This window comes from Molossus molossus, unplaced genomic scaffold (genome assembly GCF_014108415.1).
Source record: "Molossus molossus isolate mMolMol1 unplaced genomic scaffold, mMolMol1.p scaffold_m16_p_5, whole genome shotgun sequence".
Taxonomy (NCBI): Eukaryota; Metazoa; Chordata; class Mammalia; order Chiroptera; family Molossidae; genus Molossus; species Molossus molossus.
In genome coordinates this window covers 9,562,217-9,821,761 of record NW_023425388.1, presented here as the reverse complement: position 1 = coordinate 9,821,761, position 259,545 = coordinate 9,562,217, and the positions used below count along the sequence as shown (strand labels likewise).

The following is a 259,545-nucleotide window of genomic DNA, read 5'->3' as shown; positions in this document are numbered from 1 at the left end:
GACCAGTAGCATCAGCCCGTGAGGAGCCCATTAGCAGCGAAGAGGCTCAGTCCCCACCCCACGTAGAGAATCAGTCTGCAGCTTAACGAGAGCCCCCGCGACTCTGCTGCAGCTGAGTTTGAAGGGCTCCTCTCCGGGCAGTGTGTTCAAAGTAACCTCTGAAGCCATGGGACTCTGTGGGTCGGTCTCATGTCCACGTGGCCTCCAGGCCCATCCTTCCTTCGGTTCTTTATTATGGACCAAGTTTCCTTTCAGCCACTTCTTACCTATTAAAACACCTCGTCCACAGGGGAAGTGCCACTGAATTTCTGAGCAAAATAAAACCCTTGCGAGCAATGGCCGTCTCCTTTGTGCTAAGTACATGGTTGTTGATGATAGTTAGAACCAAAGAAAAATCCATCTGTGTAACGATGAGAAATGTGCTCAGGTGTTGAAACCTAGAAGGTGGGATGGGGCTACGAATAACAAGTTACTGAGGATCGGTAAATCGTACACAGATGACTCCTTGAAGCGTGAACAAAATTTGATAATCTAATAACATGTCAAGAATGTCCTCAGTATTTAAACAAATCCTGTGCAACTCAGTGTTACAAAGTAACATTTTTACCTTTGGCAGAATGTGGGGACCAAGCACCCTGCATTCTTTGGGGGCAGAGAATAAATGGGGCTCGGATTGGCTAAATGTGCAAAAGGTGAATTATCATTTCACTCAAAACGAGATGGATTTACATATTCACTCAAGAAGAATGTGACTGTACATGTGTAGGTGCTACATGGACATACATGTGAGCCCACAGGCACACACAGGCAGGCATACACACATGCAGGCACACAGTTCACACAGAGGGACATACACCTAGGTTCTTGAAGCCTAATTGTGAACATTATCAATGAATGACATTTGCAATTAAAAGAGCAAATTCCCCGTAAATACGCTCACTTTTAGTTTGTCCTGTAAGATTGGGAACATCGGGACTCAGAGGAAAGGGGAAAGTAACCCGGATGCTGTGGGCTACAGCAGGGCTGGCCACCTCCTGATGTTAGCACATTTCAAATGTCCTTCAGTACACAGAAGATACGGCTAACACCTCCAACCTGAAACCAACCATCGAATGCAGGGGTCGGCATAATGGCGGTAAAATCGTAAAGGTTCAAAAAACAATCTCAATGCACAAGAGGTTTTTGTCTTTAATTATTCAGGAAGTTTTTTTCTGTTGATAATTTTATGGCAGGTTGTTTTAGATCTTAAAGAATTACGTGTAGTTAGTTGTATCCCTTGTAGTTGTTATACGTAATTTTTTTATTATATACTATGTATAATCAACAGAAAAACACCGCCACAGGCATGCTACAGATTTTCTGTCGCACTCGTGAATTCTTCTCCCTGCACTTCCATTGATGTTCATTTTTATGTGATCAGCATTAGGAATCTTACGTACTCATATTGTATGTGGTACAATGATGGAGCACCAGATTGAGAAATCTTTTTTATGTTCACTTAGCGCACACATTTCTGCCAAATTTGGAAGACTAGATCATGCGATCTTTTGTACTACACACAAAATAAATGTGAGGTCTTAAAATCCAATACTTGTGTAAGTCCGTAATTCATTTTACAGCGTTAATTCTTCATTCATAGACTAAAGTTGTGGCTGGTTGGAAACAGCGTCTTCCAGGCACTTACTTATTATTACTTCGTACAAAATATTCTCATGTTGACACGCTAACAAGAAAGGATTCATGTGGCAAACTGGTTCTCTGTGGACAGTCTTCTGACCGAGACAGATTCATGCTCAACCACCAACTAAGAAGAAGTCCAACTAATGGAGTGTTTTTGACCCGAAATGGCTTTTGTGTTTTGAAGTATCTCCAAAGCACAGGTCTTCACAGCGAGGCCATTCAAGAATGCCGTGTTGCATCCGAGAAACCACAAAGCCGTGTCCTATTCCAGTAATAAAATGCATGGTACTTACCTGGTACCCAGCAGCCGGTGGCCCCAGATGCATAGCGAAGATTCATTCACTGATCCTCACAGGGGGCCACCTTTGGGTGGGGGTGGAGGCACTCATGGGTTTCCTTCCCTGCTCGTGGAGATGTTTCAGCACGGAGAGGAGACCCCAGAAACTGAAAATCACTAGTTAAAAGGGGGAAATGCCATCAATGAGTGGACCAGATATTTAGATGCATTTAAGCAACCCTTTGAATTAAATTTTCAATTTTGATCGACTGTGACTTGGATATCATTGAAATGTAAATGAAGGTGTCTGAACATGTGACATTTCTATCACAGCAGGACACTTTCTCCCTTACTGAGACCCTCAGTACTCATGTATGATCTGGAGAAAGGACAGCAGAAAAGCAAAGCGAAGGAGGCACAGAGTCTGTGCACTGGTAGCTCAGGAAGGGTCCCCTCATCCTCGGTCTTCCTTCTGTTCTGTCACTATGGTCTAAGGGTCAGACATTGGACCATGTGGTGCAAGGAAGACTTCCAGTCTCTCAATCTCAGCTTTTCTTTGCCTGTTAAACATTGGAAATAACTAGTTTTGAATCCAGGTTGTCTTATAGCTCTGTGGGATGGGATATTTTAAAGAAAGACATTAGCATTTCAAGTCTCGGTTTCCAAGTTCTGTAGTGCGCACTCGAATTCCAGCCTTCGACCCTGGAGAGGGCCAAGGCGCACCGAATTTTCCTCCAAGCGTAACCTTTCACTTTTAATGGGTTACCTGCCTACCACTTGCCCTTTGTGGATTTCAGTGGATCTTCAATCAGAATGACCCGCCTGCCAACCGCACCTTCAGCCCGTGGGCCACAAGCGAGTGGTGGGCATCTGCTCTCAGGTACAGGCGTCTGAGAGCAGAGCTGAGTCTCCAGAGTTAGCATTTGCAGTGGGAGGGTGTGATTAGAACTTAACTGGGGTTTCAGAGAATCAAAGAGTTAACTTCTCGAGGCCTTGTTATTTGTCAGTGAACTCTTGTTGTTGTTACGTGGTTTTGATTTTTTTTTTTTAAAGAATCTAAAACAAAAATCTTTGCCTCCAGAGTCAGGAAGGCAGTAAAAACAGTATAAAAATTAGAAGCTGGTCGTTGATGGACTGGCTGTTACGTTAGCTCTTCTCCCGGGGCCGAAGAGCGTCTTTGAGGGGCAACGTGGCCCCTCGTCCGCCAGTGCGGCAGGCGGTGTCATTTCTGGCTTCCCCGGGGGAAACTACTTTCCTAGTGTTTAAGAGACACGAATGGAGCACGTCCACTTCTTTTCCCCAAAGTTTTCCCACTAAACGCTTACTGAGAAAGAAACGCGAGGCAGCAACAAGCGTCGGCTCTTTCCCTCCCCTCTCTTCCCATCGGTTCTCCTGGGGGACCCAGTCCCCTCCCAGCGGATAGCGGCTTGGTTGGCTGTTCGTCACCCCAGCTGTCCAGTCCTTCGAGCCTGATCATCCTGTGGGTTAAAAATAATCCAAACTCGCAATTTGTGGACGATTAGATGCCCCAGAATTGGGGACAGGAATTTTTGTTTTTCAATTGCTATGTTGCTGGTGTGTAAAAATAGAAGATGAAGAAAAAGCTCTGGAGTGGAGTTGACAGTTAATTCCTAATAAAATGACAAGAAGCGATCCTGTAAGTTACGGACATCATTGATACATGCTCCCGAGAGCCGAAGATGTCATACATGTATGTAAAGGTCATGTAACTCTGAATAGAATCCCAGCACCGGGAACATCTGGCCTGCTGCGTACCAGGACATGTCTTGTCCATAGCGATTTTTGTCCTGCATTCTGTATGGACTTTCAGATGTCCTAGATGCCCCGTATTCATTTTTATCAATAAATCACAAAACTGCATAGGCAATTAGAAAAAAAGAAGCCTTCAAACATAACTGGATGTCTTATCTATTTATTTGCTAACTCTGCCAACCTTAGAGCACGAATCCACCTACCCCCAAACTGTGGGAGAGGGAAAACGCGTGTCCCTGCTTTTGGAAGCTGAGGTTTTCGTACAACTGATGGGCTCAAAGCCCCACATGGTGTGCCGGAGCCCTCATTCCCAATCAAGCCAAGGGTTTTGTGGTCCTGACCAGCACTGGATGGGTCAAGCCAACGATGAAGGAGTCAGCGTAAAAGTCCATCACCGAGGGTTCTGCTTAGCAGCTCCTGCTTCCCGATGGAAGCCTAACTATGGTCTTCGAGGCCGAGTCTTACCTAGGATCCAAGCCTTCCCACTCCCCAAAATATTCAAAATAAGGATAGAACCCCCTGAAAAGGAGACTCCGATGGAGCTACTACAATTGTTATAGATTATCTATTTTCTAAAAAAAAAAAAAAAGTCAGAAGTTGTTGACTCTGAGCTAAGAAATGTGACCTCTTAGCTTACTGTCACTATTACAAATGTCCTTAATATTATTTAAAAATAAAAGAGCTTCCAAGAAGGTAGCTGGAGAGTCGTTCAAAGAAATGCTTTTTTTTTCATTCACTGTAAATTAACTACATTTTTTCAGCTGCAATTAAATCTTAAGAGTAAGGATGTTGTATTAAAACAACTCATTGCAGGAAGTATGACTGTATCAGGGACTTTTTACAAAAACAAACTTCCAGATCACAAGAGGAAGCTGTGTCTGTGTGCTGACAGCGAATTAATAGCAGTCAGGAGGGGAAGGCAGGATAACAGCCAACTTGGATCTATTTTTGAAAAATTATTTCTGTAGGGTGTCATGGAATTGTAAGTTACAAAAAAAAGGATGCTTTGGTAAACAGACTTCTCGATTCCAAAAGGACCCACTCCAAAATACCACGTAATGAAATTCAGGGCAACGAAGATTAAAATCCCAAATCACAGGCAGATTTTTACAAGCAAACAGACCCACTCCTTGTAAATCCTGTCAACGTGCACTAACCAAGGCTGGCTTGTGCCTCAGTCTCCTGCTCTACTTCGGATCGCTTCTGTCTGACACAGGAGTGTCCCTGCTGTGTGATTGGAATTTTAAATCTGGTCTTACACTTGGATTTGCCTTAGCGGAACAGCGACCTGCGTTTCTCAAGGTTGAGCTGCTATCCGGTGCACGTCAGAAATCTCACACTAACTGATATGTACACCCTCTCGCCACTGAGCCTAATCATGCCTTATCAGCTTTGATTACCTACTTCCATGTCTACAAATGTATACCTCTGTTTGTCAGAACTTTTCTTATGTATCTCCATCACCTTTCTTTTTTATATATATATGGAATCACTCTAATCGGTGAAACAATAGAACATACACTAAAGCTAATTCCATAGTCTTGAGTGTTTATTTCACTGGAGTGGTGATGGTGTGAATGGGGTGTTCTGCGGAGAGGAAGCTCATATTTCCTCGGAGATAAACGCATTCGAAATAGCTGTTTCCAGTGATGGGAACTACAGTCATTTGGGGATGACTCGGTCCTAAGAACCTAAGATGTCAGTATCCATCAGTGCCTAAAGGACTGCATTTGGCTTCCTTTCTCATCAAAGACAAGAACTGAAATCCCTGTCTCGTCTCTTTTTTTATTATTATTATTTTTGCCTTGACACTCTGTTGATCATTTCATTTTAGTCAATGATTAAAGATCAAGTCATTGTTTAACAGCAATCTCTCAGCTCCTCATTGCCTACCAAAGTCCCTTACATTCCATGGCTCTTTTACTTTGAAGGATTAAAAGAAAGAGAACACGTGATTACGTAAGCCTTAAAGACTCCAGTAGACACTGTAAAGCAACACAACCATTTAAAACCCACAGGCAGAGATGAGCACACTCGTGGCTGCCACAGGTCCAACCGCCTTCCAGTGTCTGCGGGTCCTGCCGTTTGGGATCTTGGTTCGTGGGTTGCAACATTCTCGGTTGCAAGACTCTGTTGTTTGAGTGAGAATATGATAGCTAGAAATAAAAAAGGCTGGTCAGATAGTCGAAAGCCAAACGTGAGGAGGCTGTTTGGAAAAAATATAAACACCAAAATGTCCAGAAAGTGCACTGTAATCTGCAACATGGTAATAAACTCATCAGCAGGACACGTTTTATTAATTTTAATTCACACAGAATTTCTCCGGCACATATTATTTTCTCCACTATTATCTCAAGCATCTGCTAGCCTTTATGGGGTGACCTTGGCTGAGAACTGAGCTACCCACGTCCAAGACATAAGACAGCTTTGCCTTCACCACCATAGCCTTGGGGCTGTGAACATGAAAATTTGTCACAAGGGCATTTGGTTCTGGGCTAGGAACCCGGCATCCCGGCGTCCATAACCCTCCTCTCAGGAGCCCTTGACTGTATTCACCTGTCATTAAAAATGTCACACGAACAAGCTTAATGGTTACATTTTTCCACACAGGAGTCCATATTCTTCCCAAGAACTTTGAGTTTGTTCCCACGTTTTCTACTCCTTTATTTGAATGTAACTCGCCTGTCATACTGCTTCGCATGTAGTAAGTGTGAGTGTCCCAGAGGTGTGTCCACAGGCTCTCTGTCTCTCTGGGTGGCCTCGGTTGAGTCTGGCGGACACTCTCGTTCTCCCAGCCCACTCCCCGTGCACCTTTCCGGGTGATGCAAACATCTGCCACCGTCCACAGCGAACAGTCTCCCACCGACTCAGAACCACGTCCTCTCCCTTGCCCCGCCCCGTCACCAATCTGGTGACCTGCTACCTGCGAAGCGTGTTGCCTCTTCTGTTCTTACAAGCCACACACACACACTCCCCCCTCAAGACGTCTGCTCACACCTTGGATTTGCAGAGAGTCAACAGTACTTGTTCTGCATGCTTCAAACGCCTCCAAACATTTAGTCCATTTTAGACCCAGTGAAGGAGGTAGGACATGTCCTTGACAGGAGAAGACCCAGAAGCTCACTGAGGCTCAGTGCCTCCCCCCGTGTGACCCAGCGAGCCAATGCAGCGAGCTAGGTCCTTCCCTTCTGTTCTGTCCCCGGAATTTACCACGTGGAACTCGCATGGTGGAGCTGATTTCCGTGGGGGACGGGTCAAGACCAGGCCACCATAATGGCAGAATGCCTCACCCAGGGAGAAACCGAGGCTGAGGGGCTGAAGGAATTCTGTGAAGGCCTAGCCCGGTGCAGAGGTCTGTTATTCAAGGGCTAACACGTGGGTGCAGCACCCAGAGGGGAGGCGTGATATGAGGCGATCAGTTCCCAGGAAAGGGCAGGGGGCATGAACGCCACCCACCAAGGGGGACAAGAGCCACAGCCTGCTGCGGGACCCTAGGGACAAACAGTTGGCCAAAGCATAGACATGGGGTGACCAGGGTTAAGAAATCTCAGAGAAAGGTCATGGTGACCAAACAGATGTACCTCGTTTGGTCCCAAATCCCTTACATTTTTATATGATGGTGTCAATGCAAGAAATGTCCAAACACGTGGAGAATTTTCATAAGAGTTTATTCTGAGCCAAACTGATGACCTATGTCAAGGCATAAGATCTCAAATGTTCCAGTAAATAAGGGTCCAGCTTCTTTCATGCATTTGAAATTAAGGAGGGGACGCAAGAAAGATGACACAAAGTGGGGGGCAAGGTGGGGACGGGATTACAGGATAGATAAGATGATGTGGTCTCTTGAGGGTGGTCCTATAGCTTATTCCAAAGGTGTGTGCACCTAGATGCACAGAAACAGTGGACAGGGCTTGCTCAAGGCAAAGGGGAAGCTTGTTCCGAGAAGTTATGTGCCTGGGGTGGACCCCTCGCCATGACCTGCCCAGTTGGAATTTATGATCAGATGGCTCTGCGAGGTTACTTTCCATAGAACTTTCCTCCATGATGGCAGCGTATGTCCTTCAAGGAGGTGGGCAGTGTTGGTGTTCCCATTCCTTAGATGATAAAACTGGGGCTCTGGGGAGGTAAGTAATGTGTGCCAAGTAGCATGGCGAGTAGGTGACAGACCTGGCGTAGAAGGAAGGAGTGAAAGCATCTTCTCCCAAGCTCGCTCCTGCCTCCTGGATGAGCCATCCCACGGGGCGCCCAGAGGAGCCTGGGAACTTGGTACTTGATGTTCTTGGAGCAAATAAGCATCTGCTTGGCCCTCACGGGTTTATCGAGAGAAACGAAGCACGGTTGAGTTGCTCCGTTGACTCCCGGCAGCTGAACTAACGCTGAAGAGCCACAGTGCGCACGGTCGGGATCTGGCCAGAGCGGGTGGAGTGGGGTGTCCCAGCCGAGTGTGGCTGAGCTCTGGAAGGGCTTTGTGAGGATTTATAGCGGCTCTCAGGTGCAGCTCTCAGATAGCGAATCATTGTACGGCCTTGGCCGATTGAGCCGAGAGGCAGAGAGACACTTGTGGAGGTCAGCAAACGCTGCAGAATCAGAGCCCACTGGAACCCTACGCCGAGGTAAGGGGCCCGCTGGGGCATCGGAGCGGACCCCGCACACTCGGTCCCTGCTGTCGTAATGCCCAGGGCTGGCGCAGGCATGGGCAGGACCCAGACGCCAAGCAAAGCTCGGAACGCAGGGCAACAGAGTCCTTGGAAGCTGACTGTGGAGGGAGGTTCAGACAGGGGGTCTGACTCAGAAAGACTGGTCTGCATGTCTCTCCATCCCAGGGCAGGTTGGTAGAGGGAGGGACCCGCACAGCAAAGGATGAGCTCAAGGCAGTGCCGTTTCAGGAGCCGGACCCAGACCCGGGGCCCCTCGTCAGAGGGCGGGCCTTTCCTGGGAGGGGTGAGTGGAGAGGGGCAGCCAGGCAAACCTTCTTGCAGGGACAGAAATGAGGCTGAGACTCGACCGCAAGGACCCTGCCAGGATGGGAATGGAACTGCGTAAAATACTGGGGCATCCTCACTGGAAAGAGGGGTTTGAGGAGAGCAGGACCAGGGCAAGGTGGACTCGGTGAGGAACAGCATCTTCACTTCCCCGGAGCTCGGGCATCGGTCAGTGCCCCCCAAGATGAGGGTGGAGGCCGAGGGGCCAGCGCACCCTCCCGGCCACAGGTGTAGCTGGAGATCGCTGTGGATAAAGTGTTCCTTGTTCATTTACTATTTACTCAGCCAAACTAGACTCTTTAGCAACCACCTGGTCACCGAGCCCGGTCCTGAGAGCACTGTGCTCTCCACATTCATCTCGATTTGGCAACGTTAACGGACTAAGAAGATAAAGCAGATTCCTGAAGGAGCCACGTGATCCGTATCTGTCCCCGGCTCCGCAGTGACAAATCGCTACACACTGGCTGGTTCAGAACCGAAATTCATTATCTTACAGTTCTGAAGGTGTGAAGCCTGAAGTCAGGTGTGGCCTGGGCCACAGACCCTCTGAAGCCTGCCGGGGAGGGCTCTTCCTTCCTCTTGCGGATTCTGGTGACCTCAACGTTCCTTGGTTGGTGGCGCCATAAAGTAATCTCTGCCTCTCTTCCCGTGGCTGCTCTCTGTCTCTTCGCATCTTTCCTCTACGTCTGTTTCTGTGTCCAAATCCCCCTTTTTTAGACAGACGCCAGGCATGTTGGATCAGGGACCACTTCGTGGGCTCACTTTAATGCGCTTGCCTGTGTGAAGACCTGTTTCCAGGTAAGGCCACATGCTGAGGTACCCGGAGTGAGAAATTCCACGTTCCTTCTTCAAGGACACAGGACCTGATGACACTGTTCTTTCCTATCCATGGCACCACAGGTTGTCCACACTCAACGCCCCTCCCGTCCTTCTCCTTGGGAGCGACAAGGGCTCCGCCTCACGGTCCCTGGCATGGACCTCCCAGCTCTGCAGAATGGACGCACAGAGCCACCCTCTAGCCGAACAGAAGCCATGCCAGTGGCCACTCTTACACACTCCTTCTGAGAGGGTTCCTGGCTCTCAGGGTAGAGAACCAAGAGTTGTCTCCCTTGGAAATTGTCCCCACTGGTTTGTACATTGGAAGACATTTTAACCCTGCTTTTCGAATGATCAGACACTAGTTTTAACCTCTACACGTTAACCGTGTATTGGGTTTCCCCTCTCAACTACTATCGCCAAGACGTTGCTGATTTCCCACGACTTGACAGTACTTGACTTTTAGATGCCTTTCATAGTTCTGTGTCTGTCATTTTTTTGGCACGTGTGTCTCCTACTGTAAAGGTTGGGAGGAACCCTCCCTTCCAAGGCTGCGTCGAGGTGTCCCTTCGCCGTCAGCCGGCCCCAAGCTGACGTGTGCCTGGTGGGTCCTGACGCTTACACCGTCTTGTCAAATCAGGTAGCACCATGTTGTTGTAAGAACACTGCTCTTAGACACTGTCTTCCTCCTCAAACAGCTCCTCCAGCTGGAAACCCTTGTCTTCCACTTCCTCCCCACCCGTGTCTACTCCATCGCCCTGTCCACATCACCCCTGAAATGGCTATCAATTCAGTTTCTTCTCTTCCATTCAGACTGAGAGAAACATCAATGAGCTGCCTCCCAGAGGCTCCCTACAGGGGATCAAGCCCAGAACCCGGGCATGTGCCCTGACCAGGAATCGAACTGGCGACCTTCTGATGCATGGGATGATGCTCAGCCAACTGAGCCACCCTGGACAGGGCATCTCTCATCCGTTTTCATTGAGAAGTTTTACACTGGCTACACTGCCTCTAGTCTTTCTCCCTCCCAACCCATCCACCCCACTGTACACAGGGTGGTCGTTCTAAAATGGGTCATATTAAAATCTGATTATACTGCTCCTTTATTCAAAAGCTGCTTCTTCATACACATGTCCTAACCCGGGGTGAATGGCTCCTCTTGGTCCGGCTCCTGAACACCTTTTCCTGTGTCATCCTGCTTTGTGCTCTAGAGTCAGGCACCCTGAACTGTTAGCAAGTCCCTGGATGCTGCCTCCTCCTACAGCCTCCGGGCCCGGGTGCTTCTCCCTCTATCGGAGAAGTCCCAGGCCAACTCCTGTTGGGTCTGCTTCCTACCTTGTATGCAGGGCGTTCTTGACCATGCCTGTGGTATCTCTGATACCCCCCGGGACTCTTTAGAGTCCCCGTGATCGCAGCACCCAACCTCCGAAGGCTTTCCTGATAGCACGACTGAGCTCACCAAGCTTCTGGATGGCACCCCACGACTGCCCAGCTGTTGCTCTGGAGCCAGGCCTGGCCCCGGGGCTGTTCCCCGGCTCTGGCTCACATAGCTACGTGGCTGAACACTGGTTCTTGTGATAAGACCTAGAATGGGGTAAGCTGAGATAATGAGACATTTGCCTCAAGTGCAAAATGTAAGGGGTGCTAAATAGCTAAGTAATGAAGACATTATTTCGAAGCAATATTTTTAAAGTCAAAATTAATGCAAAAAAAATCCATGATAGATAAACTATCAAAATTTTAAATAAAGATAGGATCAGTAAGAGTGCACAGAGGAAAAGTTATGGTTTTAGGTATTTATTTTAGAGAAGAAGAAAGGTCTAAAATCAGTGATTTAAGCTCTAGCCTCAAAAAGTTAGAAAAATAAAATAAATTGAAACCAAAATAAATGGAAGGAAGGAAATACTAAAACAAGACCGAAATCAATGAAATAAAAAATACACAAACAGCCCTGGTCGGTTTGGCTCAGCGGTTAGAGCGTCGGCCCGCGGACCAATGAGTCACGGGTTTGATTCCGGTCATGGGCATGTACCTCAGTTGCGGTTCGTCCCAGGGCCCGGTCAGGGTCATGCAGGAGGCAACCAGTCGATGTGGCTCTATCACTTCAATGTTTCTCTCTGTCTCTCTCTCTCTGTCTCTCTCTCTCTGTCTCTCTCTCTTTCCCCCTCCAACTCTATCTGATGCTAAATAATAAAGTATCCTTGGGTGAGGAATAAATATATATATACATACACACACACACACACACACACACACACACACACACACACAATAATTCTTCTTATGGTAACAAATTTAGCCTACCTTGGAGAACAGGTATCTATACTGGGAGAAAAAATACATAAAATCAACTACTCCAGGACTCCATAGAGTGAAGCAAAGCAAGTACACTTCTGAAGTGAGTTGAACTCATAGGAGGCCACGGGCAGGGGAAGTTGCCTTCAGCCCTAAGGACAGTTGCTGCTATGGAGTGTCATAGGTCAACTAAAGCTCCAGTGAAAAGTCACCATTTTTCTGGTTCAGGAAAAAAGGGAAGGTGCCCAGGGCAACCAGAGTTACTGTAGGGTGGGGGAGATTCAAGAAAAGAGAGCCCTGGCCGGTGTTTCCCAGTGGTTAGAGTGTTGACCTGTGCACCAAAGGATTGATGGTCTGATTCCCAGTCAAGGGCATATACCTGGGTTGCAGGTTTGACCCTCAGCCCCAGTTGGGAGGCAACAAATCAATGTGTCTATTTCACATCAATGTTTCTCTCATTCTCTCTCTCTCTCTCTCCCCTCCCTCCCTCTCTTCCACTTTCTCTAAAGATTAATGAAAAAAAGGTCCTCTCAGGAGGATTAACAACAACAACAACAAAAAAACAAAAACAAAGAAAAGAAAGAAGAGTGCATGGGATGGGAATCCCTAATTCTGTGCATAAGCTCTAGAAAAGTCTGAGGATGACCACTGTAGTGTACACACACAGGCTTGACTGCAAGGTCCAAACTGAGAGCTACTGCATGACCAGCCACAGAGTTTGAAGTCTAGTCTACCCAAGTTGATTGCCTGCTAAAAGGAAAATATCAGCCACTTTCTGAGAACAAAACTGGCCTTCACAATATGGCTCAGGATTAAGTCAAAATGAAATGACAAGTGACAAACCAGGAATATGTGACCTACTCTCAGAGAAAAGACAATGAACAGAGGTCAACCCTGAGATGACGATTGTTAAAACTATGCCCAGTAAGGTAGAGACAATATAATGGTAATAAATGAAGAAAAGAAAGAAAACCTCAACAGAGATACAGAATATATCAATATGAGCTAAGTTGAAATTTTGGAACTGAAAAAAACATATAAGTAAAAAATTTACTAGATGGGTTGAGTATCAGAATGGAAGTAAAAGAAGAAAGTATAGGTAAACTTGAATACAAGTCAGTAGAATTATCTAAACAAAAGAAGACAGAGAAAATAGAAAAAAATTAAACAAACCCTAGAGGTTCATGGGGTAATGGCAAATGTCTAATGTTCTGCCAATCAGAGACCCAGTTGTTCCCTTCTTAGACATTATCCAAGTGAAATGAAAGCATATATCCATTCAAAGACATGTTCATTGTTCACAGAAGCTCTATTTCTAACAGCTAGAAAATCTGTAAACAGCCTAAATGTTCATCAATAGGTGAACAGATAAAATGTGATCTAGCCATACAAGGGAATATAATAAAAATTAGTGATCTACTGATGAAGACAACAACATAGATGAAAATCAAGTCATTATAACGAGCAAAAAAAAAAAGCCAGACCAAAAGAGGACATGCTATATCATTCCATCTATTTACAATCCTAAAACATTCCAAATAACCTACAGTGAGAGCCAGCTAAGCAGTGATTGCCTGCGCTCAGCTATAGAGAGCCTGCAAAAGGGCATGAGGAAAGTATTGGGGTGGCAAAAAGGTTTGCATTTTATTCATGGTGATGTAATCGGTTTTTATATCGCTCAAAACTAACTTCTAGGCATGGCCTGTATGACACAGTACCTACCGCTAACACTGCAGTTTGTGCCCTTTACAGAATGTTAAGGTGATAGATCGCATAGTGAGTGGTCTTACCAAAAGAACAGACACAATAGAACACAAAAACATTTCTGGAAATGATGGATAAGTTTAGCACTTTGATTATGGTAAGAGTATCATGGGTGACCTAATGCCATTCAAATGCAACAATGACATCCCCTCAAGCCTTTTGCTTCTGTATTCCCCTGACCCCAACAAAGGCACTGCCCATGGATCCTCACTCTCCCTCGGCTCCTCCCACATGGCCCTCTACGTGGCAGGTTGCACTGGAGGGGTGGTAAGTATAAGAAGCCTTTTTAGCCCGGCCGGTGTGACTCAGTGGTTGAACGTCGTCCCATGCCCTGAAAGGTCTCTGGTTCAATCCCCGGTCAGGGCACATGTCCAGGTTGTGGCCCCAATCCCCAGTGGGGGACATGCAGGAGGTGGCCAGTCAATGTTCTCTGTCATCGATGTTTCTGTCTCTCTCTCTCTCCCCGTTCCTCTCTCTCTAAAATCAATAAAGAAAAAATATACTTTTTTTAAAAAAAAAAAAAGAAGACTCTTTCACTTTCATTCACTTCTCTGTGGCGGTATTCTGTGTCCACACCAGACTGACGATAAAAACAAACAAAAGACCTGCTAAGTAACACGGGTATTGCTTACAATACACCATACCTCTCGGGGGCCCCAGGGGAGCCCCAGCATCACAGCTTGTAGAAGTGGAAGCTGGGGACAGAGCGCCCCTACAAGGTGTGCAAGGACAGCTGAGTGACGCACGAGTCCACTCGGCACACGAGCCCGTGGGGCAGCTAGGAAGGGGGATTTCCTCAGGAAAGGTCATAGATGACAGAACAGAGTAGCAGTGAGGACAGAGCTGAACCAGTGTGACAGAGCTCTGAGCGCCAGCGGCCCTGCGGCGGGGCGGGGCTGGGTGGCCTCTCGGAGCCTCACGTACCCTGGTCCACGTCAGCGACTCTTTCAGGTCCATTAGGACTTCGTGGGCTCCATGTGGAGGATCGACTACCAGAGAAGCTGGCCCAAGGCGACGCTGGCCAAGCCCACCTCCCAGTGGAGGACATCATGGCTTAAACACAGCCTGGACACAAATGTAATGTTGACTGTCAGCTGTAATTGAAAAACAAAACAAAATAAAATAATAAAGCCCCCCCTGGCCGGCTTCCTGAGCGTCCATCACGCTGACCAGACCATGTTAGTGAGCCGAGTGTAAATGAATGAGAAACATGTGGGCTTCATTTCCCCTGGAATTGGCGAGGGTGAGCCCAGCCAGTCTGGAAGCGCGGAACGTCTCAGACGACGTTTCTCCAGCGCTTTTGGTTCAGAAAAAACACATCTACGGTTCTGCAGAGTACACCTTTCCTCCTTGGTAGGAGCCTTCCCCAGCCTCCAGGGGACTCTGACGTCTATTTCAACGTCTTCACACCTCACTTATCAAAACGTTTAGTCAAGTTTCCTGGAGATCTGAGAAATATTTTATAACCTTTTTTTTTCAAACGATTTTAATTTAGGGAAAAAACAAGGGGAAGGGGGGAAAGTGTGTGCCGGACGTGTGTGCAGGTGGAAGTCCACAGGTGCAGGCAGGTATAGGGCCCAGCATCACCCACGTGTGAGGTCGAGGGGCAGGCATAACATGCTAGAGGAATGTATCTGAGCATCTCCTGGAAAGTAGGGGGAAGGATGGGTAAGCCAAACAGAGACAGGCTCGGGGAATCTGGGGAGTACAGCAGAGTTACGTAGCTCCAGGTGTCCCATCTTGAACTGTCCGGCAGGTGTCCCTCATGACGGCCGTGGGGTGGAGCAGACTGGAGCACCCCACCACCTGATCGCCCCGTTTCCAGGTGGTCTCCCTTTCACAGGCACGCGATGCAGAGTTGCGGGGGGAACGCTCAGGAGCGGCTGGGCGGTGGGAGAAAGGTGTCCCGGGAGGGGGGCAGGGCGGGGCGGGGAGACGTCAGGCACCGAGCTTGTTTCGGGGACCCAGCCCAGACCACAGACTCATGCAGGAACCGTAAGAGCTGTTGTCACTTAAGTCTCAGCTTGAGGTTCCAGGGGACAGAGGAAGACACAGGGGAGACGGGGACGCCCCTCACAGAGCAGTCCGTTTGCTGGGAGCACAGTGCTGGAGGAAGCCAGCGCCCTTTCTGTTGACCTGTCTCAGGCGCTGGGAAACATCGTCTGGGGAGTCCCAGGAAAGCAGTCCGCGGTGGGGACTTAATTCAGAGAGCAAGTAGAGTTATGGAAATAATGCAGAGAAGAAGGTTTATTGTGGTTAATTACCCCCATGCTCATCTTCAGCCTGGTGTGCAAACAGACCACGCATCTCTTTAAAACCACACGTATTCTGGATTTAAAATGAGAAGGTCCAAGTCAGGTCCCCAGGCAGGGACGGTGGCGATTTGTCAGCATGCCTGGGACTCCCCACATTTCCCAGCCTCCTCTGAGGCTAGGTTGGGAGCAGGATCCGTGCCGGCCAACCGAGCATGAGCATAAATAACGCGTGTCCTAGCGAATGAGGAAAGAAAGTCCCAGAAATCCCCTAGAAGAGCCCAGACTAATGCTACAAGCTCAGCACAGGGACCTAACGCCGCTGAAAGAACACCAGACTGTCACCTTCCTCCGAACAAGGAATAACAACAGCACACGCTACCAAGTGTCTCCTTGTCTAAGGACGTCCCGCGCTGTTTGATGGCGTCTTAGCCACACCGACGGTAGAGGAGAGAGTTCCACCCCAGGTTATGACCACACACAGCGTCCGACTCTGGCCCGGTGAGGACGGCAGGTTATCGTCACACCGCTCACCGCCCAGGCAGGAAGACGTGCGCCACGCAGGCCCACACAGGGGTTGTGCTCACGGTCGGAGTGGACACGCTGGGGACAGGCTTTAGAGTCACAAAAGGGTAGCGTGACCCCTGGTTCCCACAGCACCAGGATGTGCTCGGCTTGCTGGACTGACCCTGGCAGGGAACTCACGATGCCCACCACTCGGGGATGAGCGGGAACGGCACCTGGTCCACTTTGGGAGGACGGTGGCTCGGTCGGGGGTGGGGGGGTGTCTTACCTGAAAGAGCAGAATGGGGAGGGAATAGGGGTTCAGCCCTTTGAGGCCCTCCTGATCTGAACAGGTGTCAGGGGGCACCTCATACTGAACCTGAATTTTAGGTCTGACCCCATACACAAATCAAGTTACGTCAGCATCAAAAAACTCATAAGAAATGTCATTGGACCATGTTAAAGATGGTGGGCCCGCAATTCGAAAGGCTGGCAAATGAACCGGTGTGGCCAGGGTGGAGTGCCCGAGCTGGCTTTCAAGTCTGGTTTGTAAATCCCAGAGCCATTGCTTCCAGGCAGATGAAACCGTCCGTCCTGGACACGGGCCAGGAGAAAAGATAAGGAATGAGAGGGGTTAGCAGATGCGCCTCCCCTGCCCCGTAGCCAGGAATCGCAATCTCAACAGACATCGTCTCTGTCTCTGTTCACCGTTTGCCTTTCCGAGTCCTACGCACCCTTCCCCAAGGCCTCGGGTTAATAACAGCCCCACTGGCCGCTGGCCGCGGGGCTCTGCCTCAGATGTCCAACCTCGTCCTCCGATCAGTGGCCCCTGAAATGCCCACAAGCCCAGCTGCTCCGAACACGCTTCTGATTACACAGCCCGGAGGAAGGGAAACCAGCCAAGCAGACCAACCAGCTCCCAGGAGCTTCAGAACCCCAAGCCGGGGCTGCCCGGGTCAGTCCCCTCTGCACAGGCGCACTGGGGTGGGGCTTCTGGAATAAATTCCTTTTCACTCAAAGAGAATGTGGACCTCGTCCAATCCAACCCCCTCATTTCACAGTTAAAGAAAGTACGGTTAAGGCGCATCCCCAAGGTCACTAGGCTAGTTAGGGCAGAACATGGTTGGGTTCCTTTCTTACACCCTTTACCAACCCGCCCCCCACCACGCCCCCTGCCCCCACCACCAAGGTCCATGCGGCTGTTCATTCCTCCCAGGAACTGAGCCCCTGGAAGGCAGGAGTCCTTCCCCGCCCCCCTCCCGTGGCTACAATGCGGGAGGGTATTTGGATGGCGTGCTCACGTCCTCCAGAGAGTGCTCGCCATGCAGAGGCTCAGTGCTAGTCCTCCCGGGCTGCCACCACCAGGTACCAGACTGGGCGGCTTAAACAACAGAACTTGTTTTCTCAGTTCCGGAGGCTGAACGTGAACGGTGTCAGCAGGTCCGGTTTCTCCCGAGGCCTGTCCCCTTGGCTGGCTGCTGGCCACCTTCGCCTGTGTCCTCACATGGCCTCTTCTCTGCACACACACCCTGGTGTCTGTTCCTCTTCTAAGGGCACCAGTCCCACTGGGTTAGGGCCCCATCCTCATGACCTCATGTAACCGTAATTACCCTCTTAAAGTCCCTATCTTCAAATATAGTCAAATGGAGGGTTGCAGCTTGAACGTATGATTTTGGGGGGCACAATTCAATCCATATCAAGCATTTAGGCACAAGTGTACAGAGTGGCTCATCGACCACCTCAGCTCGGGCACAATGGGCTCGTGGGCAGAGGGGCCTTGGTGGCAGGACGGAGGGTACACGTGGCCCAGCAGCAGGGGTCCTGACTCACAAGGCGGATCCGTCTCCCCATCTACTGGACGTCCGTCTGTCAGTAACAGAGGCCAACCAGTATCCCCTATACTGATCATTCCGAGAAGTGGCCAACAAGCCACATGGTGACAAATAATGACATCGAATCCTTTCCATGTGGGAAAAGGAAATGACTTATTTTTCAGGAATATCACAAGTTTGTATTTGCCTCTCGTGTCTGAGTATAGAATGTTCTAGCTTCTAAGAGAATCTCAGGCAGGCAGTGCCGTGGCACACAGCACCCACCGGAAACAGCGGAACAGCCCCTGGAGATCCTGGATACGCCGTGGAAATACGACGCCGTCCGCAGCATGTGGTTCGCCCTACGTAATGACCATCAGGTGGCATTGTGTCCAAAATGCGTACAACATGTGAATCTGGGAACCAAAGGTTGGAAGCAGCATTGGCCTGCTCACCCTCACTCATCATGACCCACTAAGGAATGGGTGTCCCCTCCCTGCAGTCGGAGGGTTCCTGGCTCTAGAGGTCCCAGGTCCCAGAGTGGAGAAGTTCTTCTTCCAGGGGACAGACACATCAAGAGTCCCCTGGAAACTTAGGCAACGGCTGCCATCCAGTAACTTCAGGGTCCTTGGGCCAAGGGACCGGCAGTGGGGCAGGGGGTGGCCATGCTGTCAGTGGGAGGGACCTGGTCTTCAGGATGTGGATATAGAAAAACACGTTTGGCACTCAGGCGACACACTAGGGTGCCTCTTAATGCTCGGTGTCAATGATAAATGATAAGTGTAAATGATAACTGTGAAACACAACAGCTGTGGCCTTCAAAGGACATGGTAACCAGGCTCAGATTTCTCTGAGGTGAGAGTCTGGGTCATCTCATCAGGCAGTCTGCCTACGTCAGCAGCACACAGCCCAGGACGAGAGAATCTGGACTGGGCAGTGGGCAGGGGGATGATTAGTCTCAGTTTAAGACCATCTGCAGCGGTGGGAAAGGCAGTTCTAAAATGCTTCTCATAGCCCTGGCCGGTTTGGCTCAGCGGTTGGAGCGTCAGCCTGCAGACCAGAGGGTCCCAGGTTCGGTTCCCACTAGCGGCACATACCTAAATAAATAAAATAAAATAAAATAAAATAAAATAAAATAAAATAAAATAAAATAAAATAAAATAAAATAAATAAAATGCTTCTCATAGAAGCTCAGGAAACAAGACCCAACAAAATCTTAGAGAAGTTCTTCCCATACAGGACAAACTTATAAGAAGCAAGTAGATCTGAGCAAAGCAAGAAGTAATTGTTATCATCGTAATTAGCTAGTTAATATTAATGAAGGAAAGAAAGCAAAGGGAAGTCAGACGTAAGTACGGTCACCTGGGAAGCTTCAACAGGAAGCTGCAGCTTCCACAGCATTGTTCCTCCAGGGGATGAACACCCCCCTTCCTCCGTCCGGCACTGGATTGCTGAGGGGAGGAGAGAGAGATGGACACATATGCAGTAGACGTCGGGGGCGGGGGTGCAGGGGAGGTGCTTGCCTGTCAGTCCAGTCTGGGGAACAGTGGATTGGCCAGGGGGTGGACCCTGTCAGAAGTGTGCAAGATCTTGGAAAGTTAATTGGTTGGTCTGAAGATGCTCCTGGTTCAAATCCCCAGACAAGGAGTTCCCTGGCTCCGTTCTCTTGCTGCGTGGCTCGCACTTTCCGTGCGTTTGTACATTCTCTGTTCACGCCACGTGGCCACGTGGACTCCACACGTGGGAGGCTGGACTGGACCGTACATTACGATGGACCAGAAACCATGGGCAGTGGTCTTTACTGGCCCTGCTGAAGACACGGTTGGACTTTTTCCATGGTGGGATGGACAGAAATGGGAGGTTGGAAACCCAGGGGTTTATTTCCACATCAATAAATCTTCCTCATCCTCCTGTGAGAGTCTTAGGAAATTCTTTTCCTCACGACATTGCAAGAAGTCCACTTCCACCAACACAATGATTGTAGTGACTCTCTCTCAGTCCACGTGGGCAGCTGTAACAGCACACCATGGACTGGGTGGCTTATAAACCACAGAAATTAACGCTGTTCTAGAGGAGGCTGGCAACCCAAGGCGAGGTGCGACCAGGTCAGGGTCAGGTGAGGGTCCCCTTCTGGGTTGTAGACTGCTAACCACTTCTCATTATACAGGCACAGAGTGGAAAATGCGATAAAGAGCTTTCTGGGGTCCCCCTTACCAGGGCACTAATCCCCTTCACAGGAGCTCCACCCTCATGACCTATTTACCTCCCAAACAGCCTGCCTCCCAACACTGTCACCTTGGGGATTAGAATTTCAATGCATGGATTTCAGCAGGACACAAACACTCCGTTCATAACAGACGCTCCCTGGAGCAGACTTGTCATTTCTCAGCTGAGGGGAGCAGCGTCCCCTGAGAGCTCACAGCTGCACCCCACAATGGGAAGTGCCATCAGCCACAGTGACCCGCCCTGCCCAACCTTATACCTCCTCCCAGGGGACGACTGTCACCAACGACTGGCTTTGCAGGGACACATATGTCCATCTCTCTTTCCTCCACTGGGGACAACTGGGAAGGACCACTCTGGCCATGGAGCTCCCCTAGATAAACCAAGGCGCCAGCCACAGCTGCATTTCGGGGCGGTTTCTGTCTCTGCTCACTTCCTCACTTCCTCCCTTCCTCCCTTCCTTACATGAACTTCTCCCGAGAACACTCCCCAGTGCAGCTCTGCAGCCAGCTCTCCGAGTCGGTTGCGAAGGATCTCTACAAAGACAGTGCCCTTGCCTGGACCGGATCTGTCTGAGGTGACGGTGCCCCCACCCGCCCCGCAGGTCCCGCCTCACTGCCCACGGCGGGAAGACACAGAGGCACTGGACGAAGCAGCATGTCTCTGATTCAACAAGGCCATTGAACCACAGGACTTCCTGCCTCCCCATCTGGTAGACATTCCCGTTCATGGCGACGCGTGCTATTAGAAACAGTGCTTTGGATGTGTGTTGTGAGATTCTGAATATAGAATAGCCAAGCCCTTTAGGTCACTGTGCTTATAAATGTAAGCAAAACGCTTTGTAGGACTATCAGCTTCTTCCATCATATGGAGTGTGAAAATAAAGATTTTATGAGATTCCTTTTACAGTTGGCGGCTTTTCGTCAATAAAATACTGAAAACCTATTTCATAGAGTCAGATAACATTTATTCTAACGGTCATAAATCATCATCTCATTTTGTCTTATATAATACTGTATTTTGTCTACCAAGAAATAGACTTTTTCATGCTTATGATGGAAATATTTAGATGTTAACTTACAAATGTACACAGGGGTAGAGAGGTGTTTTCGTCATTCTTTTTAACATGGAGTGAACCATATGAGTATAAATATCAATGGAAACCACATAACTACATAACTACCACTCGTACCTGCCTACATTTTCAGGAAATTAGTAAATACGAAAAAAGAGCAAGGCAAACAGGGGACCAAAGCGTGCAACATCCTTCCACCTGGGACAAGGAAGAGGCGTCTCCTCCAACGTGACAGCCCCACGGTCTAGCTTGTCCGAGTAGATCCTAACTTCTGCATGTTGATCTGTCGTCCTCAGAAGGGCGTGTGAGGCTGTCGGTAACTCGTCCTCTGTGAGAGAGGGACATGGAACACAGAGTCCCCATAGCGACACACGCACCTTCTCGCCCAGACCGCAGAGGCCCCTTGAAGCGCAGGCTGAAGTGTCCCCGCTTCCTGACCAGGTGCCCACTGGCCCTTTCCCAGAAGGCCCCAGCAGACCGGTTCCTGGCAGTCATTACGCCTGGGCTTTCCTTCTAGGTCTATTTTTGCCCCGAGTTGCACAATCCCCACCACGAGTCACTATTCTTTCTCCTCAAGGACCCTTATCTGTTTTCATAAAGGAGGGTTTCCCGTCCCCACTCCTGGTGACTTTGAGTCGCGGCCAGCTTCCTTGCAGTGGGCCAGCACCACTCTGCTAGCCAACCTAACAGCCCTGTGTTTGCCCCTAAGGAAAAGAGCCTCATGTGAGCGGCGGAATTTCAGCCAGAAGACACGTGGACAGGGCCTCCAAGGGCCCAAGGCAACAAGCCCCATGTGATGGCAGAGACGTGACATCATTAGCAGTCACAGCTGCTCTGCACACACCCCTGGCAGAGCCTGCTGTGCCCCTGGGGTGGTCGGGGTTCCCATTCTCTTGGGAGAGCAAAGTCAAGAGTCTCGGCCACGGAGAGGTCAGGAGGCTTACATGGACATTTCCAGAGCTGAGTCTTCACCTTGACTCTTGATCCTTGGGGTGATACGGGTAAGTTAGCTTGTGAAGTCTTGTATTCAGATCTCGCATGTTTTCCGCCCAGTGGTTTGAGGCCTGCTGAGGTTGCGGAATAATGCGTGCCGTTGCCTGCGGTAGCCATGTCTTTGATTAGCTGGTCATACAACAACGCTTTAGCTCCGTGGGGTTATTTTATCCACAGTGCTTAGCTCTGAACCTAATAAGTGCTCAGTGAGTGTTGATAGAATCGAATACTCACTCTGATGTGAAAGAACCTCCAAAGAGCTCTTTACTCCAGCAAACACGGAAAACCATTGATTATTTCCCCTTTTACTCTAATTGTTCAGAGTTTGCAAAGTTTCTTCGCAAAGCTTCATCACCACCTCGACCAGATGCGAAGATCACCCTCATCAGCTCACCTTTGCTGCCTTTCATCCCGTGGCTCATGCTCTCCAGTGTTTCTAGTAGAAGACAGGCTTCCGAGCACCGTCAGGTAGACCAGCAGGACTGGAAAAGCGCACCTCTCTGGACCAACCTGTGTCGACCAGGATCACGAAAGGACAGTTTCATTCATCCTGAGTTTTCCTCCGTTTCTGAGAGGCCGGCGTCAGAAGACCTCTAGGAACACATGCCGTCAGGTCCTGGGCCCTGGAGAAAACGCCAGCCCCTTATTGCAGAGGTGTTACCTGCTGGCCACTTCACTCTGTCACCTGCTTGTATGCCAGGGGCTTCATCTCTTCTATCACCTTGCCTCCCTCATGGCTCCCAAATGCACGAAGGGGTTCAGCCAGGAGTTCCTGAGCTGGCGGGGTGTAAACGAGCCCTCCATAACCATCTTCCCAAATTCCCTTCACTTTCCCCACCTCAAACCCCTCACTTCCCTAAAAACAATCATAAACTAGAAGCCGATTCGGGACGGAAGAGTCTGCGAAGCACCCAGGCTGGCCCCTACGATCCACTGTTGCCAGCATGTTTGTACCCATATTGATAACGACAGAGTCTGGCCTGGCTTTTTCTTGAGAGATGCTGACTTCAGAAATGTCCCCAGGGCCCGGCAGACTCGGGTTAGGTCTGTGGAGCGTGGCAGGGACTGAGTGGAGGCAGAAGACTCGCTAACTTGGACTGTGAGGCAGCCCCTGTCAACCTTTCCCACTTGGCAACAATCGACAATCCCCCCAGCCTCAGTGGAGTCACGTACGACGGCTTCAAGCAGGGGGCAAGGCCACAGTTGGCTGGGAGACTGAACGCTAGTGGGCGGATTTACCACAGCGGAGACGGGAGCAGTTATTTCTGCTGACGCTGCCCCTAACCCCCCTCCCCACGAACATTTCCTCTGTTATCACACAGAGCAAAGGCAGGAAGAAGTCAGTGCTCGAGTGTTTACTTGGCCGCGGAGTGTTGATACAGCGTTGGCCTTGGTGTGCGCTGGACCTGGCGAAGGTGAGAACCGACGAGCAGGTGATAGCTTGTAAACAACAGCCGGTTCCCGGCCGTCCGCCCGACGTCTGCTCCCTTATCCCAGATGCTGGCTCCCGAGGGCCGTGTTGACGCCGAGTCTGGCTCAGGGTCACCTTGGTTGAGTGGCAGCCGTTGGTGCGGGTCCCACAGCAAGAGGCCTGATGCCAGGGCAGATTAGGAGCCGCCAACAGGAAAGAAGGAAGGAGATCCAGAGCCGCCCCGAGTCACAGCCATTGCCAGGTTGCTGAGCTGATGGGAGCTGGTGTCTACTTGTGGAAAATTAAAATCAGTCTCTAGTCCAGTCGAAACACTCTTCTGACCGTCTGAAAACCACAGACGGCAGCGTGGGTTCGCAGACATTTCTTCAGACTGCGAGAGCAGACCGCCACGGGGTGAGGTGAGAGCCAACGCAAGGCCTCGCTCTACTGAGACCAGAGCCCATCTTTCCAGGGGCAAAACAACAGCAACAACCACGATAATAACAGTAACGACCGTTACGCTTATTGTTACTGTAATGACAGTGCATTGAATAAACCTCCAAATCTCCGCTGAGCTGTTTCCTCATCGGCTGGTGTCTACACTTTCTGGCTCCCTCGGGGCTGCCGGAGCGATCCCGGCCCCTCTGGCCCCGAAAGAAAGCAAAGTAGCTCCACAGCCTGAATGATCTACCGGGAAAATAACAGGACTAGAGAGATCTGCACAAAAGCTAAACCATCACACAGAAGGATAGTCTCTCTTTGGCCCTGTCTCTGAAACCTAAAAGAATGAAACGATCTGAGTATTGAGAAACCCCGGTTTCCTCCCGGCTGTGCAGTGAGCTGGCACCGGGCCCTGAGCGTGGTCCGACGTCAGCGCCCTCTCGGGCCCAGGGGGGCTGCTGTCCGCCCAGCCTGCCTGCGAGGGAAGCGAGGACAGGTGAAGCCCTCCCGGGGGACAGCAGCCCGACAGAAGCCGGCCCGTGGGATTCCGCTTGGATCTGCAGGGATACGCATTGGGCCATCGTTCCGTTTTGTAGGAATAGGAACTGTGGGGTTGGAAGATAAGAGCTCGAGGGGAAAAGGACAGGGAAGCTCCGTTTCCTTTCTTCTTCGCCATTCATTACGGAGGCCCCACAACCATCCTGGTGCCTGGTGCCACAGATCGAGAGTCCCACACACTGGGACACAGACATCCCTGGACCGCCATTGGGGAAAAGTTCCCAGACTGATTGGTGATTGGATCAGCAGGGCAGGACGAAGAGAGAGGGTGAACCATAAATGAGGCAGAGAGGGCAGGAAGTTGGCACTTGCACAGTAGACACCATGATGCCCGGCCCAGACTCCCCTCCATGGAGGACACACAGCCCCAGCTGCAGGCAAAGCTAAGCCCCTTCTCACGTGGCCTCGGTGGCAGAGGGTGCCTGACCTGGTGGCCCACAGCAGTGACCAATCAGGAGGGAGTATAAACGCCCAGCACTGGGCCACTTCTGCTCCCAAGCTCCACGCAGTGCCAGCCGAGGCTGCCACCCCCGCGTCACACTGACCTTCTCCCTCTGCCCACTCACAGTTTCCTTTCCCTCCTTCTCCTGGCTGCCGTCTCTTAATACACATTCTCTACTCTAAACGCCATCTCAGAGTCTGCTCCCAACTTGTGACACCTGGGAAGTAGAACAGATGGAAGGATCCGAGACAAGGAGGATGAGAGGGCGAGGCACAGACCCGCCTTCTTTGGACTTGTCTTAACTTTCCTTGTGGGACCGCGGCTGACCCTGGAGCACAGCGGGGAGGGGGCAGGACTCAGGTTCTCAGCCTGGTGTCCACCCTGCCGTCGCTCTCTGCCGTGTGATCTGGGTCCAGTCACCCTCTGGGGGCCTCTGCTTACCCAATGGCAAATGGGGAGATTAAGCATCTGTCTGAGAGTTGAGTCATTGCGAGGGTCTATTAAGATAATGGTTGTGAATGTACGTGGGGGACCATAAAGCTCCATGTAGAGACCCTCCAACCAAAGCTTGGAAGCCTGAAAGAAAGAGTGTCCCCCTGCCTTTCCATGCCCGGGATGGTGGGGTGATTGCAGGGAGCACTCGGGGCCGGAGCTGATGGGGGAGGGGAGCGTGCTCACTACACTCTCATGCAGTAGGTAGCACTGAGTTCCCGCTACATGCCAGTACCATGCCACCCCCTCGTGGTGCTCACATGGGGTCACGAACATGAACTAAGACACCCCACAAACAAATCAGGGAAACGAGCTGGGTAGGAAGAGTCACCGAGGGCCTTCCGGAGGAAGTGACTCTTGAACTGAGAGAGGAATAATGGACAGGAGTCATGTCGGCAACAGGAGGGAAGGTGATCCCTAAATCGGAGAAAATGCAAGTGCGGGAGAGTTCCACCCCAACCCCTACCCCCCACTTCCCAGCACCGCGTGGCGGGGAGCAGTGAGCACCTGGAAGGGGAGCACGAAGCCTGGAGAAGCTGAGGGCTTGTAGGACGGGGCTGCGGAGGTGGGTGAGGATTGATGGGGCCATTCCTGGCCGGCAGTCAGAGACTGTTCTCTTTATCCTAAGCGCCACGGGAACCGTAGGCCGGCTTTACGCAGAGCATCGAGGTCATTATCCTGGCTGTGCAGGGAAGGACAGGTGGGAGGGAGGCCCGAGAGGGTAATATTAACAGCAGCTAGCATTGACTGACTTATTGTGTGCCTGGCACACTTACCAGTGTTTGAATGAAGTAGGAACCTAATGAAACAAGTACCGTTAGGATTCCGATTTTAACCATGAAGCAATTAAAACACAGAGAGAATCAGTAACCAGGATTCCAACCAGGTTATCCCGTTGCAAAGCTCCACACTTCACTACCCAAACTAGACAACAGGTAGACCAGATGGATGGCTATTTCAGTCCTCTAAGTTGGGCGGCAGCAGCGGAGCTGGGAAGCGGATGTATCGGAAGGTATGTAGGAGATTCGAAGAGAAGACAGAATTCAGGTGCAGATTGATCGTAGGGACGTGGGGGAGATGGAGCCAGGGACGGCGCTGAAGTGGAAGTCAAGGGTGCCACTCACTGAGATGTGGGCACTGGAGGAGGCCAGGGCTGTGGTGTTTGGGGGCTGGGTCAGGAGGCAGGGGACAGTACGAGTCCACTCGAACCTCAGAGCGCTGTGATGCCTTAGTGACATACTCGACAGTATTGAATTTCTATAAAGAGTCATGGTTCTAACCTCCCACAAGCTGCAGCTTTGACTGCTTGGTTCTGACCCATCTGTCATATTCATTCATTTAACATAATGTAGCCAGTGTGCGCACAGGGGGAGGGGCCACTACCTCCCTTAAAGCCTCTTTCTGAGGAGTCTCCCACCCCTCCTCAGCCGGGTGTCAGCACCGAACCACCCCGTCAAGCACGAAAGTACCTACGATGCAATGACAGGGCAGGAGAGTCTGTGGGTGCTTAAGAGCATAGATTTTGAGTTAGATTCTGACTTAGTTTGCTCAGGCTGCTATAATAAAATACCAGTGATTGCGTGGCTTCATCAACAGAAATGGAATTCCACATGTTTCTGGAGCCTGGAAGTTCAGAGCAAGATGCCTTACGGTGAGTTTCCGGGGAGGACTCTCTGGCTTGTAGGCAGCTGCCGTCTCGGTGTGTTTTCCTCTGGACTCCTCCCTGGAGCCATGGTGAGAGAAAGACTTCGGGTGTCTCTGCCTCGTCCTAAGGACTGCAGTCCTATCAGATCAGGCCCCCCCGCCCCGGAATCTCATTTGACCTGGATCCATTGCCTCCCTAAAGTCTGCTTCTCCACACTGCGGGTTAGACTTCGACGTTTGGGTGTGAGAGGGTGGCACATTTCAGGGCATGACAGAGGCTAAGCCCTATCTTTTAGGAGTTGTGAGATTGCATTCTTGCACAATTCATTAATCTTTCTAAGTGTTTTTTTATCTGCAAAATGTGGTTACTGAGAGGACACAATGAGATAATTTGTGTAAGATACAGATGAGCCCAGAGCCCGACATGCAGCAGACACTGGTAGCAGTTAACATCTCTAGTGGCCGTCATAGTTGATGATCTCTCTCCGCCTGTCGTTCATTCCAGCACTCGATTCCCCAACCCTTGGAATCCCCGCCAATGACCTCCTGTCCTCAGTCTTTTCATCCTGTGGCCGTTCTTGCGAGGGGAGCAGCCGTTCGCCCTGACGACAGTTCTGAGGTCCCGTCCCAGACAGGAGAGCTCCTGTCTCACAGATGCTTTGTCCCTGTTCGGCCACAGCAGTGTTTACCATTTGTTTCCTTCAAAGGAAGCCCCGCCTATGAGGTTTGCTCAGTGAGGGCCGGGGTCAGGGTGGAGGGAACGGAGTCTATTAGAAGAGAGTCTCGACACAGAAAGGTCATTTTTTCACATGAATAAAGGATGAAGCAATCGAGCTGCAGGGAACCCTTCTCCCTCGCCCTCGGTTCCCAGGGAAGGGCCAGCCCCTGCTGCTACCTCAGGGGTCTTCCCGGAGAAGGAGCAGCCACGGTGCTTTGCCCCCTTGAGTTTTCCTGGCTGAGGCCCCCAGTCCCAGAGGCAGGGGAGCCCACGTGCCGGGGCCCTTCGCGGGGTGACGAGACAGGCAGCTGAGTCACACGTGTTACTGCTGCCCAGGACTCTAGAGACAGCTCAGCGTGAGGGTGGGGCAGGAAACGGGGCAGCTGAGACCCTGATTTCATAGCCTGATGGCCGGAAGGAAAGGGGGGTTCCGAGGCACCCCAGACCCTGGGAAGGGAAATATGTCTCTGAAACCTTGGGGAGCACAGCCGTGCCTGATTTGGGGACAGGATTCCGTGGGGGAGGAAGACTTCCACAGACAGGTGTCCCCTTCCCGGCAGTCCACGGCACAGCAACCCTCAAGGGGGAGCACAGTGCCTTTGCTGAGACGCCTCAAGGGTCCGTCACAGTCTGCGCACGGAACAAGGAGCTACAACTGCGTGTGTGTCCGTGTAAGAAGCGTGTGAAGACTCTGACGCGTGTGTTAACTTGTTCCGAGCCTCACACTCCTGCTGGGCTTGCAGGAGTAAAACTGCAGTTCTAACAGCAGCATGCTGCCCTCGACCTTGAACCTGTCTCCCTTCAAATCTGTCTTCACATGGGCCTCCAAACTGGTAAAAAAAAAAAAAAAAAAAGGAAAAAGGCAGTAAATGAAACATTCAGCAAAGCTGGTCCAGACCGTCGGGCGTTTGTGTCCCTAGCTTCTGCCTGGAGTGGTCACTGTGCTGCAGAGATGGGAGTTCTTTCTACGTTTCAATACGCTCTCTTGGGATAAAACTCTGAATACTGAATAACCGGTCTAACGAGGGTGACAATATGAAAGGCGCTTCAATATTGGGTATTAATTCTCTAAAAAATAAACAAACACCGGGTTTGTATCTCAAGAAAGAGAAAGAAAAGAAAAAAAGAAACAAGTACCTCAGTTTCCCAAGATTGTCACTATTTGCACCTCAGTGGGAGGGAAAATTCATGAGTACAGTTTTTTAAAATAATAATTAAAAAAAGAAAAAGAATAAAGAAAGGTCACCTTCCACTTCTGGGTCCCGGAGAAAGAGGAAGAGCGGGGCACCTGACCCCTCGCTACCCTTTGTCCGGGTGGAGGGATCTCCCGGGTCTGGACGCCAGCTGGGGTTTCGCAGGCACCCCGGTCCCTGCTTCCTGGAATCTGCTAAAAGAAAATGGCAAACCAGCCAAGATATTTGACTGAGGTTTGCTAAGAAAACATACTCTCAGTTTGGGTTGTTTTCTGAGAGGAGGGTCAGAGCGATGCGGTTTGAGTAAGAAAATTGCTCGTGGACAGTTATGGAAAGAATGACTCTTTCCACTGCCTCGCGGGCCTCTGGCTGCAGCTGCAGGAGGCAAAGCGGAGTGGCCTGGGACCAGTGGCCTGGGACCAGTGGCAGGGGGACCCCCCGGGGCGCCGGGCCCAGCAGCGTCACCGTGTCGGCCACCAGGTGGCTCTGGGGCCGAGCAGGCGCTGGGGCCTGAAGTGGAAGGGGAGAAGGCTCTCTGGAGCCTGGCCAGACGTCAAAATGAAACAGGAGAATCTGCTTTATCTGATGTGTGGCCCACGCTCCCCGGAGAACAACGTGGTTCACGGCTCTGACGTCTACCCAGAGTGAACCTCAAAGGGCTTATTTTCATGCTCTCTCATAAGGTCCTGTCAACCGAAGTACGAACTGTTCAACTTGACCTTGAAGATGGTTCTAGGCGGTTCAGGTCCAGGGTACAAAAGCCCGAGCGGTTTCCGTCACGCTGAATCAGCCCGATACGTGGTAGTCATGATTCTGAAACGCAGATCATTTCAATGGTTTGACCGTGAGAATCCGTGTTTTCTCTCTGGCGTAGCTTTGCATTCATCCTCTGCAGTGCGTTAGTGCAGGGAGCTCGGTATTAGTAAAGGAAGAAGCAAAGGGAATCGGACGTGACTCAACCTAATCAACTAGGGAGCATGAGCCTCTTCCTGGGGAGCTGCCGCTGCACGTACTCCCCAGGATCGCAGCACTGCGGCCGGGGGGTGAACCCCTCGCCCAGCCTGTGCAGGGGACGGATGAACAATAGAGGGGAAATTTCTCTGTTGAGCACATGCCCAGTAGAAGCCACGATGGCGCAAGAGAAGGTCCTTCTAGGAGGTACCAAGATGGCAATCACAAGGGGCGGAACCTAGCCTGGGAAAAGGATCGGATTGGATAAGGGACACAGGACCCCAGGTCTAGGAAGTGGATTGGTTAGGGGTGGATCCAATGTAAGCTGGTGAAGGATTGGGAAGTTGATTGGTTAGTTTGAAAGGGTTCCCGGTCATTACCAAGCCCAAAATAGCATAATCCAAGTTTAACAAAGCGCGCTCTCTCTCTCTCTCTCTCTCTCTCTCTCTCTCCCCCCTCCCCCTCTCTCGGTAACACACACTTGTCTCCATAGCAACCGTGTGGCCCTAGAAGCTGCCTGAGGCCCAGCAGCTACCGGCCTGGGTACCTTCGCGCAGGGCCAGCCGGAGCACAGCGGGAACTCAGACCAGTTTGACTGAACGGAGACTGAACCAATGGCCCAGAACTGAGGGACACTGGCCCTTCTCCTGGACTTGGTGAAGACAAGGCTGGACTTCTTCCACAGTGGGACGGTCGGAGATGACGTGGGGGGCGGGGACCTGGGGGCAGCCTTCCATTTCTATCCCAGTAAGTCTCATCACGACACTTCAATCTCCCGTCTGTGGGTCCCCGAATGCTTTCCTTGGGACTCTACGAAAGGACCCCATGTCCACCTGCAACAGTGTCATATGTCTGTCACCCTCTACCTTTTGGGGAAAGGTAAACTGAAATCATGTTATATTTGCTTTTAAAAAACAATTTTTTTCTTCTTCATTGATTTTAGAGATAGAGGAAGGGAGAGGGAGAGAGATAGAAACATTGATGAGAGAGAACATCGATTGGCTGCCTCCTGCACGCCCCCTACTGAGGATCAGGCCCACAACCTGGGCATGTGCCCTGACCGGGAATCAAACCAGTGACCTCTTGGTGCAGGGGTCGACACTCAACCACTGAGCCACACCGGCCAGACAGGGGTGGTTACTTCTCACTAACATGCCCAGAGAGGGAGGGTATTGATGTTGGGCCTGGGAGGATGGGGAAGACTTTGGTGGGAAGAAATTGAACCGGCCAAGGAGCTCCGGGTGGATGATTTTACAAGTATGAGCAAACGGAGGACGCCGGAGATCAGGAAAACGGAGTCGTTAGACGGTGGCTGTCGGGAAGATGCAGAGTGGACTGTTAGGTGATTGGTGTCAGATGGCAAAACACTGAGCATCTCCAGAAGATAGGAGTTTGGACTTTTATTGTATATCGCAGCTGGGAACAGTCTGGGGTTGGATGAAGACTGGATTAGTGAGCTGGATGGAGGTGTAGGGCAGAGCAGAAGCTGAGAGAGGACTAGAGGTGCTACAGTGGGGTGTCGCCAGGGGAAGAAAGGGGGGGTGGTGATGAGGAAGGAACTCCAGACTGGGAATCCAAGCATCTGGCCTTAGTCCTGACCTGTGCTGGGCGCTGTGTGACCAAGATCGGATGCTTCTGGTTCCCAGTTCCTCCGGAGCGAGGGGAGGAGCTAGGGGAACCCCGTCATCCTGCATGACATCAGAGGGAAGACGGCTTGACTAGTTTGGAAAAGAGCAACTCGGAGCTGGAAATGACCTTGGGGTGGTGGCTCCCAGCCTTGGTGGAGGTTGGCATCTCCTGGGCAGTGTGTCAAGGGTGGGTCAAGAGCCAGGACCCGCTCGTGTGGATTCAGATGCTGTCCGGGTCGCCTCTGGTGCTGCAGACTTCGGGAAACTGACCCCCGTCTGGAGCGCTGTCTGACCCTCTCGGGTGAGAGGGATTTGAAGGCAAGCCTGGAGGGACACCACCCACCTGCCCCACCACCTGGAGTGCGGACTCCCAGCAAGGTGGCGCCACTTCCAAGTCTCTGCTTTCCAGCTGCCTTGGTCCATCTCCAGGACGTGACGAGGGCCGCTGAGCTCCAAGGAGCCCCAGGGCCCGGGCGTGAGGCTGCAGGATTCCGAGAGGCCGGGCGGACGTGGGGCAGGAGCCGGCTGTCCTGGTGCCACCCCAGCTGCCGGCCAGGACCCGCCACAGGCAGCAGCCCCTGTTGGCCTCCTGAGAGCAAGGTGGGCTCAGCCAGCCCACATCACTTTGTCCTTTGACAGCGCTTCCTGCCTGTTGTCCAAAGTGTCCCCCAACACTGCCATCTGGGAGCTTGCTGGAAGTGCAGAGCCTCGGGCTCACCCCAGACCCGCGACTCGGAGTCTGCAGTTAACAAGCTCCCGGGCTGATTTCCTCTCGTGCGTATGCACGTTTGAGAGCCCTGGTCTCTGCCCTTCTGCCAGCTCCCCACAGTCCTCGTGCCCAGGGAGCAAACTGGAGGGAGGGAGGGAGGACAAACCACAGACCTGGCCTCTTCCCTGCAGTCCGGCCACACGACACACCTGTTCTTCTCGTTTCCTGTTTTCCCAGGTAAGCTTGGATGAGGTCAAGTAGGACCAAAGGGTGGGGAACTTAAGAACCTTGAAATAAAAGCCCCCTTGTGTGCCTTTCACTTCCTAAACAGGAGGCTCGGTCCTGTTCCTGTGACAGGTGTCACTCTGTGTGGAGCAGGGTGGCCCCTCACAGCCATTCAGAGCGAGCAGGACACAGAGTCCGGAGCTGGCTGGCACACAGTTCACCGAAACCCTCACTTAATCCGATTGGCGTCCACCTGCACGAGAAAGCAAACACTAGGAAAACAAAGGAGCCCCCGGGCGCTGCCCTGTTCTTTTTGGAACGCCAGCAGGCCCGGGCTCCGTGCACAGGCACAGACCGGGCACCACCCCCTAGGCTGGGAGGGATGGGCACAGACAGCAGTTTCCACCCCGAGCTAGGCACAGGCAGCTGTTTGACCGCCGGGGTCCTGATTTCCTGCCTGTGCACTGGGGATCAAGAGGAATAATACCTGTTCAGTGGTGTGGTTGTGGGGAGGATTAGGAGTTTGTGGAACTGCTCACCTGGTAGCTACTCAACGGAAATGAGTTTCCTTTCTTAATTCCTGCACAGAGCTCTGCTTGTCCGGGCAAAGGGCCTGGGGCTGGTCCCAAGGTTTCAAGGGCCTTCCTGCGCTAAGGAAGCTTTGATTCTGAACGGGCTGTTTTCCCCAGTGGGGGAATCCCAGGAAAGGTTTGCTGTGTTTTGAAGCAACAATACAAACAAAACAGGAGCCTAAAGGCTTCAGGAGAGCTTGTGGGGAGAGGAGCCACCTTAGCTGGTTCTCTTTTAGGAAACGCCGGCGCCATCTCCTGGACGAGAGCGGCGTTGACTCGGGGCCCTGGTAGGTTTGGCGGGTCCTCTCTCTCCTTCACTCAACTGGAGTTTCAAGTTCAAACCTCCAGCTTCTCCCCAGAAAAACTGTCTTAATCACTTCTTTATAAAGTTTCTGCATATCTTTTTCTTCCTCTCTCGTTTCACTGGATCTTTGACTGGTATCTCCTAGTTTCTAAACCTATAATTCCATCCAAACTGTCCAAGAAGATTAGATCATTTATCCCAAGCACCTTCCTCCTGCACTCTGAGTGGGGCCCGGAGCACAGCCCTGGGACCTCCGCCTCCAGATGGCAGGTGGCAGGGACGGACCCACCTCCACTTCGCCCGCCAGGCAGGTGACCTTGGGCAAGTGACAACTTCCGTGTGCAATGAGGCTGATTGCAGAAACGACCCGGAACGGTCACTGTTCCATTAAATGAGTTAATACCTACGGCACCGGGAACGGCTCCCTGATGTGTTAAGAGCCTGGGGTGTGCTGCTGGTTCTCGGGGGCTGTCCTCTGTCACAGCACTTACCACGGGGCACATGATTGCACTTGATTCGTCCGGTGACCCTCCCGGCCGGCGTCTCTGCAGTGGGTGCAGTGGAAGCAGACGTGATCTGGCCACACCCCACCCACACCCACACCCACACCCACCCCAACACCCTCACCCAAACCCACACCCTCACCCACACCCACACCCACACCCTCACCCACACCCACACCCTCACCCACCACAACACATTCACCCACACCCACACCCACACCGTCACCCACACCCTCACCCACACCCACACCCTCACCCACACCCACACCCACACCCTCACCCACACCCACACCCTCACCCACACCCTCACCCTCACCCACACCCACACCCTCACCCACACCCACACCCACACCCACACCCTCACCCACACCCTCACCCACACCCACACCCTCACCCACACCCACACCCACACCCACACCCTCACCCACACCCACACCCTCACCCACACCCTCACCCTCACCCACACCGACACCCACACCCTCACCACCCCAACAACCTCACCCACATCCTCACCCACACCCACACCCTCACCCACACCCACACCCACACCGTCACCCACACCCTCACCCACCCCAACACCCTCAGCCACGCCCACACCCACACCCACACCGTCACCCACACCCTCACCCACACCCTCACCCTCACCCACACCGACACCCACACCCTCACCACCCCAACACCCTCACCCACACCGACACCCACACCCACACCGTCACCCATACCCACACCCTCACCCACACCCTCACCCACACCCTCACCCACACCCTCACCAACACCCTCACCACCCCAACACCCTCACCCACACCCACACCGTCACCCACACCCTCACCCACACCCACACCCTCACCCACACCCACACCCACACCCTCACCAACACCCTCACCCTCACCCACACCGACACCCACACCCTCACCACCCCAACACCCTCACCCACACCGACACCCACACCCACACCGTCACCCATACCCACACCCACACCCTCACCCTCACCCACACCGACACCCACACCCTCACCACCCCAATACCCTCACCCACACCGACACCCACACCCACACCGTCACCCATACCCACACCCTCACCCACACCCTCACCCACACCCTCACCCACACCCTCACCAACACTCTCACCCACCCCAACACACTCACCCACACCACAACCCTCACCCACACCCAAACCCTCACCCACACCCTCACCCACACCCTCACCCTCACCCACACCCACACCCACACCCTCACCCACACCCTCACCCTCACCCACACCCACACCCTCACCCACACCCACACCCTCACCCACACCCTCACCCACACCCACACCCACACCCACACTCACACCCACACCCTCACCCACTCCAACACCCTCACTCACACCCACACCCCCCTCCACACACACACACACCCTCACCCACACCCACACCCTCACCCACACCCTCACCCACACCCACACCCCCACCAACACCCTCACCCACACCAACACCCTCACCCACACCCACACCCTCACCCACACCCTCACCACACCCACACCCTCACCCACACCCACACCCACACCCTCACCAACACCCTCACCCACCCCAACACCCTCACCCACACCCACACCTCACCCACACCCTCACCCACACCCACACCCACACCCTCACCCACACCCACACCCTCACCCACACCCTCACCCACACCCTCACTCACACCCTCACCCTCACCCACACCCACACCCACACCCACACCCACACCCTCACCCACACCCTCACCCACACCCTCACCCACACCCACACTCACACCCACACCCTCACCCACTCCAACACCCTCACTCACACCCACACCCCCCCACACACACACACACCCTCACCCACACCCTCACCCACACCCACACCCTCACCCACACCCTCACCCACACCCACACCCTCACCCACACCCTCACCCACACCCACACCCACACCAACACCCTCACCCACACCAACACCCACACCCACCCCACACCCTCACCCACACCCTCACCCTCACCCACACCCTCACCCACACCCTCACCCTCACCCACACCCACACCCTCACCCACACCCACACCTGCAGAACACACAGCCACATGCATGAAGATAGTCACACGCACCCAAGAAGGACCGGCCCGCATCCTGGAAGTCATGGCCAGAGCTGACGCTGCAGGGGGCTCAGGATTCAGTGACTGTGATGTCCCCGGACCCATCCCCCCGAGGACCCCATTAGGTTTCCTCACCTAAAACCTCCAACGTTGGCTCTTCTCTGGGGCACTACCTCCAAATTCTCCCCATCAGTAAACTGAAAGGACATTTCAAGGGCCCTGAGATTGCAGCTCACACGACCTACACACACACACACACACACACACACACTCAACAACTATGTGCCCACAGGTTCAATCCCAGGCTCATGAAGGAAGCCTGCCCAGAAGCCTGCCCAAAGCACACTGGTGATGACCTAAAACTGGTCTCTAACTCGTTTTAGAGAGATGGGTGATCCCCTAAAGAATTTTCGAAGTTGAGAAGGCAAGGGATGAGGTGGAATTGGGTCCTGGTTCCCAGCTGAAGCTGCAGCCGGTGCATGCAGCTCTGGCGCCACCTGGTGGAAACATGCAATTCGTCCCAGTGCTTGAGAGTCAACCCATCGCTTCCTGCCTGGCCCAGAATTCCTCCCAACCAGCGGTTCACAAGGCTTGGTGACCACAGGGTGTGCTCTAGAAAACTTCTGACATTGCGCCTTCTTTGCAGGGCTTTCTCCAGTATGGAAGGGGAGCAATTCAGTTGGTAGGAATGAAAAATATGTTTCAAAGCAAATTGAGTTCTAAGCTTGCAGACCATAAAACACACACACACAGATAGACACAGACAACAGACACATGACAGTCACACCCATAGACACACTCAGGCAGGGACCACATACACACAGGGACACACACACACACACACACAGTCAAAGAGACGAGTGTGCCCAGTTTCTATCCCACGCTCTCTCCAGCTCTGCCCAGGCTCAGGGGGTCAGCCTGCCCGCCGCACACTGGTTCCCTACATCTCACCACGTCCCAGAGTGGGGAGAAACATTAAAAACGATGATTCCTGCCCGGCCGGTGTGGCTCAGCAGATGGAGTGGCGTCCCGTGGACTGAGAAGTCCGGTTCGATTCCCGGTCAGGGCACATGCCGGGTTGTGGGCTCGATTCCCAGTAGGGGGCGTGCAGGGGCAGCCCAGAGATATTTCTCCCTCACATCCATGTTTCTCTCCCTCTCCCTTCTTCTCTCGCTAAAAATCAATTAAAAATATTTTTTTTAAATGATGGTTCCTGATGCCGAAGCTGCCTCATCGAGGTCCCGCCTCCAGGTTAAGAAAACCTCTCCTCCTCTGCCAGCCTCAGGCGGCAGGTCTGGGCCGGCCCGGGACAGGGGCCCCTGGGACAAGGGGAGTCTTGGCGGGAGGCCGTGTGGCTGAGGTTTCCATTCGGGATCCCTGCCTGAGGCCCTTGTCGGGGCGCTGGCGGAAGGCCCCAGTCAGACCTCGCACAGCCTGCCCCTCCCGGGGGCTGTGGCCCTCCGGCTGCAGAGACCTTCTGTGAGGGCTGGAGGCCCGCGGGGCTGACTCGGTGCCTCTCCCAGCAAGAGAACACGAACGCGAGTGACTTCGGCCACACGTCACCACACACGAGTTTGCCCGCGGGAGCTGATGTGAGGTTACAAGGCGCCAGGGAGAGAGGACTCCGGGAAGACGAAGGGAAACCAACAGACCTAAGTGCCAAACTGTGGCCTGACAGCCGCAGGGCAGGAAGTGGCTCCCACCCGCAGGAAACCTCAGCGTCCAGGCCTGGGGTGAATCCTGTCCTTCTGCGCTGTGTGACCTTCGGCAGGCCACCCGCCCTCTCTGAGCCCCAGCTTCTGCATCCACAAAAGAAGATGCTGACAGTGTCTGCCTGGTCATGGAGCCACGATGAGTCAGTAGCACATGTTTACCCGAATAAAACTGGCTTCCCTTTCGGGCCCACCCTACATGGCAATACACCCAAACGTCGGGGGGCGAATGCACACCCCGAAAAGCAATGTGGGCCTTTGTTAACTGTCACGTGAAGGAGGTAGGCAGGCAGAGCTGCATAATACACAACAACGCAAAATGTGCTAAAAAGCCCAGACTTGACCCACTCACCTTGCTCAAGTCCCTGGCCGCAGGCAGCTGTCCAGCCTCCTCTCTCCAGTCTGCCCTTTCTCCCCCTGATGCCTCCCAGATTGTTACCGTCCTTCCCACGCACCCTCAACCCCACCCCCAACTCACGGTGCTCAGATCTGCTGCCCTGGATGTACCTGGAAAGAACTTTGAAAAGACTGACTCCCGGGCCCCGGGTCAGACCAGTGAAATCATCATTCCAGTACTTTTTAGACACACTGAGATGATTTTGTATCATCTAGGGTTAAAATCTCTGTTCTAATTTGTTAAAATAGGAACTGATGCGCCCTGCTTGATGCTGCGAATGCTCCTCCACGCGTCGGATTACTCCGCGCAGTGCGTTCCTACAACCAGCAGCGTGGGCGTCACCACCGTTCCTTCGACGGGGACAAGTCAGATCAGTCATGGCCCATCCACGCAACGGAACACCACGCAGCTGTGCAAACGCACCAAGACGCTTTCTCCAGCTGACGGGGCAGAGGGGCTCCAGGGAACATTTTTTAAGGGGAAAAACAAGATACACAGCCGTGGGCATGGGAGGTATTCTGTGATACTTTATCCAAAATGTCAAGGAATACACAAGTTTATATCCATCGTTTCTTGCATATGCATTTTAAAAACGATTAAAAGATACATGGGAGCCCTGGCCGGTTTGGCTCAGCGGTTAGAGCGTCCGCCTGCGGTCCGGAGAGACCCGGGTTCGGTTCCCGCTAAGGGCATGTACCTCGGTTGCAGTTTGTCCCCGGCCCTGGTTGGTCGTGCGGGTGGCAGCCACTCGATGTGTCCCTTTCACATCAATGTTTCCCTCTCTCTCTCTTCCTCTCTCTCCCTCCCACTCGGTCTGTACAAAAAATGGAAAAATGTCCTCCGGTGAGGATTAAAAAAAAAAAAAAAAAAAAAGATAAAGATACATGGGAAGTGAACACAGTTGTTATATGTTGTGAGGGGGCCTGGGGGGGGGGCAGTGTGGGAAAGAGGCTTGTCACTGTAACATTTCTCATGTTACTTAGTCAAACGTTAAGAGTAAGTGAATTAAACAAGAGAATAGAGCACGGCGGGGGCACGGCTAATATTTGCACTGTCCCTGCATCGCACTCGGCACTGAGCCGCGGTCCGGCATCGCCGTGGGCTGAGCAGCCCGTGGGTCCGGTCGGCGTCCACTGCACCCCTCGCCCTCCCAGCGCCGCTCCGGGAGCTCGGTTCTGAGGTTCGGTCCCGCCCTGGAGCTGTAGCCAGCCCGCCGCTTTCCATCCGTCACAGGGTTGCCCCGCTGTGGGAGATCCCTGCTCTCCTTGTGTGGGGTGGGGTGCAGGGTGTGGGGTGCGGATTCAGGCTTCGCCTGGAGAACTTCTGCCAGCTGAGCCGTGAGGACACCCCTCCAAGATGCCCGCACTCTCCTGCCTGAGTCTCCAGCTCCAGCCTCCTCCGGTCACTGCCGCAGGTGCCGCCACGGACCAGGACAGCGACTAGAGAGGAGCAAAGGACAGTGGAATAAAGGTGAGGGGGGGAAGCCAGGTCCTGGAAGAACCTATCTCATGGGGATAGGAGGATGGAGACCAAGGGAACCACCTGGGGCCCTGGGCGGCGGCTCTGGAAACAAGACACACTCCCCACCCTGGGGGAACTTTCCTTCTGGTGATGGACACAGCACACACACAAACAGGAACATGTACCGGTGGCGACAGGTGTGACGGAGGAAAGAGGGGAGCAGGACACAGGGACCGCGCCAGGTGGGGCTGTTTTCAGCGGGGTGGAGCTGAAGGCGTAGTATCTGGGGTGACACAGCAGGGCCCTGAGAAACAGCAAGTGCAAAGGCCCTGAGGCAGGAGTGTGTTGCCAGGATTGACAAGGTGGTCAATGTGCCTGGAGTGGAGTGAGGGGGAGGTCGGGGCTGGAGTCAGAAGCAGCCAGGGGCTGGCAGGCAGGGTGTGGGTGGTCACTGTGAGGACTGTGGCTTTTGCTCTTACTCTGAGTGAACCACACACCTCTGGACGACTAGAACAGAGCAATTGTTTATTGGATGACAGCTTTAAAAGGATTATTCTAGCTGCTGAGTTGAGAACGGAATCAGGGGCAGGTCGGGAGAGTAGACATAGTAGAGAAGTTGGCAGAGAGGGTAGACTGTGTCACCCTCACAGCAGTCTGTACCCCGGGCCTGGCCTGTCTCCCCCATGCCGAGCACCCCCCCCCCCTTTCCCGGCAACTGTGAACTTGGCCATGTGACTCGAGCAGATGCCACCTCTGAGCAGATTTAAGGGCCTTTACCTGGTTGGCTCTTGTTTTTTTTCCCTCTTCTACAAGAACAGGTGTCCGAAGTTGGGGAACAAAGGGGGTCCCCCTCAGCACAGGTCCTGGAACCGGAAAACACCTGGAGCAAAGCCACGAGAACCGAACCCAGCTGCCGACATGAAGCATGCATGAACACCAGATGGCAGTCAGCGCCTCTGAGGTTTGGAGATGTTTGTCGGGCAGCACCGCTGGCTGATGCAGGGCTCAGCGAGACTTTACCCGCAGAGGCACTGGTGGGCGGAGGTGACGTGGGCGGGGTTTGCACCTTCTGGTGGGGTAGAGCCAACCAGATTTGAATCTGATGCACAGCATGGGAGTGGATTTTGTTTGGGCCCACGCCAAATTTGAGATGCTTACTAATGACATCCAGGTTGAGACAGCTGCCCATGGAAGGTCAACTAGAGGTGCCGCTGGGGGTCACCCCTGCATTACAGACTAAGTACACGCAGATCGTAGTCACAGTCAGGAGACGATGAGGGATCACCCGAGGGGCAGACAGATGGGCTCTGGGGACTGGACCTGGGGACTCTCAAACGTGCAAGGAGAGCTGATGGTCCTTGAGGGAGGGGTGAGCTCTGAGCAGCAGTGATGGGGGCTGGCACTTCAGGGAGAGGGTGTGTGTGGGCCAAGACGAGAAGGGGGGACACCGTGGCGTGCTGAGGGGTGCAGTCGGCCTGGGCTCGCCTCCAGCTCTCTGGTTGTTCCCACCGAGAAGCCCACCCCTCCATCACGCACGTCCTCGGTTTCCATCCTCTGCGTGGAAGCATCTCACTGGGCTCACTCTTGGAAGACACGTCTCATGTACCCCAACATTCCAGTCTCTTCCACCAATGACACATAGCCTTTCCCTCTCTGACCTTCACGCAGCCTCCTCTGGCCCGGCCTCGCCAGCTGCTCCCTCCAGGAGACTGCTTTGTCACTGAGGTTTTCTCTCACTGTGAAAGGCGTGGAATCTGTCCGGGGCGCCTCTCCCCGTGTCGGCACCCCCTGCCCTCAGGGTCAACACGATTGCCCAGCGTTCTGGCCTCGCGTCCATCCCAAGTCCCGGCCTGAGGACGGCCAGCCCCCATTCTGTCCAGCAGCCCAGGAACAAAGATCACCCTGCAGACCTCGGAGCGCTGTCGCCACCCTGTGGCCAGTTCCCCCTCCCAGCCGGTTCTCCTCGGCCAGCACCCAGAGCCACCCTCCGCAGACGGGCCGCTGCCCCTCCCGTCACCCCCTCTGCGTGTCTGCCTGGTAACGTCACCATACGCCTTCTACCTCAACACCCCGCCACGGTGTGTGGTCTGCTCAACAAGTACTGGTAAAATATTAATGATCCAGGTGGCTTCATCTAATGAGTTGAAGGAACTTTAAGAGCAAAACTGAGGGAGAAGAAATCCTGCCTGTGGACAGCAGTGCCCACTCCTGCCCAGGAGTTGCCAGCCCACTGGCAACTCATACATACATATATATACATACATACATACATTCATATACATTCATACATATATATACATACATACATTCATATACATTCACACATACATACATACATTCATATCCTTCTGGTTGTTTTTGTTTTTTTTTTCTTTATTAGTTTTAGAGAGAAGAAGGGAGGAGAGAGGGATAGAAACATCGATGAGAGAGAACATCGATTGGCTGCCTCCTGCATGCCCCCCACTGGGGATCGGGCCCACAATCTGGACATGTGCCCTGACTGGGAATCGAACTGGTGACCTCTTGGTGCAGGGTCGACGCTCACCCACTGAGCCACACCGGCCCAGCTGGTTCTGTTTTCCTTGTAGAATCCTGCCACACACTCCAAGTCTAACTCTTGCTTTTCAACGCATATTTCGGAGTCAGAGCATCTGTCTGTGACCAGAATATTCACACACAGTGGAACAAGCTACAGAGACCCTGGATTTTCTGATGTCATGGGTGACACACCAGCCCTGTATCATCTACATTTGAATTTTGACGTGGAAGAGACACAGACTTCTACCTTGACTATGCCTCTGGGGTTCTGTTTTATACATATAAACTGAATCCTAAGTAACAGATATTAATTGGGTGACTGATACTTGCTCAACAGACGAGGAAAGAAGCTGGGAGGTCAAATGTACACCCGAGGTCAAACAGCCAGCAAGAGGCAGAAGGCACACATGCCTTCGGGTTTGACGACCCACATGAGACCATCGCAACCTGCAAATCCCAGAGTTTCAGCGTCCTGCAATGCTCCTCATCATCTTGGGGGGAAGCATTTATTTAAGCAACATTCCTTTGCGTCAAAGAACTGTGAGTCAACATACATTTTGTCAGTGGAACGAGGGCAGCAGCAGCCGGTATGTCCGAGCAGACAGCACCTTGCGGCTGGGACCCGGCCCGGCGCGGTCCGCTTGGCCGCTCTTACTATCTACAGCCGCTTTCTAGTTCGGGCAGCTCGCGGGCAGCGTCCTGAGAAAGCGAGGTGTATCAGTTATCCACTGCTGTGGAAGAAATCGGCCCCCAACTTAGTGGCTTAAAACCACAAATTTCTTTTCCCACAGTTTCTGTGGGTCAAGAATTCAGAAGCAGCGTAGCTGGGCGGTTCTGGCTCAGGGCCTCTCATGAGATTTCAGTCAAAACGTTGACCAGGAGTGAGGTCATCTGAAGGCTTGACTGGGGCTCTCCACAGGGCTGCTTGCGTGTCCTCAGGACATCTCCCCAGAATGAGTTATCCTGGAGCGAGGGCAAGGGGACAGCCACACCACCTTGACCACCTCGCATGAGAAGTCACAGTCACAGCTACATGGGCTCCGTCCCATTTACTAGCAGCCAGTCATTGACTTGGGCTGTACTCTAAGGGCGGGACTCAAGCTCTAGGTCTTGAGAGGGGGAGCCACAGGGGACTCATGAGAGACGAATGCTGCGGACGTCCATCCACAGTAACCAGCCGACGGGGCACTTGCCGAGGAAGCAGGGCCTTCTGGGAAACACTGCAACCACTGTCCGGGAAGGAACTCCCAGCCCCCTCCCCGGAGGAATGGAGCGCCCCCAGCCAAGAGCAGCAGGCGGCACACTGCACAGGGCCGCCAGGCCCTGCTCCCCACCAGCACACCCCGGTGGGCTCGGAACAGAGGCTCAGTCTGTGCTTATTCTTCTTAGCACATGGTCTAAAAAACATGTGTACTGGGTCCGGCTGGTGTGGCTCACTGGTTGAGCGTCAACCCATGCACCCAGAGGTCAGTTGGATTCCTGGTCAGGGCACATGCCCAGGTTGTGGGCCCGATCCCCAGTGGGGGGCATGCAGGAGGTGGCCAATCAATGTTCTCTCTCATCGCTGTTTCTCTCTCTCTCTCTCTAAAACCAATAAATAAATAAAAAGTGTGTTGGAAGATACGTCATAACTACAGAAGAGTGTTTAAAATGACTGTAGATAGCAAATAAAGAAATCGCCACCATCATGGGAAATAGGATATTGCTGGGTCCTTCAAGATCCCTCCTCGGTCCCATCTCTCTTCTCCCTGCTGATGGTCCTAGAACCACTTCGAAATAATCAGTCCTTGCTTTACTCTGTGTATTATTCTACCCATCACTGCCTAATCGCTAAACTACAGGTTGGTTGTTTTTGCCTGCTTTTGAAATCTAAAAAAATGAAACTATAGCAGACGTGCTTCCCTGCCTGCTGCTTAGCTCACTACTAAGGTCGTGAATGTCATTCACGGCTGCATATATCTCCATTATGTGGATGTACCAAACTGGCTTATGTGATCTAATGTTGGTGGATCCTTGGGTTGTTCCCAGTTTTTATTATTATAAGCATCTTGAAGGGACTATGGCTCATGCATCCAAGTGGACTTGTGGGAGACTCCTAGTTTCCTTTGGAATTTCCCTAATGGAATTTGGGGTACACCGTTCTCCTGTGAATGCCAAAGAATGCCAAGCTGTTTTCCAAAGAGACTGGACCAGTCTCCCTTCCCACCAGGAGGGCATGAGAGCCTCCTCTGACGGAGGTCCTCACCATCCCTGCCCTTGACTGGACTTGACACAATTTGTCAATATGGCAGCTGTCAAATGATTGTCATTTTGGTTTTAATTTCTATATCCTTGATTGCTGAGTACTGTGCACACATTCATTGTGTATTAGGTGTCCACTCTTAAGGTATTCAATTCCTTTACATATTTTCCACTGTTTTCTTGTTGATTTAAAATAGTTATACATGGTAATAGTAGTGCTTCGGTTACATGGATTGCAAATATCTTCTCTTAGTGCACCTTTTGTCTTTTTGTTCTAATGAAATCTTTTAATGAAAACAAGTTTTCAACTTTAAGACAGAAAATTTTGTCAATATTTATTTTACAGATTATAGGTTTTGTGTCATGTTTTAAAAAATTCTTTTGCACCTCAAGGTCATCAAAGTATTTTTCTGTAGCATCTTTGAAATCTTTTTACTTCTGCATTCCACATTTTAGTCCTTGACCGCAGGCAACCGATCTTCATGTGTGGTGTTACGTAGCTGGGCGATGTACTTTCCCCAACATGGATGTCCAATTTGTCCAATAAGTGATACCTCAATTTATTAAGAAGTCCATTCTTTCCACACTGATATTCAGCATCATTTCTGATTATATCAGTTATTCATCTATTTTGGATTTGTTTATGGAATTCTCTTCTGTCCCACTGATATATTTGTCTCTTTCTGAGCCATTGCGACTGTGATGTTTAAAAACAACAACATGATTTTATTGATTTATTTAGAGAGAAAGGAAGGGAGAGATAGATAGAAACATCGATGTGAGAGAGCTACATCAATCATCTGCCTCCTGCACACCCCTCACTGGGGATCAAGCCCTCAACCCAGGCATGTGCCCTGACGGGGAATCGAGTCAGGACCTCTCAGTCCATGGGACGACGCTCAATCCACTGAGCCACACAGGTTGGGCTCGTCTGTGGTTCTTAATTACTGTAATCTTATAATAATATTTAGTATCTGGGAAGACAAAAAAAAAACCAAAAAAACACAAAGCATAGGCTGTGTTTTCTTCAAGAGTGTCCTAGCTAAACTGGCCTTCTGTATAAATTCTAATCAACCTGTAAAACTGAAAAAAAAACTGTTGGTAATTTGTGTTGGAATTGCAGTAAATTTCTAGGTCATTTTGCAAATGATATAAATCTTTATAATACTGGATCATCAAACCTATGAGCAGGATTTCTCTCTTTTTTGTTTAGGTCTTCCTTGATGTCTCCCAGTGGAATTTTGTTATTTCCCCATAGACAGCTTACATATTTTTATTAGATTTATTCTTATACTATATATTTTATGCTATATTAAATCATATAGTTTTGAATTTAATTTTCTAAGTGTGTATGTTTGTATGTAGAAAGGCAATTAAATTTTTATTCCAACAGTTTTGCTAAAACTCACGAATTTGAAAATTTTGCCTACAGATTAATTTGGATTTTCTGTCAGCACAGATCTATTTTCTGCACATAACAAAACATTTCTTTCTTTCTTCCCAACACTTATCATTTTCATTTCTTTTTTCTTGTCCTGTGAGAACTTCCGAAATAATGTTGAATAAAAGTGATAATAGAAGTCCTCTTTGTCTTGTACTTGACCGCAAAGAATATGCTTTCAATTTTAAACCTTTAAATGTGACATTTGCTTTATTTTGCTTTACCAGGTTAAAGGTCACATTCTGTTCTTAGTTCACCACTAGTAAATAACATATAGATGTTTGATTATATTAAAAATATTTTTCGTGTCTATCAGATGACCATATTTTTTCCCTCTGACGTGCTCATGTGGGAGTTACATTAACTCATATTCCAGTAGTAACCTAACTTTGAGTTATTTTGATAAACCCAACTTGGTCATATGCAATTTCTTTGTTGTATGTTGATGAATTCTGCAAACTGATATTTTGTTTAATATTTTTGCCTCTTCCATTCCTCAGTGTGATTAGCCTTTTGCACTGTCCTTTTTGTTTTTTTGGTATCCAGGTTATTTTAGCATGACAAATTGTACGTGCTGAGGAGAGTTCTTTTTATAGTCCCCACAATATTTTGAATAATTTCAGAACTATTTGTACCCAGGATATTTGGTTGACCTCACTGATGATGTCATTGGACTTGTAGGTTTCTTTGTGGGAAGATTTCTCACTATTAATTCAATTTCTTTAAGGTCTATAAGACTATTTAGGCTTTCTATTTCTTCTTGAGTCATATGTGGTTGTTTTTATTTTTTACAAAAATTTGTCAACTCTAATCAAATTTTCAATGAGTTGACATAAATTGCTTTGCCATACACTCTATCTTTTAAGTCTCTAGCAACCATAGTTTTATCCCTCTTTTCATTCTCAATGTTGATAATTTGTCTTCTCTTTTTAAACAAAATTTACCAAAGATTTGACAAGTTTATTAATTTTTTCAAAGAATCAACTTTTGTTAATTCTGTCTTTTTTAAGCTTGTTTTTCAATTCATTGATTTCTGCCCTGTGTTTGTAATACCTCACTTTCTCTCTTTGATTTGTTTGTTTGTTTTGTTGTTCTTGTACTTAAAAAAAATATTTGGTTCACTCATTTTATCCCTTTTACTATTCCAATATAAACATTCAGACTACACATTTCTATATATTGCTTTAGCTACATTCCACAAATTTTGATATACATCTTCATACTATTAGGTCATAAATATTTTATAGTTCCCATTATAATTTTTTGAAATGCTACTATGTTCCTTGAGCATAATTTCTCTGCTTAACTTTTTTATTGACACCTAGCATGATTGCTTTGGGTCAGAGAAGGACTATAATGTTTTAATTCTTTAAATGTGATGAGATTTGCCTAATAAACCTATGTATGTATATATGGTGGTTTTTGTAAATGGTCCATATGTGTTTCAGAAGAATTTATATTCTGCAGTTGTTGGGATCAGCACGCTAACTCCACTAGGTCGAGTTTGTTCATCTTCTTACATCTCTTCTTTACTTTTCTGTTGCATCATCAATAACTGAGATAAGTGTATTAATAAAGAAATATGAACCTAGTGCAAGAAATTACATTCATTTTATTTTAAAATCAAAGTGAAATTGACTCCACCAAGAGCTGGTGAGAACTTTGAATCTTTGACTCTCATCATCACTGTGGGTTCCTCTGTATCTTTGGGTCCTGGAAATGACTGCTTTCTGGTCTTCAGTACACACTCACTGCCCAGACCCTGAAGATTCTTACTTAAGTGTCAAGTGGAGTCCTCCATGAGGCTAGAATCCCAGGGCTGGGCTTCAGCTTTCTAGGACATCATGCAGCCACACCCCTGAATTCCTGTCACTTCCCAGTACCTACACGTCCATGATGGTGTATGTCCCCATTGTCTGTGAATCCCATAGACCTTAATCTTTTCCCATTCCTGGGGTAACTTCTCCCAGCCTCCCTTCTGACTTGACCTTCTCCTTATTATTTCCTTTTCCATGTTGTTATCAATAATTCCCTCCTCAAGAACCATTAGAAGCTCAATTCAAGCTACTCCATCCTAGACCTGGGGGCAGATGAATATGTTGAGACTTAAGATCAGGCAATAGCGCACACGTGCGTGCGCGCGCACACACACACAGCATGCCTCACTGCACCTGTGTAAATATACAAATAGCTGCCTGGCTTCCCAATCTTTGTGTATTAAATTCCTGTCGCACCACGGAGTAGGAAGCATGGAGGGTTTAAAGTGCACCTGGCTAGCATCAAAATCCCAGGCTCAAGGTCAGGCTCTGCTTCGTATTTGCCGCATGCTTTACGAAGTGTGTTACCCTCCTGGAGTCTCTGCTTGTCCTCTTCAAATGGGGACACGAATTCCACAAGACTCTGAGGTCCATGAAGGCCGGGGCTGTGTTCCATTGACTTTTATAGCCCCTAGAACGAGCTGCATATCTGCTAATAGATCAAAACTCTGCTTTAAATGAACGAGTAGATGAATCTCTATGTCCAAGATAGAAAGAGTTCCTGTAGGGGACGGCATCACCATCACCCTTTCTATCACATCTCATAGCAACGTGAGGTCCCTCACATTTCCTTTCACTGACCTTGTCCTCAACTCTTCAGATCAGCTTTCAGTGTTTTGGTATAATATGAACTCTACCCAAAGAAGAGAAAGGGGTCATTTAAAAAAAGCCATAGAGCCCTGGCCGGTTTGGCTCAGCGGTTAGAGCGTTGGCCTGCGGTCCCAAGAGACCTGGGTTTGGTTCCCGCTAAGGGCATGTACCTCGGTTGCAGTTTGTCCCCGGCCCTGGTTGGGTTGTGTGGGTGGCGACTACTCGATGTGTCCCTTTCATGTCGATGTTTTTTTTTCTCTCTCTCTCTCCCTCCCACTCTATCTGAACAAAATATTGAAAGAAGGAAGGAAGGAAGGAAGGGAGGGAGGGAGGGAGGGAGGGAGGGAGGGAGGGAGGGAGGGAGGAAGGGAGGGGAAGGAAGGAAGGAAGGAAGGAAGGAAGGAAGGAAGGAAGGAAGGAAGGAAGGAAGGAAGGAAGGAAGGAAGGAAGGAAGGAAGGGTCCTCGGGTGAGGATAAAAAAATAAATAAAAAAAAACCATAGAGATATTTTCCTAAACTGCTTATCATTCAACCGACTTCTACTTTAAAATGTGTGCAGTCTCCATTTTTTCACTCTGGTGCCCCAACCACAAGCCACGGCAGGCCACACCCAGGAGTGCCATGGCTCTTCTGCTGCGATCCACACCGATGCAGCGACATGCCCAGGTCCCACCCCTCAGGTGTGGTTCACTATGCACAAGGATGAACACCCTCTTTGACCTTACATTATTTTGTGAATCACGAGGTGCTTGATTGGTTTTGTTTTCTCTATGACTCATGTTTCTCTTCTGAAGATTAATTTTCTTCCAATCTTATACCTTTGCTCAAGAAAAGAAAATCTCCCTGCCTGGGACATAATCTATCCATCAAAACCCTCCTCCTCCTAAAATATGCCCTCCTTCAAGAAGCCTTCCCGGATCAGCCCACCTACCATGACTTCTCCCTCCTCCTAATACTCATGGGCAGACCAGGCATTGTCTAGTCTTACGCAAGAGGATTTCGTGTATATTTTTCCTTTCCCCACAGACTCTAAACTCCCGACGGGCAAGAACTCGCTACACTTTTCTGTCCTTCTCACGGTGTAGTAACACCAAAGATACCACATGCCTACTTGTTGAATGAACGAAAGCAGATGTTCTTGCTTCTCACTGACTTATCTTGAATTCTAATAATCATGGTAATGTTCTTTCCGAAAACCACTGCTACAGAGTCTGGCCCTCGGAGGGAAGACAAGTGGGGATGGGGTTGAGGAATTAGGCAAGAAGAGGGAACATTCCAGTGGGTTCCCAAGCTCTACACAGGCAAAGCACCCTGAGAGGGACTTCCCAAGACAATTATCAGATGACATGTTGCCAAGAACTTCTGACCCCAAAACATAGCACTCATTCAACTGAGGCTGAAGATTCTGTAGCTTGGATTCACTTGGCTGGATTTTTCATGATTTGTTTCCTTGGTGCCTGTGACACGCCATACAAGCGACGGGGTCCTTCCATAGGCCTCTCTACTGTGGGGTTGTTAGAAGACCTCCAGGAATGGTCATAGTTCAGTCTCTTACCAACCGTTACCCTCATCCCCAGCCTCTCTCACCCCCCCCTCCTGCACACACACACAACTGGACATCACATACTGATTTGCAATTCAGTTTTCCTCCAACTGTCTTCTCCTCCCACCGGTTTCTTCCTGTCCTTACCCAGCTTCCCACCATCATGTAAATAATCATGTGTTTGCCCGTCCTGTGATGACTGCCCATCCTCTGGGTCTTATTCTTCATTCAGTTTCCTCTAAGGCCTAGAACAGCTTTGGAATCAGAGACTCTGACTTGAATCCTGTCCCTGCTGCTTAATAGCCACATGAACTTGGATAACATGATTCTACCAAGTGCTCAGTCTTCTTTGTAATGTGTTTTTAATTGATGTGAGAGAGAGAAACATCGATGTGAGAGAGAAACATCCATCAGTTCCCTCCAGCACACACCACGACTGGGGATCGAACCCACAACCTGGGTATGTGCCTTCAGTGCGTGGGCAGTCGCTCAACCGAGTCACAGCTGCCAGGGCTGGCACTCAGTCTTTCTTAAGTGAATAATATAGAACCTCCCTTGTTTTCTTCTTCAATGAAGTAAGGCAGCCTTACTGTGAGCATGAACCAGACAGTGTTGGTTTAAAACCCAGTGACCACTGCACAATCCCACTTTGAAATGCTCTGTGCCACACATGGAGGGGGGCACAGACAGCTGCAGAATCTCCGGTGTAGAAAATATAATGAGAGCCGAGATTTCTTCCAAGACCTGTCTAATTGACCAGCCTGAGACGGGTCCTATTGTTGGGATGGAATGATTATTCCCCGCCACCGCATGTTTCTGTGGGGAGGGTCTTCCGGCAGTGACTCCCGCTCTTCTCCACAGGAAGAGGTGGGGCTTACTCTGCTGGAAGCTGTCCTGGCTCTTTCCCTGGTGGTCACCCTCTCTGAAGGTCACTCCGTGTCCTGCGCCCCTTTTGTGTGCTTCGTGGAATATCCTGGCCTTCTAATCAAAAGACTTTATCAAATGGCTTCATACCTTCTAGCCCAAATTCTTTCTTATGCATTTAACCTCCACCCCCATCCCTTCCTTAGCTTCTAAGTGGAAAGCCAGCCTTGGCTCCCCCCTCCCCCCGCCCCATGCCTGCTGGGAGGCGGAAGTGGTTAGTCTGGACTGGAGCTGGGTTGAGGCTCCCTGGTGCAGCCTGGCATTCTAGCTGAGCCATGTCTAATGCTGAGCAGACTGTGACCAACAACCCCCAGACATGTGCTTTTATGGAAGAGTGCTACTTGGGGGGGGGGGGGTTTCTTCCTCCTCAGTGGGAAAATGCAGGGCGGAAGTTCAGCAGCCCCATCACGTGGCTCCTCTCACCCTTCACCTGTAGGGCCCTGCAGGGTGAACAGATATGATGGGTTTTAACCTCCAAACAGAGTGGACTCTACTCATTCTGGAGACACAGAGTCACAGGATGAGCACATTTGAAGGATGCCAGCATCCATATAGTGTTTGACTCCCAACTGTGTTCCTGCCCCGAGGGCTGAGTGATGCTGACCAAGAGTGAGCTTCCAAGCTGTCATTTCAGACCCCTTTCCCTGACCTTCCATGTACGTATATATGATGACATGTCATCGTTTTGCAGAATCCAAATTGCATAGAACTGAAAAAAGACCTAAATAGTCAAGTTGTCCACCTACCAAGTGCTGGTAAATACCTGGTGAGCAGTCACATGGTCCATGTAAGCACAGCCACACCCAGGAGCCCAGGGGCAAAGGCTGGCCATTCCAAATGCAGCTTCTCTGATTTAAAGTTCTTTCTTGAATTTCGGCCAATGGGCTTCTCTGCTGGGTCCAGACAGTTACCTTCCAGGATGTTCACTTATGCACACAGGTGAAGACATTTACTGATAGCTTAATACTGCCATGTACCAAGCTGGGTCCTGGATTGATGGATCATAAATGTAATCTTGCTTCCAGTGGGAACACCCAACAGTCCTTCGGCTATTCCTCCGTGTTGGGTCCCTCATTCCCTTCTTCTCTCCACTGGGCTTGCTCTATCTGGCCTATATCCCTCTGCAAATGTTGGAAGCAGCTCAAAACAGAATAAATCAGTCCACTTTACACAAATGGTCAAGAGACATATGAAGAAATGCTCAACATCACTAATCATCAGAGAGATGCAAAGTAAAACAACAATGAGGTATCACCTCGCATCTGTCAGAATGGCCGCCATCAACAATTCATCAAACAACAAGTGTTGGCGAGGGTGTGGAGAAAAGGGGACTCTAGTGCACTGCTGGTGGGAATGCAGACTGGTGCAGCCACTATGGAAAACAATATGGTGTTACCTCAAAAGATTAAAAATTGAATTGCCATTTGACCCAGTGATCCCACTTCTAGGAATATACTCTAAGAAGCCTAATCCCACTCCTAGGAATATACTCTAAGAAGCCTGAAACACCAATCAGAAAGAATATATATACCCCCATGTTCGTAGCAGCACTATTTACAATAGCTAAGATCTGGAAACAGCCAAGTGTACATCAGCAGACGAACAGATAAAAAAGCAGTGGTACATATACGCAATGGAGTACTATGCAGCTGTAATAAAGAAAGATCTCTTATCCTTTGAGATGACATGGAGAGACCTGGAGGGTATTATCCTAAGCAAAACAAGCCAAGCAGAGAAATATCACATGATCTCACTTATTTGTGGAATGTAATAAACATAACAGTCTGAGGAACAGGGTAGACCCAGAGACGTAGAAGTAAGGTACAGACTTACAACCCTTAGAAGGGGGGGGGGGAGATAAACCACAGAACTTATATGCACGTTCGCATAACCAATGAACATGGACAACAAAGCTGGGGATGGGGGGGATGGGGAGGAGGGTGTCAATGGGGAAAAAAGGACGAACATCTGTAACAAAAATAAATTAATAAAAAAAATAGTAAGTCCTCTTTCACAATCCATTTATAAAAACAATGCAACCTTAACTTTGGGTGGTCATGTCACTCCACTCCATTTCTTGTCAATATGAGGCAAATAGTTTAAGAGTTGAAATTTGAGGGTCAGTACTGGGACAAGGATTCGTTCACCCTCTTACACCTTGAGTGAGCTAAGAAAATTGTATAATCTGAGCGCCAGGATTTACTTTTCATTTGTGTCATGAAGATGATTGGAAGGAGTGGTGAGACAATGCATTTGAAGTGTTACCAGTGCCGGGCCCTTAGCTCATGAAACTGAGTATTCTACATGTACCGCAGTCACCTCCAAACCCTGGTGCGCTTCTCACTTGTGCTTCTGCTCAGCTCAGCTCCCAGGTGTTCTGAACTCAAGGCAGATCCTGACATCATTAACGCTCCATTTGTTAAACTTGGCCCATCCCTTCGGCCGGCTCTGCAACCTACTGTCCTCTCGCCTGCAGCACCTGGAGCTCCCTCCAGTGAACCATCGGTGCCCGCACTCAGCAAGGGCTGAATGAGCAAGGTCAAGGGCAGACCTTGAATCTGTCTCAGCCAACCCCCCCCCCAAATAAGTGTTGATTTTTAATTTGGCCACGTCCACTCAGCCAGTCATGACCTTGTAAAATCTCACAACTGTTTGATGAAGTCCTCTCAAAATGACTTCTGGCTACGATTATGTCTTATTTTCTTTAAGACAGCATGTTGTGTGTCCATGAGTCATGAAAAATGGACTATTTCTTTTTATAAAGTTATTACATTTAACATGCTTGCATAAGTCTATAATTCAGAGTACACTGGCCCAAATCATAATCAAATGATATTGTCTTGCCTTGCCAGGATAATATTTTGTAAAAAATGTTTATGAGAAAATGCATGAAGCTATTTTTCTTTATAAAGTTAGTTTAAATTCAAAATTATAAGTTAGAAGAGTCTACATAGCTCTCTCTCTCTAGAACTAACCTGGGCTGGCTTTGAAATCAAATCAAAAGGAGATTGAGTACTCTCGAAGAGCTGCCATTAGCCCTTGCATTTTCAACGTAAAGCTTTGCAAACTGGCTGACAAAGATCATCAGACTGCTCAGAGGACCACACTGCCAATGAGGAAGCTGAAGCATGGGCTCCAGGTACACAGAGCTCAGGCAATGACAGAAGACAGTCTCACCACGGCGTGTAAGCAGAATTCTAACCCGCCCCCCCAGACTCCCATTTCCTGGGGTACATGCCCTGCATAATCTTCTGGAGTGTGAGGGACCCTAAGTCCCATGATTAGGTTAGAGTCTATGGTTAAAGGAATTTTTCAGATGTAATTAAGACCCTAATAAGTTGACTTTGAGTTAATTTTTTAAAAAAGGAAGTTATCCTGGTGGGCCTTAAAAGAAGTCAGAGAGATGCAAAGTGGGAGAGACTCCTGGTGGCCTTGAAGGAAGAGGCCATGTGGCCAGGACACCAGGTGGCCTCCGAGACTTGAGAGCGGCCCCTAGCTGATAGCCAGTAAGGACATGAAACCTCAGTCCTACAATCACAAGGAGCTGGCGTCTGCCGACCACCAGTGAGCTCAGAAGAGGATCCCAGCTTCGGATGAGATCACAGTCCTGGCTGACGCCTGCAGTTCAGCCTGGCGCGAATGAGCAGAGGACCCACGGAGACGGAGGTAACAGATGTGTGCTGTTCCGTGCTGAGGGGGTGCTCACTGGTTTTTCCGCAGTGGGTAACTGATACACGCAGGACCAGTTCACAGGCGGGACCAGAGCTGCTCCGAGGACCCAGGATGACACCCCCAGAATAAATCGGCTTGATTTAACCTCATGGTCAGCTTCCGTGTGGCCATAGAGCAAACTTCGTGGGATTGAGATTTCACCCTAAATGTTCCGCACCTGGACACGGATCAGCTTTTCTTCCATCGCAGTGGTTCTCAGACTTCATCCGGCATCAGGATCTCCTATGAGGCTTGTTGGCACGGACGGCTGGGTTGGCACGGACGGCTGGGTTTCTGCGTCGGGAGGTCTGGGGCAGGGTCTGAGAACATGCCAGTCTGCCCAGTCCCCAGGGGGGGCCAATGCTGCTGGCCCGGGGACCTCACTTTGAGAACCTCTGCTCATGCTAGATAAAGAGGTCCTAGTTATCTCTACTATTTGACTTCTGAAACAAGGTTAAGAGAAGGAACAGAACCCAATGTACCTCTGAGTAGTCCTAAGTGTTTTTAATTATCTAATTAGTCACCGGAGAACTTGTTTTGGAGGGAGTGACGAGAGACTAGTTAAACCAAGTTTTTAAAAAACTACATTGCTGTTTCCACAGTCAAAGGTCCACTTGGGGCCACGGGACGTCCATGTTTCCCCTCTTCGCCGTCACCTTCCCAGCTCCAGACCATCGGCTGTCTGTCCTGCACCGGTCACCCGAGGCGAGCGCTCCGGGCCCCTGTCCCCAGGGGTCAGTGTGGGGAGCCGCTTCGGGGGAACAGCGCGTTCTCCAACTGCATCAGCCTGACCTCTGACCTCACCCTGAACCCCCGGAGACGTGGCCAGGGCATCAGCCTGGGAGCCAGAATAACGTTCTGCTGGCCTTGGAGTATGCAGGGTTCCTGGGTGTACCCCGAAGACCGAGGAGAAGGAAGGACACACCTGCCAGCAGAATGAGACTGTGGGGGGCCGTGCACACCTCGGGGAGCGAAGGCTCGGGAGGGGCAGGGAGGGGGAAGGTTGCTTGTGGAATCAGAAGGATGATTTGGAGAGTGCTTTGAAAGTAGATTATGACAGGAGCAGAGGGTCTGCATTCTTCTGTGACATAATTTAAGGATGATTTATTTGGGGAGACTCAGCATTATCATCTCATCCAAAATTACCATGCGTGTCAGAAAGCTTGCTAATCGTGGGGGTGTAGGGGAATCTAACTGAAAACATCTGGCAGAGCTGAACACAATCATCGTGTCTTGTTTCTATTATTTTGCTCATGACACAATCTTGAAAGAGCGGAACTGAGTGGTTCTCCGAGTCCATTTGTATTTCTGTGCAGAAGGTAGGGGTGCCTTGACTCCGCATCCCCAAATGAATGACTGACCTTTTCCGCTAGAGCAGTGGGCTCACCCCGGCTGCCAGCTTTTATGCTTTTATTTCCTGCCCCCCAGGGACAGAATCACTTTGGGGGAGCTTTTCCCAGGCTGCTGGAAAATGATTGATGGTGGGACTTCTTTTAATCCAAGGAACGCAGTGGGAATCAAATCCCACAGGCTTTCAAGATCACTGCTAACCTACCCATAGCGCCGAGGTCTGGCAACTTAATTTATTCATAGCACAAGTGTTACGCAGAGCAAAGCAAGGCCCAGACCAGCTATGGATTGGGCCGACTCAGAAACAGACTCGGGCTGAGACGTGGGGCCGGTTCGCTCCCTCCCGCGCTGCTTCATGTTCTGCCTCTCAAGTGGCCGTCACCTTGGCCAAGGTCGGCAGCGTTTGTGACACACAGAAGAGGAAAGGTGTTAAGGGAACCTGCCTTCAGGTCAGAGAAATACACTGTGTCTGGTCACACGCCAGGCCCGGGGCTGGCGAACCCCACACCACGGCACCCCGATGATCCTGGGGCGGGAAGGTCAAGGCTGCAGGCTACCCGGCGAGACCCTCGGAGACAGAAGGCCAGTAGAACATTTAGAAGCTGTCCCTCGTTCCTTTAAAGTGAGGGACCGCAGCTACCCACAACGCTTTATTTAGCAACATGATACAGCTTGCTCTAAGACCCATAGTTTGGTCATCATCCAACAGATGTTCTGTGATCCCAGAATGAAGTGAGGGTGACTTGTGTCCCGGGGCTCATCTGGGGTGTCTCAAGGACAACCTCAGTGTCAGAGGCCTCTTTCCACTCCGGGCATAAATGAGGAGGCCCCAGCGGGAAACCTCTGATCCTTCTGCCCCAGAAGGGACTAGGAATAAAAGCATGCGCAAGAAGGACCCAGAGAGCCAATGCTGTTTGGGTGCCAAGCATCCTGTTTGCTTGGCTCTCACTTCCCCAAGTGCCTGGACATGATGAAATTGTAACACAAAATCCACAACATGCGGCGCAGACTTCTCTCAGGCAACGTGAGTCACTAAAAGAGTGCCAACGCAGACCCCTGGGTAAATCCGATTTGCCATGCTAGGCCAAGCTTATTTTATTACATACATTCTGCATTCTAAGAACTAATAACTTCATATTGTAAACATTAAGCATACAGAGTTAAGTTTCAAGGCCACATTATATCATTGATTGTCTCTTTCGTCATGTATCTTTGGCTGGCCGAGATCAACTCGTAGTGTATAAATGCATAAGTTATATAATTATTATATAAAAAGGAGGGGGAAAAAAAAAACGCATTGACTTGTATACTTCATTCTGACAAACGCACAGCGTTCGCGACTCGAAAGGAACACTGGGGCCCGCCTGGCCCAGCGCCCAGGTGATGTCGGAGTGCGGAGGCCGAGAAGACCGTCTCTTACCTGACCCCGTGGAGAGCAGAGCCCCCACAAAACCAGGCCGTCCTGAACGATTCTTTTAAATATCAGACGATTCCAGTTACGATTTTCTTTTGTCGAACAAACGAACAAACAAAAAAAGAGATGCATGTTTTTGTGTCTGAGTTCTCCCGCGTCCCCTTCCTCCGTTCCGCCCCGTCCTCGCGCGAACACTGGGTTTGGTCAAACCCTGACCGCATTCAGCCTCAAGTCTCCGCGATGCCTGCTCCGCAGCCCCACCACCGTCCTCAGTCCAGCCTGCGCTGCCTGAGACGCTCTTCCCCAGCCCTGCCTCCTCCAGCTCGGCCCCTCGCTCGCACCTCCTCCAGCCCTCTATCTACAACCGCAAGCTCTCCGCACGTGCTCAGTCCCGCCGTCCGCCTCCCGGCTCCCAGTTACTGTCTCGGAGTTGGAAACACTGGGTCGTCTTCACAGTTTGAGAGAGCGGACCGCCCTCCAGCAGATGGAACGAATCCGATTTCACCCGAAACAGCACACGCCGATGAGCTCCGGATCGGCATCTGTTGCTGTCTCTCTCTCTTTGGTATTTTTTTTTTTGTGTGTGTGTGTGTGTGTGTGTGTTTGATATGTTTCTATTTTTAAATACAGGTAGTTTTCCTTAAAATGGCATTCGGAACGGCCCGTTCGGTCCAGACCGTGCAATCTGTGCTGTCTCGGTTCGATCTGGCTGGCGTCAGCGGGATCGGAACTCGACGCTCACGTGGGTGCACGTCTCGGGACGGCTCTCCTGGGCACTCTGTCCTACGACGTCATGCTTCTACGTACAATGTCTTTTACAAGGTGGGTCCACAGATTATATGTCCGTATACGTTACATGTTCAGCATCCTCTCGGTCTCCGGATAATACTTTGGTAAGTCCCTCCCGCTAAGAGTCTTTGGATGGCGCCCCGGGCTCCTTTCCCCGCCCCCGCCAAGCTCCCTGCTTCCTCCAGGCACTTTGGTTCCTGTTCTCAATAGAGCTCGTGGCAACGTGTTGGCGCTCGAGTGCTGTCGGGAAAGGCCTCGCTCGCGTCTCTAGTAGTAGGTGCCCAGGTGCGAAGGCATGTGGCTGGCTGGGAGCCTCGTGTTGGGGTAGATGCCTCCGGTGGGTGAATTCCAGTACGGGTTCGGGGCGGCAAAAAAACTGGACGACGTCACGGGGAGGGCCGGGGGGTGGGGGGCCACAAAGTTCATCTTCTGCGGGTGGGCGTGATAGGAGCCCATGTAAGGCAGGTCCGAGGGGTACTTGTAGAGAGACGACTCCGGAGGGTGGGGCTGGAGGGCCTGGGCGATCCCGTGGAAGTCGAACTTGTAGGCGTAGCGCTTGCCGTGGACCTTGGTCATGATGTTCTTGTCGTAGTAGTAGCGGAGGGCGCGGCTGAGCTTATCGTAGTTCATGTTGGGCTTGCTCTTGCGTTCCCCCCAGCGCCGGGCCACCTCGTCGGGGTCCGTCATCTTGAACTCCCCGTTGGTGCCTTCCCAGGTGATGCAGTTGGAGTTGGAGCTGTCGGACAGAAGCTCCAGGAGGAACTGCCAGAGCTGGATCTGCCCGCTCCCTAGAGGGGGGACAGGAGACACCGGTCAGTGGGGCAGGTTCCGAACACAGGCGGTCCCTCTTCCGTGACCAGAGCAGGTGCTATCAGTGCACCCAGGTCCCTCTGCGGGCCTGCACACCTGCCCCTCAGATGCTGGGGCCTCCCCTGTTCTGCAAACAACTGCTCGTGGCTGGACAGGAGCAGCCTCACCCAGGCCCAGCAGCCCGAGGCCACAGGACAGACCAACGCCACCAAGGGGAGATGGGTCCCCTTGCCTCAGGGAGGGGCCGAGCCTGTGACGCTGTTCACGCGGCAGAGTCCCCTGTGATCAGACTGAAGCAGGGGTCCCTCGAAGGCCCCCCGCAGCCTCAGCTCCCGCTCTCCCTCCCGAAAACATACGCTGTGTTGATCCCACGCCCTGGAGTCCTTATCCCGACCCTCTGTCCGGGAAGCCTGACCTAAGCCGACGGTCCTGGGTGACCACACGCTGCTCACAGGTCCGAGTCCTTTACAGAAGCGGAGGACGCCCTCGGGGCAGGGCGGTCCACCGTTTCTGACCTCCTGAGAAGATCAGCCAGGACCACTGCGTGTTTTGGGGGGTGGAAGGTGGAAAGGCTTATTTTTCCTATTTTGTGAGGCAGACTGTGCCGTTGTGTGGATGGCAATGATGACTTAATACCATTTATATTGGCTAGGTCAAGTAAAATAATAAAAGTCAGATTTAGGAAATGAACTTCTAAAAAGTTTATGGAAAAAAGCAGAGAATAGAAGTAAACACCGTTATTTCTAACATAACATTTTGCTGGCACTCGGAGAGAAGTTCTGTCAAAACTTTTCCTAGAACAGAATTAACCCACTCTAAATGAGGAAGTTTAGAGAAAAAAAAAAAAAAAAGCTGGCTCTTTTTCAAACCAGATCACCCATTTCCAGTATTTAGGCAAATGCATTGTAACGGAAATCCATGTGGGGGGGGGGGTCCCCCGTGCCGCTTACAATGCCAACTGTGTTCAGAAGACTTTCCAAGAGAAAAAAGGCAGCGATGTGTGGCTGCAGACCCCCGTGGGGCGCGGAGGGAGCAGAGACAGACTCCAACGAGGACGAGGAGACCCCTTTGACTGGGGGTGCACCGACAGAATGTTCCTGATCCCCGGGGGAGCCCTACAGATGTAGCTTGCACGTGTTATAAAATTCAGAGACAACTCAGGCACAACACTCTAGCCACTATGTTACACACTTTAGGATAATTGATGACTCCCTGAAGGAGCGAAGCATGTAACTACTGACAGTCATATTGACCACCTAGAGAAACGAAGGTGCTTCCAATGGCTTTTAGATGCTTCGAAAATGCTTAAGAGGGAGGTCCTTCCTCCTAGACTCCAGCTACCCCACAGCCTCAGGCTTAGGAGCCCAGAGGCTACCTTTTATTATGCATTCAGGAAGCATCCATAGACGTGATCTAACTGGCAACCGTTCAAGGAATTGATGGGACGTAAACATCAATTATGAATCTGTTTCTCACTCACTCCTCTCACTAGCCCCTATATACACTGTCCGGCTCACAGCCCCGCCTGTCCACGGTCCTGCGTGGAAATGGCTGTGTCTGGGACTCACCCACAGAGAGCTCACGAGGACAGTCGGCCTTTTCTGGAAAGTGACCACGTTCTGTCTAGCAACACATTCGAAAGGCGTTAGCAGCTTGTAGCTCATCACAATGGGGCCTCTGCATTTTCGGGATGACATATTTAAACTGTGCTCCATCACATTTTCTTGCCCCCAACGTCTCATTAATATGCATTTTCAAAAACACAAAGAAGAGCATGGGAGAACCATATGGTTTTAGTGTATATATTGTAACCAAAGGATTGCTACTTAAGAAAAAAAAATCCCACATGTGACCTAGGAAGAGGGAAAAACATGAATTTTTGATTTATTGGTCTGACATATGCTTCAATATAAACAGAGAATGGTCTGAAAACAAATATTCACTGTCAGCTCCCCTCCATGAAGAGAGCAATTCCACAGATTTTATATAAATACACACACCTTCCTAAGCAGCCAAAAGAATACTCTGTATCTATTCAAACTTTGGCATTGCCTCTTAGGAATTTGTCCCTCGGCTACTTCCTGTATAAACATGTATAACAGGAAACTAATGGACCAAAGTAGCCTCCCATCTCTCCTGCTTCTGAAGCATTAAAAAGTCAGGGACCTAAATCCCTGGCTGGAAAGTCAAAGCTCAAGGGCCCGATGAGCATTCCTCACTGTTTATCCTAAATTAGCCTTTAGGGCACAGAGCTTGGGCCTTTGAGCATTTCCAGGGTCTCTGGAAGTAAGAGCTCTATAAACAAAATCCATCACCTCCCAAACCTGAGAACACCACTGTAAATGCAAAATCAATGAATGTTTTTTTTTGTTTTTGTTTCTTCCTTTATTGATTTTAGAGAGAAAGGAAGGGAGAGGGAGAGAGAGATAGAAACATCGAAGAGAGAGAACATCGACTGGCTGCCTCCTGCATGCCCCTCACTGGGGATTGGGCATGTGCCCTGACCAGGAATCGAACTGGTGACCTCTTGATGCATGGGTCAATGCTCAACCACTGAGCCACACTTGGCCAGGCTCAAGGAATGTTTATAAAATGAAACATTATATCCAGTTCATTAATCGTTAAATCTAACATTCATCACAAAATCCACCGCATCCATTGTGCGAGGCACACTTTCTCACTGCGCAAGAATTCTCCGGGACGCACCGTGTTGCTGAGAAATCACAGTCAACGGTAAATTAAAGGAGTGACTCATGACCACAGAATTTCCAAAGCGATCTATTCAATTCTTCTTCTACTGTCAAAGCAATAACATTTGCTTGCAATAAAAGTGCATTTTAGAATACTGGGTAGGCGTTCCAAGACTTGGTCACTCACTGGGCAAACCCACAAGTCAAAGCAGCAGCTTCATGAGACACAATCCTGCACCCCGACTAGCATCGCCACCTGCACCTCCCAGATCAGAAACCTGTCACACCTATCTCCTCCTCTATCTTGATGACATCTTCACACCACCAAGTAGTTGGTTTCGGCCTGTTTTGTCCGGGACAGGCCCGGGTGGCGGGGCACAGCGATGGGGGCTGCCCACTTGCAGGAGAGCCCGGAGGGATGAGGGCACCGGGCTCAGAGGAGACGGAGGGCGACCCTTTCCTTTTTCAGAGGGAGGAAGACATGGTAGCGAAGAGGCGCAGACCAAGCGAAAAAGGGCAAAACGCCTGAACGGTTTATAAACCACAGAGCAGGGAGTGAGTCAGCAGTGTGGGAAGAACAGGACTGTCCCTGAGCAGACACGGTGGGGACAGCTGCAGAGGCACCCAGCAAGCACCACGGTGGCAGCTGTCTGGGGTGCCACGGAGAAACAGTCAAGGCAGCAGGCGTGTCCCAGGGAGGCTAGACCTGGGCTGAGTGTGACTGCGAAAGGACCTGTTGGAGGGACAGGGTGACGGGGGGGCAAGGGCCACTCTGGGGCCAGCACTGCCTGGCTGAATCCTGGCTCTGCCACGTACGTCCCCTCGGGCAGCTCACCCACTCGCTGTGCCTGGGTGTCATCTGCACAACGGGGTGACAGTAAGAGCACTGTCTTCAGAGGCACTATGAGGGGGACTCGGTAGGTGAACGCTCTTATCATGATTGGTTCAGGCTGAAACCCGAGTTTAAAGGAGGGGACAGCTGGGGTGGCCACCGCGAGCTTGCCGTGTGCCAGGCACCATTCTGCACGTGTCCACGCGTTTCTGTAGTAACCCCCGAGAATCATGTGCTCGCCCCCTGGAGAGATGAGGACATTAGAACCCAGAGCGGTCGGCAAGGGTCAGAACCCTGCCCCGGGCCCCGACCCAGATCGACGCACAAACTCGCTTTCAGGCCCGGATTCTGTCCTTTCCGGGTTGTCCGCTCCCTGGGCCTGGAGCTTGGAAAGTACCCAGTGGAAGACTGGACGCTCCTGAACCTCCCAACGCACAGAAAAACAGCCCTAAAACCGGTGCCTGGTTTGACACGGAGCAGGATGCATCATCAGGGCAGCGGCCGAGCAGAACCCCGCGGGGCTCTTGCAGTGGAGGTGGATGCCGCTCCGTCGGGGCCACGGGGAATATGCCCGCCTGCTGGGACACGGAGCTCCTGGTCCAGGACCTCAAAGCACGGGACAGTCTCCTCAGCAGGAGGAATACCGCCAAACTGCACACCAGAGAAAGGAGACGGAGACGCCGAGGTGCCGGGACCCCCTGTGTGCACGCTGCGCGAGGTCCCCTCCCTTTAAGACGCCCGAGAAGAAGGTGCACGTGTAAGGAGCCGGGCAGCGCCGGAAGAGATGAGGGACTGACTCCGGACAGCGGGACAGCGGGACAGCAGGAGGGAGCGCTCCCAGAAAGAGCCGACATTCTGGTGTCGGGGAAGGGCCAGGTGGATGCAGCTGAGAAGGCCCACAAACTACCCCGAAGAAGCCTCTACATTCGGATCCGTGGGGTGCTGCCACCTTCCCCAGGCCCGCTGAGAAGTCTCAGGGGTGGGAGGGCAGTCCTCCGCTCATGACAGTGTCACTGACCTGTCAGGGACAAAGGCACGTTGCCAGGTCTGGGATGGTTTGCAGCCCCCTCCTGGCTCTGCCCGGGTCCCACCTCCAGTGGGCATCCCCAGCTGCTGGGCCCAGGTGCCCCTGGGAGCTGATGCTCTCCTCGGGGACCAGTCACTCTCTGTGGCCCCACTGTCCCCCAAGCTACACCTTTGAGCTGTGACAACATGGGCGTGGACATACTGTTCATTTAGCCAACCCGCGTGGGTGGAAAGGCCGGTTCGGTCTCGCTTGGCACCCCTGCCTCCTTCCTCCCCTCATCCCTGACCTCAGACCCATCCTGTGCACCTGAACAGATGTTCAGCTGCATGGCAGGCCTTCCTTCCTCCCCGTCTCTCGGACCCACTCTCCAAGGCCTCTTTCCCGTGTCTACTCAGGCTTTGCAGACAGTCTGGGTTCAGATCGGGCCTCCCTCTTACTGGCTGTGTGACCCAGGAAGTTACCCCGATGTCTCAGGGCCTCCGAGTCCTCTTCTGTAGGAGACACTGACCTCCCAGGGCTGCCAGGAGGCAGGACCACAGCGCTTGCCCAGGCACTGGGGGGGTGGGGGGTGGGGAATCTGAGTGGGGGCGGGGCCATCAGGATGAGGGCGGGGCCATCGGAATGGGGGCGGGGCCATCGGAATGCTTTCTCACATCCTATATCGACATTCCCAGAATGATCCGCTTCCCTCTTTTCCTCTTTCCAGTCTCCCCTGAACACTGCGGCCAGGTCAGTCCCAAATCATGACTGATCACAATCATCTCAAAACACAGGGACCACTCGGTTTCAATGCTACGGAGGCCACTGCGAACGAAAAGCTGACCACAGGCCGGAGGAGGGACCGGGACCCAGGAGACATGGCCACCAGGTAGATGTTCACAGAGGAGGGAAGAGCTGTGGCCTCCATGGTTGGGACAGTGTTGTAATGACCGTGTCCACCTCTCCGTTGGAAAGCAAGCTCGGGGGAGGGGGGGGGTCGGGGCGATGTCTTACTGCTCCTGCATCTATTATCCAGCAAGTAATTACTGAGCACCTGGTGTCGGCCCCGGGGAGGAGCAGTAAACACAACAGTCCCTTCTAACTGGTCAGATGCTTACAGAGTATTTGCTGAATTAGTTAATATTAATTAGGATGCCAACGATGGTGGACACGCCGTAATGATATTTCATGTTCTCAAAGTATAGATTCCTTGGTGGGGATGTGTGCTGATTGGATCTGGACTTTTCCATCTCCAACCCTATTTTGACCTCCACGCTTAGGAAATATACATCGCAGTGTGTGCTTGCAGGGCGTCTGTGCCGTCCCGGCGGGGACACGCAGCGTGTGCGGGGCGTCGGCTGCACAGCTGCTCCCGTCTGAGGGCAAACAAGCAACTCGGTCGGCACCGAAACGTGACGACCTGGCAAGGGACAGGTCACAAATGGGCTGCTTAAGGATCCGGACTTTCTTCCAACATCTGAGCTGAGAAACAGACTATTCATCGAAGATCATCCTAAATTTGCAAACTTACGGTTGTCATCAGCACTCTCCTTGTTGAAACATCATTTCACTGCTTGTGTAACAGGCTGCATTGTGCCTCCCCTCCCCCAATTCACAGGTTGGAGTCCCAACTCCCCAGAACCTCAGAATGTGACCTTGTTTGGACATGGGGGTCCTTACAGAGGTAATCAAGTTAAAGTGAGGCTATTAGGGTGACTCTAACCCGATATGATAGTGCTGTTAGGAAAAGGTGACTCCGGATACAGAGACGCCTACAGAGGGAAGACAGGTGAAGAGACACAGGCAGGAGGTGGCTGTCTACAAGCCAAGGACAGAGGTCCTTCCTCCACGGCCCCCAGCAGAAACCAGCCCTGCTGACACCTCGATCTTGCCCTTCATCCTCCAGAACTGAGAGACAACAAGCACCTGCTGTCTAGGCCTCCGCCCCCAGCTGTGGTCCTCTGGTCTAGCAGCCCTGGGAAACGCAGGCAGCTTGGACTGGGCAATGATGCTCTTTGTGGAAGCTGAAATCTTCATTTATAACCCGACCCGTTTTATTTCCACTTGGGCAAATAATCCAGTGAGACCTAAACCTTCAATTGAAGGGATCTGTCATCGCTGCAAATGTCTCTTTCAAAACAGCCACTGCCACAAAGGGAACTCGGCAAGAGCAGTAGCGTCGGGCGTATCTCACCTGGGTTTGCAAGGCGGCTACTCGTCGGCCCAAGAATCTGGTAAGGATCTGCAGGGGAAAGAACAGAAGTCAAATCCCGAAGACAGTCCCGAGTCAGTGTGACGGAACCGCGGGTGCTGTGCTGACCCCGTGTTCCCAGGCTTTGGAGCTGAAAATGTCCCCCGCACCACGGTCACCTGGCACCACTTCCTGGCGAGAGAAGATGCCACATGGGCTCTGGGAGAAGTCTCTTGCTAAGGGCTTCCTCGTTCGGCTGAGCTCAGGTCTGGCCTGGGACTCCCAGCAACCAGCCCTGTGCTCTCTCCACCCCAGGACATGAATAGGGCAAACGTGTGTGAAGTCCCCAGTCAGCCTGGCACCGCATCGGCCGCGCGGACAACGCCACTGAGATCAGCCTCCCACGGCGCAGCCGTGTTGGACCTGGCAGTGGGGTTGGTGCTGCTCCACCTGGGCTGGAGGTGCAATTACAAGACTTTGTGGGTCACGAAACGCCGCCTGTGTGACATGGAGTGTTTCCTTCCACACTGATTGTATAGATTTTGAAGATGTTTTAACAAACTCTCCAGTCATCCTAATTGAGGAGACTGATAATTTCGTCCCTGTTTTATAGATGAAGAGATTGTAAAGGAGACGAAGTCACATGAGTTTCATTTAGAAAAGGACACATTTTAGAAATACCCTACAGAACCTGTTTCTCCTCGAATGGCCACTGTGACGCTCCCTGAAACATACCTAACTGAGGCCGCTGGTCCTCCGTTTTGGGCACCGTGGAAGGGGATGGTTGAGCAGCTGAAAATGTAAAAATAAGAGAGACAATTAGCTATCACTTACACTTGGCCGCTACTCTCTTAGTAACATAATGGCCTTACTTTATAATAAGAAACATCTTATGGGAAGGAAAATGGTTCCTTTCTCATGAAACCAAATGTAAACCTTGTAGCAAAAAAAAAAAAAAGTATATATTATTTTTAAAATGCATTTGTACCCCACGTTTTCCAAAAGTGAAAAAAGAAAAGAATTTGAGATGGCTTACAAAAGAGATGAAAATAAATCAAAGTCTAAAATAAATAAAAGGGAAATGACCAGGAAAATGGAATAAAGCAAGGGATGCTTTCAGCATGGCCAGGCTTAGTCAATCACTCAGTGTTTAATCTGCACTCAAACACCCCATGAGACCCGCGTGAGTGCGTGTTGAAATGCATGACATCGATCATTTCTTTTTATTAGGGAAGTAGGTATAAGCCCAATAGACAACAGATCATTGCATTTAAAGACTAGCTGTGCTTTTGTTGCCAACGGGACAAACACTTCCCAGGCTGAAAAAGCATAGCTGAGCCACAGAAATTATTCTTTACTCCATCGAGTGTGCCCACTGTCTTGTGGCAGAGTTAAGGCAGCAGAAGCCAACACTGTACCTTTCGACTGGGGGGTGGGGTGGCCATGACCAGTCCAGGCTGATCTCCTGGGTGGTTCATAAGGTAAATCTGTAAAGACAAATAAATTGACTAAAAGATCAATAATGTCATTTTATAATAGAGATTTTACATGTTTTTTGTTTTGCGTTTGAATAAATACGGTGCAAGAAAAACCAGTAATCCAAAGAAATCATCAACCTGGATTCCACTAGATTTGGGTTTTATTTACAAATTATAACTTTGTATATTTTATTGATCTAATATTTCCACCCATTGATCTGAAAACTCCGGTGACAGATTCCCTCAGAGCTTCCTGACACTTCCAAGGTAATCTTCTGCAACAATAGGTCATGGCCATATCGAAAGTTTCTTCCAATCTAATCTGTCCCGAATCCTAGTGGGACTTAACCTATACTCCTATACGCACTCCCTTTTTTTTTTTTTATCTTCATGACCCATCCAAACCAGAGCCCACAAGGCTGATGAATCAACCAACGCTTGCTGGAGGCCTGCACCTCAACCCACAAAGGATTGAAACCAAATGTAACCAAATGTTTCTTTCTCTTTTTTCTTCCTCCAAGATGAGCACTGCCTTCTTAGCGTATTTTCCAGCTGCCTCCCTTGGCCACCCCTCGTTTTCTCTTTATAGTCTCACCCACTGGTGTTAAGTCAGTATTAACGATCCACTTACCGTTCTGTGCAAATGTCTAATTCTCTCTCCTTCTCTAAATGAATTTAGAGTTTCTCTCAAGTAAATTGTATGAAATAAATAGCAAGACTGGAATAGCAGTGTCCCCACAACATGCCAACAATGACCCTAAGAGCTTAAGTAGAGGCCAATAATTTCTTTTATTTATCATGTGTCATTATGTGTCCCATAAATCTTTATGCACTGCGCATATGCAACTTTAATAGCCACTTTTGCATCCTCGGTGCAAGTTCTATTAATGGCTATGAAGACTCTACGTCGTTGTTAAGTTTCTTTCGAAAATATATTCCAGAAACACTGGCATGCACGCGCGAACAGTCTGTGCATAAAGCTGCTTCTACCTGCTATCTTACTGCAGGACCATTTCAAAACTACGTCTTCTCGGACTGATGGGTCTCAGTTCAATGTGGTGTGTCATTCCGGGCCAACTGAGAAGCCACAGCCAGACACTTCAGCACGTCGTCTGCTGCCAGACACCTGGACAGGGCTACGCCATCCCCCGCGGAGGGCAGCGCAATGCAATTTGTTTTAAGCCTCTCTTTAAACAGATCATTTAACCTTATTTAAAATGGGCAATTTGGTGGGTCGGTCTTCAAAAAGCTGGACTATGTTGCAGAAGATGTGTCTTTTCCTATTTTCGTATCCAAAAGAGAGCAGCAGTGAAACTCAACACAGAACTGCCGTAATTTACTCGGTCTGTCTGGCGACGAGCTTCGCCAGTGGTGTGGTCGGTGAAATCCTACCCTCGGGGCTTTGGTTGGGCTGGATGATTTTTCGCTTTACACTGTGCTGTTGCTCCACTCCCGTCGGCTGGCATTTTCACATTTCTGGACCGCCAGCCAGCCTTTCCCACCCAGCTCCTCAAAGTCTCACTTTTCTGGTGTTGGGGTGGCCCGTGGGAACAAATCGGCAGCCGCTATCAATTTCCAAGAAAACTTCAGTTTCTGGGAGCACTCTGCATATGCATTTTCATCCAGCTGCATTTTGTCTAAAACCTGATCAGCCTGAGTTTCCGTTTGAGAACTGTCTCAGAGCGAAAAGTCTGCGAGTGAGGCAATCAGAGGAGCATCCAGCCCCGGGCAGGGGCAGGGACTCAACACGTTTGCCCTGTCTATGCCCCAGGCGGCTGGGGGCTGGGAATCCCGGGGGCTTCTGCTTACCAATGAGAAAGCAAGACCACAGAGAAATACGTTCGAGGCCCTGGCTTCTCCAAGTACGGTCCGCAGGCCAGCCACACTGGCCACGTGCAGGGAGCCTGTTAGAAATTCAGAACCTCGCTCCCGCTCCGCTATTTCAGAACCTGCGTTTTCATAAGATCCCGGGTACCGTGCACACGGACATTCCAGAAGCCTGTTCTAGCCCAATTCTGTCGCTCTGCTTTAGAAAACCGTGTTCCTGCACACACCAATCTCAGAAACACTGCCCGAGTGTGTCAGTACAAACAGATTAGTGCGTGGAAAGAGTTCCAGACGGGGTGGTCTCACCCGAGACAGAGGAACGCCAGCAGAATTACAGCACGTGTCAGTAGGTTAGTTTGCTACTATTTTAAACAAAACAAAAAGGATTACTCATGACATGTGACTGGAAAAATTTAACACCAAACTACGAATAGAAAAATATTTTTGATACTTTTTTTTTTGTTTCATAAAATCCTACTCAGGGTGTATGACCATGTCCATCCTCCCTTGAAAATAAGTCAGGACCTACACAACACCAAGTCTGAATTTTAGCCAAGAGTGCGAGATGTTTATATGAACAATGACCAACATGTTCATAAACACATGGAAGATAAGCGGACGCTTGTTTTCCTTCATGAAATTCTGGTCCGATGCCACCTTATCGGCAGCTGATCCCATGCTTTGGGCACGCGGCCCCTCCCGTGGGATGTGACGTGGGAAACGCCGGGCTTGGTCTTGCCGGGACGAGGCCCGGCCAGCGGGGACCTGGACAGCGGCGTCACCCTGACCGCAGAGGCAGGACGGCTCTGAGTGAGCGAGCACCCCCTTTGCTCTTTGTCCCTTGTGGAGAGCCGATCAGAGCGCTTGTGATAAGGATATATTTCACCCTTAATTCTTTGTGGCCATTTCAATACACTCTCCATTTCTCTTCACCCTTGATCTTCCAGGTAATAACGCTTGGAAGAAGGTCCTGCGTTGGGGAAGGTGGATTTCTGGCACTGATCCAGCCATTTTTTTCTATAAAAGACTGTGTGTGAAAACTGAACTTGATAAAAGCCATTTCACAGGCAGGGTCAGAGAAGTACACACATGATGCGGACCACGGTCGTGCAGTTGCAAGCAGGGAGCCCGACGGGTGTTGGCTCCCCTGTGCCCACACCTCTGTTTATTTACGGGAGCTGGGAGCTGGGGTCAGTTCCTGATTCTGAATGGATCCCGTCCCCCTGCCAGCCTCCCTCCCTAGAGGGACATCAAGTAACCAGACAACATCCTCCCGGCCCTTCCTGCAGAGTTGATTTCACCAAATTTCCTAGTCTCCTTTTTCAAGTTTACTGCAGAACCGCTCTCTGGCCTTTCTGACGTCCACCTGCCCACTTTCGTTTTCAAAGGGCCCGAACCTGGGTCGTGGGAGAGTCATGCCCATTCTGCGGGACCCATCCCCCACTTCCAAAGCAACTCCGCAGGTCCCTCGCTGGGCTGGGTGGGAAAGGATGGGACTTGCTGGCTCTCGTGAACTTCGGTGCCAATGGCAGAGACAGAAAGACCCAGAGCTGTTGCCCAGAACCAATCTATAACCCTCAGGTTAATGGGAGAAAGAGTCGGGGTCAACCCTAAAATGATTAAGTCGCCCTCCCGTGTTCCTCCAGCTCTTCCTACAGCCTTCTGAAATCCTCCGCCAGAGATCTGGGGCGCTTCACATCCCCTCTTGTCTAGGTTTCAGACCCCTGGTTACAGCACAGCCACGGGACAGCAAACAGAGCCTGCTTGGCCATTTGCTAAGACACGGCTCTGCGAAGCCCCCAACGGGAGAAAGCGTGACCCTCCCCGCCTGGCCGTGCCTGGCGGTGCTGAGCAGCACTGAGGCGCAAGCTCCGCTGGAGGGAGGATCTATCCTTCCAAGAAACCCCTGAACAGCGGCAGCTGAAAAGCAAAGTCAAAGCTGCCCTTGCGGGCTCCAGTCTCTGCTCTTTTGAGAACATCCGATGGGTATTACGACGCACGAGGTGCCATGGTGATGGCGGGGCGGAGGAGGGGCTATGGAACACCCTCCCTGGCACACGAGAGCTCTCATGTAAACTGCTCCTACGACGCCAGCCAGGCGGCACATCTCAAGGCTGGAAATCAGCTTGCAGGGGCCGCGCGTCAGACCTCTCTCTCTGTCGGGCCACTAGAGCCCTCGGGGGCCGTGGCTCCAAAGGTCCGTGTGCAGCAGAGGAGGGAGATGGGGAGAGGGTCCCTGGGAGCAGTGGCTGACAGCGTGAGAAGCACACGGAACACCGTGAATAACGGTCAGAGAGCGTGTGAGTGTTCTGGCTTCGTGCTAACGCTCGATGCGCGCGCACAGGGCGTTCTGAGTGTGATTCACAGCCGAGGGACCGGGAGGGGGGCGCATTTTGAATCATTTGGGGAAAGTTAAGAGGAACGGGCATGGGAAGAGGAGGGATGAGCATGAACGGAGGGGTACACTGTCCATATGTGCTTATCGGTAGAGTCTCTAAACAGTCCCGGCCAAGCAGGGGGCGAAACTGAAATGCCACAGCGACCTGGCAGGGTCTGCAGTGAGGGGACTCCGGGATAAGTGATCCACTTGGGAAGTTCAGCCCCAAGAAGGTGGATTGGGGGCAGCAGCCCAGGAATGGGCCGCTCAAAGCAGGAAGGAAAGGAGGGAGATGGGAAGGAGGATCGGCAGCCAGACTCGGGTCGCCGGAAGGGGTGCTCTGTGTCCGGATGTGGGAGAGAAGTGGCATGAAGACCATGGCACAGCCAACCGGGAGTGCGGGGCAGCAGACACTTGGTCTCTGTCCCCAGGGGCTCAAGGACCTGTCCCAAAGAAGAGTCAGCCATCAGCTCTTCTGAAAGCAGAAAGATGCTCACTGACCACAAGGACACAGTCGGACTCCCAGTGACCCCTCCCCCCAGACACCTGCAGCCTTGGGGATCAGCTTGGCAGCACCCCCTGAGCCTCAGGGAGTTCCTCACGCACACTACCACAGGCTGACACACTCACAAGACCCTTCCTTCAAGGCTGATCACCGCTCAACCCAACGCACAAATGATTCCCCAAGGTCAAACCCCTGAATCTGGCTTACAGCAAGCATTTCGTTCTCTGCGTGTTCAGTCTGGTTTAAATTCTTTTTCGCTCAGACACCACTATTCGTAGCTCCTTTCATAATCACAGGAGCAGTCAGCAAAACGGGTATATTTGACACAAACTGAGTCTCAGAAACATACTTGACTGGTAATGGGGACATGGCAGTGTGCTCTCTTCTGGGTCACACTCAAATGATGGACGCAAGGAAGAACATCATCAGAGCTACGGAGGTGCTTGCGAATCGGCTGCCCCGTCTCCCCCTCGGCTGGAGCACAGAGATGACGACCTAGCCACCAGCCTCCGGCCACAGCTGGACGGGCCACATCGTGCAAGTCCACCATATCCTCAAATATGGAAAACAGTAGTTCCAGGAACACTGTTCCCTCTATGCAGCCGCAGGCAGCCAGCTGGCCGCTCTGACCACTGGGCGGGGACTACTCCGGTGGCCAATGCTGCAGTCTTTTGACAGGACTCCACACCCACTCACAATCCCTGGCCCTTGTAGTCAGAGGCATCAGCATGGCTCCCAACCCCGGCCCAATGTTTGTTCCACAGAGGGCTTCCCTTTTGTTTTTTGAAGCGAGGGTAGAGATGTTCTGTAAATGCTCACAGAAGTCACTGTGACGTTCCCGCTCTCCCTTTGCTTTCCCAAGGGAGCATTTCCAGGGTAAACTCAGATCTCCAGAGCCAGAGGAAACCATGCCTCTGCGTGTCCCACCCTCAGCGCCCAGCTGGGTTTCCGTGGGGCTGGTCCAGCTCACTCTGGACCCTGGGGCTTGTCCCAGACTGAATGGCCTGGGCAGTCTCTCACATGTCGGAGCTGACAAAGCACCGTGGCCAACCCTTCCCATCATGCTTCTCAGGAGCAGGGGAGCCAACGTCTTCTCGGGGGCTACGGAGAAGTCAGCGGCGCAGGGACAGGGCATTGTCAGGTGAGACCCATGCCGAGAAGCTTCCTAACTCCTGCTCCCCAGCTCGCTGGCCCCCAGTCTCTCACCGGGAAGAAACAGTAGCTCCAAACTGAGTGACTTCCACCAGCTCCAACTAAGACCTGCGGAGCCGGACGTGTGATGGAGGGAAGAAGCAACAGCCCGGGTCTCGGAAGACATGGAAAAGCCGCTGGGGCCCTGAGCCGCGGTTTGCTCAGCTGTGAGGCTGGCACAGTGATTTCTAGCTCATGGGGCTTTAAGTCCAAGGCCCACTGACCCTTGTCTGAAATGCCCTCCCCTCCTCCTCCACCTGGCAAACATCGACTCCCCCTTGGGCATACTGTGGCCCCTCTGGAAAGCCCCCTTCTTCCTTTGATGGGGGGTGAGCTCCTTGCCCTCCTGCCCCGACAGCGATACGGTGAGAGGCACCCCAACGCTGAAAAGTCAGTACTGCTCACATGTCACCAGTGGTATGGGACCCCTCCTGCTTCGTGCTGTTCCCTGAGGGGCACTATTTCCACTTAGGCCCTTCAGTGACCTCAAAAGTGGCCGGATTCCTGAGAGCCAGGCACCCAGGCTGCCTCCTTTGCCCATCTGACTTCCAAGCAGCTAGTTAAGGGGCTGATGTGCTTTTAACTGCACAGGGATCAAAAGGGACCCTGAGTGTGATCTTGGAATGAAATGAGGTTCCAAACCCACAGAGGCAGACTGGGACTGTGCGGGATCCCTCAGGTCCAGGACCGGCTCTCAGGACCACGCGACTTAGGTCACGGACCTCACGGGCCATCCTGGGGTGTCTCAGCGAACAGAGCGCACAGGGGTGTTTGCGTACCTGGCCTAGTTGTAATTCTTTGCGTAGCTTCAGGATATACTGAAGTATTGGGGAAAATAAAAGCTGCACCCCCTGCAGACAAAAGGAAAAGACAAAACAAGTGAAGGTCTTTGGCTGCGGTCGTCGGTCCGTCTCAGCAACAGTGCCCAGCCTACTTTGCCCGGGACAAGAAGGGAGGGGACATGCTGGCCGCACCCCCTTCTGGCAGGAGACGGCAGTCCCGTCGGACGCAGGTTCTGAAGATGGAAGTGAACACGGAACTCTCTGAGCCCCACCGGTTAGAAGGTGCCCTGTGCTTCGATCTTACGGCTTCTTGCTGCCCACCCTGGTGTCCCCAGTAGTCTCGGTTTATTTAAAAAAAAATTCTACGGTGCATGTTTTAATTTTGAAATTGTAAAGAAAAAAAAAAAACCCTGTAAAGCATCTGACAGAGCTTACATCTTGGAAAGTCGTACCAAAGAATTTAAAGAATTGTTAAGTATTTTGCCAAAGAACATATAGATGGCTCTTATTCCAAATCAATCTGCGCCCCCATTCAAATGAGTGTCTCCCCTTTCTGTCTCTCCACCCGCACCCGTGTGTCAGCGGATGGGTTTCCCTTCCTCAGCTCAGTCCCTGGGAGGTGGGTGTCCAATAGCAAAAACCATGAAATCACAGCGTTCTCGAAACTTTCACTCAGTGCTCACATTTTTTTTTAAATGACCGTGACATTGTCACAAAGTATGTGTAGCTCAAAGGTGTTTCCTAAGAGGGGGAAGTTGCTTTGTCGAAGTTATTTGTTATTTCTGGCCACAAGGTCATTACTAGGCTAATGAGCGTAACCCACATTGGAAAAGTATCCTACCCACTCAAAGCCTTTTTATTTTTATTTTTTACTTTACTTTGGATTAAAAGCACAGAGTTCTGGATGCTGAGGACCAAGATCAAGTAGCAATGGCATTGTAACAGTCAAACCTAGACTCACGTGATACACTTTAAAATAAAATGGCAAGCATTTGGAACATGGCTGTTTCTACGTGAGGGCTGACCATGAGTTGGCTCGCTTGCTTTCGAGGGTAACATAAGCCCCGCCTGGCTTCACCCCAGCCTGGTGGTGGCAGGGGGTCCCTGCAGGCGGAGCGGTGGGGGGAGGAGCCTGTGGCCGTGCTCCTGCGGGCTGTCTCCATCAGGAGGGAGGGAAGGAACACCAACCTGGGCACATTCACCCGCAAGAAGCCCCGTCTCTACCCTGAGCCTCAACGGGGAGGGGGGAGGGAGGTTAGCCTGGATGAAGCTCTATGTTACACTCTACCGGGCTCAGGCAAAAAATAAACAAACAAACAAAATGTAGGCTCCATGGTTAGAGGCGGAAGAGCAGGTATTCGGTTAGTAACCCATTTCACATCCTCCAGAATGATTCCACCTTTTCCCTTTCACCAGCTCGAGAGAGAAGGAAGCAGCCCCTCGGGCTGCCTTCCGCAAACGCGCCCAGTCTGTGCCAGAGGACCAACGTCAAGACACGGGGCCTCGCATTTGCCCGAAAAATAGAACGCCCGCTAGTCCTAGCCAACATTCCTTAAAGAATAAAAGAAAAGGGGAAAAAAAAAAAGAATGCTAGGGCCCCTTTGCATCGGACATGCTTTTAGTTAGTCCGGTCAGCATAGCGCGCATCTGGGGGCTAACAGCAGCAGAGTATCACCCAGCAGATGGGAGCTAAGGCTGCAGCTAAACACGAATTCTGCACCTCTCCTGGTTAACAGCAGTCCTCTGATTGTCAAGGGAAGGGGCAGTGCGCAGAACCCAAAGGGCACCTCCTGCCTGTAGGCTGTGCACCTCCCGCACAGAGCCTCCTACCTGTCAAAACCCCTGGACCGTGCACCTCTGCCTCCTGCCTTCCTGACGCACTGACGCCCCACGCTCCACCTCTAACGCATGCAACCTGCGGGCGAGCCGCTGCCTGTCCTGGGGGGAGGGGCGGGCCAGCATTACCTGTGTTTCTAGCATGCATTAACCGTGGAGAGTTTTGTAAGGCTTTATCAACATCATCTGAAGTCAAATGTGGAAGAGGAGCTACAAAACAAAACAGCAACATCAAAATGAAAAAAAAAAAAGAGAGAGAATTACCTTCCTTTAAAAAAAAAAGAAAAGAAAAGAAAAGAAAAGAGGAAAGAAAAACCATCCCCCCCCGTCCCACCCTAACATCACGGGCTGCTTGGAAATCTCTCCATGCCATGCTACTTGTTAGCGTGTTAAAACCTCGATGGGGGCCCACACGTGATCCGGGGAGGGAGTGGTGGGGATGCCAGGCAAAGCATTTACATCGGCGTTTCCACCGCCCCACGGTCGCACCGCGTCTGCCCCCTCCGACCATGCTCGACGTCTGAGAAAGGAAAGCAAGCGCAGACTGGAGCCATGCCCCTAATCACCACTGCGCCAGCCCAGCCTGAACGGGCCAGCCACATCTCCCGAGGCTGGGTGGACGTCCCTCGAGTGTTCAAGTGGGATGGGAACGGGCTTGGTTTAGCTTTAGGAAAGATAAACCCATACTCCCCACCCAGTGGAGCCTTTCCATATGTCTCGAGTTCATTTGGGGCACTGCGGAGTCGAAATCATGTGTGACCAGATAAAACTTCCTTTCCCTTTGATCCTCTCGGGTCAAGGGGGCCCTGGAGGAGCCAGGTGGCATTCACCGAAGCCACCGCCTCCTCAGCGGCCGCTCTCTCTGATCCCAGGAGGGGCTGGGCCAGGGCAGAAAGGTGCTGTGGGCAGCCCAGATGGATCCTCTGCAGCGCGGGTGAACGAGAGCCACGCCACCCGGACCTCTGCCCTGAGCGGGACCACCTTACTCTCTCTGAGGTAGTGGAGGTGGGAGAGAAGGATGTCGGCGTTGTAGCTCGGGGTGAGCCTCTGGAAGTCGTCCTTGGTCATCTTGCACAGCTCCTTGCCGTCGATGTTCTGAAACAGTACGATGTCCACATCCGGAAGGCCGTACTCCTTCACTGCCCACTCCAGCCACTGCCGGACGTGGTCTGTGCTCCACAGCGTGGGGTCTGAAAGGGGATGGAAACGCAGGTCAGCTCCCGAGATGAACTTCTGGGGCAGAGCGGGGCCTAGGAGGGCTTCCCACCAGCCACAGCCCAGCTGCTGCTCCTGAAGCATGGCCTGGGGCCAGGCTCCGGGACGGGTGAGGGCCGGGGGCCAGGCTCCGGGACAGGGGAGGGCCGGGGGCCAGGCTCCGGGACAGGGGAGGGCCTGGGGCCAGGCTCCGGGACCGGTGAGGGCCGGGGGCCAGGCTCCGGGACCGGTGAGGGCCTGGGGCCAGGCCCCGGGACCGGTGAGGGCCGGGGGCCAGGCTCCGGGACAGGTGGGGGCCGGGGGCCAGGCTCCGGGACAGGTGGGGGCCTCGGGCCAGGCTCCGGGACAGGTGAGGGCCTCGGGCCAGGCTCCAGGACAGGTCCCAGAGAACAGCTGGGGGAAGGACAAACGCCCACTGACTCACACACAGATCAGTGTCCTTAAAGTGAACTGTTCTGGAGGGCTGGGCTTCCTCAGCCCACCTGCCCCTCTGTTGCTCAGATAGGCTACAGTTTCCTGCAGGGATGGAGGCAGGTACCCTTCCCCACCCTCCACCCCATTTATTTTCATTTAAATTTTTCACTTAAAATGAATACGAATAAATGGAAAACTTCCTTAGAGCAGGACTGGTCATCTTTATGTGAAATTATGAGTTAGCAACACGTATCAGAAAGATGCTAATTACAGATTACGAAAAATCCAGAACAGCATTTATATGAAATACTGGAAGAGACTGACCACAGAATTGGAAGGAAGTGTAGGCAAAGCCAAAACCCGAGCACCGCCTGGGGCTGGTATTCCTAAGACAGAGCCGTCGGGTCCGTGTTTTTCCTGCAGAGAACTTGCTTTTGCAACCAGCTCACACCTGCAGGAACGGCTGGCCCGTGACCATTCCACAGCTGTGGCGCCCAAGCACCCGCAGGATGCAGGCGGTGTCATCACGCTCCGCTGCCCTGTGAGGGAGGGGACCTTGGGGGGACCGGGAGGGCAGGGCCCTGGGGAGGAGCAGCAGGTGACCCCAACAGAAACCTGAACCGGGACACCCCACGCAAACGCCTGGGGGCCTGGCATTCCCGAGCCTCACTGGCAGCTGGGCTCCTCCCCACGCCCCCGCTCTGAGACCCCTGGGCGGGGAGCAGGAGCCCAGGACTGGAGCCCCGAAGTCTATCAACTTGCTGAGGTCTCTGGAAGCTGCTTCTCTCTTCTGTCTGTCCTACGTATTAAACGAGATCCTTCACCTCGGACGCCCGTAGGGGTCAGGCACGCCAGGACGCTCCGGACACAGGGAGCGAAAAGTCCGGTGTGGGAACCCGTCATCCTTGTGCACCTGTTAGCGAATCGCCTGAGAACCTCGTCTGCTCTCACCCCACCGGGGCAGGCTCTGTGCTGCTGAAGCAGATGTTCGGTCACAGGAGCAAAGGGCAGCCGTGAGCTATCCCGTCACAGCAGCAGAGTTCTCCTCTGCCCGCCCTCCCCGCTCCCACGCATGCCCTGCTCTTCCCGTCTTTTAATGAACTGTGTTGGGGCGGCCTCGGTTAATAACATTATATGCGTTTCAGGTGTACAACCTACAATACATCACCTGCATATTCCACTGTGTGCTTGCCGCCCCAAGTCTGGTCTCCTGCCACCATTCATGTGACCCCTTTACCCTCTCCATCCTCTCCCCAACCCTCCCCCTCTGGTAACCACCGTGCTGCTGTCTTGGTCTATGAGTCTATTTGTTTGCTTCTGGCTTTCTGTTTTAGAGCCCACCTGAGTGAACTCAGACGGTTCTTGTCGCACATCTTTTTTCATAGAAACTACTTCAACTCCAGTGTGGTCTACCCGCACCCCATCCCCGTCCTGCGTGGTCCAGAAGAAACCACCGGAGACGGAGTCGCGCCGGCAGAGAGATCTGCACTGCTGCCGTATCATCTGCGTGACTCTTCTGCGTTGAGTTAGCAGCAGTGTCTGATTTGCTTTGAGTATTCGCACTGTATTTTCAAGGTGTGTCCAAGTTCACGCGTGTAGGCGCATTCAGACATTTAAGCAGCTCTTGGGAACCCCTTCCATATAAATACGTCCAATTTACTGACCAAGGATCATCATCCCCGCATCTACGTTCCTGTGTCCATGTGAAGGCATCGATTTGGGTCCCCGGTGGAGCCGCGGGCAGCTGGGAAACTTCTGTAGCCTGGTCTCACCTACGGAGGGTCCTGATTTAATGGCTGGAGCAGCCCAGACATGAGGGTTGTGGAAAGCCCCTCCTGAGGATATTCTAACATGCAGCCCAGGTTGAGACCACCCATCCTTCTCAGAATGCAGTCCTGGGGCCTGGGACCGGCCGCATCACCAACACCTGGGCACCAGCTAGAAATGCACAGTCTCGGGCGTCACCACAGACCCGCCGATCAGAGTCTGCGTCTGCACAAACTCCTCAGATGATCCACATGCGCACGAGGCTTGGGAAGTTCTGGCCTAGGGCGCGTGCCCAGACGTGCAATGGCTGGGCCACAGGGCGCGTGTGCCGTCCACGTCCCCGGGGACACTGGGTTCCACCCGATGCTCTGACCTCACACTCTGCATCGGCAATCAGTGCCCGGACTCTGAAAGCTAAGGTGGAGCCTGTCTCCTGCGGAGTCGAATGTCTACCAAACTCCGCCAGCAGGGTGACAGGAAGGCGTGCCCACGCCCCTGCCATCAAACACCTGACAATACGCTGAGTCTGCGGGACTGAACACGGGGTGCAGGGCTCAGAGGTTTTACAGTCTTTCTTCTCTCGTTCTCATGGCGTGGCTCCTCCTAGAGAAACGCATCGGACCGCGCCCGCGGACACTCTCCATTCAAGCCCTCCTCGCGCCTGGTTCTCTGCAGAGGACAGCTGCACCCTCGCATCGGAGCCCCCTGCCCGGCCTCCCGGAGGCATCCCCTCAACGCCACCACGACACCTTAGCCAAAGGACCATCTGCGCTTCAGCGTGACCTCTGCCCAGAAAGCAGTTTGGCCTGGGGATGCACTTTCTTCTCTTAGTGGCAGAACCGGATATTCGAAGGGTACACAGACTCCCCGAAAGTCACTGAGTTCGTGCTAAAATGGTGAGGGGACTTCTTAGGAAGACAGCCGACAAAAAGTCCAATCTCTCTCCCGTCCCTCAGTGAGCCCATTACTGGGTCCCCTCCCCAAGCCAGGCTGTCCCGGCTCGGTCAATTTCCCTTCAAGCGACCCCCGTGCAGGATGCCGGAGGCCAGGCCTCGGCCTGCACTGCTCTCTAAAACGCTCACTTTGGATTTGGGGGAACAGCCATCCCCTGTGCTGCGGGCGCGTCTTGAGTCAAGACCACTTTCCAGGGAACCCTTCGTCCACACACCTCAAATGTCTCCTTAGAAAAACAGGGGCATAGTCTCTAAACTAAAAATTTCACTTCTAGAAATGTATCCTAAGGAAATAATAGAGGATGTGGGAAATGATTTATTTTCAAGGATGTCCTTTGTGGTGGTGTTTATAATAGTGCGACACTGGAAACACCCTAAATGTCCAACAAAGAGAGCTGTTTACATTGTGGTGCATTTAGGAATGTTCCTGTGATATTTAGAAACCGAAACTTGCTCTGCTGAATATATTTACTGATGTAAAAAAAAAGTGTTCAAAGTAGATTCGATTAAAAAGTTTGAAAACACTATGGCAGTAGTATGACATTTTGCAAAGAAATATAAATACATCCATGGAAGGAATTTTGGAGGAATATGAAGAAAAGTGGCAACTCTTGTTCTGGGAGACAGGCGACGGAGAGTCTTAGAATTTTGTTCTTTCTCACTAAACTGTATCCTCTCTCTGTCTTTTCAAAAAAGCAGATACTACTTGGGTTAAACGTTATTTATAAAAAATTTTGTTCTCTCTGTTTCCAAATCCAAACAAGGTTTGCAAAGGGTTAAACACACCTGCACACGTGTGTACTTGTTTGTCAGTGTCGCCCTAGACTTTCCTTCAAGGGCACGAAATGTGAATCCCACTTTCTCAGACCGTCTGTCCATGAACTGCTTCGCTTGCAGATGACATGATCACGCAAAGTCAGGCCACGTCTGTGTCCTTGCAGGGTTTGGTCGCCACACCTCTGCCCTATGAGTTTACAAGCAACAAACTAAAAATGAAATATGGTCACGTGACAGGGGGGCTGAGGGTGCTCCTGTCCGACCTGCCCACGGGCAGCCTTGTTCTGGAACTACTCTAAGGGGTTGGATACAGAGCAGCTGGCAAGGGACCAGCGCACAGTCCACAGCACGGATCACGTGGCCCCCAGTCCGATGGGCCCCGCTGTCTGCCCAGCCAGCCCCCCTCCCTTCGTCCCACAGCCACACAGCCAGCCTCTCCTGAACCGACACCCCATCCTGCGTCCACAAAGCACCCGCTGCTTCTACCTTCGTGTGCCTTCCCCTGTACTCAGCCCTCCTGTGGGCGGCTGTCCTCCTGGGCGCTGGAGCTGCAGTCCTTCTACCGAGTCTCTGTGCAAGGAAGTGGTAGGAAACGGAGGCCCAGGCCCTTGCCCGATGACAGCCCGCACTGAGCTCCACCCCAGCACCCGGGCCAGGTGTGCCTGCTGCAGCTGTAGACAGGGTTTTCCAGGGTTCAGGTCCATGTGCTGGGACCCAGCTCGCCCTTCAATTCCCCAGAGCCCAGGGGAGTCTCGGGGTCTCTTACCAGACCCATGGTGTGTCAGCGAAGCTTTCTGGCTTCTGCCTCACCTTGCCATCACCGGAGGGAGCCCACGCGGGTTCAGCTGGCCTCACCTCTTCCCCTGACCCACACTCTGCACGTGGAGGAGGAAGGGGAGGAGGCAGCAGAGTGAGCTGCCGCCCAAGCATCGCCTCAGACACAGCAACCACACCGCCCGCCTCCAGGCCCTGGAGCTCCTCGGGACATGTCCCCTGATGTCACGACCACGCCTGGTTTTCCCCAATGGGCAGAATGACTCCAACAGGGTAAGGCCTGCGATGACCTGAACTCTGGGAAGAGTCGCTGAGCACTGACTGTGTGCACAAGCACTGCGGGGACTCAGGCAGCGGGGAGGAGGACCCCGAGACTACCGACCGAGGAGCTGGGAACTCAGCCCACAAGGCAGAATCAAATCTGTGTCATCCGAGCAGGACACGAAGCCCAGAGAAGCAGCAACGGACCCCAACAGGAAAAAAGGGAAACGTTTCAGCAGGGCTGCGTGGCTTGGGCAGCCTTCGCGAAAAGGGTGTTGACAGAAGCAGAGAAGCCCTTCGATTTCGGGGGACAGCCGGAGCCCAGCTTCATACCCAGAGGCAGGAAACACCTACGGCTGAGGGAGAGACATCGGGTGCGGCTGCAGAGGAGGGTGTACGAGGGTCCCCGCCACAGACACATGGGGATGGGGATAAAAGCTGGGGGTCAGATCAAGGGGAGCCTTGACTATCCTGCTAAGAAGACTGGGCTTTACGGTCTAGGAATTTCAGAGTCACTGAAAACGTCTGAGGAATCAAAGGACGTTTGAAATTACATCAAGCACCGCAAACTAGGTGACCGAAGGCTTCACTGGGAGCCAGGACACCCGCATCTGGGTCTGAGTCAACCACTCACTGGATGGCAGTGCCAACCTCTCCGGGACTCGTTTCCGGGGGGTGATTAAGTGGCGCACTGTCCGGGGAAGGGAGTGGACGAGAGAACGTGCGTGAAGGCCTCGCCGCACGGCCTGCTGCACACAGGTGCGTGCACGCCGTGGCCTGCGCTGCACACTCGGCTAAAACGCGGTAAACCATCTATCAGCCGGGGCGGCCTCTTCCTTCGAGCACGAAAGTCTGACTTATCACTTTATTTTAAGAAGCTCTTGGAGGTGCTTCTGTCAGATGAATCATGAGCCGCCAAGGTGAGCTGTTTTCGGCCTCCAGTCCCAATTGTTCGGAAAACACCTGGGTCATCGTTCCACACTTCACGACACCCACGCGGTAAATCCCGGCTCGGGGTCACAGGGGCAAAGAAGCCCTCTCTCTCGGAAGCCTCTTATTCGTACCTTAGAGGACGTGGCTAATATCCCAAAGCTTTACAAATGCTATTTCAGTGAACTGGAATTTAAGAAATGAATAAAGGCAGCGCAGAGAGTTCCAGAATTGTGTTGCTTCACGTCCTGGGGGGGGGGGGGGGGGGGGGGTGCAGTGGGTGGGTGGGGGGGATTTTTTTACACTCCCCTGCAACTGGCTTCTGACCTCGTGGAGGTCTGCTGTTGCCAGGCAAGCACTGAGCAGATATTTAGATTAGCCAAAGGATAGTATGGCATTGCTGACGGCACAGTGCAAACCGTCAGGAAACAAAACCAATGGTGCGGACAGACATCCTGTTCCAGAGACCCTCTAGGGGAACCAATAATAGTAAGCTCAAACAACAGCCAAACTGGTGGTCATGTGAACCCTGGGTGTCATTCTTCTTGAACAATATCAATGTCAAATACTGGCTTCCAGACAGAAAAATCACCCTTGGTAATGAAAAAAGTACCATCAAATAAAATGTATCTCTAAGACCTCTCACAACCCTATGAGGTCTTTGTCTTAAAACCAGCCACTGGCCACGGTCTGCCAATCTGCTGCCCAAGCCCCTCCGAAGTCTGCAGACAGTCAACATCCCGCCTCCTCCTAGGCGCAGACTTGACATTTACAAAGCAGGACCCGCAGAGAGAACTGGCTTGAGCTTGAGCTTTGGTCCACCAGAAGCTGAAATGGGATCTCTTTACAGCCTAACCTCAAGGTGGTTTCTGAAACCTGATCTCCAAACGGATGGAGGGGGGTGCTATCATTCTGATCATTACGGATTTCTCATTTCACTGCACTCTGGCAGGTGAGCCAGGTCATGTGACACTGATTTTCTTTTACACTGGTTCTTTTGTGGTGTCCCAGCGTACCATCGATTTCTGCAACTGGGTCTGGACAGCTGTAAGAAATTGCAACATCTCTATCTATTGGGTGCAGGTTTCTATAAATAACCACTGAATCAAAATTGGTAACATATATATAATGTGTGTGTGTGTGTGTGTGTGTAATTTTTATGCCATTGATTTATCAATTCCTGAGAAAGGCCAATTAAAATCCCTCACTAAGGTGGATTTGTGTGTTTCTCCTTCCAGTTCTTGATGTATTTTGAGGCTATTTGAGCAGGCACATACAAGTTGGCCACTGTTATCTATTTTCATGCAATCTTTTCTCAGAATGTAGCAATCCTCAACGACCTCCAGTGCTGGTTTCTCTTTTCTATTTCCACTTTTGTCAGCTTTATTTGGATTAGAATTGCACTAGTAAGCTCAAACAGCAGCCACACTGGTATGTCTTATTCCACCTGTGTGCTGTGATTCTTTCTTTTTTTTGGAGTGTTTTTTGGAAATCTGTCCCTCTCGTCGTTCGTGGCAAGTCCGGGCTCCTTGCATTTATGTTACTGATTCAGCTGGTTCCCTCCACCTTCATCTGTATTTTCCATGTACTGTGCTTTGTCTGTTCTTTATTTTTCCTTTCCACCTGTCTAATTAGATCCATCTATTTTCTTCATTCCTTTTTTTTTCTTTCTCTACTGATTTAACTGTTTAACATTCTAGCTGTATTTCTTTACTTGTTGATCTTTAAATAAAATGCATTTAATCACTGAACATAGTCTTTTCCCAAGAATGCAAGGAATGCGGGGATCCCGAGCTCGGGCGCCCGCCCGAATCTTCCATGGTTTTGTGCGGTGTTTTGATTTTGCCTTATGTTGTGCCCCCAGCTAGGGAGCTGCGGCTGCCACTTTACAGCTCGCCCTCCTTTATCTGCCCTCACATCAATCCCTCTCCTCGCTCTGGCTTCCTCCAGTATCCTCTCTCTCTTTCCTTCTTACGCCTCGCGTTTCCTGAACTGAGGGAAAGTTAGCGACAACCTCGCACTCTGAGAGAATCTTGAGTTCACCCTCAAATGACCGAACAGGTCAGACTGCACCCTTTTTGTTAATCCTCACCCGAGGACATTTTTGCATCTATCTTCAGATAGAGCGGGAAGGAGAGAGGGAGGAAGACAGAGAGAGAAACATCGATGTGAGAGGGACACATCGACTGGTTGCCACCCTCACGACCCCAACCGGGGCCAGGGGACCAACGGCAACCGAGGTACGTGCCCTTAGCGGGAACCGGACCTGGGACTCTCTGGTCCGCGGGCCGACGCTCTCACCGCTGAGCCAAACCTGCCAGCGCGCAGACTGCACTCTTAATCAACGTGTTCCCTTTGCATTCCTCTGACGTTACTTTTATTCATCGAAAGGCATTCTCGTAAAGAACCCATTGGCTTCCCCTGGCTACTACGTGGGTCTGTGGCAAAGGAAAATAAACAGGTTAAGAACCCAGAAGATAAACTAGAATTATGTCAGCTTCTCCCGGGTCACCGGAGATTTTTCTCCTACTGCCCTGCTCTGTTTTGTGGCGAAGAAGTCCGCTGTCCTGATAACTGTCATCATCGGCAGACAGACTGCCTTTCTCCTTAGTTGGCTCTAACGTGCTCTCCTTGCTCCCTGCAGTCTTACCAGATGCGATGGCTGTGGATTTATTCCTATTTTCCCTTCCCTGGCGGCTGCTTCCTCTGAAAACTGTCTCGTTTATCGATTTTGGAAAAGTCAGCTTTTATCTCTTCAAATATTTCATCTCTTTCACCCTCGATGTCCTCCCTTCTGGGGTGTCTATCGGATCTGCAGAGGGCATTCTCACGAGTCCTTCGCCCTCCGGACTTTCCCTCGTTCCCCATTTCTCGTCCCTGCGCCACCCTCGGAGAACAGTCTCCCGTCTCTGTCCTTCTCTTCATTCTTCGGCTTTTTCAAACCAACGCTTCGCCCTCTGCTGGGCTTCTGACACCGTCTGAATCTGTTTGTGTTCCTAGGAGTTCTGTTTCTTCCTCAAAATTATATGTCCGTATTGTCTCTCCTTTTTTGGTTCCTTCTCGTATGTATCTCATTGCTTTAAAATCTATTTCTTTTATATTCCCTGTCCTACACATCAATCATCTAACATTCCTGAGAGTCTAATCACGTCAACTGTTGTTTCTGCTGAATCTTGGTTGGGGTAGATTGTTTCTTCCTGTTTTTGTAACTTGGGGTTGCAGAGACTTCTTCAGCGGGTCTTTATCTGCAAGAAATGGGTCAAGCTTGGACTGAAGACATGTCTCTCCAGGAAGATTGTGTTTCTGCTTCTGTCGGGTGTCCAAGGTCATCACGAGCCATGACCACTTCTCCATGGTTAATTTCTCAGCCTGGGTTGCGGGGGACACACGGCTCTGTGCATGTGTGTCTGGGGTTGTGGACTGACTCGGGTCCAACTCCCTGCTTGCCCCTAATAGACCTTTAAAGCCCAATCACTGTATTATAGGCACGGGTACCCCCCCCCCCCCCAGGCCACCTAAGATGACCAGGTGTCAACCAAGAATGGGCTTCTCTGTTATCAGCTTCCTCCTTGTTTATAGCCTCTACGGAATTCATTGCTTCCCAGTCCGGCTTTTGCATTAAACGAGTATTAGATTCTTTGCAGCATCTCCAGGTGCTCTGCGAGAAGAATGTCTCTGGCTCCTTTCAAGTTCAATATTTTACTGGAACCAAGAGCCCTTTCTGCATATTTTTTACCTTTTACTTGAACACTTTTCCATTTTCAAAGCAGTCACCAACCTAGGTCATGTTACACTCCACTGCGTTCATTTATTCATTAATCAGCTGTCAGAAACTTGTGCGTGTGAAATGTCCGCTACCCCATGAAGGACTTAAACACTGCGAGAACGCGCGTCCTTGGCTGGCCTGAGGAGCCGCCGTGCCAGCATGTGAATCAAATGATTCATGGGGACACGGCTACGTCACACGGGGCTCCAGGCACATTCGGCACCCGGACGCTCCTAACTACTTCCCTGGATGGAGCGGGCTCCGCTCCTCCTGAGTGACCCCCTGGTCTCTGGACTTGTTCTTCCGTGGCTCCCCAGCCTGTCGCCTCCCCTCCCGCACTCACTACCAGCCCCGCTGATGCGCATCGTGTTGCGGATGTGGGATGACTTCGTCCACCTCAAAGCTTCTCCCTGCTGGAGCTGTTCTGTCTCTGCTCCTCCAGAGGGTGGCATCCCCGGGGTTCTGTCCGGGGCCCTCCACTCTCCTCACTCCGTAGATAGCCCTGGACATGCTGTCACCTCCCATGTTCTGAGGACAACACGTGTGCTGTGCTCCAGTCAGTTTCCGAGGGCTGCCATCGGAGAGGACGACACACCAAGTGGCTTAAAACAACAGGAGTGTATCGTCTCAGAGTTCTGGGGGCTACAGTCTGAGATCCGGGGTGGGCAAGGCCGTGCCCCCTCTGGGACTCTGGGCAGAATCCTTCCTGCCTCTGACAGCTTCTGGTGGTGATGGCGGTCTCCAGAGCTCCTGGCCCTGCAGCGGGTCAGCCCAACTCTGCCGGTTGTCACATGGGCGTCCCCCTGTCTTTGTGTCTTCCCTGTACGTGGGTCTGTGTCCACATTCCCCGTTTATGAGGATACTAGCCACCCTAATGAGCTCACCTTGATCAAATCTGACCAAATTGATTTCCCAGTAAGGTAACATGCTCAGGCCCTGGGGGTCAAGACGTCACATATCGTTCTGGGGGCACAGTTCAACTCGGAGCGCACGCTTCTGTTGCCCACCCAGCTCAGGAGCCCAGGGCTCGCCCAGATGTTTGACCGAAACAAGAAAGAAGAGCGACGGCTGCCGGAGGTACTTCTACCTCCCGGGCCCTGTCTAGGCAAGAAACAGAGGAGCAGTGGGATTCAGTGACTTCCCAGAGGCCAGAGCTAGAGAACAGCAGAGCTGAGAGCTCACGTGTGTGATTCCTGGTAAGGGACTCCTGACCCTAAGCTCTGTGGGGCTCACCACAGGGCTCACCGGGCGCCTTGTAGGTCCTGCAGGTATCTTAACCACAGAACAAACCAAACCAAGACCATCTATCTCAAAATACTTGTTCTACGTTCATCAACATCCACCTGGCCAGTCATGCGCAATCTAAGCTACTTCCAAGTCCATTCTGCTCTTTAGCTTTCAAACCATCACCATCATAGACACGTCACGGTTTAGGGCTGAACACACCAGGAGACTGTTCTGAACACCTCCTCCACCCCGTCCTTCTTGACTTCATCTCCATCGAAAAGGCCATTTCAGAACCTGTCAACGATTTAACAGGTGAATCCCACCATCCCTTGCCCTGCGTCCCTCCCTCGGTGTTCCTTTGGGCAGAGTGCAGGGGTATGAGCTCGGACTGGAGCCAGACAGAACCGGGACAGAACCTGCTCTCCAGATCGTGGGCTGGGACATCTCGCGCAACTTCCTTAGCTTCCTTCGTCTCCGTTCTTTGTCTGTAAAGTGAATACATGATACCTAAAAGAGAGGGTGGTTGTGGGTTTGAATGGCATACTACCTTCCTGACAAAGTGCACGGGGCCAAGAGCCTGACCACGATAGTGTGCGCTCGTCAGTGGCCGCTGTCCCCACTGCTGTGTGCATGACCTCGGTCACACATGTCACCCAGTGACTTTCCTCCGTCACTGTTCACTCATAGTTTAAAAATACAATTGACACGGACTTCAGGATTTAAGTTCTAGTGGATTTGCTTGTATGGTTGTTTACTATGCCATAGAAGGAATTTACAGAGGCTCTTGGACACACATTCCGCGACACTGAGCGGGATGCCTGGGAGCGCACAGCGCATATCAAAGGAAATAAAGAAACGTGCAATTCTGCCATCGATTTCTTTTCTTTCTTTTTTTGGTACGCGACCCTAGCAGGAACCGAACCCGGGACTCTCTGGTCCGCAGGCCGATGCTCCAACCGCTGCGCCAAACCGGCCGGGGCTCAATCTCTATAAGCATAAATGAGCAGCGGGGGAGAGGCCCGGTCTTACCACCTGTGCCCTGGGAAAGTGGTTTCCCCTCCCTCCGGCTCAGCCTTCTGGTGTTTAAAGGAAGAGGTTTGTGATGGTTACTATCTGTCAACTTGACTGGGTCACCGGATGCCCAGATATTTGGTTAAATTAAACATTCTTCCTGGGTGTGTCTGCAAGGGCGTTTCCAGAGAGATTAGCATTTAAATTGGTGGCCTGGGATGCAGACAGCCCTCCCCTCCCCTCGGTGGGGGTTTTCCTGGACTCCTGGGGCCTGAATAGAACAAAAAGCTGGAGGAAGGGAGGAGCCCAGCTCCGCCTGCCTGTCCCTGGGATGATCTGCTGCCTTCAGTCGCTGGCTTGCACGCCTCAAGACTCCGACTCGGACTGCAAGCTCCCCCTCTCTCTCCTGAGTCTCCAGTTTGCAGAAGGTGGGTTGTGGGTTCGAGACTTCTCCACCTCCTGAATCACATGAGCCAGCTCCTCATAACATAGAAGAGAGACAGAGAGATCGGCTCTGCTTCTGTGGAGAACCTGATGAATATAAAGGTGAGCCAAGGGCCTCGAGAATCTTGCAAATCCACTCCTGTGACTCTGCGGTCCCCACTCACTGAATTCGGACCACCATCGGCTCAATGAATGAATGCCGTCTACCGCCCTCGGCTTGCTGCGCTGTCTGGTGACGAAGAAGGCAAAAGACAATCACCAACCCACGAAGCTCACAGTCTAAGAGAACAGCCGGGCTTATCCGTAACTAACTCTAGTAAGACTAAAGCATGATGTTAGCCTTCTGGGCTTGGTCAGAGTATATTCTTCTATCACTTGTCACCCACCTGCTTTCAGAGCGCAGCCCAGAGGGGGCATGTTCAGGAAGGGTCCCGGGAAAGCAGAGTGAGCCCCCCAGCAGCCTGAGAACTCAGAACCCGGACCTGACAGCAACAGCGGCAGCCCCACCCTGGCCCCCTGCGGGCACTGAGCTCTGCTCTGACGCTGCCCACTGCGCTCGTGGAGGGTGTCAGAGGAGCAGGCTGGGGAAATGTGGTGTTGCAACCATGGCGGGAAGGTGGTCACTTCGACAGCCTGGGTGGGCTCCAAGCAAGGCCAGTGCCACTTCTCTGAGAAAAACACTGCCTTCGCGGCGACCCTCTATCTGGACACAGGGATTGTTTCCCCAAACGAGTCTTTTTATTTTGGCTGCCGGGACCCTCAAAGCCGCACTGCGAGCTTAGCTGCAGCATCGTGGCCACACCTGTGGTCAGGGGCTGCATTCTCCCTCCTATGAGCTTGGCTTTCCAGTAACTTTTTATTTTTATTTATTGATTTGAGAGAGAGAAAGAGAGAGAGAGAGAGAGAGAGAGAGAGAGAGAGAGATATTTGTTTTCACTTATTTGTGCATTCATTGGTTCATTCTTCTATGTGCCCTGACCCGGATCCAACCTGCAACCTCAATGTATCGGGATGATGCTGCTCTAACCAACTGAGCTACCCGGCCAGGGCTCCACTAATATTTTTAATTGCTTTAGTGTGGGTCCCTAATTTCTATTTGAACAGTAGTTTATCTGTAGTTACAAGGCAACTCAACTCATTCGTGGAATTAAATAGTATATCCATATTCAAGTAAGGATACAGAATATAATTTGAAACAAAATAAAGTGGTGTAATAAGAGAATTGGTAAGATGTAAGGGAAGTAATTAAGTTGCCAAAAGATCAAGGATAGCTTCATAGACAGGGTGGATTTCAAAGAAGCCTTGAAGAATGAGGATCTAGGGGCACAGAACGGAGGGAGGGCATTCCATCAGAGAGAACAGCACAGGTGAAGACACCGGGTTGTGACCACACAGCCTGCGGACCGAGCGATGGCACTGGGGTCAGGGACAGCACGGGAAAATGGCGGAGGCCACAAAGCAATTTAGAGCCCAGATCACGAGGGGAACAAAGGAGACTTTCCCTCACCAGCCATGTTTATATTCCTCTTGTTCCCATTAGTCTGAATCACTCACTGGAACTCAATCCCACTCTCCTGCCATGAACTGCTTCATGTGGATGCGTCTCATCTCCGACAGGTGCTGGTCATTTCCTCTGTGACGACGGAGTGACCAGTACTCAATGAATACTTCTCACATCCAGTAGAAGTTACTCAGCACGGAGGGTCTGAGTAAGACATGTTTTGTGTCGTTTCAACCGTGTGTGTTTGGGGGCCAAGAAGAGGGGGTTTTAAGTTGCATAAAAGCTTGATTCATAGTGACTGGAACATAGTATGTGCCCAGTGAATGAATGAATGAATGAATGAATGAATGAGAGTAAACCAATGAAGACATGGACATGGCAACTCTTTATCTCTGAGATTTCTGATTACCACAACTGCTTAGGCTCAAGGTGGGTATTCAGAAAATAAAAGTAGGATCTTTGAAAAACCCAACACTTTAGCACCCATTTTAGGGAATGAAAGCAGAGGAGGGGAAAAAAAAGAAGAAAAATCTTTCAAAATAATGTAAGCTGCTAACACCAGAGGTCCTGTTGCATTTTGGTCAGCATTTTGCAACTTTTGAGAAAAGTGGATGAAGACTGTGCCTTCCTCTTTGTCAGCTCCTGGTTAGCACATCGCTGAGTACACTGTCAATGCCCACAAAGTCACAGGGACTGCCAGTCACATGGAGAGACGGCACCCCAGATGGCAGGTGCCTCACGGGACGTGAAACTGATGTTCCTGAGAACAGGTTCGTTCTGTTGGGCAAAGGGGACCCACTGCTTCTAAACCACGGTCTGTGTTCCTTCCCAGCCTCGGTGAGGCAGAACTGGAAATGCTTCCAGCCTTGTACTCAAGTGGTCTTGGCTGCTAAGAACACAGTAAAACGCACTCCGGCCTGGGACTGGGCTTGATCCAATTTGTCTGAGAGGAGCTCAGTGCTGACACCAAGGCGCGTTGCTGAGGTGCCTCCTCAGGTCTCATGCTGCGTCTTGTGTCTTCGGTCCAGATGCCCCTGGGAATGCCCAAACGCCGGGCTTCTACCAAATGTGCTGTGGCAACCAGCGACAATCCCCAAATTACATCTCAGGAGAAGCACTAAGAAGACAAAGTTCTTTGCTACTGAACAGGGGATCCTCCTCCTCCTCCTCCTCCTCCTCCTCCTCCTCCACCTCCTCCTCCTCCTCATCCTCCTCCTTCTCCTCCTCCTCCTCCTTTCTCTTCCTCTTCTTCTCTGTCTTCCTTGTCTCCTTCCCCTCCTCCTTTTCCTTCTGTGCTTTGGAATGTCAATGTGAAACTTTTTATTTTCTTATCTTCCCTTGTGCCATTCCCTCTTCTAAAAGTGACATTCATGCCCTGGCCAGCTTGGCTCAGCGGTTAGAGCGTCGGCCTGCCGTCCGGAGAGACCCGGGTTCGGTTCCCGCTAAGGGCACGTGCCTCGGTTGCAGTTTGTCCCCGGCCCTGGTTGGTCGTGCGGGTGGCAGCCACTCGATGTGTCCCTTTCACATCGATGTTTCCCTCTCTCTCTCTTCCTCTCTCTCCCTTCCACTCTATCTGTGCAAAAAGTGGAAAAATGTCCTCGGGTGAGGATTAAAAAAATAAAATAAAAAAAATAAAAAAAATAAAAGTGACATTCATGCCTTCATTAAGAATAATGAACACGTAGTAAAGTAAAATTCATTTAGTGTCTTCTATCTAGATTAGAGCTTCTCACACCTCATTGTGTATGAACACCACCCGGGAGTATGTTAACAATGTCGAATCCTCACCCTCACACCTGGATGCAGAAAATCCAGAAACGTGCACTTTTAAATCATGCGTCTCCCAGGTGTCCCTGATGGCAGCGGAGCTGATCATACCCGGAGGGACCCTGTCTAGTCAGGCTCCACATGAAGCTGAGCCAACAAAGAACCGTTTAACTAGGTCATACATCTGAGGTCCCTCTGATTAAGACTGATGTCACTCTGATGTACAACTGTGTAAGAAAGAGCCAACCCCAAGAGATGCAGAACTACACATACAGATACGGACCCCCGATAGACAGGTGAGAGATAAACAGACAGATTAGAAGTACAGGTGTGATTTATCGTCCAACTCGTACACTTTGAGAGGGACACAATTTTGCCAGGACCACAGGCAGAAGCCAGGGCTTCCCAGAATGTCCGGTGGCCTTACCAATAAGTACTTTTCTCAGGACTGCCCTGTGATCTTCCTATAACAGACCAAGGACCACATTTTTCTCTGGACGCAGAATCAATAGCTGGGCTGCCTTTCCCACACCCGTTTCCTTTGATCCTATGGACACCCTCACTCTGCCCGCTGACGCCCTGCAGCCGAAGCACACCCACTTTCTGCCACTGCGCAGATTAAAGGTTCGCACAGACAGAGCCTCAAACCCGGCCTCGCTGTCCCTGCTCGGACGTCTCCCAGGCTCCCTGTCCATTTTCTTTCACTGATTCCACCCTGCTCTTGTGTACACATTTGTACGAGCTTCTTAAATCCGTCCTGCAATAAGGAGGCAGAGTAGATACATTTAATACGGGAATATGTATTCATTAGGGATATTTTATGAGTTTCTTTATAGCTCTTGTGTTAAAGACAGTATCAAAACCAGGGACTTTGAGAAGTGAGGAACCCAGGCACAAGAATGCCCTCGGAGCACAGACACTGGCCCCAGAGCCTGGTTTTGTGACCCTCGGTCTACCCACCGCTGCATATCAGGACTGTTTTTAGGCCTGGGGCACGAAGGTCGGTATGTAGCTGGTTGATGGTACGAATATGAGACGTGACCAGTTTTCTGCGATCTTTATGACCAGCAATCCTGAGTGTTAATCACGGCATCTAACTAGCACAAACTAGTCGAACCATTTGGAATCGGGTCTGGAGAATCCCATTTCTGTATGCAGAGCACTCTGTGCCCAAACTGTGCCCGAGGGAGGCCTGGGCCCTGGGGCGCGGGCAGGGGCCGCCGCGGACAGAGCTGCCAGGTCCCGCACCCTCACGGCCACGTCAGGGAATGACCTTCACAGTGCAACGAGCCACGTGTGTGCGTGCACACGTGTTCACCTGTGCGTCTGTGTATGAGCACACATACATGAAGCTTGACCAATAACTGAAAGACACGGCTTGCAAAATCAGCCACAATTAACTCTTACAAACACTATTAACTGAATAACCGCCAGCACCCGTGTGAAGCAACCCCAGGCGGGAGCCGCTGAAAGAGGCCTTTCCTCAGGAGCTGAAACCGGCCCTTACGCAGACACTGTGGGCCAATCGCACGGCCATGCTCCGCCCACCCAACCGGCACCCAGCGCCCGGGGGTCAGAAGTGGGGGTGCTCCGACTTGATGAAATTGGCACCTTGCCACTTCCCCGTGCGAACGTCTCTCCTGTTTTCTAAACGTTTTACTTAACACAGGAAGCCCCACGCCTGGCCCAGCTGGCACGGCATCAGGGCATCCTGATGGCAGCACAATTACGACCTCCCTGGCTGAAGGACGTACGTGGCACCAGGCAGTCCCTCGCGGGTCCTCGCGGACAAGAGTTTGCAGTGCAGGCCATTCCTCAGACTGAGTCTCTCCTCTTAGAAAACGAACACCCTGGCGCTGCCTCAGCTGCAGGAATTACATCCCGGAGGATGGCGGCCAAGGAGGAGACGGCTTGGGCGGGGGTCCTTCGGGTTTCTGCTCACCTGTTCACACCCAGCCAGTGTCTGAGGCTCTGCCCTCCCACGCGCCCCCGAGCACATCCCTGGCCTCCGCACACCCAGGATGGCACCTTGGCGTTTTCGTGTCTACGTGTTCCCGCATTCAAGAGGAAATGCCCTGTTTGCTGGCACGGTGACAAATGACGCCTCTGGGGTGTGTACCTCAGTTGCCATGATCAAACCAAATACACGGCTTCTGTATAAATGTCCCCTGTGCTTCAATGAACACCAACCCGTGTGACCCTCTCATAAGGCAGAAACGAGCCTTTCTCTCCACGGTGTCCTACAAACGCCTTCCAAGGTGCTTCAAGGTCAGGGTCAGCCACAAAGGATGAGCCTGCTCACAGCCAACTGCATCAGATCCGCTTCGCACAGTCTGGCGGAAGCCACACAAGGACGACCCTGCAGAGAAGCCCAGCCGACGAGTCCGAGTCCAGCGCGGGCCAAGCACGCGGCACCCCGCACTCCTGCAGGAAACAGGCTGGCACTGGGCATGAGATCCTGCCGAGGAAGGGGTAAGAGCCACACCGCGCAGACGACCTGAACCTGCCTGCCGTCGCCCTCCCTTGGATGAAGGGACAGTCAAGTCCACACAGACTTCACCCATGCACACCTGGCGTGACCATGGCCACACACAACCTGCACCTGCGCCGGGTGGCTAGGCTCCCTTCGCCCTTCTTCCCGGTGAATATTCACTGGGCACCCGCTGCCGCTGGCACCGCATCCGCCTCGCAGGCAGGGCCTTGGCGCGGACACCCCACGGACGCAGGGAGAAGAGCAAACGTGCACGTCATTGTGGCAGATAATCTCACTTATAAGTGGAATCAAAAGAACAAAATACACTGACGAACAAAGTAGGTCCAGAGGTATGAATGCATGGAACAGATAAGATATCAGTGAGGGGGGCTGAAGGGGGCGGGCTGGGGGAGGGGACAGGGAAAGATTAACCAAAGAACACATATGCATAGCCCACGGGCACAGACCACAGCACGGGGAAGGCCTGGGTGGGGCAGGGGTGGGTGGAGGGGGCCAAAAGCAAGAAAATGGGAGACAGCTGTCATACTGTCAACAATAAAAAAAATAATAATAATTAAATTAAAATAGGGCAGGCGGGGGACTGAGAGTCACTGGGTGCAGGGGAGTGAGCCCAGGCTGGACGGGGTGGCCTCCCAGAGGTGTCTGCAGAGCCCCGGAGGGACGGCGCTGCCTGGGACAAAAGCTTGCAGGCTGAGGTGGCAGCAAGTTCAAGCCCCAAAGCAGCAGAGCAGGGCGACCAGCTGACTGGAACGAGGAGCCGGGGGGGGGGGGGGGGGGGGGGCTGAGCTTTCGTCTGACGCAGAAGAGGAGAGAATGAAGGACACAGGCAGGTCTGTTCACATTGCAACTTGGCCTCCAATTCGCTGTCGTCCCTGGAAAAGTTAGCTGACCTCTCAGATCTTCATTTCCCTCGTGGGGAAAGCGTGACAAGAACACCTGTTTCCCGGGACTGCATGAGATGAGGTCTCCGCAGCACAACCAGAAACGCCCAGAATAGAGCGGGGCTCACTGACTGGGGACTGTCCACGTTGCCGGCGGGGTATTTTTAGTTTTACATCAGCCATTTCCTCTCGGGAGCTGTCGGTCCTTCTTCCTATCACCTTTAGGTTTTTTGTTGCTTGTTGTTGGGTTTTTTGTTTGTTTGTTTTTTTAGCTATTGTTGTTAGTCCTCACTCAAGGATATTTTTCCCATTGATATTTTTTTTTTTTTTTTTAGAGCGAGTGGAAAGGAGGTTGGGAGGGAGGAACAGACGGTGGGGGGTTAAGGAGAGAGACATCAATGTGACAAAGACACATCGATTGGTTGCCTCCAGAATGTGCCCCGACCGGGCCGGAGATCAAACCTGCCACCCAGTACATGCCCTTGCCCGGGAATCGAACCTGCGACCCTTCGGTGTGTGGGCTGCTGCTCCAAGCACTGAGCAACACGGGCCAGGGCTGAATAAATAAACAAGCTCCTGGCATTTGCCTCCGATTCCGAGGGGCCGCTCTGGGCTGGGCTCGGAATGAACTTTGCGGTAAGGGCGGCTCTGGTGCTCGGCACCTGGAGCGCGGGCCAGGGACAGCTGGGTCAGCTTCTAAGAACGGGCTGGGTACCGCTCCCAACTTTTTATTTCCCCAAGTAAGAAAATGTCTCAGAAACCAACAAGGCTGTCATCTATTATAAATAGCCCTTCATAAAAGGAAAGATATTTAACACCAGTTAATCTCAGCGCAAGAGCAATTCCTGCCTCCAGGTCACTTCATGGACATCCGCTCTCTGTCTGTATCTCACAAGCATGCACACGCACACACACACACACACCGGGGAACATGGACATCTGCTCTCTCTCTCTCATAAGCATGCACACGCACACACACCGGGGAACATGGACATCCGCTCTCTCTCTCTCTCTCTCTCTCACAAGCATGCACACGCACACACGCACACACACACCAGGGAACATGGACATCTGCTCTCTCTCTCTCACAAGCATGCACACGCACACACGCACACACACCGGAGAACATGGACATCCGCTCGCTCTCTCTCTCTCTCACAAGCATGCACACGCACACACACCGGGGAACATGGACATCCGCTCTCTCTCTCTCTCTCTATCTCACAAGCATGCACACGCACACACACCGGGGAACATTTCCCCACAGGTGGACAGACCTCTGCTGGCCTCCACGCACACCCACTGCTCTAGACCAGGGAGGGGACGGACGTCACAGGCAGGAAGAGACAGCTCAGTGACACCTCAGAAAGGCATCTGACCTGCGGGGACGATGACTCTGCGCTCATTTGTGGTCATGTTCGGGGGCGGCATGTGCTTCTCCTCCATGTAGCCGTAGTTCATCCCGACCGTGTCCGGGCTGCCCACCATCTTCCCGCCTTTCGCCACGCTGCATTCGTCGGGGGAGTTCCTGGGGGAGAGAGAGAGACATCCCTCCATTACTGTGGCCTCTGAAAGCCATGCAGGTCTTGGTGAGATACAGATGGAAGCAAGGACGCGAGCGGAGGGGACAGGGGAGAGAGGAGGAGAGGAGTGACAGGCAGAGACAGTGGCCATCGGAAACTGAATGCGTGTCCCCCCAAGTCCGTATGTTGAAGTCCCAATCCTCAGAGTGATGACATTTGAAGATGGGGCCCTTCGGAGACAACTAAGTTGAGCTGAAGCTGGGAGGATGAGGCCGACATATGGGATCAGTGTGTTTTTAGAAGAAGGGGAGGCCGCGAGCTCTCTCTCCACCACGTGGGGACAAGAGAGGAGCCGGCCCTCCGCAGCCCAAGGAGAGGGCTCTCCCCAGGCACCTGACCTCGGACTCCCAGCCTGCGGGACAGGAAGAGTGCCCGCTGTTCCAGCCCTCGGTCTGTGGTGACGTCCAAGGCAGGCTCAGCTGACAGGACAGTGCCCAGGGTCGGTCACAGCACAGAGCAGGCACGAGGGAAGCGAATGCCACCTGGCTTCTATTTCTGCAGCCAGCTCCTCCTGAAACCGTCATGTCAAAACCCAGCTGTGACAACCGATTGGAAACACGTGCAGAAACCAGGGACCTGCCGTCTGTTCTCACTGCGCGACAGTCAGCAGGCCGTGCCCACAGACGCGGGAGGCGGCACCCAGCGTGCCCAGCAAGGCTTAGCCTAGATGTTCCTCTTTTTCAAAACCTCAGAACAAAGTTCTTGCGTGGAATGTCACATTCCAGTTGCAAGCCAATCTTCAGTGAGGGGACTTGGAGAGTCACGATGTCCCAAGCTCGATGCGGCAGGCAGGCCAAGAAGGGGCGGGCTGGCTCCCCGGGAGGCAGCCGGTGGCCAGGGATGGGGTGTGCGGCCAGCTGCGTGGATGCAAAAAGCACTCAGCGGCTGGCCCCAGGCACAGGCACAGGGCCGCCGTGCATAAGGCCGCCACAGCCACTAGATCAAGGACAACCTGCCTTTCTGGAAAAAGAAACAAGTGACTCTTTTTGAGATTCGAAAGTTGCAGGACATGGTAAAATTGTATCTAATAAGGAAATCGCAAATAGAAAATCCAGCTTAACCAGGAAACAGGAAAATCTGTCCAACCTTCTGAGATGGTTAACCCACAGGTGGGTAACTCACAGATGGTTAACCCACAGATGGGTAAGCCAGGATTACTGGAGCGAAGGGGCCTTGATCTTCAGGTTCTGTTTCTAAGGCAGAGTTCTAGAAATTACCTCTCAAGTTCGACCCTACAGGTGATGTATCATTTTCTCGAGAACACACCCGTCTCCATTGGAGTTCAGATGTCCCTCCCTGTGACAAAGGCTGAGGCTGTGGGTCCCCTCCACACTGTCAGTGGGAGCTGTGCAGCAGCTTGGCATGCACTTGACCTTCAAGTCTGAGATGATCACAACCAGCCAGGACAGGAGAGCACTCTGGGGGGCACTGGGCTGAGGCGGGCTGGAGAAGGTCATTCCAGACCCAAAGGTCATGGCAGGGGTGTGGACAGGGAGGGCAGAGAGGGCAGCAAGGGTCTGGAGTCAGCATCTGGGAACTTTGGAAACCTAGGTTTGTTCCCAGCATCACTTGCTCACGTGTCCAGCGCTGAGGGAGGAAGCTCAGGCTGACCATGAGTGAGGAGCAGTTCGGGTCTGTGGATGGAGGTTACAGCCGGGGCCACCCAGGACTGAGGCTCGACCACGGGCCTGGAAATACACCGCCCTGTTCCACGGTGTCCTCACAGCTGTACTAACATGAAGGAAATTTTAAAATAATAACGGTCTGCGTTCCCATGGAGCCGACCTGCTGTATTTCCAGGGCTGTCTACACATGCATTATTTCCTCCTGATGCGCTTTTTCCTGGCTTCACACGTTTATCTCCGAAAGACCCATCTTAATATCAAAACACCGGGTGTCTTCACGGGAGCCTCGGTTTCCTAGCCCTTCGGAAAATTCCGCCAGTTGAGTGGAGTGTATGTTTGGGTCTATTTGTCTCAAGGAGAGAAGTTACTAGGGGAGAAAGTTCAAGGAAACTGGTCTTTAGGGAGAAAACTAGATGAGACCCAGGAGATGAGCGTAACTCAAATAACAACTCCAAAGTCCAGGACGGGAGCCGTTCAATCACTCGCCCACTCGTCCCTTCAGACCACGTTATCGAGGGCCTGCTGCCTTCCAGGTACCCCAGTTCTTTCTTCTCCAGCAAGACAGGTAACTGTCTAAAAGGTTCCAGGTCAAAGAGATGTCCAGGATTCTAGAAACCGGGGACTTAGGAATTACGTACCCTCCAGACCAATCCTTTCATTTTCTTCTCATTCTTAACAGTTTAATTTCCACACACGACAGAGAACAGGAGCTCTAGGCACGGGTCAGCATCGTTTTCCTATGGTTTTAAAATCTGATCCAGAGATACGATGAGCTATAGAACTGCATTGTCTAGAGCTTTCCAAAACTACGTGTGAGAATTTGAAGTTGGAGCAATTTCAGTGAAGTCCCTTTGTTTCTGTGTTATAACCACAAAGCATAATTCATCTCAGGAAGCTTCCCCACACGAGCTTACGTCGTAAAAATAGACCGTCAGGCCCTCATTTCAAAAGTCGGGACTTCAGGATCGTTTCTGTCCATCGTCCTCTGTTTTCGCTTCAGGGAAGACAGAATGGAGCCTCGTTTCTGATCATTTCAAATAGTTTTTGTAACAAATCTAAGGGAACGCCAACCCCGAGTGGGCAGAGCATCACCCGTGAGGCCGTGCGCTGGATTCAAAGTAGATGTTCAACAAATGTCAGTTAAAGGGGCCCAACGTGTTCTAGTCTCACTTTTCAGTCATTTCCCCTTGTTTTCACTCTTGGAAATTTCAACAGCAAAGGAGTGGTATCTGACAGTCCTCGCGAGAGCCTGGTGCAGCAGGTGCGACCCACCTGCGCTTTCCGGGGAACAGACAGGAGAGAAGGGGCTTGCCTAGATCTGAGCAGGGAAGGCAGAACCAAGACTCAGGCTGGGCAGCCTCACCTCACTGCCCCTGCTGGGCCCTGCCCAGAACACCGGCCCCTGCCCAGAACACCGGCCCCTGCCCAGAACACCTGCCCAAAACACCTGCCCCTGCCCAGAACACCTGTCCCTGCCCAGAACACCTGTCCCTGCCCAGAACACCGGCCCCTGCCCAGAACACCTGCCCCTGCCCAGAACACCGGCCCCTGCCCAGAACACCGGCCCCTGCCCAGAACGCCTGCCCCTGCCCAGAACGCCTGTCCCTGCCCAGAACACCTGCCCAGAACACCTGCCCCTGCCCAGAACACCTGCCCAGAACACCTGCCCAGAACACCTGCCCCTGCCCAGAATGCCTGCCCCTGCACAGAACGCCTGCCCCTGCCCAGAACACCTGCCCCTGCCCAGAACACCTGCCCAGAACACCTGCCCCTGCCCAGAACTCCTGCCCCTGCCCAGAACTCCTGCCCCTGCCCAGAACGCCTGCCCCTGCCCAGAACGCCAGCCCCTGCCCAGAACACCTGCCCCTGCCCAGAACACCTGCACCAAGTAAAGTGAGACGCTGCTCCTTTAAAGGTAAAATAGACCATAATTTCAGAAAGGAATCAGGAACCCCCTAACCCACATGTCGCTGGGCTTCCTGCACCTCAGTACGCACACCACTCCTATTCTAGGGTGCCGTTGGAGCCTCGGGGGCTGCTCCGCCCCCAGCAGGGCAGGTGGGAGACACAGCCAGGACACGTGTCAACAGACAGAAGGAACAGCTGCAATTCCTGGAGAAAACAACGTCTTCAGGGGCGTCCATTAGGCACCGCTCTAAGAAAACAAAACCTCAGCATGACTCAGAGAACTGGAAGGCGAACCTAAGGCTCTCACCATGAACACCCTCTCGGCTCTTCGCCAGGGGCGGCAAGGAGAGACCCCACTGCACAGTCTGCCCCCCGCTACCGCGCTGTGCTTCACCATCGTTCTGCGCGTTCTGGGGCGGACAAGCCACGGGGACCTGTCACAACAGCTGGGTGCCCACTTGCACCAGACCCTGCCTGGGCGGGAGGACCACGCGGTCTCGTCTCTATCATCACAGGAATCTGGGCGCTCAATGCATCGCTTTTGAAATGCACAGAGCAAAGGGCGTTCTTTAAGACCTGAATTCTTAGTATTCATAGCAGTGTTTTCTACGCTTCTGTGAAACTTCTAAAGCAATTCACTAGATGCTTGCTAAGGGGCTAATCGTTTGGTGCCTATGAAATGCCTCTGTCTTACAGTTTGGGGCATACATTTCTTTACTGCAAATAAGCATGGGTCAAGATTTTCTCTCAGACTCTCTTAAGAGCATACAAGCTATTATGCAAATCACAACCACAATGTGCTATCACCTCACACCTGTCAGGATGGCCATATAACAAAACAAATGATAACGGGTGTTGACGCATATTTATCCAAAAGAACTGGAATTAGGTTCTCTAAGAGACATTAGTGCTCCGTTGTTCATTACAATACTATTCACAACAGTCAAGCTGTGCAAACAGACATGTCCATATAGATGGATGAATGGATCAAGAAAATAGGGTACAGCCCTGGCCAGTTTGGCTCAGCGGTTAGAATGTCAGCCCGTGGACCCGAGAGTCCCAGGTTCAGTTTCCACTAAGGGCATGTACCTCGGTTGCAGTTTGTCCCTGGCCCCAGATGGGGCCGTGTGGGTGGCAACCAGTCAATGTGTCTCTCTCACATTGATGTTTCTCTCTTTCTCTCTTCCTCCTTCTCTCCGTCCTGCTCTATCTGAAGACAAATGCAGAAAAATGTCCTCAGGTGAGGAAGGGAGGGAGGGAGGGAGGGAGGGAGGGAGGGAGGAAATGGGATACATATGTACAAGGGAATACTATTCTACTTCAAAAGAAGGAAGTTCTGCAATATATGACCAATACATGAGTGGAATAAGCCAGTCACAGAAAGACAAACACTGTGTGATTCCACTTATATGAGAGATCTAAAATAGTCAGATTCAGAGAATCAAACTGTGGAATGGCGGTGGCAGGGGGCTGGGGAGGGAGAAGTGGGGGGTTCCTAATCGGTGAACAAAGTCTCAGTCCAGTGAGATGAATAAGCTGTGGAGATCGGCGTGCCGCGCTGTGTCTTTGCTCAACAACAATATACGCTGAAAATTTTGTAAGAAAAGGGGCAGATGGCATGTTCAGTGTGCCCACCACAACGAAAGAAAATAAAGAATCACTGCATCTTAACCGTGTGCTCACATTCACGTTTCCGGGCCCGGGTTCCATGTGTACCCTGCAAACACTGGTCGTGGCGAATCCACACACGTGGCATCGGTGGGAGGCACCGGAGCCGGGGCACAGCTGCTCCTCACGGCTCACAGTGGGCTGGGGTCTCCTGAGAGGCGGGGCTGGTGCAGAACAGAGAATGTCTCGAGGACAGCTGGGGCACCAAAACGTCAGGCCCATCACTAAACAACATCCTCGGGGCCACGCCACTGTAGGGGTGGCATCTGGACATAACCGCGGTCACGCTAGAGAATACAGAGATAGTGTAGAAAGACCCCTCCACCTTCATGATGAAAATGATGGGGTGCTGGTGCCCTTCTCCTCAACTAGAGACACATGCCTCATGAAGCTGTCTTGTTGAACCTCAATTAACTGATCACTCTCAAAAAGAATTTGGAAAATTAAGTTCAGGTGAGTTGAGAACATGACTTAAAATGTACTATATTTTGAATAAATGGTAAAAAAAAAACCGTGTACAATATATCAGATACATTGGAAATTTTACTAAATATAAACTACGGTGAGAAGTCAGATATATCACCAAACCCAACTGGGTTCTCACAGGGCCAGAGACTCAGAGGGCTGGAAGAAACCCCCTCCGAAGCCCCAGGCATGACCCTCTAGAAGCTTCTTGGATGAACACGTCTTTAGCTATGTTAACGGTTTTTCAAGAAGGAGATTCCATCATTTCCCTCCGTAGCTACAGAGTTATATTTACGTGTAGGTGTGGTGGTTTTTGGAATATATTTAATTTCCCACCCTTCCTCAAATTATGTAAAGTTTGCAACGGGTTACAAAAATGCATATAAAACAATATGATAGCCCATGTAAACAAAGGAATGGAAGGGACTGGAACACCATGGCCGAAAAGTCATTCATCAAGAGAGAAAATCAGCCCATTGAGCAAGCTTACTATTAGTAATTGCTAGAGCTGAGACATCAATGTATCTCTGAGCTTCCCATCAGCCACAGCAAAGAAGGCAGTGTATCCTGTTACAACGCAATGTGTCCAGAAGAGGAAAGCAAACCAGTGATTCAGTAGAAGCGATGCTTTTCCTGGGTTCTCAGCTGCTTCAGCTATAGAACTCAAGATATAGTCTGGCCGGGGTGGCTCAGTGGCTGAGCGTCGACCCTGCACCAAGAGGCCATTGGTTCGATTCCCGGTCAGGGTACATGTCCAGGTTGTGGGCCTGATCCCCAGTGGGGGCATGCAGGAGGCGGCCAGTCAATGTTCTCTCTCATCGTTGTTTCTCTCTCTCTCCCTCTCCCTTCCCTTCTCTAAAAGTCAATACAGAAAAATAATTTCTAAAAAAAGAAAAGAACTCAAGAGACAGCGTGTGCTCAGCCAGCCCTCCATACGTGCCTTTTCTTGCTTTTGAAAAGAACCAGCCAACCAGAGGTCAGTGGAAAAACATTAAAAAAAAAAAAGAATTAAAAGATGAAAAGATCTTGAGAGACAGAATGCTACACAGTCTAGTTTCCACAATCTTCAAATTTCTGTTTTAAATTCAACTTTGCCTCTGAGAGCACCTACTGCATTGTGGGAATATGGGAAAACACATATTCACGGACCCCTTGGGTTCGTCTTGTCGGGTGTTTGTCTCACGCGAGGGATGGCTCCCAACTCCTGCCACGTTGTACTCGCGTCGTAATCGACCTGAGGGTAAAGCACCAGAAACGCGGTCTCGCCTGTGACAAGTGCTGTGGGTTCGCTGTCACTGTTCTTGTCAACGCAACTCCACGAGGTCAATGCCTGCAGCAGGGATGTTACTGGTGACGCACAGAGAGGGAGACACAGGTCATGCCCATGGTCACATGGACACCAGTGGAAGAGCTGGACTGGAACCTAGACCACTGGGGTCCTGAGACCAAATACCCGATCACTGCCCTACAGGATCCCACCTGGTAACACCGTCCGAGCGGTCTCTCTCACAGACACAGACATAATTGAATGGACCCTCAGGAGACTTGGCGCCGTCTTCACTACAGAGTATTTTCAAAAGACTATCCTGGGAGTGGCCCCGAAGACCGTCGTGGAGAAGGTACAGATGTGAACTCAGTGGGGGCAGCGTGCGCAGACGGGGCAGAGCCTCCTGGGGGTGCAACGTGTATCTGGATATACACATGAAATTTGATATGTCCGATTAAAAAAGTCAGCCACCTCAATTTACAGTTGAAGGTCACATGCTCCTCCCGAAAATTTCCTGGAGGGGCTTGGCATGGTGTGTGCTCTGCACAGAGACGGGCCGACGGCCTGAGTGTGAGGGGAAACCAGGGGTGTCCCCATGCCCAGAGGGCAGAGAGGACTCGAATCTGACTCAGATCGTGGGCCTTCTGGAGACAGAACCGAGGACCAGGCCAGAAGCTGGGCCACTGGGAAGCAGTCAACCCAGTTTTGTGAGATCAAGTGGAACACAGCCCGGGACACGAGCTTCCTCAGATGTTTCCACCCATAATGCACCCCCTCCTTCTTTTTTTTTTTTTTAAAGGAGTAATGTGCCTGTAAAAATGTACCAAGAAATTAAAATTAGGGCTTTGGTTTTTGAAAAGCAAAATGAACCTGGCATCTGACATGGGTTTTGCTCACATCAGAGTCTAGTGAGAACAGGCACATCATGGAAAGAGCCCACAGTGAAACGACCCAGACGAGGCCGTCGGCGGCAGGGATGGGGCCTGGGCCCCGAGCTGCCGTCTGTGCCGTGTGAATGGACCTCATTTATCCGACGACGCTACGGAAGGCAGCCCCGAGCGATGGCCGCGAGCTTGCTAGCCCATTAAATCTGATTCCCCCTGAGTTGAGAACAGTTAGCAGAGGTGCTCAGGGCTCACAGAAAGCCCTAAGGAGTCAACGCTGAATTTAGGAAATCAATATAACGTGTTCTGGTGGGTCCAGGCACACCCGCTAACGCTCTAGAAATCCTACCCGTCCTTCGAGACCCACCCTCCTTCCTGTTTCTGAACTCCCTCTGCACTTGGAGACAGTTCACCGCCGTGTCCTCCAGCACATGCTGGTGGGATTCCCGGGCTTTGCTTAGGGTCGTCGTCCTTGACCCATTGCACCTTCGGGTACATCCACGCTCCTGAGACCGTCCTTGGCTATCTGGCCCTGGGCCTTCTCAGTTCATTTTCCATCGAACAAACACTGATAGAGCAAGTCTCTGCCAGGCACCGTCCCAGGGGCTGGGGATACGTGAGTGTCCCTACTGTCACAGGGGCTGCAGTCGCGTGGCTCAAGGCCCTCTCCCCATCCTGTGTCCCCAAACACCACAATCCACACCACCCCTAACCCTCACGTGGGTCAGCAGGCGCGTGCTGACGCCCATGCGGTCTCCAGCTCCTTACTGTTCATCAGCTGTCATGTCTTCACAACTGCTCTTTAGCTTATCAGGTGATGTCACGCCATGAAGTTACAAGGGGACCACACAAAGGTCCCTGGGCAGCTCCGCCCTACGAGCCCAGGAGGTCAGTTCCAGGAGAGGGTCACCGGAAGGCCGGCGGGGCAGGCACCCCCATCCCAGGCCCGTCGCAAGCAAACCCGAACACAGAACTTCCCTCTCACCGCCGTCTTCCTAAGCACACACTCCCGAGAGCACACACTCACTCCGTCGCCTGAACAAACGCCTAATCAGGCTGCGTAGCCTGGAGCGAGGTAAGTCGCGCAGAAGGTATTTTTAGGCCCCGAGACAAGGAGGGGATTGTCTGGGGAGCTCTGGGGTAATTTGCGGGTCTGTTTCATTTCTGAATCACAGGCCATGGAAAAGCTGCTTCAGCCCACGGCCGGGCAGCGGGCGGAGCGCGTGGTGATTCATGGAGAACTCTGAGCCCCGGCTGGAACTGCAGACGTCTGTCTTCCCAGCTGAGTGTGACTCTCGCCCTCCCTAAATATTCTCCCTACACCTGGTGCTGCAGGCTTCCCACCGGCCCTCGGCCTCCCCCTTCTCCCCAGCAGCTGAAGACGAAATTAATTAAAAAGTCACCACCAACCGACTCACCAACAGGGAGTTCTTTGTCCCTAAGAGGGACTGGAAGTTTCCCTGGGAAAGTCTCATTATTTAAGTCTATATTTACATATTTCTCGTCGCAGCTGAAAATGGGTGTTAGCAAGACCACCTGACGCTGAGACCGTGCATCCTGTTGGGAGTCATCGTTTGGAAACAAAATGTTCTCTAGAACAAGAAGGTCGCTGCAAAGTTCCATCCTAGACGGGGCGTGCTACCTTTTCTATCTTGTGAGTTCTTTCCCTATTCTCAAAACACTCCCCTTTCTCAGAGAGGAAAGACTTCAGCCCCAGAGCCAGCACGGTGCGTCGGGTTTTTATTTTCATAACAGGCTACGTAAATTCTGGTTAACCAGAATGATTTCCCTTTCAAGGCAAAAATAAAAATGTCGAGGCAGCTGCCTGGTGCCCACCGTCGGTGCCCCCCGTGCCCCCGCGGGAACCTCTGGTGGTGTAGTGAAGAACCCAGCTCGCGGGCTCTCGTCTCCTAACCGGTGCCCGTCGTGTGACATCCGCGGCGACAGCAAAGACGGACAGCCTCTGCCTCCCGCCTCACTTCCCCCTGTGTGAGCTCTCCCTCACGCCATGAACTGCCACCCACACAGACCAGGCCCCTGACACGCCGGCCGTGCTGTGACCACTGACCGCGCTGTCACAGTTCGGAAAGGCCACTGGTTTGCAAGTGCCCAGCCCCACGCCACCCACAGCCTGGAGGTGGCCGAGCTCGGCTAGGACACCATCCACGCCAAGCCGACGCCAGCCCTGGGGCGGGACGGAGCAAAACCGATCACAGTTGTGAATGTCGCCATCCCGCACTATCCGCGGGGTCTTACAGAAAATGTGAAACAGTACAGACACGGAATCCCATGTCAGTGGGTCCCAGCAGAAAGGCAGAGTCTGGTCCCCGGGAACTGCTCTCTAACCGCAGAGACTGCGTGTGGCGCCTTAAACGAGAGAACTGACGAGCAAGGACCTGGCACCGGGACTCCAGCCTGCAGCTGGGCGCTGGGCACAGTGCCCCTTCCAGCACGGTGACAGGCGGGGTGCCTAAACCACCAGCACCCTGAAATCGAGATGTTTTTGTCTTCATTTCAGCCCCACAGGTATTTAATGAGCCACCGAGGTGCTCAGACGGCGGGTCTCTTCGTCACACTATTTTTAAGAGGTGGGTCTGTTTGGAGACACCTCGTGAAGACAGTGTCGAGGTGAGAGCAGGTGAACTGACCTGCTGTAGTTAAATCAAATGTACTTGCATAAGTAAATTTTTTACATGTGTAATATATACAAGAAATCAAAACAGTGTTGGATTTACTGCCTCTCAGAAGATAAGAGGTAGAACATATGACTTGCCCGTCACCTGGACAAACCCTGCTGTCCCAGCCGACCCAGAGACGTCCAGCTTTAAGAAGGGCCTGGAGGGAATGAGGAGGAGCACAAGCCTGTGATCCAATGGCCTACGACAGGAAACTCAATGGTCTTCATCTGTAAAATGGGTACAGTCACAATGCCGTCTCGTCAATTTAATGAGGGATTTGGATGATGCATTGTATATAATAAATCATGATGTGCCGTAGAAATATTGTTTAATCTTACTACTGGCAGATTCTCTCTCCTGCCCAGGGGGTGGGAGTCACCCCTCCTCCCTGCTACGGCCGGGCCCCGAACACCCCTGTTCTAGTACTTGCCATGTGATCTCACAGAATCCCTTCCACCTCTGCGGGGCCCCGAGCGTCCCTGAAACCACCTTCCCCACAGCTTCGCTGCTACCGGTGCAGAGGAAACACCACACGCGGCTGGTTTGGGCACAGGGTTTCTCGGCTTTGACACTGCTGACAGGGGCCCAGGTCGCTTCTTTGGAGAACAGATGCTGCCCCGTGTTTAAAATGTGGAGCCTCATCCCTGGCCTCCACCCACTGGATGCCAGGAACACCCTGAGTTGTGACAATAAAAGAGTCTGTAGACATTGCCAAACGTACCCTGGAGGCACAATCACTGGTTGAGAACCCGTTCATGAACTACGGTCCTCTGAACTGAATGAAGCAAGGAGGCAACAGCGCCTCTCCTCTGTGTGGTGTTTATCAGAGCAAAGTGCATGTCCCCAGGGTCCCACCCCTCCATCACGACCACCTCCACGCAGTCCTCACCATCCCTCACCCGAATTCCTGCGGAGGCCTCCCGCAGTCTCCGCTTCAGAGGAAGAGCCAGAGAGATCCCGCTAAATCTGAGTCACGTCTCGTCCCTCCGATGTTCTCCTCACTCGCTCCCAGTGAAGGTCACACCCCCTCAGGGGCCTCACAGTCTCTCAGTTCACATCATGTCATTCTTCCTCTCAGTCACTAAACATCAGCCACCGCTGCCCTCCAACATTTCAGGCCGACCTCAGGGCCTTTGCACTTACCACTCCTTTTGCTTAGAATACTCTCCTGCTGCTTGACCTTGGGGCCTTCGACATCACTGCCTTTGGGGCTTTACTCAACCGTCACTCCCTCAGAGGTGATATTCTCAGGTCACCCTATGTAGAGCTGCCGTCCCTTTGCTGTTTGTTTTCTCTCCTTCACCTTTACCTCGGTCTATCCTGCGGATATTTTGGTTCTCTAATTCAGTGGCTTCTTCCCCGTGAGGAAGCAGACTTGGTGAGGCTGGACTCCTCTGTATGTGTTATGACTGTATCACAGTGGTGCTCAAATAACACTTGTCGGCTGAATGAATGGCTCCACGCGTAACCAGTGTGTCTGATGCCAAGACGGGCCAATTAGGTAACCCCCTTTTTCATCAGCTCCACCACACTACAGGTGGCATCTTTTAAAAATACTGTATTAGCAGCATCTTGCTAGCTGACCGTTGGCTGGAATTGTCATCCCACACGACTCCCCTTCCCAGCCCACACTAAGGCCCGACGACGGCCTCTCTGGCCGCATGGGCTCAGCAGGCAACGCCCTGTGGCGTGAGGCCGGGAGGCAGGGAGACGTCCCGGGAACAAGCTCTTGTTCTCTCCCAACCTGTTCACGTCACGGGCCACCTTCGTCCTATCCTGCGACTGGGCTCATCAGTACCTCCCTGGATCCTGCAACAGAGCTGTGGTCCTCAGACCTGTGAGCTTTGGAACCCCACAAAGAGCTCATTAAAACACAGAGTGCTCCGCACCTTCCCAGAGGGTCACCTCATTCAGCAGGTCTGGGTCGGAGCCTGGGAATCTGCATCTCTAACAAGCCGCCAGGTGGTTCTGATGCCGCTGGTCCTGAGGTCCCAGGGGAGCCCACACCCAACAGAACCACACAAGTTCATGACTCCAGGTGGTCTGGGGGCTGGGCTAGAGGTAGGACTCACAGCTGGACACACAAAATTCATTAGGTTCCAGCTGTGGTGAGCCCCTGGGGGGCCGACGCGGAACTGCCATCACCTCAGTGGGCTACAAGGGTTGTTCCTCGCCTCTGAACGGGCGAAGGAGCTGCCACCTGCCTGAATGTAGCTGAATCTTCCAGACAGGGAAGCTCAGACGCAGGGAAAGCCTGCTTTGCACACAGCACCGCCTGCCTGGTAACGGAAGGCGATTTTGTTGTGGATGGTGTGTGCGTACGCTTCTCGGCCCAGCCCACCAGCCTATGGCGCTGAGCCTTAGGGACCTCACCGGGAAGGAAGGCCATCAGCGGGGGGTCAGGAAGGGGCCGGGCAGGCGCTGAGCCCCAGCAGGGCCTTGTGTGTCTGTGCAGTTCTCCATGGAGTGAGGCTGGAGCAAGAAACGGGAGGGAAAGGCAGGGCGGCCACAGGCCGCTGAAGCTGCACGATGATGTCCACACGGCGTAGGATCAAGTCAGTGTCGGCCAGAGCTGCGCCCTCTGCCACAGCGGCAGCCAGGCCGACCGACGACTCCCCGCTGGCGCCCGAGCGGCGGGTCCTTCCCTCCCGCTTCCCTCCATTATTCTCACCAGAGCTGTCGCAATGGCAAGAGCTCTCCTTCACCACTTGTCCCTTACTTCAGGACCTCCTGAGCGCGTTCGGGCCGAGCTTCTGTAGAATTCCGCCGCTCGGTGGGAGATGAAGCCCTTCCTCCTCCCGAAGCACTGGGCCTTCCCTCCGGGTGACTGACAGGTAAGGACGCACGCAGCGGACCCCTCGCGAGGACAGTGTCTACGTGGAAGGAGCCGGCTCATGTTCTGGCAAAGCCCACGCTGCACAGAGGGCTCTTCTCCCAGAGGCCTTTGCAAAAGAGCCAAGAGGGGCCACCAAGGGAATAGCCCACATGTCCCAGCCAAAGTCCCATTTTCGACATATGTAAATTCCCCCTGAACTTGACTCCAAGAGGCATGTGTGCGACATGCTCGCCGTACACGAGCTCAGAGCAAGGACAATTAGAAGGAGTGACAGGGTGTGGACAGGAAACCAGCCAGCCCAGCTCGGAGGAACGCTGGCTTGGAGTCTGAAGGGACAGCTCCACCGACCGCCGGGCAGCCCAGCAGCCAAGGGCACCAGGCACGGTGCTCGGCAGGTGGCGTGGCTGCGAAGGTGTCTCACAGAGGTGGTTAACAGCTGTGACCCACGGACCTTCAGTGAAGGTGACTGCTCATGTGGGTGAGCCTCGCCTCATCAGTTGAAAGGTCTCAGGGCAAAGCTACTTCCCTGGGGAAGAAGGAATGTGCCTGGAGCCCGCAGCAGGGACCCTGCAGACCTGGCCTGACAGCCTCCACACCTGTGTGGGCCGATTTCCTAAAGCAAACCTGCCATCGAATGAACGCTACGGCGATGCTTCTCTGGAGAACCGAGACTGACAGACACGCCAAGCTCTGGGAGGGACAGCAGGGGCACACGTCAGGGCCCTGTGTCCCCGGAGCGTTCTTGGGGAGGGGAATGACGACACTCGGGGACCAGTTGGCATCGGTGTCATAAGTCGATTCCACAAAGTATGGGGGTTTCTGGGCGAATGTGCTTCCCTCGCCCTGTCCAACAGCAGGCCCCCCATTTTTCACCAGGGAACCATATGGACGGACCTTGGTCAAAGGCAGACGGAGTCCTCAGAGTCCTCATCATGGACAGGCCCTGCCAGCCCGACAGACGGACGAGGAGAAGGACGTGACTGACTCCCCTGGTACCCAGCCCCTAAACGCATCCCAGTTTGCTTCGAAAGCTGGGGGTGCCTTTAGAGGTCCTGTGATGGGACGTCCTGAGAAATCTCCGAATTCCGTGCGGGCCTGAGCCAGGAAGATACTGATGTTTCCACTGTTCTCCTGCAAGGAGACTACCCAGTTGCTCCAAAGTCTAGCCCTGGCCGGTTAGGTCAGTGGTTGGAGCGTCAGCCCGCAGACCAGAGAGCCCCAGGTTTGGTTCCCACTAAGGGCACGTACCTCGCTTGCGGTTCGTCCGCGGCCCTGGTCGGGGTCATGTGGGTGGCAACCAGTCAATGTGTCTCTCTCACATCCATGTTTCTCTCTCTCTCTCTCTTCCTCCCTCTCTCCTTCCTGCTCTATCTGAAGATAAATGCAAAAATGTCCTTGGGCGAGGATTAAAAAAAAAACAAAGTCTACTGCATTTCCCCAGAAAGCGACCCTCAGCTGAGTCCCGTCTTTGCACCGGCCTGAGAAAGGACCACCAAAGGCCCTTCCAGGTCTGGGCTGAGGAATGTGGAAGAAGCTGCTGGGAGTCTGTTCTTTTCCTGGGGACCAAAGCCCCCTGGCCTGGCTCAGGGTGGCCCCTGTCCTGAATCCCTGTGGTGACCACTCAGGCTGGGAAGGCTGCCGGAGGGCGGGTGGGCGGGGGCCTTAGCTACTGAAGGCCCCCATCAAAGGACATGGCATTTGCTCTTCAGCAGGCCAGCGGGCTGCGACCCCTCCTCCTCCTCCTCCTCCTCCTCCTCCTCCTGAGACGCAGCGCAGGGCGAACAGGAGAAAGCCTGGTTTCCGCAGCACTGTCCTCCCCACCTAGCCGAGTCTCCTCTCTGAGGCTGGCGAATGCGGACCCGTGCTCCTCAGGCTGGCCCTGGGCCAGAGCTAGAAAGAGGGGCCAGGGCGCGCTCTCTGCTCCTGCCAGCTGGCCGCGCCGGCTGCCCTCTGCCCGAGGCGGGTTCCCGCCCTCCCTCCCCCCCACACGCCCCCATGTGTTTCCTGCAGGCAGAACCCAGCGTTCGAAGAAGAAAGCTCTGGATGCGCGTCTTGCTCGTGGTGTCCCCACGAGGACTCTCCTGCGTGCACGCACCAGGTGACGCCGTGGGGACAGAAACCGGTCGGGGACCCCAGGCGTTCTCTGCACTGTGCCTCTTCTGCCGCACTCTCCCAACACGATGGCCCTGTCCTGCGTCTCAGAAATGCAGGGGGGGGCAAAGGCAGGTTTCCAGCAGTGCGCGTGGAAAATAATACCACAATTAGTCAATGATAACACGAGAACAAACTCTGCGTCTTGTTTCCGCACAACTGTAATCCTACTTGTGCCCCATCCCGGACACATAGGTGATTGGTGGCAACACTCTACCAGATGGACAGGACTGATCTGTGAGACATTTACATGTCACAAATAATCCCCCAGGACGCTGGTGTTCCGGACCCCGGGATGGCATTCTCTACCGCGGACCTCTCAGAAGTCTGGAAATGAATCTCTTGAGGAGGTCCGAGGTGGGCCTGCCTTGGCTGGACTCCCACCTCAGGTACCCAGGCCACAGCGAGGCTCAACGTCGGCGTGATCGTCCCAGTGTCCAGAAGAAACTGGATGCACGGAGCTGAGCGGACGCCCAGAGCCCGTCTCCCTTCCTGACACAGCAGCATCACTGCTGACCCCACTCCAAGGTGCTGCGACTTGGCACCTTCGTCAAGGCCGCGCTAGAAGCTGACGTAATAGTTCCCAGCACTTAGAGAAACGCACAGAGCACTAAAATATATGTGACAGCTGCAACAGACTGCAGAATGCCCTGGGTGTAGACCCAAACACCCTTGGTTTGAATCCAAATTCTGAGTTCCTTGAAGCAGTGATCTGGAGTCAGCCCGAAAACGCCTGAGCCTCAGTTTCCTCATCCGCCAAATGGGGGCAAGCACCTCTGGCCGGGCTGCATGGAGGACGATCAGGGCGCTGGGTGTAGAGGGGCTTTGCACACAGGGGAGCGCGAGAAGGTGTGAGCTGCTCTTAGGACTCTACGGCGGACCGTGCAACATGTTAAAAAATTATCCTTTCTTTGTCCTGGGATTTTATATTCTCCTTCCTGAATATAGATGGAGTATGATATCATAATTGAAACCAACTTTACTTTTCAAGACTGCATCCGATGAAATGCTTTGGAGGGCCGAGGCTCATTCTGCATTTGATAATACATTCTATCTGACAGCACAGAGAAGTTAATGATTATGGGTGATATGGGAGCTCGGCTTTAAGTGTGAGTCAAGATGAGAAGCAGCAGGAGCATTAAGAGAAGGGGACCGAGGAGGGAGGAGGGGTGCGTGGGTGGGGGTGACGGACAAATGTCTAGGGGGGTCCATGAGCAAGGGCATATGGCTTGGACACATGCTCCCGCCTGGCCACTAGCTGACACTCTCCGTCCACACAAACGTTACGCAGCGCTATTCTCCAGACAATAAAAAGCGCAGAGATGAGTTCTGCCATATGTGTGCAAGCCTGCGCCCCCACCACAGAGCCCTCGCGCCTGGAAAACTGAATTGAACACCACATCTTCAAAGCGAGTTCTCGGTAAATATACTACCGGTTTTACAACCTCTGTCCTCAGCGCAAAGCCATTGGGGAACACATTTTCTCAGCACCGGCCAGGGTTACTGTTCCAAGGCCTTTCTGAAAGACTCCGGGGAGAAGCATGACTGATTCCACTCGGCCTCTCCAGGGGACTGGGGAAAACCGGGGCAACGAGCGTCAGCGGTCTCCTTACCTTGAGCCGTTCACCTGGTTAGGGTTACATTCCATCTTGATGGTGACCCTGGCTGGGGGTTGAGACAGCCAGTCCTGCTGGGGGACACGCGGGCTCATCTTGGATGTCTGTCCATAGTCACCGGAGGAGGACGCGGTCATGTCCGTCTTCGCCAGGTGCGGCGTTCCGTAGGCACACTCAAACAGCGACTGGTCCTCGCTCACCACCGACAGAGCTTCCTGCACGTCCAAAGAAACACACGGTCAGGACAACGGAAGGACAGGCGTGGTTCACGGAGCTGCCGACTTCAGAGGTGATTCTAACCGAGACCACATTTCAGGGCGTTTTAATGGTCTACCTTTCAAAAGAAAAAAGTGGCTGGTTTTCTTCCCTCCAGACCCTAGGCGCTGGCACTGGCCGGCCCGGGAAAACTTTTATGCGGGTCTCCTCACAGCCTGGCTTCACCGCAGCCGGCAGAGAGTACCCACTTTAATCTCCACTCAAGGAAGTTGAATTTCAAAGGTCTTCGGAGACATCCAATTGCATGTGTCATTATTTGACAAATGCAATCTATAATTCAAGCAGACAGGGTACAGGATGGCCATGGAGATTAAAAAAAGAAACAGTGACGGCTCACACCTAAGCATCTGGCCAAATTGCCACATTCCCCGGAGATTTTAAGGAAGCGGTACTTAGAAGGAGAGTGGGGAAAATGGAGCACCAAAGGACAAACATACAAAGATATGAATTTTTCCACTTCGAAGTTATTAGCTGCAATAGACTCACAAGTGGTGCTTCCATGATGGTGAACATCTGGATGATAAATGAACCAAAAAAAAAAAAAAAAAGCTGTGAATTATCCAGATGCCTTCAAATACCAGGATGTTTAAAATATCTGGGTCACTGACAAGCTCTTATTTTTTTTTTTTCCTTCCTTTCTACTGACAACTTTGCTCTTTTGCATGATTTGGTGAGAAGAAATAGGAATCTGTTATTGGTGGATCACTTTTCCCTGGTTTGGAGTCAAGCAAGCGGCTGGCCTATGACTGTGCTGATATCCCCCCACCCAGTCAGCAAAGGCAAACGTGATCTGGAAATTTCGGCTGTGTGGACGACACACTGCGCAGCAACTACAGCGAATGAGCATGAGCCCTGGTTTTCACCACACACACAGTCCTCGCGAGGGCTCGTGTTTTACTTCAGCCCCTCGGCGAGCTCTGTATCGCCCTGCGCTCGTGAGACGAGACGCGCAGGCTGCTTGGGACCCACATTTTTTTTTTTACTGGAAAGTTTGGAGCCAGAGGTGACTGTGGAGACCGTCTGGTCCGAACTTCTCACGCCCAAATGAGAAAACCTGAGATCCAGAACGATCCAGACCTGGATGTGAGCTGCCCAACCAGGTCAGGGGGACATCAGTGACCGAGTGGACTTGTGTTTGATGACCTGCTCCTCCTGCCCCACAGCCCACGAGGCCGTCCTTACACTTCCCGATTCCGGATACATGTGGCATTCGCACTCCCTTCTTTTTTTTTTTTTTTTTTATCCTCACCCGAGGACATTTTTCCATTTTTTGTTCAGGTAGAGTGGGAGGGAGAGAGAGGAACAGAGAGAGAGAGAGAAACATGGATGTGAGAGAGACACATTGACTGGTTGCCACCCGCACAACCCCAACCGGAGCCCGGGACAAACTGCAACCGAGGTACACGCCCCTAGTGGGAACTGAACCCGGGTCTCTCAGGACCGCAGGCCGACGCTCTAACCGCTGAGCCAAACCGGCCAGGGCCGCACTCCCTTCTTATTCTTAGAGGTGATCACTGAATAACTAAGGGTGCTCCCTGTTAGTAACAGAGCCTCGCGGGGCAGCCCAGGAGCACCAAATCCTGACGGGGCACGTGCCGTTTCACACACCCAGCCCGGCGTGCACTCTGCTGCCTGCCCACCCACCCCAGGGGCAGGGTCTTTCCCCACACGTGACCTCCAGGCAGTGAGGCAGTGAGCGGGCTGTGCCGGCCAGAGCCAGAATCAGGCACAAGCAAGGAGGGAAAAAAGGAAGGCATGTCGGACACACAGCAGCATCAAAGACGACCCACAGACAGACAGCGACCGCGTGAGCCCAGCACAGTCCGGGGTGCAGAGCCGGGCAGGTTGACGTCGGGGGCCCTGACCTGCTGGGCGCTCCTGGTCACAGAGTGAATGGATTTAAGGAATCTAAACTCACAGATGGGGTTTCGAAGTAAAACTGCCACCATGGATTTAGGTAGTCGTGCTAATTTATCCAGACAAAAATGACAGCTTCTTAAATAATGTTGGCTAAATAGACTCCCTTCCTGCAGCGGTGCTGGAGAGAAAGGTTTTACACGCTCGGCCAGGAACAGGGGGCTGCGGCTGCCCCTTCTCCCGCCAGCCCTGCTGGCTCCACCAGGGCTTGGAGGGGAGCAACACCAGGTAACGTTAGCGCCGGGTCATGCACAAATGTGTGATTTAGATCAAAAAATGAACAGAAAAACGTCAGATATAAGAAACGGGCTCATTTAAAAATTACAAACAGAAAAGAAAGTAGCTTTCACAACTAAAAGAGTCACAATGTTACAATATGAGTATGTCCCCAAGAGAAATTGGGATGTTCTTGCAAACACATCTAACGAGCAAATAAATATAGCGTGAAAGGGACCGAACTATCAGAGCTACGACAGGGCTACAGTGTGTGCCGGGAGGGGGCGGAGCCCACTCACATCTGGCAAAGCACATGGTTTTCTAAAGAAAGGAATCAAAGTTCATTAAGATCGAGATAGAAAAAAAAAAAAATTTTACAAAAGCTAGAGATAAGCGAGGCACACATCTTTCTCTTCGCATCTTCGAGTTCTCCTCAGAGTTAATCAATGGCCTAAAAAATGAGAATGGTGGTACGGCTCAGAATTCCAGACGTTGCTTTTGTCCACCAGGAGAGACGCGGTCGGAAAACGAGGCTTCAGGATAAGCATCTCCAAAGGAGTGAAACCCAGTCCACATCTCAGAAAGACAGAGCAACCAAAGAGCAGCCCCCAAGTGATTCCAAGTAGCCCGAGAATGACCAACACTTGGAAGGAAGGGCAGGTCAGGAAAAAGAAGCAAACAAGTAAATGAAATCACGCGCGCCATCAATGCAGCACATTTTAACGACGGGGCGTAAGAAGCTTCAGGGCGGTGTTCAGAGACCGGCTTCGACAGGGATGCTCTCTACCAACGACACACGCCACAGACACACTGCGTCTCCTCTATCACACGCAGGCTGCGCCATCGCTTTGGTTCCGGTCTGAATCGCAGAAGGGGATTCGGAGGGTTCTCCCGCCCAGCAGCCCTGGGACCTCAAAGCTGGGAGGGGCTCTAGCCCAGCAGGATGAAGACCAGAAGGAACACCACTCTGTACACAGGCTGGTAACACCAGGAACACACGGGTCCCTCGACTCCGGCTCTGCGGGGGACTCCTGGTCTCGGCTGACGCTGTCCCTGCCTCCCTGCCTGCCGCCTGGCTCCCCTCCTCTCCAGCATCACCTCACCTACCTACCTGCCTACCCACCAAAGGCGTTGCCTTAGTGAACGTGTATAGGATGCTCTCCCGGAACCTTCGGCCGGCTGCAGGACTTGCAAACTGCGCTGGTTGCTTTATAACAGAGAATTCAAGAAAGTCAAAACCTGGCAGGAACGTGGCATAATAATGTAATATGCCTGCCTCTGTGTTACTATAAAAAGACCTGAACTTTAGATTGGTGTGTGCGAGTGTGCGGGGGTATTTTTTCTGTCGCTCCAGGAAAGTTGGGATATTCTGATGTGGCACGTGGCAGACGACCAATGCCATTTTTTACGAACTTAGGAGAAACACATAAATTCTAAGCAAATTGCCCCCAAACAAAAGGACCCGCTGTGTTAGTGTACAGTGTTTACGGTTCCATTTGAATACGACATACACCAATAACATGTGAAAACTGTTCCTCTGGGCTTCGGTCACGGGATAACAGTTGACCAACAGTTCCAGGAAGTGCAGAGAACTCTACTCGCTGGTATTTCATACTGTAAGACTAAGACTGAAATATGTTTTTATTTTACAGCAACTCGATTTGGGTACAACACAGGATCCAAAATGTTTAGATTAAAAACGAAGGAGAAAAGTAAAAAGTCAGCCCTGGCCGGTTTGGCTCAGCGGTTAGAGCGTCGACCTGCGGTCCTGAGAGACCCGGGTTCGGTTCCCGCTAAGGGCACGTACCTCGGTTGCAGTTTGTCCCCGGCCCTGGTCGGTCGTGCGGGTGGCAGCCACTTGATGTGTTCCTTTCACATCGATGTTTCTCTCTCTCTCTGTTCCTCTCTCTCCCTCCCACTCTACCTGAACAAAAAAATGGGAAAATGTCCTCGGGTGAGGATAAAAAAAAAAAAAGTAAAAAGTCGAATGCACTTTGTATACAAACTACCATTTCCAGCAAAAGGTCCTGATGCTGTCCCTAACAGATGGATATTTTGAGAGGCTCCTCTATTTCAAGTAAAAGAATTAGAAAATGAGGGTTTGAGCTCAGATTTGCTTCTAACGTGTGCCCGATGGTTCATGAAAATGCTAGAATGTGAACACAGAGAATCCAACATGCTTAAACTTTCATGACGAGCTGGGTGTGGTCAAGTGTTGAAAGCGAGAACATGGTAAAGAATGATGAGCTCTCTCTCCCAGCTGGAGCACGTGACGCATACAGAGGGAGCTGGTCGTTAGGTGGTTTTCAGAAATTCAGGCGCCGGCCAGAACTAGATGTCCAGGGAAGCCAATGTCACCTTAAACCAACAGCCCACCTTTCCTTGGCAGGGTTCTCGGCTCACGATCACCCGACGCAAAACTCTTCCTGAAATGCCTCCCGCGCCAAACCAAGCAGAATTCGGTACCCAGAGCCCCGGGCCCTGCACACTTTCTCTTGGCTCCGTCCTGTAACAGACCAGCTGCCTTGGTAAGCACTCTGCCGGCAGGAGCGTTTCGATGTCCTTGCTCTGCGTTCCAGATGAGCCCCTGTCCACGCTCCCCAGCTCGGGAACCGGGGTGCATCTAACAATCATGGGCATGTCTCAGCTTACTGGCAGCTTGCTTCTTCCTTCATGGCAGACAAAACGGTTCGTTTTATAACCGATGGCAGCTCACGTTTTCTGAGCTATGGTCCCTTAGTCCTGACAATAGTCCTGTAAGCTGGGCTGCCATTCCCGCAGAAGAGGAAGCGGACCGAGAAGGAAGTGGGGGCGGGGATGGCAGAGGCGGGGTCTGTGACTCCCAGAGGAGCCCCCCGCCGAGGCTGTCTGGGCACACGGCCTGGGTGCCACAGAGGGAAGAGGCTGGGCTAACGCAGGTCAAGGCATGGCACGTCGCCACCCTGTCACGGATAAGACATGGAACCCCGAGAAAGGCAGAAGCGGAAAGAAGTGGGGTAAGGTAAGAGGATGGATGCCCAGACTCCCAGGATGTGGGACAGGGATCAGAATCGGAAGAGCGAGTGGAAAGTCCCTCGGACAGCAGTAAGTGGCCGAAGCACAGCACGCGCTCCTACGAGCCCAAAAGCTTTGCAGCAACCGGTCCAAGATGCATCTCATCCCTTCTCACCTAATGGCTGAAATCAACAAACTAACTGCTCCTTCTCCGGTTAGTCACATATTCGGGCCCAAACTGATAGCCATGTGCCGAGGTGCGTTCATTGTGGGAGGACTGACTTCCCTTAGCGATAACACAGGACAGACGGGGCAGGGGGGAACTCCATCCATAAATACGCTGCGCAGCGCCGCCTGGAAGCTGTCAATGGATGTCTGCGGACCTAATGATGTTGGAAATCTGTTTAGTACGCGGTCTCGAGCCCAAGTGTTTATAGCGTCTCTTCAAGGCAGAGTACATGCAGGAGATGTTTCTGGAAAGTGTACTCCTAATCCCACTTGGAGGAGAAAACGCAAACACGGCAGACAACACAGCTGGGGAGACCTGCCCTCTGTCACCGTTTGCCCAACACCCACAGGCCCCTCAACCTCAGGAGGTTTTACTATGAACAGCCAGAGCCAGCACCTCAAGGGACGAGAAACTTCGTCTCGCTGGTGCGTCTTTTCATGATAATACCAAAAAGCCAAACGCTATGTTACAGATGGCGTGTCGAGCTGGATGGGAATCATTTTGCCCCTTCTTGACATTATTTTCTTTTCTGCAGTGAAGGAGACATTAAAACCGTATATTAAATGCAACATCTAGCTTTGTGCTCACGTTTTTCTCATTTAACACATTGCTATTTTAGTCCTTCAAAAATATAAAAAATCTTGGATTTACCTCAAAGGAAAAATGTACATAGGCAAATGAAGTCCATCTAAGAGCGTATTTCTCCAATGTGGTATCACTTCAGTATCAATCAAGTTTACAACTTGCAATGCCAGCCAGCGCTGGGAGAATGAGACCCAGGACTGGTGTGAAGGTACACACACACATCCATACACACATATACATGCATGTGTGCACACGCATGTAAACATATACATATATATACACATGTGTGTGCATACATATATACACATAGACATACACATGTACATAATATGCATGCACACAGACACACACGTGTACACACATGTGCGTGCACGCACATATGTGTGCAAACATGCGTGCTCACATACATACCTATCTCTCCATCCTTATCATCTTTATTAATCCAGCACTAGAGTACCTTTCCACATCCCTGTCTTTCAGCAGATCCCCAGAGCAGATGTCTAAATGATGGAGAGAACCTGAATTGCCCTCTTTTTGCCTTTACTTGTTCCTTTCTCACCCTGGCAGGTGCATTCCTTCCCCTCAGCATACCCCTTCAGCAGAGAATGCGCTGGAGATGGGTCCCCTGGGGACCTTGAGTCGAGTTTCTCTGCTCTGAACTCCCCGGATCCCTCCTTGGCTCTGAGCAGGCGTGGCGCCCCCAGAATTCCCTTTGCTCACATACTTCTGGCCCCACTCCCGCCTGTATTCAAATACAACACGTTTTCAGGGCAGGGTCCTGTGTGTGTGTTCCTAGCATCAAAATAGCTTCTGAACATCCCACCCTTGTTGATACTCCTATTAACCAGGGAACTAAGTCGAGGGGCTTGGGCGCTGGACTGACGGTGCTAATGGCCCTCGGCATCCGTCCGCAGTCAGATTACCACGGGGCACGGCAATGGCAGCCGAACCCCAGCCTACGAGGCTTGAACTAGGAACTCCACAGAGCTAGGGGACGTGCAGGAAAAGACAAGGCTCATGTTCCACATCACGCAAACAAGATTTAAGGGAGTCTTGAGGAATTAGAAGCCCAATTTTCCAGCAACTCTGTTTACTCTCTCAGTGCTGCGCAGGGTGCTCCTTGAGACACCTGACAGGAGATGGGGCCGGTGGGCCAGGCAATTGAGGGTCCACGGTTTCACACGAAGAGGACTCAGTCCTGGGAGTCTACACCTGAGCAGCGTGCTACAGTTAACAATACTGTATTGTATACCTAAACATTTACAAAGAGGTTAGATCTTAAGCTAAGTCCTCTTATCAGAAAAAAACATAAATAAAGAGGAAGTAAACTTTCAGAGGTGATGGATGTGTTTATGGCATTGATTGTAATGATGGTTTCATGGGTGAATACTTATCTCCAAACTCCTCGAGTTGTATACATTAAATGTGTACAGCTTTTTGCCTGTCGATCAAGCCTTTAATGAAGCGGTTCAGAAACAACAAAAGGAACTTTGTGTAAGTGACGTTAATAGCTTCTTTGTTTCCACATTTTTTTCCCACAGGCTCCTTTCCTTCTTCAGTGATGAACAGAAAGTGTAAAAACACATGTGAAAACATCCTGTTTGTATGTGTGACGTCTGAGCGAGTGCAAAGGGTGCCATCGGTGCGCCTTCCCGTCCCTCTGCGCCTCCTGGGTTTGTGGGGGGCTGACAGTCAATGCCTGTTTTTGTTTTTCTAATCATCTTCATTACATACCACTCAGAGAATATTCAACCAAAGCCTTCATCTTATATAACCTAGTTTTAAATAATTCATTTGCTGTGCAAAGATCATTTTCATTTCCCTTTTGATAGCCAAATTTGGGCTAAACATGGAGGTGCACTCAAATGCAGAAGGCACTCCCAAATGCAGAATGTGTTCCCAAATGCAGAAGGAACACCCAAATAGGAAGGTGCACCTAAATGCAGAAGGTACACCCAAATAGGAAGGTGCACCTAAATGCAGAAGGTGCACCCAAATGCAGAAAAGGTGCACCCAAATGCAGAAGGTACACCCAAATAGGAAGGTGCACCTAAATGCAGAAGGTACACCCAAATAGGAAGGTGCACCTAAATGCAGAAGGTGCACCCAAATGCAGAAAAGGTGCACCCAAATGCAGAAGGTACACCCAAATAGGAAGGTGCACCTAAATGCAGAAGGTGCACCCAAATGCAGAAGGTGCACCCAAATAGGAAGGTGCACCTAAATGCAGAAGGTACACCCAAATAGGAAGGTGCACCTAAATGCAGAAGGTGCACCCAAATAGGAAGGTGCACCTAAATGCAGAAGGTGCACCCAAATAGGAAGGTGCACCTAAATGCAGAAGGTGCACCCAAATGCAGAAAAGGTGCACCCAAATGCAGAAGGTGCACCCAAATAGGAAGGTGCACCTAAATGCAGAAGGTGCACCCAAATAGGAAGGTGCACCTAAATGCAGAAGGTGCACCCAAATGCAGAAAAGGTGCACCCAAATGCAGAAGGTGCACCCAAATAGGAAGGTGCACCTAAATGCAGAAGGTGCACCCAAATGCAGAAGGCAGCTGGGTAGAACACAGTGGCCCAGAATTTGTTCAAGTCTCAGTTTCTTCAGTGATAAAGGTGGTTTGATCACCAGGGTTGTAAAGTGGACCAAATGAGCTAGGTATGTAAAAGCCTTTTATAAACCTCGAAATTCTATTTTAATTAGGACCACATTATAAAAAGTTGATGTGACCGCCCCAAATTCTGCACATGGACCATCCATTTCCAGTCATGTTATTCTAACAAGCCAGGTGCCAGGAAAAAGTACACACACAGTCTCTCCGACGCAATAGCCATGTACTCTTTGGAAGCACTAAATGTAAAAACCCTATGTCTTCATCTAACATGGGGAGGAGGAGGAACTAACATCTTTTATTATCAGCACATTTGACACTTTAGCTCCTGTGATACAGCCTTTTTGATCCCTGGTCCAGTTCTATCATTTTTTTATATTTGTAATTCTGTATTAGTTTGCTTGATGCCCATTAAACACAAGTTTTGTGCGGGAAGGAATCTGGATCCAAGCTCAAAACTGTAGCCTCAACTGCTGCTACATCCTGATGCTGCTGATGTGCTCTTAAGGAGTGAATGGACAATGGGGGGGGGGGAGGGGAGAGGGGGGAAGGGAGGGAGGAAGTGGGGAGGGAGGACGGGAGGGAGGGAGGGAGAGAGAGGGAGGGGGAAGGGAGGGGGAAGGGAGGAGGAAGGGGGATGGGAGGGAGGAAGAGAGAGAGGGAGGGGGAAAGGAGGGACAATGGGAGGGAGGGAGAGAGAGGGACGAAAGGAGGGAGGGAGGAAGGGGGGAGGGAGACAGGATGGGAAGGAGAGGAAGGGAAGGAGAGGAAAAGAAGGAGAGATGGAGAGAGGAAGTTTTTAGAATCCCCATTTCTATCCCTAGCAGAGTGCAGGGCAAACAACTGATGTTCCTTAAACTCCCCGCAATAAAATCTTTTCCAGCATGTGGAATCCGTGATACTCTTCATTTTAAATTTTCCCTAAAACCTCAGGGTTTCTCACAAACTTGTACAAGAAGTACCCCCACGGCCTGCTCGTGGGACCGCTCTAACTTTGGAAGCTTGCTTGCCCAGCCCAGCTGCTGGTGACTTAGGTTCCGGGTGGCACAGAGCACCCCAGGAACAGGGCTCTCAGGCGCCCAGGGGGACGTCACGGGCATTGTCTTTGTCGCAACAGTCCTGCTGTGAGCACGGGAGAGGGGTGGGGGACCAGCCCTGTTCTCCTCAGGAGGAGCCCGTGAGAAACAGGCACCTCCGCTCGGCCCCATCTGCTAAACACACAGGGCTGCACATCTGGACGGGTCTCATCCGTGGATCTCTGACACATGGATCCATTGTTTTCGATAAAATTCCAAGAATGTTATTCATGAGAAACTCTGGCACAGTGGAAAACCCTGGCGAGCACCAGCCGATGTCCGGGCCCACAGCCCTGAGGCTGGCCCAGGTCGCTTCATCAGGGTCCACGCCTCGCAACGTTCCATCCAGCATTTCCAGTTCAAGCGGACGCATTATAACAACCTTAATTTTTCTTTAAAAGTGGATGTGGTTCCCCACAAACGGGCCTGTCGAGCCGGATCCGACATGCAAGTGTCCGTGGGCCCGTGTGAGTTTTAACGGAGCCGTGGCAACGCAGGGTCTCGGGTTTGAGGCCCCGCTGCTCGCTCAGCTCACACATGCCTGGTGCCTTGACCTCCTCCCCACCGAATGAGGTTCCGGTCCGGGGCTTTCCAAGGCGCCTTCTTGCAGCAAAGTGAAACCCAACGTTCCGACCTGGTGGCCATCCCTTCTGGCCAGGGCCCCTCGGAAGGCCTGCGGGCAGGGTGGGGAGCGACCGCCTGTGGAGCGGCCAGAACGGCCAGGCGTCAACTGCAGGCTGGGAAGTAGCTTCCCGAGTGCTGTGGGCCCCTTCTTCCCCATGACGAGAACGGGGCCCGGTGCCCAGGAGCTCGCTTCATGTCTGCAGGTGTGGCCGGGACCAATCTCCTGCCTGGGGGCGGGGCCGTTCTGCACACAGACCCACAGCAATAATACACTGATTCCACCACCCGAAAGTCTCAAGAGGCCGGGGCTCTCAGGCCGGGACAGGAGCGCCAGAACGGGGCCCCCACTGTTCTCAAGGTGCCCCAGGGACCCCCTTTTCCCCTCGCAGCCCCATCCCCAAATACCTGTTGGCACAGGCAGTGCACCACACAGAGCAGACAGGAACAAGGACGTTTTCTTTTTCTTGGACGCCAACTCCCACTGTGGAAAGAGCCAAGTGCTCACCCACCGCGAGGGTCCCGTCCCTGCCAAGCTCTGGCTTTGGCCCCGTGAGTGATGACGCCACCCGCCCCGCGCTGGGAGGCTAAGCCTGTGCCCTGCAGACTTTCCAGCACATAAATCTGCCCCGGTTGCAGCCCAGAAAGGGGACGGAGTAGCCGGGGTATCAGAACCTTCGTTCGCGCCCTGAGCTGAGCTCACTCCTCGCCTGGGACGTGGTTCGGGGCCGCGGGGACGTGTCGTCGGGACGCTGTCAGGCGCCAACAAGCTGCTGGCAAGGCTTATTTTTAGACTCTGGGAGCCCTGATCTCCAAACCTAATGCGTTTGAATTATGCGTCGTGAACGTGTCCAGCAGTTTCAGACGACACAGACGCACACCATCCCCAGCGGCGCTCCCCGGGGCGGAGCATGAGCCCCTCTGGAGACAGGTCTACTCCGAAGTCAAAACTACCCCGGGAGCCTGTAGCTAGCTCCGTCTGGACCAAAAGCATCCAACCTGCAGAACCCTCGGTGGCCTGAGAATCCTAATGATGCCTCCACAGGGTGTCCCCCTCAGTTTTGGGTCACCTCCTCATTTGGGACCTCTATCCTGTTCCACCGAATCCCCCGGAGGAAGTAGGGCCAGGGAGGTCCATGTCCACTCATCTTTTCCAGGAGAAAGAGAAAGTTGCAAGGCTACGGGCTGGGCACCCCCGTACCGGCCCCGAGCTGCACACAGACAACTTACTGGACAAGTAAGGGGTGGACACCTGCCGCCAGGCCCTGTGGCCTGCGCAGGGCCACCTCCTTCCAGAGGGGTGGGGTCCTCTGAGTCACCACCCAACTAATCTGCAGAATGAGCTTTTTGAGGATCTCACCTGTGGCTGTCTACTTAAAAGGGCAACTTATTTAAAACAAAAGGTGACTTGCCTTCCCTGGGGCCCAGCTTGGCGCACTGACCACGACTGCACGCTGAGCGGACAGTCACACAGGTGTCGAGAACTGGGCAGGAAGGGCCGGCAGCCGCAGCTGTGAGCTCCTGGCCTGCAGCAAGCAGCTGGGAGTCCCTCCCGGGTCCTGGCCAGCGGGGCCAGACGGGTTCCCAAGGGCCCCGACCTCTGAGGCCGGATTCGCATTAACGCCCTTCACGCTGGTGCAGTCTTCCTACCCTCGCAAGGGACTTGCATGCATGTCTCCACCACGTGGGTCACTGACGATCATTTCAGTTCCACTCAGGGCAGTGTCTCTGACCTTCACACTTTGCTTTCAAGCAAAAGAGCGTGTGTGTGTCCGTGCGGTGCGGGCGGGTGGGGTGCCAGCGGTGATGAGTGGGACCAAACACGCCACGCCCCGGCCGTGTGGCCCGAAGCTGCTCTTTGTGACACCATCGAATCTACACTCCCAGCTCTTCCCTTCATCATCCACCCAAGCGCAGGCAACAGACACGTTTTAAAATGCAAACTAAACATGTGATTTCTCGGGGGAATTAGAACCTTGCTTTTCAAAGTCCGAGGCTTGGACCAGCAGCACCAGCACCTGGGACGCTGTCAGACGTGCAGAGTCCCAGGCCCCACCCGGGTCAGAGCCCGGGTTTAACGGATTTATGAGGTGAACTGCGTGCACTGGGTGGACTGGGTGAGAAGGTGTAAGTGCTCTTACGGTAAAGAAAAGGCAGAGGTGAATGAGGAGGCACAGGAGGAGAGGGGCAGAGGGGTGCGTTTCTAGAGTGGTCAGGGTGGCCCTCACGGAGGAGGCGAGGCCTGAACAAACTTGAAGGGAAGGAGCCCAGGGGCCCCCCGGGGAGTGAGCCTTCCAGGCAACAGCAGCAGCTAGAACAAGGCCCGAGGTGGACGCTGGGGCCTGGGGGCGGACACTGGGTTCAGGGGCCCGGGGAGGAGGTATGGCCACTAGGAAGCAGGGAGAGGGCGCGCAGGCAGTGGATGAGGAGGTGAGCCGGGCAAGGCTGGGTACTGGCGGGGCCTGGGCAGTACTGGGAGGGAAATGGGAACCTCGCTCGATACTGTGGCTAAAAACCCAGGAATGATCTTCTTTCCTGAGACGTGTTAATATTTTCCAACTCGTAAGGGCTCTGCGAAAGAAAATTCTTTTAAATAGTATTTGCAAAACTGGAAGGGGTCAGAGTGCATGCATGCTGCGTGCCGTGTGCACAGGGAAAGCCACACCCAACAGGACATCAGCGCCCCTCCCCCGCGCACCAGGACTTCGGGAGGTGGGAATCGTGCTTTGCATTCTCAGGGGCTTTAACGGCCGTGGCTCTTGTGACGCATTCTGCACACACGGGAAATACCTCACCGAGGCCTCAGGGACACCGACCTCCAGAGGACCAAGGGCCCCAGCGCGCCCCCTGCCGAGTGTGAGGCCTGCACGCTGGATGGAGCCTGGGGACAAATGGACGCTGGTAGCTTCACTTCCTCTACGCGCTCCTCCTGCGGGGCTGGAGTGGAAGTCTCACGGCGTGAGCGTGGGGCAAACGGCCAGCCACGTGCCACGTCCTCTTGAAACAAGTGATAGCCTTGCTCCAGGAGGGAGGCATCTGCTTTATGTTTTTCATTTAAGTACAGTTGGCACAGGGTATTCTATTCGCTTCCGGTGTACGACACGGTGGTTGGACATTTATGTACCTTACGACGTGGGCACCACTCAGTCTAGTGACCACCTGTCACCGCGCGAAGTTCCACTGTTACTGACTTCGTCACCATCCCCACCCCCACCCCCACCCCCCGCAACCCCGTGTGGCCCGTTTCTCCGAGTCTGTTCTTGTTTGGAAGGACTGTTCACTGCCCTGCTTGCCTATGGAGAGCCCTGATGCCCAGAGCCCACCTGGCGGGATGCGCCCCCCATTAATAAAGGGCGACTCCCCTTTGTGCTGCTCCGCTTTCGTCACCCACAGAGGCCTCGTAGCTGCACTGCCGCCGAGTCCCCTTTCCGCCCCCGGTCTGTGTATCTTTTCTCAGAGCCTCGGGACGGGACGCCACAGCGGGACCGGCAGGAACGTTCCTCCCGCGGCCGAAGTCGGAAAGGAAGGTGTGGGTACGGCTGGTCCCTGCGAGGGCCGTGGGGGAGGACCTGCCCAGGCCTCTGTCCTCGAGTGCGCACGGCTGTCTTCCCTCTGGGTCTCCACACCATTTCCCTCTATGCCTGTCTGCCCACATGCCCCCTTAATCGGGACACCAGTCACGGTGGGTTATGGTCACACCTCATCTGAGCGACCTCTGTGAAAACCTGATCTCCAATAAGGTCATGGTCTGAGGTGCTGAGGTTAGGGCTCCAACACAGGAATGTGGGGGCCACAATTCACCCCGCATCCATCGTAAGCTCCCGGAGAGCAGAGGATGTGTCTACTGGGCTCCCTACTGGGCCCCGTGGAGCACAGCGCCAGGGACCAAACTAAGCACTATAGGTCAGCAGTTCTCAAAGTGTGTTCCAGGAACCCCCAGGGGTCCCAAGGCCCTTCAAGGGAGTCCACTGCTCAGCACTGTTGTCACCATCAGCTCGATGTGCCTTCCCACGCTCATCCTCTCGTGGGGACTCCGGTGTGTCCAGAGGCTGCAGGACCCCTGGAGCCCAGCAGACGAGCAGCGGCCGGTCGAGGTCCACTGCCGCTGCCCAGCCGATCAGCACACTGTGGGACTCTCCTCGCTCAGCATCTTTTTGGAACACGTACTGATTTTTCGTAACATGTGTTATTTAAATGAACACATAATGGGTTTATTATTGTTATGCTTCGATGAATTCATGAATAAATATTTCAATAACATCTGTTTTTATTTCGGATTCGGCGGATCTCAGTCTCTATCACCCATCTCAGCAAAGTCTGCAGCATCCTCGCTCATTTCTCCGAGTGTGAGGGTCCAGGGACCAAAAGTCCGCGGCCTGCCGCCGTGACAAAGGGGCCAAGACAGTCTGTGTTGTCTGATGTAACCACACCCTTCCAGCGATAAGAGGTTTTATAAAGAACATATTTTTAGTAGCCAAGTGTCACAAATAAAGGAAGCTTGTTGGCCAACCCCTTAAGATGACAACAGAGTTCTCATTAAAAAAAAGCCAACCTCAACTCTCCCATGAGCCCTAGCGATGTGTTAACTTCAGAGCTTATATACCTAAGCCACCAAGAGTCAGGGGACCGTCGGCTTTTCCACGCGGCCCAGCTGCTGAGCGCCGGCCCCCAGGCCCTGGACCGTCTCCTGCGAGGCAGGCTGCCCACCCTGTCCTGGCCGCTCGCCACCTACAGGCCTGTTTCCAGCTGAGCCTTCTTGGAAGTGCTGTGTCTATGGCAAAATTGGAGGTGATCGGTGAGGGACCCCAGACTAGCAGAAAATGCGCAGAGGCTGCAGACCACCTACCCACTGCCAAGCTAGAGAAACTGGGCCCAGGGCCCAGAGCAGGAGAGCCCATCTCCCACGTGTCCACCTGGGCACGTCTGGTACGTCTCTGGACTGGCAGGAGGCACGCTCCGATCCATGGTAGGGATCACTGTGGTTTTTTTTTTATGACCCGGGTTTTTGTTCTGTTTTTTTAATTTTTAAACTTGTCTCTTAGACTTGGAATATCCTCCCTAATATCCTTGCTGGGGACGGCATGAAGGCGTCGCATTTCAAAACAATTCTCAAAGGTATTTGATTCAAATAACAAGACGGGCACCTGCTATGTGCAAAGCAACGATGGTGGACACTGGAGGTCAGGATATAAGGCTGATTATTGTCCAAGTCTACTGTTCTAGACAGACTGGAATTATTTCAGTAGGGGGACAAAACACCCCGGGAGAGGAGGAGGCTGGTCAGGACTGGCGGAACACAGGCAGCGAGCTTTTCCTAGCAATGTTTACCAGGCCTGGGAAAGGTAGCACACATGAGGCACACAATGAGGATCTGTTGCGTGAACTCTTGGTATGTAGGTGCGCAGTGTGGTGCTAAGTTTGTCAACGGCTTAGATAATGGAGGAGGGAAAGAGGGAAGGGAAGGGGAGGGGAGGGGAGGGGAGGGGAGGGGAGGGGAGGGGAGGGAGGGGAGGGGGAGGGAGGGGGAGAGGGAGGAGGGGGAGAGGGAGAGGGAAAGGTGGATAGAAGGGAGGGAGGGAAGGAGGAAGAAAGGAAGGACGGGAAAAAGAATTTGGTGTACACTGATTTGAAGAACAAGACAAACTGGGCAAGTGGACACGTGATGAGCATCTTCCGGAGGAGAACAGGGAAGAAAGCACCAGAGACCGGGCTTGGAGTCGGGGGCGGGGCGGGGTGGAGTGAGCAAGCTGTGGGAGCTGGGATGGCATCCATAGCCCGGTCCTGGGGTCCTGGTTTCTGAGGCCGACCCAGGCCCCTCACTTTCATGCTGCACAAAGTGTGGGCTTGTTAGTTCTGCTTTCCTGGACCCGCCCATTCCCGGTCTCCACTGTCCCGCAGCCCCAGCCATGACAGTGATGGTCTCTGGTTTGGGACTGGATCACTCCTAGCTAGGTGAGGCACGCACCTGAATATATTTATATCAATTTACAAATTGATTACTTCGTTGTGTATAACGGAGTGGTTTCATTACCTATACAGTGTACCTAAAAGGGTCTCTCTGGGGCTCACCCTGGAAGACCCACAGCCCAATGGGAGGAGCTATATGTTGGAAGCAAAAATGAGAGTCAGCAATTTGCAAAGAGTCACATTTGAGGAATTCTATGGATGGCCAATTCAGCTGATAAAAGAGCGCTGGCAACCAAAACAGGCCCTGTGCCTAAGCAGAGCCGAGTCTCACGCACCCACAATTTCTCTTAACCAACTTCACGGACGGCTCTTCTAGATGTGGGACGAATTATGAAGTCATGTGTAAAACCAAACAGCAGGGCTTCCCTACAGAAAGGTAATTCCACCATGTCACCCTTCTGCCCCCACATAAGATCCAACTTCCCAAAGTGCCCTGGCTCCTAGAGACACTTAATTCCTGCGAAGAGGGGGCTCGAGCTCGTCAGTTGTGCTAACTGCTCCTGCGGTCCCTTGTTAGGGACCTGTACGACGAAGACAGCTTCTGGTCGACCAGAGGGGCAGGCGCCCTTGGCAAGGCCTGGCCTGCCCGACGCGGACGCTGCTGGGAAACCCCCCTTGTGTACTCACTCAGGGACACCTGGACGGGCTGCTGGGAGGAGGGGCCCATCTCAGGATCCCAGCCGCTGAGTTACGGAGCTTGTCCTTTACCTGACGAGGCCCTACCTTGGAGCTCAGAGAGCGAGCCACCAAACGAAAGCAGAGACAACCCGGCACAAACACCAAAAGCGAGCGGCGAATCCGTGTACACATCTGTGTGCACACACTTCCAAGGAAACATGCAAGCTGCGCAGCGTGCACGGGAGGGAAGGGGCTGGGGTTCTTGAGCTGGTGGCCCAAACAAACCTCTCTCCTCCTCCCTCGCCTCTTCTGTACATGCCCGGTTCCCTTACATACCCAAAGAGCAGGGAACGTGTGACACCCAAGTGTGAAATCAGAAACACCTTTTCAAAGAACCAATAAAATGCATTATCCTAACAAGTCAGGCTTGGCGTGGGCAGGTGTGTCTGTGGGGTTGGAGGGGAAGGAGGAAGAGGAAGCCAGGAGGACGTGTGTCAGGATTTGAAACATGCAACTAAGAAAGAACCTCAACAGACACAGAGAAAGTTCGTTACTATGAAAACGCTCTCCTCAAACCCCCAGTTTCAAAGGACTTGGATCTGAGGCCGGATAGAAATCCAGTGATTTGTACCTTGACCCTGAGGCTCCCAAGAATTAGTCAGTAGTTACACCTTGGGGCCCAAGCAGCAGAAAAACAACAGAAATTCAAGTCACACAATCGATTGGTTAATTCTAAGTAAAGTCCACATACCTAAAAAAAACGAGGCATACTTTTCTGACATATGATGGGGATGTCAGCCTAACTAACGAAATGTATGCACACATGTGCAGTGCGTGTGCACGTATGTCATCCACGCACATGGGCCACGTGCACACCCAAGTCACCGACACTCATGCCGTGGCCTGTGTCCCACTCTGGGAGCTGCTCAAGCCTTCGTCTTTCTTCTTCCAGCCTCCTTTCTTCTTATAACATGTCGCTGGCCATCAGCCAGGGACCCGAAGCTGCTACCACAAGGGAGGACAGGTGGAAGGCCTCTGCGTGCCCTTGGTGACGTGGGACCGTCAGTGTTTCAGGGCAGAAGGTCCTGGTGGGGAGCCAAGGGAGCCAGCTGTGCGGTTTATGGTGATCTGTACCTCCCTCATCCCGCAACAGGCCGGGTAGCCAATGGAGCCCGTCTCCTAAGTTGACGGGCTCGCCTGCCTCTGATCCTCTCCCGTGGGCCCGAAGCTGCGCACTGGGAAAAACGTGTGCTCTCTGGATGTGGGGGCCAGGGAGGTGCTGGGGTGAGCGTGGCCTGGATACTGTGACCTCGATCGTTTTCTAAAGGCACAAACTAAACTCCGGGGAAGCCGAGTGTCAAAATGCCGCAGCACTGCCTCAGTCCCTCAAGAGGTTTGTCCTTGACAAGAATCATGGGGTGACCTTGAGGGCCCGGCTGTCCCGGTGAGCCCAGTCAGTGAGTCTCAAACACAAGTCCCAGCAGCGGTGAGAACGGAGCAGTCTGAACCTCCTTTAGCAACTGCAACCCAAAGGGAGCCTTGGAGGGTCTTCAGGTCACCCACTGCCCATCGACCCCCCCAAATAAAAATGACCTCTGAGTGTCGGCCTGCGGTCCTGAGAGACCCGGGTTCGGTTCCCACTAAGGGCATGTACCTCGGTTGCAGTTTGTCCCCGGCCCTGGTTGGTCATGCGGGTGGCAGCCACTCGATGTGTCCCTTTCACGTCGATGTTTCTCTCTCTCTCTCTCTGTTCCTCTCTCTCCCTCCCACTCTACCTGAACAAAAAATGGAAAAATGTCCTCGGGTGAGGATTAAAAAAAAAAAATTAAAAAAAAAATGCCCTCTGAGCAAAAGCAGTGTGTACTCACCATGAAGATGAGGCTCCAAGACCAGCTTCCAGTCCCTGGTCCCGTCTGAGGGGAACTGACAGTGCCTCTGGGGGCCCCTGATCAGTTTCCAGCGTAGAAGCATTTCTAAGGAAAGCGGTTTTGTTCAGAGAATCCAAGCAACTTGGGCTGAAGTTCAATCTCACCTTCAGACTCAAGACATTTGTTTTTACTGTTACAGCTACGAATCCCGAACTCATTCATTCATGTGTCAAACATTTATTGACTCATTACTCCGCGCCGCAATACAATGTCAATACTTCTCCCAGGAAGACCCGGGGTTCGGTCCGCCTGCCATTCGGATGGCGTATCTGCGGAAGAGTTCTCATCTCTCTGGGTGGGGATTTCAGACATCCAGCCGCAAACGCTCGCCAGCATCATCCGCACGAGCTGGACTCGAACGCTTTGGAAGATTCTGCGTTCCGAGAAAAATGAATGAGGTGCTATGGACATAATTAGCTACGTTATATTTTCCCCTGGAATCATTGTATTTCTTGCTTTCGGCTTTTCTCTTTTGTTTCTTTTAGGAACTATTATAAAATATTTCCTGTTAGGCAATATTAATTTGTAAGAAACACATTTTATGACATGATAAATTATTTTCCATATTTATTTGCAAATAGACTGAGGAGTTAAAAACAGAGCCCACAGGCAACTTGTCAGCGAATCTTGCTAATACTTGGTAACGGAAATAAGAGTACAGGCTCAGTGTCTGATGCTGGAGTAGGAATTGTAACCCCTCAAGTTCCCTCCCACAGAGCTCACGGAGTATGTTTACTTAACAATCTCATTTGGAGCCAATATAATCTTTATATATCACTGGTTTAACACTTGTCATATTTGTTACAATGATTTCCCCAGTAACTTGTCTTTTCTCATCACTTGTATTGCAGAGAGATGCTTACAACTTCGTATAGCGTTGCTGCACCCTCGGGGTTTGTCTGCCCCAGGCTGTCAAGCTGTAAGCTCGGGGGCAGGGAGGTCCTGTCTGTCCACAGACCATTCAGGTCTGTCTGTCCAGGGCCCAAGCACGATCGGCCCACACAGGCAGCCCCTGCGGTGACTCTGCATCTCTGCGGCTGCATCCTTCTCTGGGCAGCGGGGGTCGTCACTGCACATCTGTCGTAGCCCCTGGGACCTGAGCAACACACCGCGAGGTGTGGCAGAGAGCAGACCCCACCTGCCCTTCTCCAGGACATGCTGCTGCTGCTGTGCTACTGGATTAAGCTAACGTTTCTGACGCTCACATATACAAGTGACTGGGACGAAACACTGGCAGAAAGAAGGACCTGTCATGGATTCTCTATCCTGGTCTGCAGCTTTGTCTAATCGACCCAAGTTGCAGGACTGTTTTTCCAAAATGACTTCCATTAACATCATGGACATAGTAAATGACAAGCATTTACTTGGAAGAGTGAGGTGTGGCTCTTTCCCTGTCTGATTCCATTCACCTGTGCGAGCACATGTCGGCCCTGCACACGGCGGCCGCCGGGGACGCGCATCAGTGAGACCCCCCGGGGGCCGAGCGCTTCTCGTCCACCCAGGCCCAGTCCCCGCGCCAGGCTGCTTCCCACGCCGAACCCGCACCGCCCCGGCACCGAGGGACTCTGCCCAGCCTTCAGAAACGAGGAGGAGGAGAGTACAATCAGCTCTGCCGCATTACATTCTATTGCTGCTTTGTCCAAGGGTCTCTCCAAGTCGCCACACTGTGCAGGTAGAAGACCTGAAGAATGTGCTTGAGTCCACAGCAAGTACTGACCAGAAGGGCCAGAGAAAGGCAAACGCCATTCCATTTCGCTAAGACGTGGAACCTAAGAAACCAGTGAACAGGCCGAACAGAAACAGACTCACAGACGCAGAGAACAGACGGATGGCGGCCAGAGGGGGCGGGGTGGGGCTGGGTGAAAAGGGGGGAGGGATTGAGAAGTGCAGACTGGTAGTTACGGAACAGTCATGGGGTGGAAAGCACAGCGTAGGAAAACAGTCAGTAGCATTAGCAGAACCATGGATGGTCTCAGATGGGTACTGGACTTCTCGGGGGATCACTTGGTCAGTTATATAAACGTCTACTTGCTATGTTGTACACCTGAAACTAATGTAATAATTAATTTTTAAAAATTTTGATTGAAAGGCCAGAAAGGAAGACAGGACAGGGCTGGGTTGAGGGAGGGTCACGTGACCTGTTATGAGCCTGTTAGGTCGGAGGTGCTGCTCAGACCACGGAAAATCTGAAGGCAGCCCACCTTCCTCGTCCAACCCTCGTTTTCACAACAGGCTTACTGAGCGCTAATATTCGAGTGCAACCAGGATTGCTTTTCATCATTAACAAATTAGGGAAGGTTTTGAATCATGTTCCCTTTCTTTGGCCAATGAATTCTCTGACTTTGAATCTTAATGTTGAAGTTCAGGAAAGAGGAAAATTAAACAACTAAAATGAAGCAATGATGCTGAAGTAATTGTTTTTACTGGTAGAAAGCTAATGACAGTTTGGTCCCTGAGCCATTTTGTTATCTGATCATGATCTTTAAGTAAGTTCGATACTCACGAGGAATGTGTGACAGGTTTACTTGGAGAAGTAGCGATGGGATAACACATAAACGTGTAGTGTAGTTGGGTATGTCCAGAGAGAAGGAGGCTGGTCTCTAACTGTTCCAGCAACTCGACATTCCTCTGCAGGTATCGCCCTTCTCAACAGGAGGCGCTACTGGAATTCGGGGCGCACCATCTTCCTTAATCACGTGGAAGTAGACCACATTTTGAAGGTATCCCTGGCTGTGCCCACTGATTGCCAGAGCGCTCCCTCCATGATCACGCCAACCCCAAACGCCCACATGTCCCCAAACACCCTCCTGCAGGGGAGACAAGAGGCATCTGCATCGAGGTGAGAACCAGATGCGGTCATTCCTTTAGAAGTCTCCATCTCTTTCTTTATGTTTATATTTAAATCAAGCAATAAAATTATTCACCCCTTTTATCACTATACTCCACAACCCAATTTTAGTCGTCAAAGAAACGGACATTTATTTTTAAAACTAACGTTTACGTCTCGCTCACTAGCATCCACTCTGATGAACATTTAAGCTGTGATAAATATACGGACCAGAGAGCTGATGTCGCAGAGACCAGCAGGAATACAGGCAAGCCCGGCCACCAGGTTTGCAGGCTGCGAACGGCATGGAGTCACCCTGACCTTCTCCAGCTCACAGTCCAGTCCCATGAGTGCACATGCACATTAACGCTAGCACGCACGGCTAACGTGTCTGCACACTAGACACGCCGGAATGTAAAACCCACGAGGGCAGAGACTGTCCCCCCAGGACCTGAACAGCCCCAGCCCACCCTGGGCAACGCCTATTTGTAAAATGAAGAATGAATGAAATGATGCCCTGGTACGTGCCACCTAAGGTACCCAGATACTTTATGAAAAGGATGTCAGATTGGCCATTACACAGTCATTGACTAGATTCTATGTTGAACATTTTACAGCTTAATGAACACCTTTCGGCCGTTATCTCGTGTGAGCCTTCTAGCCAGTCCATATAGACCTCGGACAGATCTGATGACCCCCGTTTACAGATGAAGACATGGTTGTGTTCTCACTGTTTGCCTGCGAGTCTGTCTTCTGTTCTTTCCAGCACTCTCCCACAGACTCATGTCTGCTACCCCAGGGCTCAGAGTACTGTGCAGGGCCCCTCAGAGAGCCCAGCCCTAAGATGAGGACGCTGCAGCTCTGAGTCAGGAGGGCAGGGAGAGAAAATGGAACATTTGGATAAAGGCATTCCTAAATCACGTATTAAGGGGAAGAAAGAAGTCACAGCTCCTGAGTTATTTCTCTTTTCCATGACCTTAGGAGGAGTCAATGACTGCACAAGGGCCAAGCTGGAGCTCCGACCCGGGGGCCATCGGAGTTTGCCAGCCCTGTCTTGGTGTTCGCTGTGCTCAGCTTCCAGGAGCCCCGCAGGGCCGCATTGAACCTGGCCCCTTGGGCAGACTCAGCTGCCTGCCTGACCCGGCCAGAGGAGGCAGCAGCGGGCGGGCTGCCAATGACCCGAAGGCCTGCCTACTTCCTCTCCTGCTGGGATTTCAAAGGATAGCCTGTTTTCAGAATACAGAACAACCTGCAAAAACATGCTTCAAAATGAAATAGAATAAATGCTCAAAAACGAAAAAGAGGCAAACAGCCCCAAAGGGCACAGGAACCAACCAGAAAGAGAGAGAGCTCCCTCCCGGTGGCCAACATCGGACAAGGTGAGCGACTAAGTCAATAGTGCAGTTGGCGATGATAATCCAAAGAGTAAGATAAGCATCCAAATGCCTACACTGATATAAATAAATGAAGGAATTCAATCAATAAATGGGGGAGAAGGGACAACTCTTCTTTGTAGGAGAGTCCCAAATAACAGCCACAGAAGGACTGAGGCCAGCATAAATCACCACCAGAACTCGGGGTCCTCACTGCTGCCGGCAGGATGCTCAAATTATCGGGTGACCCTTGAAGGAGAAACAGGATATCTGAACACCCTCAAAGGATCTCCCTTACAATACTATTCAATTACTGTTGTTATGTTAACATATGTCCACAAAATCTCTGATAATTTCCCCGGCAGGAGATGGTGTTTAATGCCCCTCCCCTTGCGCGGGGCTCCACTTAGTAATTTGCTTCTAAGACATACAGAATGGAAAGAAAGCCTGGCCAGTGTGGCTCAGTGGTTGAGTGTCGACCCCTGCACCAAGAGGTCACCAGTTCGATTCCTGGTCAGGGCACATGCCCAGGTTGTGGGCCAGATCCCCAGTGGGGGGCATGCAGGAAGCAGACAATCGATGTTCTCTCTCATCGATGTTTCTCTCTCTCCCTCTCCCTTCCTCTCTCTCTAAAATCAATAATAATAATAATAAAGAATAAAAAGGAATAAAGCAGGCACTGGAAACGGGCAAATGCCACCTTAACCAAGCAATTCAGGTCAATACCAACACCACCAGCAAGAACACAGGTTGAACCTGGGGCCATTTGCTCAGTGGTTAGAGCATCGGCCCTGGGACCAGAGAGTCATGGGTTCAATTCCAGTCAAGGGCACATACCCCTGTTGCGGTTCAGTCCCAGGCCCTGCTCAGGGTCATGTGGGAGACAACCAATCGATGTGTCTCTCTCACGTCGATGTGTGTCTCTCTCTCTTCTTCCCACTGTGTCTGAAGATACATGGAAAAATATCCTCGGGTGAGGATTAGGAAAAACAGAAAACAAAACAGAAGACAGGTTGCTATCACGTAGCCCTGGTGTGATGGACGCATCCTCTTCTGAGCACCTGTAACCTCTGCCCAGACGTGACACACCAAACCCCAAATGAGGGATATCCTACCAGATACCCCGGCAGTGCTCTTCAAAGATGTCAAGGTCATGAAAGGCCAGGAAAGAACATGCCCCTGACACAGCTGGAGGGGACTAATGCAATGTGGCATCCTGGACCGGAAACAGGACATCAGTGGAAAATTGGGGGAATTTCAATCAAGGAGGAGGTGGCAACTTTTTCCTACCAAGAGCCAATATTTAACAGTAAATACTTTTGGCTTTGTGATCCATGTGGTCTCCTTGGAAACCACTCAACCCTTCACTGTAGCTCAAAGGCAAAGACACATGTAAATGAACGGGCGTGGCTCTCTTCCCATGCAACCTCACACGCAAACAGGCAGCGGCTGGCGCTGGCCTGTGCGCCAGGCATCCTGACTCCTGGTCCGTAGCACTGGACCAACGTTCATCTCTTCATTTTGATCACCGCGCCTGGTGACGTAAGATGGTGACACCGGGGGAAGTGAGGTGTGGGAGACACGGGGACTCTCTGTGCTACTTTATGACCCTTCCATAAATTAAAAATTATTTCCCCAAAAAAGTTTTAAATGAAGTAGAAGTAATTTTGGGACTGTAAGCCATTTATGGATCATCTTTGTTACCCCTACCCTGCACCTCTTCCCCCTGGATATGGTTACATCCTGCAAACATGGCCAATTCCATGAACTGTTTTCTGTGTCTACCCTGCACTGAATGCGAGGGAGCAGGCTCATTACATCACATGAGTGTTGAAAGGGATACAGGACATACTTCCTGAGAATGAGGGGGTCTAAGCCCCAGAATGGATGCCCACAAGGAGCAAAGACGGTGACTTTGACCAGCGGGCGCCCCACCGTGCTTCTGCTCCCAGTGAGACCACGTCAGGGGACCGTCTCCCAGGACCCGGAGCGCAGCAGGGAAAGTGCTCTCTGTCTTCCACAAACCCCTCCTAGTAAAGCGGAGAAATGCTTCCCCACAGCTAAGGACCAGAACCGGTACCGGAATTCATCTGATGGTCACGAACCCTCATCCAAGCGCGGTCCGGGGTGGGCGTTCAGTGTACACAGCAATCAGCCTCACGGAGAAGGGGCACCGGGCTGGGCCTTGGAGGATGAGGGCTTTGCCAGCACGAACAGAGCGGAAAGTCCCCACGTGCTGGAGAACCCTAACTGCCCCAGGCTCGGGGGCGGGATGCAGAGGGTCTCTGGTCGGAGGCTGGCATGGACCTGTCGGCTGCCCTGAGCACCAGACCAGAGAGTCATGGGTTCAGTTCCGGCCTGTTAGGTGGAATGGAGGGCTGGTGAGGGGTTTTCTGCAGGTGAGTGGCATGGCCAAGGGTGCGTGTTGGAAAGATGACATCACGAGTGGAGGCGGGTCACTGAACGGAGGCTAGACACCGAAAACCAAGAGGACGAGCTGGCTGGAGCGGGTGGGATCCGGAGCCCGAGCCGGAGGCTCCAGGAACAGGCGTCCGGCTAGGAGAACGCAGCTCCTCCTTTCTCTCAGCACAGAGAGTGCGGCTCCTGAACCTTCTTGGCGGGAAGGGCCAAGGTCTGGAGCCGGGGGCTGTGATGCGGCCATTTCAGGGGGGTTCCGAACCCAGGCCTGACCCCTCCAGGAGGCAGCGTGTTCTTCCCTTGGTGAGCACCCCCAGCTGCTCGGGTTGGGTTAAGGAGGTGCTAATTACCTCTGAAATGTAAATTTATGACTCAGATTTCATAAGTCAGAGGCAGAGCCAAGCACACTCCGCTGACTGAGCCACGCTGTCGAGCCATTTCCTGCACTGGATTTGCAACCACCTCAGCCCCCTCTGACGCCACGTGCACGTCGGGGTAGGGCGGGGGCTCCACGCACTCATTCGGCCTCAGACGGTCCCTTCTTCTAACTTGCTCAGCTTTTTACTTTTCTGGGGGACACGGAGCCTGATTTTTATATATATATATATTAACACGATCCCCCATTTAATTCCATATAGGAAACTGTTCTCTTTTTTTGAAGAACCTTTAACATAAGACAGCAGTTGTTTTACCCATCGAAGAGCGATGTAAGAGTAAGGGTTCCAACTCGTCCCATCTTGATGTATGAAAAATGGACTAGACCTTGGGAGCGTGAAAAATTAAGAAGAATTCACAAATGCCCAGACGGAAATATCCTTCCCTCCGTGGACGAGAAAAAATAAATAGTTGAGATTGGGGAAAGGGAGGAAGACAACCTGGCGACACTGTTCCTTTGTGAAATGAAGTTTCACTTAAATGTGTGGCATAGATAATACCTTCAAGTTCACTTAAGTCCTGCCTACGTAAGACGGAGTTTGGAACCAAACAGGTATACATACATTTTTAAAATGTTATATACATAATAAATATATGGAGGAATATATGATCAAGATGTGAATGACTACATGACAAGTGATAAACAGATGGCATGAGGTCAGGGCTAACGAAGAATGGCCACAGGCCTGCTCGTGAGTAAATCTATCTTTTAAGGAGTATTTCCTTCCCACAAACAGCAGTGAAGCTGGGAGGGAGGGGCCGTTCTTGGCCGTATCTGAGTCATTCACGGACTGACTGTAAGAGGTGAGGCCCATTGTTGGTCCTGGAATCCCCTGACAAAAATGGTCATGCCCGAGAATTTCCTGCCCCTGCTCTCGACCCCCACCGCCGCCCGAGGCACGGCGGTGCCTTCCTCAGAAGACCTCTGGGGCACGGGAAACGGCGGATTTCTGAAGAGGAAATGAGAAAGCATGTGCAGACGGGGCCCCGCTGGGTGCAACCTTTACAGGTGTTCAGGGACGACGCAGAGTCTGCACGCGAGCCGGGCACCTTCGGCTCAGGTGGCCTCCGGCAGCAGAGCCCCGACGGGTCTCCACGGGGCCTGTCCCCTGTCCCCGGTATTTCAGTCCGACAGAGGCCCAGAAAAGACCCGGCGCCTGCAATCCAACGCCATCCTGCCTCTTCTCTTCTTCAGTTTTTTGCCCTGGAAACCATGTACCTCCGTGGGTTTGAAAATCTCACGAAGCCACGTGAGGCTGCGGGACAGATAAGACGCTTGGTCTGACGGGGCCACAGAAAACACCGAGATCCCGCCTGGGGGGGAGGCGGCAACTGTGTATCCTTCTTTTGAGAACAGAGAAACGGCCAATGAAAGCCTCAGCTCCATCTTTCTTTTTTTTTTGGAGAAAACATTGTGATACGTCTCTAACCCACGGAAACGTCTCTGGGCTTCGCGATAATTCATCCTTCCTCTTCTCAGGGAAACAGATGACTCTAAGGCAGGGAAACCCAGTGTAGGGGCTTCATGCCGTAACAGCGAGCATTACGGACACGGTCACCACGTGGCAGGCTGTTTGATAGCTGCCCGTGGGAATTCAGACATCGAACCTGCCCACTAGCCTTTTAAAGTAGGAGCTACCATTATGCCCCTTCGAACGACGTGGAAACTGAGGCTCAGCACGTTGCAGCCGTATAATGCTGGTAAGCATCAGAGTCCTAACCCAGCTTCCCAAGTCCACAGGGGGCGCCTGTGGCCGCAAACGGCCTAGGACCAAAGTGACGGCAGAGGTGCGTGGGCCCGAGGGAACCGGAGAAGGCCGAAGCCGGCCCAGCCGTGAAAGAGGCCATGTAAGGGGACGGGCTGGGAGAAGGTGGGAAGGGAGCCTGAATAATTTAAGTTTCTCTCCACGTCTTTAACTCTGGCCTCCCGAAAAAGGCACCCCATTTCACTGGTACCCCGCGGCCAGGTGAGGTCCCAGTCTATTCACACCTGGCACGAGTCTGCCCCTGATGGCAATGTAAGCAGGTGGACCTCCTTATTCGAGCAGGACTGTTCTTCTTGCGGCTTCCTCTGAGAATTAAGCTCCAAGAGGCCGTGGTGTGCACCACCTGTACGCAGCATGTACGCGTGCGTGCACACCCGCTGCTCAAGGAGTCGCCATCCTCCGACACCAAGCCTGTCCCTGCCTGGGGCCTCCGCTGCCCCCTCGGCCCACAACACTGTTTCCTGGATGTCCAGGCCTTGTTCTCACATTCCTCAGGGGACTCCTTCTCTGATCCCCTGATCTGCCCTGGGGCCCCTGTTCCCCGGCCACCACACCCTGCCAGGCCTGCGGTCCACCTCCTGGCACAGTCTGTGGTCACCGTTCTGCCGTGTTCTGTCTGTCACACGCTCCCCATCCCCACTGGACTGAAGCACCCACGAGCCTGTGCCCTGTGCCCAATAGACCATTAGTGAATAAACAAAGGAGGTGATCTGCACACGCCACATCCCGAGGGGACGCAGAGCTCCTCAGCGATGATCGTGGAAGAAAGTCTCGAGACAAACCGCAGGAATGAAGCTACTAGTTACCACGTTCAAAGTATCTGCCCACTGTGTGGGGGCAAATACGGGGTGAGGATGTCTCAGAAATCCCCGAAAGGCACACAGGAACTGACTGGAGGGGCTCAGGAGAGGTGCCTCTGGGCTCAGTGTGGACGCCGCCCGGACCCCCCGCCGCGGCAGCGAGGGCCTCGGGAGGGAAGAGCTGAGCGGAGCGTGGCTGTTCCGAGACCTTCGGAAGCCCGCTCGGGCCCTGGGTCATTCTGCGAGAGCCGCCCTCAGAGGACGCAGCTGCGTGTGCTCGGGTTCAGGGAGCGCTGGTTTAAGTGCCCAGCGGCCCCCACTGTTCGGGGTGCAGCCTCCCCGCACTCCTGAAAATGTGTTCTCCTGAAGATGTCCCCTGAGACAGGACACCGCTGGGCATTGTTGCGCCGCACCCCAGCCCTCGGATCCCGGAGCATCCACCCTTCTTCTAACGGCCGAGGGCAGCTCCAATAGCCGGGCGAAAATCAGTTGAAGGAAAGGGAAGTCTTGTCGGAAATGAGATTAATCTTGTAACGAGTGTTCAGCCCTGATAACCCATCTGGGCACACAACTGCTTCAACTGGAGGGCAATTAACCTTCACCCGACAAGCTCTGTCCAACCGTTATAAACATTAAAGAGACAGAGTCCTTCCCCCCTCCCTGTAGACTAAACAACCAGATTTGAATTCCATGTAAACGGCCTCCATCTGCAGATGTGCAGGGATGACAGAGCCCGGGGGACGGTGGGGCTCAGCTCTGCCGTAGCTCAGGTAGCTCGGCCACCTGAGCGGATGCACGTGAAAAATGGCTCAGGGCATTCCTGGACAAAAGCGCTAGCTTGGGGGCGCTGGACAGAGTTGGTTTCATGGGGGAACACGTCTGCTAGTGGGAACACACTTGGGGTGGTGTGTTTTTTCCTTTTTTTCTCTTTGCCCAATACCAGTAGGAACAGTTGCACGGAGCTAGCTTCTCCTAAGACTCAATGGCAGGAATGTGCATGCGTGATGCCGCTTGTGGTCACAGAGGGAGATTTTTTTTTTTTTATCTCTAAGAAGTTATTCACTTTCATGGGGAGCAAACCTGTGATCTCACCTTATCTGTGGGGGCTGCCCCCGACGGAGCTGAACGGTCGGCCCATGTGAAACACTTAGGGGCTGGGGAGTCTACTAGGGACCCTACGGTTAAAAATAGCTTTTCCAACACTGAAGAGAAATCTCTGAGGTCATTTAACTCGCCACTCGGGCAACAGCTGGTGTTAGCACTAGTTTATACTGAGCCACTGGGCTGCACTTATGGCCATGACATTCATGACAAATACAGGCTAAGACCATGGACTTTAAAGGTGGGTACAAACCACTGTGGGTGCACAACATACCCCACACAGAGCATGTAGACAACAGAAATATTTAAGCACCTGTACAAAGGACCAGGGGGAGCAGAAGCAGCCTGTCTGCTAGTGTGACCACACCCAGATTTCAAAAACACCATGAAAGTAAGACGAGGGGAAACATGGAAACATTCATCTCGCACATTCTCAACGGATCTCTGTCTCCCAAGGTTTGCACCCAGTCTCCATGACGGCCAACGGCAGCTACAATGTCCATCCTAGCATTCGATGTTCCGTCCTCCTCTGAACCCCACTTCCTTTTCCAGTGGCTGAGGCGCGGTACCCAAGGCCTTCGGGACGTCTGCACACACAAGGCCAGCTGCCACGGCCTGCCGCCCCCAGGCTGGTCTCCGGCGTGGCCTCCCATCAGCACTGGGGAGGGACAGAGCGCGGGCGCTTCCAGGCAAGTGCTGGGGCCTGCTTTCCCGGCTTGCACTTGGTCACCTCCCTGGCCTTCTCCCAAGCAGCAGGAAAGAGAGTCCCCATCCTCCAGAGCGGGGGTCTGAAGAGAGCCGGGGGAGTGGCGCCTGCGTCACAGGTTCATACCATCTCCGCGTGGGCTGCTGGGCCACCGGCAGGCGGAGGATTCCCTGGGCCAGCTCTCCCAGCCTCGTGGCAGCTTCCCCATGCCTCCGCCCGAGCCGAGGGGGACGAGCTCTGGGCACTCGGCGGCCAGCTTCCCTTCCCCGGTGACCACTGTGCGCTCTGGGAGTAGAACAAGGGCACACACACAGCCTGGCAAGAGCCCCTGACCTGGTTCTCCATTTAAACTCGCACTTTTCCCCCAAGGAAGTCTTGCTGAGCCTTCCTTGTTAGTGAGCAGATGAAGTTCAATTTCTGGCTTGGAGTCAGATCCACTGGACAACACCTAACACCAGAATGTCTGGGGGCGGGTCACGTTTCTGGGCTCAAATCCTCTGCGTATGTAACTTCAGCAGATACCCGAGGCAGACGACGAATGTGAATCACGGTGCCCGGGCAGTACCGGTCTCCAACACCATGTCGGCGTCCCAGCTTAGAAGCACGTGTTCAACTGGAAGACTTGAGTGAAGACAGACACACGGATGCTTTTTATAAGGTGCACACACACAGTCACCCTCAGTCTGGACCAGGCAGGGCCCCGCACGAGGACAGCTGCTGCCTAGGCAGCCAAGGCCCCACGATCGGAGGCGCCGGCGTGGGCTGCCCCAACCCTGCCGCGCTCCTTGCCGGTGACCGAGTCAAGCGATGAGATAAGGGAAACCACAGCATCCAAGTCTGTATCTTGTGACACTGAAACAGCCGCACAGTAAACACTTGGCCTGACAGTGATTTTTATTGTGTTCGCCGCACTGGACTCAACAACGGGACCGCGGACATTCGTGCTACGAAGGTGTATCTGTTTTTCATTGCAACTCATTGCGTGTTCAGATTCCGAAGTGGCATCTACACGTACGTGATTTATACCGACGCAGGAGCGTGGGAATCCCCGCACCGGCACCTCGGCGGCTAGGCACCTCAGTGAGCGGGGTCCTGCTCTCTGGCCGGACAGCACTGTCCAGAAGATGAGATGCCGCCCTTGGAAACTGCTCTGTCTCCTCCCTACCTCCTCCTCCCCTCCACGGTGTCCACCTGGAACCTCAGATGTGACCTTATTTGGAAATAAGGTCTTCACAGGTGTAATTAAGGTAAGGATTTAGATGAGACCACACTAGATCAGGACGGTCCCTAAATCCAATGAGAGCACCCTTATAAGAGACCCAACAGGACAGACAAAACTCAGAGAAGAAAGCGATGTGACCAGATTGGAGTGACGCATCCACAAGCCAAGGGGCACAGGGTGGAGGGGACCACCCGACGCCGGGAGCGGCCTGGGACAGGTTCTCCCTCGGAGCCTCCGGAGGAGCCAGCCCTGCTGACACCCTGATCTGGACCATAATAACACTGGTTCTGTAAAACCTTTTCATTTAAACTCCTTCTTCTAGCCATGCCCTGCTTTTTCTGCTCAGGAAAACAGGGCTCTGGGACCACTGGGGGGAAATGTCTAGGTGACATTCTAATGAAAGTCAAGGGGGCGGGATTTTGTCAAATATCTTTAAATCTCTCAAAGTTCTGTCGGAAAATAACGTCAGAAGTTTTAAAACATAGAAATTGAAATATAATTTCTTTAGTATGTTTTCCCAACCAACATTTGTGGGCAAAGTAGTCCAATTTGGACTGTCATGTATACTCCCAACAAAAGCCTAGTTCTCTTAGGGGTAGCTTTTAATGATCCCAAAACACAATTAAGAGTGTGGTCATCCAAAGTATAATTGGGCTGAGAAACACTGGAATCCTAACTAACCAATCGGGTTTCTTCCAACTTGTTGACTCTCAAATGTAAGTTGCTTCCTTTTCTTCAAATCCTTACCAACTAGGCAATGGTTTTGCTAGAAGGGGGACCAAGTCAGATTTCTTTCTTTCTTTTTTAATTTTTTTTCCTTTATTGATTTCAGTGACAGAGGAAGGGAGAGAGAGAGATAGAAATATTGATGAGAGAGAACATCGATGGGCCGCCTCCTGCACGCCCCCCACTGGGGATTGGGCCCACGGCCTGGGCATGTGCCCTGACTGGGAATCGAACCGGAGACCTCTCGGTGCAGGGGTCGGACCAAGTCAGATTTCTTTCAATCACATACACCGCTGAAGACATGCTTCACCCAGGGAAACAGCTCACTGCACACTGGGTCATTTATCCATATGTTCATTCATTCAGCAGATATTTGTGGAGAAGCACTTTGTATGCCAAGCACTGGGCTGGGACCACCGGAGAAACAACAGTGAGGCAGATTCTGAAATTATTAGACTGAAACACAGTCCATAAACGATGTCTCACTGAGATGAAGGAATACTTTGGTTTTCATGAGAGGTGACCTTTTCTTTGGCTTACATAAATAAGCGTTTGACCAACAAGGCTTGTTAAGTTCAATAATATGTTTGCTAAACTGACATTTTCAGTAGGGAATTTCATTATATTATCTGGCTTAGCTAAATTGATTATTAACGGCTATTAAAGTTAATCATTATTTTAAGCAGACTATCTTGCAATTGAATATAAAGAGCTTAGCTATTCATGGAGATGTTCTAGCACATCGCACCCAATGCAGATGTCATTCAGCTAATAACGATACAATGAGCCGCTGGAGGAACTGCTGAGCCTCCCACGAACATGGACACCCTCGGTGAGGACCGTACTGGATACCAGCAGATGCATCCCAGAAGTTAAGTTACAGCTTCACTGACAATGCAAAGGAGTGACTACAGTAACAAAAGAGGCAAACAGTGCCCAGCAGAGTCCACTGAACACAACTTTTCATTACGTGAGGGGTTTGTAACACTTGGACATTTAGATGACCCAATGCAAACCCTGCACATATACACACTGGGAGGTGTTGCCACTCAGTGAAAGCAAAAAGCCTGTTTAGTGTTTGGCCTCATCCAGACAAGTGTCATGCAATGAAAGGCAGGGTCCAAGGACTGCACTTCTGCTTGTAGCTGTCAAGAGGAGAGCGTCTCCAACTATGGCCCAGCATGAGCTCATCAGTCACGTGCTCGCAAACACTGAAACTCCAATTAGATTTTGGGCAGCGTCACCATCATCCCTCCTCCCCAAACACAGGCAGGTTCTTCAAGTCACACGCCCACTTATGTCTCCCACTGGGCATTCGAATGTGACCACAGGAGCATGGGAGACACGGGTCCCAAGACACCATGTGATTCTCTCCTGATTAAGAAGCACAACTTCTCTCCCAACTTCTAGGGGCCACTAACACGATGCTTTGCATGTAAGAAGTCAGTAACTGCTCACTGGATTAAATGAACGCATCCTCTGTGACGTGGAATCAAGTACCACCTCACTAATTAATGCAATCAGTTGTGCATTTATCATCCAGGCAGGTATTTGTTCACTTGTAGAATATTTATCGGATAGGCATTTACTGCTTCTCACCAGGCGTGGTCAGCACAGGTACAAGGTTACACAACAGCAGCCACGTAACTGAAGACGTCGAGTACTAAACCTGAACAGCCAGCACCGCGGGGGTTTCCGGGGCTCACTAAGGTTCCGTACGTTCTGAACGGAGGACATTACCTGGCAAGGCGGTCGCTCAGTAGACACCTGCTCTCCTTCTGCAAAGGACCTGCCAGCTCTAGTCACTGGTTCAAAATAACAGCTGACTCCTTCCTTCCACTCCAGGACCACCGGCGACCCCGTCACTCGGCCGTGAACCTATCCGTCCACTGGCACGGGCCAGAGAAGAGGCTGAGGAACTGACCATGAACAGCTCACAGTCTCCCATCTTCATGCCTCACTGGAGCCTCAAACTGCTGCTCTCGTGAAAATGCAGCCGGGCTCAGCGGCCGCAAGTTTGGCTAACGTGTTGCTTGAACCAGGAAACGGACTCGCGATGGTGACTCTACTGTGGTGACTCAAAGGAACAGCATGAGATAGAAATAAATAACACAGAGAGAAGCACTGCCATGTCTTTAGAAGCTATAAATACCCCAAGCGTATTGGAGGAGACGGGTTACTGCAGAAAAAGCGAGTAAGATCTGAGAGTAAATTAAATAATAGGGATGAGACTAGGTAAGGAGCCAAAAAGCACGCACAGCAGTGGACACCTTCTGCACACGCAAGCACACCCCTGGATGGAGCTGCTTCAGCCATGTACCACCACCAGGAGGGAGGTACTGTTATCATTACGGAATCGATTCTACAGATGAAGAGACTGAGACACAGGAAAGTGAAGTCACCTTGCCAGGGCGGCGGAACACGGACCTGCCCCTGGAAGTCGGGTTCTGCTCCATAAGAAGACACTGGGCCCTTAGGAAGAGACATGGGGCCTTAATCTAAAGGAGGTCATATCGGATTCTGCCCTTTCTCTGCCCTTCACCGGCCTAGCAAAAAGGAATGGGGTAGAAAAGGACTATCAAAAATGATCTTAATTTCTCACACTGTATTAGTCTTTTTAAAGAATAATATGTTTGCATGAGAAAAAGCCCCCCCTAATTCAAAATAATAAAGTCTTAAAAGATTCTTGATGGTGTAATACTAATTATTTTCATCTCTTTTTTTTAAATTTTTACTTTCTAAATTTTTACCGTCCCCTACAAAAATTATTTTTGAAATCGGGGGAAAGAACACAGTATGACTGTTGTTTGAACGATATGTTATTCAACAGCTATACCGGACCTGGACTCACTTGGGACTTAAAAAAACACACCCCCCCCCCCCTGCGGCAGACGTGGTTTCAGGGGGAAGCCTCAGGGGTGCCGTCCCTCCTGGCAGCAAGTCTCTGCTGGACGGCCCTGCATCGGCATCACAGACCCAGACTCCAGTGGCTCTGGAGCCAGTTCAGACTCGGGTCAGAACAGTCATTCTGCAAAGCAGCAGAAGTGAGGAAGCATCTGGAAGCATGTTGGAGGATTCAGGAGACGCCTCCCAGAGATTCACTAAACGCCAACCAAACTGCACAGCAGAGGTAGACGGGGGACAAACGCAGAGGAAGAAGGAAGTCTTCACTCAAACAGAAGGATCCTGAGACTTTACAGTGAGCAAAACCACAGACACAAGTGAGCCCTCCAAAGGGAGTATCTCTAACTTCACGTCAATTCGACCAAAATACGTGTATTGAGTGTGTAGATAAAATCACTGGCGTATAACCATGGACTAGCACCTTCATACGACATGACTCCATCTAACTATGTCTGGCAGCTTCTCCGGGTCAGTCAGTCTCTCTCTGCCCCCCCCCACCCCCCATCAGTCATCAACGCCTGGGGAGTGCGTGCCGAATGAAGAATCTCTCTTGGACAGGCCTCTTGTCCGTTGCATTGCAAAGCTCACAGGCACTTTCTCATCAAAGGAGGTGTTTTACCAAGATGTGAGCCAACAATCAACAGCTGCTGGGGTTTCTGATTATTTCAGGGACAGCAGGGATCTGGGAGGGGCGCAGGTTTCCTTGCTTGGAGGTAAACATCACTCTGGCATTTTGCCAGGGCTTCAGTTGCTGGCATTCAGGTGCTATTTATTTTATTTCGTTTATTGTTCAATGTTACCATTTGTTGACTTGATATATTTTTTCCCCTACAAAGGGGCCAGTTGGTAAGGACATATCCTGTGGATGGATAATTGATGATTCTCTATTGTTCGGTGTTTGTGTGTTGTGGTTTTATTTGCTTTGGTTCAAAGGCCCCTAAACAATGCATTCAACTGGAATTTAATAACTGGTGTGAAATCAGCACCAGAACAATCTGTGCCCTGAGATTTCTGTACCCAAATCTGGTGATCTCGGCTTGACTAAGGACAGCAAAATCTACAACGACCGCTACACTGAAAACCATACGAAGAAACCTTCAACTGAATCTGCAAATAGCTTATTTCCCAACAAATACAAAAGCGGGCTTATGCATCATTCTCTGTGATACAAAGGAGACCCAGACTACAGGGCACGGACCTTCCTCACAGATATATCTAGACGAGTTACACACTCATCTCCATGAAAGCCAGCAAGCGGATAAGACCAAGGATGAGAACAAGGGGCTGAAGCCACTATGTTAGAAACACCGTATTTTTACCCACTTCCAGGCAGAGAATTCTGCCTGAATATCTGTAGCAACAGGCTCTTCCCCCTGGAGAAGAGATAATGAGTAACCAGCCCCGCGGTCACAGAGGAAGTTTCCACTGGGAGCCCTCCCCGCATCGGCGTGTCTCTGGTGGGGCTGGCTATCTGGGTAGGAAGTGAACGCAGGAAGTATCTGTCTACAAACCCTTTATCCTCAAGGTAATTGCTACAGCAGCATTTTACTGTTTACCAAAGCAGTAAACACGGGATCTAAAAAAAGATGTTTTCCATCTCCCAAGAACAAGGCTTGAAAAAACGCACACGCACTTAATTTCATAACCAGCTTCTTATCAAAACCGTCTGCGATCTGATGGTGCTTCCAACAGCAAGTGAGCCACTGCGATCGGCTTTTTGGGTAGGACAGGAGGTCCTCTGTCGGAGGCCAAGAAAAGGGGTGGCTTTCTTCGCTGGGATGCTGCTCTGGCAAAGCCAGTGGTATTTCTCTTCCGTGTTTAACACTGGCTTAACAGCTCACCGTCCTCGGCGGAACAGGTCAGGTGAGCAAGATGACCCATGTCAACTCCCACCGGATAAATCAGAACTCAGCGTTCGCAGCGTCACTTGTACTGGACCTTGGACAACGTTCTTAGTTTATATGTAGAATATAAGGGTGCTTCTAATTCTTAGGAGTTCACACAAGATGAAGTTAAGAGATAGAACATAAAAAGTAGAAGTGTAACTACCGCTTTTGATGATTTTACCTCGTACAGGCAGAGCCTCCTGGTCAACCTCTTTATTCCTTTAGTCCAGAGTCGAGGTTTGCAGCCAAACTGTTCCAGGCTTCCTGGGAAGAGGGGAGGGATCCAGGATCTGAGAGAGGCCGTGGGAGGTGGGTGAAAACGGGTCTAAGGAACCCCTGAGCATTTGAGATGTTCTAGGAAGCCCCCCTCATCATCATCGTTGTCCTTTACATTATAAAAAATCTCCCGTTGGCTTGTTAGGTATTACAAAGCAGGAGGAAGAGGAGGGAAGGGCATGAGAGTGAGCACGGAGAGAAGCAGGGGGTGATGAGGGCGTGGAGGGCTCCCCAGGACCAGCTGTGCACAGGCTGAACCTCAGCAGCGAGCGTTCCCTCACCGCCAAGTCATCTGCACAGCCAGCGCCCTGGAGAAGGAGCCCTCACTGTTCGGTAAGAGTTTTTATTTCACAACAAAGAGAAAAGAACATGTCAGAAGAAAACCAGCTACCTACAAAAAAACAAAACAAACAAACAAAAAAAACCCCACAATTCACAAGCCACGGTAGAAATGGAAAGAAAAAGAAAGCTTTTATGGATTTCCTGACTGCCCTACGAGGAAAATGTGTTTTGACTGGAATGAATAGTAAAATGAGCGCCCATGTACTGAGGACTTCACACGGGGGCCAACTCAGCTCTCGCCACAGCCCTGGGCAGTAGCAATAACTGTTCCAGATGGAAAGACCCAGATACTGGGAGTTAAGTACTTGTCCAGGGTGAAATGCCAGGAGGACCATGTCCCCTTTTCCCAGGAAGGAACTAAGGCCGGGAGAGGTGAATTCATCTGCTGAGGTCCCACAGTGTCACCTGACGCGTTAGCCACCCCCTCCCAGGCCGGCCTCTTTCCACTCCCATCACCAGCCTGAGCATCGCCCCCTCCCTTCCCTTGGGAGCAAGATAAGACCAATCCCTTCCCCGCAGAGGCTATTTTAAGGACTCCGTGAAGAAACCGCGTATCAAGGGCCGCCGGGCACAAGACAGATAGGAGCTGGGCTCGCTCTGTTCAACCCCGGCACTTGGCATGTCAGGTGGCACAGACGACAGATCCGAAGAGGACGTCGCAATATAAAACCACGTACATCTTTTTTTTTTTAACTTGGAGCAACATCTTGGGAAATCTACCTCAAATTGAGACACAAACTAATTGTGTTGACAAATTCTGAAGTGTTGTTTCAACAGTTTCCTCTTCCCCAAAGGTGAGCATCACAGACACACGGTTAACCTTCAACAATAAAACTCGGGAAGACCCAATGGGACCCAACAGGAATGGGGTGACAAACTCACTATTGGCTGATGATTTGAATTCATGGCCTTGGGGGAATAGGAATGGGGGGGAGATTCTCTCTTTAGTGCTGCCTCTGTGGATAATGAGTCAATGAGAAGAACACCCATCTGCTACACTGTAACTTAATCATGGGAAGAGAGATGTTAAGTCATCACGGTAGAATGATTGAAGGGCAACCATGTTCAATTCAGGAGGGCAGGGTCTTCGCTCAAAATGTTCTAAACGCCTTTTATTATATTCTCCAGAACTGGACACGCGGGGTCTTGAACAAACACCTTTGAAGTAGCAGCCCTGGTGGCGATGTTATGATTGGACTATGATGCGGCTTTAAAAAAAATCATTTTGCTTGGCCCTGGCCTTTCTTTTCTAAGTGTCTCAGCACTTATCTCTGCACCAGCAGATGACATTCTTCCTGGAGTGAATTCCACGAATACTACCCCGCCTGGAGGCCTGGTGAGACCCGCTTTGCACGTCTGGTGCCAAGACGAGGCCGAGAAAACTGAAACCGGCAGCTGGTCTGGAACCTAGAACCACTGCCCCTTGGAAATCGCCAAATATGGAAAGGATTCTGGTCACTGGGCAAGTGTAGGCTCTGGTGCTGGAGCCTCGGCTCCTGATGTTCTGGCTCTTTCTCTTGATTAGTCACCGAGAGTGTAAGAGCTGTTGCCTCTGGGGCTTTTTGCACACAAAGGCAGCAACACCAATTAGCCAGTTATAATACTTTTCATTATTCAGTTACCTGGATCACTGTATCATTGAATGCATCATTTTTTTCTGCACAGTCATTTAATATTTGAAGCTAGGGCAAAGAGCAGGAAAAAGATCGTCTGATGGCAAACGGAGGGGACGCGAAGAGATCTGTGACTTGGGTAACATTCTCAGCCTCTTTAATCCTCTGTCTTTATTGGCACAAAAGCACCAGCACCCAGGCTGTGTGAGCAGCTCGAGAGATGACACGAGCACCCAGCAGAGCGTGAAGCCAGCAGCTCTGAGGACGGTGTGAGCGGAGACCAGAAAGCGAGATCCTGCAACTACTCATAAAAAGTGGCTTTCTACGCTCTTTTAAACATCAACGTAACTCTCCTTAATGAATTTTACGTAACTGGGAGAATTCTCTCTAAAGAAATACTACTTCTATTTCAACTCTGCAAGGGTAATTATATGACTCTGGGTTTAGGAACTTCAGAATAATTCCCTCTGGGGGAGAGTATCTTCAACTTCTCTTTGGGGCTTCAAAGGATCTTAATTTAAAAAAAAAAATTTTTTTTTTCAACGAACGTGTATTGACCCGCCTCGGTGCGCCAGTGGAGATGGACAGACGTGCGTGCCAGCAGATCGCTCCACGGCGTCCGCAGGCACACACCAGACTTTCGAAGCGTATTCGCAGACAAGTGAAGCCAAGAGAATGTGCTGACAAGAAAGAAAACGAGGCGGAGAGAGTGGACAGAATGAGGAATGATCTTCAACTTTATAAAACATGCCTCCGCCAAGTTCAATAGGGGAACTATGCGGGGAAAAAGTTTGATCAAACAAGGAATGAAAGGATGAATAAGAAAAAGATCCAGAGGTCACAGTGGCCGCTAGCTAAAATCGGTTCACAGTGAAAAAATGTAACGGAATACTATAATTAAAGAAATACAAATAAAAGCGAGATTCCATTTTTGCCAATCAGAATGGCAAAGATTCAAAGAGTAAAATATTCAGAGTTGTTATGAGTACAGCCAGAGACGTGGAAACTGGTACCGCCCTTCTAGAGACTAAACGGACCAACATTTTTAATTAGCAAATATTTAAATTTGGCCGAGACTTAAAAAATATGTATACCCACTGGCCCAATAATTCCTTTCCTAAGCACCAATACTAATAAAACGAATCTAAAAAAAATGAGACAAAGGGTGCAATGTAGTTAGTGAAAAACTGAAAAGCAATGATTATTCCCTACGACAGGCTATTTAAATTATAACATGATTTTAGATGGCATATAAGTCAGCATAAAAATTCTGCTTATCACATATTTTGAGTGACACGGGAACTGTCTGTAAAACCACGTCAACGGAGAAAAGCAACACAGGTAGACAGACAGACAGAAGCCCCCAGCAGGGAGCCGCACCAAATGTCAGTCGTTTTCTCTGGCTGGTTGGGATTAGGGGCAATGTGTACTGACTTTGTAACTTGGTTTGTTGGTTTCTTCCCATGTTCTCCACAAGAAGAATGTTTTATTATTACAGTTTGTACAAAAGAACAAAATGCATTTGTTGAAACGTAGGCGCGTACAGAGGAGCAGAGGCCTTCCAGTCGCACTGTTCCGGCCCAGTCAGGAGCAAGAGGCAGCACAGGCCTGCTCCCCCTCGGCCCCAGCCCCAGCCCCTGGCCCCCTCGGCCCCAGCCCCAGCCCCTGCCCCCCCTCGGCCCCAGCCCCAGCCCCTGCCCCCCCTCGGCCCCAGCCCCAGCCCCTGGCCCCCCTCGGCCCCAGCCCCAGCCCCTGCCCCCCCTCGGCCCCAGCCCCAGCCCCTGGCCCCCCTCGGCCCCAGCCCCAGCCCCTGCCCCCCCTGGGCCCCAGCCCCAGCCCCTGCCCCCCCTGGGCCCCAGCCCCAGCCCCTGCCCCCCCTCGGCCCCAGCCCCTGCCCCCCCTCGGCCCCAGCCCCAGCCCCTGCCCCCCCTCGGCCCCAGCCCCTGCCCCCCCTCGGCCCCAGCCCCAGCCCCTGCCCCCCCTCGGCCCCAGCCCCTGCCCCCCTCGGCCCCAGCCCCAGCCCCTGCCCCCCCTCGGCCCCAGCCCCAGCCCCTGCCCCCCCTCGGCCCCAGACCCAGCCCCTGCCCCCCTCGGCCCCAGCCCCAGCCCGCCCAGGTGCCAAGCACCTGACCTGTCACACCCTTGTTCAAGGCACTACAGGCTCCCCCCTCCTGACCTCCCCTGGCGGCTGCCTCCCAGGCCCTGCGCCTGCCCTGACACATAGGAGGGACCCTGTCGGTCCTCCTCTTGCAAAGCTTTAGAACTCAGCCCGTGTGGCTCTGGCCGCGGCTGCAGCAGGGTAACAGGAAAACAGACAGAACTCAGTAGAGTCCCTTAGGAAGGACTGTCCGGCGGCAGCTGCCATTTCTTGAGCACCCACTGGAGGCTCTCCCAGCGTCTCTAGCACCGGCACGGGCAGGGGAGCCTCATGACCCTATCCGAGAGGTGAGCGAGCCGAGGTCAGACAGGCGAGGGCCCTTGCCCAGGGCCACGTGACTTGCCTGGCTTCAAATGCCGGCGTGTCTGTGGCCACATCGGAGGAGAAATCTCCGGGGCCGAGAACAGCCTGCCCTCCATCCTGTCCTAGCAGAGAAGGGGATGAGTCCCCTGTAGCCCCTGAGTGTGCCCCAGCTCTGGAGAAAAGGTCCTGGCCCGGAGGGTGTGCTACCGGCACTGGAAGGGCCTGGACACCGTCGCTGACATCACGGCCCCTCGTCTCCGAGACCTGGCACCTCCCAGCCGCTCGCTCGCCCCAGCTGCCCACGGCTCCAGAGCCACGTCCCCTCTGGCCAGCCGTCCGATCGGTACATCTGCCAAGTTCCTGGGGTGCCGAGCGGCATTTTCTGCTGTGGGTCTGCTCCCCCGGAGGGCACCTCACTGTGGAGTCCTCAGCGCGGGAGCAGTATTTTCCTGAAGGCATCATGATGGTCGTTTCCCTTACGTATTTTCTTTCCATGTGTGCTTTTGTAAGAGACACTCACCAGCATCTGCATGAGTGTGTGTGTGTGTGTGGGGGGGGGTCTTTTCAATAACGGTGTGTTTTGCAAAACATAAAGGTAATGAAATGATCATTTTAAGGAAAATAGCATGAAGACACGGCTCAGACTTTCAGAACCTTCTCTGGGAGCCTGGCAGTCCTCTGAACGGGTATTTAACAGGAAGGAATATCCACCAATCCGGTGGTTCCCAGTGCTGCAATCCAGGGTCACTGGGTCAGGGGGCCCGGGCCAGCTCGCACACAGAGAGCTGGGAGAAGCTGCTCCTTCCGCAGAAACCCGCGGGTCCCAGAGCACGTAGGCATGCACGCAGCAAGCCATTGTGCATAATGGCCCGAATGCCACTTGTGGGCAAGGCCAGAAGACCGGGGCTTCCTCTGGGGAAATGATATTTGCAGAGCAGGTCAGCGGCATTTGACATTTGACATCCCTTCCGTTGTCACAGAGCCCCTCCCCCCAAGTAACAAGGGATGAACCGATTCTGATTCCACAGGAGTTGATGGGTGGATGAAAATCAAACACCGAGAGCTGTTAAACTCATGATCACGTCTGTCAAAATCCTACGAGGTACACTTTCTTCATCTAGCCCTTAGTTTTTTAATACGTTTCTGGGTTCACACATGATAGCCAATACTCAGTGAGTGTCTGCTCGGTGCAAGGCATGACATATATAAAACAGGCTGTATGTTTTGAAATTAACACTTGGTGTGTCAATTACCATCAAACCCTCCCACCTCTGTTAAATCAAAGAAAGTGACTTGTTTAAACAACTTATTGAAACTCCTTGGTAGTAACTTTCCGTGCCCTGTGGGATCCTCAAGTGCTGTGTGCATGGCTTGCCCTCCATCTCCTCCAACTCCAGATCTCTGGGATAAAGGAAAATCCCCACATTCCCAGTCTCTTAAGGGCTCAAGATCAGTAAACTATAGAATTGGGGGCTGTTACGGGGGTTCCTGGACCACCCAAAGAGCCTGGGAGAGCAGGACTTTCACTGGAATTAGCGTCTCCTGTCCTGGGTATTGCAAGGCCTGGTCTTCATTTAAAAGCGGTGTTCTTCTGAGACAGGATTCCAGGCATCTTTGGCTTCCCAAGCGGCCCACTGCTTAACAAAGGTTCAGGGAAGTCTTGGAGGGTTGGATTAAAAGTCCTAACAGAAGCACAATCAAGTTCCAGGGCTCACAACAGGCCCCTGGGGTCTATAGGAAACAGGGCCTTGTTATGTAGGGAAGCGGGGGAGGGGGATTAAGCACCCCCCAGTGTTGACCATGGCACAGAACCAGAATTGATCCGTGGATTGCATAGGAGGACCTCACCCTCCATGCTTACGTGTTTTATTACAAGTCGTAACCTGATCTTAAAATGCATGGACATTTAGTGATAAGTAGGTACTCTCACGTAAACTCCTAAAATTCCTTTACTTCTGCCAATAAACATCGTGTTCCCAATTACAGACTACCAAGGGAAAATAATGGTAAGAATCACAAAAAACAAGATGAAAACATTTAGTTTTTCATCGTCCCTCATAGGGTTTTATACTGATGCCCCCCAAAAATCCCCACTCAGAGGTGGAATACCAACTTAATTTAAAAGTCAGTGCATCTGAAACGGAATCGACTAATTGGTCTATTTACTGAAAGAACAAAACGGTGCGTCTGGGCTGGGAAGTGCCTGTAGGAAGGGCTGTGTCCTAATGCCAGTGGGCAGCCTTGACCGGCCCAGTGCTGATTGGAGCCCACGCTCCCAGCATCACACTGCAGCCCAACGCTGTTTCTATAAACAAGCCAGTAAAATCATCTCAGGACTTTACCCAGGAAGCAAACAGAAACCTGTCTTAAAAGAAGTTACCTATAAAGAGAACTATTTTGTTTTAACAGATTAAAAGGAATTCACTTGACGTCATTTTAAAAGTTCACTTGAGACGCAGACGATAGAGATAATGCGGTGTAATAAAACGCGAAAGCGAACATAGCATTCTAGACAAGTGGAAACTATTTCCCAGAATGTATACTGACAGTCGCAACACAGTTCAGCTCCGAGAATACCTTCGGAGCTTCGGAAATGTAAAAGTTGTCTGTGTTGCAGAGCGTGCCCCGCATCTGAGGGATGGCCTGTTATTTTCATGTCTCTGAAACCACTGCTTTTCCGAGATACACAAACACACATAAAATTGTACTCAAGCTATTCAAGAACTACAAAGAATATCCGATTTAATTGCTAGGAAATACGGACCTCATTAAGGGCGAAACTAAGAATAAAAAGGGCAGCAGCATTCTGGGTTGTAAAATAAAATAATTTCTGCTCACAGAGCTGAAATGAAGCACACACCAAGCCCCCAATTTCATAATTGCTTTCTGTGAGAGTTACATTTCAACGGACTCTCTTCCTCGAAGCCAAAAAAAGAAAAAGAAAACTCCATAAGGTGAAAGTCTTTGGTGCATGAATTATTTTCTGCATTGTTGAACATACCTTAAAAAAATAAAACATACCTTGAGACATGAAAACTGAACAGAGCTTCTGAAACGCAGTTTCTACAGTGGGTGTTCATCAAATCCTCTAATACAAACATTTCAAATTACAAAAATGCCAAGGAGGATTTTGAAAATGCCCAATTCTGGGCAAACTTTCCTTTTCGGGAGCTTTTGAGTGAACTAAAACCGTTGGTGAAAACACAACCAAATGCTTCTCACCTCTACGCCACCGGACAAACTATTTTTCCCTCCTTTCAGTATTTATTGCTGACTTTTCTCATTTCTACAGATGTCACCAAGGCACGGTGGCCTTGACTATATTTTAACAGATTGGCACTTCATAGACTCCATGCCGCTGACTTGCAATAACAATTACATCGGTTTCACTTCCAGGAATGAGGCCCCGTTTCGTTCTCCACCTACATAGATTTATGTCCATGTTGATCTCTGTATACTATACCCTGGACCTATTTGCAAGAAAAACACCAGCCCTCACACCCCTGAGCACAGAGAACGGACAGGCCATTCCTCTCCAATGTCCACAAACCACCAGGAAGAAAGTTTACTCACAGAGCACACACAAGTAGGTATTTTATTAAAGACAAATACATAACCGAACAAACCGAATTACCACCATGTGCGTTAAGAGAACGCTCCTTTCTCAGCGTGAAGGATCCAAAAATCAAATCAACGTCTGCATGTCCCATGACCGGCATGTCCCAAGCCAGGTACCTCTTCACTTCCACTGGGACCGGCGGGCATCCCTGATGCTAAGGAGTCACTCCAGAGGACCCAAAAGATCACCCTTTGCCAGCCCGTCCTCGTCTTCACCCCTGCCCTCCAGCCGCTCCGATCCGGCGCCGCCTGCCACACATATCCAGACCGTCGGGGAGAGTCTGAGAACACGAAAATGCACCCGCGCTCCGAAAAGCCCTTGCAAAGGTCATCCACGGCACTCAACGGTGAATTTAGAAACCCCAATTTTTTTCTGAGTTTGAAGTTTTTAAGCCTTGCGGATGGTCGGAGTAGGAAAAAGGAAATTTACTAGGCAGTGCAGAGGAAATCTTGTTGTCCCTCTATTGTGGCAGTGGGGGTGTTGCCCAACCCTAACTTATCTGCCTTGATAAAGGAAACCAAAGAGAAGAGTAACAAGCACAAGATTTTGCCAAACCAAAAGGAACCCTCTCCTTACCTTAATGGTGCTGGCCATAATGCAATCAAGTTTATTGATCGGTAATAAATGTTAATAATAATTATTGCTTCTCGCTGACCAGAAAGTAGTTTTGATGAGGTTGTTTAGAGCGGATGAGATTGTGCTAAGTCTGGGAAATGAAGTCAGCCAATGGCAGGAAGAGGTTTCTATTGGTCCTGGCTGCCCAACCCAAAGAAACAGGATATTTGGGAGTGGAGAGATAAGAGACCCTGAAAACAATGTTGTTTTTCTTGATGATATGTGGCCAGGAGATTTTTTTTTTTTTTTAATTAAAAAAAAAAAAAAAAAGGCATCCATGGCCTACACAGGGACGGCCACAGCAGGTGTGACCTGGTGTGCCGCCGTGTGACGCGCCGCTGGGGCAGGATGCAGATGCGGCGGGACGCCGGGTGGCTGCACAGGGGCACCTGGGACCTGCCGCCGGGTGCCAGGCCTGCTGAGCCCCACCTCTGATCTGCCAGCCGGCTCGCACCCAGCACCCAGCCCGCCCTCTGCTCCCTGTGGGGAGCTTCACAGGTAGAACTTTTTTCATGACGAGGTTTAATAATAATCATGGGCTTGCTGGCTTCCAACCACCTTCATTGATTCCGCGACTCCAGTGGCTGTTCCAGGCGGTTTCTTTTCTTCCCCCTCTGAACACGTCGTTTTTATTTGCTCCACCATGAACCCGTTGAAAACACAAAGACTCTAGAATTAAAGTCACGTAGGAAAGAGGAAAAGAAACCTGTTAAATCCGTGCTCTCAAATATTTATTTAAAATCCAAAGCACTGAATCACTGCAGACGCTGGGAAGGGGCACACTCGGCGCGGCGGACCACAGCCCCGCCAGGACCCTCGCTCAGAGGTGCCCGGGAAGGCCCGGGCCAGGGCTTCGGACCCGGGCGGCAAGTTCAGGGCCACGCGTCTGTTCTTCCCCTGAAGGAAGTACAGCTCACGGAGGCCCGAACATTCCTCAGAGGGTGGCAGGCCTTTAATTACTCATTTGCAGGAAATTACTTGTTCTCTGGAAGAAACAACATTTTGCTTTGAATCTAGCTACATGAAAGTTGGACCAGTCAAGAGGTGTGGTCTCAACAGGGGCCGCGCAGAACACAATGGACCGAGTCCTGAGTCATCCGGCAATCCAGGTTTCGGAGATGCTGTCCAGTGAGCCGATTTCACCGGATTTCAGGCCGGCGTGTCGGTTCCACAACTGGCCCGAGTGTGTGCGTCTTTTACGGCCCCATGACTTCCTCACCTGGGTTAAGGATAGAAGGAGGAGAGCCGGAGAGAGATGAGGAGGAGGAGGGAAGAAGTGAAGGGAGGGAAGGAGGGAGGCAGGAAGGGAGGGGAGATTGAAAGACATAAAGGCACCAAGAAAAAAAATAAAGAGAAAATAAAAGAAATCTCGTTCTGGGTGAAAATCAGAACCTAACAAATTCTCAGCATCCCCAGTTTGAAGGGATGTTGATTTCCGCTCTTTTCATCTCTGAACAAAGAGTGAGATGGTGGCGGGCAGATTAAAAATTTCTTTCCCCTAAAATTTCAAAGTACGGAGTTGTTTTATCTGGGCAGCGTTCACCGGGGTTCCGGAGCGCCGAGAGCAACTGGCTCAGCAGGCTCCTTGCTTTCTGCTCTCCTATGAAGCATCCACTTAAAATGTTGCAATGCATCAACAGGGCTCTCTGATAGATTCCCCAAAAGCAGCCTTCACCAGGATGACCCCTTTGCTAACCAAGTTGCCATGAAAGAAACGTCTGCGGGGTCTTGGGTCTCTGGCTGCAGGGTGCAGGGGTGTATGCTCGTGGAGGGCCTACCCCTAACGCCTTGGTTCTTGGCCTAATTCCAATCACTGAGCACTGACATTGTCTAAACTCTCTATTTGAACATAATTTCAAACTTACAGAAAAGTCACAAAATCATACGAAGAACTCCTAATATCCGTCCCCCGGTGACTCCAACTGCTGGTAATACAGATCATTTGCTCTGCTTTGTCTCTCTCTTATTTATGTAAAATGTATGTACATATGTATTTATATAAAATGCATGTCCATATGTATTTATGTAAAATGCACGTCCATATGTATTTATGTAAAAATGCATGTCCATATGTATTTTATTCTTTAATAAGAATAAAGAAAAAACATAAAACCAGATGCGATTATCTGATCTGTTTCTCGAAGAGTCCATCCATAAGTTTCGTTATGTCTGATTTAAAAAATATAGATACATATTTAAAAAGTAATCTAATGAAAAGCTAATTCCGAGACAATGAACTGCAGAAAAGCAGATCTTCACTTCCAGTGGCACCATGTTGACCTGGTCCTATCCGCTTCAAAGAGAGAGACTCCTGATCCCTCGAATGGTGTAACAGCATCTGAGCCCAGCATGCTACAAATATTGAATGCAAAGTTATTTTATAAAAAATTGTTTTGAATCTTCATTGGCTATTGAGAGCAGACAGGAGATCTATGAATTGGAATATAGTGACGCAGAAACAGACACCGTTTCCCAAACATTATCCCAGGAGAAAAATCACCTGAAAGTAGAGCACATCACCCGCCCCCCCCCCCCCCCCCCCCCCGGCCTCGGCTGTTAAAATGGCCTCGGAGCCAGGTCACTCAGCAGCGATAGGACGGGGCATCTCTTCCAACCGGACACCTCCCGCCTTGGAAGCCACCCTCCGGGCCACCAGGCAGACCCACTTCACGGCAGTCACAGATGGCCCCCACCTGGCGGCCATCCTGCCATGAGTCTGTCAGGACGGGGTCCTTTCCCAGCCCCCTTGGGACACAGTCAACACCACGCTGGACGGTACGGCCCCCGGCATGTGTGTGAATAAACAGCACATTTCCATGTTGTACTTACCCATCAGGGACCCATGACCATGAATTTACCAAAGTCCTCTGTAAGCCTGTTCATGTCCTACTCCAAATACAAAACGGAAATAATGTAAAACAGACCACACATTTACCGTACTGATTTGTCCCAAAACCACGTCTTCCCACTTTCTAAAGACTCAGCATGTGCTCATCTGGGTCTCTTCCTAACTTCTCCACGCGGGATCTAGGGCAGGAGGTCGGGAGGTGCGAATCCGGGGTGAAGGTGACGTGGTTCCAGAGATGACGCAGGAGCACAGCAGAGAGATAAGGGGCCGCAGTCTCAATGGAGACACAGCGAAGATTCGTGCATGACTGACGCCCCCGTCCTGAACATCCACACCGTGAAATGCTCGTCGTCATGGAAAACATCGCAGAAAAATGATGTAGTAGATGTTTACTTAGTGGTATGGACAACTGTTATGGTGTGAAGTCTAGCAAGTTACGTATCAAGTTATAAAGGAAAAGCAGATCACAGACCCATTTGTTAAAAATAATTTTTAAAACAGCCCTGGCCAGTGTGGCTCAGTGGTTAGAGTGTTGGCCCGTGCATCCAAGGTCATGGGTTTGATTCCCAGTCAAGGGCACACACCTAGACTGCAGGTTTGACCACCGACCCCGGTCAGGGCACATGCAGAAGGCAACCAATTGATGTGCCTCTCTCACATCGATGTTTCTCTCTCCCCCCGCCCCCCTTCCTTACACTCTCTCTAAAAATCGATGGAAAAAATATCCGCGGGTGAGGATTAGTAAATAAAAAGAACAAATTTTAAAACATTAAAAAATAGAAATGTAGGCTGTAGACTACAATACTAATGGGAGAGAGCCCCTCTTTTCTTTCTGTCCCCCCAACTGTGTCTCCTTCGGTTCATCTAGAGTTTCAGAACATTTACAATAAAGACTCATACCGTTTAATGTAAACATTATGTCAGCAACATGTAATATTATGTTTTCTGTAAATATCTGCATGACGTTAGCACACGATCCCTGGCGTTGCCAATCTCTCTGTGTGCACCAAAATGCACTCCTTCTTAACTGCCTACAACCAGACAGAGCAGGTCTTTTCTATTAACCGTAGCAAGGAAACCCAGGAGACACGTGTACTTCGTGACGGTCACCTATCCAGCTCTCCCCACCATCAGTCTTGATGGAGGGCCAGGCCAGGCACTGCGGCCAGCACGGGGGCCCAGGGCGACAGGCCTTTGTCCAGGAACCGGGGCCTTAGCGTTCAGGAAGTCTGAGTCAACTTAAATTCCACACACACAAAACGGCGGAGCTGGGACCAGCCCACGAAACCCAGGCGATTGTAACAATAGGACAAAAGTGCTGTGCATCGTTCCTAAACTGACACATGAACCTTGAAACGCATAATGTTTGGATTATTAATGAGATTCCTGTGAGGAGGATGTCCCAAGGATTTTTGCCAGGAACATGCCTGAGAGTGCAGATAAGGGCCGGCCACCTGGACCTGCCGGCCCAGTGGAAAAGTCCGTCCTCCGTGGGGCTTTTCCATCCCTGTCGGTGCAGGATTCAAAGGACACTTCTTGAGTATAGTTTCACGCCGTTGGGTAAGACCATGCATGTACGTGTGTGTGTGTGTGTGTGTGTGTGTGTGTGTGTGTGTGTCTGATATCCTCCAGCACTGCATTAAGAAATAATCCAATTACAATTTCGATGACGATTGTTTCAACACGTTCTCTAGGTGGTTAATGCTCTCCAGCGTCTTGGCTGATTTGAACTAATCTAAACCAAGGAAATTATCACATACTAAATCCCCAGCTTCTCAACGCCAACACGCAATTTCCTTCATTGTGAAGCACATGTCAGCTCAGCTCTGGGGGCTCCGTGGAGCAATGGTTTCAGCGGACAGTTTCCTAAGTACCGCACAGACTCCAGCTCCCAGGCCCGCGCTGACTGGCTCCACACGCTTCCCCAAGAGCAAGCGCGGTAACACCAGCATCAGGGATTCTAAGTCCATCCACTTGTTACTCCCGGCTTTAGAAACAAAACAAACAAAAAAACCCTGAGAGCAGAGTAATTGTTTGGACACAATGCATTAGTTTAAAGAAACGTGTGAATTTCCTGTTTCAATCATCATGTTGCTATCTACAGGAGTGGGCCAAAGTAGGTTTATAGTTCCGAGTACGAGAAGCACACTTTACTTTTGTGTTATTATTTATTCATCATTGTATACTTTTCCATAAGAACAACTGTACCCCTACTTTGGCCCTACCCCATACACCTTGTGAAGCGTTAAATGCATGTGAAGGTCTCTGTCCATGTGCCTGGGCACACAGCAGAGGTGTCAGGGTCACTGGACTGCCCCCGGTCACCACGAGGCTTGCTCAGTGGCCATGCCACATAACTGGAGGGTGCACAAAGGCCACCCTGCCTGGAGCCTGTCCTGCTCCTCTGTCCCCTCCGCAGACCTGGAGTACTGTGTCGTTACTGTCTTCAGCCATCAGCCCTGGGCACCCTGAGAAGTTCTCTGGGGCTGTTGAAACTGACACTTTGATCACTGGTCAGACTTTCAGTGCGTGTGTGTGTGTGTGCGCGCGCGTGTGTGTGTGTGTGTGTGTGTGTGTGGTGAGAGAGAGAGAGAGAGAAAGAGAGAGAGTTAAGTGTATTGAGCTCATCTGTAAGATACTGGACATCCAGATTTATTTGTGTCTGATCTGTCATTATTTTATGAATTAGTTTTGAAAAATGTACATGGTACTTCTAGAGAAGACAGTAAGTGGCACTCCAGTGTCAGCACTTAGAGAAATGTGCAGAGAGCAGGGGTGAAAGCCACTCGCCTGCGCGATCCAGGCTGCTCTCAGCCTGACACTGAGGGGCTTCCCTCCCACATCACGACATTTGTTCATGTATTTGCTAACTAGTTATACCGCAGAGAAGATCAGAAATCAGGCGCAGCCCTCCTGCACTGTCCCCCCTGCACTGTCCCCCCTGCACTGTCCCCTCCTGCACTGTCCCCTCTGCACTGTCCCTCTCTGCACTGTCCCCTCTCTGCACTGTCCCCTCCTGCACTGTCCCCCCTGCACTGTCCCCTCCTGCACTGTCCCCTCCTGCACTGTCCCCCCCTGCACTGTCCCCCCTGCACTGTCCCCTCCTGCACTGTCCCCTCCTGCACTGTCCCCTCCTGCACTGTCCCCTCTCTGCACTGTCCCCTCTCTGCACTGTCCCCTCCTGCACTGTCCCCTCCTGCACTGTCCCCCCTGCACTGTCCCCTCCCGCACTGTCCCCCTGCACTGTCCCCTCTCTGCACTGTCCCCTCCTGCACTGTCCCCTCCTGCACTGTCCCCCCTGCACTGTCCCCTCCTGCACTGTCCCCCTGCACTGTCCCCTCTCTGCACTGTCCCCTCCTGCACTGTCCCCCCTGCACTGTCCCCTCCTGCACTGTCCCCTCCTGCACTGTCCCCTCCTGCACTGTCCCCTCTCTGCACTGTCCCCTCTCTGCACTGTCCCCTCCTGCACTGTCCCCTCCTGCACTGTCCCCCCTGCACTGTCCCCTCCCGCACTGTCCCCCTGCACTGTCCCCTCTCTGCACTGTCCCCTCCTGCACTGTCCCCTCCTGCACTGTCCCCTCCTGCACTGTCCCCCCTGCACTGTCCCCTCTGCACTGTCCCCTCCTGCACTGTCCCCTCCTGCACTGTCCCCCTGCACTGTCCCCTCCTGCACTGTCCCCTCCTGCACTGTCCCCCCTGCACTGTCCCCTCTCTGCACTGTCCCCCCCTGCACTGTCCCCCCTGCACTGTCCCTCTCTGCACTGTCCCCTCCTGCACTGTCCCCCCTGCACTGTCTCCCTCTGTACTGTCCCCCCCACACTGCACCCCCCTGCACTGTCCCCCCTACACTGTCCCCCACTCCTCCTGCAAAGAGAGGTAAGGATATCCTCCTCTCGGGGCATGAAGTGCAGTTGGAATCAAGGCCGACCAGTTCACCTGTTTGTAAATATGTTTAATTCTGTTTGAGTGCACTGAATGGAATAGAAACTATGATGTAAATTAATCCATAGTTCTTATCTATTCCCACTACAAATCTCAGCACACACTACGAACAGTGGAAATGTTCTTTCTGAATGTATTGTCACCGAGAGGCCAGAAGACAAGCCACGGTTTGCCTAGTACCTACAGCTGTATCCGTTATTTACAGCTACAAAAATTATCTTGCCTCAAGAATTTTAGGAAACAACCACCTATTGGTCAAAGAAGGGCACTGCTGTGTTTATCTGCCAGCCAGAAACCCCAAGTCGGGGGGGGGGGGGGGGGGGGGGGGGCAGGAATTTCCCTTGGGCCGGCTGGTACTGTTGTCACTAGAGGGCGCTAAGTGTCCCTCTAAAAGGCCCCTGGTGGGCCTGCGGGTATTCCTAATTCTTTAGGTTTCTGGAATTTACATTATTATCCTACAAAGTTGTCTCATTTTCATCCATTAAAATCAAAGTCCAAATTTCATAATGTAGAAGTTGCTTTTGAAGAAGGTCCACTGTCCGGCATTACAGGCCATAAGAAAACCTGCACGGAAAAGGAGCGATGAGAACATCACACGGGCCTGCACTCAGACGAAAGGCATCATTTTTCCGGCTGACATTTGGCTATGAAAATTGTATAACTGCTCTACACAACTATGAATAATTCAAAACCCAACAAACGATCTACCTCACAATAATTCTGGATGGTTCGCTACGTGCCCAGTACAGGTTCCGTCAAATCGACAGGTGCATTCTGAGCACATGTGTTTTCTCTGCAGACAATACTGACGTCAGCCCCAGCACCGGGCCTCGCCTCGGGTGCCGCTGCCGCTTTCCGGGGACAGGGAGCGTGCAAGAACACGCACACTACCCCCGGTGTGTGAGAGGCGCCGTGTAGCACCTTCCTTTATTTTCATAAAAGGTGAAGCATGTGGGGACGTGCTGACAGTGTGTCACTTAGGAAAAGCTTATGCGACATGAAAACACACACGGGAAATAAAGGAAGCTTTCCAAGTCCGTCGGAGAGCTGTCTTGGAGCTAATTTTGCAGTGACGCTGACATCGACCCGTTCAACCCCTGAAGCAAATGCAGTGCCCACAGACGCTGCAAACGAAAGGGCAGCTAACGGCTCCTGCACGTCTCTCCTCTTGTCCTCACGTGCACTTAAGAACATCTGCAGCAGTTCCTCTTCTCCTGTGCGCTCTGCTTCGTGCACCAAGGAAGCTGGGGTCAGCGGGGACACAGTTTGCCTGCGTTCCCGGCTGTCGGAGGCGGGGCTGTGGGGGCAACTCCGACCACCCTGTGAAGAGGCACCAGCCACTGCGGTCGGTGACGAGTCATCCTCCGGGACAGCAGAGGTTCACGTTCAGCGTGCACGACAGGATAACGAAGGCTCCGTTCCACCTGTCTGCCTGCGGTTTTTAAAGGGAAACAAACTTTGTGTTCGCCCATAAATGGCGCAGAGGCTGATGCGATGACACGTCACCAGGACACAGCTCCCGATCCAGGACTTTGGCAGAAGGAAAGGCGACGCCAGGCTCAGCACACCAGCACCCACGGCGATCGACTGGCTTAGGGCGGTCCCTGGGGATCTGCACACACGGCACTCCTATGTCAGCAAGCGAAGGACACAGCCTGCTGGGGCGGGAAGCTGGGGACACCCCCAGAGGAGGAGCCCAGGGCTGCATCCTGGTCACAGGCCCTGGCTCGGGATGGCGAGGTCTCAGCCTGGCTTCGTCCTCCTGCTCAGTGACTCAAAAGTCTTATAATCCCAGGCCAGTGGTCCGTCTGTAAGTCAGTGAGTAACTGCAGGTTCATTCCCTGACCCAGCAGCAAACCCTCTGGGGCTCCCAGTGGCTGGCACCCTGCAAGCATTTGCGCAGTGAGTGGATGAATGCTCCCGGAGCACTGGGAGGGGCAGTACTGGCTGTGCCCACAGCCAGCCCGGCAGAGGTCCTCAAGGGCCCCGTCTGACGAGCTTGAGGCTCCACCCGACAGCAGGAGGCCGAGTGACCCGCCGGCATGGCTCCACAGTCCCGAGCCCCCTGTGGCTCACCTGCAGAGGGGCGGCCAGGGCCGGCTGCAGCCGGGTCACCACCTCGCGCCTCCATTCTGAACAGAATGTGCCCAGCACCTGTGCCTGTCACCTGATTTTTCACCTGCTCACTGACCAATTCCTGAGAAGATTTTCACTCACAACTAAGGTGAAAGCTGGCACTTGAGCTGTGAGCCAGCCACGCCTCTCCCACCACACACACAACAGAGGGTGCCGACCACGACGAGGAAGGTGGACGAGGGGAGAGACAGACAGACAGACAGACATAGATGAGTGGATGGATGGACAGATGGATGCAGAGAGAGACAGACAGAGGCTGGGCACGGGCCCACCACCATGCCTCTCCCCCAACACTCTCCCCGCTCCTCCCCCAAGTGCCCAGGACATATCATTGGGTAACCTGAGAGGTGACTTTCCTCCACAACTTTCCCAGATCAAGGCCCTGGGGAGTAAAGAAGGCAACTGGTCTTTGAGGGACCTTCCAACTCTCGATGTCATGGAATTTCCATCTCAGTAATTAACCTAATGGCACCTGGCAGTGAGCGGACCCTCAATTTCAAAAAAGTGCTCAACAGTCCGGCTGGTGTGGCTCAGGGGACTGAGCGGCGTCCCAGGGACTGAGAGGTCCTGGTTCGATTCCCGGTCAGGGCACATGTCCGGGTTGTGGGCTCGATCCCCAGTAGGGGGACATGCAGGAGGCAGCCAGCCAATATTTCTCTCTCATGTCGAGGTTTTTATCTCTCTCTCTCCTTTCCTCTCTCTCTAAAATATCAATAAAAACATATTTAAAAATAAATACTCAATGAATGAACATGTGAGTGAATGAATGAATGAGTTTATGCCCTCTACTTTATCATGATGCATTTATAGCAGACTTATCAGAATTTCAAAATAAAATAGCTCGCATTTGTCTGTTACTTAGCCCTTACAAGTAACATTGACTAAAATTATTTCCAGCTAAACTGTCTTAGCAGCTGGGTTGATCTCACACACACTTATTAGAAACCACAAGGACAGCAGATTCACCGAATCCCTGGACGCTTGCCGTTAGCGCCCGTGGCGAATGTGGTTGCCGAGGTGGCCCAATAACATTCCCTTCTTGCAGGTGATGCTGACACTGTTCCATCAAAAGCTGGGGTCCACTTTCCCACTCCTCAAAGCTGGATGGGCCGGCGGCCACAGCACACGTTCAGCTAGGTGGCTTCCAAGGCCACCTGTGAAGGTGACGCAGCTCCGCCGGCTCCCCGTCAAACAGCCCTCCCCCGCCTCATCCACCTTCCTGGAGGGAAGCCACGGGGAGAGGCCATCTGCAGGTATCCCCGTCATCGGTCCAGCCAGCAGCCAGCTCCAACCCCAGAGGCGGAAGTGAAGGAACCTTCTAGATGACTCCAGCCCCACCGCCACTTGAGCGCAACTGTCAAAGAGACCTGAGCAAGCAACGCCCAGGGCAGCCGGTCCAGCCGGAACCAGGAGGAACACGGACTGACGGCATCACCGTCATCTCTCTGCAGCGAGAGGTGACTGGCGCCATGGAGCTGGCTTGTTCAGAAGGGGATTCCTGCGCCGTCCTGCGGCGGAAGCCATCTCCCCGCGTGGTGGCCCGTCCACGCGGCAGATCCTTCCTGGCTCGCTGTGTGCTTTGTGTCGGGTACTGGAGACAGGAAAGGAGGAAGCAGCCCTCAGCCAAACACACATAAAACCTGTGTGTCAGACGGAGAAAAAATATGCCCAAATCGCCACAGCATTTTGACTCAAGAGAAGGGACAACAGTCATGACCATCTGCAGCTCTTCCCTCTCCTCTCCCACCCCCTCCTCTCTCTGCTCGTTGAATGTGCTTGTGCCTCAGGGTCGCTGGACCCCATCCGAGTGGGACACCCCAGCCCGCTGCTCTGCCCCCGACTTCCCTCCTCAGCCCACACCCAACACCAGCAGCCCCAGGCATATTGCTGGTGCCCCATGCCCATGTTCTAGAAACATCTCTGCCCATCAACCCCAGATTATTCTCCCAAGGAGACGCGGGGAAACTTGGATTTCCCCCTGTGACTTCCACAGCAGTGGGGGGTGGAGGAGAAGCAGGGGGAGGCTTCAGACCCTGCGTTACCACAAAGAAAGCCCTAGTGTTTAGGTGTTAGCTGTTCCCTGAAACCCTAGCTCCCAGACACCAGGGGCCAGTCCCCGAGCGGTCTCCAGGGCCTCCGGGGGTCTCCATCGGTCAACGTGGACTATAATGACAGCGTCTGGGGGATGCAACGGTGGACGCCCAGAGCTCTCCCGTGGGCGCAGGGACACGCGGCAAGTCCCTGTTCCCAAGAACCCCAGCCCTGTGTGCCCCTTCCCGCCAAAGAACTGCCATCCTGAGCAGAACTCTCCCCAAACATCGGCCAGGCTTCCTTAAAGCAGGTTAAGTTATCTGGCTTTGAGACGCGCGGGCTGAATTCCCGGAGAAGCAGCGTGGCTGGTGTGACCCCAGAGAGCCGGAGCGCCCACGCTCGCCTCCCAGACGGGGCTGGGATTTGCGATATTTGATTCCATATTACTTAAAGCTGTTGCCTGCTTTGCATGGAAACCATTAATGTGTCTCACACGCCACTCTCCGTTTTATGGAATTCTTGCACCGGGGAGCTCTTTTTATTTTATTATTTTCTTTAACAGCCAGAAAACTGGGAAGTTCACAAAGAAATTTTTCAACTGCCTTAGGTGACCCTTAACCTAACAGGTTTTGCCTAATCTGTAAATTGGAGTTAAAAGTGTTTCAGTACCTTTGGAGTGGGGAGCTCTTTGTCTTTAACAGAGCGGGGAGACCGCTAACAATGGGGCTACACAGACTTGTGCCTCTTTGTTGGTTACTGCGAACCAGAAACAGATGTGAAATATCCGCAGCTACCTTACACTGACCCGTGGACGCTGCGGCTCGCCCAGATCATTCTTAATAACTCAAAGCTGCCACCCTGAAACTAGCTAATTTTTTTCTCACTTACAAATGCAAAAGAGAATTGACAGGACGCATTAAAACCCATTTCCCTCTGAGCACACGCAGATTTTCTCCGAGAAGACCAGGAATAAAGAGCTTTCTCCACCAAACTGTGGGGCTGTCGTCTATGTTTTAGTTTCAGTGATCACTGCGCCTCGCACAAAGTAAGACCTGGAAGGAGAGGAATTATACTGGAAATTAGATATTCCTTTTGTTACCTCACCCCAAGCTGCTTGTAAAGGTAAGAAAACCTAGAGGTTTAGGGAAAAGAATCTGGCAATCCGAAATATTTCCCTAATATGGAAACCACTTTAATTTTCATTCTCCTGAATTTAAAGTAATGAATATACGTGAAGGGGGGAAAAATCCATAAATACAGGAATGATTCATAACCTCCCAAATAAAGAAATCCATCATTCTGCACTAAATGTGAACATTCTATCAATAGTATGTCTATTTACTAGATCCGAGAAGGACTGTTTTAACATGAAATCGAATATAAAGTTATCGCAGGCATTGAATATTGTTTTTCACCTTAAAGCAGGCACAAGATGGAATGACTTCAGATGCAAGACTAGACATTGATTGATCCTCAGCACTTACACATACGGCAATTACTTGGTAATGCTTCCTAGTCGTAGACTGAAATTAGCCTGAAGCCTACGTAAAGGGAAGAGGAAGAATAAAAACAGTCTTGGTACCATACTTCGTCAGTAAAGCACACCAGGATTTAGTGTATCACTAGGAAAGAAAACAATCATTCTGCCAAACACAGTTAGCCATAATCCATTCTTATTCGTCGATCACAAGACCCATCAAATTCCTGAAAACAAATACGTGCCTTAGAATCGCTGCAACAAATCACGAGCGCGCTCCAACGTTATTTGGAATAGACTGCAGGGGTCCTCAGCCTCGGCACTATCAACATGTTGGGCTGGACACATCTGTGTTGGGGGGTCTGTCCTGTGCACTGTTGGTTGTTTGCTGGCATCCCTGGCTTCTAAATGCCACAAGCACCTTCCTTACCCCCAGTTATGACCATCAAAACTGTCCAGACATTGCCCAGTGTCCCCGAGAGCAGAAGCAAAATCACCCCAGTTGAGAAACACCGTAACAGAGCAGTTCAATTTGTTCCACTTCACAACAGAAGTCAGCCTATGTGTGAATGACAGGCGGTGGGCCAACTGGAGACGGTACTACCGGGTGACACGGAGTGACCCAGAAACATCCCATACACAAACAGCTGGTGTCCACACAGGCGCGCAGATGGGCCTTCCCAACTGACAGGATGTAAAAGAAGTTGGAAAAGTGTTTAACATCACTAATCATCAGGAAAATGCAAATCAAAACCACAATGAGATGCCACCGCACACCTGTTAGAATGACTATTTTCAGAAAAAAAGAAATAACAAGTTCTGGCAAGGATGTGGAGAAAAGGGAACCCTTGGACACTGTTGGAAGGAATGTAGATCAGCGTGGCCTCTATGGAAAACAGTACGGAATTTCCTCAAGAAATTAAAAATAGAACGTATGATCCAGAATTCCCCTTCTGGATGCTTATTCCAAGGAAACAAGCTGTCTTGAAGAGATGTCTGCCTTCCCTGGTCACTACAGCATCACTTACCACAGCCAAGACAGAAACAACCGAAGTGCCCATCGAGAGATGAACAGACACAGAAAATGTGGTGTCCACACACACTGGAATATTACTCAGCCATAAAAAGAAGGAAATCCTTCCATTTGGGACAACATGGTTGTACCTGGAGGGCATTACGCTAAGTGAAACTCAGACAGAGAAAGATAAACACTGTATGATATCTCACTGACATGTGGAATCTGACAACAACTAAAAAAGCAAATTCTTATATACAGAGAACAGATTGGTGGTTGCCAGAGACGGGGGAGGGGGTGGACAGAAAGGGTGCACGGGGTCAAAGGGTACAAACTTCCAGTTACAAGATGTTTAAGTCTGGGGATCCGGTGTACAGCATGGTAGCTGGAGTCAACAGTGCTATACTGTATATTTGGAAGTTGTTAAGAGAGTAATTGTAAAAGTTCTCATCACAAGACGTAAAATGTGTAACTATGTGTGGCGATGGATTTAAACGAATGGTATTGTGGTGATCACTTCATGAAACATGCCTGTGTCAAGTCATAAGGTTGTACACCTAATACTAAAGCAACATTGTGTCCATCGTATCTCAATACAAAGATAAATAAGCGAAAGAAGCTGGATGACAGCAAGTTACTTTCGCATGATTTCACAACGTATAAACTGGGCAATACATATGAACGTAAATTAAAGACAATCAAAGTAAGGGAGCCAAAAGTACCATATTTTGGGCCTATCCATATGACAAAAAATGCAAAACGTGTCATTTCTGCAGCATTGGAAAGGATGAGAAGGGAAGAGCAGTCTCGTTCATGTCTATTAGCACAGGTGAACACCTTATCCGAAGGTAATTTGTCCTTTGACTCGGCAATCTCTATTCTAAAAATAATCTATGATTATTAAGGACATTGATTAAGTCATCTAAATCCTTCTTAAAAGGAAACTCTAGAAAAATGAAAAAAAAAAATAATTCCAAGCCCAGACTGATTTATCAGCAAATTCTAACACACTTAAGGAATAACACAAAGAAAGGAAAGCTTGGTATCAAGATAATACTAGTACATTATGAGAAAGGAAAATTATAGGCTGACCTCACACCCATAAATGTAGATGAAAAAAAAAAACCCTGGAAAAAATCCCAGAAAACCCAATCCAACAGCATCTCAAACAGAATAATGTACACCATAATCAAACTGGGTTCATTCTAAGAATGCAAGATTACTTCAATCAATGTAAATGATCAAGTTTACATTGTAAAAAAGAACAATAATATACTTATCTTGCATAAATGAGGGGAAAGCATTTGATAAATCCACTGGTAATTCATGATAAGTAAATTAGGAATGAAAGAAAACTATATCAATCCCATAAAGGGCGTCTATCAAACCCTACAGTAAACCACACACTTTAATGGGGGGACACTTAAATCCAGCCCTTTGAAGTTGGGAGAAAAGGCAAACAGGCTCACTCTCCCCACATCTGTCACAAATTGTACTGGAGTCCTAGTCAGTACATAAGGCAGGAAAATGAAATAAAATGCAAAGGATTTGGGGAAAAATAGATAAACTTTTATTAGCAGATGATACAGATTTTTTAAGATAGAAAATCAAAGAAAATTTAAATTAATTAAAATTAATGACTTTAAGAAGTTTGCTAGCTCTAGGTCAATACGGAAAATTTAATTTTACTTTTATATATCAGCATCAATAGAAAATGAAAATTTTAAATGATACTTTTCATTAGCATAAAAAATGTCTTAAAGTATGGGAATAAATATATTGTAAGATGTGCAGGGCCTTTACACAGAAAGTTACAAAATACTATTGAAAATATATCTAAATAAATAAATAGCTATACCATATTCATGGATTGAAGGACTTAATACTGTAAAGATGTCAATTCTCTTCAAATTGATCAACAGATTCAATGTAGATCCTACACAAATACAGCCAGATGTTTGTACTTGACAAATTGATTCTAAAACGTATACGAAGTGCACAGGATGCTCTTAAAGAGGGCGGTAGGGTGACCTGTTCCGCAAACATTACGACAAAGACGTAGTGAGAGGCCAGGCTGGATTCCCGCACACATGAACAAGCGAAACAACAGGAAAGGGAGACAGCCAGCACAGATTCACACGCAGACGGGGACACGTGATTTTTGGCAAAGGGGGCACACAGAGCCGTGAAGAAAGAAAGGACATCTTAGAAAAACGGTGCTGGGGAAATGGGACACAGACACGTCACCCAGTGGAAACAGAGCAGTGGAAAGGGATAATTTTGCCACATGTAGTAAATGAAATCCGCTTTTTCCAGGTGGGACGAAGTGGAGAGTAGAACTACGAAGCATCACACGTACTTCGCATGACCTCACTGATCCTCAGTGAGGGTCACCTCCTCGGTGAAGACCCAGGGACGGGAGGGAGTGGCCCGCAGTGACAAGTGGCCCTCACTCAAAAGTGACCCTCCCAAGGAGGTGGCATTAAGTTAAAACCGACACCACAAATAGAAACCATTTACAGATGCAAAGAAGCAGCCCTCCAGGTGAGGGACCAGCTAGTTCACTATTCAGAAGTGGACAGTATTCTGGAGCACCGGAAGCCAGTGCTGCTAATGCCATCCAGCACTGTGAGGAGGACAAGGCCACACCGTATTGAGGAGTTTGGACTTACTCCCACGGCGGAGAGATGGTAGGATCTGATTTCCATGCACTAAGGGCTCTCCAGCTGCTGGATAAAGGAAGGGTTTGTCAACATGTGCAAAGGGAGGCGGGGAGAACTCAGGGAAGATGCTACTGCATCGATGCAGGTAAGGGGTAATGGACCAGGAGCTCCTGGAGGAACAGTTGACAGACTGGCTGATATACTGGAAAGTAAAGAAAAGAAAATCAGAGGTGGCTTGCAGCTTCTGGTGGTCGTTTGGTTTTAGTGTCTGGCCTTAGCAACTGGAAAGGTAGCATTTCCACTCTACAGAGATGGGGAGACTTGGAGGACACAAGTTTGGGAGGATAGATCAGGATGTGCACTTAAAGTCGAAGGTGCTTATAGATCAGCATGCTGACATATCAATTCAGAGATGGTTATAAACAGGGAGGTAAGGTTGAGAATCACTGGAATTTGGGTGGTTTTTAAGCCATGTGATTTTAGGGGGCAGAGGTATGCACAGATAATGAAGGAAAGGCGATTAAAGCTGAGCCTTGAGACTGTCCATCACGTAGGAGCTGAGCAGGGAGAGACGGCCAGCCTCCGACTCAGGGCGGTGCAGGACTTCCACGCAGCGTCGAGTGCCCATTGGAGATTTGTGGTCACAAATTTAGAGGGAGACCAGCCAGCCTAGTCCTGCATGTTTTCTCAGGCAACATTCGGCAGCTCAAAGGCTGTTACTATATATGGAATGAAGTCCTGGGCCAATCATCACAAAACCTTACGAGGTATGTCTATTATTAGCCAAACTTGACAGCTGAAGGTAAGAGGCACAGAGAAGTTAAGTGACTTGCCCACAGTCACAGCAAGCTGACATATCAATCAGGAGATAGTTATAAACAGGGAGGAAAAAGTGAGAATTACTGACTTTGAGGCAAAGCCTTCCTAAAACTCCGTATTTCACATCCTTGGACACTACTGTAATGCTACCTCCAAAGTGGGAAGAAAAGGTACATGGGACAAAAGAAGCTCATAGAAGGGGAACTTACAAGAAAAGTGTGGAACTTAAATGAAAAACAATATGAGGGTCATTGGGAAAGGTGTTCTCCATATGAATACAATATGGTTCATCCCAGATAGATGAATAAAATGAGAAGCTGGGCTGGCTGGCTTGGCTGGTTGGAGCGTTGTCCCATACACCAAAAGGTGGCAGGTTCGATTCTCAGTCAGGGCACCTACCCAGGTTGCAGATTCAATCCCAAGTTGGGGCTTGTGTGGGAGGCAACCCATCAATACTTCTCTCTCACATCAATGTTTTTCTCTCTTTCTCTGCCTTCCTCTCTCACTATAAAATTAAAATAAAATAAAATGAGAGAGGAAAAGGATAGAAATAAGGCTTACTCAGTATGTTTGCAAGAAACCATAATTCAGGTTTGAAAATTTGGAAACTAAAATAAAATCGTAAACAACTTAGGAAATGTTTCAGGAATGTGCAGCCAAAATTAGACCAACAATGACACGACTCCTCTGACAACCAAGAGTTAGGAGCTTGCAATTCCCAGTGCATGACTTCACTTGGCCAGTACGATCACGGTCAGTTTGGTGAGCTGAGCACTGAAGGGGCTGTGGGGGACACTGCAAATCCAGACAACTTTAGGTGTGAAGTTCTTGATCATATTTGCCATTTACGGTTTGAATTTTAAAAATATGGGCCCTGGCAGGTGTTGCTCAGTGGTTGGAGCGAGGTCCCGTGCACAGAAGGGTCACAGATGTGATTCCCAGTCAGGGCACAGGCCCAGGTTATGGGTTTGATCCCTGGTCGGGGCATGTATGCGAGGCAGCTGATCAATGTTTCTCTCGCACATTGATGTTTCTCTCTCTCTAGAATCAATGAAAAACATATCCTCAGGTAAAGATTTAAATATATATATATGGTGTGAATAAAATTCAGATATCTGTGGGTAAACGTGATCATCAGTCCTGTTGTCAGCCAAAATTCTCAGTATATTAAGGTTGTAATTGGTGTTACGCACAATAACTACCAATAGCACCAGATGAAAATGAAGAGTTTTCTATTACAGAATTGCTTAAATCTAAACCTAGGGTAGCATCAATAATTTTCATAATATGCAGTCCCTTCTCTATAAATACCCTGAGAGAAGAAATAAAGATCTGATTTTTAAGAAGTGGTCTAAGGATGGCCTGTTTCATATGTAAATGTTGGCAAAATAGTTAAATTAAAATGTATAAAATTAGATTTGTACTATTTTTTTCCAATGTGAGAAAAGATTCACTTGTGAAGTGATAGGTCTTTACAAACATTTTGGGTTTCCTTTTTCTTATTGCATCCATACATTTACTAATAAAAGATTTTGTCTTGATTTACTAACACTTGAAAAGATGGACTGTATCGGAATTGTAAGAAAAGGATATCATAAATTAAAAATCCATGCATAAACCATATTCTCACATTTGCACTATGACAAATGATTGTGTAAAGTTACGATCAATAAAGGCTATTTGGAAGTTATAAAATGGATTTGGCCGTGACGGCTGTACTAGCCATGTGAAAACACTCCACCTATTTTTAATTATCAGTGCCTAGTGTAGATCCAGAATGTCAAAATATTTAACTTTAATCAAGCAATTACCTATATGTGGATTCATATTACATTGCGAAAAGTTCGATCAAATATTCCCAAGGTATTTATCAAAGTTCAATACGGGATCCATCTCATAAATCAATTTCAGACGAGACAAAAGGAATAAGCACTCTCTTGTTTGTTTCAGTATTTTCCAAGCCAATCCCAGAGGCAACGCCGTTATTCTTGCGTGAATTTTCAGTCGAAATCTGAGCACTCTTGTTCTGACAATCTGTTTAGATGTGATATGATGGCAATAAAAAAAAAAAAAAAAGTATAAGCGCTATTAAACTATTTCTTTTGGACACAGAATATGTTTGGGGAAGAAATGAGTTGTTCCATATGAGCTCCGGTAGTTATTTCTTATGTGGGAGCAACTCTGCTCTGCAACACGGTTTATCAAAGGAGGCTTTGTGTCCGGGCGAGGCCAGCTTTCCACTCAAATCATTTCATTAAATTCCACTGGATCACACACTTCCAGGTTCCCTCCCTGAAATACGGCCTCCAATTCTTAAAAAACCCACAGAGGTGGCAGAGAGGGCAGGCTAAAAATAACACGGGCTGACGTTGGTACGCCGTCTGCAGGGGTTCCTACCTGAGCATTCAGCATCTTTTGATAGTGGGCTGTCTATCACAAATCAGTTCATTGTTGGCCCATTATTAGTACCTTTTCACAGAATCTAGAGAGGAGCGTAACTGTCGCTGTAGCTTGTAATACACCGAGTCTGTATTTATAATAAACATTCCAAAGAGTATCTGTCACTGACATCTCCTCCAAAAGTACTCAGGAAAAAAATTTCCAAGGAAACACCTTCTCTTTTCTGTGTCACCCAGAGACTGGTATTGGTTATGACAACAATGATATCCACCCCTAACTTATCACAGGCCACAGTGCACAGGAAACGCTTCCTGCACATTAATCAGTGGAGTTCATTCTTTCCACACTCCTATGAATTACGTGCTCTTCTTCCCATTTTCCAGACAAAGAAACTGAGGCTCGGGCAGGCTCTAAGTCCTTTACTCAAGAGCAGAAAGTAAGAGGCAGGGCCAGCGTTGCCACAAAGCTCTCTCAGACCATGAATCGGGGGGTCGTCCCGAACCTCTCCTCCAAGCCTCACTCTGGTTAACGTTCTGTGTCTGATTCTCACTCCATTCATTACTGCGATTCTCAATAAAACCCAGTTCTCCATGTGGAATACTCATCCACGTCCAGCCCAATTTGCTACTGGATTTCAATGTTATTTCATATGAAAACAATCAATAACAGAAAGGGCCTGGATCTGGTTTCAAAAAACATAATTTGAAAGGAATTCGCTCTGAAAGCTCTGAGCAGTGGTCTCCGACCAGCGCCCTGGAAGGGTTCTCGGCACCTCCTCTCTCCGCTGGGTGCCTCCCTCCATCTCGAAACACACGTCTGGCTCCTCCTGCTCCGACACAGAAACAGCGACCCAGTGTCCAAGGCTGGGCTTCGAAGAGGCACTTTGTTTTTGTAGGTGTTCAAGGATTTAGAATCAAAGGAGCAGAATTATTAAAATTAATCCAATTTTCTTTCATTTATTTTGTTAGCTCATACCTCTAAAAGATATATTTTGGAAGGCACCGTTCAACCCAACCATTTACAAATCAAAGCTTTCTTTGGAATCCCGGGGACCCAGCCGGAGCGAGCCGGGGACACTGCCAGCCCTGAGCCCTCTCCCCTGGAAGGAACCTGGAGTGTGTGCTCACATTTAATTACAGTGTCAAAAATCTAACTTCAATGGCTTTAATCAACTGCCAAAACTATGAGTCTTTTTGGCTTGAATTTCTATAAACACAGGATAAATTCAAATATGTCACAAAGTGGCGGCAATGCGTTGACCGCTGGACTGGGAGTTACGCAACATCTTGCCGGGAGCGAAGTTGGTGCCTTTGTTTGCAAGACTCTGGCTGATCGTTTCCAGTGATCAATCTACAGAACCGGCCGGAGCTCAGTGCTGTGCCCGCCCTGGGACCCTCGGCCTCGGCCATGCTCGCCGCAGAGCCTGTACGGAGCGGCGCCGACCCTTCCTGCTCCAGTCCCGAGCAGGCATGTTTCAAATATACCAAGCCAAAGGACCCTCGGACACAAAACGTCCCACGATTAGAAACTCCAGAAGATGGGAGAGGTGTTAACAGGCTAGGTCTTCTTCAGCGCGGAGGAGACAGAAACCGCCGGACTGTGGAAGTCCCTGAAAGCAAAGGATGAAGCGGCCTTTATTTTGAAAACATTTAAAAGTCTGCAAGCAGACATGTCCCAGTTCAACCTGAGCACTTCTGAAAATAAATTCTGGAGTGCTCCTACAGAATTCTCCAGCCTCCTCTGCTTAAAATTCTTCCTCAAGAAAGCAGAATCAAAAAAAACAACCACCACCAAAAAAAAAACCACCTGCCTTGGACAGAAAAAGCAAGCAAGCAGAGAGCTGGTACTAAACACAAGCTCATGCGCACTCCACACAGGGAGACCCACGGACACCAGTGAAGAGCCCACTGCAGAAGGTACACGAGCTGCTTCTGACACTCGGCCGCTCATGTAAGGAGGGGAGGTTGATGCAGAATTAATAGCGTGTGTCATTGCAGAAAGAGATCAGAAAATGAATGTTAAAAACTGGAAAGGAAATTTATTTCAGACAGTCCAGGAAAATGTGTAGAGACAACCTCAGGAGATTCTCAAGACCCGTCTTTCTGGTGTGAAGCGAAGGTCACGGGCGTGGAAGGGACGCGGCTCACACCTCCTCCCGGCACCGCCCCGACAGCAGTCTTCCCTCAGGCCCCTGCCCATGCTCCCCATGAAAGGACACCGGCACACCCAGGTGTTCCCTGCCTCGAACAGACTGGTGTCTCCGCAGCTGCCCAAACCCAGGTGCGCCTCCGACCCGTTCACCCAAGGGCCAGCTGGCCAATGTCTCACCTGGATGCCCACTGGCACTTCCAAAATCCAGTGCGAAGCTCTACTCGACACCTTCCCCCATGTCCTCTCGCCCGCTCAGTCACCTGAGTCAAGATACAGGAGATCTCGCTGCTGCCTCCCCGCCATGAGTGAACCCCGAAACCTGCCATCCTTTCCCCCACGCTGTCGTGTAACTGCCGTGAGCTTCGTCGGCGTTGCTGGGGCCAGAGACGCATGCTGCCATCCGTGGGAAACTGCTCTCTGCCTCCCATCCGCCTGCGGGACTGGCCAGAGAGTGTGAAGTCTCAGGCTTCAGCTGAGACACGAGTCTGGGACATGGACAGTGGACGGAACCACGTGAGCCCAGGGCGGTCACAGCAAACCCCCCAGCTCGTTTTTGGCAGCGAGGTTAGCAGTGATACATCAGGAATCCATCTTTTTAACATAACAGTGTTCGGACTCTCGTGGGGAAATAACTCCAGGGTGGGGTGGGGATGCCAAGGGAGCGAGAAAAAGAGCAGAAGGAAGAAATAGGGGGATGTGGACGGTTAGACACGCAGATGCTGTGGGTGAGGACGTGCTGAGGAAGCTCAGAAGGAGCCGCTCTCGCCCCGGGGGTGGCTGGAGGCAGGGAATGGGAGCCTGGGAGAGCCACATAATCCACGCGTGGGCCAAACACAGAAGCGCAGCCCAGAGCCAGAGGGACTGGGAGAAACATGTCATCTCCACTCTGCACCTGTCTCTCTACCCAACAACTCAATTTCTACCATTTCATGCGAGCTACGTTAGACAGACCTACTGTAACAGTAAATATAATGTCTGTTACAATGAAGAACTGCACTCCCTAAAAAAGTCCAAGTCAGATTGTGAGAATATATTAGAGTCTATGTCTTTTTTTTTTTTTTATCCTCACCCAAGGACACTTTTCCATTTTTTGTTCAGATAGAGTGGGAGGGAGAGAGAGGAAGAGAAGGAGAGGGAGAAACATCGATGTGAAAGGGACACATGGAGTGGCTGCCACCCGCACGACCCAACCAGGGCCAGGGACTAACTGCAACCGAGGTACATGCCCTTAGTGGGAATTGAACCCGGGTCTCTCAGGACCGCAGGCCGACGCTCTAACCGCTGAGCCAAATCAGCCAGGGCGTAGAGTCTATGTCTTTGAAGACTAGGTCATGATAGAAGATATTCATGATTTTATTAATTAACAAATAGAGCCGTTAATAAGACTCTAAGTAAAATATTTTCAACTTCAGTAACTTAAATCATTTTAATTTGGTATATAAATGTATGTTATATGTACATATAAATATATATAGTTTTTATTTATTTTTAATCTTCATCGGAGGATATTTTTCCATTGACTTTTAGATAGAGTGGGAGGGACGGAGGGACGGAGGGAGGTAAGGTGGCAGGCAGAGAGAGAGAAACATCGATGTGAGAGAGACACATCAATTGGTTGCCTTCCACATGAGCCCAATTGGGGATGGGGATCAAACCTGCAACCAAGGTACATGCCCTTGACCAGGAATTTAACCCATGACTCTTCAGTCTGCAGACCAACACTCTAAACACTGAGCCAAACCAGCCAGGGCTAAACGCATATACTTTAATTAAAATACATTTATATTAACTAGAAGACTAAGACCTAAGATTATCAATGATGTTATTTCCAAGTGATGTGGCTAAGGAAGGTGTTGTTTTCTTTAGCTAACTATTTACTACAATGTCTATCATTATTAACTTTGTAATGAAAATCTTATTTTTTAATAAAATAGGATAAAAAGCACAGGTATACAAATATTATTAGGACATATGAAAGTACAAAATCAAGTAGCAGAATTGGGAAATTAGGTTGCGAATTCCGTCTGAGCATAGCCACAGCGTTTGGGAGAAGTCCTACTTCTAAGCATCTTAGACAAAGTCATGTGGGAAGGGAAAACGGACACATTGCTCACCACCTACCAGAAGCCCACCAGTTCATAGGGAGAGTCTACCGATCCGCATCTTCCGACCTGAGAGTAATTTCCAGGGAGAGACACTGGGCAACAAAACGAGGGACACCCTTGAGAGGACTCCTCTGAGCTGCCCACGAGCTGCAGACAGGCCCACCCGCACTGGCCCTGGGGGAGATTCAAGGACACAGGTGGAACTGAAGTTGTGAGAAGAAAACTCCACCCGAACTGGGGACAAGAACGTGACCTCGTCCTGCAAGGTCCAAGCTACTCAAAGTGTGGTCCCCTGCAGCCCTGCTCCCACTTTATGAGACATCCCCACTCCCTCCCCTAGGACTCCTGGTCCTCTCTGCTAGGTGTCCTGCGCCCCACTTATCGCCTTCGACGCATCCCACACATTTCACTCGGCGACCCTGGTGACTGTCTCTCCCACAAGGCGGCAGGTTCTCCGGGGACCGGGGCTCCTTCGCTCAGCTCCCCGCTCTAACCCAGCCAAGAACACCGCCCGGGACACCACACACGATCGAATGGAAAGTGCCGAATAACTCACCTCCTAATCATTACTAGAAAATTAGGTCACTTCCAATATCTCAAGATTAAGACCAAAGTTCTTTTAAATTTTTTAAATTTATCTTTATTGTTGAAAGTATTATGGATGTTCCCCCTCTTTTTAAACCTGTCCAATTATTTGCTTAGGGGAAAAAAAAATCCTAGAAATACTATTAAGTCAAAGGATAGGAAGGTTTTCAAGTTTCTAATTAATGATCCAAATGCGTGCCTCACACTGCATTATCAAGCTCACAATTTATAAGTTGTTTTCAGAGACACTGCCGCATTTAAATCACCCCTGTAATTCAACCGTAGTTAATGGTATTGAGATTCATCCCAAAATACAACAGCCATTCTTGAGGTCAGGTACGCATTTGAAACACCCTCCTCTGAAGCTCACTGAGGAGGAATCGGAGGCTGAGTTTTGATCCAACACGGACCTGAAATTTGGTTCTCAGAGTCCAGCTGGTGTGTGTCCAGTGGTTGAGTGTTGAACCATGAACCAAGAGGTCGCCGGTTCAATTCCCAGTCAGGACACATGCCCAGGTTATGGGCCTGATCCTTAGTCGGGGGCATGCAGGAAGCAACCAATCGATGTTCTGTCTCATCAATGTTTCCATCTCTCTCTCTCTTCCTCTCCCTTCCTCTCTCTCTCAAAATCAATAAAGGAAAAATAAAATAAAAAAAACAAATTTAGTTCTCAGATGCAAACCTTAATAGCATGCTTTCAACCCATCCTATGGGGATGGTTTCCAAGGAGTTAAGCACTTTTACAAGATTTGGGGCCAATTAAAATGTGGTTTAAAAATTCTGAACTAAAAAAAACTTTCCAGGGCTCTTTCGTGGCTTAATATAATGAACCACGCGTCCCCGGAGGCGTGACAGGTCGCGGGGAGAATCCGGCGGTCAGGGCTGCGTCGCCGTCCTCTGCGCTACACCGACCAGGTGGCCGACCAGCCTGCGGAGCTCGGCTCAGGGATTCCCAGTGAGATCTTCAGCGGCTCAAGTGTGTGTTGTGTGCTTAGGACACAAGTTACTAAGACATTCAGTGTGCTTAAAATTGTAATGAACTTCTCAGTAACCTTCTTCCTATTTATTTTCTTTGTTATTTTTTAAGTGTTTAAGCGTGATGAATTTCTCAGTGACCTTCTGCACACTCGGGAAGATTCCCAGCCCTTGCAGTTATGTGAGACCATGTGACAGACCTGCGGAAAAAAGAGGAAGCTGTCCCTGGGGTCCGGGGTGTCATATGCGATGGGGTGGGCGGTGTGTGCTAGGGTGGCCAGAGGCCGTGTGTTGATACGACAGTGTCCTACAGGCCGGAGCTCTGTCAGCCGGGGTGGCGAAGGGGCAGTACACGAAACCAACCAGCTGGGTAAGCCCCTGGGATCTGGAGTTCCCTGTCCCCACAGAATGACGTGGATGACACAATTCCTCAGCGCTCCACTACTGGGCGGCCGGTTTCCCCGGGGTTTCTTGCACTTCTGATAGGACGGGCCAAACCAGGAACCTGTCCGCCACACTCTTCACTCCTCGGGACCAGAGCGCCACGCGGCCGGTGGCACCACAGTCTGCGGGCTCAGGGGAGCACTTCAACGGACCACGAGAAGTCGCTCACGGAGCCTGGGTGGCTCCTGCCCCTTCTCCTTGTCGCTCACCCACTGCACCCAGGGCATGCTGCTGCCCCAAGGGGATGGTCACTATGTGCAATGTGAACGCCACAGGCGAAGACACGGCAGAGTTAAGGTCAACAGGCCTCTGATGTCCGACAAAGACATTCTGAAAAGAAGTATCCACTCCCAGGAGAAGAGGAACGACTCCTCCTGGGCAGCGTGCTCGGGGCTGCTCTCTGGGGTGTCTTCTGGGCAGGGAGCTGACGAGGTGAGGGAGGGGCCCTGAGGTGGAAATGAGCTTGGAATGTTCCAGAACCAGCAGGGGCCAGTGTGTCTGCAGCAGAGTGAGCTGGTGGTGCTGGGAGGCAGGTGACCGTGTAGGGCACGGGGACGTGGGAAGAGCTGGGACGTACGATCATGTTTAGCAGGGCAGTGACGTCGGATGAGGTGCACTCTGAGGGAAACACTCTGGCTTCTGCCGAGAGGGGCCCTGAGTGGGGATGAGAAGTTGCTTCCTTATCCCAGAGAATGACCTAGTGACTTGAATTAAGATGCCGGTGGTGGGGGAGGTGATGAGTGGGTACCGTGGGATATATTTTGAAGGCAGAGCCTACACAAGTTGTTGATGGATTGGATAAGAGAGTTAAATGAGCCCGGCAGGTGTGGCTCCGTGGTTGAGTGTCGACCCATGCACTGAGAGGTCACGGGTTCGATTCCCAGTCAGGGCACATGCCCCGGTTGTGGGCCTGATCCCCAGTGGGGGGCATGCAGGAGGCAGCCAATCGATGTTCTCTCATCAATGTTTCTATCTCTCTCCCTCTCCCTTCCTCTCTCTCTAAAATCAATAAAGAAAAAAACTATTTAAAAAAGAGAGATAAGTGATGATACCAAGGTTTTAGGCCTAAACAACCGGTTGAATGGTCACCCCATTGCTAAGATGGGTAATACTAGGAAAGGAGGTTAACTATATGAAGTTCAACAGAATATCAAATTAGAATCAAGTATCTATTGTACCGATATGTATCTTTACTCCTCCTGTCAAGACACACATCATCACATTAGGTCCTTTCTGATAGTCCTGATATAGACAGAGACATACAAAGGCATAAAATACAGACGTAGCCACCTTTTTACGAAAAGTCAGGTCATTACCATTTTGGTACTCATCCTTTCATAACTCTCTCCAAACGTAAAAAGACACATACGTATAACTTTACAGCTATGGATCCCATGTCATGCATGTCTTTTTCATTTCGAGCAGCATATTCTATCATTCTTGTTTCTGGAGGGTTGGGTCCCAGATTGGTTTTTAACTTTATCCTTTTTATTTTTGTGAACTGTTGACACTTTTCAAGTGAGCAAATAATTATTTAGATAACCACACATTTACAAAAGGCAGAGGTTCTCCAGTAAACTCTTCTCATGGGGCAAAGAAAAGTTAGTGAAGTCAGAACAGGAAACACTGGGCTCTGGTTACACATCGTATGGGACTCAAAGAGAGCGCCCCCCCCCCCCCCACAGTGCAAGAAACCCGACACTCCGTCGCCCGAATCAACCCTGAAATAGCGTGTTGACTTCTGGCTGCAGCCTGACCCGCACAGAGTGAAAGGACAGCAGTGCACAGATGTGAGCTTGGGGGTCACCCACGGCAGGGCAGCCAGGGCGCATCCTCGTCGGAAGTAAAACCCTGGAAAGACCCGAGGAGGAAACGAGGGGAATTGCCTGGGAAAGACAGGAAGGAGGGTGAGGCATGAAATAGAAACAGTCAGATCAGGTGAGGGAGGCATGAGGGTGTTGTCCTCAGATACTTGCAATGTTCCATTTGGAAAAGGGATCTCCTTATTCGTTCTGGCTTGCCTGTAGTTCCAGAGGGTCTCTCCAAGACTAAGGGGGACCTTTTCAGGAAGGCCAAAGACCCCTCAAGTGGAAGAAAGGGGCAAGGGAAGGCCGCGTGACCATCTGTCAGGGACCCGTGGACGAGACTCGTTAACTGGGGGAGGCACAGGCAGGGACAGCTCAGCTGCTGGGCGCCGGCCATCTGCGTTGTGGGTCCTAGAGAGGAGGGGACAGCTCCACTCCCCTGAAGCTCGTGGCTGAGGAGGTGGAGGAGGCTGGAAAGCAAGCTTCTTCTAGACCGTGAATCAGTTCCAGAGGCTCCACTGTATAGTCTGCAAGAGTCTAGAAGGAATGTTGAAAATGCGAAGACTTTGCAAGAGAAAATGGTCTTCAAGGCCCTTTCAAGGTTTCCCACCTAGGATTTCGTAGTTATTCCTAAACATGAAAAGCCCCATCTCCGAAGAATGCTCATGTATTAAACAGATCCACGGAGTTTCCCCCAGGGCAGCGGCTCAACGACAGCCCGCGGACACTCACACCCCAGGAACACCACCGGCCCACGGACACGAGCATCAATAACGGCCCGGCACGGAGTAGAACTGTGTCCCTGGGCGGCGGGCAGGGAGTGGGCTTCCAGTCGCCCTTCCTTCACCCGGGGACGCGGAGGCAGCGCCCCAGCCCGTGCCGCTCCCAGGACCGTCGGGAAGCTGGAACCGCCTCCCTCACACATCTGGTGACCAGTGGTGTAGACTCCCCATGAAAGAGATGTCAAAGGCGTCATTATTCAAAGTGACCCTCCCTCGAGTGGGATAATCAGAAACAGCTCACAAATAAAATCAGACTCTTCGTCTTCCCTAGGTAACCTCCCACGCCTGGTGACATCACCCGACATGTGGCGACACCATTTTTCCAGGGCCTTTTTTTTTTTTTTTTTATTCTCCAAAAGTGGAATGTGGCTGAAGGCTAAAATTACCACTTAAAACAAGACTGAGCCCTCCTTGACTCTGGACGAGGGGTCCGGGTGCAGAGCTACCACCCTGGGACTTGCCAGGGTGACGTCCTCCGCTGCGTGTGGCCTGTGCTCGCCCGGGTCACTGGCCGGGCCTTCCCAGCAACCCCAGCGAACAGAGACGCCACTCCTCGCTGTCCTCCGAATCTGGCTTGGATTTATCAAGTCCACTGCTATTTTATATGTAGCACAGAGGCGAGCGAATCTCGAGAGATTAAAAACCATGTTCTTGTGGTGGTTTTTTTTTTTTTTTTCCTCCAAAGCTGCACGTTGGAATCCAGTTAGAAACATCATGGCACGTGGACAAAACGAGAACAGGCAGAGCCGGGGGAACGTCCAGAGCCCTCCTGAGACCTCGGTGTCGCTGCGAGGGTGCCTGGTTCCAGTCACAGCCATGTCCCAGGAGCTCAGGGGACCTCGTCCCACGGGGCCCCAGTGCGCTGAACACACAGAACCGGGTCCGGGCGACGCGTCCCCGAGTCCTGCTCCCGCTGAGACAGCGGCGCGGCCAAGTCAGCTCGTTTACCAAGAAACCCACGTAAGAAAGTGAGAGTATTCCGGGGTTCCTCTTTGCCTCTCCAGCTGTGTCCACGTAAGAACCCATATTTTGTAGGCTGCTCTTGGGATAACAGTGGGTCACAGAGAGGAGAGAAGAGAGAGAGAGAGAGAGAGAGAGAGAGAGAGAGAGAGAGAGAGAACGCGCGCGCTCGATCCCTGTTCAGACCATCAGATGACAAGGGGAAGACCTCCCCCCCCACTGGTCACAGATACAGACAAAGCCCACGATGATGGCACACTTGGAAGTCTTTGACAAGATAAACCGTTAGCATCAGTCAAAAGTGCTCATTTCAGGCTTTGAGCTGCAGGGGAAACAATACTGATTGTTCCTCCCTACCAGACAAAGACACAACAGCTCGACACAGAGGGTACTTAGGGCGAAGTGTTTGCGGGCTTCCGTGTCAAGGGATGGAAAGAAATTTCCAAAGTCACTACTAAAGGTGATTTCATAAAACGGAAAGAAGCCTGGACACCTGTGTGGTCCGTTATCTGAAACAGGCGGCTCTCTGCTGAGGGAGGCCGAGCGGGGCGTCACCTGGAAGGCTGGTAGCCGGAGACGCTCCCGAGGGAGGGAGGGAGGAAAACAGCTAAAGGCAAAGATTCCGACTTCAGTCCCAAGCGGGACGTGCTCAGGCTGGGAACAGCACCCCAGTCACCTGAGGTGCTGGAGAAAACAGGGCTTGGAGGACACTGCTTTCAGCATTCCCCCGGCCCCCCCAACTCCAAATTCCTGGAATCCGATCGTCTCTGTGGACAGAAGGAACTGTCACCTGACGTTTGCACTGGTGACTGATGCATGAGACAGACTCAAAAGAAACACAAAGAAAGTGAATAATAAAATTACACCGATTGCCCCCAATAAGCCCCTTCGTGCTGTATCTGTTGTCAACTTACTTTAAAGATATTTTTGGTAAAAATGACTTAGTAAGCTCCAGTTTCCCGAGGGCACTACCTCTTTTTCATCTGTGTTCCCTGAACCTGGAAGTCAGCAAAATGCTTGTTGGACGGAGATGAAGTCAAGTGCTTTGAGATTTCAGGTTTCTAAATTAAAGAACACACACACACACACACACACACGAGTCCTCTTTTTGAATAAGAGTTATTAGAACCCAGGGCTAATTCCCAAGCGAGGCTGCAGATCACCTTTTCTAGCCTGGCCTTCTGAGACGCATTTCTGAGTCAGGAGATCAGCTCTGCTCCTATGAAGAAGTCAAACCCGTTAAAAGTGCAACTCTTCCTAGTTTCGCTTCTTTGTGCAAACTCAAAGAAGCCTCACATAAATGATCAAAGACTTTTCAGTGCTTCTTCCAAATGCACATACCGGCAAAGCTGCCACACTTCAATACTTTTCAATGAATCTTCTCAAATGAAGGGTTTGAAGATGCTTGCCAGTGGAACGTCCTGCCTCACAGCTATAATATTCTTTTAAAAGGCATTCAGTTTAAATTAATATATTTGGCCAGACAACTGCATTAAAATTCTTGTTATTTTTTCTGTTATAATGGTAGCCTGTGGTATGACTAGTCTTCTTCAAGAATCTGTGGAGTTATTGCTTCTCTCTTGCCTGGGGAACATCATGTGTTTTTCATTTGAGTGTGCTACATTGCAATAGCTCATTAAAACAAACAGGCTAAACGAAAGCCTTCATATCAAGCCACAAAGGGCGTAAACTCACTTAGAAAGTTTCAGAGCCTCATAACTCATTGCAAACTGCTCTTATCCCAGCTGCTCAACTGATATTTAACTCTGCTGGATGATGTCACAGTATCCATGCTCTTAAAATTGCCTGCCTTCGGCAAGGATATACTTTTTCTCATGCAGTAAGCCAGGGGAGTTTCGGTAGTAAACAGAGCCATTTTTCCCCTAACGCGACGCACATTACCCTGACACACACACACACACACACACACACACACACACACTCTCTCTCTCTCTCTCTCTCTCTCTCTCTTCACTTTCACTTGCACTGCAACAAAGAGTCATAGTACATTATGTGCAGATAAACCCTTATAACCTGCCTCCCCTGCTGGACAGCTCCACTCACGTATTTCCCGAGACAGACCACGCTCACGGGTCCCTTCTGATCTTCATTCTCTGCCTACAATCTGTGGCCGACTTACCTACTAGTCTTACATTTGGCATGGGCCTGTCAGTCATTGTTGACAGAAAACCCACTGGTGATTTTTTTAAACAACCTCTATTTTTTTTTTTTTTTTTGAGGGTCTGGGAGAGGAGGCAGTTTGGAGTGTCTCATCAAAGTTGCTACTGCCAAAAACAACTCTGATCCAAAGTCACACATAAGAAGCCTCCAACTTCAAAACACAGTCCGTTTTGAAGAACTATTTCTTCAAAGTCACCATATGACTGAAGCAACTGACACTCAATAGCTTTGTTCATTATTATTAAAGAAAGCTTTGCACCTCCCAGCCATAAGAATGGCTACTACAGTCCGGCCAGTGTAGCGCAGTGGTTGAGTGTCGACCCATGCACCAAGAGGTCGTCAGTTCGATTCCCGGTCAGGGCACATGCCCAGGTTGTGGGCCCGATCCCCAGTGGGGGGCGTGCAGGAGGCGGCTAATCAATGTTCTCTCTCATTGATGTTTCTATCTCTCTCTCCCTCTCTCTCTAAAAGCAATAAAGAAAAAAATTTTTTTTAAAAAAAAGAAGAAGAATGGCTACTACAAAATCAAAACAAAAACAGACAATGACAGCCCTGGCCGGTTTGGCTCAGCGGTTAGAGCGTCAGCCTGTGGACTGGAGAGTCCCGGGCTCGGTTCCCGCTAAGGGCACGTACTTCAGTTGCAGTTTGCCCCCGGCCCTGGTTGGGGTCATGTGGGTGGCGACCATTCGATGTGTCTCTCTCACATCAATGTTTCGCTCTCGCTCTCACTCTCTCTCCCTCCCTCTCCCCCCCCCCCCCCCACTCTGTCTGAAGATAAATGTAAAAGTGTCCTCAGGTGAGGATGAAAGAAAACAAAACAAAAAAACAGAAAACGACACGCGGCGAGGGTGTGGAGAAACTGGAACCCTGTGCACTGCTGGAGGGACCGCTGCTGTGGAAAACAGCTCCCCAAACAATTAAACATAGCATTAGCCTGTCACCCAGCAGTCCTACTTCTGGGTGTACACCCCCAAACTGACAGCAAGATCTTGAAGAGATTTTCACACACCCGTGTTCACAGGATCATTGTTTTCAACAGCCAAAAGGTGGGAGCAACCCAAGTGCCCATCAACACTGTGGACGACGGAATATTGTTGAGCCTTGAAAAGGAAGGAAATTCTGACACATGCCACAACATGGAGAAACCCTGAGGACTTTAGGCACAAAAAGACAAATACTGCTATGATTCCACTTCTATGCGGCATGAGAAATAGCCAAATTCATAGAGACAGAAAGTGGAATGTAGTTGCCACAGGCTGGGGAGAGGATGGAATGTAACATTATTGATTAATGGGTATAGAGTTTCGCTTTCGTAAGAAAGTTCTGAAGATTGTTGGCAGAACAGTGTGAAGGTGTTTAACATTACTGAACTGGACACTTAAAAATGTTAAGATGCCCTGGCCGGTGTGGCCCAGTTGGTCGGGCGTCGTCCCATGCACTGAGAAGTCGCCCATTCCATTCCTGGTCAGGTACGTGCCTGGGCTGTGGGCTCGATCCCCAGTAGGGGGCGTGCAGGAGGCAGCCCATCAATGGTTCTCTCTCACATCTGTTTCTCTCTCTCCCTCTCCCTGTCTCTCTTCCTCTCTCTCTAAACATCCATTAAAACCCTTTTTAAAAAATGGTTAAAATGGTAAATTTTATGTGATGTGTATTTTACCACAATTAAAAATAAAAGCGAAATTAAAAACAAATGATCATTTTAGCACCTATTACAGACGAACAACATTTGCTATCTTACACTAGTGACTATCTCATGATTTTCAAAGCACCGTTTCCTCATTCCCTCATTCATTCTTTCAGATAGTAGGTATTTAGGTAACTCGCAATGTATACACCCATGAGCTGAGCAACCTGGACGACCCAAAGATGAACCGTGGGGTACCCTCCACTCAAAAACCTTGCAGCGACGTAAATGTTGGTAATAAAAGTAGGATGTGTTCACTGCTGGAAGCTGCTATGTTTCCTAGATTTTCCATTTAATCGCAATTTCAAATATTCTGCCGCGTTGGCCCCATGAATTCACTTACATTTACAAGTTTAAGTGCTTGATTTTGGTATAGCCTCTGTTTTCATAAGAGCGACACAGATAAAATGCTATGGAATTTCATGGGTGGAAGAAACTTCCTGTTAAATCCACATCTTCAACCAATAAGAAAACACAATTATTGTTGTTGTTAGTCTTCACCCAAGGATTTTTTTTCCCATTGATTTTCAGATAGAGTAAAAGGGAAAGAGGGAGAGACATCAATACGAGAGAGACATATCGATTGGTTGCCTCCTGCACGAGCCTGACCAGAGACAGAGATCAAACCTGCAACCCAGGTATATGCCCTTGACTGAGAATCGAACCCAAGACACTTCAGTCTGAGGACCGACCGACGATCTAACCACTTAGACACACCGGCCAGGGGCACAATTTCTTTTTTGGAATCAACACTATCTTCTTGGTGCTTTTTCACATCTCACCCTGTCTGGTTCTCCGCCCTGCCCAAGCGAGCATCCCTGGACCAACCCTAGGTCGTCCTACGTGATGACCAGCATCACGGGCCTGAGCTAGCCGCTCCCTCTGCGCCCTGGCGGATGGCGCTCACAAGGGGACTCCCATCAGACCAGGACTGAAAACCTGCTGGTATGTCAGCTGGTAGACCCTAAGGTTGTCGCCAACCAAACCTGCCCACACACAGGCGCCGTGGGAGCCACCAGGGCCGTAAAACAGTAGCCCCACCCAGGGCCAAACTGGAAATCCGGTCACACAACACCTAGGGTGAGCCAGTCCGCAGAAAATGACCCGCTTCCGAAACAGCCGCTCTCTCCCAGGCCTGAAACACCCTTTCTTCTTACCTCCCCTGGGGACTCCTCTCCAGCCTTCCAGACCAGACCTAGCCTCACCTCCCAAGAAAAACCTTTCCCTGGAAGGTCACCCCTCTGCTGTGCCCCCTAGCATTGTGTGCCCTCTGATAAGCAACCTGTTTGCACAGCTGTACCCGCCGTTACACTCGGAGGCAACAGGCCGCAGTTTTGAATGTTCAGAACCAAAGAGCCGAGGCACTGTGCGAGGTGGATGGAAGAACGCCTGGACCCCAGGCAATGGGGGTCTCATTTCAAAATGCTGGAGAAGAATCATGCAATTAGCCCTGACCGGTTTGGTTCAGTGGCTAGCACGTCGGCCCACGAACCAAAGAGTCACAGGTTCGATTCCGGCCAAGGGCATGTATCTCCGTTGCGGTTTGTCCCAACCCTGGTTGGGGTTGGGTGGGAGGCAACCAGTCGATGTGTCTCTCTCACGTGGATGTTTCTCTCTCTCCCTCCCACTCTACTTAAAGTCAATGGAGAAATACCCTCAGGTGAGGATTAAAACAAACAAAAGAATCACACAATTAGTCGTGACCAAACTATACTTACAAAATGACAAACTGATTTGGTTGAAAGTATGTCAGTCCCGAAATTTCTTTTTGCAAGTTAAGTCTTTGCTTAACAACAACAAAAGCATTGATAAATTGAACATGGGCATTTTTTGTTGTTGTTATTAAAACCTCAGGATTCAGTACTACGGGAGGAGAACAGAATTAAAGGGATGCTTGAATATTCCTGGGTCTAGTCGGTTCTCTTTCCCTCCCAGCCCCTGGACGACGGAGACAGAAATGTGTGCGCAGTGCCCCAGTGACCTAACAAGAAGTGGACACCCAACCAGACACTTCAGTTGACACTCGAGCTGCAGCGGAGAGGCACTGTCTGGGGCGGCACCAGGTTTCGGGGACAGTGTCCAGCCGGAGCTGGTCCAGGACTAACTGGCTAAGGCAGTGACCCAGTCTGTCCACTTCCATGGTTTCAATGTCGTTGTGCAAATTCAACACGGACCACGCTCTCTGCTTTCCGCCACGTGCACTGGCCGGGAGACTGGGGTCAGATGTCCTGGGTTTGTGGTTGTGACCTAGCACGCGAAGAAGCTCTTGGTGTGGCTCTCGTCCAAGCTCCACAGTTGACTAAGGTGACCACCAGGACGGCCGCTACAGTCTGAGACTCACTGTCTATTCTGTGAACCGAGAAGGAGGGTCGCTCAGCAGCAGGGGCTGCCCGGTCCCTGCAGGACAACCGGGAGGCCGGGCGGCGGATCCGCCTTCCTGGGCAGCAGTGAGGGGGATGCTCGCCTCCGCTCTCGGACCTCAGGTGTCTCACTCAGGAACGAGAGGGGACAACGCGCCTACGACTTCACTAGCCGGCTGTGAGGTCGGGAGCTGGCCTATTGGCACAGGCAGGTGCATCACGAAGTTGGGGCTCCCCTAACGTGGTCGTGATGGTTCTCGTTCTCCACCAACACTGAGCTCAGTGAACGCTCCTGAGCCCACAGAGCACGCGACCGAGGCAGGCCGAGACCAGCACTGTCCTACGGCAGCCACGGCCACACGTGGCCACGGACCCCCTGGGAGGTCCACACTGGCAGGTGGCGAGTGTGACACGCACCCTGGATTTTGAAGACTTAGCACAAACAGAGAAAGTATAATATCTCATTCATCATTTTTATATTGATTACGTACTAAAAAGATTCTATTTTGGATATAATGGACTTTCCAGGCAGATACTTTTTAAAAAACCTAAAGAAAATATATGATTAAAATTACTTTCACCTATTTTTTTTTCTTTTCTACCTTTCCTTTTTCAGTGTGACTACTAGAAAATGTGAAATGCTTATGTGGCTGGCATCCCATTTCTGGTGGGCAGGGCTGCTTCTAGAAATAACTTCTGAGTTATTTTTAAGCAGGGGAGAACAGAAAGAAATCAATGAACGAAGACAAAACGTGAAGAACTGGAGACGTTTACAACTCATTACGGGGTTTCCTGGCAAGGTGACTGGGGCACCTCCCGCCCCGCAGCTGCTGACAGCTGGCTGGCCCGGTCCTGCAGAGGCTTCCCGGCCCACAGCACGGCCCTGGGGACAGCACGGCCCTGGGGACGTGAGCACCTGCCCCGAGCCCGGGGGGCGTCCTGGGGCCGGTGTGTCTCCAGAGTTCTTCCCGCTCTAGATCCTGTGCGCAAAGATAACACCTCAAGCGCCTGCTTTTCAAACATCGTTCGAAATTATTTCGTTTCCTATTGCCATTTCTTAATTGAGGTAAAATTCACATAACATGACAAAACCATTTTATTTATTTATTTTTTAATCCTCACCCAATGATATTTTCCTACTGACTTTCAGGTAGAGTGGGAGAGGGAGGGAGAGAGGGAGAGAGGGAGGGAGGGAGGGATGGAGGGAGGGAGAGAGAGAGAGAAACATCGAAGTGAGAGAGACACACTGATTGGTTACCTCCGTCTGACCCCAACCAGGGCCGGGGATTGAACCACAACCCAGGTACCTGCCCTTGACCAAAATTAAACCCGTGACTCTCTGGTCCGAGGGACGATGCTCTAACCGCTGAGCCAAACTGGCCAGGGCAACAAAATCATTTTCAAGTGAATGAGTCAGCAGCATGAACACATTCACCATGTTTTGTGACCACACCTCAATCTAGTTCCAGAACCTTCTCGTCACCCCAAAAGGAAACCGGTGCCCATTAAGCAGTCACTTCCTGTTCCCCTCCCTCCAACCCTATGTTCTGTGCATAACTGAGCTGCCCTTACCTAGAAGTTAAAATTTAAATAAAAGTGTGAGTCAACTATAAGCCCCAGGTGAGCGAATCTTTTGCTCGGTCTCAATGTCCTGACGCAGACCTGTTCACGAGACGCTACGGGAGACATGACAAGAACACACCCGCCTCTCTCCATTGCGTGGACAGAAACACCCTCCACGGGGTGAGGCCCACCAGGCTCAGGTCCCATGATCATCGTCAGGCTCAAGTGCCCCGACACGTGGACACACAGAGACCCCGCCTTCCAGAGCTTTCTATCACCCTGGAGGTCTCCGTCTAACCCGTCCTGGGAGAAGGCTCTGCTTCTAGTGTAAACCTTCTCCTGCCCTCCATGAATATTTGCTACAGGTCAGCTGACGCACCCACCCCCAGGCTGGAAGTGCAGACACTTCTGTGGGGACCATGGTGGGCGGCTCACTGGTGAGGATGAAGGAGGCCGCTGCAGAGGGCCGGCTCTGGGACCACACCAGGGGCCCACACCACCAAGGCAGTGCGTTCAAAGCAGCAGCCGGCCGCCCAGGCTCTGCGCTCGCGACCTTACCTGAGCTCCCCCTGCAGCACCTCGGGCTTGTGAGAGGACCGGGGCGGCGGGGACCCTCGCACACCTGCACCCTCACTTCCCTGGACACAACCGTGCGTGGAAAGCACCCCGAGAGCCTCGCTTGCCTTCCCAGGCGAGGCTCGAGAAGGCTGCCGTTCCATCTGGATGAAAGATGCCATCCAATTATAAATTCTTATTACTCTTTTTATTGCCTTGTAAGACTTCTGATGCTGGCTTTCACATGCCCATATGTTTCTGTTTAAGGCGCTTCATTCAAATCAAATTTGCAGAAAAGGCCAGATTACCCAACCACAATGACCCGAGTAAGAATCCCCTCAATCATTTTGGTAATCCACATCAATTCGGAGCGTGAAGGTGGGTCACCTGTGCTTGGTCTCCTGTTCCACCTGACGTCAGATCGCACACGCTCCTGCACCCCGTGTAATCACGGAGGGCCCGGTTTTGTGCCACAGACTGCCATTCGCTGAGCTATAACACAAGCCTGAAATGGCTGACACATCACTGATAGCATCCGAGAAAGCAATCCCAACATGAATTTTAAGGTGGTAAGCCGGGCTTAAGCAGAATCTTGAACAATTTAAAATTTACTTCTCGAATCACTGAGATTAAAACACCATCCAACTTTTTTCCCAATGAGAAGTTTTACTTCAAACTGACTTAAAATCTACATTGAATAACATATATAATTTGTGACATACTTAACAACAAAACTTTAGCAACTCAAGTAGAACTCATGTCACCCGTCTTAAAAATAGATCATCTAAAAATAGTAATCACTTCAAAGTAAAAATACTGTACACTCCTAGTGTGCTCTCTTCATTTATGTATCCATCAAGATGCCCTGTGATTTTTCAACAGAAATTACTCAAATTACTGGCTTTTCTTTGTGGGTATTTTCTAATGGCTTGTTTATGGATTCTACTGATAGGTCTGTCATGATTCTCCACAGGCTAAAAGATGTTTTCAGGACAATGACTTCATCACCATGACAGGCATAACTGTGTTTATACCAACTGGGTTTAGAGGGTCTTCAAAACATGGCTTTAAAATCTCAGTTATTATGTAGCTTAATGTGTTCCTGATGTTTCTGGAGTAACACATTTCTAAAAATAGAGAAGTCGCCTTGGAGAAGGAAGATGAACTGGCTGTCTGGTGCGTCTCAGGCATGGCTAATTCCCATGCTGCAGGGCAACGCGTTCTTCCTGACGCCCAGGCCGTGAGCACCAACGGGGTGATCAAACAAACACAGTGACGCAAGGAATGAAAGAATAGTTCGTGAAGAAGAAAAAGTATCTGCAGGAGCCTAAGAAAGTGCCTATTTTAGCAAATGTACTGTTACCCGTTTAAAACTGTTACAAATGTTTAGCCCTGGTCGGTTTGGCTCAGCGGTTAGAGCGTCGGCCTGCGGTCTGGAGAGACCCGGGTTCGGTTCCCGCTAAGGGCACGTACCTCGGTTGCAGTTTGTCCCCGGCCCTGGTTGGTCGTGCGGGTGGCAGCCACTCGATGTGTCCCTTTCACATCGATGTTTCTCTCTCTCTCTCCCTTCCTCTCTCTCCCTCCCACTCTATCTGTACAAAAAATGGAAAAATATCTCCGGGTGAGGATAAAAAAAAAAATAAATAAAAAATAAAACTGTTACAAATGTTTAAATGTGTTTTTGCTGCCTGAGATTCTTAGGATGAAAGTCCTCAAGTAGAACTTATCTAACATGTGGCCAGAGAGTCTCTATCTGAACTTCCAGTGATGGAAATTGTGTCCTGAAAACTTAGTCCCTGGCCAGGTGGCTCAGTTGGTTGGAGCGCTGACCCGGTCAGGGCGTGTATGGAAGGCAACCAACCGATGTATCTCTCTCACATTGATGTGTCTCTCGCTCTCTCCCTCTCTAAAATCCACAAAAAGCAACAAACAAACAAAAAAACTTATTCTCACCCTGGCTGGTTTGGCTCAGCAGTTAGAGCATCAGCCCTCAGACAAATGAGTCACAGGTTCATTTCCAATCAAGGGCATGTACCTGGGTTGCGGTTCATCCCTGGCCGTGGTCGGGTTGTGCGGGAGGCAACCAGTTGATGTGGCTCCCTCACATCGATGTTTCTCTCTGTCTCTCTCTCTGTCCCTCCCACTCTTTCTAATGATAAATAGAAAAATATCCTCGGGTGAGAAATAAAAAAAAAAAAAAAACTTATTCTCCCTGCTGGGTGGCCAGTTGGAGACACGTGCTCCGTGGAGCTGAGATCACTTTTCTGTAGGTGTCCCCATGAAGGCAGGTGTGCTCTCGTCTGGATTTATGTAGAACAAGTGTAATCTGACTTAAACACTGTACCATCTAAGATGTTCATCCTGCTCCCCAAAGCCTTCTAATCTGCAGACCAAACATCCCTAAAAATTTCCTTTGGATGGTGTGACTCCAGGCCCTGACCCCCGGTCATATTCCTGCCGTCACCTTCTAGTCCCCAGTATCTCTCCTGATGCATCCGCTCCGTATGCAGAGGTGAGGAAAAGAGGCGATTACACCGAAGTATCAGTGGAGATTATTTCCAGGTAGAATTGTGGACCACTGGTATTTTCCTCTTAATGCTTCCCTGTGTTTTCCCGGTTTTCCACAGTGGGCACATGGGCGGCCAGCCAGGCTGGTCCATGCCCGCCACTCACCGACGGCCGAGCACCCGCCCTGTGCCAGGAACGGCTGGGGTGAGCAGTAAGAGAGGAGGTCAAAGCAGTGATGGGGTCAGATGGCGCAGGGCCCCGTGGGCTGCTGGGGAGACTTGAGCCTTTACGCTCAGTGGGGTGGAAGGCACTGAAGGCTTGCAGCAGCAGGGACAAGGTCTGACGATATTCCACTAGGTCCCTGCAGTTGCCTGTGGAGAGCAGACCCGCAGCAGATTGGAGCAGAAAGGAGGCCGGTAAGGAGAACCGTCCCGGACCACAGGCGCGGTGGTGGCGGCTGGGCCGGAAAGACGGCTCCGGAGCAGCGGCCGCTCTCTGGATCTCCACGGCTCAGCCAACAGCATGCGTGGAGGAAACAGAGTTAAAAGAAATGTCTGGAACTAAACCCGACACTCTGAATGTGGTCTGACCGAGGCAGAAGAACGACACGATTTACATTTCCTTTCCCAGGGTATCCTATTCTCACACACACAGAAACCCCGAGACGGGCCAACCAGACATGAGGAGGAGGATTAAACAAGGTACACAGCCCATGCGGGAGTCGGCCCGATGGGGATAAAACAACCTCTCACTGAAATCCCTCCCCCTAACCACAGCCTCCTCTCCTCCCACCCTGCCCTGGCCCTCACTCTTCCTGAAACTCCTGTCTGCTTGTTGAGGCCCCTCTTCCTGGACTAGTCTCTATTTTCCCAGACCCTTTATCAACTCATGGTTTCACGTACTGCCTGTGATCTCATTATCCACGTACTCTACCCTGAAATCTCTCATCTCCTTACTAGAGGGTGGGCACGCTCCGCCCCCCTCCTCTTTCCTTGTCCCAGAAACTCACCTTGCTGGGGAAACGTACAACTATAAAGGTTGGGTCTACCACCAGCCCCATCATTTTTAAAACTCATTTGAAATTTACTCCCACTCCTTAACTTTATTTATTTCTAATTTGCTTCCTATGTAATATCCAACAGAGCCACTAGAAACCTTCTATGTTCCTGCCCCTTATCCCAAACCCATCTCACTACTATACTCACCAAGGATGGATGATAGTGTTTTTATTCTGTTGAGAAGAGTCAACCCACAAAATGTAAGTTCTTTTGCCTTTCACTCTCGAGAATTCTCAATAGCTTCGCCCCTCTCGTTCGCTGTTCTCGTGACTCAAGAGATGTACTTTTCCAAACGTAACACCGCCATCTGTGCCTCAAAACAGACCCTGCCAAAGCTGGCCAGCACACTGTCCCACCCACTGTCTTGTCCCTCTTGTGTTTCCCGTGCTTCTTCCTGCAATGGGCATGTCCCCCATGCAGGAGAAATTCCTTCTATCCTAGAACAAATAATCCAAAGCATCTCTTGACTCCCCCTAAGCCAACATCCAATATCTCACTTTCCCTGTGTCAACAAAGACGAACCGAGCCAGTAAGGGGCTATAATTCCAAGACACAGAGACAAACGTAATACAGCCCTGTCTTTGCCACCATCTTTCTCCAAAGACCAGTCAACACATCTTGTCATTTGCCCACTTTCTCCTCAGTTACTTGCAAGATGGTTTCTAGTGAAGTCCCCTGCGATGTGACCACACCCCGGCCCAAGTGAAACTCTCCTTGACAGGTGACCCTCAAAACCCTCCAGATCCACACTGTCTCCTTGGCTCCAGCCCACTTCCTGCCAGACATCTCTACTCAACTCTGCCCGGCCAAAGGTCGGAATCCGCATTCTCCAAACTGCTCCTCCCTTCTCCTTCCATCCACCTCCATCCTTCTCTTCCTCATGAACCTTCTTATTCCTGGAAATGGCTCTCCGGTCTCCCAGGCCTCCAGGCCCCGCCTTCGGGCGGCGTCCGCCACTCCCTCACCCTGGCCCCCACACCCAGTTTTACAGGAGTCTGGTCTAGCTCCTTATCGCCACCCCCATGGTCTGTCTTCATGCCCACACCTTGTCCCTCGGTCTGTACATTCATCTTTCTTTTACCCCAGATGAGAGTGGCCACCTACCCTCTTCAAGTCCCACAGATGCTTTGATTTTTTTCTTCTGTCACCACATTTATAGAACTTTCTGTGCTCTGCCTGACCTTCTCCTACTCACTTGGAGGGTTCCCGTCCCAGGGGCCCCGTTCTGTCCCTGTTCCGTCTGCACAGAGCCATGACACCACGCGGGAAGGGCCGTCCTGGGCCTCTTCCAGTCCCTGAGTGTCGAATGGGGTCCAGACATGTCTGGTGCCTGGCAGAAGGAACCAGTGATGACTTCTCTCTTGTTTGTGGGTGGCCATATGAAGGGGTTCTCAACCCAGCTGACAACCATTAAGAATAATACTGCCATTGAGGTCTGGAAGGTGACTTGCCCTGCCTGCAGGCATTCTGCCTGTCTGCGGAATTGCTTCTTGTAATTTCCTTTGAGTTCCTAGGGTGTTGGGAGAAGACGGAGTCTAAGAAATGACTCCCAGGGAGTTTCCCGTGGGCAGTGGCCTACGCAGCCCTGGACAGCTTCTGAGGCAGCTCACAGGGTGAAATGAAAGACCTGGATTTTCTGCCATGGCTGGACCCCAAAGGTCCTGCTTTGGCATCGATCCCCAGCTTCCCACGTATGAGGCTGTGGGTTTATTCTTGCCGGAATATTTGGAACCAGGCTAGTGACAAAAGAGGCTGCGTTCTGCGCTGCGGAAGATCTGCAGAACTGACAAGGGTACGTGGCCGACTGCGTGTGACATGTCCAACCGTCTGTCTAGTCACGGGCATGACGAGGCCAGTAAGCGCATTCCCATGAGACAGGTGGGACAGATGCCACATGGGCACCTGGAAGGGTTGTCCTAACAGTAAACCAAAGGAAAGCAAAGGTGAGATTTTCGCCATTACAGACGGCACACATCTACAACCAAACACGTGTCCCCGTCTATTGGCGTTTAGGCTCCCCCAGCCTAGACCGTCAACAGGCATTTTTGTGGTTCTGCTGTCAAGAATCACCAACACACACACACACAGGGATGCACGGTGTGGTGACTGCTGGGGATGGTTTCACATTTATGACTTCTTTAGTTGTATGACAGGACAATGTCCTGGGAGATGACCGTTTCCAAACAGATGCTTATTTTACGCGCATGTATTTATTTTCAAGAGGAAAGGAAAATACCAGCAGGAACTCGGGACTGAGTGCCTCTGTCCACAGAGTGTTTCAGCCTGGACGTCTCAGTCCTTGGCGTGAAGCAAAGACCGCGCTCTGTGGCTTCATCCGGTGGTGCAAACCCAGGGCAGGGAGCGCGAGGGACGGCGAGGCAGGGCGTCTCGGGGGCCAGTGCGAGCTCATGCTGGCTCCGTGACCAGCCCTGGTAACGATGAAAAAATGAGAAATCTGAGACTCTCTCTATTTTTAGTTGTTAATATATGCAGTCCTGAAGACTTTATTTAAAGCCAAAGAAAATATTTCCATATTGAATTTCAACGGTACAATATGCTGTTTGAGAAGAGAATGCAGAGGCCCGGGACACAAAGCTCTCTGAAGCTGCCTGGTCTCCCTTGGGGTTCACTCCGACGGGGGCTCCTTCAGGCTCCACGAGAGACAGCAGGAAGCCCTGGGTCAGGTGCTGTGAGGGACGAGCCCCCCGCTCCCATGGCCACACTGGGCGTCGGGGAGCTCTGAGGACCAGTGACCAAGGACATACCAGCGTGAGAAAAAGCTAATGTGTCTAAAGAGATGGTTCGATGTATAACAACTCAGAAGTCCTCGGACTGGAACCAAAGAGAACAACGGAGTGATCATTTCAATGTAAAAGCCCTTCAAGGGGCAGATGACATCCTAACCACATGCGGGAAACAAAATGTTTCAGGGACACTTTCCCTGGATCCCCCAGAGCCTCTCAGAATGTTCTAAGATTGTCTGTGGGGTGCCGGCCCCGTGACGACACATGCCCCCCCACACACACACCTGCACACTCATCTTTCTTCTTGGCTCCTAAAGACACAGGATGAACTGAAATTGGGGGCTCGGGCAGTTTTTCCTCGTATGTCAACAAGTGAACAAAACTGAACGTCCTGTATGGTCTGGAACTACCTTCTCACTTCACGTACACTGCCGGCAACAGGCTTCTTAGTTCCATTTTACCGTTTTTGTTTCTTCTTTCTTTGAACTGTGGGAGGATGTCAAGTTCCGGAGTTTTGGTCTCCGACTTTCGGCAAAAGCCCTCGTTGTAACCAGAGGTACCAGACTCCAGGACGGCCGTAGGGCTGCCCCCAGCCCGCCTGGTGAACTCAGCCCCTCGTCGATTTCGAGGGTGCAGGGGGAGGAGAAGGGTCACAGGTGGGAGAGGGGACAGACCACACCCTCCTCCACACGGAGGTTTCTCAGCCTCACAGGTCCCAGCCCAGGGAGGGAAGAAGCCTTCGATTGAATAGGAAACTGAAGTTTGTTTTAAGAATTAGCTGGACTTCTCAATACCAGAAAATGAATGCGTGCTGAACAATCATAAGGGACCGTAAACACTAAGCATGGACCGGGGGCACCACTGGAGAGTGACGTGAGCTCCTCTCGGCAGCCGGGGAGGAGCGGAGAGAGTGCGGCAGGTTCCGCGCACTGTACCGAGTCCGGCTCCTTCCATAACGGTCACATGTGTGCTGTGACGGCAACCACCGTGTCGGTAACGGTTTTAAATTTCATTCTTCTAGAAGGAGGAAGCCATAATCCCTTCCATCTCCATCCTACTGGGCCTTCTGGTCTTCCATAGGCGTTCAGATACTTCGGCCAAAGGCAAAGACCCTGGAGCGAGCCCCAGCCGGGCACCGCGGCCCTCGCCCAGGCTCTGGGGCTGGGGAAGCGCAGACACACGGGGCGAGCGGGGCTGGGCGCTGGCGAAGGCGCACCTCCCGAACGGCCTTCCCTGGGGCTGCTGCCTGCTCCATCAGACGTCAATAGGGGGGCTTTGTGTGAGCCAGGGGCAAGGACAGAAGACGCCTCCCAGAGATCCTCCCCACACAGGGGGACGGGAAACAACGTGACCGGTTCCAACGAGCAAACCCGAACCGCTGCGGCACACACGACAGGAAGGACGTCGCAAGGGCCCTGTCTGTAGACTGTGCGAGGACCATCGGGAGAAAGGGGTGGACCGTGCCTTTCATCCAGAGGAAGGGACACACAGAAAAGGATGGTGGAACCGCTGCCCCCTCATCAGGACAGGAAGAGACGGAAGCGCTAGGGGAGGAGACCGGTGACAGTCCGTCTCCTTGGCTGCCCGGCCACCAGGGCACGAGGCGCTGTGGGGACCCCACAGTGGGGGGAATCCCCAGCTCTGAAGCCACGGCCCAGAGGGCAGCCTGCAGGGAAAACCCCTGGGAGTGTTCTCCCCCAATTGTTTTCTGGTCTCTAATCTCCAAGCTCTGGTGGGAGCAGAAGCCGCAGCAGGGGCACGGCGGGAGCATGGCTGAGCTGGCTCCTGGCGCCCCACCAGGGGCCTTCCTGCTTCCTAGCACAGTACTGGGCAGGGGTACAGTCCTGCTCAAACACCAGACCGGAGGCACCGCCCAGGCCCAGGCGCAGCGAGCGGGAGCCCGGACGACGGACTCGCACACTGAGGGGCAAAGGCGGACGTACGAGGAACATGATTGGAGTGTCTAGACTTGGGATCCGACTAATCGACAACAGACTTAACCAAAATCCCTAAGAGACATTCAATGTCAACCTCCAATAACGCAAGAGGCAGCTAGTATGGCAAACAGAGTACAAAATTGTGTAGCCAGAGGCCTAAATCTCAGAAACATCCGAACAGGATGAGTAGGGTTTTTTCCGTGCTCCTCTATTCTCTGTAAGATCCTAGTTTTCCATCGTGGCTCACTGAGGGTGGTGGGGCCACCCCACAGCCGAGCGCCCCGATCCGAGGGCAGCCGAGCAGAGGCCGTGTTCCGAGCTGTGAACCTCACGTGAGCTCATGAGCACAGGGCATTACTGCTGAGGAGCGAGCCCTTCAGACGGCTAATCTGCCCCCTGCCCTCCCCCATGGAAAACGAAGGACAGGGCAACAGTGTGACGCAAATGAGGCCCCTGCTGGACTTCTGAACGGAGCCAGCTCCATCCTGTCCGTGCTTCCGCAGGTGTTCACGGCAACCCGGAGGTGTCCCACTCAGCTCCCCCTTCAGAGAGAATTCAGATTAACTGCACAGCCTCCAGCCGCCCAGGGCTCGGGCTCTGCCTCATCCCAGACACCCCAACCAACAACTGAACACAGCAGGGCTGGGGGAGCCCAGCCATGTGTCCCCAGAGTTCCCTGGTGGGATGGTCATACGGTCAATCTGTACCCAGTCTGGGGCTCTCTCTGCCCGATCCTGCTTCACCCCCATTTTATCGTCCTTCACAGGACCCCCCACCCCCCAACAAACTCCTTGCATTCTTAATTCTGTCTCAACATCTGCTTCCCTGGGAACTCAGCTAACACAAAGCTGCTAAAACCAACCCCGGTGAAAAGTGACTTGCCATGCCCAGTGTGCAGACGGACTTTCTGGAAAATAAAATCTCATAGGATTCGAGTTGCCACAATGTTATTTGGCCATTTCAAAGGAAATGAGCAAGCATCATAAATCTTCATCTTTAGTGAGTGAACTGGTCGAAATGCTATTATTGTCGTAATGACGCAAAACAGGATTGTATGTAACACATTACCTTTTACATTTTCAGGCAAATATAAAGCCTTCGTTGATGTAAAAATAATAGCAGACACTTATTAAACCCTTCCACTGATTTATATCGTGCATTAATATCAATCAAGAGATTTTTCTAAGACATCTATGTTTAATACCGTAAAATGTGTTTAAAAAAGAGCGTGGAAGCAGAATGCCGAGTGGAAAACACCGACGAAGACAAGCCCTGAATAATCTCACCTGTGTGTGGAACCTGAACACCAGACTCTGGAAGCAGAGAGGAGAATGGAGGTGGGCGGTGGGTGGGGAAACGGGGAGGTTCTGGTCAGAGGTACAATCTCAGTGACAAGAGGAAGAAGTCCTGGGCAGTACGGCACAGCATGGGGACCACAGTTAATAACACCGAATTGTATAGCTGCAAGTTGCTAAAAGAGTCCATTTAAGCACATGTATTAAAACTTTGATTTCCTCCTGTTTAAAAAAAAAAAAAGTCCATTTTAAATGTTTTCATCACAAAAAAATATAAACTGATAATTAATGTGAGGTGATGGAGATGTTAACTAACCCTACTGTGGTAATTAATCACTTCCCCAAATATCCATGTGTCAAATCATGTACACTGGGCACGCACACAATGTAAAATACCAATTCTATCTCAATAAACCTGGGGCGACATGGGGGGGACCAAAACCCCATGTGTCATTTCCTAATTCAGAACCACATTTCTGGTCTTTTGTTTTGTTTTGTTTTGTTTTTGTTAATCCTCACCTAAAGAATTGATTTTTAGCTAGAGTGGAAGGGAGGGAGGGAGAGAGAGAAACATCAGTGTGAGAGAGACACATCGACTGACTGCCTCCTGCACGACCCCAACCAGGGCCGGGGATCGAACCAGCAACCCTTGGGAATCGAACCTGTGACCCCTAGGTCGGCAGGTCGGTGCTCTAACTGCTGAGCCAAAGCAGCCAGGGCCAGAGTCACATTTCTTCACCAGGTTAAGTCTTATCTCACAAAAGATTTGTTGTTTGTTTTTAATTTCACTTTTGAGGCACCAAGTCATAGGCCTTTTTAAGTCTTTTGATTGGCTATCTGTAAATTTTCCATTCCTAAAGATTAAGAAATAAGAACCGAAGTACATTGTTTAAATTATTCATAAGATACAAACATCTCTCTTTGGCTCTGTTTTCTTTCCTGATATCTTTGTTCATTGCGAATCTTGTCTATTTGATGAATAATTCTTGCAGGACAACCTCCCCTGAGGGCCAAACAGAAAGGCTGCCCGTCCCCGCTCACCCCCCCTGCAGGCTCTGCACTGAGCAATGAAATAGGTGCATGTACACAACCCTGTCTTCAAACAACAATGAAAAGTAGCTATTTGAATTGGAGGCTTCTCCCAACAACGTAAGTCGTGAAAAGTTTGACTTTTTACTTTTACATTACGCACAAACTTTTGATTGGTGACCATCAAGCTTCAAGACAAAGGTTTTAAACATAGCCCATTTTCAACTTGGGTTTTAAAACAAAGTGCCTAAGAATCACATGGTTACAGTTACATGTTTTGTCAGCCTCTAGCTCAGTTGGCTCAATAACACCACTATCGTAAAATTTTATGGGACTAATTTGGAGGTCCATATAAATGGGTGTTATTGTTTACTTTTGGATATTGATAATAGCAGCATATTAGCAGTAAATGTGCAATGCAAATGAACAGGACTTTCCAGAAAATCCACAAAGAATCACTGAGAAATTAATAGCCATGCTTCGGTGAAATTTGTTTACTTTTTTTAAAAGCACATTCTCAGAAGTAACATGTACTCTCAATTAAGCAAAACACAACTGGGATTTTAACTTAACCCTGGAATTTGATCTTTAAAATTAAAAAAAAAAAAAAAGAAAGAAAGAAAGAAAAGAAAAGAAAGAAAGAAAAAACTTTCTCTGCTATTTACAGTTCCTGCTTTGGATAAAGCCCAACATCTGGCCACCAGAGTCAGCAAAGCCAAGCCCATGGAGACACACGTGCGGTTTCATGCCTGCGAACCCACTGCTTCTGGGCACCGCCGTGGTGCCTCCCCACTCGCTTCTCCGGCAGTGTTGGCTCAGTGCACCCGGAGTAAGGCACCATCTACTTTATATCACAACCCGGTAGACACACACACACAGATAACAAAACCACTTTTCCAAAATAATACTTTTCCTTCCTACGTGGGATGCACCCTGATAGTTTCCATGCTGTCCCCTTCCGTGCCACTTCCTTCGGTGGTTGTTGGCCTTGACTCCCTCCCACAAGGGGGCCGTGACCCATAGTTTGAAAACCAGGACTTTCAGGCCTTGCTGGAGAGAGGCTGGTGTCTGGGCCGGCTCGGGGCTCATGTGAAGTGCAGACCCTCGGGCCACCCCAGGCCCCGGGCGGCTCGGGTCCACGCGGAAGCTCGGGAACCTTCCTCTAGCACACCCATCTGCAGAAGGAGGATCTGTCATCTGAACTGGATTTAGGTCAAGAATGTGCCTCGAAACAGTCTGTGCAAAGGATCTCTGTCATTCATCCCACTCACTTCCAGAAGCTGCACATTCTCCGGCAGGAGCTCCGTGCACATGGGAATGCCTTTCCAGTTTCATCAACCGCGTGTGCGGGGTTCCCATCACCAGCACGGGGCTCCAGCCTGGGACCCTAGGCCTTAGGGGATGCAATGGGGGGGGGTCAGTGAGAGGTGCTGAGTTGGCTGCAGTAGATCTGTGTGTTTTTTCTGGGGAGAAAATATATGGCATTCATCAAATATTTTTAGAGTTCCACGATTCGGAAAAGTCCAGATGAACTAGCGAGCTATGAAAAGACAGGATGCGTCTATACATGTGACTAGATCAGCGGTTCTCAACCTGTGGGGCGCGACCCCTTTGGGGGTCGAACGACCTTTTCACAGGGGTCGCCTAAGACCAACAGAAAACACATATTCCCGATGGTCTTAGGAACCGAGACACCGCTCCTCCGCCGTCTCCAGGCGGGTCCGCCCACGTGCAGATACGCCCACGTGCAGATACGCCCACACACAACACGAGGACCTGGATTAAAGGGCCGCGGATGAGGAAGGCTGAGAACCACTGGACTAAACGGAAGAGGCCAGTCTGACAAGGCTGCACCCTGCATGATTCCAACCCCATGACATCCTGGAGAAGGCAAACCAGGGAGCCGGCAGGAAGACCAGTGGTTGCCAGGGGCAGGGGAGGGGGAGGGAGGGATGCGGAGTGGAGCGCGGAGGATGCTCAGGGCAGGGTGACTACTCTGTGATGCTGCGGCGAGAGACGCACGTCGTCGTTACACGTTAGTCTAAACCCACAGGGTGCACAGACAGCGAGCCCGACTGCAAACTGCAGACTCCAGGTGATGATGACGTGTCAATGTCGGTTCATCAATCGTGAACAAGAGAACCGCCCTGGTGTGGATGTTGACAATGGGAGGCCGTGGGTGTGTGGGAACAGGGGGCCATATTACAGCTGCGTACTTTTCTGCTGTGAATCCGAAACTGCCCTGAAAAATAAACCACATACACGTGGACACTTTCTCTGCCGCCAGTGGGCTGTCGTACCTACCGAGGAGGAGAGGACTGTGTCAGCAGCAGGTGACGAGGGAAAGGGGCTGTCTGTCCAGGACAGGGCGAAGCCCGGGGTCGCCCTCACTTCCTTGTGGCACTTAATTCAGTCAACACAGACACGCGAAGTGTCTACTAGGCAGAGGTACCGCGAGAGAAACAGAAACGATCACATGATCCCGTTAGGTAATGTCTCATCTAGAGAAAACAGGCACAGAGGGACCATTCTGGGGGAAATACCCTCCTCTGTCGAGGCAAGGAGCCGAATGTCAAGAGGTGGCGGACGGGAGACCCTGCAGAGGAAAGAAGAGCAGGAAGAGAGGAGTTCATTCCCTGCGGGCGCAGAGGGAGGAGGCACGGAGACGGGGACACCAGCCGATCCAACCGTGACCCCTCTGGCTCACTGTCCCTGTGCTCACTGTCAGACATGCCGGTGATCCGGCCTTCCTGGGGGCACCAGCAGGAAGACAGCGGCCAGCTCAGGCTGGGCGCACGCTGCCCAGAAGGCAGAGCGCCAGAGGACGCAGCTGGGACGGTGCCCCAGCAGTGCTGCGCGACTTCCGTGCACGTGAAGGGCTTTACTGGTGGTTTTCAAAATAAAATATACTTGCTTTCATTTTAAACAGAAAAGCAGCCCCGCTGGTGTGGCTCAGTATTTGAGCACTGACCCCTGCACCAGAAGGTCGCTGGTTCGATTCCTGGTCAGGACACCTGCCCAGGTTGTGGGCCTGATCCCCAGTGAGGGGCCATGCGGGAAGCGGCCAGTCGATGTTCTCTCTCATCGATGTTTCTATCTCTCTTTCCCTCTCCCTTCCTCTCTCTCTAAAATCAATAAAGAAAAAATATTTTTTTTAAAAAAACAGAAAAATAGAAAAGAAAGTTCTAAGTGTAAAAGCTAAGAAAGATCACAGAGGAAAATATCTGAAAGTGAGGAAAAATAAAAATATTCACCTCGTGGGGGGAATCATGAAAATGAAAAGGAAGAATCAACATCAAAGAAACCTGTGTGACAAACATGGCATTGGGTTAACATCACCGGAATACCACTTATGTGCGTTGTCGAGAAAAGCACTGAACCTCCTGAGGGAGCCGCCTGCTCGCGCGGTCTGCGCTCCTCCTGGGTGTGGGGTCGAAGCCACTGCAGCGCCCCGTGCACCCCACGCACCTCGCTCCCGGGGGGCCCCCCACCCCGCCCCCACACCCTCTCATTCCTTCTCCACCTGCTCGCTCTGCCTGTCAGCCCTCAGCGGGTCCCTCCTCCTCTTCCCAACCTCCACGTGCTGAAAGGGCTCAAAGCTGAGCTTCAGGAAATTCAGGGCCGCCCTGTGTCTCGGAGGCGAAGTGACCTTGTCCCCTCACCCGGCCCCCACACGCGCTCATGGCTCAAAATGAAAATGACGCAACCAACGTAGATTACACTTCAGTGGGGCTGTTGAAAGATTTCAGTCAGATCGTGACACCCACTCCGCTTAAAACCCAATGGTGCCCCCGCCTCCCGACGTGCAGAGTAAAACATAAGTCCTCATCTCTGCCCATCAGAGCCTAACGGGTGACCTCGGGCTGCTCACCTCCTCTCCAACTCACATCCCGCCGCCTGCCCGCGCCCGTGCAGCCCCCACCTCCCCGCCCGCACACTGTTCCCTCTCCCTGGGACGCTCTTCCCCCAGACACGTGGCGCAGGCTCTCACCTCCTCCAGGTCCTGTCTGCACCCAGCTCCTCCCAACAACCTCCTAACCTCCCGCGTCAGCCGCACCCTCCCCTCTCCCCTCCATTCCCTCTCCGCGGCCTCACGCTGGCTGAGGCTCTGCTCTAGGGAATGCCGACCGGCACTGCGATGTGGATGTACACACGTGCTGTGATGCTGGTTTCACAGACAAATGCTGAGGCAGGTATATATTTGGGCAGATCCTATCTCAACCCCTAGAACGTACGCTTCGTGTAAGCAGGGGTCTCGCCTGTCTGGTTCCCGCCGTCTTCCCAGCCATGTTAGGGGGTTTCCTTGAAAGGGGAAGAAACATTTACAGAAGAAATAATGAAACTTACTGACAAGTGTATGAGGAGATGATCACTTGTGCAAGTTTCCAAATGAATTAATGTCTATTAATACTCCACTTTCCACCCTTCATGTCAGCAAAGGTTCGAAATTGCAATAGAGTCAGGCTGGTGTGGCTCAGTGGTTGAGCATCGACCCAGGCACCCAGAGGTCGCCGGTTCAATTCCCGGCCAGGGCACATGCCCAGGTTGTGGGCCCGATTCCCAGTGGGGGGCAGGCAGGAGACGGCCAATTGATGTTCTCTCTCATCGATGTTTCTCTCTCTCTCCCTCTCCCTTCCTCGCTCTCCCAAATCAATAAAGAAAAAAAAAGTTTTAATTGCAACAGAATGTGATAAAATGACGCCTTCAAGCACTTCTTGGAGAAGGACAGAAGGGCATCATTGGCTAGGGTGGCACTCGCATCAAGAACCGGTTTCCAATGTGCGTACTCCTGGAATGAATCGAGGTTCCCACGCGGAGGAGACAGACGGAGGACTGACCTGGAGGTGAGCTGAGAACATGCGGAGCAGGGTGGAGAAGCAGCTGGACGGAGGACAGAGACTCCTGTACCGGGACCAGAGGGAGAGGACACAGACCCGCATTTGCACCGGCTAGACTGACAAACCCCCAAGGGAAGGGGACTTGGGGGTGCAAATAAACCAAATAACTTATACGTATAGGTGCATAACCAATGGACACAGACAACACTGTGGGAAAAGGCAGGAGGGGGGCGGGACTGGGGAGGAGGGGGTCAATGGGGGGAAAATGAGGAACATCTTTAATACATTCAACAATAAAGATATAATTTAAAATAAAGAAAGAAAGAAAATGAAAACAAAACCCAATAATAATTTGACCAAACCAAAAGTTAATTAATGGAAGGAAAAACAATAAAATGGACATTGAAAAAAGTGTTATCAAATAATAAAAAGGAGACAATAAAAATAACATTTACAATAAGAAGAACATGTTTACATATTTAACAAAATATACTAGGCACAACTTTACAGCAATAAATTTGGAAATTTAGACACAAAGGTATATTTGTGAATGAAATACAAATGCCCAATAAACATATGAAAAGATGGAAAATAATAAAATAAAATAAAAAAAGAAAGGGTGCTGCAAATAAGCCAGGAAGTGAAGGTGAGAGAGAAAAGTTACAGCCATGCCCTACGTGTTAAACCAGAGTCACTGGGAGAGGTGCCATCGTGAGAAGGGGGGAGGGAATTACCAGAATGCTTTAAATGATGACGACGATGACAGCTAAACACTGTTATTTACTAGACGCTGTTCTAAGACCTTTGCAGGAATCCTCATCTGATCCTCCTACAACCCTGGGAGGTGAACACCGTTATCCTCATTTTACTGATAAGAGAACTGAGGCCCAAAGGGGCTCAGTAACTTGCCCACAATCTATCTGCAAACGTTATGCCTGGGACTGCAAAGCCCAAGTGTGGCTCCACAGCTGCCTGCCAACCCCCAACCCCCCCCCAGCGCCTGTCCCGGAGGGGAGGGGAGCCGTAAAGGAAACAGCTTTGTAGACGCTTGGACCTGGACCAATGAAGTAAGCCCTGTGCTGCGTGCACCAGAGCATCTCAAGACCCGAAGCATCACACAAAGGGGTGTGTGGTGCCTGACTGGTTGCTGAGCTGAAGGCACCTGTTCCCACATCCAGGTGAGGTGACTAACAGGCACCTAGAGAGATGAGGCTGGAGATCGGAGCCAGGGATAGCAGAGGCACCCCCCGTACAAAAGCAGTAACTGAAGCCATCGGGGTTTGGGATCAGAGGTAAAGAGGGTGCAAAGGGGAGAGGAGAGGGGGGAAATGAAACCGTGGAGAAGCCACAAGTAAGACGTGCACCACTCGTGAATAAGAACAGGCAGAAAGTTGGGTGTTCTCATCAGAAAGTGCACCTTTAGCGCCCTGAACTCACGCTACCCTGAGCTAGCCTCCGATGCATGCCGGCCGCACGCCACTGGTCCTGACGCTGGGTCTCACACCAGCATGAGGAGGCTCAAACCCCAGCTGCACAACGGGAGCCGTGCCCCCGACAGCGAGGCAGCCAGGCTGGTGGCTCGAACACGCTCCATGGCTGTGGGCTTCCCTGGGAAATTCCTGAGTCAACCCCCCACAGAAGCGATGAGTGCTACTTCTCCTCTGGACTCTGCCGCGCCCAGTCGCAGAGCCCGAAACAGGCTGATGTTGAGAAACCCAAGTCCAAACAGCGTTCTCACAACCCTTTCCGGTGGGACGAGGACACTCAGAGCAGCCGCACACAGCAGCCTCCAGGACGGACGGAAAAGACAAATCCGCTTATACACATCTCCCAGCGCGCTCAGGCTGCCTTACCAATTCATCGCTGTTCATTATCCAAGCAGGGTCCGCAGAAACACCTCAGGCACTTGTTAAAGTGCAGGTCCCTCAGCCCAAACTCACTGAAGGAGCAGCTTTGGGGGGAACCCAAGAATCTGCATTTTGAGCATCTCGCAGGGCCGTCTGAGAACCACCCCTGGAGGAAAGACCCTGGAGGGTTCCTAGGCCAACCACGCGCACCTTGAAGCCTTTCTCCTGGGAAGGGGTGTGACCCTCCTCTGACCCCAGTCCTGGCAAAGCTGGTGCCTCCCTGAACATACGAGTCACTGAATCTTAACAAGGAGGAGCGTGCAGCATGCCCGGGAGCAGGCCATTACCCCTCGACGCGGGCACCGTGGGCACAGCTCCGAGGGGCACAGGGAGGAGCGAGGAGGGACAGAGTGCATCGTCCGGCCTCAGCTCACCCCAAGATACATCCCTGCAGGCAAGGCTGCCAGACCTGAGAAGTCTCCACTGTTTCGCCGTACCAAATATTTCCATATTTTTAGACAGTATTATTTTTCTTATTATAAAAATAATACGCACTCATTGTAGAAATGTCAGCAAATTTTTCTGTTTAATTAAGGGCCGCTGCCCTGCGGAGAAACAAATACACAGCTATGAACAGCCACCAACTCGCCAGGCTTGTCGGGATACGCAAGCCCTGCTGGGATCTGATCAAAGCTGATTTATTAAGGGAAAATTAGGCAGCGTATCAAAGGCTTACATCATCTTCACAGTACATAGACTTTGGGGGAAAACGCCGTCTCTGGTCTCTGCTGAGTATATCCTCAAAGGATAAACTTTCTAACTTCCTGTGAAGCAAAGTGACTATAAATCAGATTTGCAAATACGTGCGAAATGCTTACTGCTCAATGGGCCTTTTGTCAGCCAGGTAGAAGCCAGGTAGTGAGACCCACCCTTCCCAAGGAGACGGGCCACGCGAGTCGGGCCACGCGAGACGGGCCAGGGGAGCGGGCCGAACCCGCTCTCGGATGCAGGCCGGGGCGCCCTCCCCAGGAGCTTGTGTTTGCGTGTTTTGTGTTGTGTTCCCTCCCACTCCTCGGCTGGGTTCTCATATGACCTTGGACTTAACGCTCTTTACAGCTCCTTCAAACCCCTTCTCCGAAACGCAAACAGCATGTAAGTTTAACATCTTTTTTTTCTTTTATCCTCACCCGAGGACATTTTTGCATTTCAGATAGAGTGGGAGGGAAAGAGGGAGGAAGAGAGAGAGAGAAACATGGATGTGAGAGAGACACATTGACTGGTTGCCACCCGCACAACCCCAACCGGAGCCCGGGACAAACTGCAACCGAGGTACGTGCCCTTAGCGGGAACCGAACCCAGGTCTCTCTGGTCTGCAGGCTGACATTCTCACCACTGAGCCAAACCAGCCAGGTCAAGTTTAACATCGTTTATAGTCAGAAAGACTTAGTGTTATTTCCAGAGCAGCAACTACAGAACCACGTGAGAAAGACATTCAGCAGTTTACTTCTTGCTAAGTACTGACCCTGTAGCTGTCCGGTTCTTTCCAGAATATTCCCTCCTCTCCCTTCTCCCCTTCTACTGCTATTACCTAAGAGTCTGCTAATGACACATATTTATAATATCACCATATATTATGCAATTGCTATAATACTTCATATTTGTTCTGGCAGAAAAGAACTTTGGTAAATTATGCGGAATACATTTCTTGAATGCAAAATGTCTCTTTGCCCCGGGTCAGCCTGTGGACAAGAATGTGAAAGACACAGGATCCTTGTGGCCGTCTCCCGCACACCTGCAATGTTAGGTCACTTCTGTGGAGAACTGAGGTCCTTTTCAGTAGGAATGAGTCAAAGACAAAATCACCCACTGTTTACATTAACACATCAAGTGGAACCACTCATGTGCCATTTATAAGACTTCTCCTCCCAGAAATAAAAGCTGCCCGTCCTCGACCCAGAACCAGAAACTTCTCGGCACACAGAACAGATCCCCCGAATCTGGTATTTTAAGGAAACTCAGAAAGGCAATCTGTTTTCCCAGCTTTGTTGTCGAGGACACCAATTTCATATACCAAAAAAAAAAAATCCCATGAATTTGACAGATTTACGAAGAAAACAAACATCTTTAACAGAGTTCGCTCTCCCTCAAAGCCAACATCGGCTACTAGGAACTGCGACTCTCGTCTGCCAACTCGTCTTCCCAGCACATACGAGCAATCTGAGTTGAAATTTATTTTTAAAAAACTCTCGAGGTTACCATTCTTCAAAATTATCCTTTGCTTCTAAGTATGCTGACCAATACGATGATGGTATGATAAATCCGAACTGAAAACACAGCTCATTCCCAAGATCAAATCAACACATGTTCAGAGATCACGACTCTCAGACCTGTCTAAGACTGTTTGCGCTACATGAATCCACTTTTAAAATTCTGCGATAATTCCTTGCCCGCTCTGTCTTGTCCTTCTGGTTGGTTGGGAACAACACGCCAATCAAAATGGATTTTGGTTGTTGACCCGCCTACTCTGAACTGTAGAAGATACTTCTTGTATCACCCTCCCCAGGAGTTTTCATCTGTATCCGACAGCTTCGTGGTCCACAGAGTCTTAAAGAAAAAAAGCCTTTCCCACCCACATCTGTGCGCAGCATGGGCTTACCAGATACGTTCCAGATATTTCTGAAGAAAACTTACATCCACAGTGACTTCACACTTGCACTTCTGTGGACATAACTGCCACACCCCAGTAAAATATCACACAGAAATCCACAACGGGAATCTGCTCCTCTCGACCCCTGCATGAAGTCCAGGATCCTCAACGCCCCTGGCACATCCCCTATGTCTGATATTTCATGAGCACCTGCAAAGTTCAAAGGCGGCACTGAAGCTCTTATTAATTCCAATTCCATTTTCCAAGAAATCAACTATGGACGAATGTAAGCTGCACATGGTCTAGGTCCATAGCACTCTCAAATATATTATTTTTAAAATGTGTGTGTGCGTGTGCGTGTGTGTGTGTGTGTGTGTGGTATTTTGGAGGGCATTTTATATGTTATCCTTTTAAAGAAGGTAAATTTTTCAATGCCATAAACCTTCCTTTCAATGACTGAGCCACTTTCCGTTCTCAATAAATGTTTCAGGCAAACAATATAAATTAGTAAAACTCTCTAGGCCACTCGGGGACAATGAATTACATGGGGAACACAAAGAACTGGCAACATAGTGAATGATTTGAGCCAGTGTAGACAGCTGACCCAAACAGTACAGGTGCAGACAGCCGACCTGGATAACGTCGCTCTGGCCTCCGCTTTCCCTGTGCCGGGTATTTGGGTCGAGTATATTCAAACCATCGCTGCGCTCCCTCCCTGTGGCTGCTGCCCCGTGTACGCGGGGTTGAAATGAAAGGGTTGGCTTCCTCCCGGGGGTTCGCCTTGGCACAGGCCTCACTCCCTCCCTCTCTCGCCTCCAGGGCCGTGGGGAAATGCTGTCAGGGAGCCACTGGGGCAGGTGTGACGCGACGAGCCGCTGACATGCTGACACGCCCGGATGAAACAACGCCGGGCACCGGAGACCCACGCAGCCGGCGTGCTGGACAAAACAACGCCGGGCACCGGAGACCCACACACCCGGTGTGCCTGGACAAAACAACACTGGGCACCGGAGACCCACACACCCGGTGTGCCCGGACAAAACAATGCTGGGCACCGGAGACCCACACACCCGGTGTGCCTGGACAAAACAACGCTGGGCACCGGAGACCCACACGCCCGGTGTGCCTGGACAAAACAATGCTGGGCACCAGAGACCCACACGCCCGGTGTGCCTGGATAAAACAATGCTGGGCACTGGAGACCCACGCACGTGACGTGCCCGGATAAAACAATGCTGGGCACTGGAGACCCATGCACCCAGTGTGCCTGGACAAAACAACGCCAGGCACCGGAGACCCACGTGCCCAGTGTGCCAGACAAAACAATGCTGGGCACCGGAGACCCACGCACATGGCATGCCCGGATAAAACAACGCTGGGCACTGGAGACCCACGCACTCAGCGTGCCCAGATGAAACAACGCTGGGCACTGGACACCCATGTGCCCGGCGTGCCCGGATGAAACAACGCTGGGCACCGGAGATCACGCACCTGGCGTGCCCAGATAAAACAACACTGAGTGCCGAAGACCCATGCGCCCGGTGTGCCCAGATGAAAAATGCTGAGCACCAAAGACCCACACACCCCTCTTCCTGCGACGCAGGCAGTGTACGGGAGGTGGAATGAAACAGAAGTCGGGACGTGGATGTGGTTTCCTACGTTAACTCAGAGGTCAGCAATCTTCTTCTGCAAAGGGCCAGACAGTAAATATTTTCAGCTTTTCGGGCCACGTGGTCTGTTGTAGCTACTCCACCCAGCCATGACAGCATGCCTCCCTGGACAGCAGTATATGAGTGACCCTGGCTGTGTCCCAGGAAAACTGTCCTTATGGAGCACGAAATCTACATTTCATTTCATTTACATGTGCTGTGAAATATTCTTCCCTTGATACTTTCAACCATTTCAAAATGTTAAAACCACGTTCTTAGCTCACGGGCTGTCTCAGACCGGTGGTGGGCACGGTGGGCTGTGCCCCGCATGGATGGCTGTGTGGGCAGGTACCCACGAAAACCCAGCCAGGGAGGAAGCCGGCAGTTTCCAGGCCCGGAGGGACCTACCTTGATATGAGCTGCTGGGTCTGGGACAGTCTGAATCATGTCCTCTAGAAGGCTGCTCGTTCAGCGTCCGTGCAGAACCGGAGACAGCTAGGACACAGAAAAGGGACAGAATGAACCAGAACAAACAACCATGTTTCTGTGTTTTCTTTCCCCAAAGGACTGAACACAATAAAGCAATGGTAAGAAAAACAAAAAATACACACAAACAAACAAAACAAAACACACACAGCTCCGCAGGAAACCTGTTTGCCCAAAGTAGCCTTTACGTCTGTGTGGTTCCTGAGCGACTAAGGAACCACGTCCCTTCTTTCAGGAATATCACTTACCTTTATCCCCAAAGACCCCAGCATGACAAGCCCCCCCAAACCCACGTCACATGCAGTTCATACACGTCATTTCACATGGACAGCATCTACGAAATATCCTTTGAAGGAGCAAGTCAGGCAGAAGAAATATGAGACATATCTCTCATATCGAGAAAACTGGACTTGGGAAGTTCCGACCCAAACCAGGGCCATCTCCGCACCTTCTCCAGCGTCAGCGTGAAGCCCTCCGCTGAGTGGCCGCGCACGCGGGCGAAGGACCCACACGCTCTTCCTCACCTAGCCCTGCCCACAGAGAGCTGGACTCCCACAGTCAGGGACGTGGCGACCAGGGGGGTCACGCCTGTGTGAGCATCACCTGGTTTCTGGGCAACACAGCCAGGATCCGGGTCGAGTGGCCCGACTCCAAGGCCCACAACACATTTTGGTTTAACGTAATCGATTTGGTCCTGTACTTCGAAGACACTTTAATTCACTTTAACATTTAATTTAAATGAAATTAAACTTAAAGGTGTTCATACTCTAGGGTTAAATACTTGATCCAATGTTCTCCTTTATTTAGATTATAAACCAATACATTTTCTTAAATTAATTATTTTTGTTACAGATGTTTCTCCTTTTTCCCCCACTGATTCCCCCTCCCCCTCCCTCCCTGCCCTGTCCCCAGTTTGTTGTCCATGTCCATTGTTCATGCATACATGCATGTAAGTTCTGTGGTTTATCTCTCCCCCACCACCCCCTCTTCTGGGGATTGTCAGTCTGTACCCCACTTCCACGTCTCTGGGACTACCCCATTCCTCAGACTGATGTTCATTATATTCTACAAATAAGTGAGATCATATGATTAAACGAATACATTCTGTATTGCCTGCCTGCCCCTCCCCATTCCCAGAGCTCCTCTCCACCCCCCCCTGCCCTCCACCCCCACAGGACCGACCCCTACAGACAGCCCCAATGGCCTGCTTGCCTGCCCCATCAGTGTGACACCATCCAGAGATCAGGGGATGGGAGGACAGGAGGGTAGGGGTATTTCTTCCCCTTCCCACCACCCACTGGAGGCTCCCTCCATATCTGGCCACACTTCCGGCCACAGCTGGGTTCTCTGGTGACGTCTCCCATCCTCGACCCTCCCCAGGGCTCCAGGCACCAGTCCCCACTCCCGCCAGCCTCTGGTTGTCTGCAGATCTTAGCCATCCCCTGACAACGGAAGTATCTTTCCTAATTTATACGTTTAGACGTTTAGGTGCCATCACTTTTTAGTCGACTGTCATTTGTTTTGTCTGTTTTCTTCTTCAAAAATCTGGCCCGTGACTCTACGTAGTCGTTAACCCCAAATAAAGAGAAAGACCCTGATTCCAGGACCATGGGCACAAAGCTGCCTTTGAAGTCTGCTGTTGGACACCCTGTGCCAGGGCTGTGCCCACGACTCACTGCAGCCCCGGCTGTCTGTCCTGCGCCCTCCTGGCCCTCCCCGCTGCACGCCACCCACTCCCAGCACCGACGGGGTGCCCCCGGGGAGGCGCGCCTCCACCCGCGTCGCATCTGCGTGCTCAGGGTCTGTCCCCTACAAGGGACCCATGCAGTCCTGCCAAGACCATGGCAAACTTGGAAACGTAGGCTTTCTTTTTTTACTGTAGCCAAGTTTCCTGATCTTGAAAAGCATAGTTTTTCCCCTACCCCTAACCTCTAAAGCAAGTCCTTTCGGGGACTTTACAAATGCACAAGGAAGGAGCACCGTTGAAATGGAACTGGGGGCACCAGCGAGAGAAAGGCGAAGAGAGGGTGGGGCCGGGCCAAAGGAGTCTCGCACAGGAGTTCTCTGACCCCCCACGATGGCCTCTTCAGGGAGCCGCTGGCACCCCAGGCAAACACCCCGCTGCTCCTGGGGTCATTCAGCCCAGCAAAGGTCCACCTTTAAGACTTCCTCCCCAAAGGGAGGCTCCCGGCTGCACAGCCCCGTGCTCAGGGACAGACTGTTCTTTCTAGACATTGCAGCCTCCTCTGGGATCGCCCACCCCACACAGTTCCTCCCCACACATGCTGGTGCTCACACCGCAGGCTGAGCTTGGCCTCGCCCCTCAATTCCTGGCTGATTTACAACTGCCTTTGATCCACAGAACACAGTGGAAGGGATGTTCCGGGGTTTTGAGCCCAGGCCTCAAAAGAACCAGAGGCTTCCCCTTCCTGCCTCTGAGAACCCAGGCCCCGTGGCCCGGGCAGCACAGCGACATGGCCAAGGCCCAGGGTGGGTGCCCAGCGGACGGCCAGCACCACGTGCCAGGCCTTCGACGGAGCCAACCGGAATGTCCAGAACGGTCGTCTCTCCAGTGGCCACAGCCCCGTGGACATCAGGAGAGCAGAACTGTCCGGCTGAGTCCAGCTGGCCCACGGAACCATGAGAAATAACACACTGGTCGTTGTTTTATGCTACTAGGGTGGGACAGTTGATGACACAAGAGACAACTGGAAGGCCCTGGGAGCGTCGCGATGGAGAGAGAGGGATGACAGGCCTGTGTGTTCCTGGCACACGAGGGCAGATCAAGCGATGCTGCGACGCCCCACTCCTCCCTGTACCCACGCCTCCGGCCACGTGCTGTGGTTCCTCTCCCTACAGAGGGAGAGTGTGTTTGCCGGCCCTTGTCTGGGGCGCTGACCATGTGACCGGCTGCGCCCGACAGAAGGTAGCCGAAGGGGACAGTGTGCCTGTTCCTCGCCCAGGTCTCAAGAGGCGTGAGGGAGTTCCGTGTGCAGCTCTGCCCTGGGAGCACGGCGTGGACGACGACAGGCCTGGGAGGAGAGCAGAGCCGTCCACCCGCCCAGCCAGCACCGCTCTGGATGGTCTGGTAGGTAACCGAGCCGTCCACCCACCCAGCCAGCACCGCTCTGGATGGTCTGGCAGGTAACCGAGCCGTCCACCCGCCCAGCCAGCACCGCTCTGGATGGTCTGGTAGGTAACCAAGCCGTCCACCCGCCCAGCCAGCACCGCTCTGGATGGTCTGGCAGGTAACCAAGCCGTCCACCCGCCCAGCCAGCACCGCTCTGGATGGTCTGGTAGGTAACCGAGCCCAGGCCTGGGAGGAGAGCAGAGCCGTCCACCCGCCCAGCCAGCACCGCTCTGGATGGTCTGGCAGGTAACCGAGCCGTCCACCCGCCCAGCCAGCACCGCTCTGGTTGGTCTGGTAGGTAACCCAGCCGTCCACCCGCCCAGCCAGCACCGCTCTGGATGGTCTGGCAGGTAAACCGAGCCGTCCACCCGCCCAGCCAGCACCGCTCTGGATGGTCTGGTAGGTAACCGAGCCCAGGCCTGGGAGGAGAGCAGAGCCGTCCACCCGCCCAGCCAGCACCGCTCTGGATGGTCTGGCAGGTAACCGAGTCGTCCACCCGCCCAGCCAGCACCACTCTGGATGGTCTGGCAGGTAACCGAGCCGTCCACCCACCCAGCCAGCACTGCTCTGGATGGTCTGGTAGGTAACCGAGCCGTCCACCCGCCCAGCCAGCACCACTCTGGATGGTCTGGTAGGTAACCGAGCCCAGGCCTGGGAGGAGAGCAGAGCCGTCCACCCGCCCAGCCAGCACCGCTCTGGATGGTCTGGCAGGTAACCGAGCCCAGGCCTGCGAGGTAAGCAGCAAGGCCACTGCCCGCCGCGGCCAACCTGGACGGCCAAGCCCGGGCCCCTGAGGGAAATAAACGCGCCTTCCTTTACACCGCGGAGACTGGGGGTGTTCTGTTACACAGCACTGTTGTGACGATGAATTATTGATATATACAATATGCCCTGAATAACCAGGTTATCCAAATCCCTCTTAAAATCTTTCCACCTACAGAGATAAAAGGAGACTCAAATGGGAATTTGAAATGAACTTCATCCCGACTCACAAACATACTATTTCCCTCCTGCTAAGGGACAGGATCTCCAACCCCGCCCTCCCCTTGAGTTGGGAAACTGAGGGGTAACCAAGAAACGTCTACTGGAGGACACTGTGAGGTCCCAGTGACAGGACCCTGTCGACCTCTGGGGATCCCCAAGGTGACGGAGCGGAATCCACGCGCCGGATGCCCAGGACCACACTGCATCGTAGGAGGTGCGGCTGCCTCCCGGTCCACCTCCAACCAAGACATAAACTTCAGAAACAGCTGCTCGTGTCCCGTCTCTTCTGGGGAGGTTTTCAATGCTTCAAAGATGGCTGGCGGGGAAGGGGACCTGGGGGTCTGTGGGTCACACAGATGCCTCGCAGTCACCCCGAAGGGAGGGAGATGGGGAACCCATGCAGACAGGAGAGGTCAGTCCTGCCAGCAGGCAGCAGGGAGGGGTGTGGCGGCACGCGGAGAACCAGAAAGGTGCCGGAGGGAGCTTGAGAAAAAGAGGCAGGTGGCTTGGCAGGAAGACAGGGAAGCAGGGAACAAAGGTTCCTCCCAGCTCCCCACATCAGGCGCTGGGGACCGACCCCAACCCACCATCGCTGCCGCCAGATCACCAAGCACAGGGTGTATCAGCCACCCGCCACACCAGATCCGCGTGCGAGGCCCCTGCAGATCAGGGGGCTGAGGGCTCTGCCGCCTTCCCGGGCCTCCGCCCTCCACAGACCTCCTTGACTCTTCCGCAGTCCTGGGTCCTGTTCTTTTTGGCCATTTGGGAGGCATTCTATGGATTTTTTTTTTTTTTTTAATCCTCACCCGAGGACATTTTTCCATTTTTTGTTCAGGTAGAGTGGGAGGGAGAGAGAGGAACAGAGAGAGAGAAACATCGATGTGAAAGGAACACATCGAGCGGCTGCCACCCGCACAACCGACCAGGGCCAGGGACAAACTGCAACCGAGGCACGCGCCCTTAGCGGGAACCGAACCCGGGTCTCTCAGGACCGCAGGCCGATGCTCTAACCGCTGAACCAAACCGGCCAGGGCTGGATTTTTTTTTTTAAAGGCCACTTCTCATTTACTGTTGTGTTTCTGAAGATCACGTCTCAGATATTTAGTAGTTGAGGAATGACGTGCTGGTGTGACATCACTGTGGGAGCCTCTCTATTGTCTATTTGACCTGCCTTTGCACACTTGCAGAATGAATCAGTGCTGTCTCAGAACCTGTCTCAGTATCTGTGTCGTGTGACAAATTCATTTGGTGGCGTCTCTGTTTTTTATGATCCAGTGTTTCATGGTCCGGCATGATTTTACTACTGGGTGTCTCGAAGAGTAATCTGCACTGACATGCAACAGAATTCTGCTCGTCTCTCGTCTTCACTCTTGTTTTTAAAATGCCAGTGGTTTACCAAGGAGAAACACATCTGACCTGGGTTACTTCAGCTACAGGCGCATAAAAGTGTGGGCGCCCGGGCACCCAGGCCAGAAGGAAAACAAGCACTTTGTAATGAGGGCGGCCGTCCTGCAAAACGGTGAAGAGTAGACCTAAACAGTGGGAGGGCCGGGGCAAGAATAAAAACAGAATTGAAATAAACTGTCCTGCACACAGGGGGCCCCCAAACAGCCATGTGGACACCCCAGTCCACATGGTCATGCTCCGTCAAACAGCTGCCCCGCCAGCCACGCTTCAGGCCCAGGGAAACGCACCCGGCATCTCCCCGAGGAGACGGACTCCAGGAAAGAGGCCTGTGTGGGCCCCAAAGCCGCTCAGGCCAGTGTGGGTGGGGGCCCCGGGCGCCCAGGCACCCAGGGTAGGAGGGGCAGTACGGATAGGAGCAGAGATGCACAGCCAGATGGCGATGGAAGCCGGGAAGAGGCCTGTTGACCCCTAGGAGCCTTAGTTCTAATCTGTCGGATGGGACCTACGGCGGCATAACACCAAGGATTTCTGGTCTTTGCCCCCGTTCCTGGCACGGAGCTCTTAAAGCCTGGGAATTTCCAGGACGGGCGCAGGCGCATCTTTGGCTCTGATGAAGTGACGCTCGGCAGACCCCAAGGTGCTTCAGGTGGTCTCGGAAAGACCAAGCCGTGATGAGAAGCCTGGACCTTCAGCCCCACCCCATCCTCTGGGGAGGGGCGCAGAGCTGGGGACGGCGTTAGACGCTGACGGTGCCTGGGGGAGGACCTTCAGCAAAGCCCCCGACGTACAGGATTCCGAGAGCGTCCAGGCCAATGAACACATCGCATGCCAAGGGGGCAGGGCCCCCCAACTCCGCGGGGACAGGACCTTCAGGGCCCTCGGGACCTCAGCCCATACACGTCTTCATCTGTCCGCTCATTGGCGTCCTTTACAATAAACTGTAATAGTAAGTACAGCACTTTCCTGAGTTCTAACAAATTACTGAATTGTGGACGGTGGGGGCGGGGCTGTGGGAACCTCCAGCTCTGTCTGTAGCGGAGCTGGACAGAGTGTGAGTGACCTGGGGACCCGGCACGTGAGACCGCTGTCTGAAGAGAGGGTCCCAGCCTGCGGAGTCGGACGCTCCCTCCGGGCAGTCAGACCGCATTCCCCCGTGGGACGCGGCCGCCCTGCTTCGTGGTGGACCACTCTGCTCTGACAAAAGACCTGCCCTCGTTTCTGTTCTCACTAACCAAAACAAATCCAAGGAGGATTTTCACTTTTCCAGAAAAAAAGGCGAAAACGAGAAGAGTGTCAGCATTTGCTTTGCAGCCGGTCGGTAAGGAGGCGTGGCCCCCGAGCGGCCGAGGGGCCCACGGAGCGCCTGCCCGGGAACCAGCTCAGCCCCTCGGCACGCAGCTGCCGGAGCTCGGAGCTGCGTCTGGGGACATCTGGGCTTTATCGCCACTTATTCTGTGCATTGCCAGCCAGATGTGTCCCTGAGGTATCAGAAGCCGACGGCAGCTCGTAAGGGGTTACCCTTAGCATAAAACTGTACCTAATTAAATGTTTCGATGGTGGTGAATGACATAAAGACATTGTGCCTGAGTGGAATTTGGGGTCTGGGAACTCTCACGTTTTTTTTCCATATAAATTTAATTGTGATTGCTCCTTTATGCCATATTGGCTTAGGAAAGATGGGAATGTGTACTTTCAGATAGCGGGGGAAACCTGTACTCATTTGGTGCCTGAGAGTCAGCAAACTCGTTGATGGTGTTGGAAAGACCCCACATCTTTGATGTCATGGCGGGGAAGAAAACCCTCAGTCACCTACCTCCAAAATGACAGTCAGCCGTTCACACAGGTGTGAATGCCAGGCTTGGGCAGCCTCCGTTCCTACTGGTGGGTCCCTGCGTTGAACCACTGCTTGGCTACCTCCCGAGCCTATGCCATAAGGCTTTTGTGAGGACTGTGTTGAACTGTGCCTGAGAAACCTTCACAGTGCCAGGCACGTGGTAAGCAAGCATTTTGATACTGTATCAAATGCAACTTTGAGAAAAATAATTCTCAGTAAATAAATGGTTAATTTTCATGGCAGCCCTCTGTCAAGTGACTAAAAACATCCTTAATTTAAAAACTGAATTTTAAATTTTAAGCTAAGTAGTCATTAAGTAAAAACGTTTTAGGCAAAATGGTTGTAAGCAAACTCATCACAATGACTCCATTCGTGAATGCGCTGGTCATTAGCACACCTGTGCAAGGTGAGCACGTTCTAGGCACGTCTACCAGCAAACCCTGCCCTGAAAACTGCTTGGGTCTGGTTCCTGAGCACCCTTCCCGGGGCAGTGACCCCTCAGTGAAGTGAGACACCCACCCGGGGCCGTGATTTAAGGAGGTACGCCCGCTCAGGTTCCTGCAGGTGCAGGGTTGGCACCTGAGGGGCAGCACCTCCTTAAATTGAATGCCTTGCTTGGCTTACCCTAGTTCCAGCCAGGGTGCCTGCAACCAGACCTGAGCAAGGGAGACCAGTGGGAGGTGACGTGTAAGAAGCCAAATGTACCTTTGTATTCATCTAAAAATAAGAAATTGGCCCTGGCCGGTTTTGCTCAGCGGTTAGAGCGCCGGTCTGCGGTCCAGAGAGACCCTGGTTCGGTTCCCACTAAGGGCATGTACCTTGGTTGCAGTTTGTCCCCAACCCTGGTTAGGTTGTGTGGGTGGCAACCACTCGATGTGTCCCTTTCACGTTGATGTTTCTTTCTCTCTCTCTCTCTCCCTCCCACTCTATCTGAACAAAAAATGGAAAAATGTCCTCGGGTGAGGATAAAAAAAAAGAAAGAAAGAAATTGAACTACTTCAGTAGGGTATGGCTTATCTTTCCACATGAATACAAATCCCGATCACAGTGGGTTGATTTGCATTGATCCCCTAAGCCCTCATATGCCAGAGTCCAAATCCCCAGTAGCTTAGAACGTGACTTTATTTGGAGATCGGGTCATTACAGAGGTTATCGAGTTCAAGTGAAGTCATTAGAATGGGCCCTAATCCAATATGACTGGTGTTCTTATTTTAAAAAGGGGAGGTACACAGAGATGTGTAGAGAAAGACGATGTGAAGACACAGGGAGAAGTCGGATCTACAAACCGAGGAGAGGGGCCCAGGGCAGTCACCCTCTCAGCCCAGAACATGCCTCTTGGGGACATGGATTATTTTAAGCTGGTTACTTCTGAGAAACAAAAGACTCAGGAAGAATCTCTGATCTTCCCCCTGACCTGCCTAAAGGAATTCAGATGGAAAAAAACTTGCTTAAAAGAAGGGGACATCCCCTTAGCATCATATGAACTGAACAGGGCAGACAGGGACAACCTGCTAAGTCTGCGTGTTAGGCTCCCTTCTGCGACCCTCTTTTCTGGGTGGCCCCCGCCAGAATTTATTTACCAAATGTCTGTTCTTGCTCACCAGCCTATGAACTGCCTGCCTTCCATTGGAAGTCCAAACCACTACCTACTTTTGTCCTTCATCCAAATGACACGTGGGTTTATCCTCAGGCCCCATATTCTTAGGGAACCCCTGTATATACGTACATAATAAATTTAGCTACGTTTTTCCTGGTAATCTGCTTCATGTCAGTTTGATTATCAGACCAGCCTGAAGAACTAAGAGGGGGAACAGTTCCCCCTCCTTGATCCCAGATTCCTGTTCTCCAGAACTGGGGCAGCGGTCTGCAACAGATGCTGTGTAACACCCCCACCCCAAGTCTGTGGTGCTTTGAAACGGCAGCCCTGGCAAACTAATGCACCTTTATCACGAGACTATAATATTTTAACTAATGAAGATTAGAGGCCTTGATGGGGACATGGCCTCAGGAACCACATCCAATTCCACCATCCTATGTCTTCCTGGACACCAGCTCTGATCAAGGGACATCCCAGGCACCATGTACTGTTGTCCATCTACTAATGACTCTTGGCTTAATTTGGCAAAAAAGAGACTCTTAAGTTCTGTGGCCTAAAAGAGTGTTACATGGACCTCCCCCATAACACCTTCTACCCCCCGAAGGCTTTTCTGAGGGCAGTCTGGCAGTGCTGATTAAATCGGGGGCATGTTTTGGGTACAAACGGCTGAAATCGTCCATCCTTTTTTTTCTAACATAGTTCATGAAAGAACTTCAAACTCAATTTAGTGACACGGCCGAAATAACAGTCCAGGTGTGCAGACACCGCCCTTGGCCTTCCGGTTCTTCTGGAAGGAGGAGAAGGTGGAGAAAGCAGGAGTTGTGTTGACTGCAGCAACAGCACAGCAATGATTCACACAACTCGCTGGTGTCGGAGGGGGCGGGGCGGGCGGGGCGAGGGGCGTGGCGGGGAGGGGAGGGGGCGTGGCGAAGCGGGGAGGGGGCGGGGCGGGGCGGGGAGGGGGGCATCGTGCGGGGAGGGAGAACCAATGGAACCAACATAATCCTTCCAAGGACACCAACCTGTCCACGACAAGGTATTTGGAGGTTTGGGAGCATAAATATCACATATTAAAGACACAAAATATTTACACAGTCAATTTTTTTTAAAAAAAGAAAAACCCTCCACGGGGAAGGACAGGATTGCCGGGTCTTTACCTGCCACTGCCCTCGGCTCCAGCGTCTTTTTCCTCCGTGAGTCATCTGTCTCGCTTTGGGTCCACGCAGCTTTTCCTGGGTCTTCCAAGATCCTGGAACAACCTAAAAGTGAAGGTAAATCTATTAAACCCTGGGGTGTGTGTTTGTTTTTCCCCAATGTTAATACCAGGGATCCACTAGACGTTCAGTGACAAAACCTGTTCCTTAAACGTTATTTTAAAACACCCTAAAAGGGGAATGAGGTCGAAACCCTTCCCTTGAACAGGCAGGGGCGGCGTCCGCAGCCTCGGGGGAAGCCCGGCTCCGGAAGCAGGGTCGGGGGGAGGCGAGGCCGACCCTGGCCTGCGCCCCGAAGCGCACGTGCGCTTTCGCAAAGAAAATACGGTGAAAATGTTTTCCTTTCCTCACAGCCCCCAGCTTCAGCAGTAATGGTTTTCCCAGATCGTTCTTCCAGGGCCGGCCTCCGCTCCAAACAAAGAGAAATGGGGTTTATTAAACATCCTGAGCCTGTAATTAAACAATTGTTTTCGTCCTGGGAAAGAAACAATCCTTTTAATCTATGGATGCTAGGGGGACCCATATTTTTTAAAAGATTAGAACAGTACCAGACCGGGGAAAAAAAAAAGAAAAAGAAAGAAAGAAAATAAATCTTTCCCAGAATAGGCCTGTCAACACAGCTCTAAAACCCAATCTCTTTTTTTGGAGATAGGAGGATTTCTGTGCTTATGCAACTTTCAAACAAAATATCCAATCCCAAAATATTACACGTAATAGAATCTTCACCACATGACACATTGCAAAGGGCAACTGTTTCAGTTGAAAATATTTTCAAATTAGAAACTGTCTTAAGTATTGCATCAAAATCAATATTTGCAATGGGCAATATTACAGTTATTTATAAATGGACCCACAGCCAGCTGACCCTCCGACTCCACTGAAGGCTTGGAACCCATGAAAAGGGACATGGAATCCAAGTTGCCCAACTGCCACAGTAAAGCATTTATCATGACATGGAAAATACAATCCCTTGGGAACAAAAATGAGGATACAGAAACTTATATATAGTATGATTCCAGGATTGTATTTCTTAAAAAATAGATGGATGAAAGACAAAAGGGAAGACAGAGAACGAGGATGACCCAAAGGAAGTGCATGAAATCGGCAACAGAAACAATCTTTGGGTTTCCGGTGTGAATTATGGGAGAGTCTTATTTTCTTCTTTCTAGTTTTGAGTTCCGAATTTTAAGAACCAAGAATACTCATCTCAATCATCCGACAAAAACTAAGCAATTGTCAAGACATGGGAATAACCTGTCTATCAACCGTTGAATGGAAAAATAAAACATACACACATATATATACAATGGAATATTATTTAGCCATAAAAAAGAGTGAAATCTTCCTGTTTGCAATAACATGGACAGATCCTGAGGGCATTGTGCTAAGAGAATAAGTCAGACAGAGATAAATACCATATGATCTCACTTTTGTGTGGAGTCTAAAAAATAAAATAAAATAAAACACTGTATAGACACAGAGAACACATTGGAGTGGCCAGAGGTGGGAGTGGAGGGTGAGAGAAATGAGTGAAGGAAGGTCAAGAGGTAAAATTTCCAGCTGTAAAAAGAATAAGTCATCGCGCCCTGGCCGGTTTGGCTCAGCAGTTGGAGCATCGGCTTGCGTACCAGAGTCCAGGGTTCAGTTCCCCGCTAGTGGCATGTACAAAAGAAAAGAATAAGTCAACGGGATGTAATGTGTAGCATGGTGACTACTGTTAACGATATTATGTAGCATATTTGAAAGTTGTTAAGTTAAAAGCTCTCATCACAAGAAAAAAAAATTCTGTAACTGAGGTAATGAATGTTAACTAGACTCACTGTGGTGATCATTTAGCAATAGAGGCAAATATCAAATAATTACGTTATACGCCTGAAACCAGTAAGTAGTCCCTCTTATCCATGGTTTCCCTTCCCAAGGTTTCAGTTAACCATGGTCAACCACAATCCAAAAATATGAACTAGGGAATTCCAGAAATAAACAATGCATACATTTTATTTTGTTTTTGTTTTTTTTATCCTCACCCAAGGACATTTTTCCATTTTTTGTTCAGGTAGAGTGGGAGGGAGAGAGAGAAACAGAGAGAGAGAGAGAGAAACATCGACGTGAAAGGGACACATCAAGGGGCTGCCACCCGCACAACCGACCAGGGCCGGGGACAAACTGCAACCGAGGTACGTGCCCTTAGCGGGAACCAAACCCGGGTCTCTCAGGACCGCAGGCCGACGCTCTACCTGCTGAACCAAACCGGCCAGGGCTACATTGCATACATTTTAAATCACTCGCCATTCTGAGTACGGAGCCATCCAGCTCCATCCCGCCCAGGGTGTGACTCGTCCCCGTCCCTCTGTGCAGCGGTCTACGCTCCCCATCCTTACTCAGTCGGTGGACAGTATGTCTGGGTTCTCAGGTCACTTATCAGAGACAGAGAGACCACATTCGCATAACTTTTATTGCAGTGTATCGTCATCACTGCTCTACTTTATTAGCTATTGCTGTTCATCTCTCACTGTGCCTAACTTACAGGTGAAAGCCTCCCACAGGTCACTCTGTACAGGAAAACGCAGGAAATCTAAGCCCTACCCGTGCTTTCGGGCACCTACCTAGCCCCGTGCATCAGAGAGGACGGCTACCACCTTATATGTCGATTACACTTCAATAAAAACAGAAAAGATAACGAAGACGGAATCGTCATATATTCAGAGTTCTCCTGACAGCAACCTCAACTTGCAGGCCCCGCCTCCAGGGACAGGTGTTCCGCAGGAGGGGGGTGACCGCAAATTAGGTCACGGCTACTCGGAGCTCGGTTAATAACCTGTTCCCAAATCTCTTCTCTAAATCCAAAGCCAGTATTGATTATCACTTAGTGAAACGCTTTCCGCGAACAAGTGGTTTCAATAGTTTTGGGTTTCCAATGGCTGCAAAGGGAGTACAAGTTTTCAAAGTCTGGGCTAAGGTTTCCCATCCGATGTCATCTTATGGTCCCTGTTTGTGCCCTAAACCTCCACTATGCCAAATGAATAATTTGATATATGACTGCACTGTTGGACTTGATTTAGAGACAGGAGTAAAACCCCGAGAAAATTTTATTAAGTATGTGCTATGGGTACTTTTAAATTAGCATTGTAGCGTTGTTAATATTTCACTGACCCAGAGGGCATTTGTCTGACAACGTAACTTATCCATAACGCAGCTGAGGAGCCACAAAGGATCCAGAAAGGTGTCACAAGGTTCGGGGAGAAACGACCTGCCACCAGCCATGTGAGGGGACAACTGGCCTCATCAACGCGAAAAAGTCAGAAAAGTATGCAACCCAGAGTCAAGAACTCAAAAAACACGGCCATTTGAAAACTTTGCTATGAGAGCAAACTGCTCGGCCCAGCCCGACATCCCCTGGCCCCAAAGAAAGCAAGGTCGAATAGCCAAGTGACCCAGAGAGGACCCCCAGCCCTGCCACGGCTGAACCCGTGTCACCCAGGGGCTCAGTGAGGCTCCGGGTTCTGCCATGAGAGGCCGAAGACTGATGTGATCGTCAGAAAGCTCTCCCTGGAGTGGTTAGAGCCGAATACGCCTGAGCACCTGAAAGGCAAGCTTCGTTTGCCAAAGGGGCCGGCGTGGTCCGGCAAGGCGCCCCCGGGCTTGGAGCCCAGGCCTGCGCCGACCCAGCGGCAGCCAGCAGAGCCCCTCGGTCTCAGTCTGTGCCGCTGCGGGTGAGGGGCAGGAGGTGCGAGTCCAGTGAGGCGCGGCTGCGGTGGTGCCAAGTGCCCGGGGAGATGCCAGGTGTTGTCGTGTGCAGGGATGTGCGACCTCCTTGTTCCCCAAACACACTGGGCAAGGAGCTGCTCCCTGCACACAGATTGTTCCGACCACCCTGGGCAGCAACAGCGAATATTTCATAAACGAAGTCAACCACTGGAGGGTGGGAAACCAGATGCCCGGGAGAGCTGCCTCCATGACAGGACACAGCCTGGATCTCGGGGGAACAGACAGCAGCCTTTAGTGCAAAAGCTCCTTCCCACCAGGAACAGACAGAGGGGCAGCAGTGGTCCCCAGGTCATGGTGAACACGGGTCAGAGACGAACCACTTTGTCCATTCATGCCCCCCACCACCACCACAAATGCCAAAGCCAACAGACACAACTGGCTGCCCTTCTGCCTTACAGTGGGAACCCCAATTTTGTTCAAGTGTGAAGTCCATCCCCACAAAGTGCCCCAGGGAAAGCTGACCCTGCCTCAGCTTCACGGGTGAGTCCTATCACTGGGCACCCCTTCCTCTTGACACTGACTGGTTTAGGGACCAGCGTGTGAGGAGCTCCGGCCAATTCAGCACTGGGGGATGTGAGCGAAAGGCCTTCCAAGAAAGGTCTCTTGGCTGACAAGGAAAGGTCATATAAGGTCATATGACACTGTCCTGTGTGTGTCATGCTTGAACTGTGGCAGGATGAGAGGAGTCTTTAGTGCACGGTGGGCACTTACTATGTGGCAATGGGGAGGGGACATGAGCAAAGGTGTGAAGGTGAAAGAGTATACCCGGGAGAGGCATGCTGTAGGGAGACTGGCCTTCATCTTTGTGCCCAGACAGGGCACAGAATACAAGCTCAGAGATGTTGAAGGACTTGTCTCTACAATTAAGGAGAGGTTCCACTGGTATTTGTCTCCTTCCATGATCTAAATCTAACCTGCCCTTCAAATCCAGCCATCCATCCATCATCCATCCATCCATCATCCTTCTATCCATCGTCCTTCCATACATCCATCATCCATCCATCCATCCAGCCATCCATCCATCCATCATCCATCATCCTTCTATCCACCATCCTTCCATCCATCCATTATACATCATCCAACCATCAATCCATCCATTATCCGTCCATCCATATATCCATCATACATCCATACTTCCAACATCCATCCATCATCCATGCATCAATCCATCCATTGTCCGTCCATCCATCCATCCATCATCCTTCTATCCACCATCCTTCCATCCATCCATTATACATCATCCAACCATCAATCCATCCATTATCCGTCCGTCCATCCATATATCCATCATCCATCCATCCATCATACATCCATACTTCCACCATCCATTCATCAATCCATCCATCATCCATTATCCATCCATCCATCCATCCATCCATCCATCCATATATCCATCTGCCCAACTGACTGAGTAACCTCCATGGGCCAATTACTAGGGATGGGCTTTGCCCATGACTTCAGAGTCTATTGGGAGAGACAGAGTTTAAAGAAATAACCAAAAATACCCACCCTGCATTGCCTTGTTTGAACCCCCAGCTGAAGAATAATTTATGTAAGGGAGTTATGCAGGCAGAACACAATTGAGGACAGCACCTGAACTATTTGGGAGACTGAAGGAGAAGAATAAAACAGTCAAGAACACAAGAAGGGGCAATAAGAGAATTAGGAGAAAGCTAGAAAAGATCCAAGTCCTGGAAGCCAAGAAGGAACATTCAGTTAGACAGAAACGGTTCACAGCATCTGATCTGCAGAGGGATGAAGGAGCCTGAGAAAAGCATTCAGCAACCGCACGTGTTGAGAACAGGTATCGGATCTGGCAAGTCACAGCCTCTTGGTGGCCTCTAACAGCATTGTGGCACAATGGTCGGAGTAAGCCAGTTTCCAGATGGAGCAGCCAGGGAAGGCTTGCAGGCTGCGTGAAGGTCAGTGTAGGCTATCCGTGGAAGGAGGTAAGCAGCAAAGAGAGGGGAGGAGAGAGCAGTTCAGGAAAAAGCACCGGTGTGTTCACCCACCCAACATTTGTTGTGTCTACTGTGTGTCAGAAATTGCTAGCAGCTAGGGGTGCACCAGGGCGCTTCCTGCTCTCGAAAAGTTTACAATCCAATTAGAGGAAGGTTTATCTGATTTGTTTAGCTGGATTGTTAAGGATGAGGACAGCAGGTGTTCTTGTGAGCAGGACACAGGGAACCGGGGGAGGAGTCACAGAGATCCTAGAGACAGAGGAAGCAGAACGGTCCTAGCTGGAGGAGACAGGAAAGGGAAGGCACAGAAGCAAGTCGGCGGGGTCAGCTCTGGCACGTGGGTGGGGGCCCCACTGCCACAGAAGAAGTGGCTGATGGATGTTTAACAACAGCTTTCCACGGGAAAACTGATTGGAAGCACTTGGCAATCTCTGCGGAGTAACTATTCCCACCATGGCCCATTTCAGGGAACCAGCTGAAGTCCCCGAAGGCACAGCTGGAGAGAGATGCTCAGGATGCTCCCACAAGCCTGCAGGACCTGGTCCAGCACACCTGTGCTCCACAGGGCCGGACACTGCTGTGAGGGAAGGCGTGACCTGTGGCAACCGGCCAAAACAGCTGCTCTCCTGGTAGCTGAGTCCCTGTGACGAGTTACTTCTAGGAAAGGCAACAACTAGAAAATATGGGAGGCCCAGGAGCTCTTAAATCACTTCCACATAAGCTCTCTGCTTCCCGAACCTGGTCAGCAGCCCAAAACGTACGTTGTTTATTGTTATCCTCCTTCAATCTGACATCGGTAGAGTGCACGCGTGTATATTTCCACTTGTAAATCACCGTGCTGCCTAGTCCACCACGACTTAGTTAACTCAGCGAGGCAGTTCTTGGAATCTTATAGAATTTCCCAAAGGGTCTGGTTTTGCTCTCAGTCATCGAGAGATGTTGCAAAAATAAACAAGAGCGGTATTGCTGGAAGAAAGTAGCAAGCGTCTCCATGAATCATGTCTGAGCCGTGTAATGGCCGGGAATGGAGGCTTCCTGTCGGTTTGGTTTTGTTGTTATTTGTTTTCATTTATTTATTTATGTATGTATTTATTTATTTATTAATTCCTCACCTGAGGACACTTTTTTGCATTCACAGAGCTAGAGGGAGAGAGGGAGGGAGAGAGAGAGACCCATCGACTGGCTGCCACCCACACAACCCCAACCGGGGCCAGGGACAAGCTGCAACCGAGGTACGTGCCCTTATCGGGAATTGAACCTGGGTCTCTCTGGACCGCAGGCCGATGCTCTAACCGCTGAGCCAAACAGTCCAGGGCTATTTTGGTTTTTTTAAAAATCAGATTCACTGGGGTGACATTAGTTAATAAGAGTATATGTTTCAAGTGGACATGTCCATGAGACGTGATCTGCGTATTGCACTGTGTGCCCACCCACAGTCAAATCTTCTTCCATCACCAGACACGTGATCCCCTTTGTCCTTTACTGCCCCCCACCATCCTGCCCTCTGGTACCCGCCACACTGTTGCCTGCGTCTATGAGTGTTTGTTTGTTCGCCTGTTGTTTTCAGTTTCACATCCCACATGAGTGCAGTCATACGGTTCTCAGCTTTTTCTGTCCGACTTCCTTCGCTTGGCGTGATGTTCTCCAGACCCGCTGCACGGCAGCGGAAAACACCAACAAAACAAATGGCACCCGGCCGGATGGGGGAGGTATCTGCAAACAACAGCTCCAACAAGGGGTTAATATCCAAAATACGTCAGCAACTCGCACCACTCAACACCGAACAAACCTCTGCCCATTTTTCAAACAATCCATGTCTAAAAACGGGCAGAGGACCTGAACAGGCACTTCTCCCAGGAAGACGTACAAATGGCCAACGGATCTATGAAAAGAGGCTAACTTCACTACCTGTTAGGCAAATGCAAATCAAAACTACAGTGAGATACCACTTCATTTTGGTTTTGAGGGTCGATCTTTTGACCTTCACAACAGTCGATCCACAAGGCTTCTTCCCATCCTCTGTCGTCTGGAACGAACACAGACATGACCGCCCGTCCGCACCGGCCCGTGAAGCCCACGGTGCTGGTGGAGGAAGAAACGCTCAGGCCCTTCTCCCGCGCGGCGCTGGCAGGTGGAAGCACTCGGGCAGGTCTCCGAGCGGAAGGTGTGGCCTCCGCTCCGCCAGGACAGAGCACACAGTGGCCAAAGCTCCAGGGCCCCCCAGCCGGACCGCGATCGGCCTGGAGGTCCCCAGTAAAAATGAGGCATTTGAAGGAAAACAGGCTGCATTTGAAAGGCGGGTGACATCAAGAAAGGGAAACAACTATAAATACCCTTTCACACTGAGCCTTCTGTTAAAGGAAACACATTTACCAGAGTATTTTTTTTTCCTAAGTTCAACTGGAAAAACATAAATATTTAGTCATTTCACAACAGCAGACAACTGACAGGCAGGCCACAGATTAAAGGAACATTGTGTATTTCTAAGAAAGTTTATCAAACAAAATGAATCTTTGAGAACAGAATCCCAAAGCCGTTTTGGACACAGATTTGACCTTCATAATGAATTTAGTCTCGACACAATCACCAGGTCATATCTCAAAGTCGGCAAATGCCTCAATAACCATCTTCGCAAACAATGAGGTCTCTTTTGCATTTTGTATTTTTAAATTTACAACATTGGGCAGAAAAATATTAAGACATTGTTAATAATATGTAATTGCTTTTGAGGTTGTCAATGAAAACAACTGACTGCCAGTTAAAGTCATCGCTGTTGTATTAAGGTCTTAATATTATAAATAAGAAATGCAAAATTCCTTTGTAGCAAAATGATGTACAATGCAACAAAAATCACAACTTACATGGATAGCAAGACCACTTGTAAGGGGCCCGATGACCACAGAGCATCAGTTAGGTGAAATTCCTTCTTTCAACATCACTGATGCTTATAGGAGGCAGACGTCTTTACTTTGAATACAGTTCGCAGAAGCAGGTGGGAGAGTTAGAAGCTTTCGTAGGGAAAATAAATCAACTAGCAAAGGCACATGAAAGAAATACTTGAGACCAATAATGCAGGTAAGTCTCTACGTTATCTGCCGTGATAGCTGTGGATCAAAAAATACCTACAAAAAAATGCCTACAGAACACCAACAGGAAAAGTTTCCCTTGGGCTCTTTAAGGGAGAGCAATTTCAAAGAGCCTTGAACTTATCATGAAGCTCTCTGCCCACTGGCTTTGCTCACACACCTGGCATTCCGGTGACGGGCATCTCGCACCAGCGCACTGATGCCAGCTTTCCCAAGCCCCCGACTTCCGACTGGTTTCAGAGACCTGCACAAAGGGCGCCTCAGAGTTTCTGGACACGATCTGGAAACAAAGACTTTTCTTTCCTTCTTTCTCTTTCTTTCTTTCTCTCTTTTTTTTCTTTCTTTCTTTCTATTATCATTTATTTTCGTCACAAATGTTTCTCCTTTTTCCCTGCAGACACCCTCCTCCCTATCCCGCCCCCCGCCAAGCACTGTTGTCTATGTCCATTGCTTACACATACATGCATATGAAACAAAGGCTTTTCAATCCTCCTCTGTATTTTAGTAAAAACCAGGAGCCTCCCCACAAATGCCTTTCACTGACCCCCCCAGGCCGTGAGGCTTAGAACGGGCCTCTGCTTGTACAGTTCCGCACTCCGTCTATCCAGAATTTTCCAAGAACGTCATCGCCGATAAGTATTAACTGACCACCCCTGCAAGGAGCTGTGTCCAGGGCTGACTCAGACGAAGAAGTTCAATGTGTGCCCCTCACTCCCAAAGAGCCCGCAGGTCCCGCAGGAGAGCAAGCATGGGCCAAGGTCGGATGATCTACAATGAGGGACACGGGGCACCTCCAATAAGAAGCACGGGGTTCGTGCAGGGCACAGGCAAAGGGAGCTCCAGCTTTGGGTGGTAGGGTTGAAATGAGATCATCAAGAGTAGGAAGGATTTATACAGTCACTGGAGAGGCGGCGGGAGAGTAAGCATCGCAACAGGCAGGTGAGGTACGGCTGCAGAAGACACATCTATGAAAGAGCACCATGCCACCACCTCTGTGTGTGAGGCTCAGACAAGACACCGAGAGCCCTGGCCATCAGCGTTGCCACCTCCTGAGGGGTCGGCAGGGCTTTGCAGAGCAGGAGAGTGGCCTCAAACAGAGGATATAGAGAAAAGGGGCCAGTCTCTCAGGCAGATGTTCTAGAAAAGCAGAATACAAGATCGGGGAGGCAGCGGACACCTCAGCTGGGTCATGCAGGCTGGTGTGGATCACAGACCGAGACCCTCGGGACAGCCTAGAAATACAGGCTGTGAAGGTGGATCCTCCTCTGAAATGGCAGCTGCGAGGTTTTGAGCATCTGTGGGATGGAGTCTCCTCAAGAGGCTGCTGGGAAGATCTGCGAGGCACTGACTCCGGGAGGGAAAGGCCCGCACAAAGGCTACTGCCTGGTCAGCTAGGGGAGGGAGGAGGGGGCTGAGGGAGCAGGAGACAGGATGGAGGCAGGCGGACATGCCAGAACCTGGGGGCCACTGTGTTAAGGTCATAATTAGCTGGTTTATTAATATTAATAATAGGAAGAAAGCAAAGGGGAAACCATGTATTATAAGCATGGTCATCTGGGCGGCTTCCCCAGGAAGCTACAGCTTCACACTCCCCAGGGAACCGCTAGTCCCTTCCCTGCAGATCACTGGGGGAAGGGACCGAACAAAGGGGGAGATGGGCACATGCGCAGTGAAGTCAGAGAAGGTGCTTGCCTGTCAGTCTAGCCTGGGGAACAATGGATTGGCTGGGGGGGGACCCCAATGCCAGCCCATGAAATCTTGGAAGGTTAAAATCCCCAGACAAAGAGTTCCCTCCCCCCTTGTTCCCTTTTTTCTCACTCTGTGACCCACACTTGCCCAGGCGCACGCCTGTTCTATCGCCATGGCTAGGGGACTGTGAGAAGCTACAGGGCCCACGGCCTGAGAACCCCACCCACAATGACTACAGCTGGGAACACACACCAAGCTGGCCAGAGCTGGACTGGACTCTAATATGCAGCAGGAGCTCTGGGCAGAGGCCGTCGTTCTGGCCCTGCTGAAGACAAGACTGGACTTCTTCCATGGAGAGATGGACAGAGGCGGGACCCTGGAGGGGCACTCCCTTAATTTTATATCATCAATAAAGTGTTCCATGAAACCCCCACCCTCAAGTGGGGGCCTCGGGGAATTCTTTTCCTCGAGGCACCCTAAGAACTCCACTTCCACCGATAACCAGTGGGACACAGAGGTGAGGAGGACAGAAGGACGTTCAACAGGACAGACGTGGGGTCTTGGCGAAGACGGCGAGTTCTGTTCCAGCCCCAAGAAGGAGCTATGTCGTCCTCAGGCCCGACCTCTGAAGTTGGTCACGGTGACCTGACTAGAGAGGGACTGTGACTCGACCTCTGCCGGGGCCACCCCAGAGCAGAACCATGGCAGAGGCTTCGCTGAAGAACAGTGACAGTTTCCAGAGGCCGTGGGGCGGGGAGTGACAGTGGGGACCATGAGGGAGACAAGAGGGAGGTGGCAAATGGCTTCTCAGCCCGCAAGTGGGGGCCACCCGCCTGGAGGGCAGGGCTGGACCGTCTCCAGCCCCCACACACCTGCCTGTTGAACCAAAGGGCTATTGCAGGATTTTTCGAGTTTCAGCATTCGTGAGACACGTTACAAGGTGTCCTCGGCACTTTCTCCTGCTGGGAAAGGGCTATTAAGTAGGTGACCTTCCCTTGCTGGCCCGAGCCTCTGGGGTCTGAGCGGGTTGGCGACCTCCAGGCCAGCTCTCCAACCCGGAGCCGCTGCACCAGCGAAGCCAGTGAGACCACCGCTGTTTCCCAGGCAAGGTGACAGCTCATTCATCCGTCCGCCCGCAGGGCCTCAGGCAGCACCATGCAGCCCGTTTACTGACAAAGCCCGAAGGGGCCCGGCTGTCCTCATTCCTCCAGTAAGGAAACCGGAGCTTATGAGGATCACCGATCCGGGGAGGACGGGAGGGATTCGAAATCAGGATGCGACTCAGCCTCTGTTTGTTCCATGAACCACGCTGTCTTCTGAGGGGAGCAAGCCACACGAGTTCCGGTGCAGAGAAGGCAGACGGGGGGCCAGCTTCCCTGGGCCCGCCTGTGTGTCGTTCCCACGGGGGGCCTCTCGGGAGATCCACGGTCCTCTTTCAGCTAAAACTCATGAAGAGTTACTTAAAGTGGTTTATGGAGAAGAAGTTACAAGTTCGGGGTGAATTTTAAATACTTTGCCCACTGGAGTCACATAAACAATGACCTGTTAGAGGTTATTTGAAGGTGAGAGCCTCCAGGGAAGGAGAATGACACACCCGGGGTAGTACAGGCAGAGCGGGGAGAGACAGTCCCCTCCTGTGGCCTGGGTGTCAGTGCCTGGTTGTGCAGGATGGGGACCAGGGGAAGCGGAATGTGAGCTGAAGACTCACGTGCAGGGCATTCAACAGGGCGTGCTCTTGGGATCAACCCCGTGGATGCGGGCTGGTGGGGGGAGGCCTCTTGTGACTCCACAGGGCTCTCTGCAGATGGGCTGGCCCTTCAGGGCTGGGAGTCAAGGACAAGGGACCACATCTTTAACCCCTACTGTGTGGTTATCTCTATGTGCCAACTTGGCTAGGCTCTGGCGCCCAGCCGCTTGGTCAACACTAGTCTAGGTGCTGCTGGGTGTAGACGGGCCTAATGTCTACAATCAGGTAACTTTAAGTAAAGCAGATTGCCCTCCCCAATATAGGTGGGTCTCACCTAATCAGTTGAAGAGCTTAACAGAAAAAAAGCTGAGACTTTTGGGGGAAGAACGAATTCTGTCTCCAGACTGCAACATGGAAACCCTGAGGGTCCAGACTCAGCCTGCCCTACATGTCTCTAGACCCATCCTATGGGACCTGCTACTCTGGAGAACCTGACTGGCACTCTTGTCTTAATTCGATGGTGGCAGCCCCAGAAAGGAGGCACAATCGTGGGCAGGACAGTCATCGTCAGCTGGCCCTCCCCAAAGAGGGCTGACAGCTGAGGCATCCTGCAGCCACACTCCCAGGCTCTAACGGACTGTTCTCCGTTCCGAAGGGGACGTGGGCGGCACATCCGTGTCCATGCCGACTGAACACACATAGAGCATGTCACCAGAACAACCGAGGAAAGCCCAGAATACTAAAACCACATACTACAGAGTTCAGAAAGAACATAGACACCATTAGTAAGTGTGCAATAATCCAGCAAACACAGACAGCATCTGACGCGCAAAGTACGCTGAGGTGCCTCTGGCCGACCGGGGTCATGGGGCTCCCTGCCTGAGGTTATGGAAACCCCGAGCGCAGGCCAGCCGGGGCCTGCACACAGAGCCTGACCCAGACGGAGCCCGACCCTCGCCCACTGCGACCCTCGCCCGCCGCAGGATGGAGGGGCCTCTCTAAAATCTGGAGTGGGAGCGAGGAGGAGCTGATGGGCAGGGGTGGCCGACCACTGCGCAGGGCAACTACGTCCCCCACCTCCACCTGCTGGCTGAGGAGTTGGGGCAGGAGTGTACACGGTCCACACTGCAAGGGGACTTTCAGAGGCAGGTCAGGAGGTCAGACACCCAGCCCTTCCATTTGTTGTCAGACACTGGGCAATGTTTCTCCCTACGGGGGGGGGGCACAAAGGGACTTAAATGGTGAAACTGCATGAGGGTGCGCTCTCTCTCTCTCACACACACACACACACACCGAGGTCACAGTGGGTGACGACAGCTTTAGAAGAAGCATTTTAGGAGCCTCACAGGGTCCCCCAGAGTTCCAATGGGCCGGGGCACAGACTGCTGCCTGCCTCCCAGGTGAACAACTTCAGAGAGACACCTGGTGCCACCTGAGAGCAGGTGGGCAGAAAGGGCATGGTGGGAGCTAAGCTGCATCAATGGCCTGTGTCCTCTAGCACCGTGAGACCCAAGGACGGTGGCCGGGCCTCCAGGGGTGACAGAGAGACTGGAGGTATGCCAGGGCCACATGGAGAAGCGGGGGGGGAGGGTGTCATAGGCAGACCAACACGGCATCACCGTGCCAAGGACAACTGCAGGTTCTGTCCCTGAGGGGGCCCCAGGGGCCTCTAACACCACACAGGAGTCAGTGCTTAGAATCCACTCACGAGCCCCGACGCACTGGTCAGCCGCCCGGCTGTCCTCTCCCTCCCTGCTCCAGCCTGGGGACAGAGAGGACGGTCAGTGGGGGCAGAGCAGGGGAATGTGGGGACGGAGGAGGGAACAGCAAGGCTGGGGGCCAGGGAGCGGCCACGCACCCGAAGGAGCTTCCGATTCCGAGTCAGCTCAAGATGCAGAGGATTTAAAAGGACTGAAAACCAGACCTGGACGTATGAGACTTGTCTGGACTTCGCAGCTCCGAAGACTGGCCTGCTGACCGGTGTCTGGGAGCACTGGACGTGGGAGGGCTGAGACCTGAGCGACGAGCTGGGGACATGAAGCCCCGGCAGGCACCCCGCTGAGCCCAGCGCCTTCCCGGACAGGTGCCCGGCTTCTCACACGCCCGGTGGCTGCCACGGCGGGGAAGCCTGCAACCAACCAGGTGGGACTTGGCAGGTGCCAGGACCCAGCAAACCAAGACTTAGCAAAAGCCCACTGGTCTCTGCAAGATATGGGGCAACGAGAGCGGCAGCCCGGTGCGGAGAGGGTCCAGCGCCAGGCTCAGGGCCCCGAGCCGACAGGAGTGAGAAGCGCCAGACAAACACCAAGAGAAAAAATGGTCTAGGGAGGTCAGTGATCCAGGATGGCGACAACCACCCTCCAACCCCACCCCACCCACCCGGGCTCTGGTTCACCTGGGGCTGCAGAGGACATTTGGGAGAAACCTCCCTGGGAGGGTGGCTGGGCCTCAAGGCAGTTGTAACACCCTCAGAATCGTCTCTCCTTATAGAGACTTTAAGTTCACAGGGGGGGTCCCATTTTCCCTCAGGGAAGGGCGGGTGAGACCGAAAATGTCCCCTGAGGGACAGCACTCAGAACAGCTCAAGTATAGGGTAACAGGGTCCCCGCCTGCTCCACAGAGGCAGCCCCCAGCACAAAGAAGGGGCCCAGAGGGGTCACTGGAGTGAGCCGCCCCCTCCGTGCAGCGGACTGTCTCAGGCCAGGACTCTGGGACCCTCATCATTTCAACCACCCCTGCGCCCCCGGGAGAGGAGGAAGGCAGGCGGAAGCATCTCTGTTGTACTGGACCCAGAAAATGCAGTAACGAGAAATCTTCCTCAGGAGGAAATCACAGCCCCCATGCAGATGGCACTGCCCAGAACACAGCAGCCACACTAGCAGGCATCCACCCCATGTTCCAGCAGCACCGAGGATGGAAATCCCAACTGGAGGCCTGATTGTGACGGCATGTGGCCCCGGAATATCTAGAAAGTTTGGAAAGCCTAAAGGAACTCCAGGCAAATCGCTCTGGGGACAAGGACAATTTACTAAGTACTGTGTGAAGCACTCCAATACCAAATTACTATGACAGACATACATGCTCAGTGGAAGAAATCAGAAGGACAGAGGATGGGTGGATGGGTGGCTGGAAGACAGAGGGAGGGAGGGAGGGAGGGAGGGAGGGAGGGAGGGAGGTAGGGAGGTAGGGAGGGAGGAAGGAAGGAAGGAAGGAAGGAAGGAAGGAAGGAAGAGGGAGGAGGGAGGAAGGAGGGAAGGAGGGAGGGAAGGAGGGAGGGAAGGAAGGAAGGAAGGAAGGAAGGAAGGAAGGAAGGAAGGAAGGAAGGAGGGAAGGAGGGAAAGAGGGAAGGAGGGAAGGAAGGAAGGCTGATTTTATTTTGAGTTTTCATCACCAAAGGCTAACCAGAAAATCAGGATAGCCTGGGGACTGGAATCAGAATGAAACGTGTTGCCCTGCACGGTCTGGCTCAGCAGCTGCAGCTTTGGGCCGTGGACCAGAGTGGCGGGTTCAATTTCAGTCAAGGGCACGTACCTGGGTGGCAGCTCAGTCCCTGGCCCTGGTCAGGGTCGTGTGGGAGGCAACCAGTCAATGTGTCTCTTTCACATCAATGTTTCTCTTTCTCTCTCCCTCCCTCTTTCTCTCCCTCCCTCCCTCCCACTCTATCTGAAGATAAATGGAAAAGTATCCTCAGATGAGAATTTAAAAAAAAAAAAAACTTGTTCCCATACAAGAGGACTTTCCCCCGTTTCAATCCTCCGGTCACTGGCTCCCACGTTTCCTGCCCTCGACATGCCCCGTGAACAGCCCACGCGGGCCTCACACTGACCCCTACAGTCCCCCGCCCCTTCCACCGGCAGCATTCAGACACCACTTCAAGGAGCGAGGGGAGCGGTTTTCTCCCCGCGTCCTAACAGGAACAACTTTAAAATAACTTCATAGACATTTAAAACATCAAAATGAGGAGAAGTCGGAGCTTAACAAGCCCTTCTAAAGAAGGAAGTTATTTCATGAAGAGTGCGGTGAACCCCGCAGACTCTGAAGGGCCTTGCACCCCTCAGCGTCCTTGCGAGCGCCTCCCGTCCTGTTCTCCGCGCTTGGCACCCACCTCCTGCTTCTTGATTTCATTTCGGTCTTTAACTTCTGACACTTTCATTACAAATATAGGAGCTTTTAAAAAATAAACCAAAACAGCTGTACAAATATCAGACATTCAAAAATCAAATGATTGTAATAAACATTGACTTTGGGGGGGTGGTGAGGACGAGAACAGCAGAGCTGATGGTTAAGGGTAACTGAAGTCCGCTCTTGCCGGGGAAAACGGGTCTCCCCTGCCACGGCCTCGCGGCGTAACGCTCAACACACTGACAGGTGGGCTTCCTTTCTTTTTTTTCTTTCAATAATTTTTCTTTGTTGATTTTAGAGAGACAGGAAGGGAGAGGGAGAGAGCGATAGAAATCGGTGAGAGAGAACATGGACTGGCCGCCTCCGGCATGCCTCCCACCGGGGATTGGACCCACAACCTGGGCATGTGCCCTGATCGGGAATCGAACCGGCGACCTCTGGGTGCAGGGTCGACGCTCAACCACTGAGCACACCGGCCAGCGACAGGTGGCCGGGCTGTCTGACGGTCGTCTTATGTCTCTCAAGCCCTTTGGAAGATCTCTGAACACCAAACAGTGATTTGATGCTTAGTGTTTGACTCCTTTAAGCAGCTGGAAGTTCCCTGAACAAAACACATGAGCTTTTCATTCCTAGAACTCAAAATCTGCTGAAAGCAGTCAAAAAATTATGATTCCAGTTGGAATGAATTTCCTCCTGAGAAGTGAATGATGGACCACATCAAAAAAAGTCATTGAAGAGCTTTCTGCCTCTGCGGAGAAGGGGTTCACCCAGCCATGGCTGGGGCTGCAGCACCCCTGTGCCACGGAGGCACGGTGAGCTCAAACGTCGGGGCGGGGTGCGGGGGGAGACACAGGCAAGATGACTTTTAAAGTCCTGCCCAGCCTGCGGCGCTATGAATATTCACTGACGTCGACTGAGCCAGTTCAAAAACGTTGAACTTCTTACTCAGGTCAGTATCCGCTAAAGAACTTGTTTTGAGAGGATATCTCTGCCGCATGAAGGGACCTGGAACATGTCCAGGTTAAATCCTGTGCAACAGAAGTGCATGTGGTGAGCGATGTCAAGGTCCCCAGCTACAGGCCTTATTTGAACATTTTTCAGGATTTTCAGACAAAATGTTATTAAGACAAACAGATAAGAGCCGGAGCCACCCTTGAAGGTCCAGCACGCTGGGACTGCGTGGGGAAGCTCCACCTGGTGGAGACATGGTCTTTCGGGGGCCACCACTGGAAACCCCCAGCTTGCTCAAGGGTTCTGCTGGATCCATCAGCTACTTTGCAAACCAAGTCACAAACACACATCACAGTAAGTTCAGTTCCTCCAGATATCACCCATCCGGGCATCCTTGACCCTATTCTTGGATCAAAAATGGTGCCTGGTGCCCTGGCGGGGTAGTTCAGTTGGTTAGCGTGGCATCCCTATATGCCAGCGTCATGGGTTCAATCCCCAGTCAGGGCACGTACAAGATACAAGAAGCAACCAATGAAGGCATAAATAAGTGGAACAACATATTGATGTTTCTCTCTAGCCCTCTCTCTCAAATCAACAACTAAAAATAAATAAAAAACTTTTTTAAACTTTTTAAGGAATGGTCCCTGGTGACATTTTCAATGGTCTTTGGAGAAACAAGGGGGGAAATGGAAGAAAAGTAATTTTATTCAATTAAACATAATTAAAGTAACTGAAGACACTTTCCTTTCTCTTGAGATTATATCCTTCGTATTTGGGGCAGGGGGCTGGGCGTTAAAATGTCCTTTATTTGCTGAAATGCTGTGAAGTTACAGAATAGGGTGGGTTTTTGTTTTTAATGTCCTTACTCTACGCCACGAACAGGCAACCCCGACTCCCACCCCTTCTCACTTTGCTAGCCTCACGTCTTAAGAACAGCTTCCACTTTAAAATGTCTGCGAAATGATGAGAATTTGATTAGATTCCAGAAAACATTGTAAAATAAATAGGGGAAAATGCAAAATGTTACATACAGTATTATGGTCAAAGATAATACACAAAACGTGATACAAAATGCAAAATTTTGAGCCCCAGCCGGTTTCGCTGAGCAGTTAGAGCGTCATCCCATAAACCAGAGTCGCAGGTTCGATTCCGGTCAAGGGCACGTACCTGGGTTGTGGCTCAGTCCCTGGCCCTGGTTCTGGTCGTGCAGAAGGCAGCCAACTGATATGTCTCTCTCACATCAATGTTTCTCTCTCTCTCTCCCCCCCCCTCCCCACGCTATCTGAAGATAAATGGAAAAATAACCTCGGGTGAGGGTTTTTAAAAAATGCAAAATAAAGATAGTTGCAAAGGATGGTATAATTGGAATAATGTAGAACTTTTTTAAAGTTCTTTTTAATATTCCTACAGAATTATCTTTTAAATTAAAATAATGAGTAAGTAGGGGATCAAAAGTCAAAAAACAAATAAAAATTCCCTATCAAAGCATACACACTTCTCCCTACAGCCATTGGAGTGTGTCTTTCCAAAAATATTCAAATAAACTTTAGCACTTTCATCACTTTTATAATTTATACGGATGATATAACATAATTTACGATGTCCTATCTGAGTACTAATCCAACCCACGTGTCCGCGCTGGGTCCTGAGGACAGCCCACACCATCTTCAAAGACCCTCCTCTGATGCGGGCAGCTAGGCTAGGGGTGACCTTAGAAACCTCCGTGCAATTTCTGTTAGCGCCATGCCCCTGCCCGAGTCCCAACGCATCTGCTCTCCTGTTGGAAGTCTGAAATGTTAACTAGAGGGTGTACTTATTATAGAAATGATCTTACCTCTTTTCTTACCCAGTTCCAACAGAAGATTCTGCTCTGGTTCCCTTTCAAACAATATTGACATTGTATGTACAACTTTTACAGCAGGACTGTACTGGACACTTAAAAGTTTCTAAGAGGGTAGCTCTCGTGTTAAGTATTCTCACAACTACAGCGGCGGCGGCGGCAGTAATAATAAGAGCATCCTCGGTGCTTAACAGACGAAATCATTTTCTCCATCTGTCGTCCCTTCCAGCTCCCACGTCCCATAGCTGAAGGCTGATTCTCTCGCCGAATTCCCAGTTTTTCCTACCAGACAAATGGCATGATTTATATCTTCCTCCCCCCACTCCTGTCCACTTTTTAAACTATCGCAAAACTGTCTATACTAGCACAATGCTGTCAACATCAATAATATAAAATTATATATCAAGTGGGACAGTACCCACTGTCATCCAGCGAGTATTTAAAAAAATGACTTTGCTTATTGAGTATCCATTTTGCCCCTGGACTTCACTAGAAGCACAAAAAAAATATTCTTCCTAAAAATCAACCCTAGGTCACCACAGGGCAGAGTCACCTGAGACAGTCAGTCAGGCCCTGTTCCCATTACAAACACAAGGAAGTGCTGTAGAAAATACAACCGCCAACACCCATCACCCGGGGAAAGGTTTTACAGAACAGCTAAGAGCAAAAAAAAGAAAAAGAAATCACCAAGGTCCAGAGTCTCAGAGAGAATTAAAGCAAGAGTGGTATGCTGTAATGACAGTGACCCACAGGAATCTGCGTCCCAAACACAGGTCCCGAGAACAGCGCGTGGGCTTCTAAGCCCAAGCAGAGACAAACGGCGTGCCCATGGCCCAGAAGCAGCAGAAGTAGGGCTGGGTCCCTCCTGAGCAAGAAAGCTCGCTATGTACCTGAGGCCATGGGCAGATACTAAAGGTTATCTGTGAGAAATCCCAACCACACCTCTGTTATCTATTACCTACAGTTTGTACCAGGATAGACAGGTAATTAGTTCCCGCTAAAGATGAGCTCACAAGCAAATATTACAAAGTACATGAAGAAACAATTAAAATGAATAGATTTTTAGTAGATATAGTAGATGCCAAAAGGAGGAGGATTGGAACCCCAAACATTCTGAATTTAAAAAAGAACAACCCCAAAAAAGTCTATAAAATGAACTTAAAATGACTTTCAAAAAGTAATTTAAAACATCATGCAAAGCAAGACAGTATAAAACCATTAACAGGCAGAGCTATACTAACTGAAGACAATCTCCAGAAATGAAAAATATAACAGACAAATTTTAAAAATTAATTATTCATAAATGATGGGGGAAATAGTGAACTATCTAGAAAGAAAAAAATGGGGGGAGGGAGAGGAAGAAATATGTTAAGGAGCATGGAGGCTGGAATGCAATTTCCAAAGCTTAACAGGATTTCCATAATGAGTAAATAATAAAAGTGGAAGATAAAAAATATTCCAGATTCTGGGGGGCGGGTGGGAATAATAAACAGATTTGAGGAAATAAATGAGACTTCCGAATAAAAAAAAATAAAAAGAAATCCTGTGTGCAAAATAAATATAATTAAATCCACATCTTGTCATATCATAATGAAACATCAAAGACAAAGAGAAAGTATAAAAAGTGAACAGAGGACAAAAAAGAGATTATCTACAAAGGAGCCAATGTGATGGATACAAGGTTTCTCAGCAGCAGCCGCAGATGCCAGAAGGCAATAAAATAACATCTTCAAAGTGCTAAAGGAAAATGCTGCTAACCTACAGAACTGTCAGCAGAAATGAGCATTCAAGGGTGAGGTTAAACTGAAGAAATGTTAAGAGAAAGACGGAAAGATTTTACTACTCATAGATGTTTAGTTAAAGAACTACACGGAAATTAAGCCCAGAAGGGGGAAAATTAATTTCAAGAAGTAAAGGTACACAATGTACTAAGTAGTTGATAAATCCACAGGAACACCGATGCAATTAAATACGGTAACAATGATCCATTTCAGAAGGATTTTAAGGCAAAGTAGGGCTGTAAAACCAAGCAACAATAATAACCTGAGAGATGGGAGGAGGGACGTCAGAACCTTGTACTGTGTGGAAAGAAAGTAGAGATGATGCTTAACTTCCGACGGTGTTGGGTAAAGACAAAACTCAGCAGCAGCCGCAGACACATCTTGTCATAGCAGACTGACTCAAGTTTTTGGAATGTACACATTCCAAAAACAGTAGGTGTGGGAGGAAGAGTAAACAATTTGATAAAGTCAGAAAAGGTACCAAAAGGGGAAGTTAAGAGTAACAAATACAAATATGTATCGTAACTATCCCATAAATGTACACTATTAAGCTCACTTGTCAAAACACAATTATTCTCATTTTGGGTGGTTTTTAAAACCCACGTTATATTCTGCTATGACAGACATGTCCAAAACGTGAGTACACAGAAAGTTGCACATCAATTTGTTGAAAAAGGTAAACCAGATATAGCAAGAGAGCAGCTCAACCACTAACAAAAAGAAGCCGGAGTAGTAATTTTAATATCAAGAAAAAAATAGGTTTTAAGTAAAAAAATTCACTATTAGGGATTGAGGTGGGCAACGCTTAATGATAAAAAGGAATAATTCACCCAAAAAATATAAACATCCAGAAGCTATATGCACCAAACAATAGAGCCTCAAAAGCAAAAGTTAACAGTATTATGAAGAGAAACAGAGCCCTGGCTAGTTTGGCTCAGTGGTTAGAGCGTCGGCCCGTGGACCAAAAAGTCTGATTCTTGGGTTCGATTCCGGTCAAGGGCACACACCTCGGTTGTGATTCAATCTCCGGCCCTGGTTGTGGTCATGCGTGAGGCAACCAATTGGTGTGTCTCTCTCACATCAGTGTTTCTCTCTCTCTCTCCCCCCCCTCTCTTTCTCCCTCATTTCCACTCTATCTGAAAATCAATGGAAAAATCTGCTCAGGTGACGATTAAACAAAAACAGAAAAATCTACTATATGTTACAGAAAGAAATTGCCACTCTCTTTGAAACTGCTAGGTCCAGCAGGCAAGGGTGAGCGACTGGTTCTCGGAGGGTGCTTTGAGAGGTTTCCCCTATTGCCTAAGATTCGGTGCCTGGGACCCAAAGCCAAGACCATGGAGAAGGCTGGTACCCCACATTCTGAAGAGACAGATGAGTCACTGCGGACTGGGATTATGAGGAGGTGGCTGAAGTGGCCCTAGCCTGTTTCAACAGGGGACAGGGTCGGGTCGAGGGTGTCTCCTATGTACACTGTGGAGCTGGAAACCGCCTGCTGATACAGAGTGGGCTTGGGAATCAGCAAGGGCTGCCTCTCAGCGGGTGCGGGCACCAGGACAAGCTGACGGATCCTAGAAGCAACCGGGCCGAGGGGTCTCCCACTCCTGGGAACCTGCAGGTCCCCTTGTCACACTCGCACACGGGCTGCCATCCACAGGGCCTCGGTAGGATGGTGTCAGACAGACAGCGACAGCCAAGCTTCTACAGGAGCGGCCAGACACTTCGCGTCACCCTACACAGACCCACACACATATTGGGGAGCCGGAACCAGGTGGGGGGAAGGAATAATGAACAGACCTCCTCGCCCATATCCCCATGGCCTGTCCCTCGGGCCTTGGAGGGCAATTTAGGGAGGAAGGAGGGGAAAAACCATGGCAGAGTGTTTTATTAGACTAGACCTGACTCTTCAATGCCTGAGGGAGACTGGAAAGCCTTGACTCGACCCAGGAGAGCTGCAAGGACCCAGGAGAGCTGTAAGGGACCCAGGAGAGCTGCAAGGGACCCAGGAGAGCTGTAGGGACCCAGGAGAGCTGCAAGGGACCCAGGAGAGCTGCAAGGGACCCAGGAGAGCTGCAAGGGACCCAGGAGAGCTGCAAGGGACCCAGGAGAGCTGCAAGGACCCAGGAGAGCTGCAAGGGGCCAGGAGAGCTGCAAGGGACCCAGGAGAGCTGCAAGGGGCCCAGGAGAGCTGCAAGGGGCCCAGGAGAGCTGCAAGGGGCCCAGGAGAGCTGCAAGGGGCCCAGGAGAGCTGCAAGGGACCCAGGAGAGCTGCAAGGGACCCAGGAGAGCTGCAAGGGGCCCAGGAGAGCTGCAAGGGACCCAGGAGAGCTGCAAGGGGCCCAGGAGAGCTGCAAGGGGCCCAGGAGAGCTGCAAGGGACCCAGGAGAGCTGCAAGGGGCCCAGGAGAGCTGCAAGGGACCCAGGAGAGCTGCAAGGGACCCAGGAGAGCTGCAAGGGACCCAGGAGAGCTGTAAGGGGCCCAGGAGAGCTGCAAGGGACCCAGGAGAGCTGCAAGGGACCCAGGAGAGCTGCAAGGGACCCAGGAGAGCTGTAAGGGACCCGAAAGGTGGACTCGCCCTCACGTGGACGCAGGCAGAGTGGGAAAATGCTGAATTCCCTAGCTGCAGAGATTTGAAAACACAGCAATCCAGCTAGATCTAACAGGCATTAAACGAGTCCTGCAACTAATAAAAAATGCACCCTCTTTTCAGGCCTGTAGGAAGATGTGTAAAAACTGACTAGGAATTAAGTCCCTAACAAATAATCCACAAACGCTAAAAAAATAGATGTCCGCAGTCTCACCACAATGAAACAAGATTGGAAGTCACAAAAGACAGCTCAAAAAAAAAAAAACAACTTTTGAATTAAAAAAAAAATTTCAGCCCTGGCCGGTTTGGCTCAGCAGTTAGAGCATCAGCCTGCGGTCCAGAGAGTCCTGGGTTCGGTTCCCGCTAAGGGCACGTGCCTCAGTTGCAGTTTGTCCCCGGCCCCGGTTGGGTCGTGCGGGTGGCAGCCACTCGATGTGTCCCTTTCGCATCGATGTTTCCCTCTCTCTTTCCCTTCCTCTCTCTCCCTCCTACTCTATCTGAACAAAGAATGAAAAAATGTCCTCAGGTGAGAATAAAAAAAAAATTTTTTTTTTCAAAATACTGATGAGTCAGATAAAATTATGAAACAATTAAAACTAAGCCACCATTCATTTCAGACATGGATTAGACCTACATTTGTTGATACCGATAAATCTTGAAACGATACTGAGTGAAGAAGCAAATTACAGGAGGAAATAATGCTATTTGTGTAAAACTGTAATGCATTTATAGAACATGTGTGTGCGTGTGCGTATGTGTGTAACGTGCGGCACATGCATGCAGAGAGAGACACACGAGCAGGAAGAATTCACACCCATCCCTGATATGAGTGGAGAAGAAGACATGGGCCTAGAAGGCATAAAACCAGTCACTATTTGTAAGCTACATTTCTTGCAAAAGAACCCTAAGGAAATATAGCTAAATGTTGGCCTGTGTCAAATAGACATATTTAACATAAGCCAACAGACACAGATTTTTTGGTTGCAGACATAGATTTTTTGTTGTTGTTCGTGTCACCATGACTGGGCTTTTGTGTATTTCAAATACGCAGAATCCAACAAGAAAAGCCACTCAAGCGCTCGGAGCTGCTCTAACACAGCTTCTGGTCCTATGAGCGGGGCTCTTGGGCCCTTGCACGTGCGCACAGACCAGAGGCCACGTGAAGGGATATGAGAGTCCACGAGGCTTCTGTGATGTGGCCCCAAAGCACTGTCCCCAGCACTCAAACCACAGGAACGGCCTGCAGCTAATAACGAGGTTTCTCCCAGCACCCAAAGTAAAGGTCCCGGAGAGAACTGAGAACCAAGATGCTTTCCTAAAGCGATGCTGGATTCCTACCAGTCAGACCCCAGCTCAGGCCACAAAGAGTCAAGGGCAAACCTGCAAAGTCTCCATCAGCCCCCGCCCTGCCTGCTTCTGCACCGCGGCAGCTGCTGTGACCCTCGGTCCCCCTGCACCCTGCTGGACCTGGCGCACGTCCACCCACGCCTGGGCCTCCCAGCGTCTCCACCAGCCACCCTGAGCTGAGCAGCCCGTGCGTGCGCGGCAGTGGGGGTGGATTCCTCGAAGTTTCAATGAAAACTCCGCGTGGACGAAGCAGGCGATATTGAATTGCAGCTGCAGCAGCGCTTGAGGACAATGAACTTTTGATCCGAGCAATCGCTCTGCTCTGCGGTGTGAGAAAGGAAACCTCAGGAACGGCACCCCCGCCTCGCTGCGACCGCACAGGGACGCGCATCTTGGCAGCCCGCGGCCGGTCCGCACCACGCCCCCTCCGTCCGGAGCCGGGGCCTCTGCCCAAGGCCGGGGCCCACTTCCCAAGCTGGCCACTGGCCACGAGGACGAGGAGGCTGAGGAGAGACCAACAGAGAGGAAGAAAGTCTTCCTGTGAAGGAGGCGAGACGCTCTGGAGTCAGAGCTGACACGAGCAGGCCCTCACTTCTGTCCCTGACACTGACGCCTCTCACCCGGGAACCACCAGGATGGGCAGGCAGAGGGAGACCGCCACAAATCCCCGCCAGCCCCTCGGACCCCAAGGCCGGCTTCACCGATTCCTGTCCTCCTCTCGTGCCACGTCCAAACCACATCCCGGTGGGCCACACGCGCCCCACCCCCACCTCCAGGGCCACGCCCTGGTCCACGCTAGGGTCACTTCTCCAGACCGTCCCTCGCTCCCTGTGTTCCCTGCCTCAGACCTGGCAACTGCTGCCCACGGCACCCAGCGCGCCCCCCTGAGGTCACACACGGCATCACGTCAGCCCCACACCCGGACCCTCCGTGCTGGGCTTCCCGTCCGAGATGAGACCCCAGGACGAGTGCCCACGGCACCCAGCGCGCCCCCCTGAGGTCACACACGGCATCACGTCAGCCCCACACCCGGACCCTCCGTGCTGGGCTTCCCGTCCGAGATGAGACCCCAGGACGAGTGCCCACGGCACCCAGCGCGCCCCCCTGAGGTCACACACAGCATCACGTCAGCCCCACACCCGGACCCTCCGTGCTGGGCTTCCCGTCCGAGATGAGACCCCAGGACGAGTGCCCACGGCACCCAGCGCGCCCCCCTGAGGTCACACACAGCATCACGTCAGCCCCACACCCGGACCCTCCGTGCTGGGCTTCCCGTCCGAGATGAGACCCCAGGACCAGTGCCCACGGCACCCAGCGCGCCCCCCTGAGGTCACACACGGCGTCACGTCAGCCCCACACCCGGACCCTCCGTGCTGGGCTTCCCGTCCGAGATGAGACCCCAGGACGAGTGCCCACGGCACCCAGCGCGCCCCCCTGAGATCACACACAGCATCACGTCAGCCCCACACCCGGACCCTCCGTGCTGGGCTTCCCGTCCGAGATGAGACCCCAGGACGAGTGCCCACGGCACCCAGCGCGCCCCCCTGAGGTCACACACAGCATCACGTCAGCCCCACACCCGGACCCTCCGTGCTGGGCTTCCCGTCCGAGATGAGACCCCAGGACGAGTGCCCACGGCACCCAGCGCGCCCCCCTGAGGTCACACACAGCATCACGTCAGCCCCACACCCGGACCCTCCGTGCTGGGCTTCCCGTCCGAGATGAGAGACCCCAGGACGAGTGCCCACGACACCCAGCGCGCCCCCCTGAGGTCACACACGGCATCACGTCAGCCCCACACCCGGACCCTCCGTGCTGGGCTTCCCATCCGAGATGAGAGACCCCAGGACGAGTGCCCACGGCACCCAGCGCGCCCCCCTGAGGTCACACACGGCGTCACGTCAGCCCCACACCCGGACCCTCCGTGCTGGGCTTCCCGTCCGAGATGAGACCCCAGGACGAGTGCCCACGGCACCCAGCGCGCCCCCCTGAGGTCACACACGGCGTCACGTCAGCCCCACACCCGGACCCTCCGTGCTGGGCTTCCCGTCCGAGATGAGACCCCAGGACGAGTGCCCACGGCACCCAGCGCGCCCCCCCTGAGATCACACACGGCGTCACGTCAGCCCCACACCCGGACCCTCCGTGCTGGGCTTCCCGTCCGAGATGAGAGACCCCAGGACGAGTGCCCACGGCACCCAGCGCGCCCCCCTGAGGTCACACACGGCATCACGTCAGCCCCACACCCGGACCCTCCGTGCTGGGCTTCCCGTCCGAGATGAGACCCCAGGACCAGTGCCCACGGCACCCAGCGCGCCCCCCTGAGATCACACACGGCGTCACGTCAGCCCCACACCCGGACCCTCCGTGCTGGGCTTCCCGTCCGAGATGAGAGACCCCAGGACGAGTGCCCACGGCACCCAGCGCGCCCCCCTGAGGTCACACACGGCATCACGTCAGCCCCACACCCGGACCCTCCGTGCTGGGCTTCCCGTCCGAGATGAGAGACCCCAGGACGAGTGCCCACGGCACCCAGCGCGCCCCCCCTGAGGTCACACACAGCATCACGTCAGCCCCACACCCGGACCCTCCGTGCTGGGCTTCCCGTCCGAGATGAGACCCCAGGACGAGTGCCCACGGCACCCAGCGCGCCCCCCTGAGATCACACACGGCATCACGTCAGCCCCACACCCGGACCCTCCGTGCTGGGCTTCCCGTCCGAGATGAGAGACCCCAGGACGAGTGCCCACGGCACCCAGCGCGCCCCCCTGAGATCACACACAGCGTCACGTCAGCCCCACACCCGGACCCTCCGTGCTGGGCTTCCCGTCCGAGATGAGACCCCAGGACGAGTGCCCACGGCACCCAGCGCGCCCCCCTGAGGTCACACACAGCATCACGTCAGCCCCACACCCGGACCCTCCGTGCTGGGCTTCCCGTCCGAGATGAGAGACCCCAGGACGAGTGCCCACGGCACCCAGCGCGCCCCCCTGAGGTCACACACGGCATCACGTCAGCCCCACACCCGGACCCTCCGTGCTGGGCTTCCCGTCCGAGATGAGACCCCAGGACGAGTGCCCACGGCACCCAGCGCGCCCCCCTGAGGTCACACACAGCATCACGTCAGCCCCACACCCGGACCCTCCGTGCTGGGCTTCCCGTCCGAGATGAGACCCCAGGACGAGTGCCCACGGCACCCAGCGCGCCCCCCTGAGGTCACACACAGCATCACGTCAGCCCCACACCCGGACCCTCCGTGCTGGGCTTCCCGTCCGAGATGAGACCCCAGGACGAGTGCCCACGGCACCCAGCGCGCCCCCCTGAGGTCACACACAGCATCACGTCAGCCCCACACCCGGACCCTCCGTGCTGGGCTTCCCGTCCGAGATGAGACCCCAGGACGAGTGCCCACGGCACCCAGCGCGCCCCCCTGAGGTCACACACGGCGTCACGTCAGCCCCACACCCGGACCCTCCGTGCTGGGCTTCCCGTCCGAGATGAGAGACCCCAGGACGAGTGCCCACGGCACCCAGCGCGCCCCCCTGAGGTCACACACGGCGTCACGTCAGCCCCACACCCGGACCCTCCGTGCTGGGCTTCCCGTCCGAGATGAGAGACCCCAGGACGAGTGCTCACGGGGGCCCGGCGGCGCCCTTCGTGATCGCCCCGATTCCTCTGACTCATCTCCGCCCCTGCCCAGCCCTCTGTCCAGCTGCTCTGGCCTCCTCGCCGCTCCTAAGACTCAGAAGGCACTGGCTGTTCCCGCCATCTGGAATGTTCTTTCCCCAAACAGCTGATGTTCCCGCTGCAGACCTGTGCTCTGGTGTTACTCTGCCCACTCCCAGCCACTCCATAAATCCTCACCCCGACTCTTCTTACTTTTGTTAATCCTCACCGGAGGAGGAGATTTTTAGATAGAGTGGCAGGGGGGGACACATCGATGTGAGAGAGACACGTTGATTATTTGGTTGCCTCTCACATGACCCCGACCAGGGCCAGGGATCAAACCTACAACCGAGGTATGTACCCTTGACTGGGAATCGAAACCAGGACTCTT

At 51.5% G+C, this 259,545-nt stretch overlaps 1 protein-coding gene across 2 annotated transcripts; it reads right to left on the bottom strand.

Moving 5' to 3' along the window:
* Positions 1–58,282: 58,282 nt before the first annotated feature.
* Positions 58,283–220,454, bottom strand: ERG (ETS transcription factor ERG). Of its 2 annotated transcripts, none has more exons than XM_036243488.1 (10): positions 160,948–161,079; positions 114,855–115,072; positions 97,556–97,704; positions 76,981–77,184; positions 76,124–76,204; positions 74,156–74,227; positions 67,417–67,485; positions 66,734–66,790; positions 66,002–66,049; positions 58,283–59,257 (listed from the first exon to the last, which is right to left on the bottom strand). In XM_036243488.1, exons 1-10 carry the CDS (start codon positions 160,963–160,965, stop codon positions 58,737–58,739), a joined length of 1,437 nt encoding a protein of 478 aa, XP_036099381.1. In that variant the 5' UTR covers positions 160,966–161,079; the 3' UTR covers positions 58,283–58,736. The 2 variants fall into 2 exon arrangements, with proteins under 2 accessions (XP_036099381.1, XP_036099382.1); XM_036243489.1 differs by lacking the exon at positions 160,948–161,079 and adding an exon at positions 220,428–220,454 and having other exon boundaries at positions 58,342–59,257.
* Positions 220,455–259,545: the final 39,091 nt, after the last annotated feature.

Coding starts and splice junctions, on each gene's coding strand:
- ERG (XM_036243488.1), bottom strand. Junction 76,205..76,980: donor CCTCCACTACCTCAGAGAGA/GTAAGGTGGTCC, acceptor TTTGTTTTGTAG/CTCCTCTTCCACATTTGACT. Junction 59,258..66,001: donor TAGCCGCCTTGCAAACCCAG/GTGAGATACGCC, acceptor TCCCCCCTCTAG/GGAGCGGGCAGATCCAGCTC.